Here is a 250,574-nt window from a genome sequence, read left to right as displayed (position 1 = left end):
CATTTCATGGGCCACCCCGCTTCGTCAGGTCCTCAGAACCCACTGTTCACTGTGTACCATTGCATCGGGTCCGGTGACAGGCAGCCCGGGGAGACCACGGGGAGCCCCCCCAAACCCCCAAAAAGAAGAAATGTCCACATCTGAGCATTGCAGCCCTCTAGCACTATGGGGACACATACCCAAATGGATTTATGCCATTGTATCCAGAACCAAGAATCTTTAGTGGAACCACTAACTCTAGATACCAGCTAGGGCTTTTCATTGTGTGTCCGACATCATTTCTGGGACACCTGTTTAAACCAATTTAGATCTTTAAAGCCCACAGGCATATTACAACACACATATTCACCACTCTGGCTATGAGCACCGTCCATGCTCAGATGTGGACACCCCTCCCCTTGGGGGTTTGGAGACACTCCCCACAGGCCCCCCAGGCCACCCGTCACCAGACCCGACACAACAGCACACAGCAGACAACAAGGTCTGAGGCCCTGACGAGGTAGCCCACGAAACGCAATGGCCTGAATACTCACGCACATACGCACATCCTGGATACTCAGTTTGCCACACTGTCCCTAATTTCAATAGATTTTTATTGAAAACTTAAATACAATAACAAATAATATTTTAATACAGTGCACAATTGTATTATAAAAGTCAATATAGTACCGAATAGACAGAAAATAAACCCTGAGAGTTATTGAGCGAGGCAGAGCAGTATAAGATATCTGGTGAGAATCAGGCAAAACATGAAATAAAAACTTCTAACGTAACAACATCTTCATAGCAATAGAACCAATGGTTCCAGAGAACCCATATATGAACTTTGAGACCGAGCCTCCTGGATCCAACACCCCACATGGGAACTTGCTGTGTCGGGACCCCTGAGACCCCACCTAACCCAGGATCTGGATTCCATGAAACCTCCTACTGTAAAATAAATATCGGTAAATGAATGCCCCGAAATGGAGGACAATGAATAATTTTAAACTAAAGATAACTAATCCAAGTGAACCAGATAAGATTATGAAAATCAAGATACAGATCTGAGGCTAGAGGTTTATGATCTTATTGAGGGTTTAAACCTCATGATGTACCTATACTAGGCCTGATAAGAAGCACTAAATCATAGGTAAAATATAACCAAAAGAAAGAAGAGAGAAAGAGAAGAAAAGAAGGAAGGAAAAGAAAAGGAGACAGATAAAAGATAGCTAAAAAGGAAGCGGGTCTCTCTCACCCTACAGCAGCCTGGAGTCCCTGGTCAAGATAGACACTTAGAGGTATAATTTATCCAAGGATCCCATATCGCTGTATGTTTATCTACCGTGTCAAGGAATATGCTTACTGTTTTTTCTTGTACCATGATCCAAGAAATTTTCCTTTTGACCACTCTCAGGGAAACCGTCGTTTTTTTCCAAGCCCTGGCAATAGTGATTTTAGTTCCGACCAGAATAAATCTAATGAGTTGTTGAGTTGATTTCGGGACCCCCTGCAAGGGGAAATTGAGTAAAGCTATTTGAGGTGTTTTATGATGAACGGGGAAGGTTGTGATCTTCCGTATGATGTGGAAAACCTTGTTCCATATATTCCTAATTTTCGGACAATCCCACCAGATATGCAACATAGAGCCTATATGGCCACAATTTCTAAAACAAAGGGGAGAGGCATTCGGATAGATTGTAGCTAGTCTCAGAGGAACCATGTACCATCTCATAAGAATCTTCAAGTTAGCTTCTATGAGAGTCGCATTCAGAAAGCCTTTGGAGGCCATAAGAGACGCCGTATGCCACTCCTCTAAGGACCATTGTTGTTGTAGATCTGTTTCCCATGCCCGCATAAAAAGTGTTTTACCTTCCGCCCTGGCAAGAGCGCGATAGATCACCGATATCCCTCCTTTCTGCTCCATGGCTTGTCCACACCAAAGTTCGTATTCAGTGATAGAAAGAGGGGGGTCAGTTGAAGGCCTTAACGACTTTAGAAAATGGTAAATTTGATTAAATCGGAATCTTTCAGTATCGGGCAGGTGATGCTTTTTAATATAGTGTTCCAAAGAGAAAGGACCAGAGGGTGAAATAAAGTGGCCAATCCTATATAAACCTTTATCTAGCCACCAACGGAAGGCCATAATATCCTGCCCCGGAAGGAAAAGGGGATTCCTGAAAATGTGGGAGAGTGGTTTCCAGTGTGAAGTGATAAAATTATTATTTTTCAAAGAGTCCCAAAGTGCTATGGAGTGGGAAAGAGTAGGTGCCATCACGGCTGGTCTGGACTTAGGTGCGCTCCAAAGGAGGTAATCTAAAGTATGGTTAGGGACCGCCTGTCTCTCCATGTGGACCCAATCTGGCAGAGAAGTTTTAAAGTAAATAGTAGATAATTGTGAAAGTTGCGCCGCCTGATAATATGAAAGGATGTTTGGGACCCCTAGACCCCCTTGATTTTTATTGCGGAAAAGCGTATTTTTAGAGATTCTGTGACCCTTGGATCCCCAAATAAATTTCAGGATTCTAGACTGAAAACTACGAATGCGGTCCTTAGGGACAGGGATAGGTAATGACCGAAAGAGATACAATATTCTTGGAAGAAGCGTCATAATTAACTCTTCCCAGCCAGGATAACTTAAGGGTATCCCAGAAGGCCAGATCTTCCTCTAGCTTTCGGAATGTCTGGGGGAAATTAGCTGAGTACAATTTGTCAATTGAAGCCGTAAGGTGTATCCCTAAGTAAGGGAGGTTCGAATCCGACCAATCAAAGCAGAAAGTATGTTTAAGGTGTGAAACTAGTGTAGGTGTAAGGTTGATATTAAGCACTAAGGACTTGGCATAGTTGACCCTTAACCCAGAGATATCGCCAAAATCATTAAGGAGTTTGCATATTACTGGGAGCGAGGTGGACGGAGAGGAAATGAAAAGCAAAACATCATCAGCAAATAGAGCACACTTGTGTGTTTTCGATCCACAGCTTATACCCTTAATATCAGGGTTCGCTCTAATTGATATAGCTAGTGTTTCAATGACCATGGCGAAAATCAATGGAGACAAGGGGCACCCCTGCCTTGTGCCCCTGAGGATCGAGAAGGGGTTCGAGAAGTATCCCTGCATCTTTATTCGAGCCTCTGGAGTCGAGTAAAGAGTGTGGATGATGTTCATGAAAGATTGTCCAAATCCCCACTTTTCAAGCGTGGGGAACAGGAACGACCAGGAAACTGAGTCAAACGCCTTCGTTAGATCCAAGGAGAGGAGGCACCCCTGTTGAGGGGGACCCCCGTCCCACTTGGACTGCATCAGTGAGATTATGTCCACGGCCCTCCTTATTTGATCCGGGCCTTGTCTCCCCGGGATAAAACCCACTTGGTCAGCATGTACGTATAAGCTAATGAATTTAGAGAGACGATTAGCCAAGAGCTTAGTTAAGATTTTAAGATCGTTGTTGATCAAAGATATGGGTCTATAATTAGACACGCAACTGGGGTCCTTCCCAGGTTTGGGAATAACCGTGACAAAAGCTGAATTAAGGGCTTTATCCAGGGGAGAGCCAGATCTGAGGTGATTAAAGAAGCGTGCTAGATATGGGGCAAGAGTTTGCGAGAAATGTTTATAGTAAGGCACCGAGAATCCGTCTGGCCCCGGTGCCGAATTTGACTTAAGGTCCTTAATGACCCCTTCTATTTCTTCTGCAGAAATTGGAGCTTCCAAATCGTCCCTGTGGTGATTAGTGATGGACGAACTTCCGACGGGACGTTTCGCGAACGCGAAACGCGAACGGACACAAACGTTCGCGAAAACGACCGTTCGCCGCGGGCTCCATTGACTTCAATGGGAGGCGAATTTCGCAAACCTTTAGGTCGAATTTGCGGCCACGGGGTAATTATTAGGGGGTAGCACGTAGTCCCACCACCTGGACAATAGCATAATACATGTATGAGGTGAATTTGGGATCGATAACTACAAGCATTTTTTTTTTATTTGGGAAATTGTTCTGACAATTCAGGACTATGGAGCTAATGAAGGCAATGGAGGAGAGGGAAGGTCAGGGACCAGGGTAGGCAAACAAGAGGGTGCAGGAGATACAGAGCACTGACAGCAGCACCGTAATACAGAGCACTGACATCAGCACCGTGACATACAGCGCTGACAGCAGCTCCGTGACATACAGCGCTGACAGCAGCTCCGTGACATACAGCGCTGACAGCAGCTCCGTGACATACAGCGCTGACAGCAGCTCCGTGACATACAGCGCTGACAGCAGCTCCGTGACATACAGCGCTGACAGCAGCACCGTGACATACAGCGCTGACAGCAGCTCCGTGACATACAGCGCTGACAGCAGCTCCGTGACATACAGCGCTGACAGCAGCTCCGTGACATACAGCACTGACAGCAGCTCCGTGACATACAGCGCTGACAGCAGCTCCGTGACATACAGCGCTGACAGCAGCACCGTGACATACAGCGCTGACAGCAGCTCCGTGACATACAGCGCTGACAGCAGCTCCGTGACATACAGCGCTGACAGCAGCTCCGTGACATACAGCACTGACAGCAGCTCCGTGACATACAGCGCTGACAGCAGCTCCGTGACATACAGCGCTGACAGCAGCACCGTGACATACAGCGCTGACAGCAGCTCCGTGACATACAGCGCTGACAGCAGCTCCGTGACATACAGCGCTGACAGCAGCTCCGTGACATACAGCGCTGACAGCAGCTCCGTGACATACAGCGCTGACAGCAGCTCCGTGACATACAGCGCTGACAGCAGCTCCGTGACATACAGCGCTGACAGCAGCTCCGTGACATACAGCGCTGACAGCAGCTCCGTGACATACAGCGCTGACAGCAGCACCGTAAGCAGCCCCAGGAGGAAGTCAGCACAGCACAGGGATGGTGTGATCCCCTCATAATAAGAACCCCCAGGAGGAAGTCAGCACAGCACAGGGATGGTGGGAGCCCCTCATAATAAGAACCCCCAGGAGGAAGTCAGCACAGCACAGGGATGGTGGGAGCCCCTCATAATAAGAACACCCAGGAGGAAGTCAGCACAGCACAGGGATGGTGGGAACCCCTCATAATAAGCAGCCCCAGTAGAAATATGACACCGCTCAACCTCTTCAAAGAGGAGGGTAGGGGCATATAGTACGGTGTGCTTTTTTGGGTCAGGGAAGTGAGCCAAATGAATTAAGAAGGTCTGTGTGCTTGATTCCAAAAATTGTTTATAGACATATACATGGTCTACTGATCACATGTGTTGAATTCCTCCGAGATCCATGCCTCATTCATTTTTAGAAATGTGAGGTAGTTAACACTGTGGTGAGCTAGGCGAGTACGCTTATCGGTCACAATCCCCCCTGCTGCGCTGAACGTCCTTTCGGACAGGACACTGGATGAGGGGCAAGCCAACAGTTCGATTGCAAATTGGGCAAGCTCTGGCCAGAGGTCAAGCCTGCCCACCCAGTAGTCTAGGGGTTCATCACTCCTCAGAGCGTCCACATCGGCCGTTAACCCAATGTAGTCGGACACCTGACGGTCTAGGCGTTCCCTGATGCTGGATCCGGATGACACCTGTCGATGGGTCGGCTGAAAGAATGACCTCATATCCGAAGTCACCAACACATCTTCAAACCGGCCTCTTCTTGCAGGCGCTGTTGGATTGGTACCCGCAAATCCTTCTCTGGGAGTGGGAATTGCTCCTCTGCCAGCGCACGCAAAAGCAGAATGCAGCATTTCTCGAAGCAAGGCCTGGAAGTGCTGCATTCTGACAGCCCTCTGCGACGGCGGTAACATTTCCGCCATTTTGTGTTTGTACCGGGGATCTAAGTACGTTGCCACCCAGTACTGGTCCTTGACCCTCATGCTTTTTATACGGGGGTCCCTATTAAAACACTGGAGCATGAAGGCCCCCATTTGCACTCAAGCGGAAGGTATGTGGTGGTGGTGGTGTTGTTGGTGGTAGTGTCTTTGGGGGTGCACATAGCAGAGAGTGAAGAAGAGGGTGCAGATCGAGAGGATGAGGAGGGTGCAGAAGAATAAGGCTGAGTGAGCCACTCAACCAAGTCTGGTGCGTCCTTTAAAGTAATTGAACGCACCTTCTGCAACTTCCCACTTTGGCTCAAGGCTGTTGCTCCTGCCCTACCCCTACCACCCCTGCGGAAGGGCCTGCCTCTTCCTCTGCCTGTCATTTTTTAAATCACCCTGTGACAAAACTCTTAGTCCCTATACCGCTGAAGGACTGCTGCAGTATAGGGCAGCGGTCAGCAGTAGTGCACGTCAACCCTATGTATTGTGGACCGATAGCGGTCCTTACAGAACAGCAGACTGTACTGCACTCAGGCCTATGTACCGTAGCACCCTATACCAAGTTACCAGTCCTTATAAGAACTTTTGTGGACCAAGCAGGTTGTGTGTTAGTGATTAGCAGACTGTACGTCAGTCCCTATACCAATGAAGGACTGCTGCAGTATAGGGCAGCGGTCAGCAGTAGTGCACGGCAACCCTATGTATTGTGGACCGATAGCGGTCCTTACAGAACAGCAGACTGTAACGCACTCAGGCCTATGTACCGTAGCACCCTATACCAAGTTACCAGTCCTTATAAGAACTTTTGTGGACCAAGCAGGTTGTGTGTTAGTGATTAGCAGACTGTACGTCAGTCCCTATACCAATGAAGGACTGCTGCAGTATAGGGCAGCGGTCAGCAGTAGTGCACGGCAACCCTATGTATTGTGGACCGATAGCGGTCCTTACAGAACAGCAGACTGTACTGCACTCAGGCCTATGTACCGTAGCACCCTATACCAAGTTACCAGTCCTTATAAGAACTTTTGTGGACCAAGCAGGTTGTGTATTAGTGTTTAGCAGACTGTGCGTCAGTCCCTATACCGCTGAAGGACTGCTGCAGTATAGGGCAGCGGTCAGCAGTAGTGCACGGCAACCCTATGTATTGTGGACCGATAGCGGTCCTTACAGAACAGCAGACTGTACTGCACTCAGGCCTATGTACCGTAGCACCCTATACCAAGTTACCAGTCCTTATAAGAACTTTTGTGGACCAAGCAGGTTGTGTGTTAGTGATTAGCAGACTGTACGTCAGTCCCTATACCAATGAAGGACTGCTGCAGTATAGGGCAGCGGTCAGCAGTAGTGCACGTCAACCCTATGTATTGTGGACCGATAGCGGTCCTTACAGAACAGCAGACTGTACTGCACTCAGGCCTATGTACCGTAGCACCCTATACCAAGTTACCAGTCCTTATAAGAACTTTTGTGGACCAAGCAGGTTGTGTGTTAGTGATTAGCAGACTGTACGTCAGTCCCTATACCAATGAAGGACTGCTGCAGTATAGGGCAGCGGTCAGCAGTAGTGCACGGCAACCCTATGTATTGTGGACCGATAGCGGTCCTTACAGAACAGCAGACTGTAACGCACTCAGGCCTATGTACCGTAGCACCCTATACCAAGTTACCAGTCCTTATAAGAACTTTTGTGGACCAAGCAGGTTGTGTGTTAGTGATTAGCAGACTGTACGTCAGTCCCTATACCAATGAAGGACTGCTGCAGTATAGGGCAGCGGTCAGCAGTAGTGCACGGCAACCCTATGTATTGTGGACCGATAGCGGTCCTTACAGAACAGCAGACTGTAACGCACTCAGGCCTATGTACCGTAGCACCCTATACCAAGTTACCAGTCCTTATAAGAACTTTTGTGGACCAAGCAGGTTGTGTGTTAGTGATTAGCAGACTGTACGTCAGTCCCTATACCAATGAAGGACTGCTGCAGTATAGGGCAGCGGTCAGCAGTAGTGCACGGCAACCCTATGTATTGTGGACCGATAGCGGTCCTTACAGAACAGCAGACTGTAACGCACTCAGGCCTATGTACCGTAGCACCCTATACCAAGTTACCAGTCCTTATAAGAACTTTTGTGGACCAAGCAGGTTGTGTGTTAGTGATTAGCAGACTGTACGTCAGTCCCTATACCAATGAAGGACTGCTGCAGTATAGGGCAGCGGTCAGCAGTAGTGCACGGCAACCCTATGTATTGTGGACCGATAGCGGTCCTTACAGAACAGCAGACTGTAACGCACTCAGGCCTATGTACCGTAGCACCCTATACCAAGTTACCAGTCCTTATAAGAACTTTTGTGGACCAAGCAGGTTGTGTGTTAGTGATTAGCAGACTGTACGTCAGTCCCTATACCAATGAAGGACTGCTGCAGTATAGGGCAGCGGTCAGCAGTAGTGCACGTCAACCCTATGTATTGTGGACCGATAGCGGTCCTTACAGAACAGCAGACTGTACTGCACTCAGGCCTATGTACCGTAGCACCCTATACCAAGTTACCAGTCCTTATAAGAACTTTTGTGGACCAAGCAGGTTGTGTGTTAGTGATTAGCAGACTGTACGTCAGTCCCTATACCAATGAAGGACTGCTGCAGTATAGGGCAGCGGTCAGCAGTAGTGCACGGCAACCCTATGTATTGTGGACCGATAGCGGTCCTTACAGAACAGCAGACTGTAACGCACTCAGGCCTATGTACCGTAGCACCCTATACCAAGTTACCAGTCCTTATAAGAACTTTTGTGGACCAAGCAGGTTGTGTGTTAGTGATTAGCAGACTGTGCGTCAGTCCCTATACCGCTGAAGGACTGCTGCAGTATAGGGCAGCGGTCAGCAGTAGTGCACGGCAACCCTATGTATTGTGGACCGATAGCGGTCCTTACAGAACAGCAGACTGTACTGCACTCAGGCCTATGTACCGTAGCACCCTATACCAAGTTACCAGTCCTTATAAGAACTTTTGTGGACCAAGCAGGTTGTGTGTTAGTGATTAGCAGACTGTACGTCAGTCCCTATACCAATGAAGGACTGCTGCAGTATAGGGCAGCGGTCAGCAGTAGTGCACGGCAACCCTATGTATTGTGGACCGATAGCGGTCCTTACAGAACAGCAGACTGTAACGCACTCAGGCCTATGTACCGTAGCACCCTATACCAAGTTACCAGTCCTTATAAGAACTTTTGTGGACCAAGCAGGTTGTGTGTTAGTGATTAGCAGACTGTACGTCAGTCCCTATACCAATGAAGGACTGCTGCAGTATAGGGCAGCGGTCAGCAGTAGTGCACGGCAACCCTATGTATTGTGGACCGATAGCGGTCCTTACAGAACAGCAGACTGTAACGCACTCAGGCCTATGTACCGTAGCACCCTATACCAAGTTACCAGTCCTTATAAGAACTTTTGTGGACCAAGCAGGTTGTGTATTAGTGTTTAGCAGACTGTGCGTCAGTCCCTATACCGCTGAAGGACTGCTGCAGTATAGGGCAGCGGTCAGCAGTAGTGCACGGCAACCCTATCTATTGTGGACCGATAGCGGTCCTTACAGAACAGCAGACTGTACCGCACCCAAGCCTATGTACCGTAGCACCCTAGACAGACCAAGTTACCAGTCCTGATAAAGAGCTTTGTGGAACAAGTGAGTTGTGAATGATTAGCAGACTGCAGCAGAAGGGCAGCAGTCAAGTATAATATTCTTTCTATATTTGGAAGAAAGAATATTATACGTGTACAAGCCTATTACCGTACCACTGATACCAGTCCTGAAAAGAACCTTTGTGGAACTAATAGTAACAGCAAGTCTTTAAAATTATCCTCACTGCCTGACACACTGCTTCCTGCCTGTCCCTATACAAATTGGCAAAAAAGAGTAGGCTGGAACGATTAGCTGGAACAGCTCTTTTGTGGACCTGATAGTAACAGCTAATGATGATGATGATGATGATGATGAAGAAAGACTAATCTGGCTGAGCTGTCCCTAAAATAGCAGCATACAGCGCTCTGTCCCTTTATCTAAACTGACAAAAGAAACTCAGGCTGCTGACCTAACACCTATACCAGTCCTGAAAAGAACTTTTGTGTACCAAATAGCTAGCGTTTTCTCTGTCCCTACTCCACACAGGATCCTTTCCCTACAGTGACAGAAGAAAGAATGTAAAATGGCCACCGGATCGGGTGTATTTATAGGTTAGGGGGAATGTCCAAGTGTCCATGAGCTGTCATGTCTCAATTGGTTGTCCTGTAACACATGATAAACGTGTCACGAAAGGTTAAAGTTCTTGTATACATTAAACACGTAAGTCCGCCGGGGCGAACGACGGAAAAAGGCGTTCGAACCCGCGGACGGCGAAAGTCGGAAATTCGCCGCGAAACGACCGCCGGGCGAACCGTTCGGCCATCACTAGTGGTGATCCTTCAATGTGGGGATTTGAATTGACTGTAAGAAAGAATGAATGGCGTCGGAATGCGAGCCACTATCTGCCTTGCCATAGAGGGAGAGATAAAAATCATGAAATGCATCCAAAATTTTAGGGGGATTCTGGGTTAGTGAACCATCCTTCATTCGGATTTTGGGAAGTGAAAACAGTTTGGTTTTAGGGGTAAGACGTCTAGCAAGACGGGTACCAAGACTATTATTATGTTGGTAATGACGTCCTCCCTCCCATCTGAGTTCTTTTTCAGCCACCGCAGTAAGTGCAAGGTTTAAAGCATTACGGGCTACATCTATCCTATCTAAAGAGAGTTGTGTTGGGTTAGCTTCATGACTTCTGCTAAGGGAAGAAAATTCCCTTTCAAGTTTGTGAATTTCTGCCTTACGAGCCTTGCGTAACCTAGTAGATATTTGGATGAGGACTCCCCTTATGGTGGCCTTATGAGCTGCCCATAGCATTGAGGGGGAAATGTCTTCCACATCATTGAGGCGGAAGTAATCTTGGATATGTTGTTCTATTTCCGTAACATGTACAGGGTTGCTGAGAATGGAGGCATTTAAGCGCCAATGAAACTCTGATCGAGGGATCGAACCTCCCTGAATGGAGAGCAGGACCATGGAATGGTCCGAGTAAGCAGAGTCCCTAATGTAAGACCGACACACTAGTGGGATATGTTGTTGGAGGATAAAGAAATGATCAATTCTTGCAAAAGTTTGGTGAGGACTAGAGTAGTGAGTATAATCCCGAACCCTGGGATTAAGTTCCCTCCAGGCATCGATCAGACCATAGTGATATAATTGTCTGGCTACCTTAAGGCTCTGCTTAGTCGGACGAACCCTATCCCTTCCAAGGGGTCGTGATTTGTCCACCCCAGAGTCAAAAGCTAAATTAGAATCACCGCCGAAAATAACTAATCCTTCCGTCAGTGGAGACAAGGTACTAAGCATGGATTGGAAAAACTGTGCTTGCCCCTTGTTGGGAGCATAGTATGAGATAAGAGAGTAAATTTGTTCATCGATAATAATTTTAAGAAGAAGAAATCTACCCCCTGGGTCTTTAAATTCGGAAACTAGAGAAAATTGCACCCTTCCTGAAAAGAAAAGGCCTACCCCCTTGGTTTTGTTGTCAGAATTAGCTAAGTAAAATTCGGGGAATTTTGCGTGAATGAAAGAGGGTTGATAAGATTTCGGGAAATGTGTTTCTTGAAGAAAGAGGATATCAATTTTTAGGGAGTGACAATGCTGGAAAATCTTTTTACGTTTGATTGGTGAATTAAGACCTTGCACATTATGGGAGGCTAGTCTCAACATTGGTTTGTGGTGGGGTATGTTAGCCATGGAGCAGAAAGGTACAGAAGGTAGGGATACCCTTATGACCTACCTTCTCGCTTGTTACTAGCTGCAGACTGCGGGACACCGGGGACAACAACCATGCTTCCATATGAACCGCAAGGGAGAGAGAAACCGCTTCATGAGCTATATCAGGGAGAGAAAGGAGGAAAAAGAAGAAAATGAAACAGACAATAAAGAAAAACATAGCAGACACATGTTTCCCAGGTGGGGGATAATATCGGCTCCTCCCACCGAAGGAAGTCAACATTTCTATCCTCACAACGGAGGAGACGTCCAAACTAGATGAAACAGGCCCCTCAGGGACTGTCCCACCCAGAAAGGAAAGAGTGCTCAGGGGGAACGTCCCAGCCCCCACAACACCAACCTAAAAGCAATCAGTACAAAATCAACAGATAAAACTGAACACCTGTAGCAAACCATAACTAATGGCTGTGATAGATGACATGGACACCACTTAGGCGTTGTAAAGGGGGGAAAACGAGAGAGAACAGTAAACAGAAGGTCCTGAAACCAAAGAACCTAAAAAGGTTCAGACTCCATAAAAAGAGAAAAAAAAAAAAAAAACAACAAGGAGTCCCTCAGAAAAAGTAAATATTTGTGCCAAAAGTAGGACTGTGTCCTTATCATGGAGGAAGACCATCTTTAGCTTTCTTGTGTTTGGGGGATATCCAGAGTGAAGTGAGAGGGCTGGATGGTGGTGGACGTTTGGCCATCCCAGTAGAAGTAGCCTGCATGGGGGACGGTGGATCCGAAGGGAGGAGGCCTAGCTTGCGGAGCAGCAGTTCTCCTTCATGGAGTGAGGTAAAGCGGTAAGGTTTTCCATTAAAATCAAACTTCAAGCCAAATGGGAATAACCACCAGTACTTAATGTTCTTCTGAGTCAGGATCGTCAGCAATGGTTTAAGTGATCGCCGTTTTTGGATAGTAAAGGGAGAAATGTCAGCGTATAGTTGAATTTGGTGACCCAGAATTTGTAATTGGGGTGATAACCGAGCTCTCTTCATCACCTCTTCCTTGACGCTATAGTAGTGCGGTTTAACCACTATATCGCGTGGGAGACCATCTTGACGGGGGGGGCCCAGGGCTCTGTGAGCGCGATCCAGCTCCATTCGGTGTGATCTGATGTCAGGGATTAGAGTCTTTATGAGTGAATGGACAGCGTCATGTACATCTGTTACCGATTCAGGGAGCCCCCTGATGCGGAAATTAAGTCTGCGGGATCTATTTTCCAAATCGTCGATTTTGGCGTAAGCCCCCTCAAGTTGATCGTGTAGTTCCTGGAAACGATCGGAATTCTGGTTCACTCGATCGATCGTGGCATCCATTTTAAGTTCAATACTTTCAATGCGGGAGCCTAGCATATGGAGATCAGATTTTATATCAGAGGTAATTCTAGACGCCGTCTGCGCTAGCCCCTTATCAAGCAGCTCTGCAAATTTGGAGAACATAGCAGACATGTCCTGTGACTGAGGGGGCTGGGATGGCTGAGGTATGAGCTGTGCTGCGTTTATGAAAGCACCTGTATGTGGTGATCTGTGATCCCCTTCAGGAGATAGGCCAGGAAAGTCCTCCAGTGTATGCTGAATAAGCGATATTGTGGAAGCAGGGGACTGGGGACCTCCCTGGAGCTGTTGGGGGAGACCCCCTCCACATACCTCTGCGTGGAGTCTGTCCCTCCAGGGAGAAGAGCCTGATGTTCCAGTGAGGGCCTCGTGAGGCGGCTGCTCCGCCGCCATCTTGGATATGTCGGCCGCTCCGGGGAGGCCAGCGAGACGGGTGCTCAGCCCTCTCCTCGCTTTCCCTTTTGGCATCCGCTAGTGCCCCTGTGTCGGTGGGAACCTCCGCTGTAAAAGGCGCTAAGTTGTTCGGCGGCGTTCAGCTGCTGGGTGAGCGGAAAGGCTGGGACGTTGCGGAGCCCTGTGTTCAGGCGACCATCACAGGGCGCCGCGCATGCGCACTGTTGATTGCTTGGTATTTTTAACAGCTATTTCATATAAGAGAAATTCCCGACACATGGCCGGTTGGGGGTCTTCGAGGACAGGGTTTAGAACCACTGCTTTATATCACCAAACCAGCATCTTCAAAGGCAACATTTTGCCTGATTCTATGGCCAAAGACTCCGCTAACGGGCAAGTATCGGGGGTGGTAGCTGTTGATGCATTATTTGCCTCTTCCCAAAAAATAAAAAATACCACCAGCTGCCACTGCTTATGAACTTTTCCAAAATGTGACCTAAGTCAGAGCGGTTTAGTTATCCTGATCGGACATCATATGACATAATACGGACAGCAAGTCTGACACACTGCAACTCCGACCGTGGTATGGAGCCTCTGACAGAGGCTTCTTACCACATGATCAGCTGTGACCAATCACGTGATTTGCGTGAATCAGGAAGACCTGTTAGCCTAACATCAATAGTATGTAAACTCTTGGAGGGGATGATAAGGGACTATATACAAGATTTTAGTAATGAGAACGGTATTATTAGCAGTAATCAGCATGGATTCATGAAGAATCATTCTTGCCAAACCAATCTACTAACCTTCTATGAGGAGGTGAGTTGCCATCCAGATAAAGGAAGGCCCGTAGACGTGATGTATATGGATTTTGTAAGATCATTTGGCACAGTTCCCCATAAACGTTTACTGTACAAAATAAGGTCAGTTCGTTACGCTATTTCAGATAATTCGGAACTTCGGATAAATTTGTGTTCATTATGTTCACTAACAGCCAAATTTGAAAGGAAATTCCAATACCTATAGTTTAATAGTTAGTTATTATTAGTTAGTTAGTTATTTTTTTAGAATTTTCTTTCTTATTTTCGGATTTTCAGATTTACGAATTTATAAATTTCAGAATTTAAGAAATTATGAATTTTTCGAATTTACAAATTTACGAATCGCGATCATAATAAATGACCCGGAAAAAAAATAAAATAAATTTGGCAGTGCACATGTCTGGTAACAGCTATAGTGGTTAAAAGTGGACTGGTTGGGATAGGTGAATGGGTGAAGTTCCAGGGGTGTGGGTATGGTAATGTCATTGCTAACCTGTTTTGCTGAAGGTTTTCTTTGTCCTATGAGTCTGCTCTCATGTATGAATGTACTTCAACTATTTTTAGTGTTTGATTCTAACATGACTATGAGTCCATGAAGTGCTATATTTCATTTAATTTTGTTTTGTTTGTGCATTTTATTGTAGGTTATTAGGAACTTCTCCTTTGTATGTTCATATTTTACTGTATATATGTGTTTGTATTGATCCAATGTTTAATAAAAAAAAAAAAAAATACCTGATTTAAAAAAAATATAAATAATTTATGAATTAAGATGAAGCTGTGCTCACTATGAATGTACGATCCAGGGGCGGACTGACAACTCATGGGGCCCCCGGGCAATAGGAGATTATGGGGCCCCCGGGCAATGGGAGAAAATTATGGGGCCACCAGGCACTAGGAGATTGTGGGCCTCCCAGGCAATAGATTACGGGGCCACACAGTATACACACATACACATACAGTATACACACAATATACACACACACAGTATACACACACAGAATACACATACACACACTGAAAAAGTACTGGGGAGGCGGGGCAGCTATAATCTTGAGATTTTTTTAAAAAACACAGATTTTTACATACTGTCCCTGGCTTTATTTAGGCTGTCAACCCTGATGGGGCCCCTTAGTGGCACGGGGCCCTCGGGCAGTGCCCGAGTGACCCAATGGTCAGTTCGCCCCTGGTCCGATCATGTGTAAGGGAAATTTACATCTGAACTCCAGGCAAACTGCTGAATACGCAAATGATAGCTGCTTCACTTGGCAAAAGATGTGTACTTCTCTCCATCCATTTGTGAGATTTTACGGAGTACAGTCCTGCTGGCAGGGGAGAGGTCTCAATATGTACATGCTGCAGGTTCACTTTCACTTACAGGTCTGCCACACCCCCTCCCCCCCCCCCCACCCTGTGACTGGACGGTGAAGGAGAAGCAGCACACCAATGAATTCATCTCTCTGTCACTCTTCTCTCTCCTTCTCCCACCATGCCTTTTGCCCGGCACAACATCTGGTTGTCTCCTTGTGCTGCTTCTTCCTATCCCAATCTAAGCTCTTCTGTACTGGGATTGAAAGAAGCTGATGCCAAGTCAGATTTAGGTAATTACATTGCTGGCATTAAAAAACATATTTAGGTTTAGGTTACACTTACCGTTGGTGAATTGTAAAAACATATGTTTGAGCCTTGCTGTTACCACCATCTAACCATTCCCCCTTTGGCTTAACCCCTTGCCGACCGGCTGCACGCCGATATTTGTCAGCATAATGGCAGCGGCGGCAAATGGGCGTACCTGTATGCCCCCTTTAATTGGCGGGGCTAGCAGGAGCACGCACGCCGCATACAGCATGACCGTGCCCACGGGACCCACGGACTCGATGTCCGCCGATGTCCTGGCGATTGTGTCACGGAGCCACAGAACGGGGAAGTGCCTATGTAAACAGGGCATTTCCCCATTCTGCCTTGTGTCATGACAGAGATCTACTGCTCCCTGTCATCGGGAGCAGTGATTGCTGTCATGTGAGTGGAAGCCCCTCCTCCCCACAGTTAGAATCATTCCCTAGAACACACTTAGCCCCTTCATCGCCCCCTAGTGGTTAACCCCTTTACTGCCAGTGTCATTTACACAGTAATCAATGCATTTTTATAGCACCGATCGCTATATAAATGACAAAATATTCTCAAAAGTGTCAGATGTGTCCGCCATAATGTCGCAGTCACGATAAAAAAATCACAGATCGCCGCCATTATTAATAAAAAAAATGTATAATAAAAATGCCCAAAAACTATCCCCTATTTTGTAGACGCTATAACTTTTGCACAAACCAATCAATATACGCTTATTGCGTTTTTTTACCAAAGATATGTAGAAGAATACATACCGGCCTAAACTGAGGGAAAAAAATAGTTTTTTTTTTATTAAATATATTTTTGGGGGATATCTGTTAAAGCAAAAAGTAAAAAATATTGCTTTTTTTCAAAATTGTGACTCTTTTTTTGTTTACAGCGCAGAAAAATAAAAAACACAGAGGGGATCAAATACCACTAAAAGGAAGTTCTATTTGTGGGGAAAAAAGGACTTACATTTTTGTTTGGATGGCACGTCGCACGACCGCCCAATTGTCAGTTAAAGCGACGCAGTGCCGAATCGTAAAAAGTGCTCTGGTCAGGAAAGGGGCTGAAGCGGTAAAAAGGCACTGGGGTTATACACATGCCACAGCAGTGATACAAAGAATCTTGGTGAAATAAAAAGAACCCCTCCCCCGCCATGTTGTTTGGAGGGCAGTACTGCTGCTGAACATGGCCTATTTTACTAAATGGAGACACAACTGTGCGCAATGCACTGTAGTTTGGGTTTTCAGAGGTCAAATCGGGCATTTAGGAGGCAATCTAATGCATTCTCACCACCTGGCACGTGTCCTCTGAAAAAGGGAAAAGATGTGTAAATGAACACCTAATGATGTATTCATGATTAGAGAACTCCATTAATGTGTGTTTGTTTTTGTATCTCTGGGATTAGATTTAAAAATAATTGCTTATATGTGATTGGATGATAAAATATAACAGCACCACACTAAACTAAATGAATTTTGTAAAGTGTGCATTCTCCACTCCTTTAGTAGATCAACCCCAGTGATAGGCTCTCATGAGATCACATGTCTTCTCAAGACCTAAGGTGGTCAATTCCTGCCCCAGATAGCCTATAGGTCTATTGGCTTTTGTTGGAGGAAAATCAAATCAATATGTAGACCTTGGGATTTGGGATAGAGTTCTTACATCAGAGATTCCTCACTTGGTGACTTACCCCTCTGTGTACAATTGTAGCCTTCAGTGCCTAAAGAAAATACAAAACGATAATATTTGAACCTTGCAAAGCATTCTTATCTACAATAATGAATACATATCAATGGGGGGCAACAACCTCAACGATTTGCTTAAAGGTAACCTCACGAGACGTGATGAGTACATATTGGAAAAACAAATCACGCTGCACAATGTTTTGAACTTAGGAAAAGGACATAGAAAAGGTACAGATTTTATTTGTTGCCCAATGAGGATGTCATTTTAGGAATTACCGTATTTTAGCACTAAGTACTAAGAGGAACTCCAGCTATCCACCCTTCCTGAAGCACCTACAGATCAAATTTTTAAACGCCCAGTTTAACCTCCCTGGCGGTACAATTATTTCTGATTTTAGGTGCTGAAAGCGGTACAATTATTTTGCATAGAAATTTTGTGTTTTGTATTGTAGTCCTGTAATTCTTAGGAATAACTCACTTAACCAGTTGCCGACCGCCGCACGCCGATGTACGTCGGTAGAATGGCACGGGCAGGCATAAGGACATACATGTACGTCCCTTGCCTCCCGCGGGTCGGGGGCCCGATCGGGCCCCCGCCCGGTGCCTGCGGCGGTCGGTTTTCGTCCGGGAGCGATCCGGGACGAGGGGGCGGCCATTCATTCATGGCCACCCCCTCGCGATCGCTCCCGACGAATAGAAATCCCCGGTGACATCACTTCCTCTCCTGTAATGTAAACACAGGAGAGGAAGTGATGTATTCTCTCCTCCGTGTCGGTATTTTTCGTTCCGACACGGAGGAGAGCGGATCGGTGAGTTGCACCAACACTCTACACACACAGTAGAACATGCCAGGCACACTCACACCCCCCCTTTACCCCCCGATCACCCCCCCAATTACCCCTGCCCCCCAGTCACAGTGACACCAATGTCATTTTTTTTTTTTTTTGCATTGGTGTCATTTGTGACTGTAATAACTGTTAGGGCAGTTAGGGTTAGCCCCCTTTAGTTCTAATGTACCCCCCTAACCCCCCCAATAAAGGTTTAACCCCGTGATCACCCCCCGTCGCCAGTGTCACTAAGGCTGGGTTCACATTGCAGCGGTTTATGAGAACGAATGTGATTCGCACCGCACTGCAGTGCAAATCACATCCGATCTCTGTGCGATTCGAGTTCAGCCATTCGCCGCACCCGCCGCACCCGCCACACCCGCCGCACCCGCCGCAAATTCGCACGGGACCCTTTTTTTGGCCCGCAGCAGAATCGGATCGCATGGGTGTTCACACCATGCGATCCGAGTTTGCAGATCGCACTGCGATATGCGAACTGATCTGGGGGTGTCAGTAACATTTCACTGACACTCCCAGCAGTTCGCATAGGGCAGTGTGAACTGCCGCCGGGAGGCATGCGATGCGGGAACCCGCCGCGGATTCGCGGCGTTTCCGCATCGCTCCAGTGTGAACCCAGCCTAATAAGCGATCATTTTTCTGATCGCCGTATTAGTGTCACAGGTGACGCTAGTTAGGCAGGTAGGTATTTAGGTTCGCCGCAGCTTTTTATAGCGCCAGGGACCCCCATATACTACCGCATAAAGCCCCCTGATTGCCCCCTAGTTAACCCTTTCACCAGTGATCACCATATAACTGTTACAGGTGACGCTGGTTGGTTAGTTATTTTTTTATAGTTTCAGGGCACCCGCCATTTATTACCTAATAAAGGTTTAACCCCCTGATCACCCGGCGGGTGTCATTTGTGACTAATAACTGTTAGGGCAGTTAGGGTTAGCCCCCTTTAGTTCTAAGGTACCCCCCTAACCCCCCCAATAAAGGTTTAACCCCGTGATCACCCCCCGTCGCCAGTGTCACTAAGGCTGGGTTCACATTGCAGCGGTTTATGAGAACGGATGTGATTCGCACCGCACTGCAGTGCAAATCACATCCGATCTCTGTGCGATTCGAGTTCAGCCATTCGCCGCACCCGCCGCACCCGCCGCAAATTCGCACGGGACCCTTTTTTTGGCCCGCAGCAGAATCGGATCGCATGGGTGTTCACACCATGCAATCCGAGTTTGCAGATCGCACTGCGATATGCGAACTGATCTGGGGGTGTCAGTAACATTTCACTGACACTCCCAGCAGTTCGCATAGGGCAGTGTGAACTGCCGCCGGGAGGCATGCGATGCGGGAACCCGCCGCGCATTCGTGGCGTTCCCGCATCGCTCCAGTGTGAACCCAGCCTAATAAGCGATCGTTTTTTTGATCGCTGTATTAGTGTCACAGGTGACGCTAGTTAGGCAGGTAGGTATTTAGGTTCGCTGCAGCTTTTTATAGCGCCAGGGACCCCCATATACTACCGCATAAAGCCCCCTAATTGCCCCCTAGTTAACCCTTTCACCAGTGATCACCATATAACTGTTACAGGTGACGCTGGTTGGTTAGTTATTTTTTTATAGTTTCAGGGCACCCGCCATTTATTACCTAGTCTCACTAGTGTACCCCTAAATTTAGGGGTGTCTACTTTCCAAAATAGGGTCATTTGGGGGGGGTTTGTGCCATCTTGGCATTTTATGGCCTTCAAAACTGTAACGCCCTTAGAAAGCCTGAAGGCGGTGCTTGGTTTTCGGGGCCCCGTACGCGGCTAGGCTCCCAAAAAGTCCCACATATGTGGTATCCCCGTACTCAGGAGAAGCAGCAGAATTTATTTTGGGGTGTGATTTCACATATGCCCATGGCATGCGTGAGCAATATATCATTTAGTGACAACTTTGTGAAAAAAAAAAAAAAAAAAAAAAGTTTGTAATATTCCCGCAACTTGTGGCAAAATATAAAATATTCCATGGACTCAACATGCCTCTCAGCAAATAGCTTGGGGTGTCTACTTTCTAAAATGGGGTCATTTGTGGGGGTTTTGTGCCATCTTGGCATTTTATGGCCTTCAAAACTGTAATAGGTAGTGAGAAGTGAACTCAAAAATTTACGCCCTTAGAAAGCCTGAAGGCGGTGCTTGGTTTTCGGGGCCCCGTACGTGGCTAGGCTCCCAAAAAGTCCCACATATGTGGTATCCCCGTACTCAGGAGAAGCAGCAGAATTTATTTTGGGGTGTCATTTCACATATGCCCATGGCATGCGTGAGCAATATATCATTTAGTGACAACTTTGTGAAAAAAAAAAAAAAAAAAAAAAAAGTTTGTAATTTTCCCGCAACTTGTGGCAAAATATAAAATATTCCATGGACTCAACATGCCTCTCAGCAAATAGCTTGGGGTGTCTACTTTCTAAAATGGGGTCATTTGTGGGGGTTTTGTGCCATCTTGGCATTTTATGGCCTTCAAAACTGTAATAGGTAGTGAGAAGTGAACTCAAAAATTTACGCCCTTAGAAAGCCTGAAGGCGGTGCTTGGTTTTCGGGGCCCCGTACGCAGCTAGGCTCCCAAAAAGTCCCACATATGTGGTATCCCCGTACTCAGGAGAAGCAGCAGAATTTATTTTGGGGTGTCATTTCACATATGCCCATGGCATGCATGAGCAATATATCATTTAGTGACAACTTTGTTAAAAAAAAAAAAAAAAAAAAATTTGTAATTTTCCTGCAACTTGTGGCAAAATATAAAATATTCCATGAACTCAACATGCCTCTCAGCAAATAGCTTGGGGTGTCAACTTTCTAAAATGGGGTCATTTGTGGGGGTTTTGTGCCATCTTGGCATTTTATGGCCTTCAAAACTGTAATAGGTAGTGAGAAGTGAACTCAAAAATTTACGCCCTTAGAAAGCCTGAAGGCGGTGCTTGGTTTTCGGGGGGCCCGTACGCGTCTAGGCTCCCAAAAAGTCCCACATATGTGGTATCCCCGTACTCAGGAGAAGCAGCAGAATTTATTTTGGGGTGTCATTTCACATACGCCCATAGCATGTGTGAGCAATATATCATTTAGTGACAACTTTGTGTAAAAAAAAAAAAAATTTTTTTTTTTGTCATTATTCAATCGCTTGAGGCAAAAAAATAAAATATTCAATGGGCTCAACATGCCTCTTATCAATTTCCTTAGGGGGTCTACTTTCCAAAATGGGGTCATTTGGGGGGGTTTTGTACTGCCCTGCCATTTTAGCACCTCAAGAAATGAGATAGGCAGTCGTAAACTAAAAGCTGCGTAAATTCCAGAAAACGTACCTTAGTTTGTAGATGTGACAACTTTTGCGCAAACCAATAAATATACAATTATTGACTTTTTTTTTACCAAAGACATGTGGCTGAATACATTTTGGCCTAAATGTATGACTAAAATTGAGTTTATTGGATTTTTCTAATAACAAAAAGTAGAAAATATCATTTTTTTTCAAAATTTGCGGTCTTTTTACGTTTATATCGCAAAAAATAAAAATCGCAGAGGCAATCAAATACCATCAAAAGAAAGCTCTATTTGTGGGAAGAAAAGGACGCAAATTTTGTTTGGGTACAACATTGCATGACCGCGCAATTACCAGTTAAAGCAGCGCAGTGCCAAAGTGTAAAAAGACCTCTGGTCATTTACCAGCAAAATGGTCCGGTCTGAAAGTGGTTAAATCTGTCCAAACCAGAGTCTAGCAGACATCCCGGGTATGATAAAGTGTGAAAAATTAAATCATAAATTAGAATATAATAACTAACTATAAATAATTATACCAAATCCTAATTTAATAATAATAAAAATGATTCAATATTGTAATCAAATCAAAAACACTGAAATATGAGGAGTCGCAGAATTGTCGCTGTCATTATTTTCAGTGTTTGATGACGGATCTCCCTACAAATCGCTATCCCTCAATTCTGTGAGTGATTATAATTTATCCCTGTTTTCTAGTTAGTCGAAAACCACTTTTGATGTAAAGGGACGGTTTTGGTTGCTATGGACAATCTCCAGTTTCCAGGCATAAAGAACAGTATTTATAATATAAAACTGCATGCAGCACACTGGAGAAACCACTAGGGACAAAAGCGATGTGAAATAATTACATACATTAATGTAATCTGTAAGATTACAGTGTACTGTATGTATTGTGCGAGTTTCACTTTTTGAATTTGGCGCCGTTCTCCGTCCCCGTGCGTCACAACGCTCGCAGGGAACGGAGCCCGGCTCCGTGATAGATCGAGCGGAGGACGGCTCGCTCGCACTGCGGGGGGACATCGCTGGTATCTAGGGGAGAAGGTACGTAAGCTCTTCCTGGATCCTACAATGTGATCCCGAGTCTGGCTCGGGGTCACCGCTTTTGGTTCTGAAATTCCACCCGGAGCCAGACTCGGGACTACCGCCAGGGAGGTTAAAAGTATCTAATGAAAGTTTTGCTGAATTTCAACTCAACTATACTGAATATGGGTTTGTACGACTATGTACAGTATAGAAAACAGAAAGAGAAATAAAAAATAGAGAAATGGGCTGGCATGTGTAAGGCATGAGAGTGTCTCTGCCCCAACTATGTAAGTACAAAAGATACAAGGGACTTTGCAAGACACAACTAAAGGTATAAAACGTACAACATTTTTTATTTTTTTATCATTTCACTTACCAGTGCTTGGAGAGTTGCTGGTTTCTAGAAAAAGTGTAGAAAGTAAGACTTAGCTATATTTAAAAGGAATGCAGTGCTAAAAGAGTCATGAAAATTCATTTTAAAAAGTCCAAATACAAAATTAAAGGGGTTGTAAAGGTTTGTTTTTCATCTTCTCAATATGTTAGTTTAAGGTAGTGTACTGTTGGTTCACTTACCTTTTCCTTTGTTTTCCTTTGTACATGCTTTTTGTGTGTGTGTGAATTTTCAAAACCTGTTCCTCCTCTAGAAGCTTGCCCCCATAATCCGAGCCGTTCTGGCTGGGGGTTAGTCAGCGTACTTGCCCCCTCCCTGGGGACTTCATCCCTGCAGGGAGACGCAGCAAAGGCATGAGGAGGCAGGGGAGCCATGGGTGTGTCTAAGATGCTGTAGCTCCGCCTCCCGTGCCTTGCTATTGTTGAATGACCATCTCAGCACAGCCTCGCCTAGTGATATGGTCCAGAAATATTTGAACAGAATAAAGGTGGATAAATCACCTGGACCTGATGGCATCCACACATGGATCCGAAAAGAATTGAGCTCTGTAATTTCAAAGCCATTGTATCTAATTTTTAGGGACTCATTAATGACAGGAATAGTACCACTGGATTGGCGCAGAGCCAATGTGATGCCTATATTTAAAAAGGGAACAAAGTCTTTACCAAGCAACTATAGACCTGTTAGTTTAACTTCTAGAGTTGGGAAGATACTGGAGATATTAATAAGACATAGACAAGTTCTTGCAGGAAAAAAAATATTTTAAGCAACAGACAGCATGGATTCATGAAAGACAGAAGTTGTCAGACAAACCTGATTTTGGCGGTTTGACATGGTATACTTGGACAGAGGGGTGGCGGTGGACGTGGTATACTTGGATTTTGCAAAAGCATTCGATACAGTTCCGCACACGCGGCTCATGTGTAAGGTAAAGTCTACAGGTTTGGAAATATCAGTTTGTAAATGGATAGAAAACTGGCTAAAAGGCAGAATTCAGAGAGTTGTGGTTAATGATTCTTACTCTGAATGGTCTAAGGTTATGAGTGGTGTACCCCAAGGTTCATTGCTGGGACCCTTGCTTTTTAATATCTTTATAAATGATATTGGGTCTGGGATCAAAAGTAACATTTCCGTGTTTGCAGATGACACCAAGGTATGCAGTGCAATAACGTCCTTACAGGATGTCTCCAATTTACAAGCCGACCTCAATGCTCTGTCTAATTAGGCGACTATGTGGCAGATGAGGTTTAATGTTGAGAAATGTAAAGTTCTGCACTTGGGGGCTAAGAATATGCATCATACATACTAGGGGGAGTACAACTGGGGGGATCCATAGTGGAGAAGGATCTGGGGGTTTTGGTAGATCATAAGCTCAATAATAGCATGCAATGCCAAGCTGCGGTTTCCAAAGCGAGCAAAGTCCTTTCTTGTATTAAGAGAGGTATGTACTCCAGAGAGAGAGACATAATTTTGCCCCTGTTCAAATCATTAGTAAGACCTCATCTGGAATATGCCGTTCAGTTTTGGGCACCAGTTCTCAAAAAGGATATCGGGGAACTAGAAAAAGTGCAGAGAAGGGCAACCAAACTGATAAGAGGCATGGAGGAGCTCAGCCATGAGGAAAGATTAGAGGAACTGAATTTATTCACTCTTGATAAGAGGAGATTAAGGGGGGATATGATCAACATGTACAAATATATAAGGGGTCCATATAGTGAACTTGGTGTCGAGTTATTCACTTTACAGTCAACAAAGAGGACAAAGGGGCACTCTTTACGTCTAGAGGAAAAGAGATTTCATCTCCAAATACGGAAAGGTTTCTTCACAGTAAGAGCTGTGAAAATGGGGAATAGACTCCCTGCAGAGGTGGTTCTGGCCAGCTCAATGGATTGCTTTTACACCCCTTTCACAACAAGGGGATTTTTCAGGCACTATAGCGTTAGAAATAGCGCCTGCAAATCGCCCTAAAGAAGCTGCACCATTGTGTGTAGTGTGAAAGCCCCGAGGGCTTTCACACTACAGTGGTGCGCTGGCAGGACGTCAGAAAAAAGTCCTGCCAGCAGCTTCTTTGGAGCGGTGAAGGAGCAGTGTGTTTACCGCTCCTCCACCGCTGCTCCCCATTGAAATCAATGGGGCAGCGCTGTAATGCCGCCGGCAAAACGCCGCTATTGCCAGCGTTTTCAACCCTTTCGTGGCCGCTAATGGGGGGTAAAAGCGCCCCGCTAGCGGCCAAAATGCGCCGCAAATCCGCCGCAAATCCAGAGGTAAAACGCCGCTAAAAATAGCGGCGTTTTACCGCCGACGCAAAGGGCGGTGTGTTGTGAAAGGGGTCTAAGAAAGGCCTGGATTATTTCCTAAGTGTACAGAATATAACTGGGTACTAAAATTTATAGGTAAAGTTGATCCGGGGAAAATCCGATTGCCTCTCGGGGGATCAGGAAGGAATTTTTTCCCCTGCTTTAGCAAACTGAATCATGCTCTGCTGTTTTTTTTTTGCCATCCTCTGGATCAACTGTGGGTATAGAATTGGGTATATGGGATTGTATGATATTATTATTATATTATTTTTTTACCTATTTGCAAAACAAACTATGAAATGTGTTTTTCTAAATTTTCTATTTTTTTGGTTTGTTTAGCAAAAAATAAAAACCCCAGTAGTGATTAAGTGCCACCAAAAGAAAGCTTTATTTGTGTGAAAAAATTATAAAAATTTCATTTGGGTACAGTGTTGCATGACCGCGCAATTGTCATTCAAAGTGTGACAGCGTTGAAAGCTGCAAATTGTCCTGGGCAGGAGGAGAGTTTAAGTGCCCAGTAAGCAAGTGGCTAAAGGTAAGCAACACAAAGATAGGTTCCTTTACTGGAGGAATGTCTTCAATACTGGTGAAGATTTCTACAGTGAAGTAAACCCATGTCCTAGGTATGGAGACAAGCTAGAATAAGTTATTTCCCCCCATTTTCGTCTTTAACTTATTTCAGTGCTACACAACATTGCCAGACTGCAGACTCCACAACAAGACCAGCACCACATCAACTCATGGCATCCACCTTCTCCTGTACATGGGGCATTGTTATCTAAGATTAATCTACATATTAAATATTCCTGAAGATACTTACCGGCCCATCCATTAGCAGCACACAGCAGGACCAGGAGGAAGGAGAGGGACCCTTGGCCTCTCATTATGGAATTGTACTCTCTGTATTGATTTTTATCTAAAAATAATCTCCCCCCAACACCCTCTGTTCACAGATGATATAGGTCAGCTTTTCTGTCTCCTTTATATAATGTTCCTCTACAAATGAGAAAAACACAACACACCTATTGGCACATGCCAAGGCAAATTTCAAGCTTACTTCCTTCACTTCCTTATAATATTAATATTTATGTTCATAAACAAAAAACGTAATTCATACTGCCTTAAGCAAGAAGGGTTTATAAACATCTTTGTATGAAGACATTATCAATAACGTTTTTGTCACATCTTCAATATACATATATAGAACAAGAACATTCTAATTAATTTAATTACTTCCAGGTATTTATTACCAGGCCAAGGCTATTTGGTTCCCAGGGCGAGAATGCCAAACTGCACCCATTGTCCTGGTTCATTACAAATTAATCAGCATTAAGACAAAAACGTATTAAAAACACTATTGATTAAATTAGGCTTAATTAATTAAAACAGCATTCGTTCACACATTTTACCAGTATTCATTTTAGTAATTCTATTGCTACCACTGTTTTCTTTTAAGCTTGTTCTATTTGTTTGGATGATTAGTACACTGTAAAATTTCATTCTACTGTATTTTTTTCCCCAAGGTACACTAAAGCGTAATATGCAACTTTAACACAACTGCATATCAGGGAACGAGAAATTATAGTCAGAATAGAGGTGGTAAACGTGGACCTCCCCTGGGTCATGGCAATGGAGGAAGGGGACGAGGCGGGCAACGTCAGAGTGCCCCCCTCCCCCACAGACATATGGCCAGGCCCCCTTTCCCTATTATGGCCAGGTTGCTCCCTTTTCAAATTGGAGACAAGGGAGACCATATGGACCTCCCCCTGGATGGATGGGAGGCCCTAATTCCAAACAAGGATACTTCCCACCACCTGCTTACAACCAACTACCCCCTCCTTCTCAGTATTCAAGACCAAATCCACCAGCAACTTACAGTAATAGTCAAGTGGTACACTATGATCTTGACTATCAATATCAATTCAACATCCCCACACAAAATAGTTTCTTGCCTTTACAGGATTCTGGTTTTGCACCAGAAGGAAACTATTTACCCATGGATGGTATGGCGAACCTGAGGCCCAATAATATGGGCCCCTATATTGAAACCCAGGGAGACTCTAACAGTGGTAATCTAGGTGCCAACCCAGGCCATAATAGCTGGGGTTTTCCCAGGCCAAACCAGGGCATCAAAAGAGTGGTCGAACTAAGAGAGAAACTAGAGGGGGGAGGCGTACTCAGCCCAAAAAGACCAAGAACTTAACGGGTGCGGGTATTTTTGATCTTAGTTTCGGCCACTCTTAGCGATTGTGAACTGAGTGTCCTGGATAAGGGCCTCAAGTTTGCTCCAGCGAAGAATATGAATAAATTTCAAACATATATGGATATTCATAAGTACGTAAGAAAGCTTAATATTCAAAGATATGTAGCTTCAAACCCTACTAATTTTCTTAGGAATGCCTCTAGTGATTATCGTCACTCTGGACTTTCCAACGCATCACTTTTTAACCCTCCAGGGCATCTGTGTCCCTCTTTGAGAGTTTTTCGTGATCTGGCCCTCAAAGACCTTGAGGACTTACGTGTTAAAAAAGTTAAGAATAAAGAGGTGATTGATGCTCGCATTGAATCCCTCTGCAATAATAAAAATGTGGTCATCCGTCCAGTGGATAAGGGGTGGGTATAGTTATCTTCAATAAGGATGACTATATAGACGAGATGAGTCGCATTTTAGGTGATAAGGCTACTTATACCTCCCTACCTTCTAATCTGAATGCACAGTATAAAAGAACCCTGGAGCATCTGGTTACAGATGGATTTGACAAGGGGATTTTGAACAGGAAGGAGAAGGCCTTCCTGATTCCGAAAACTCCCAGAATCCCCATAATTTATTACCTACCTAAGGTTCACAAGAGTCTTACCTGCCCCCCGGGACGACCCATTATTAGTGGGATTGATTCTATTACTTCCCGGGTGGGCAGGTACATAGATTTTTTTCTACAACCCCTAGTACGTAGAATGCCATCATTCATCAAAGACACAAGACACATAATTAATCTCCTTGAGGGACTCGTCCCAAACAAGGGACTCTGCTGGTAACCGCAGATGTTGCGTCACTTTATACGAGTATACCTCAAAATTTGGGTCTCGAAGCTGTTTTAGACTCTCTGGAGAGGTTTTCTGATCTCCCTCCAGAACAGATTGATTTTATCATGAGACTTCTAGAGTATGCGGCCACCCACAACTTTTTTTGGTTTGGAGGTGACTTTTATCACCAAATTAAGGGGGTAGCCATGGGGGCGAAATATGCCCCCAGTTTGGTGAACCTTTTTATGGCAAAATGGGAGGAGGATGTCGTCTATGCCCAGGATAGGCCGCAGCTGACCTTCTGGGCTAGGTACATAGACGACATCCTCCTCCTATGGGATGGTAGTGAATTAGACCTTTCCTCTTTTATGAGTGAGCTTAACTCTAACACCAGAGGTATACACCTCACCTATGAAGCTAGTCCCATCAAGATTAATTTCTTAGATCTTACTATTGCTATTAGTGGAGAACGTTTTATCACATCAACCTTTTTTAAAGCCACCGACAGAAATTCCTTTATACCTACCTCTAGTTGTCATCACCCAGCTTGGCTAAAATCAGTACCTAGAAGCCAACTTTTAAGGTTAAGGCGTAATTGCACAGAACATGATGTTTTTGTTAAACAGGCCCATGTTCTTACTCAGAGGTTTATAGATAAAGGTTACTCATCTGACTCTCTGACACTTTTGGTAGAAGAGATCAGTCATATTGAGAGATCTGAGTTATTAAAGGAACGGGAAGGGGCCCATCAAAATAACTTCTGTCACCCCTTTATTACCAATTACTCATGTCAACATACCAAGATTAAGCACATACTCAAAAAACATTGGCACATACTTAGAAATGACTCAATATTGGGATCCTTCTTGCCCGATAGGCCTCAAGTGGTATATAGAGGTGTAACATTTTTGAGGGATAGGGTGGCTCCCAACACTTTGGACCCACCCACTAATCGCTAGCATTTTTTCTCAAACCTCACCGGGTATTACCAATGTAGGAAGTGCCCTGTGTGTAATATAAATGGTTGTAGATCTAGGAGAAGTACCACTTTTAGATCTACCATTACTTCAAAATCTTTTATTATAGAGCCTTTCATTACTTGTTGCTCCGAGGCGGTGGTCTGCTTGCTGGAGTGCCCTTGTGGCCTCCAGTATGTAGGACGGACCAAACGTGCTTTGCATGTGCGTCTGAATGAACACATTGGGAATATCCGTAGGGGGTACACCCAACATTCGGTTTCCAAACATTATCTCTTGGTGCACAATAAGGACCCCACTAACACAATTTTTTTGGGGATTGATAAGTTCAATCCCCATTGGAGGGGAACCTACTTGGTGAGAAGCATCTCAAAACTCGAAATGATGTGGATACACAAACTAAAGAGTTATACCCCTCATGGCCTTAATATCGAAGTGGACGTAAATGCGTTTATTGACAATGCATGATATTTCCTTTCTTTTTTGGAAAAATTCTTTACATACAATATATAACTGTCTGGAATAGTTTGTATATTTTAGGCTTTTTTCTTCTTTTTGCTGTAAATTTGGTGTGAGTTCCATGAGTCTTTGCTAAACGATTTTTATGGGGTTTTTTTTGTTTCCACCTAGGTCGATTTATACCCAGGTTTATTATTACATCCTTTTTTATGATGGTGGCATCTTTGTATATACAACTGGTAACAAAATTTTTAATTTTTTTTTGCAGTATAAGCCCCTTGTTTACTTATTTAGATGGTTTTGCTTGCGTTGATTCATATTTAATTATTTATGTATTATTTATCTAAATATAATTTTTATTAACCAAAAATAAAAAATTTTAAGGGACAGTTTTTTTCTTCCTTTTTCTCCCCCTTTGGACATATATATATATATATGTATAGGATTTTGATTGAACCTCTATATGTATATGGTCTTTAATATATTTGATTAATAGAAAAGGGAGGGGGGGAAAGATTTTTTACGGGTGAAAGAGAACTTATTTTAGCATGTTTTTTACATACATTGTGGATGTATGCGACCCATAGCTCTAACTCGTGGTTCCCAGCTAATTCTGTTGGTTATTGACAGAGGTTTAGCCTATTGTGGTAGTAGGGCAATTTTTGTCCTCTTTCCCTCATGTAACATGACAGATTAGGATAATAAGGGCATTCTTTGTCCTCTTTCCCTCATGCAATATGGCGGACTGGAAGACGGTATGGAGCTCAGACCGAGGCTGCTTGTTTTTTGTCTTAGTATATAGGCGGTGCGTCAGAACGCCATCCCGCATCCCGTGAACACGTCCGTTCGTGACGAAACGCGCGTAGGGAAGTACGATGTGCTGACGTCACCACGTTCTACGCCCAACTTTTTTTCTGTATTATACGATCGTATTCTTCTGTGTACATGTGAGTGCAATATTGTTTATTTTTTTATTTCCATTAAAATAAGAGGTTTTACGCTATGTGAGTGCCTTTCTGATTTTTTATATGATACACGATATCCTCGTTCCTTGTCTGGAGGCTTTGCATCAAGGATAAAGGCTGTGTGGCTCATGTGACGGTTCATCCAGAACTCCTGTGCTTTTGCCCTGTTGATCTCATTGAGACTGAGATCTATAATTCTGGTAAGCGGCCCCCCTTCTCACTGGTGGAGGTGATTGCTTGGATTCCCTTTAACACAGAGCATTGTGGGTGTCAACTCCATATTTTCACTTTGGAAGAATTAACACTATCCTTTGGATATTATTTCTGGGACTTTTTCTGTTTTTTTTCTCGAAATTTTTTGTTGGGTTTTTTTGTTTATTTATTATAACAAATTGGTGGTGTGTTGGTTTATTTTCTTTAATACTGATAATTTATGTGATTTATATATAAGGGATATGTAATTTATGCTAACTATATTATGGGCACTGATTACATTTTTTTTGTCACTTATATGTTTAAAAGATATCACTCACTGATATAATTTATTTAAATCTTTAATTTTTCAAGCTAATTGTTTGTATCCCTTTTTGTCACTGTTTTACCTTGCGATTATTGATGAATTTTTGTGATTAGAGATTTTTTTGATTAGAGTTTTTTTAGCGCAGCTCACTTTTTTCACCTATTCACAACTGCATATCACTCTACCTATTCCGTTCTCCATTCTAAAATAATTTTCCCTAAAAATGTGCCTCACTATTAATGAGAATCCTTAGCCCTCAACATAATCCCCCTCTTACAAATTGAATTATTCCACCTAGTCTGCTTACCTCTTAGCCCCTGTACACACGGTCGGAGATTTCGACAACCAAATTAGTCGGATCTTGTCCGTCGGATTTTGCCCATCGGATCTTGTCCGAAACTGTTGCATACACACGGTCGGACTAAGTTATCGAAAAATCCGATCATTCAGAACGTGATGACGAAATTTCGTTACGATGGGACTACATTCAGGCTAGTAGCCAATAGCTTTGATGTAGGAATTTGATCTGAGCATTCGTGGCACTTGGTCCGATCAAAATTCTCTACACATGATCGGAGTATGTCCGATCGAACCAGTTGGTCGGAAAATATTTCCAACAAGTTGGAAAATTGGGTCCGACGGATATTCCGACGCATACCACACACAGTCGAATTATCTGACAACACGGTCTGATAGGACACATTCCGATGGATTCTCCGACCGTGTGTACAAGGGCTTAAACTACTTGGGAATATAGAAAACAGTTTTAAAAGATGGATCTCAGACTACTGTAAATTATTTTAGAAGCAAAAAAGAGACCAATTTGTCTAGTATAGATGGGGTACCTCCACAACCTAGGTAATTAGATAAAAAATGTTTTGGGTGAAAAGGAACGTGGACAATTGGTTGAACTGAGGACGAGTTGGGAATGTGAATAGGGATGAGCTTGGTGTTCGAGTCGAAAGCATGTTTGACTTTGACTCGCCCCTGCTGCTGGACCGTCAAAAGAAGTTCACTCCCAGCTACCCACATGCCCAGCGGTTGAATTCTAGCTTGGCTAAATTGCTACCACTTTAACTGCTGCCTTTTCAGTTGGTAGACTCGGCCCCCTTCCGTGAGTTTGTGCAATGTGCAGTTCCTCAGTGGCAGGTTCCCAAACGCCTTTTTTTCTCACGGAAGGCGATTCCGGCTCTCTACTGGCATGTGGAAGGCAATGTCCTTGCCTCGCTGGACAGGGCGGTCAGCGGTAAGGTGCATATTACTGCTGACTCATGGTCCAGCAGGCATGGACAGGGACGTTACCTATCTTTCACGGCCCATTGGGTCACTCTTCTGGCAACTGGGAAGGATGCAGGACAAGGTGCAGTAGTTTTGGAGGTTGTTACCCCACCACGCCTGGAAAATGCTTCTACTGGTTGTGACACATCTCTCTCCTCCACCCTCTCTTCTTCTTCTTCCTCCATGGCCTCTTCCTGTGCTTTGTCCTCGGAACCAGCGGTGCTCTGTAGGTGTTCCAGGGGCTACGCACGTACGTAGGCAAAAATATGCCATGCCGTGCTTGTACTGGTTTGTTTGGGGGACAGGAGCCACACTGGGGCAGATACTTTGTCAGCTCTGCAGGGGCAGGCCGAGAGGTGTTTGATGCCATGCCAGCTTAAGCCAGGAATGGTGGTTTGCGACAATGGCACCAACCTCCTCTCCGCCCTCCGACAGGGACAACTGACCCATGTGCCCTGTGTGGCTCACGTCATTAACCTGGTGGTGCAGCGGTTCTTGGGTAGGTACCCGGGCTTACAGGATGTCCTGAGGCAGGCCAGGAAAGTCTGTGTGCATTTCTGCCGATCATATAATGCCAGTGCTTGGCTGGCTGAGCTCCAAAAGGCTTTGAACCTGTCCAAGAACCGCCTTATATGTGACATGCCCACCAGGTGGAACTCAACGTTGGCCATGCTGCAGCAGTTGCACACGCAACAGAGGGCCATTCATGAGTACCTGTGTGACAACGGCACCAGGACAGGGTCAGGGGAGCTCGTTTTCTTCACCGTGCCAGGAAAAAATAAAAAATGGACAGGGCACTTGAGGCAGAACAGAGGCAGGAAGAGGAGGACTTCCTTGCCTCTCAAGGCCCCCTTTATCCAGACAGTGTTCCTGCTGTCCCACCCATCACACAGGAAGAGGAGAAGGAGGAGGATTATGTCAGCATGGAGGTGGAGCCTGGCACTCAGCATCAGCAGCAGCAGTCTTTTAGGGATGATTTACAGTCCCAAGAAACCTGTGGACTTGTACGTGGCTGGGAGGAGGTGGCTGCGGATCATGTCGTCCTTAGTGACCCAGAGGACTCTGGACCAAATGCCTCAGCTAATGTACGCTGCATGGCCTCCCTGATCCTGAAAAGCCTGCAGAAGGATCCTCATATTCTTCGGATCAAGGAGAGGGACCATTACTGGCTGGCCACTCTCCTTGATCCATGGTACAGGGGTAAGGTTGTGGACCTTATTTTGCCGTCGCAGAGGGAGAAGAGGATGAGACATTTGTGGGAGGCCTTGCAGAAAGGTCTGTACAACGCGTTCCCATAGATTGGGAGGTTACAAACTCCTGGTCCTGGACAACGTGTTGCTGAGGCTTCAGCCAGTCACAGAAGGAGCGAGGGAGGAGGTGGCTGTCTGATCAATGCATTTTTTAGTCCGCAGCTCCAAGGTATGATCAGTTCCCGCAACCATCGCCAGCGTTTGATTCACATGGTGCAGGAATTCCTAGGGGCAAGGTCAGATTTGGACACCTTTCCCACCGAAAATCTTCTGGTTTACTGGGTCTTGAGGATGGATCACTGGCCAGAGCTTGCACAGTATGCAATAGAGCTACTGGCCTGTCCTGCATCCAGCGTTCTTTCGGAATGCACATTCAGTGCTGCTGGAGGCTTTGTAACCAATCACAGAGTGCGCCTGTCCACCGACTTGGTTGATCAACTGACCTTTATAAATATGAATAAGTCTTGGATCACCACCAGCTACCAAGCACCTGAAGCTGATGTAACCGAATATTTTTTTTTAAATGTCACATCCCTTTAAGACTGCCTATGCTGATGCTGAGTGACTGTCCTGTTATGTTGACTGACTATCCTCTTCCTCCTCAATGATCCTGCTGATAGCTTGGAAGAACATTTTTGGTTCTGGGTGACGCCACCAGTGGCTAAGGCCCAATTTTCCACCCCCTGTTTAACAGGGGCGTGCAATTACAATTTTTGATGCAATGCTTTGCAGCATCGCTCATTCCTGCACTCCAACTAGAGTATCTAGGAGAGTTTGCAGTGTTGTGGCACCAGTGCCTAAGGCCCAATTTTTCAGCACCTCTTTAACACGTGCATGTAATTACAATTCTTGATATAATATTTCATAGCAGGGCCCGTTCCTGCACCCACCGAGAGTAACTGTGAGGACTTACAGTGTTGTGGCACCAGCACCACAACCACCAAAGGTCCAATTTTTCTACCACTGTTCAACAATGGAATGTAATTACAATTCTTGATATAATAGTTCCAGCGTCCATCAAGAGTCACTTTGAGGGCTTACAGTGTTAACTTGTGGCAACACCAATACCTTAGGGTTAGGGTTTCTGCAGAGCATGTAAGGTAGGCACCTACTTTCAAACATCCAACTTAAAAACGTCTCCTACTTGCAAAAGGAAAGAGACAACAGGAAGTGAGATGAAAAAAGTCGGCCAAAACAATTATACAGGGGTGATAACCCTTCCCTATGTTTTCCAAAAAGCTTAAAAATTTATTTCTTTGACTTAAGCTACACTTTAAAAATGTACCACTTCAAAATTACAAACAGATTCTACTTAACACAACAAACCTACACATTCCCTGTCTTGTTTGCACCGCCTGTATACTGCTGTTCTGAGGGCCTGGGGGTCCCACACCTTTACTTTTTTAAATTTGGGTACGGGGTTCCCCTTAATATCCGTACAAGACCCAAAGGGGCTGGTAATGGGCAGGGGGGGCTACCCATGCCATTTTTCTCAATGATTTTCATCTGTATTGCCGGATGCAGATATTACATTAAAACCGCAAGCAGTTTTAAATGACTTTTTTTCAGTTGAATGTCATTTTGTGCAGGGACTGTTCTAAACACGGGAAACACGTGCCACTTCACAGGCATACTACAGACACCCCCCAGGCATGATATTTAAAGGAATATTTCACTTTTTTTTTCACTTTAATCGTCATTAAAATCAGTGCTCCCCAGGGGCCCCAAACCCTTTTTAGGACAATATCTTGCATATCAGCCTTTAAAATTAGCACTTTTGATTTTGAATGTTCGAGTCTCATAGACTTTAATGGGGTTCTAAAGTTTGTATGAATTTTCGGCCCGTTCAAAGGTTCTGGTGCAAACCGAAGCGGGGGGGTGTTCGGCTCATCCCTACTTGGGAATATGCCTCACTCATTCATACAAAACCTTATATGCAGTAAATTATTTGATTTTATACACATATATATATATATATATATATATATATATATATATATATATATATATATATATATAATGATATAATATTATCATATGATTTGGGGCAAGGGGGTTCTTTCCCTACCCCAAAGTACCTTGTCCCCATGTTGATAGGGACAAGGGCCTCTTCCCCACAACCCTGGGCGGTGGTTGTGGGGGTCTGTGGGCGGGGGGCTTATCAGAATCTGAATGCCCCCTTTAACTAGGGGCCCCCAGCTCCCATCCCCCCATGTGAATGAGTATGGGGTACATTGTGCCCCTACTTAGTCACCAAAAAAGTGTCAAAAATAAATAAAAACATTGACAGTTTTTGACAATTCCTTTACAAATAAAAAAACAATGTTCCCCTATGTAGACCCATCAATAACGATGCACCACCAGACCTGAAAAAAAGCTCTGTCTGAGAAGAAGGCTACTGCTTTCTGCCTGCTCTGCTGTCTGACAGTTCTTAAATAGGTAAGGGGTGCAGCCACCTGGCGATGTCACCTGGTGGCACTGCCCCATGTGATGTCACCGGCCCCAAAGCAACCCCCCCATGGAGGGCATACGGCCTGGTATGGTCCAGGAGGGGAAGGGGCACTCGCTTGTCCCCTCCCTTTCCTGGCTGATGGTTTTTTTTTTGGCCTAAGGGCCTGGTACTGGTGAGGACCACTTTTTTCTCCTTTTTGTATTGCTGGCAATGTTTTTTTTTTTCATTCAGCTTGTCAGTGGGGAAGCTCTGACAACTGATGACTCACCTGCTGTTAAGGACATGGCGGACAGTTTTCCGGCCCGCTCCTTAACAACCAGCTATTCACTATGTCCTGATTGGGCAAAGCCTTGTACCTGACCAGGCCAAGCCAATCAGGGCTTAGAATGCACTGTTCCGGGTCAGTGCATTGTGGGGCACTTGGTGGGTGAGTGGACGATGTTCAGAGCCGAACCGATTTTTTTTTTTTTTTTTTTTTTAAATATGTTTATTAGATGTTTTGAATTTTTTTTACAACACATACAGGCATACCCCACTTTTAAGTACACAATGGGGTTTATTTACTAAAGCTGGAAAGTGCAAAATCAGACTCATTTCTGCATAGAAACCAATGAGCTTACAGGTTTTATTACCAAAGCTTAATTGAACAAGCTGGGGTTAGAAGCTGATTGGTTTCTATGCAGAAGTGAGCTTGATTTTGCACTTTCCAGCTTTAGTAAATAAACCCCATTGTGTACTTAAAAGTGGGGTATGCCTGTATATTTCATGGAGGCATCCAAAACAGACAACAGCACATTCATATATGAATGAAAATCTTAATAAACATTAAAAAAAAAAAAAAACAGGAAGTAAGAGATGAGCATTGTTAACATCAGCTAAGTGAAAAGGAAAGGACTTTACCAATGAAACCTGAGGAGTGGAAGCAGATAATGTGGTAACCGGAGAGCTAAAGCAGGCTTCTAAGCCTGTATCCAGTAGGAAAAAAAGGTTACAGGCTTGGTTTAAGAACATATGCTGTAGGGCATAACCAGCAGACTAAAGGGGAGGGACATCAGGGGCTTCTGAGCCAGGAGTAAGGATGAGCCGAACACTCCCCCCGGTTCAGTTCGCACCAGAACCTGCGAACAGACCTAAACGTCGTGTGAACTTTAGAACCCTATTAAAGTCTATGGGACTCGAACGTTCAAAATCTAAAGTGCTAATTTTAAAGGCTAATATGTAAGTTATTGTCCTAAAAAGTATTTGGAGACCTGGGTCCTGCCCCAGGGGACATGTAACAATGCAAAAAAAGTTTTAAAAACTGAAGTTTTTTCGGGAGCAGTGATTTTAATGATGCTTAAAGTGAAACAATAAAAGTGTAATATTCCTTTAATTTTCGTACCTGGGGGGTGTCTATAGTATGCCTGTGAAGGGACACATGTTTCCCATGCTTAGAACTGTCCCTGCAAAAAGTGTCATTTCTGCAGGAAAAAAAGTGATTTAAAATCACTCGCGGCTATAATGAATTGTCGGCTCCCCATAATTTTCAGAGCCAAAGATGCATAGCATGAGATCTTTAGGGACCAAGACCTTGTGAACTTGAGTAACATAGTGGAGGACTCCATCCCAGAAGAAGGAGGTTGCTTGGCATTCTCATAATCTATTGAACAATGTTGGCCGAGGAGTGGCACACCAGGGGCAGGAAGATTGAGCAGGATTTGTAGGGTTATTATGAAAATGATAATATGCTTGATGAATAATCTTAAATTGCGTCTCATACCAAGTTTCACAGAACATCAGTGTGTGGATCTTCTGCTATCCGGCTAAAATTAGGTCTCATTTCTGAGAACAGATATCCAGGGTTTGAAGGGTGCTAGACGATATTTAGAGGCTTGATGTGTGAGGAGGTTGGAGTAGACATGTGAGATGGAGTATTGATCCCAGCTAAGCAATGTTTTGATGAATGAGCCTTGGAGAGGCCTTGGAGAGGATTGAAGCATGGGTTGAAATAAGTTTTAGATAGCTGACTAATTGATAATAATGGAAAGTCTGTGATGCAGGGAGAGAGTATTGCGTGAATATTTCTGAAAAGGGCCTGAAGGAGCAATGTGCATTGTCCAAGACGTCAGCGGCAGTTGTGAATCCGCTAGTAGACCATTGAGCAAATGCTTTATGTTGTATAGAGGGCAGGAACATAGGATTACCATGTATAGGCAAGTAGCGGGAGATGGTGGAGGGCAAACTCTAATTCTCTAATTAGTATATTTGATTTTAGGGAAGCAGGAAGTGAATGTAGCTTGGAATGAAGGATGGCCTAGAGATTGAATGGAGACACCAGGGCGCCCTCCAGCATGTGGCTGGTATAACAGGATTTCCTTGATAGCCAGTCAAGACCTTGTCTTAAAAGACATGCAAAATTTTAAAACCTTAAATTTGGTAGCCCTGCGCCATCTTCACTCCTGGAAAGACATTGTTTTTGTAATGCAATATGGGTTGTTTGCTGTGCCATAGAAAGGCAAGCAGGGCCCTATGGATTTTTTGAACGTCAGAAGGCTTTAATAGGATAGGGAGAGTTTGCATACGAATCGATGTTTGACTCGAACCCTTCACCCATCACTAGAGGAGATCAGGAGGATGGATGATTTCATCCTTTCTTCTCAAAACAAACATGAAATGTACTACAATACATGGTTTTACTAGAATGATTTATATTTTTTTTCAAATAAAGGCAAGGCTCTGATGATTCATATTTCATGAACTTGGGTACCCTCTCATCACAGACACAAGAGGACCCTTACCCTCTCCCCATTCCCCATCTACTCATTCATACTTGTATTCCTTTTTCTTGGCAATTCCTGCCTGCCTCATTGCCCTAAGTCCCATCAACTCTTTCTACTTCCCCCTTTATCTCATATACTTACCTTCTCTTATACCCTGGGCTTTCACTTCCTTGCATAAATTTTATTTATGTTTTCTATGTTTGAATCTCAACCTAAGTTTCCTATTACCCATCTCCAAACCATAAGGTTATTATACTGTAACTTCCACACCTAATATTTACATATTTATGGTATGCCATGTCTCTATTAACCACCCAACTCTCTCCAACTTGAGTAGAATGTTTTACCCATGCCATTATACCCATGACCTTTTACAATTTTTCATAGCATCATAGACAGGGTGCCTTCCAGGTAAATTAAACATGTAAGATTTTAAATGAGAACTCTGACCTATTTTTTAAATTATTGACAGAGTCAGAATCGGGTCATCACACATGTCAATTTTATTTTCATTTTCAATATTTTTATTGAGTTTTCAAACACAATACAGGAAAAAATCTGAACCAGGAAGTACATAAAAGTTATCCAGTGTCTAACAAGCGTTATAGATAACATAAAATGGCTTCTCTTATTCTCCGGTAGTTGAAAGCAATCCGGGTAAACAGGCGTTAAAATCAGTCAATACTAATCCTTCAGACTAAAGTAATTTGGCTGAAGAGGAGATAGACTGCTGAGGGTGGGCCACTCTCCACCCCAAGGGGAGCACACTGTGGAGAAGGCCAACCGCCTCAGCCCTACCTCTGAGGACTATATAGATACTCTTAGGGGAGCTGCATAAGCTCAACAGGTAAAAGATAAAAATATTTTGCTCAGTTATCATTATGTGTAGTGGTCTGAGGAGAACATAACCCGGATATGTGGTATGGAGCAGAGGATCTAGGAACTTAACCATCGTGGTTGAGAGAAAACCTAGCTGCGCTGATAGGCCTATACTATCAGTCCAGTTCCGTTTATGAGGGACTGAGACACTGGGAAAATTCTGTCTCTGCTTGAGAGAGAAGAAAAAATAGGAAGGCGTAGGAAGAGAAGAGAATCCAGAAAAAGTATGTGAAAGAGCAGACCCAAAGAAGAAGGGGGAGTACGAGGAGAGGGAGAGAAGGTCACCTGGGGAAAGAGGAGAGGTCCTAGTCATCTAAGTCCCTGGAATTATGGGGACTCCAATGTAGTTCGTCCATGATTCCCAAATCAATTGGAATTTGTGGGTTTTGTCCATTAGCTTACAGACAATCTTTTCTTGGGCCATGATCCAGGACATTTTTCGTTTCACGCCATTAAGGGGTACAGTGGGCCTCTTCAAATTTTTGGCTATAGTGATTCTGGCTCCTAAGAGCATATATAAAATCAAGGATTGGGTGTGTTTGGAGGTCTTTTCCACGTGGGCATTAAGAAGTGCTATTTCGGGGAGCTGTTCCACAGCTATACCCGAAATCTTTCTCAATAGGTGGAAAAAACTATTCCAAAAGTTCTGTATCCTAGGGCACGGCCACCATATGTGGAATAGGGAGCCGGTGAGACCACATCCCCTAAAGCATAGCGGGGATGCGTCCGGGAAAATTTTGGCCAAAGAGGACGGGACACAATACCATCTCATCATGATTTTGATGCTAGCTTCTATTAAAGATATATTCATAATACCTTTGAAGGATCTGTGAAATTGTAAATACCATGTGGACAGGTCCCACTCTACTGCCAGATCTTGTTCCCAAAGTCGGGCATATAATGGTTTGTTAGCAGCCTTGGCTAGAGAGTTATATATGACGGAAATTTGTATGGGGTGGCCTTGGAACATAAGAGGGCCTTCACCCCGCGATTGTTGCATAACTCCCTCCTTAACTTTGTAAAAGTGCGGCTTGACTATAATGTCCCTCAGGAGCCCGTCTTGACGTGGGGGTTGCAGTGCTCTGTGAGCTTGGTCCATTTCAAGGCGGTGATCAGGAATGTCTGGAATGAGCTCCTTAATAAATGTTTTGACCACTTGGGCTGTGTCCTGGAAGGATTCAGGGACTCTGATGCGGAATTTGTATCTCCTTGAACGATTTTCTAGGTCGTCATTTTTGGAGAACGCAGTTTCAAGTTGGCCCTGTAAGTCCTGTATTCGCGCAGTGTTTTGATTCACTAGTTATTGTTTGATCCGCTTTAATTTCAATTGTTTCAATTCTATTTCCCAGTTGCTGTAATTCAGCTTGAATGGCTGAGGTGATTTGGGTGGCAGTTTGGGAGAGACCACTGGCTAGCATGGTGCCAAACATTGCTGCGACCATAGAGGAAAAGTCCTGAGGTGAGGGGTGGGAGCCTGGTATAAAGGCCTCATTACCTCCTGGGCTGGCTGTAATGTCCTCCATAGGAGTGAGCGGCATTTCGTAAAGGACCCTGCCAAGGAGGGATTCTGTTGAGGTGGGGGACAAACAGGCAATGGAGTTAGTACTCACCGTGGGGCCTGTCAGCCCTGCTGAGCAGAGATGTTGGTCTACTATGGTGTCCTCCTCCTCCTGTGTGTCCCCTTGTGTGGCGGCATCTGGCGCCATCTTGGATCTGGCACCAGTGGGGGTCCCGTTCCCGTGTTCATAACATGGGAGAGGTCTCTCCTTGCTGTTCCTCCTGCCATCCCGGGGTTCCCGGGTTTTTCCCCCGTCAGCCTGGTCTGCTTGCAGCCAGGGCTCAGTGCTTTGAGCGACGCTGGAGGAGCTGCGAGGCCAGAGCGGTGCGGAGCTTGCGGATTATGCTGCCATCTGATGGGCTTCCGCGCATGCGCCTCCGTCAATTTCATTTTACCTGCTCCTGTGATGATGGCCACCAAGACAAAACCTTTAATTTCTCTAATGGAGACATAGACAACAATAAAGATAGCCATAAAAAAAAAATTGTTAGTATGCATGATGGGTTTTCATTTCTGTTAGTGGAAGTAGTGAACTGTACCCAGAAGAAGTTATAACCCCTTGCCACTCCATTCGAAATAAAAACAAAAAAAAGAAAGATTGAAGCTGGTTTGTACGTCACTATAAACTAGCCAATGACCTTTATTTTTTATGATTTTTTTTTTATTATTATACATGAAATAATCAAAACTATTATGCCCCGTACACACGAGCGGACTTTTCGACATCCAAACTCCGACGGACTGAGTCCGGCGGACTATCCGATCGTGTGTGGGCTGCAACGGACTTTAGAAATGAAGCATGCTTTAAATTTTCCCGACGGAACTCCGCCGGACCCGGTCCCCTTTGAAAAATCCGCTCGTGTGTGTGCTACTCCGACGGACTAAAACCGACGCTAGGGCAGCTATTGGCTACTGTCTAGGAACTTCCTACGTCGAATCCAGTCGTACGTCATCACGTTCGACTCCGTCGGAGTTTGGTGTGATGGTGTGTGGTCAAGTCCGTTCGGTCGAAAAGTCCGCCAGAACTCCGTCGGAACTCCGGCAGAACTCCTTTGGAGGTCTGTCAGACTTAATCCCTCTCGTGTGTACGGGGCATTACATTCTTACAGACTATAGATATCACATTTAAATTTATTCAGATATTATTTAATATTTATGTACAATATTTTTGTAGGCAATTTTGCATGATTTGCTTTTATTCCAAGTTAGTAATGTTTAATGATAATCTTAGCAATTAGATATGGAAAATAAAAATACAATGAAAAGAAACTATTCCAAAACCTGACTATAATCAGCAATCTGAAAAAGTCTGAAGAAGCAACTTAACTCATGTACAGTATGTTCCTTAGTAATCACAGTTACCTTATAACTGAGAGAAAGGTCATACTTTGGACATGTGTATAGTCCTTTAGACCAGGGGTCTCCAAACATTCTAAACAAAGGGCCAGTTTGCTGTCCTTCAGACTTTGGGAGGAGGGGGGGCAGACTTTGGCTATTGAGAGTAAGAAAGGCCTCAACATCAGTGGGTAAAAAAGCCATCTTTGGTGTCAATGGAAGGAATGGTGCCCCATTGTTGGTGTCATTGGGAGGAATTAGGCCCCATCATTGGTGTCATTGGAAGGAATTGTGCCCTTTTATTGGTGTCATTAGCAGGAATTGTGCCCCATCATTGGTGTAATTGGAAGGAATTGTGCCCTTTTATTGGTGTCTTTAGCAGGAATTGTGCCCCATCATTGGTGTCATTGGGAGGAATTGTGCCCCTTTATTGGTGTCATTAGCAGGAATTGTACCCCATCATTGGTGTAATTGGAAGGAATTGTGCACCCTTTATTGGTGTCATTAGCAGGAATTGTGCCCCCATCATTGGTGTCATTGGGAAGAATCGTGCCCCATTATTGGTGTCATTTTTTTAGGAATTGTGCCCCTTTATTGGTGTCAGTGGGGAGAAATTATGTCCCATTGTTGGTATCAGTTGAAGAAATAGTGCCCCAAGGGCCAGATAAAAGCAAGCAAAGGGCCACATCTGGACGCAGTTTGGAGACCACTGCTGTAAACATTTCAAAACATTTGACATATCTTTATCTTTTTTTCTTCTTCATGTCTATTCTGATCAGCAAACTTTCTATATGTTTCAATGTCAATTTTTGAGTTCATGTTTCAAGTCAGTCATATATTAATGCTCTGACTTTGCCAAGGCTTTGGTTGCTCATTGATTCATTATAGAACCCTGCCCCTTTATATATATATATATATATATATATATATATATATATATATATATATATATATATATATACATATATATATATATATATATATATTTATATATTTACACTAACCACTTCAGATCCGCGCTATTGCCAAATGACGGCATTAGCGCGGACCTACATTTCCAGGACTACGTCTATTGACGTCGTCCTGGTTACGAGCGGCCTGCGCGCCCCCTGAGGGGCGCGCGCGGCGCGCTCTGTGATCGGCGAGTCCGTGAGACTCGCCTGATCACCGATCCGTGTAAGGGGTCGATCCCGACCCCTTATCACGTGATCAGCTGTCAGCCAATGACAGCTGATCATGTGATAGAACGGAGCCGGTAATCGGCTATTATTCCTCCTCGCGCTGACAGCGCGAGGAGAGAAAAAAAAAGCCGATCGCCGGCGGCCGTGATCGGGACATCAGTCCCGATCACGGCCATCAATACAAGGGACCACCTGCCACCTGCCTGTGCCCACCTGCCTCCCGCAGTGCCATCCTGAAGTAAAATAAAAGAAAAAGTAAGTGCCCCCCGTCAGTGCCCCCTGTCAGTGCCCATAGTGCCCACAGTGCCACCCACAGTGCCACCCACAGTGCCACCCCACAGTGCCACCCCACAGTGCCACCCACAGTGCCACCCAATCTGCCTCAAAGGTGCTGCACCCCAGTGCCGCCCATCAGTGCCCAGCAGTGCCGCCCATCAGTGCCCAGCAGTGCCGCCCATCAGTGCCCAGCAGTGCCACCTATCAGAGCCACCTATCAGTGCCACCTATCAGTGCCCATCAGTCCCATCTATCTGTGGTACCTATCAGTGCCCATCCGTGCCACCCATCCGTGCCACTTATCCGTGCCACCCATCCGTGCCATCTTATCTGTGCCCATCTTTGCCCATCAGTGCCGCCTTATCTGTGCCCATCGGTGCCGCCTTATCTGTGCCTATTAGTGCCGCCTTAACTATGCCTATCAGTGCCCACCAGTGCAGCCCATCAGTGCCCACCAATGCAGCCCATCAGTGCCCACCAATGCAGCCCATCAGTGCCCACCAATGCAGCCTATCAGTGCCGCCTAATCAGCGCACTTCAATGAAGGAGAAAAATGACCCGTTTGCAAAATTTTATAACAAACTATTAAAACATGATTTTTTTTTTTTTTTTTTGCATCTTTTTTTGTTTGTTTAGCAAAAAATAAAACTCCGAGCTGTAACTAAATACCACCAAAAGAAAGCTCTATTTGTGGGAAAAAAATGATAAAAATTTCATTTGGGTACAGTGTTGTATGGCCGCGCAATTGTCACTCAAAGTGCATCAGCGCTGAAAGCTGAAAATTGGTCTGGGACTGAGGGGGGTTTAAGTGCCCAGTAAGCAAGTGGCTAAACTACAAATTTGATACCAAATCACATCAATGAGTTAGTAGTATAATACTGTTACAATAGCAGGAGGAACACAATGATGGTGATGAATAGCTTTGCAGTTGATAGAGCAGTGCCTGGAACACAAAAAAATATAAATATATATAAATGATCATTAAAAAATAAATAAATAAAAATAAACATTAGATGACAGCAACTAGATCTGTAAACGTTCAGGTGACTCGGGGTCTGGCAGATAAGAGATACTTCCAGTTGAGGCTTCTCAGGAGCTACAACTTTTTTCCACAGTAACAGAGAAGTCTACAGTAAACTGTCCGACCAGCAGTACGTGTATACCAAACCCAAGGCCTTGTATACAAAATAATCTGTTTGGGATTGTAATAGACATATGCAATTCGTTTCGTTCCGAATTAGTTTTTTTTAACAAATTTCGACAAATTCTTAAATTCGGAAATATACGAATTAACGAAAACCTGTTTAGCAAATGTTTCTGAATATTCATAAAATTGAATAATGGAAAATTTGTAAATTCGAAAACGAGTAAATTTGAAAATGAGTAAATTCATAAATTCAAAAATTTGAGAATCCAAAAACCCCAAAATTCGAAAATCTGAAATAATAACGAACTAATAATAACTTAACTATTACTAACTATTAAATTTGTCAGTTAGTGAACGTGAAAAATACAAATTTATCCAAAGCTATGAATTACCCAAAATAACTTATGCCGTATCTAAAGGAATGGAACGTAACAAATTATTAATAATAAATAACAATAATAATAGGAAAAACATTGTATTATTATTATTATTATTATTATTTAATATTCTTTTGTTCTGTTCCATTTGTTTGGATGGGGCATTCATTATTTTGGATAATTGGTAACTTTGGATCAATTCGTAACATTCGCTAATGCCCTGTACACACGATCGGACATTCTGACAACAAAATCCGTTGGAAAAATCCAACGGATTTTGACCCAAACTTGTCTTGCATACACACGGTCGCAACAACGTTTTCGGAAAATCCGATCGTTCAGAACAAGGTGACGTACAACACGTACGACGGGACTATAAAGAGGCCAGTAGCCAATAGCTTTTGTCTCGTAATTTATTCTGAGCATGCGTGGCTCTTTGTCCGTCGGAATTTAAACACTCTCAAACTTCATATGTCGGAAATTTCGATGGAAAAAGTCAGATGGAGCCCACATACGATCGGATTTTCTGACAACACAGTCCGATCGCACATTTTCTGCTGGAAAGTCCAACCGTGTGTACAGGGCATAACAGAATTTTTTTTTTAAAGGAAATTCCAATACCTATAATTTAATAGTTAATTATTAATGGTTAGTTCGTTAGTTATTCTTTCAAATTTTTGGAATTTCTTTCTTATTTTTGGATTTTTCTAATTTTCGAATTTACAAGTTTTTGAATTTACGAATTTATGAATTCGTGATTATGAAACGATTGACCCCAAAAACAAATAAGAAAAAAGAACGAATGAAACAAAAACAAGCAAATGTTTTGGCAGTGCACATATCTATATTGTAAGATCATACAAGGACATCTCACCCCCCTCTCATGTCTTTGGGGAACCTTTAGTTAAACAAATTATTACTTGTACTCTGTGAATGAATGACGTAACTGTGAGGGCGGAGCCCCACACAGCCATGCTATTTTCAAAGAATGACAGCTGGTAAGGGGAACTTCTCCCCGTACTGCTGTCACACACAGAGGGCTTGGATCAATGAGCTGCTGCAGGAGCGGGAGCATGTTACCCGTTCCACTCTAAAAATGTATGGAACATGTAACATGTTCCCAAAGGTGAACTTATCCTTTTAACCGCTTCCTGACCACCTCACGTAGATATACCGTGGCAGAAGGGCACATACAGGCAGATTAATGTACCTGTACGTTGCCCTTTAAGAGGCGGCTCGCGCACGTCCGCCAGGAGCTCTGTGACTGTGATCGTGGGATACCCGCGACCGTCTTGCGGTGAGGAAGAACAGGGAGATGTTAATGTAAACAAGCATCTCCCCATTCTGCCTAGTGATAGTGTCACTGATCAAAGTTCCCTGTAATCGGAAGTGGTGATCAGTGACGTGTCACACACAGCCCCCCCACAGTTAGAATCACTCCCTAGGACACACTTGTTTGGACGGTTGATCTCCGGGTTTGATGGATAGGAGCAGTAAAAGTTAATGGAATGCACATCTCCATCAGATTGAGGTGTTAGGTATACAGTTTTTGTATATGTGATATATTAAAGTGAATGGGGTCCGCCACGAACCGCATTTGGGCACGTTTGCGGATCGCGTTTGCAAAATGTCCCGTCGGAAGTTCGTCCATCACTACTGGTAACAGGGATTCCCTTATTTTGGAGAGGTTTCCTCTAACTACCAGTTGTGGCTATAGGGTAGTAAGGGGAAATTTCCCTAATGGGACACAAATAACATGAAAACTAACAGGGGTTATACTCTCCCTTACTCTATCCAAAAGGGAAAAAAGTTACCCTTTGGTTGTACAGTGAAGAAGGGATAACAACTTATGAAAATACCTATTCCGGGAAGACGGAGACATATGAAAAACATGATATCCATATTCAAAAAAACAGTTTTTTTTAAGGGTTGTTCATTTTATGTGGAGATATAAGACTCGGCTTGTAAATAATTATGATCATGCAGATGGATCCACTCGGCTATGGAATAGTAATCTGTGCTAGTACAGTATCATTGCGGAAAGAAGGTATGTCTAATTTAATTCAAAACTTTATCAATAATAAAAAAAAAGAATAAAAGCTCTTGGATTAAAAGAAAACCTTTGTAGCCTAAGGTAACAGTGTTACTGAATTGCAAGTGCTTTGCAAGCAAGCACATGTGTTATATATCAAAGTGAACTTGGCTTTATAATGGACGTGACTTCTGTCCAAGTCTCCACTAAGCTCCAACAACCCCATAATGCTATTCCCAAATGTTTTGCCTTTCATTTCTATCTTAAACTAGATGAGTTGTTTTACAAAGTGAGAGTTTACAATTAGTGATGGACGAACTTCCGACGGGACGTTTCGCGAATGCGGACCGCGAACGCGGCCGATAGTTCGGGAAACAGTCCTTACAGAACGGCAGACTGTACCTCACTCAACCCTATGTACTGTAGCACCCTACACAGACCAAGTTACCAGTCCTGATAAAGAGCTTTGTGGAACAAGTGAGTTGTGAATGATTAGCAGACTGCAGCAGAAGGGCAGCAGTCAATTATAATATTCTTTCTATATTTGGAAGAAAGAATATTATACGTGTACAAGCCTATTACCATACCACTGATACCAGTCCTGAAAAGAACCTTTGTGGAACTAATAGTAACAGCTACTGTTTAAACTGACCCTCACTGCCTGACACACTGCTTCCTTCCTGTCCCTATACAAACTGGCAAAACAGAGGAGACTGGAACGATAACTGGTTACTCGAATAGCACTTTTGTGGACCTGATAGTAACAGCTAATGATGATGATGATGATGACTAATCTGGCTGTCCCTAAAATAGCAGCACACAGCGCTCTGTCCCTTTATCTAAACTGACAAAAGACACTCAGGCTGCTGCAACAATCAGTAGCACAGCAAACCTATATACACCTAACACCTATACCAGTCCTGAAAAGAACTTTTGTGTACCAAATAGCTAGCGTTTTATCTCTCCCTGCTCCAAACAGCAACCTTTCCCTATAGTGACAGAAGAAAGAATGTAAATTGGCCGCCGGATCGGGTGTATTTATAAGTTAGGGGGAATGTCCAAGTGTCCATGTGCTGTCATGTCTCAATTGGCTGTCCTGTACCCCATGATGGATGTGTCATCAGGTCAAAGTTCCTTTACACAGTAAAAACACGGAAGTCCGCCGGGCGAACAGCGCCAATAGTCCGCCGAAATGGCGGACCACGAACAGCCGAAATTCGCCGCGAAACGACCGCCGGGGCGAACTGTTCGGCCATCCCTATTTACAATCACTTTAAGTGTGAAAAAGCGTGAAATGCAACATCCTTTATTGACTATTGTGGATCTGGCATTTGACGGTCAATTAATTTCTTTTATTAGAGAGCTCCAGGTAGCAATTTTGATTGTGGCCTTACAATATTTTGGAAGGGCTTGGATGAAAGGCGTTGGATCTGTGATGGAATATTAATGGGGATCTGGGTATTAATTATTTGTTTAAAAGAATGCAATAATTACAAATTGGCTGCTTTCAAACACAGGGTAACCTTCTTGGATGCCTTGAAGCCACTTGGAGGTTAAAATAAAACATCAAATAGTCCAAAGAACTTAATGCAAAAGAACAGTCTGCTTTACGGGCCAGGCAGTATCCCCTTCTTCAGGGATTAGGGTGAAAAATATGGGTCTCTGACTTAATCATATATTCTAAAGAAAACTGGAGGAGAATTATTGCTAAGGAAAATAACTCCAGCAGCCAGAACTTTGCAAGCAAAGTTATTTTTCTGAACCTGGGAACCCGTGAATTAGACAAGGTCCTGATTTTTCATCATACGCAGCTTCCGAAGCCATAAAGAAGAGATTGAAGCTTGGCACCAAAACAATTTAGCTTGCTGTGTTTTTGTATAACGCCTTTTGGATTCTATAATAAAAAAAGAAAATTGCCACAATACTCACATATCTAAACATAAATGACCATAGGTTTTCCAACTAGATGTCTTATTATACCATCCAAACTCATTTATTAACACCATATGTGAAAAAAGATCACACAAAGATAATTTTTATCTCAAAGTGTCCATAAACAATCCTTTTTACCCTTACCCCCAAGTAAATGTGAAAATTCTTCAAAACCTCCTGAAGGATCCAAGGATTGAAGGGCTTGATTTTAAACTTAGCAGAGTTGAATGACCATACTAGAATTTTAGGTCATATGTGTTTTTTTAGGAGACACTAGTCCCCAAATTGTTCTGCTTCATCTATAATTCACAATCACGGCATAAAGTTTCCAGATAGAATATGAAAAAAAAACAAAAAACATTATTCTCCAAATTGTGTTTGTTAAAGTAATACATTGTAAAGATTAATTTGAGTTTTATTAAACTGTGCTTAATTTTGTTTGAACCTAATATTGTATCAGATAGCTGACTTAACGAACGGCCTTTCAAACGTGGGGTATGCCTGTATTAGATAAGGACCTGAACGACCGCAACATACAGGGATATACAATGTAATTAGGGATGAGCTTCGTGTTCGAGTCGAACATACGCTCGACTCGAACATCGGCTGTTCGCCCGTTCGGCGAATTCCGAACGTTATGGGCCGTTCGCGCCAAATTCGTGTGGCGCTCATGGCCCACAATGCACTGTGCCATCGCAGTGCATTGCTGGCTCATGATTGGCCAAGCATGCACTGTGACCCCGCATGCTTGGCCAATCACAGCGCCGGCAGCGAGGAGAGCCATGATTGGCCACAGGCAGGATGCCTGTGGCCAATCATAGCTCAGGCTGTGTAGTACACGCTCCACACTATATAAGGCCGCTAGAGCGGTGGCCTTGTGTAGTGTGTTGGCGTCTGTAGCAGTTAGTGGGTGTTCTGTGTACCTTCAACACAGTATACACCGATCGTTATCGGACGATTTTTCATTCTTGCTCTTCTGTAGTGGTTGTTGTCTGTGTGTCCTGACGGCAGTATACACCGCTATCTTGCTCGTTTTAAATAGAGCTTGCAGTCAGTGGTAGGAGATTGTGTGTGCTGTCTGCGTGCTCTGAACCCAGTATACACCGCTATATCCATCTATATAGCTAACTATCTTGCTCGTTTTAAATAGAGCTTGCAGTCAGTGATAGGAGATTGTGCATGCTATCTGCGTGCTCTGAACCCAGTATACACCGCTATATCCATCTATATAGCTAGCTATTTTGCTCGTTTTAAATAGAGCTTGCAGTCAGTGGTAGGAGATTGTGCATGCTGTCTGCGTGCTCTGAACCCAGTATACACTGTCTGGGTGATGCCATTAGCCCAATTTTTCTGCCTCTGTTTAACAGGGGTGTTTAATTACAATTTTTGATGCAATGCTTTGCAGCAGGGTTAATTCCTGCACTAAAACTAGAGTATATGGGAGAGGTTGCAGTGTCGTGGCACCAGCACCAGTGCCTAAGGCACAATTTTTCTGCCCCTGTTTAACAGGGACTTGTAATTACAATTCTTGATATAATAGTTCACAGGAGGGCCCGTTCCTGTGCCCACCCAGAGTAACTGTGAGGACTTACAGTGTTGTGGCACCAGCACCACAACCACCAAAGGTAAATTTTTCTACCACTGTTCAACAATGGCATGTAATTACAATTCTTGATATAATCGTTCACAACTCCAGCGCCCACCAAGAGTCACTTTGCGGGCTTACAATGTTGTGGCAAAACCAACACCTTGTTCTGCCATTTCTGCAGAGCATATAGGGCAGGCCCCTACTTTCAAACATCCAACTTACAAACATCTCCTACTTGCAAACGGAAGGAGACAACAGCAAGTGAGATAAAAAAAATACGGACGGCAAAACAAATTATACATGGGTGATAACCCTTCCCTATGTTTTCCAAAAAGCTTAAAAATAGTTTTTTTGACTGGAGCTACACTTTAAAAATGTACCAGTTGAAAATTACAAACATATTTAACTTAACACAACAAACCTACACAGTCCCTGTCTTGTTTGCACCGCCTGTATACTGCTGTTCTGAGTATATAGGGCCTGGGGGCCACGTGTATTTCCTTTTTTTTTAATATGGGTACAGGGTTCCCCTTATTATCCGTACAAGACCCAAAGGGGCTGGTAATGGGCAGGGAGGGCTACCCATGCCATTTTTCTCAATGATTTTCATCCATATTGCAGGAACCAGATATAACATTAAAACCGCAAGCAGTTTTAAATGACGTTATTTCCGTTTAATGTAATTTTGTGCAGGGACTGTTCTAAACACGGGAAACACGTGGCACTTCACAGGCATACTATAGACACCCCCCAGGCACGATATTTAAAGGAATATTTCACTTTTTTTTTCACTTTAATCGTCAATAAAATCAGTGCTCCCGCCAAAACTTTTTTTTGCATTGACCCATGTCCCCTGGGGCAGGAGCCATGTCTCCAAACCCTTTTTAGGACAGTATCTTGCATATTAGCCGTTAAAATTAGCACTTTTAATTTCGAACGTTCGAGTCCCATAGACTTCAATGGGGTTCTAACGTTCGTGCGAATTTGGGGTCCGTTCGAAAGTTCTGGTGCGAACCGAACCGGGGGGTGTTCGGCTCATCCCTAAATGTAATACTGACTTATTATCACACACATAGGTTGGACTTGCGTCTTTTTTCAGCCTCACCTACTATGTAACTATGTACAGTGATTAGATATCTCAATGTGTTTTTATATATACTTTTTGGATTCTGGACTCTCTGGTTCCTTTTAAAGCTGTTTATTGCCACGTACACACGATCGGAATTCTCGTCGGAAGAAGCTCTGATGGTTTTCCCGAGGGAATTCCGCTCAAGGTGTCTTGCCTACACACGGTCACACCAAATTCCGACCGCCAAGAACGCGGTGATGTCCACCACCTACTACGGGACTAGAAAAGGGAAGTTCAGCACCACGTACGGCACCCTTTTGGCTCCTTCTGCTGATCTCATGTTTTTCGCGTGTTTAGTAGAAGTTTGGTTAGAGACGATTTGCGCTTTTCAGACTTGTGCTTCTGATCGTTCCTGCTCTACAGTTTGTGCTTGTCGGTGCGTATCTGCCTATCAGTGCATGTAGTCAGTTCGCATTTGTTTGTCATTGTGGACTATATCTTGGTATATAGTACGCTTTGATTTTCAGTGCTTATTGTCTGCTCGTTGCTGATTTGCGTTTCGTTCTTTCAGGCCTTGCTGTTTATCAGTGCTTTCTGTTGTCCTTTCTGACCAGCCGACCGTTTTGAAGCCATGTTACATGTACGTACTCATCGTAGAGTTTGTGCTGTGCAGGGGCTTTATGTTGGGGTTCTTACTTTGACACAAGCCCGGCCCATGAACAGTGCGAGAAGGAGTTCGTGGACCAAGAATTGGTTGCTCCAGTGTAACCAGTTATCTCATAAGCCTTTGCTGCGTGAGATCCGTGAGAATAATCCTGATGATTTCAGGAAATATCTCCGGATGACGGACCCCGTTTTTCACCGTCTGCTGGCTTTGCTTTCCCCTTATATCAGCAGGCAGGATACCTGCATGCGGCAAGCCATCACTCTGGAGCAGAAGCTAGTTCAGGACCTCAAGTTCTCCACAGGCATCTCCCCCCAGGCTCTGGGGATCATTATTCCAGAGACCTGTTCTGCCATCATTCAGGTCCTGCAGAAGGAATATATGAAGTTAAGTTTTCTCCTTTAACATCACATTCTATGTATTTAATGTTTGCTAATGTATTGTATTTCTTTCATCATTCTATAATTAACATAATTGTAATAAGCTGGGAATTTCCTCTTTGTCCTCATGCATGTTGGAATTTTGTATGCTCTTTTTTGTCCTTTGTGCATATTATCCTTCACTAACTCCCCCAGCATGCTATCCGAGGCCCATATACTCCTATAGTCTAGTCAATTAACAATGTATTTTGTCATCTCCATTTTAATGCTTTACCCTAGATAAAGGAGAAAAAAAAGAGAGAGAGGGGCGCCTCTGGGTGAAGATTTTTCAAAAGGTTTTATTTTCAGTGTAAAAACATAAAATTTTGCACTCACATTTAGTAGGCAAAAAGTAAGCATTAAACATTTCCTTTTTTGGACTTGACAAAGTAGTGCATTCCCTGCACTCACTATCATATGTAATTTTATAGACTTTTTTTAAGTGGGAACATAATATCTTTGATTTGCGCCAAATACTTGTCTTAATGCTTTACCCTAAAGACCCCCTAAAATGTTTACAAATGTTATTGTTGTCCTTAAATTAATGCAGAGTGCCAGATGCTTTTTTGGGGGACCCAAAATCATTTGGAACCCCCTCCCCCCAACTGCTAAGTCAGCTGATAGCAATCCATTATCTGCTGACTTTGCCAAACCCAATACACACTATACCTACCTCTTTTGTGGGCAGATTTATGGATGAATTTCTCCAAAGTATGTAGTGCAAGGGCCTGCCTCAATACTTTCAAATGCTACTGTTTACATTTTTCTTCTCATATTATTATCTTGATAGGTAATTTCAGAATCTACAAATGTGCTTCCATTTATTAATTTGTTTTGATGCCACTTCTTATTACCTGTCCAGTGGGATGCCAATAGTGTAATTAAGAAGGGGCTGGCCAATGTAGCACACATTACTTTATTATTACTCCATTACATAGTGGAGAGGGTGGTTACCTGTCCAAAACATACCTCCCCCCCCAAAATATTTACAAGGGGCCATCAGAGGGGGTGATGAATCTGATAAGTGGACCTTATATTTTAGCCTTTAAATACTTACATAACTTACTTAAATACTCTCGAGAGTGGTGGTTTGGAATTGCCACCCCCGGAGGAGAACGTTGAAGGACTACCATTTGTCTTCGTAGCAGATGAGGCTTTCGGTCTGGGAAACCATGTCTTGAGGCCATTCCCCCAGAGGACCCTCACCCCTGAGAAGAGGGTTTTTAATTACCGGCTGGCCAGAGCCAGAAGAGTTGTGGAGAGCGCGTTTGGGATTCTGGCCAGCTGGTTACGCCTGTTTCAAATGGCCATTAATATGGCAGAATACAAACTTAACACCATCATTTTATCTTGTTGCATCCTGCATAACTTTCTGAAAAGAAACAACCCAAATTATGTGGTCACAGTTGGGCCTGACGCCAGACTTCAGCAATCAATGACTTCCCTGGAAGTGGCCCGTCCTGGCTTGCCCCTGCAAAGTGCACGTGAAGTGCGCCAAAATTATTTGGAATATTTTTCTGGGAGGGGGGCCATTACTTTGCCAGCACATGTTGAATAAATTTTACATTTAAGCTGGAAAAATCTGGATTTTTGAATTACTGCTTGTGTTTCTTTTTTCTGTCTCCTAGGGCACTGGTAGTACCAAGTGGTTTGTACATTATTATCTAAACCCATTGACACTGTAAACACCAATTTAAACACAAAAAATGGTATTGATCATTGAAAAAAGAAGCCACACATTGTTGAAAAATTATTTTACTCCATACACATTCACATGTGTGTTGTAAAACATTTTTTTGTAAAAAAATATAAAATTTTGAGTTAGCTACATATTATTTTTGTTTTTAAGGTTACATAAACAGCCATGTTTCAAAACAGAACATACACGACTCTGGAACTTACAAAGTTCAACATTGAAAAACTTAAAAGGCAAAATCACACATTATATTGTCCAAAATATGTGGATCTTGCCTTCAACAGATGGAGTGAAGTCACCCCTGTAAAAGCCTAATTTTGAAGATGCACACAAATTGGGAGTCAAACTGGGGATTTGCATTCTGATCCCATGCCTAATGTCAACATGTGCTATCTCCCATCATGGGGGACAAATGGACGTGTTTTGGGGGTGCAACACCTTCCTCTCACCTACTTGAGTTTTGAGGAAGGGGTTGCAGGCACAAAATGCGTACATTGCTATCCCCTGATTGCAGATAGCACATGTTGGTGCATCTTCAAAATTTGGCTTTTTTAAAATGTAAAACTTTTTGAAAAAAACACAAAATGGTGCCAATTTTTTGGAAAATTTAATTCTTCCTAGGACATCAATCATGTTCTTAAGTTTTACTTCAATATCCATAGTTTTCTGTTTGATAATGTGTAAATCCTGACTGTTTTTAAGGTTACATAAACAGCCATGTTTCAAAACAGAACATACACGACTCTGGAACTTACAAAGTTCAACATTGAAAAACTTAAAAGGCAAAATCACACATTATATTGTCCAAAATATGTGGATCTTGCCTTCAACAGATGGAGTGAAGTCACCCCTGTAAAAGCCTAATTTTGAAGATGCACACAAATTGGGAGTCAAACTGGGGATTTGCATTCTGATCCCATGCCTAATGTCAACATGTGCTATCTCCCATCATGGGGGACAAATGGACGTGTTTTGGGGGTGCAACACCTTCCTCTCACCTACTTGAGTTTTGAGGAAGGGGTTGCAGGCACAAAATGCGTACATTGCTATCCCCTGATTGCATGTTGGTGCATCTTCAAAATTTGGCTTTTTTAAAATGTAAAACTTTTTGAAAAAAACACAAAATGGTGCCAATTTTTTGGAAAATTTAATTCTTCCTAGGACATCAATCATGTTCTTAAGTTTTACTTCAATATCCATAGTTTTCTGTTTGATAATGTGTAAATCCTGACTGCAGCACATGATGTCCTGGATTAGTCTTTGGGCACTGTCACTGGTGAAATGATCTGATTGTTCTTCCACATCACCTAAAAAAAAAAACACCATGTATTATAAATATGCAAGCATCCATCTCTTATTACCTGAAGCTGGGGTGTCAGACACTCACCTGTTGTGGTCTCAGTCTCGAGCACCTCTCCTTCCTCTACATCCTCTGGTTGTGACCTCTGTTCCCCTTGTTCAGGAGGTGAAGGGTCCCTGTTGACCTCATATTTCCCAGTTCTTTGCTCCCCTATGAGAATGAAACAAAAGGTATACTTAGCGCACAGATATTTGAGGCAACAAATATGAATGATAAACATTGCTTGGAAGTGGGGTACAATTGGCTTTTGGTCAGAATTACAAGCTGGAGATATGATTTATGCTCTACTAAAGCTGGAATACTTACCTTTTTTTTGGGCCCCCAAGTATACAATGGAGTACCTGTGTTTGACACCCTAAAAAAGTTTGTTCTGGTGTCCCACACTACTGCACCTGAGTCCAGATGTGTAGACAACTGCTGACTGTCATCTCCATACATTACACTGAATCTAGTTTGCTGTTCCTTCTAGGTTCAAACACATCTAGACAACAATGTCCTAAACCTCTTTAATTAAATTCAAAAATAACATGAACAAATGTATTTAATCAGGTATCTGGGAAAACAGCGTATTTATTTAGGAAACAAACGATGTTTACTACGACCGCTTACTGTGCGTATGAACATGAAATTAGCCATTTTTAAATGTACAACACCATAAAGAGAAACACACGGCGCAGCATGCAATATTAATAATAATAGGAACACACGACAAATACTTACTTTTTCGAAGAACTTTCTTGATCTTTCTATACTGATTGTGCTCCCTTAATTTGAGGTTCGACCAGCGTTTCCTCAATTGATCCTTGGATCGTCGTACCCCAAAATTCCTGTACAGACTCTTCACAACTTTAGTCATGATCTTGGCCTTTTTCTCAGATTTGGGTTTGGGTATGGACCATAATTCCCATCATAGTCGTTCCTCCTCAAGTTGTCGACCATCTCCAACATCTCAGCAAAGGACATATTTGTGGTCTTAAATCTCCTCCGGGATCGGGAAGTTCCTGGTTCCGGGCTTTCCTCCTCCTCGTTACTGGAATTATGCACCTGGTGTGTCTCCGCCATGTTCCTCTCCCACTGAGACGAAAGAGACGGGGCGGGGAATATTCTAGAAAAAACGCCAGGGGCGGGTGATGCGGGCGGAGTTTTACGCATGTGCAGTGTATATAAAGCTTAAAGACGTGTGTGTCGTAACTACGTTCTGTGTGCAGAGGAAGGAGGATCGGAAGCGGCGAACGTTAGAACGAAGGTAAGATTTTAACTTTGGTGACATGAGCGGACTATACTGAATCTAGATTGATATTGGCTTTTAAGATTATCCTGAGATTAGTGTTTTTGTATTTTGTTTGGTCTTGCAGAGAATATGTATCCATTTAAAGACCAAGAATTCCTGGGCGAATTCCTGGATAAATACAGAGATATGAGAAATCTATGGGAGGTGAAAAACCCCTTATATCATAACAAAGCAGCTAGGAAGGCAACGCTGGAGAAGCTGCTTGAATATGTAAAGATCTGGGCCCCCAATGCAGACATGAGGTCTCTGGAAACAAAAATTGGTAGCTTGAGAAGCACCTATAGGAAGGAGTATCAGAAGGTCCAGCAATCCCTGAGGTCAGGAGCAGCAGCAGATCAGGTGTATGTACCTAGTCTGTGGTACTATAACAGGATGTGGTTTCTTGATGACCAGATTGAGGCGAGGGAATCACTTTCAACTCTTCCGGCACCCCTTCCCTCCAGCCTTCCATCCAGCCTTCCTTCAACCCCAGCTGAGGCTTCTGTGGACCAACCTGGGCCTTCCATCCAGGAGGAGATTGAGGAGCCCAGTTGGAGCCAGGTATAGGATTTTTATACATATTTTTTATGTGAAAATGATGATTGTTAATTAGATGTTATTAATGATAAGAAATTAATGATTTAACAAAAAGTGTTTCACTTATCAATAGACAGTAGTGGCCAAAAATGATTGGGGTAAGAATGAAAAATGCTGGGCTCAGAATCATAGTCTTTTCTATTTAGTAACATTACATTTGCAACAGTCATGAGCAGAAAATTGTGTTTGTTTGATGAACAAAAAACTAAAACTCTGTCCCTTTTTCATACACAGGAAGACCTCAGCCAGGACGAGGCTCTGTCAAGTGGCACACAGGAGGAAGTGTGGGAAGGTGTCATCCAGGAGGTGGCGGGCCCAGTAACACCCTGTCTCATGTGCCTCCCCTCGTTCTTCCATACAACAGGCCCAGGAAGGGGATTAAAACAGAGGAGGCAGCACTGGCCCTCATCAAGGAGGCTAATGACACCCTGAAATCCCCCCTCGATGCTGTAGAGGCCTATGACATCTACATAGCCTCCAATTTACAGCAAATGGAGGAGGGCCACTGGCGCAAACTCTCCACAAGTGGTTGATTGGCGAAATAACTGATGACGAACACCTGTGTGCGCTCCCCCATCCTCCTCCTCCTCCTCCTGCCACAGGTCCACCTCCAGAGCCACAGCCTCCAGGGAAGGCTGTAGGGAAGGCTGCAGGGAAGGCTGTACGGAAGACAAGAAAGTGATTAGCTGCCTTCAGTCTGGTCTGAAGAACACACAGCCTGTTGTAATACCACAGCCTGGGTACATATGTCATCTGCTGCTGCTCCTGTTCTCTGGGATTCCTTGACCAGACTGACCTCCTTTCTATATGGACTTCTCAAGCTACCAAGTTTTTGAGCCACAAAGTTCATGTGTGCCTTGGGGGCCAAAGGCTTTGCAAATTCAAGCACTTTCTCCAGCGTTGCCTTCATCTTTATTTTGTTTTTATGTTAAATAAATTGTGATTTTTTTTCCAGAAAATACTTGCCTTTGTGTTTTTCTTCAAATAGCAAATATAAAATTTTTTGGGTGACTAGGCAGGTACATTTCAAAAATACAATGTCAAAATTAACAAGGGACACCAACAACAAACAGGTTTACAAATGCAACATAATAATGGAGCTGTGGAAATGTGACATAAAAAAATAAAAAGGAGAGCCCGAGAAAATAATACAATAATCCAAAAATTTATATTAATGAAAAAAAACATATATATTATGTAGATCTGGCTTAAATTAAAATAAAGATTATTCAGGAGATACCTGAAAATAATAAAAAAATAAGTTTGTGATAACTCTGTGTGAATATGAGCAGCAAAACAACTTCATTCTTCTAGCATTATATAAAGAAGGGAATGTGCGGCATTGAACAATTTAAAAATTTGCAGTGTGACGAATCTGCTATCTCCATTACGAACGATAGTTTTACCAGACCAAGTGGTTCCATCTCGTACTGTATTCTGAGCATGCGTGATTTTTTGGCATGTCGGAATTGCATACACATGATCGGAATTACCGATAGAAAGTTTTTCCGTCGGGAAAATTGAGAACATGCTATCAATTTTTGGCTGGCGAGAATTCGGCCAGCTAAGTTCCGATGAAAAGCTCTCATCGGTCTTTTTCTGGTCGGAATTCCGATCGTGTGTATGCGGCATAACAGCTAGACATATACACTGCCCAAAAATGTGTTCGTTTTAGTTTCATTTGTTTTTAGGTTTTTTTGTAATTCGTAAATTTAAAAGTTTGTAAATTTAAAAATTCGTAAATTCGAAAATTCTGAATTTCATAAATTTGTAAATTCGTAAATTCGAAAATACGAAAATAAGAAAGAATATCTGAAAATTCTAAAGAATGAAAATCCAAAAGTTTAAAACAATAACTGACTAACTAATATTAACTAACTAGGTATTGGAATTTCCTTTCAAATTTGGCCATTAGTGAACATAGCAAATATAAATGTATCCTAAGTTACGAACTAATCCGAAATAATGAATTCCGCATCTAAACAAATGGAACGGAACAAATTAATAATAAATAATAATAAAATGTTTTCACTATTATTATTATTGTTATTTATTATTATTGATTCATTACGTTCCATTCGTTTAGATACGGCGTTCGTAACTTCGGATAAATTTGTATCCGTTACGTTTACTAACAGCCAAATTTGAAAGGAAATTCCAATATCTATAATTTAATAGTTCGTTATTATTTCAGATTTTCAAACTATCAGGCTTTTGGGTTTTCACATTCACAAATTTGCGAGTTTTAAAATGTATGAATTTACGAAATTTTTGAATATTCGAATTTATGAATATTTAAATTTATGAATATTCAAATTTACGAATATTCAGAAAAACGTATTATACAGTAATCTGTCAATAGACATGTGCAATTAGTTTCGTTCCAAATTAGTTTTTTAAGGAAGTTTGACAAATTTGGTAATTCCGAAACATCCGAATTAACCAATTTGTCAAAATTCCTTGAAAAACTAATTTGGAACGAAACTAATTGCACGTGTCTATTAACAGCTTACTGTATGCGTGAACAAAGGTGAATGTGACTACGGCATACAAGATGAATGCCATTGACTACCACAAGAGTAAATGGTCCCAAAGCATTCTCCTAACAAATTTCTTGATTTGTAAATTTATTAACCCTTCATGAATAGACACCCCTATAAAATGTGTGAGAGCTTCTCTCGAAGTCCATTTGACCATGAAGGAAAACTTCATCATTTTCCAACCTACTTGCTAGATTTCTCGGTTGCGTCTCATCAGTAGGATCTGATGAATGGTTACAGTAACAACCATGAACTCCGTCCACGATTCCACATTCCTCATCAGGAGCGCAGCCCAATTCTGAGCAGCTATGATTAGATTCTGGAAGAGAAGGAACACATAGAAGGTGTAAGAACATACAGATCTCTAATATTTTCTTAATGCAGACAACAATCTGAATGACTTTTTTTTGTGTCAGTACTTACCTGTGCAATAGGCATAGTCCCAGCCTGATGTTTTCTGTAACTTATACACATAAAATCCTTCTGGACACATTTTTACAAAAATATTATAAGACTGTGTGCAGCATCCATTAAACGAATTGGAACAAGCTGTACGATTAACAATGCCGTCATTAACAGTAGGGTGGGGGCCATTCATCCAAATGGGGTAAGCCACTCCACAGCTTTGTTGTGGTACGCAGTTCTCAGGGATTTTTTGGTCATATTCTCCTTTAAACTGATACCAGCCGGACAGGTCATAGTCACAGTGAGACCAGGTAATACTATCAGTATATGTATTAGAAGTGCTGCGCCAGGGGTCATTAAGTACGGTGTGGTTGGAGCAAGGCTCATTACAGGAATATGATCCAATGTACTTCATGCATTCTTCATTAGGTTTACACGGTGTTCCTTGTTGGCATTCATTGACCTCACAGTGTCTTCCATCTCCATAATATCCATAAGGACAAGTACAGGTATAAGATTCAATTGTATTTGTACATGTAGCTATTGGATCACAGTCAAAAGTGTGGTCCGCACACTCATCAGTGTCAACACAGCCAACTCTGGATATATACTTTAACCCAGCAGAACAATCACAGGTGTAAGATCCGAAAGTGTTGGTACAGGAACCACCACTGTAAGAAAAACAGTGGTGGGTGTAATACTCCAGACATTCATCTATATCATTACAACTTATTCCATCTCCAGCAAATCCCTCTTTACACGTGCACTCCCCGTTTCCTCCAAACTCCGAACACGTGGCGTTTGGGTGGCAGTCAGAATCCGAACAATTCCCTGAAGAAATGAAAAATAAAACATTTTCTCTTGAGAGGGTGGTGAGTTATCTCTATGACAGAAACGTAAGGTCTGGAAAACCACTTGGCTAAAGGATTCGTCAACCTAGGTCTATAAAAATATAGAATAAAGACATGGACTGAGGGACATGGGTTTTAAACAGTCACAGCAGCCAATTTATTAACCAAAGAATGAAATAACGTATCATTAAAACATACCAATAACTGCAAATTCAACAATGCAATGACCAACAACAAGAGGTCTTTGGGTGTCCTTAAGGCACAATTTTAACTGGAATCGTCCATGTCCTCAGCCGTGCCCCAACCGGCTTGAAGACGTTCTGACGTCACATATACTTCCATATTCCCTTCCCCCCCAGGGGACCACGCTCCTGGGAGAACCACCGTTAACCAAGTGAAAGTGCCATACCTTAGATGGGCCCCACACTTTTGTAACCATGTAATTACTGACCCCCCAAAGACCCTTTGAGCTGTCAACTGCTGTGACAAAATGAGCAACATACAACATTTAGTAAATTATTAGTATATATATATATATTTTTTACAAACTCAATAAAAAACACCACCACTACCTATCCACTGCGGTAACACTTTTTTTGGATTTTCTAATGTCTGAATTTCCAAATTTGTGGATTTCCGAATTTTCACATTTCCGAATTTCCTAAATTTTGGATTTTCGAATTTGCGAATTTTCAAATTTACCATTTTTTTCTAAATAAAGAATTTCGATCATATGACCCAAATGACCCAAAAAAAGAAAAAAAAAAAAGAAAACAATGAAACGAAAGCAATTTTTTTTTTTAGAAAATAGACGCAGAGCAGAAGTTTTGTTCTGTATAGATCTGCAGTGGTGACCATGCTGGTATGAGTTTCATCTACAGGTTGGTCATCTCTAGACAACAGGAAGACCATTAAACCTTTTACTGTATATATATACAGGTAAGGAAATCACAATGCGTCAGCCTTACCTGATTTGTCCAACCCTGCAAAAAAGTAGAACGAGAACATTAGATGTTATTCCTCAGGATGTATCTCTTACAATTATCAAATATTTATTCCATACGAGTTGACATTTTGCGACCAGTATAATTATAGGGTAGAATATAAATTTTTCATATCCATGTCCTTCAGTCTCCATCAGTGCTGCCCATCAGTTCCCATCAGTGCTGCACATCAGTGCCCTTCAGTGCCGCCCATTGGTGTCACCTATCAATGCTCATCAGTGCTACATATCAGTGCCCATAAGTGCTGCATATTAATGCCTCTTCATCAGTGCCGCATCATCAGTGCCCTTCAGTGCCGCATCATCAGTGCCCATCAGTGCTGCCCATTGGTGTTATCTATCAGTGCTCATCAGTGCTACATATTGGTGCCCATAAGTGCTGTATATTAATGTCTCTTCATCAGTGCCACCCCATCAGTGCCCTTCAGTGCTGCATCATCAGTGCCCTTCATGCCACCTCTCAGTGCCCATTAGTTCCAACTATCAGTGCTCATCAGTGCCAACTATCAGTGCTCATCAGTGCTGCATATGAATGTCTCCTCATCAGTGCCTGCCCATCAGTGCCACCCCATCAGTTCCCTTCAGTGCTGCATCATTAGTGCCCATCAGTGCGGCCCATCAGTGCCACCCATCAGTGCCACCTATCAGTTCTCACCAGTGCTGCATTTTAGTGCTGCCTATTAGTGTTTATCAGTGCTGCATATCAGTGCCCATCAGTACTGCATATTAGTGCTCCTCAGTGCCCATCAGAGCAGCTTCCTCCGTGCCCATCAGAGCAGCCTCCTCAGCACACATTAGTGAAGGAGAAAGATCACTTGTTTACAACATTTTCTGAAAGATACCAAGAAAAAAATATAAAACCCAGCAGTGATTAAATACCACCAAAGAAAGCTCTATTTGTGTGAAGAAAATTATAACAAATCCATATGGTTACAGTGTTGTATGACCGCGCAATTGTCATTCAATCTGCGACAGCGCTAAAAGCTGAAAATTGCCCTGGGCAATTTTATATATATATATATATATATATATATATATATATATATATATATATATAATATTCTTAAAACAAAGACCATGGAGAATGTTTTTTTTTTTGTTTTTTTTTAGGACAAGTTGGGCTGGTAAATTGGTAAATGGTAATGTATATCTCCTGTTTAGTTTTTGTTTTTTATCTAAGGAAAACTGGCCCAAAATAATAAAAAAAACAACAACTTTTTTTTTAATCGTGACTGCGACATTATGGCAGACAGATCGGACACTTTTAGCACTATTTTCGGACCATTCACATTTATGCAGAGATCGGTGCAATTAAAAATGCATTGATTACTGTGTAAATGGGACTGGCAGTGAAGGGGTTAACAACTAGGTGGCGCTGTAGGGTTTAAGCATGTCCTAGGGAGTGATTCTAACTGTGGGGAGGGGCTACGTGTGACACTGATCACCGCTCCCGATTACAGGGAAGAACGGTGGACAATCCGTCCGTCTGTGCGCTTTTAAATGTACGGACTTGCCAACACATGGGGTAAAGTCCATTCATTTTGAACGCAGCTCCAGGTAGACGGGACTAGCGAAGGAAGTCAATGTCGCCACCTCCATCGGCGAGATTGACACCTCGCTGGCCCCGTCACCTGGTATGGACTTAAAGGGGAAGCCCTACGCTGAAAAAACAGCGTGGGGGTTCCCCCAAAGTCCATATCAGACCCTTATCCCAGCGCGCAGCCCGACCGGTCAGGAAGAAGGGTGGGGTTAGCGAGCACCCCCTCTCCTGAGCCGTACCAGGTCGCGTGCCCTCAACATGGGGGGTGCTTTGTCCCCATGTTGATGAGGACAAGGGCCTCTTCCCGACACCCCTGGCCGTTGGTTGTCCGGGTCTGCGGGCGGGGTTGCTTATCGGAATCTGGGAGCCCCCGTTAATAAGCGACCCCAAAAACCAACGGCCAGGGTTGCCGGGAAGAGGCTCTTGTCCTCATCAACATGGGGACAAGGTGCTTAGGAGTGGGAGGGCCACAGGGCCCCCTTCGCCAAAGCATCCCCCCATGTTAAGGGCATGCGGCCTGGTGCGGCTCAGGAGGATGGGGGGCGCTTGCTCATCCCCACCCCCTTTCCTGACCGGCTGGGCTGCATGCTCGGATAAGGGCCTGATATGGACTCTGGGGGGGACCCCCACACCGTTTTTTCTGTGTAGGGATTCCCCTTTAAGTCCATACCAGGTGATGGGGCCAGCGAGGTGTCAATCTCGCTGATGGAGGCGGCGACATTGACTTCCTTCACTTGTCCCATATACTTGGAGCTGCGTTCAAAATGAACTGACTTTTCTCCATGTGTGGGCAAGTCCGTTCATTTCAAAAGTCCGGTGGACTCCCGCCATAGTTCGGCGGTTTGTCCACCAGACCTACTCCACCGGCAAAGTCCGGTCGTGTGTGGGCAGGTCCGCTCGTTCGGAAAGCCCGGCGGACCTCCGCTGCAAAGTCCGCCGTATAGTCCGATTGTGTGTACGTGGCATTAGTCGACTTGTGGAGTTTGGGATTGTGGAGTGATGTACCAGCTGGGAGTGTATGACATATGCCGGTAGCAGTAAAAGGGGTAAAATTATATACAACCTTATATGAACTATACCCATAATAGCCTGATTATCTGGGGCCTAGGGGCAGGAGGTAAGGGGCCCATTTGAGAAACTGCTGAGGCAAAATAAATTGTCAAGTCTTCAGTCTAAAAAAGCTGACAAATCAGACCAATGGGGCAATCATTAGGATCATTAGTCACACACCCTTTTGTTTTATCCTCTGTATCCAGCTCTTTTAGTAGGGTAAATGTATTGCCCTCAGAATGTTTGCTACAGCCTATTTGCTTGGCGTTAATCATTTATTTTCAATGAACTAATAAAGGTCTGGCAGGTGGCAGGAGCACTGCCATTCCTCACTGCTCATTGCCCTGCACTGCACACTACTCATTGCAATTTCTCTATGTACTGCTTTTCACTGATATACTGTAGTTCAACATTGCATACACCAGTACCAACAGTCCCAATAAGTGTGTGCGTGTGTGTGTGTGTGTATTTGGGGGGGGGGGCATCTAGGCAACCTGTATGGCATCCTATATTTTCTAAAGATGGACCTGCATGGGTACACATGTAGCATATGACTGCTTTAAAAAAAATGGTGGATACTAAGATATTCTTCAGCGTTTTGGCCTGGAAGGTGGCAGGAGATGAAAAGATAATAACAGCTTTAGACAGAGTAGGTGCACAAAATGCATGAGTAATAGACATGTGCATTCGTTTTCGTCCGAATGCATTTTCGTCCGAATTTCAGCTATTTTCGTTTTGACAAATGATTACGAAAGCACAGAATCCGAAAAACGAAAGATCCGACATAAATAAATGCTTTATTTTCGTTTTCATTGTTACAACAGTTCGATATAGAATAGGAGATTTGACGTGACTCTGACAATAACAATCTGTGTCTATAGAACCTGTGGTCGAATGTGCCTAACCTTACCTCTATTAGTCCAAGATTATATAGAGAAAATATTCGACAGAGAAAAAACATTTGACAGAGAGAAAAGATTCTGCAAGTTACCGTATTTTCCGGCGTATAAGACGACCTTTTGCATGTAAAAAAATTGGCCAAAAAGCAGGGGTCGTCTTATACGCCGGGTCAGCCTCTCGGATGCCGGCTGGGTGTTCGGTAATATTGTATGTAGCTTCGGCTACATACAGTATATACCGCTGAGCCAATCCTGGTGAGCGATGTATTCAAATGAATACAAAGCCTGCTCGGATTGGAGTAACGACCTCTGCCAATCCGAGCAGGCTACTAGGAATTTTTCAAAAGTGTGTTTGTCTTATTTAACTATTTTTTACACTTTCTTTGTGAAATGGTAGGGGTACTTTTGTACCCACTTACCATTTCAAATGGGGGGGGGGGATCTGGGGGTCCCCTTGTTAAAGGGGGCTTCCAGATTCTGATAAGCCCCCCTCCCGCAGACCCCCACAACCACTGGCCAGGGTTGTGGGGATGAGGCCCTTGTCCTCATCAACATGGGGACATGGTGCTTTGAGGGGTCACAGACCCCCAAAGCATCCTCCCAATGTTGAGGGCATGTGGCCTGGTACGGTTCAGGAGGGAGGGAGGCCGCTCTCTCGTCCCCCCTCTTTTCCTGTGGCCTGTCAGGTTGCGTGCTCGGATAAAGGGTCTGGTATGGATTTTTAGGGGGACCCCCACGTCAATTTTTTTTAAATTTGATGCGGGGTTTCCCTTAATATCCATACCAGACCTGAAGGGCCTGGTAATTGAATTTGGGGGACCCCCACACTTTTTTTTTTTTTTTAATCAATGACTTTCAATGAGTGTTCTCTGTATTACGGAGCCAACAATTCATAATATCTGCAAGTGATCTTAAAGGACTTTTTTTCCTGCATAAATGACACTTTGTGCAGGGACAGTTCTAAGCACCAGAAACATGCACCCCTTCACAGGCATACTATAGACACGCCCCCTACGAAATTTAAAGGAATATTACACTTTTATTGTTTCACTTTAATCATTATTAAAATCACTGCTCCCGAAAAAACGGCCGTTTTTAAAACTTTTTTTTGCATTGATCCATGTCCCCTGGGGCAGGACCCGGGTCCCCAAACACTTTTTAGGACAGTAACTTGCAAATTAGCCTTTAAAATTAGCACTTTAGATTTTGAATGTTGGAGTCCCATAGACTTTAATAGGGTTCTAAAGTTCACACGAAGTATGCTATATACTAGCTCCGTCGAATCTTCTTTATACATTCGACAGACACCATAAGCCTTCAAAGATAGATTTGACCGTAATTCATGTGGATTTTCGGACTAATGCAATTTTTGAACGAAAAATGAAATAAATAAAAACGAATTTCGGGAGTAACTAAATAAATAAATTTTTCGGACGAAAACGAAATTCCGAAACAAAATATTTTACTCTGCACATGTCTAATGAGTAACTCATTCAACTCTCACTATAGTCATTTGTTGTAAACGACTCACCTCCTGAACACCTGATATACACTCTATGAAAAGTTACCCGCTGCGGATAGTGGACATTAAGCATTACCTCAAGTCTGAAAGAGGCCTCACTGATTGGTCCTATGAAGGTCACTTGGATCACAGAAGGAAGAATCTGTTTTGGCCAACTAGCCCATGACATTTTGAAATGACCATTATTAAGGTAGAACTATATGCAAAACTTTTTTTCCCATTTTTTTCATTTTGGATAGAGTAAGGGAGGGTTATAAACGGTCTCATTTTAATTTTGTCCCATTGGGGAGACTTTCCTTCACTTCCTGTCCCATAGACAAACAGGAAGTGAGAGGAAATCCCAGCAAATTAAGGGAATCCCTCTGGGACTCCCAGGTCATCAGAACTAGTGTCCCCATTGGAAGATTTCCCCTCTATTACTTTTCTAGGGGCAACCCAAAATTTGGAATTTTCAATTCACATTCAATGATAATGGTAAACAGGACAGGGAGGGTGTTTCTTCCACAGGCAAAAAACAAAACAAAAACTAGGTTTTCTAATCCCTCTTTACTCCATCCAAAACTAATAAAAAATGTTGCCATTAGCTTTACTTTAACACTATTCAACACGACGCTGGACAGGACCCATTAGAGTAAGAGTAATTTACACCAAGATAATATAACTCACCAGTTATTCCCAATATTTGAACAGAAAGTGATGAATTCTCCTGAACAGTCAGAATCCATGATCCCGCAGTCGGACTTTTAATCAAATGGGGGCTTATAATATATTTATAATAGTTGTAATAATAATAATTAGGATTTTTTTTAAATTAAAACGTGTTTCCTAAATAATAGAAAAAAGACATAAATAAATGTGTAAATAAATAAACATGCTGAAAAAAAAGTCTAACAAAATTTTTTTTTTAATCAAACATTTTTTTGTGTAATATTCCAACAACATAATTCTGGGGGGGGGGGGGGGGTGGCAGTAATTATCTGGTTTGAAGAATTTCAGATGCAAACTTCTGGATTTGAGTTGATAATTATCAGAAATGTTGAAGACCCATCCCAACAAATTCTACAATTTCTGCAATCAACACAAATGTATGGATTTACACCAATCACAAAATATTAACTCCATAGTAAAACCAAGCTGGCTAGATACATTACATTTGCTTTATTATTAATTATAATATACTCTAGCAATAATCAGTACACTTTATATTGTTTGCTGTATATTAGAAGGATTTCTGTGGCAAATAACTTTTAACAGAGATGAGCACACTAATTAAAATGGTTTACTGGATGTTGGCTAGGGCTCCTTTTTGAAAAAATAAAATAAAAATGGCACTATTTTAAGATACGGAGAAAGGACAGATGCTTTCATAGGGTCCTAATGGACCTGGGCAACCCTGGGCACCTGTGGCATAGGTCAAGTACTCTAGAGCTGTTTCTTGTCTGCCATGTTTTCCATTCTCCAGTCTCTTCCCCCTGTCCCTACTCCTCATTCCCAGTGTCCTGGGCCTTTGCTGATGGATTTCCAAGTCTGAAAACCAGGACCCTTTAAAGCACACCCAACAAAACCTACAATGGGGTTATAATGTGTGTGATATATTTAACTCATGTTCATCATTTAATCTTGACGCAATCCTTTAAATAGCACATTCATTGTACAGTCGCCTTTAAGATATTACCATCAAGAGGATCAAATTGTGTTGCCTTCATCAGTATTGTGATGTCAGCTGTTATATGATCTCATAATCAATATATGGTACTAATAGATATTGTGATTTTAAAAATATCTTTGCAAGATCACAAGACATTATTGTAAACTATAAACTAAACTATAAACTCATAAACTGTAAGTATATCACAAGACCTCCTGCTCTCTAGCTCCCTTGTCACCTCCTCCCATGCTCACCTCCAAGATTTCTCCAGAGCTTCTCCCATCCTTTGGAACTCCCTACCCCAATCTGTCCGACTGTCCCCTATTCAAAGAAGCCTATCCTGCTTCTAACTAACACTGTTTTACTTCCTCCATCAGCTCATCCCCCCACAGCTATTACCTTTTGTATCAATCGCCCCTTCCTTTTTAGATTGTAAGCTCTAACGAGCAGGGCCCTCTGATTCCTCTTGTACCAAATTGTAATGTAACTGTAATGTCTTCCCTCATGTTGTAAAGCGCTGAGCAAACTGTTGGCGCTATATAAAACCTGTATAATAATAATAATAATAATAATATACATTAGAAGTATCACCAGATGAAGACACGTGACGCATCGCAACGCGTAGGGTGTGGCCAGAGTCAGACAGGTACCAGGAGGAAACTTGAGAGAGCGCTGAGAATGCCATATACTGTAGATACAGCGTTTCTATTTTCCTCGTTATTTATATTACAATGTAAGAGTCCACTTTTAGGCACATAATAAACACTTTCTCTCTTTCACTGCCTCTTTTTCTCTTCCTACTTTATTTATAACATGGCCATACCGGAGAAGAGAGAAGCACCCTGGACACTGTCTGCAACTTATCACCGTCTAACAGGATCCTTTATTGGAGTATTGGGAGAACATCTACCTTGTTTTAATGCGAGACAATACATAGCTATAAGGTGAGAGTTCTGAGAGACCGTAATTGAGGAAGAGCACGTATGGAATAATACCATCAATAAATCACTATCACTATATTCAGCAATTTATCGGGAATATTTTTTGATACATATTTATGTGATTTGGAGGATGCTATTATTCTTCATAGACTTTTAATCCATCATATCCTTATTTTTGGACTTTTTCAATACCTGACTTTTATGCATTTTTCATTATCTGTTGCCATGGAGGACAATAGCTTTTGTTCTTCTACTTTCTAGTTACTTTATTGTTAAATTTTATTCATTCACTTTTTGTCACTTTATGCTTGGGTCACTTTATGGTTAGACCTTTACTAGCACTACGTCACTTTATGCATTGCTATTTGCACTGTGACACTTCATTTATGTTATTAGTCTGATACTACTCACTAGTCACTAGGGACCTTTTTGCTTGTTTCACTTATACTTTGTGATTTTTATTGTGTGAAATCACCCCCTTTTTTAATTTTATTAGAAGTATTGTGCCAGGGGTCATTAAAGTGATACTAAAGTCTATTTTTTTTTTTTTTTTAAATAACGAACATGTTATGCTTACCTGCTCTGTGTAATCATTTTGCACAGAGCAGCCCAGATCCTCCTCTGATGGATGGAAATATTGCAGTATAAAAATTCAGAAATTCTTACTGTAATTCTACAAACATGAACTTACCATTCGGATCAGTGATATTCAGAGTGACTCTTTCATCCCTTGTGATCAGTAAATATGTTAAGGAAGTTGGAACATGAAATGCTTCAGTATATATGCCTGTGACATTTACGTTGATGTTCAGAATGCGCAGAGTTGAATTTACCGGTTTAAACAACAGTAATTCTAAAAAGTGCCACAGCTGCCAAAAATAAGGAAGAAAGAAGATATATTATTTTAATCAAACACAACAGTTTTTCAGTAGTTAACAGGGGTGAGGGATGAGGGTGCAGGGTACTCAGAATTGCAATGCAGGTGTGGGAGAACAAATTCTCAGGCACAAATCCCATAGCAGCAGCCTTGGAGGTTTGGGGACAGCCAGCCAAGCAGAGACTCATGATGAGCAGTCCCAACACTTACAGCAACTTTTGGCATCAATCCCCAAAGCACATCTCACAAGGTCCAAGGACAGCCATCATCCACCCAGCTCCACCCAGCTTCATTCAACACTTTTCAGTGAGAAGAGAGGTCCCTCTCCACAGGTATTACCCTGCTGCTAATATCTTTCAGCCCAGATTCCTTTAAAGCGGGAGTCCCCTGGGACTCCGCCTTTTTTTTTTTTTTAAAAGCCAGCAGCTACAAATACTGCAGCTGCTGACTTTTAAAATAGTGACACTTACCTGTCCAGCGAGCCCGCGATGTCGGCACCCGAAGCAGATCGCTAGGTTGTCTGTCGGATCCTGCCGCCGCCATCTTGGGTATGGGAATCAGGAAATGGAGCCTTTCGGCTTCATTTCCCGGTTCCCTACTGCGCATGCGCGAATTGCGCTGCGCAATAAGGACGCTCCCCGCTGCCTCTGGGAGCTGTGTGTTTCCCAGCAGGCAGCGGGGCACTTGCGGGAAGGGGCGGGCACTTGCGGAAAGGGGCGTAAGTTACGCCCCTTTCCGCAGAGAGCTGTCCCGGAAGTGGGTGCAGTTACCTGGATTATCCAGGTAACTGCACCCCCCTCCCCCCTGAAAGGTGCCGATTGTGGCACCGGAGGGGGGGAGGGCTCCGATGAGCGGAAGGTCCACTTTAGGGTGGACCTCCGCTTTAAGCTCTTAGCTAAGCACATGCTGGGACCTAACAGCAGCTCTTCGGGGATTGGCTAAGATCAGTGGCTGACCCTCCTACTCTATTTCTGAAAACTCCTTCAGAGGCAGACAGGAGCAATCAAATACCAAGCTTAGGGAAACCTAACCAGACCTAGAAAATAGATTGCGGCCTCACTGAGTACCGCAAAGTGAAAAAAAAAAGAATTTAGCCTAACCAGGGCAGTGCGCTATACTATATACAACCAGATGTGGCAGTCTTAGTACATCAAGGGCCACATAGACTGATGGGAGTGGATAATTTGGACTTTATACTACACAAATTAGTCCAGTGGCCATCACTGAAATGTTTATTGGTTAGCCCAGACATCAGTGCTACATATGCTGACCTGGGAACCATCAAGGAGCAGTCTGGATGTTGTATAATATGAAAAATCTCTAAATCCCACAATGTAGCACTAGGATAGTATCACTATATGATATGATCACAATGTCAACAAAGCTGTTATGAATGAATTTAATTTATAACAGCTGTGACTCCTGTAGAGTGATACTGTGATTGTCCTACAGCTATCACATGATACCTGGGTCAATCACAGCATGTCATACCATGTGATTAGCTGTAGCCAATCACAACATGTCAACAATAAGCACAGCTGTTATGAATGTAATCCATGTATGACAGTTCAAACTGTTGCTGTTACAGTGATAATCACTTTATTTTTTTATTTTTTTATTTTTTTACATAGTGTCATCAGTCAGGATTTCTGATCACCTTCACACCAGTCATATGATGACCCTGTTTGGCACTGGTGACAATATGTAAAACAAAAATTGTGAGGAAAAACAATATTTAATTTTCTAATTTTCCAAAACATTGGGACAAAAAATTACAACTTCTAAAAACTTGCCATGCCTCTTACTAAATACCTTGGACTGTCTACTTTCCAAAAAGGGGTAATTTGGAGGGTATATGTAGTGTATATACCATTGTTTTTGAATGCTATATCTTTCACACAGACCAAGGTTCAGTGCTTGGACCCTTGCTTTTTAGTATATTTATAAATTATATTGGGTCTGGGATTAAAAGTACCATTTCAGTCTTTGCAGATGACACCAACATATGCAGTGGAATAACGTCCTTACGGGATGTCTCCAACTTACAAGCTGACCTCAATGCTCTGTTCAATTGGGCGACTATGTGACAAATGAGGTTTAATGTTGAAAAATGTAAAATTATGCACTTGGGGTTAAGAATATGCATTATACATATTAGCGGGAGTTCAACTGGGGGAATCAATGGTGAAGAAGGAAAATTATATAAATGTAATTTGGGTACAGTGTTGTATGGCTGCTCAATTTCCAGTTAAAGTAGCACAGTGCTGAATAGCAAAAAATGCCCTTCAGAGGACAATTTGTTAAAAATGTTAGGCAAGTAGTATTGCCCTTATTTGTAGAATATAATTTCTAATTTGCCCATAGTCACACTCTTAACCGATTCCTGACCGGCGCATGCTGATCTACGTTGGCAGAATGGCACAGACAGGCCAATGGGCGTGCAGGTACGTCCCTTTAAATTTGCCGCTGGGCCATCGCATGCACACAACCGGCGGTCTCCGTGAGTCGGATTGCAGGTCCTGCAGACTTGATCGCCGTGGGGATACCCGCAATCATCTCACGGGAGGCAGAACGGGGAGATGCTTGTTTACATTAGTGTCACTGATCTCTGCTCTCTGTGATTGGGAGCAACGATCAGTGACGTTTCACATGTAGCCAAACCCCCACCACAGTTAGAAACATGCCCCAGGACTCACTTAACCCTTACCCTGCCCCCTAGTGGTTAACCCCTTCACTGCCAGTGTCATTTACACAGGAATCAGTGCATTTGTATTGCTGTATAAATGACAATGGTCCCAAAAATGTGTCAAAAATGTCTGATGTGTCCGCCATAATGTCACAGTCACAATAAAAATCTCTGATTGCCGCCATTACTAGTAAAAAAAAAAAATTAATAAAAATGCTATAAAACTATCCCCTATTTTGTAAACGCTAAAACTTTTGCAAGGCAGGAAGCTGCAGTATTTTGTTTTAGTGTCCTTTGCACAGTGTGCACCTAAAGCTTTAGCTGAATACAATTGTCAATGTTCTCATACTAATAATACTACAGGCAGGCAGTTGATTCTGCTAGCTGCAGTATAATCAGTATATTTATGCTTCCCAGCTTTGTGCAGCTACATCCCCCTGCAGGCCATTAGTGTGTCTGGAAGGCCAACAAGGAGAGGCAGACAGTCACAAGCCAATAAAAGAGGGTAAGTAGGCTCTGTGTCTAGAGGCAACAGTGCTAGTCGTGGACACGGTGCATCCTCATCAGCACGTGGCAGTGGGACACACTTGTCCTTTTTTTCGGCAGCTGGCCATGTTGAGCCGCAACATGCTGAAGACTTGGTAGAGTGGATGACCAAGCCATCCTCATCGTCCTCATCCTCTCTCATCTAGGCTCAGGGTACTTTGTCTGGCAAAGCAGCTGCCAACATGGCCTCTTCCCTCTTCTCAATGGCATCAGTCACTCCTTCCCTAGCCCTACCATGTCCTCCTGAGGAGTCCCCTGAACTGTTTGACCACAGTGTTGGGTACATGCTCCAGGAGGATGCCCAGGGTTTTGAAGGCTCTGATGATGGTACCCAGCTAGAGGAAGGCAGTAACGTGAGCCCAGAGAGAGGGAATGCCCAAGAAGGACAGCAACCTGGCAATCATGTTCCCCCAGCTGCAGTATAATGCCAGGTTTTCTCCAGTGATGAGGAGGGAGAGGATGATGAGGTCACTGACTCCATGTGGGTGCCTGATAGGAGAGAGGAGGAGGCACATCTCCAACGAGGCAGGATGCCCTCCAAGGGCCAGCTTAAGGGCAGCACACTGACTGCATCACACTGCAGAGCTCCGCATGTGCAGGGCGCTGCTGTCTCTGCACATTATTCCTAAAGTTCTTTGGTGTGGGCCTTTTTTGAGATGAGTGCATCAGATGCTATTTGCAACCTATGTCTCAAGCGTATCTTGTGTGGCCAAAACATCAGCCGTTTGGGCACCACATGCTTGACCATACATATGTCGACCTACCATGCAGTTCATTGGCAAGCATACCTAAAAGACCCACACCAAAGAACATAACAGACCTCTCCTTGCTCCTCATCAACTGGGATCTCCAATCCCATTATACATTCAGTCCTCTCTGAAACCTGCACCGAGAGGAATGAAGGTGTAGAATTAAGTGTGTCACAGCCAAGTACCTGCAGGCAATCTGCTATCGGTACACCGACGTCAGATTGTACCAGGCAAATTTTCCTGCCCCAGCTGCTGCACCGTGGGAAGAAGTTCATTCCCAGCCATCCACATGCCCAGCGGTTCAATGCTAGCTTGGCTAAATTGCTAGCACTTCAACTGCAGCCTTTTCAGTTGGTAGATTCTGCCCCCTTCAGGTTGAGAGGTGGTTGACGCCACGCCAGCTTAAGCCAGGAATGGTGGTTTGCGACACTGGCACCAACCTCCTCTCCGCCCTCCAACAGGGACAACTGACCCATGTGCCCTGTTTGGCTCATGTCCTTAACTTGGTGGTGCAGCGGTTCTTGGGCAGGTACCCGGACTGAGGCAGGCCAGGAAAGTCTTGTACATTTTCGCCAGTCATATAATGCCAGTGCTTGGCTGGCTGACCTCCAAAAGGAATTTAACCTGCCCAAGAACCAAATCTGTGACATGCCCACCAGGTGGAACTCAACGTTGGCCATGCTGCAGCGGCATGACCAACAGAGGCAGATGGCCATCAATGAGTAGCTGTGCGACTATGGCACCTGGATAGGGTCAGGGGAGCTTGTTATTTTTCCCCATGCTAGTGGACCATGATCAGGGATGCATGCACTGTCCTGTAACCATTTGAGGAGGCCAAGAGGATGGTGAGCAGTGACAGTACATACATCAGTGACGCTGTTCCTCTTGTCCACCTGTTGGAGCACACGCTGCATGGAATAATGGACAGGGTACTTGAGGCAGAACAGAGGCAGGAAGAGGAGCACTTCTTTTCCTCTCAAGGCCCCCTTTATCCTGAGAGTGTTCCTGATGGCCTGCCGATCACACAGGAAGAGGACAAGGAGGAGAAGGATGATTGTGTCAGCATGGAGGTGGAGCCTAGCACTCAGCATCAGCAGCAGTCTTTAATGGATCATTTACAGTCCCAAGAAACCCATGGACTTGTACATGGCTGGGAGGAGGTGGTTGTGGATCATGTCGTCCTTGATGACCCAGAGGACTCCGGACCGAATGCCTCAGCTAACCTACGCTGCATGGCCTCCCTGATCCTGCAAAGCCTGTGGAAGGATCCTTGTAGTCATCGGATCAAGGAGAGGGATCATCACTGGCTGGCAACCCTCCTTGATCCACGTTACAAGAGTAAGATTGCGGACCTTGTCTTTCCATTGCAGAGGGAGCAGAGGATAAAACATTTTTGGGAGGCCTTGCAGAAAGGGCTGTGCAACGCATTCCCAGAGACTGGGAGGTTACAAATTCCTGGTCCTGGACAACGTGTTGCTGAGGCTTCGGTCAGTCACAGAAGGAGTGGTGGAGAAGGTGGCTGCCTGACCATTCAGATAATTTTTTAGTCCACAGCCCCAAGGTATGATCGGTTCCAGCAACCATCGCCAGCATCTGATTTACATGGTGCATGAATACCTAGGGGCAAGGTCAGACTTGGACACCTTTCCCAACGAAAATCCTCTGGGTTACTGGGTCTTGAGGATGGATCACTGGCCAGAGCTTTCACAGTATGCAATTGAGATACTGGCCTGTCCTGCATCCAGCGTTCTTTCAGAAAGCACATTCAGTGATGCTGGAGGCTTAGTAACCGATCACAAAGTGCGCCTGTCCACCGACTCAGTTGATCGACTGACCTTCATAAAAATGAGTCAGTCTTGGATCACCACCAGCTACCAAGCACCTGATGCTGATGTAACAGAATATTTTTTTTTGAAATGTCAGATCCCTTCAAGACTATGCTGATGCTGATTGACTATCCTGTTATGCTGATTGACTATCCTCTTCCTCCTCAATGATCATGCTGATAGTTTGTAACAACATTTTTGGTTCTGCGTGCCGCCACCAGTGGCTAAGGCCCAATTTTTCAGCCCCTGTTTAATAGGGGCGTACAATTACAATTTTTTATGCAATATTTTGCAGGAGGATTTGTTGCTGTGCTCAACTACAATATCTGTGAGGGGTTGCAGTGCTGTTGCACCAGCACCAGTGGCTAAGGCCCAATTTTTCAGCCCCTGTTTAATAGGGGCGTGCAATTACAATTTTTTATACAATATTTTGCAGGAGGATTTGTTGCTGCGCTCAACTACAATATCTGTGAGGGGTTGCAGTGCTGTTGCACCAGCACCAGTGCCTAAGGCCCAATTTTTCAGCCCCTGTTTAACAGGGGCGTGTAATTACAATTTTTGATGCAATACTTTGCAGCAGGGCTCATTCCTGCGCTCCAACTAGAGTATCTGGGAGGGGTTGCAGTGTTGTGTCACCAGCACCAGTGCCTAAGCCCCCAATTTTTAAGCCCCTGTTTAACAGGGGAGTGTAATTACAATTTTTGATGCAATATTTTGCAGGAGGGTTTGTTGCTACGCTCAATTACAGTATCTGTGAGGGGTTGCAGCAGGGCTAATTCCTGCACTCCAACTAGAGTATCTGTGAGGGGTTGCAGTGTTGTGGGACCAGCACCAATACCTAAGGCCCTATTTTTCTGCCCCTGTTTAACAGGGTCATGTAATTAAAATTTTTGATGCAATACATTGCAGCAGGGCTCATTCCCTCACTCCAACTAGAGTATCTGTGAGGGTTTGCTGTGTTGTGGGACCAGTACCGGTACCAAAGGCCCAATTTTTCTGCCCCTGTTTAACAGGGGCATGTAATTACAATTTTTGATGCAATACTTTGCAGCAGGGCTCATTCCTGCGCTCCAACTAGAGTATCTGTGAGGGGGTTGCAGTGTTGTGGCACCAGTGCCTAAGGCCCAATTTTTCTGCCCCTGTTCAACAGGGACATGTAATTATAATTCTTGATCTAATATTTCAAAGCAGGGCCCATTCCTGTGCCCCCCAAGAGTAACTGTGAGGGCTTACAATGTTATGGCACCAGCACCAACACCACCACCACCAAAGGCCCGATTTTTCTACCACTGTTCAACAATGGTATGTAATTACAATTCTTGGTATAATAGTTCACAGTAAGGCATTCCAGCGCCCACCAAGAGTAACTGTGAAGGCTTACAGTGTTGTGGCAACATCAACAGCTTAGGCCCAAATTTCTGCAGAGCATTTAGGGCAGGCCCCTACTTTCAAACATCCAACTTGCAAACGACTCCTACTTGCAAACAGAAGGAGACAACAGGAAGTGAGATGAAATCTACCCCTAGGAAGGGAAATTCTCTCCTGTAAGAGTTGATATGGGAAAAATGTGTCTCCTCTCCACTGATGCTTTATCACCAATCCTTGTTTAACTAAAAATCCCACATTTTCAAAAAACATTTGTCTTTGGGACAGAAAGTGAGGTGAAATCTTCTGAAGAGGTGCACAGACAGCAAAACAAATGTTACAGGAGTGATAACTCTTCCCTATGTTTTCCAAAAAGCTTAAAAATAGATTTTTTGGCTGGAGCCACACTTTAAAAATGTACCAGTTCAAAATTACAAACAGTCCCTGTCTTTTTTGTACCGCCTGTATACTGCTGTTCAGAGTATATAGGGCCTGGGGGCCCCACACCTTTCCTTTTATTAATTTGGGTGCGGGGTTCCCCTTAATATCCATACAAGAACCTAAGGGCCTGGTAATGGACTGGGGGGGGTACCCATGCCGTTTGTCTCACTGATTTTCATCCATATTGCCGGGACCAGACATTACCTTAAAGTCCCAAGCAGTTTTAAATGACTTTCAATCCTTTAAAAAAGTCATTTTGTGCAGGGACTGTTCTAAGCCCAGGAAACACACGCCGCTTTAAAGACATACTATAGACACACCCCAGGTGCAATATTTAAAGGAATATTTCACTTTTTTTCACTTTAAGCATCATTAGAATCACCGCTCCCGAAAAAACTGCCATTTTTAAAACTTTTTTTTACATTGATACATGGGGCCAGGACCCGGGTCCCCAAACCCTTATTAGGACAATAACTTGCATATTAACCTTTAAAATTAGCACTTTTGATTTCGAACATTCGAGTCCCATAGACTTTAATGGGGTTCTAAAGTTTGCGTAAATTTTCGGTCCATTCGCAGGTTGCGGTGCGAACCAAACCGGGGGGGTTCCAGCTCATCCCTAGTGCTATAACACACCTCCTCTGGTTCTGCAGATCCCTCAGCTCCTTTTGGAGACAAATCTTTTCCCTAATCTCATCTGTATCACAAATACCTGCACAGCTCTCTCGGGAATTAGCCCTACTCCACTTGGGTATAGAAAAATTTCTGCCCAAATCTAGAGTAGTGATAATACACCGGTTACATGCAGCAAAGCTAAATATCACCAGACAGTGGGAAAAAAAAACAACCCCCCCCCCCTCCCCTTCCCTGAAGTTCCCTCTTGCAGACCTCAATCTCCAATGTGAGATGGAGAAAATATTAGTCAGAAAGAATTTGACCATGGACAAGTTTCTCTTCAAATGGTCCTTCTGGTCATCACATTCTACATGCACTGTTAAAGTATAATGTTTCATGTTGAATTTTACAGTGTTTTGATTGATATGCTGGTACCCAGAATAGCTCCAGAAGGGTTATAGGAGGACAAGTTCCAACTAGGTAGTAGGGATATGATTACACCTGGAGGTATGAATGAAAATAGCTCTAGAAGGGTTATAGGAGGACTCTTCAACCCTTCTTTCCATTCATACCTCCAGGTGTAATCATATCCCTACTACCTATTTGGAACTTGTCTAATTTACTACTTGTTCTGAATATGTTACACAAATTGCATTTAACGCTATGCTCCAATTGGAACATCTGCTGAACTGCTACATGTATTAACAATGTATGTGAAAAACTTCTAATAAAGAATATTGAAAAAATGCTGTTTGCACTATACATGTTACATATCACTGAGCATACCAGAGTGAGAGCAAATACTTTAGGGCCAATATTCACAGTGATTACCTGTAGGGGGCTTTTAAGGCGCCACCTATGAAAAATATAGGGTGTCAAATTTGTTTGTTTTGAAGGAGTGGGAAAATTCAAAGCTTGACATGTTGGGTATTACATTATTCAGAGCAACCTTGTCTTCTATATTTTACAAAACAATTGGGTAATATATTGCGTTTGCGTGCCCTAAAATGTACGTAAATACCATGTGACATAAAAATTGGCCTGTTTGCATGCACTTCACGGCAGCACTTACGCCACCATTATGGCAAAGTTTTTTTATATGAGTTTATGGACTTTTTATTTTATTTTATTTATGGATTGTATTTATATGTTATAATTATCACTGCAATATTTGGTTTTATTGGTTATTGCACATTAGCACTTTGTTTTATGGTATAGATTTCATATGCAATTTTTACCTGCACTTTAGCACTTTTGCATCAAGGGGGTGTTATTTTTAATGATGTGATATGGTTTGTTTGTGATTTTCTTTGGTCGTTTGGATTTAATTACATTTACACTAAGCTGTGCCATTTTCACTTACTCCATTATTTACCTTATAAAAATTGGAATTACCACTGTTTTATCTGATAGGGTGTCTGCTTTCAGAAAATGTATAATGTTTAGTGTGTTTACATAATTTTTGTCCCAAACTTAGATTTCTTGCATTAGAACCTCTAAAGCAATCTGCAAACATAAACGGTATAACTGAAATTGTGAAAGGATTTACCATAAAAAATGTTTTTACCTTCACTATTTCTATAATCTATATGCTTCCTTTTATGAATCTTACCTTATAATTATTAGGATTTCCCATATCAATAAATTTTCCATAACTACGAACTGAAATTTCATTAAACACACCTCGCTGGGAAGGTTTTATTGTACAATACCCCCATGGGTACCACAGAAAATAAACCTTTAGGAAAAAATAAGAAGTTTACCTACGGATCAGAGATACGTAGACGATGTATAACTTTCCATGAAAGGTTCTTACTTGTGATTTCTTTTCCTCCAGTAATGTATAAACCTCAGACAGGAGCTGAGTGTCATTGTAATCCACCATGGAGCCAACAGTATAAATCAAAATGAGGGACTCCGCAGGGGAAATCTCCAGAGCTCTCTTCAACCCATATAGAAGAGACTGGTTGCAGTTAATTATATGGTTATAGTAATAATTATCATAGTCAAAGCTACTAAATGTTATTCCGTAACTAAACAGGCTCATATAATTTGTGATCATTTCGTGCGTTTCTGAAAAAGTATAAAATATTTAATTGACAATTAGAAATTTAAGGCTTAAATTGGTAATAAAGTAATAGTTAATACTAACTATTCTTAAAAGCTTTCCTGCACCCTTCTCATACCTGTCCTGCATATCCTATATGTAAAGATCTGAGTACTTAACTAATTTCAATCTGCTGCTGTGCAGTCACATGATCCTACAACTCTTGTTCTCCTGTGTAGCAAAGCGGCGAACAATGTCTGTGAATTTCTGGATCTTTGATGTCACCCATAGGCTCCTATTGCTTACCTATTATTGGCATTCCCTCCTCTCCCATGCAGCTGCCGCTCACAGACACAGGGGAGCTGGAGCTGCAGGATCACAAGACTCGCTAGGAGAAGATTAAAATTGACAAGTACCCAGAGCTTTTTTTATACAAGGTACGTATACGTACATCTTGCAGAGCCTGTGTAATGACATTTCCGGGACACGTTTTTGTCTCACCCATTCAGATGCATTAGAAGGCATGGTTGTGCACTGGGGGGGGGGGACAAATAAAGCATCTATGTACTGTATGCACAGTCATGTGCATTAGACACAGATAGTGTACCCCAGTACACACCTGCCTACAGTGGTCATCTCCAATGCATCCCAATGGGCAGCTGTATGCAGCAGCAGGGGGTCGAGAAAAGTCATTATGCATGACTCCTGTACAAATGTGTGCAGGAGGCCTAAAACACAACTTTAAACACTAATAGTGGCAAACTAAATCTTAAGAGGTCAACACCACCCATCAAGGTCTTGATGTCCTCAGCTTAGCAATGTTGTTTGTTGATACCAGCTCTGACCAGAAATTTACTACACATAAAGTGTCCATTCCTATACGGTGCCAGGTTAGAACTCTCCATGACTGCCAAATATTATTCTGTTATTTGATTGGTCCAAACAAGGATTAATTCCCTGTACACACCATTTGACTTTCCGACAGAGAAAAATGTGCCATCGGATTGTTTGGTCAGAAAATCCAATCGTGTCTGGGCTCCATCTGACTTTTTTAGTCGGAATTTCCGACACACAAAGTTTGAGAGCTGGATATAAAATTTTCTGACAACAAAATCTGATTGTTTAAATTCCGATCGATCATGCGTAGACAATTCCGATGGCCAAAGTGCCACGCATGCTCAGAATAAATTACGAGATGAAAGCTATTGGCTACTGCTCTCTTTATAGTCCCGTTGTACGTGATTTATGTCACCTCGTTCTGAACAATCAGATTTTCCGACAACTTTGTGCGACTATGCGTATGCAAGAGAAGTTTGGGCCAAAATCCATCGGAACAAATCTGACGTATTTTGTCATCGGAATGTCCGACCATGTGTACAGGGCATATGAGTGGAAAGTTGTACATTTCATATTCTTAACTACTGAACTCTTTATAAAGTGTTGTTGTTTTTTGTTTTTTTAACCTGCTACTCACTGTTACAATCTGTATGTTGTGCTTTATTATGTACTTCTGGCTAAGGAGGTTCTTATTCACTGCTATCGGTGATCACAGCATATTTTGTGTCTTTGCAGTATTTTGCCCTGGCAAATGAATGCATAAATTCACCACAGCAACCATAATGCTGTGCATGGCCTTTGAACATAGGTCAGCTTGCTTAGAAGGTCCAATAAGGGAACTTTAGGAGATGCAAACCCTTTCATTATAAGTGAGGATTCCCAGCAGCCACATTCACAATGTGTTGTAGCTGTGATAGGAAAGTATAGGGAATGCTGATACTAAAGCTGCACAGGGAGATCAGTGTACAGCTTCTAGGCACTAACAGGTCTAAAAACATACAGTAAATGTAAACCCTTACTGAGTGTCTTGTAGGTAGCACAATGATGTGTATCTTAGAGAATTGATGGTAGAGGATTGTCAGGGAAATGGTCAAAGAACTGACAATTTTGCCAATGGCCGCATCAGGCGTAATCCCAGGTACATTGCCACACGCAGATGCGCGATGGCACAAACAGGCGCACACAGATGCACAATGATGCAAATGGGAGCACACAGGTACCATGGCGCATGTACAACATGACCTGGCCAAAGCCGTTGTTTTGAATAAATTTGTAACTTCAGATACATTTGGATTTATTACATTCCGTTCGTTTAGATGCGGTATTCGTCATTTTGATAATAATCCGAAATTTAAAAATCAGAAATTCCAGAAAGTCCGAAAATAAGAACTAAAATCAGAAAATCGAACGAATAAAAATCTGGAAACTAGAAAATCTGAAAATAAGAATGAAAGTTAAAAAATTTAAAAGAACGAAAAATCCCCAAATAAGTACGAAAATCCGAAAATTGTAAATAACTAACTAACTAATAATAACTAACTATTAAATTATAGGTATTGGACTTTTCTTTCAAATTTGGCTGTTAGTCAACAAAACAAATACCAATTTTCTCCGAAATAATGAATGCCGCATCTAAACGAATAGAACGTAACAAATTAATAATAATACTAATAATACTAATAAAAAAGTGTTTATTAATATTATTATTATTATTTATTATTAGTATTATTATTAATTTGTTACGTTCCATTTGTTTAGCATTCATCATTTTGGATAATTTGTAACTTAGGATAAATTTGTATTTGTTACTTTCACTAACAGACAATTTTGAAAGGAAATTCCAATACCTATAATTTAATAGTTAGTTATTATTAGTTAGTTAGTTAATTATTTTGGATTTTCAAATTTTTCAAATTTCTGATGTTTGTTCTTATTTTCATATTTTTGTTCTTTCAAATTTTCAGATTTTCATTCTTTCAAAGTTTCAGATTTTTAGAATTTTGGATTTTTGTTCTTTTGAACTTTCATTCTTTAACCACATGCCGAGCAGCCGCTGCAGTTGTACTGCAGCAGCATGGCTCGGCTGCACGCTCCGCTCGCTCCCCGAGCTGATGCGAGTGCCCGGCGGTCTCGACCACCGCTGGGCTCCTGCGATTACTCGGGGCAAATGGAGAACCGGGAGCTGTGTGTGTAAACACACAGTTTCCAGTTCTCTGAGCAGTGAACTGACAGATCGTCTGTTCACATAGATTATGAACCCGCGCCAAAAAAAATTGAAAAATAAAATGGTGGGGGGGTTCCCCTCAAAATCCATACCAGGCCCAGCAAAAACCTGTAGTGAGTGGAGCTTATTGGGCCAATCCCACAGCTCTGCTCTCTGCACAGGCTAGGTACAGCACAGGGACGATGTAATAGCACATTATTAGAATCTGTGATAGAACCCACTGTCACTGTGTGTTTTGGAGGGGGCTGTGGGCTCGCCTCCTACCCACAGACTATGGCCCAGCAGAGAATGTGAGGTTTGGAGGGCTATTTGCTGTCTCCCACCACCTGGAGAAGATGCCACCTCCAAACATTTGTGTCGGGGGTCGCCAGTTCATTGGAACCGGGTGAATGAGGTATCTGTGGCTGAGCTCGTGGAGTCGTTTCTGGCTACCTAAACTTATTGGCCCGGCTGGGCTAAATATATACTTTTATTCCACAAACAATGTACTTTTAGCTGTTAAAGGCATATACAAGATGGCGGTATTCCCAAAGCGTGGGGCTACGAGACTTGGGGACAAAATGGCATCAAAATAATGTAATATAATGCTACATCCCTTCTCCCCCATCCCCCCCCCCCCTCTGGTTACTGTGTTTAATTGTGTTGGGTCATGGCGTGTAGACAAAAGGTCGCAGCAGGGGATGTGTAAGGAGGGGCTGTCTGCTTATCATAATCCCTTCATGTGTTTAAACTGTAGTTTCTGTTTCAATATACAAGTGTTGAGTTCCCATTGTTTCTTTCTTGTCCCCTACCCCCTCTATGACAAAGCTAAGAGGAGTGTCCCTAACTGTGTTTAAAGATGTATTTTTTGTATTTAATAAATAGTTTTATGCTCTGCATGTTTAACCCTCAACACCTGTGTGGCTTGTCTCGTGATTGAGGGGTTAAGGGTCCGTTCACACAGGGGCAACACGACTTGTAGGCGACTTGAGTGAGGCAACTTGTACACGACTTGAGTTAAGATCACAGCGCGACTTGGGACGACTTCAACACGACTTGTGATGACTTCAACCTGACTTGGGACGACTTACAAGTCGCCCCAGGCCAGGCGACTTTTGCCGTGGCCAAGCAGAGAATGAGCTCAAGGGGGAACTCCACGCCAAATTTCTGAAAAAAATTTGGCGTGGGTTCCCCCTCCGAGAGCATACCAGGCCCTTAGGTCTGGTATGGATTCCAAGGGGAACCCCCTACGCTGAAAAAACGGCGTGGGGGTCCCCCCCAGATCCACACCAGACCCTTATCCGAGCACGCTACCCGGCCGGCCAGAAAAGGGGGTGGGGACGAGCGGGCGCCCCCCCCCCTACTGAGCCGTACCAGGCCGCGTGCCCTCAACATGGGGGGGTGCCTTGGGGGAGGGGGGGCGTGAGGCCCCCCCACCCCAAAGCACCTTGTCCCCATGTCGATGAGGACAAGGGCCTCTTCCCGACAACCCTGGCCGTTGGTTGTCAGGGTCTGCGGGCGGGGGGCTTATCGGAATCCGGGAGCCCCCTTTAATAAGGGGGCCCCCGGATACCGCCCCCCCACCCTATGTGAATGAGTATGGGGTACAATGTACCCCTACCCATTCACCTGTGAAAAAAAAGTACAAAAAAAAACACAACACAGGGAAAAAATATTTTATTGCACAGCTCCGGGGGTCTTCCGTCTTCGGGGGTCTTCTCGCCGGACTCCTCCGCTATCTTCTTGTAGCTCTTTTGCTAGCGGAGGAGTCCGGCTTTCTTCCTCGCCGCCGGCCTCTTCTCCCGACTTCGGGGGTCTTGTCCCCCTCTTCGGTTCTTCTGCCGGGCCACCGCGCCTTCTTATAGCTCTTTTAGAGGCGGTGGCCCTGTCTTCTGTGGCCGCCGTCGATGGGGGGGGCGGGGTCACCATGTGACATCAACCCATGTGACCAACCCATGTGACATCAACCCATGTGACACCGCCCCATTGTCCCTAAATAAGTGGCAGCGGAGCGCGTCCCTGGCATTGTGGCCGGAGAGAGCGTCGTGTCAACATCTCCTGGAGAAGAAGAAGAAGAAGAACGGAAGGCGGCGGCCGCGGCGGCGACAGAAGACCGGGCCACCGCCTCTAAAAGAGCTATAAGAAGGCGCGGTGGCCCGGCAGAAGAACCGAAGAGGGGGACAAGACCCCCGAAGTCGGAAGAAGAGGCCGGCGGCGAGGAAGAAAGCCGGACTCCTCCGCTAGCAAAAGAGCTACAAGAAGATAGCGGAGGAGTCCGGCGAGAAGACCCCCGAAGACGGAAGACCCCCGGAGCTGTGCAATAAAATATTTTAACCCTGTGTTGTGTTTTTTTTTGTACTTTATTTCACAGGTGAATGGGTAGGGGTACATTTTACCCCATACTCATTCACATAGGGTGGGGGGCCGGGATCCGGGGGCCCCCTTATTAAAGGGGGCTCGCGGATTCCGATAAGCCCCCCGCCCGCAGACCCTGACAACCAACGGCCAGGGTTGTCGGGAAGAGGCCCTTGTCCTCATCGACATGGGGACAAGGTGCTTTGGGGTGGGGGGGCGCACGCCCCCCCTCCCCCAAGGCACCCCCCATGTTGAGGGCACGCGGCCTGGTACGGCTCAGGAGGGGGGGGGGGGCGCCCGCTCGTCCCCACCCCCTTTCCTGGCCGGCCGGGTAGCGTGCTCGGATAAGGGTCTGGTGTGGATCTGGGGGGGACCCCCACGCCGTTTTTTCGGCGTAGGGGGTTCCCCTTGGAATCCATACCAGACCTAAGGGCCTGGTATGCTCTCGGAGGGGGAACCCACGCCAAATTTTTTTCAGAAATTTGGCGTGGAGTTCCCTCTTGAGAGCTGATAATTCTGTCAGAGTCGCCTCCGTATAGACGGAGATCCAACTTGGAGGCGATCTCCATTGAAATCAATGGGTACCGGTCGCCTACAAGTCGGATAGAAGTAGTACAGGAACCTTTTCTGAAGTCGGAGCGACTTCAGTAGTGTGCATTAAGACGGCTCTCATTCACTTACATTGCTTTTTAAATGTTGTCCGACCTGAGGCGACTAGGGGCGACCTGAAGTCGGATCAGGAGTTGCCCCTGTGTGAATGGACTCTAAGGGCTGGTTATGGAGAGTCTGCAGGCTGCGGGTGCGTTTGGAGGACAGGAGGCACAGGTCTGGCGGAGATGTCCAGCAGGGGTATCCGAGATCCATCACAGAATCTAAATTGATACCCTTTGAGGATAACGAGGAATATATTGGAATTAGGGTTTTCATGCCCAGATTTCAAAATGTGGATCTGTATACTTTGCTGCTCTTGTTCATTTGCCATGGCATTAATTATGTGTACAGACCACAAGATCAGTATACACTATGGCTATGCTGAGTTCAGCAATACTAAGTACTGGGCATTCACAATAAATAAATACATAAATTAATACATAAATAAAACATTCTATATTGAGCAAGGGTGCCCAAACTGAAAAGCAAACTAAAGGTAGAGCCATCAATTTTGTTATCATACATGTACTGGCAGACCGATACCACCAAAATAATCTCTCCAAGAATGGAACATTGCTTATACACAACAATAAAACAATAACTAAAGCACCTATTTTCTATTTACCTGCATAGTCCAGGATTACTGCAGAATATTGTCGTGTAACACAGGGGTATCTGGCTGATAGAGAACTCAGAATTTTCATAAACCCACGTGAAGGTTCCCGAAAGGTCAGATAGTAATCCATTAATACAGTAAAGGAAGTCCCCTCTATAGCACAAATTGTTCAGTTACAAATATTTTCTATTAATATTTTATAAAACACATTTGGGATCACTGGTAACATTGTAACAAAATCATTTGCTCAATTTTGGTACTAAACATGGAAAAGGTCTGTTGTTGGACAAATGCTGTTCTAAAAAAATAAATTGGCTTTTAACATTTGATTTTACTGTAGAATAAATGTAATTTCCAGTAGCGGCTGGTGTTTTTTTTTTTTTGGGAGGGGCGGCAAACAATCCACCCGCCACCAACCGGGACTCTACAGGTTAAAGGACCACACAAATAGCTGCAGATGAACACAGGTGGCAAGAAAAAGCGCCCTGAGGCGATTCAGTTCGTATAGGTAGCGCTATACAAGTCATTCATTCATTCAACCCCCACAGTTGGTCGGGTCACTTTCTCCTCGGACGGTTAGTAAGTTGGGGCCCCACACTTACCCCATCTCGTGGGCAGTGTGCTGGGGGAGTGGCTTCTCTCTGGGCTGCTAACTGCTTGTTCGCTTGGTTCCTCTGCTTCTTCTCCCTCCTCTCCTCCGTGTGCCATGCATCTCCTCCCTCCTCCTCAATCCAGCCAATCAGATCGTATATCCTTTCAGCCAATTGAGTGATGGGTCACATGACCCGCTTCTTGATTGGCCGGGAGGAGATTTAGTGTTACAATAGTGAATATTCATTTACCGTATATACTCGAGTATAAGCCGAGATTTTCAGCCTCTTTTTTGAGGCTGAAAGTGCCCCCCTCGGCTTATACTCGAGTCATCGCTGTCTGCCCGCTCGATCAGCGTGTCGAGCAGACAGACAGCGGCCATTCTATGATTCAAAAGCCGCGCCTCCGGCTCCGCCTTCGCCTGTGATAGGCGGAACACTGAATTTCCCAGCAGCCTGTGTTCCGCCTATCACGGGCATCGTCTCATCCTCGTACTACGGACGAGGATAATACGACGTCCGTGATAGGCGGAACACAGGCTGCTGGGAAATTCAGTGTTTCGCCTATCACAGGCGAAGGAGGAGGCGCGGCTTTTGAATTTTACAATGGCCGCCGACGAAGAGGGCACGGGACGGAGGCAAGGCAAGGCACGGCACGGGACGGGACGGGACGGGACGAAGGCAAGGCACGACACGGGACGGAGGCTCGGGACAAAGGCTCGGGACACAGGTAGGCTGGACACACTCCATTCCCATAGCTAGTTGCTCATTTAAAAGTTTTTTTTTTCCAGCCAAGTGTTGATGCTTTGTAAGTGCTTTATTTGTGCTTGTACACACCTTTTGTTAAAACTCTTATGTCTTCACTTAGAGTAACCTCAAGATTTTCTTCCAGCTGCTTTTCTGATTGCTATTTGTTCTCATCAAAGGTTCTCTGAGTCCTCTGCAGAAGTTGCTTTTAATCACTGGAACATTGTGCAGTCACAGGTCATCTCACTGTAGAAAATACACCCTTGTACTTTTATTTGCGAAGATTTAGTGGGAAGGTCTGAGCCTCATATCTTTATATGAAACATCATAACTATGTCAGAAAACACATTTTATTGTCTTTAATTTACAGAAGACTTGAATAAGAATGCCACAGGCAACAACTGAATGATGAAACCTTCTAGGAAATAAAAATAAATAATACTCTGAGGGTGAAATTATATATACTGAGCCCAGCCCTGACAATACACACACACACACACACACACACACACACACACACACACACACACGGATGGAGACACACACACACGGATGGATGGATGGATGGAGACACACACACACAGGGATGGATGGATACACACACACACAGGGATGGATGGATGGAGACACACACACACAGGGATGGATGGATGGATGGATGGAGACACACACAGGGATGGATGGATGGATGGATGGAGACACACACACACAGGGATGGATGGATGGATGGACACACACACACACAGGGATGGATGGACGGACACACAGGGATGGACGGACACACAGGGATGGACGGACACACAGGGATGGACGGACACACACACAGGGATGGACAGGCATGTCTCACCCTCGGCTTATACACGAGTCAATAAGTTTGCCAGTTTTTTTGGGGGTAAATTGGGGGCCTCGGCTTATATTCGGGTCGGCCTATACTCGAGTATATACGGTACTATTGTCACACAACTGGGTGGGCTTCGGGTGCAGGGCTCTGTGCCCCGAGCCCACCCATTTTTGAAGCCTATTAGAGCCTCTGCCTATAATCACAGGCTTAAAACCCCCCATTGGAATCCATGTGTCTGGCGCCCTGCATGTAGATCAGGTGGTCCGACACATGGATGGGGGGGCAGCGCCCGTGTGCCCCTAATGCATGGGCCACCACTGGTAATTTCCCAAGTGAAAAATAAAGCGACTCATCCCTCCGAGCTTGCACGTAGAAGCGAACGTATGCGTAAGTCGCACACACATATGTAAACAGTGTTCAAATCGCACATGTGAGGTGTCCCCGTCATCGTTAGAGCAAGAGTAATAATTCTAGCAAAACACCTCTTCTGTATCTCAAAAATTATAACCTGTAGAAATTGTTTAAACTTCGCCTATGGAGATTTTTAAGTGTCAAAGTTTGTCGAATAGAAAAAATAAATTGCTGGATAGCCACACTCCAAATATTCACCTTTATTGAAAAGTAAAATCAAGGCATCAAAGGTAAGTACAGACTAACTACACTGCTACTGACATGTTTCACACCAGGCACGGTGCTTAGTCATAGCTAAAGTGCCAAAGATACATACAGATATATAAATGCATCTAGATAATTAGACAAATAGACAAAACATGTATGCCGTAAATAATATAATAGGAAACACCTGTGAACATCTAAAATCCAAAGTTTAACCATTAAGCAGATGGAGAACACCCCCTCCCCCACACCCTGCTGGAGATTAACAAAAACATATCCAATATAGCAAAGGACATGAACAATCTCATATTTTAGGAAAAAGAAAGACATAACACGTAAAATAATACCATATATGTAATAAAAACTCTCATGCACCATCAAATATACAACGAGGGAAAAGGCCAAAGCACTCATCCCCCGTGTACTAATGGTGGTGCATGTAGCTCAAAATGATCTAATCTGCTCAAAGATGATACAGCCCCTCCTCAATATTAATTCATATCTATATTATCGTGTAATGACAAAGTTACTATGTTACAATAACTAAATACATCAATTTTTCTGCTAAAATTGCACCAGAGTCACCCCGTATAATCGCTAAGACTAGAGAAACATTTAGCCGATAAATTAGGATAAACAATAGATGTTGATGTCACCCAGCATGACTTCACAATCTACTGTCTTACCAATCAAAAATAACAAACGTCCATCATTTAGGCATTCTCTTTCTCCCGGAGCATCAAGCTCTAAGCAGTGGCGACGGCCTTCCCAACCTCCCCCTAGAGGAAAGGCCCAAAGTCACGCCCAGGGGCAGAAAAAGACTTCGGGGTGAAAGCCTGCCAAGCAGAGCCCCAAAGTTTCCTTGTGAATGGGCGCCCCCACTCGGCCGAGTGGGGGGAAGGCTCCTGCAGTTTGCAGAAGACTGGGGGGAAGAGATTCAGGACAAATGGGTAACCTTCTCAATATCTCTGGGCTACAAGCTAGAGTTCCAGGAGATTCCACCATCTCGCTTCCTAAGTTCAAGGGTCCCCAAGGATCCAGCAAAGTGAAGATCACTACTTTTGGCTTTAGATCACTTACTATCCCAGGGGGTGATAGTGGAAGCGGACCCAAAAGAACAGGGTTCAGGGTTTTACTCAAATCTCTTTACCGTTCCAAAACCAAATGGAGATGTCAGACCTATCCTGGATCTAAAGGATTTGAATCAGTTTCTGCACATTCGGTCTTTCTGAATGCAGTCAATACGCTCTGTGGTCTCCTCCCGGCAAGGGGGAGAGTTTATGACATCAATAGATATCAAGGATGCATATCTTCATGTGCCAATATTTCCCGCACACCAAACATATCTAAGGTTTGCGGTAGATCAGCGCCATTTTCAATTTGTGGCCCTGCCTTTCGGTCTCGCTACAGCTCCTGGAGTTTTCACAAAGATTCTAGCCCCTCTCTTGGCAAACCTAAGAGCTCAGGGCATAACCGTTATAGGTTATCTAGACGATTTGCTACTCATAGAGCAGACAGTAGCGCTCTTCAACCACAGTATTGTCAAAGCATTAGAACACCTGGCTATAAGGGTTCTGGTTCACCTATTGCTGAGCAGAAGGAGTTCCTCCATTCGGCTGTATATGAGACTGTTAGGGAAAATGGTTGCCTCCTTCGAGGCCATTCCATTCGCCCAGTTTCATTCAAGGCCTTTACAGAGATGCATCCTTGCGGATTGGAACATTAAGCCCCAAGCCTTGGATATTCCTATGGGTTTATCCCCAGGGATATGCAAGAGTCTCATTGGGTGGTTACAAACCAAGAATCTGCTGAAAGGCAAAACTTTTCTTCCACTTCCATGGAAAATCGTAACTACAGATGCCAGTCTGACAGGCTGGGGAGCAGTGCTGGAAGAGGTATGCACGCAGGGAAGATGGTCTGCGACCGAAAGACTCCTGCCCATAAATATTCTGGAAATTCGGGCAGTTTACATGACCCTCATGGACTGGTCTTACGGAATACAGGGTCACCCTGTTCAAATACAGTCCAACAATGCCACAGCTGTGGCTTATCTCAATCACCAAGGTGGCACCAAAAGTCTGGATGCACAAAGAGAGGTGAATCGCATACTTGCTTGGGCAGAGAGGCATGTTTCGTGCCTTTCTGCAGTCTTCATTCCAGGAGTGGAGAATTGCCAAGTGGACTTTCTAAGCCACCAACAATTATGCCCAGGAGAATGGGCTCTACACCCCGACATATTTCAAACCATATGTCACAGATGGGGTACTCCAGATGTAGATCTGTTTGCGTCCAGATTCAACAAGAAGCTGGACAAGTTTATGTCGAGAACAAAAGACGTGCTTGCTCAGGGGTCAGATGCTCTGACAATTCACTGGGATCGGTACAATCTAATCTATGCCTTCCTGCCATATCCGCTTCTGCCGCGGTTCCTGGGAAGAGTCAAGAGGCAAACAAAGTTGGTTCTGTTGGTAGCCCCGGCTTGGCCCAGATGACCTTGGTACACAGAGATCATGAAGATGGCAGTAGGCAGGTCTTGGACCCTTCCTCTCTGGACAGATCTACTCTCGCAAGGTCCAATCTACCATCCTACTTTACACAGTCTAAATTTAACGGTTTGGCTGCTGAGACCTACATTCTGAAAGACCGTGGACTCTTGGAGTCAGTCCTTTCTACTTTGGTCAATGTCAGAAAGCCGGCCTCCAGGCTTATTTACTATAAAATCTGGAAGGCATATGTTTCCTGTTGTGAACTCAGGGGATGGCAGGAAGTTGGCTTTCCTCCAGTCGGGCCTAGAAATGAATTTGGCCGTAAGCACTATCAAAGTTCAGATTTCAGCTTTGTCAGTGTTTTTCCAGAAGCCACTTGCATCATATTCTCTTGTTCGGGCTTTTATTCAGGGGGCCATGCTGTTAAAACCGCCAGTCAAGCCTCCAGTGTGCCCATGGGATTTGAATTTGGTTCTCTCGGCATTACAGGGACGACCGTTTGAACCGTTACACCAGGCTTCGTTAGCTCTTTTGACTAAAAAAATTAGTCTTCTTGATAGCTATATCCTCGGCTAGGAGAGCTAGCAGCTCTTTCAAGCAAAGAACCTTATTTAATCATTCACAAGGACCGAGTAGTGATGCGTCCTAATAGGTCCTTTCTACCTAAGGTGGTTTCGGAATTCCATTTGAATCAAGATGTAATCCTACCATCCTTTTTTCCAGATCCACAGTCCACAGAAGAAGAATCTTTGCACACTCTAGATGTGGTAAGGGCAATCAGTATCTATCTCCAGGCAACTGCTCAGATAAAAAAGACTGATTGTTTATTTTGCCAGAAGGCCCTAAAAGAGGCCAGGCGGCATCGAAATCCACTCTCTCGAGATGGATTAGACAACTTATTCTTCAGGCCTATAGTGTAAAGGGGAAGATTCCTCCCTTTCAAGTGAAAGCGCACTCAACTAGGGCTGTAAGTGCTTCTTGGGCAGTGCATCACCAGGCCTCCCTGGCTCAGATCTGTAAGGCTGTGACTTGGTCATCAGTCCATACATTCACCAGATTTTATCAGGTGGATGTGAGAGGGCAAGAGGATACCGTCTTCGGGCGCAGTGTACTGCAGGCTGCAGTTTAGTTCCTCTGGTCCATGGCGGTCTATAATCCTGATCTGTGTCTCCCGCCCCTCAATCTGAGCATTGCTTTGGGACATCCCACCATGTAATGAAGCTCCTGTGTCCCGTGATGTATGATTGAGAAAATAGGATTTTTATATACAGCTTACCTGTAAAATCCTTTATTGAGAGTACATCACGGGACTCAGAGCTCCCGCCCTTCTTGGGTTTTACGTGGTTTCCTATTGCTTTGCTACAAAACTGAGGTACCTCCCATATGGGAGGGGTTATATAGGGGATGAATTCTCCTTATTTGGGGTTAGCCAGTGTCCAATCACTGTAATGAAGCTCCTGTGTCCCGTGATGTACTCTCAAGAAAAGGATTTTACAGTTAAGCAGTATATAAAAATCCTATTTTTATTTCAATAAAAAAATGGTCCCTTTAAGGCATTTGGGCAGAAGTGACATTTGATGTCACTCCCATCCTCCAAGGGCATAGAGTCAAGTGGGGGGCCATCATACCAGAAAGACCCCACAACTGTGTACAATGCACATGGTTGCAGTATTATGCTATGTTTTTTTTTAGAGGCTGAAACAGGTGGTGCGGAGGTGACATCAGAGATTCCTCACTTGGTGACTTACCCCTCTGTGTACAATGGTAGCCTTCAGTACCTAAAGAAAATACAAAATGATTATATTTGAACCTTGCAAAGCATTCTTATCTACAATAATAAATACATATCAATGGGGGAAACAACCTCAACGATTTGCTTAAAGGTAACCTCCATGGAAAAGCACGAGACGCGATGAGTACATATTGGAAAAACAAATCACGCTGCACAATGTTTTGAACTTATGAAAAAGACATAGAAAAGGTACAATTTTTTTTGTTGTCCAATGAGGATGTAATTTAGGAATTCATTTAGGAATTACTGGATTTTAGCACTAAGTACTATAAGGAACTCCAGCTATCCACCCTTCCTAAAGCCCCTACAGATCAAATTTGTAAACGCCCAGTTTAACCTCCCTGGCGGTATGATTATTTCTGATTTTAGGTGCTGAAAGTGGTTCAATTATTTTGCATAGAAATTTTGTGTTTAATATTGTAGTCCTGTAATTCTTAGGAATAACTCACTTAAATCTGTCCAAACCAGAGTCTAGCAGACATCCCGGGTATGATAAAGTGTGAAAAATTAAATCATAAATTAGAATATAATAAATAACTATAAATAATTATACCAAATAATAATATAATAACAATAAAAATTATTCAATAATGTAATAAAATCAAAAACACTGAAATTTGCTCAGTTGCAGAATTGTCGCTGTCATTACTTTGAGTGTTTGATGACGGATCTCCCTACAAATTAGACATATGCGATTCGTTTCGTATGAATCTCAAATTCGTACGAATTTCCCTAAATTCGTACGTTCGGGAGGATCCGAAATACGAATTGCCATGTGTCCGAATTCTGTACGAAATACGAACTTTTGTTTACGAATCCGAAGGAGGAAGTCAGCACAGCACAGGGATGGTGGGAGCCCCTCATTTAACGAAAATTCGGATAGGAAATTCTTCAACGGAATTTCGTATTTCGGATAAAAAACAAACTTCCATCAGCATCGACTGTCATAATGAGGTATATATTTTTGCCTTTAAATTCATCGTAACAAACATTCGTACAAGTTAACGTACCTAACGGCAATTCGTATTTCGTATGAACTGAAATGGAATTTCGGACACGAAATACAAAGTACGAATTAATTTTAATATGAACCGTAACGGAACAGAACAAAACAAATTTATTGACGGTGCCCATGTCTACTACAAATCACTATAGCTCAATTCTGCGAGTGATTATAATTTATCGCTGTTTTCTAGTTGGTCTAAAACCACTTTTGATGTAAAGGAACAGTTTTGGTTGCTATGAACAATCTCCAGCTTCCAGATAGAAAGAACAGTATTTATAATATAAAACTACATGCAGACCACTAGGGACAAAAGGGATGTGAAATAATTTCATACAGCAATGTAATCTGTAAGATTAGAGTGTACTGTATATGTATTGTGTGTTTCACTTTTTGAATTTGGTGCCGTTCTCCATCCCCGTTCATCGCAACGCTCGCAGGGAACGGAGCTCAGCTCCGTGATGAATCGAGTGGAGGATGAGCCGTGCACACTGCGGGTGGGGGGGGGGACATCCCTGGATCCAGGGGAGAAGGTACGTAGGCTCTTCCTGGATCCTGCAATGCAATCCCCAGTTTGGCTCAGGGTTACCGCTTTTGGTTCTGAAATTCCACCCCGAGCCAGACTCGGGAATACCACCAGGGGGGGTTAAAAGTATCTAATGAAAGTTTTGCTGAATTTCAACTCAACTATACTGAATATGGGTTTGTACGACTATGTACAGTATAGAAAACTGAAAGACAAATAAAAAATAGAGAAATGGGCTGGCATGTGTAAGGCATGAGAGTGTCTCTGCCCCAACTATGTAAGTACAAAAGATACAAGGTTGTGTCTCGCAAAGTTCCTTGGGCAGTTCTTTCTTTTGTTAATAAAAAAAAACAAAGATCACTTACCAGTGCTTGGAGAGTTGCTGATTTCTAGAAAAAAGTGTAGAAAGTAAGACATAGCTATATATAAAAGGAACGCAGTGCTAAAAGAGTCATGAAAATACATTTTAAAAAGTCCAAATACAAAATTAAAGGGGTTGTAAAGGTTTGTTTTTTTATTTTCTAAATATGTTCCTTTAAGGTAGTGCACTGTTGGTTCACTTACCTTTTCCTTCATTTTCATTTGTAAATGCTTTTTTTTGTGTGTGTGTATTTTAAACTTCCTATTCCTCCTCTAGAAGCTTGCCCCCATCATCCGAGCCCTTTTGGCTGGGGGTTAGTCAGCGTACTCGCCCCCTCCCTTGGGACTTCATCCCTGCGGGGAGACGCGGTACAGGCATGGGGAGGCAGGGGAGCCGCGGGTGTGTCTAAGACGCTGTAGCTCCGCCTCCTGTGCCTTGCTATTGTAATCTGAATGACCATCTCAGCACAGCCCCGCCTTTACTCCATCCTACTTTTTTGCCGAAGTGGAACTGAGGCTCGGGTTCGTCGACACACATCGAAAAAGCGGCACTGCGCATGCGCGATGCCGCTAAGCATCAAGGGAATTGTAGTTCCTTTGAAGCCGTGACGTTGCTGCAGGGAGCACGCTCAAAAACCCGGAAGTTGAGGAGAACATACAGAGAGGAAAGGAGGAAGTGCTGATAAAGCCTATTTATCTAGCGGGTAAATACAACATTTCGGCAGAAATAACAGCTAGGTTCATGATCTACAGTTGCAATAAAAAGTATGTGAACCCTTTTGGAATGATATGGATTTCTGCACAAATTGGTCATAAAATGTGATCTGATCTTCACAACAAGTCAACAACAAGTCACAACTATAGACAATCACAGTCTGCTTAAACTAATAAAACACAAAGAATTAAATGTTACCATGTTTTTATTGAACACACCGTGTAAAAATTCACAGTGCAGGTGGAAAAAGCATGTGAACCCTTGGATTTAATAACTGGTTGAACCTCCTTTGGCAGCAATAACTTCAACCAAAGGTTTCCTGTTGTAGCAGATCAGACGTGCACAACGGTCAGGTGTAATTCTTGACCATTCCTCTTTACAGAACTGTTTCAGTTCAGGAATATTCTTGGGATGTCTGGTGTGAATCGCTTTCTTGAGGTCATGCCACAGCATCTCAATTGGGTTGAGGTCAGGACTCTGACTGGGCCACTCCAGAAGGCGTATTTTCTTCTGTTTAAGCCATTCTGTTGTTGATTTACTTCTATGCTTTGGATCTCTGTCCTGTTGCAACACCCATCTTCTGTTGATCTTCAGCTGGTGGACAGATGGCCTTAAGTTCTCCTGCAAAATGTCTTGATAAACTTGGGAATTCATTTTTCCTTCGATGATAGCAATCCATCCAGGCCCTAATGCAGAACAGCAGCCCCAAACCATGATGCCCCCACCACCATATTTCACAGTTGGGATGAGGTTTTGATGTTGGTGTACTGTGCCTATTTTTCTCCACACATAGTGTTGTGTGTTTCTTCCAAACAACTCAGCTTTGGTTTCATCTGTCCACAGAATATTTTGCCAGTACTGCTGTGGAACATCCAGGTGCTCTTGTGCAAACTGTAAACGTGCAGCAATGTTTTTTTTTTACAGCAGTGGCTTCCTCTGTGGTATCCTACCATGAAATCCATTCTTGTTTAGTGTTTTAGGTATCGTTGTTTCGCTAACAGGGATGTTAGTATATGTCAGAGACTTTTGTAAGTCTTTAGCTGACACTCTAGGATTCTTCTTCACCTCATTGAGCAGTCTGCGCTGTGCTCTTGCAGTCATCTTTACAGGACGCCCACTCCTAGGGAGAGTAGCAGCAGTGCTGAACTTTCTCCATTTATAGACAAGTTGTCTTACTGTGGACTGATGAACAGCAAGGAGATGCTTTTATAACCCTTTCCAGCTTTATGCACGTCAACAATTCTTAATCGTAGGTCTTCTGAGAGCTCTTTTGTGCGAGGCATCATTCACATCAGGCAATGCTTCTTGTGAAAAGCAAACCCAGAACTGGAGTGTGTTTTTTTATAGGGCAAGGCAGCTGTAACCAACACCTCCAATCTCATCTCATTGATTGGACTCCAGTTGGCTGACACCTCACTCCAATTAGCTCTTGGAGATCTCATTAGTCTATGGGGTTCACATACTTTTTCCACCTGCACTGTGAATGTTTACATGGTGTGTTCAATAAAAACATGGTAACATTAAATTTTTTGTGTGTTATTAGTTTAAGCAAACTGTGATTGCCTATTATTGTGACTTAGGTCGCATACACACGGGCGGACTGTCTGTCCAACTTAGTCCGCTGAAACACATTTTAGCGGACAGTCTGCTCGTGTGTGGGCTTCAGTGGACTTTTTCAGCGGACTGTCTGGCGGACTAAGTCTTTCGGAATTTCCGTAATACAGTCCGTCCAACTTTGGTTTCAGCGGACAGTCCGCTCGTGAGTAGGCAAGTTGGACAGACTAAGTATGGCGCATGCTCAGAAAGGATTTACACGGCCGAAGGTTGCATTGCAGTGTATTGGACGTCGTATTTCTAGTCCCGTCGTACGTGCTGTACACGTCATCGCGCAAGCTTTCAGCGGACTGTCTGTTCATCGTGTGTGGTCAAGTCCGTTCATTCAAAAGTAGGACGGACTGTCCGTCGGATTGTCTGACGGACTTAGTTGGCCAGACAGTCCGCCCGTGTGTACGCGGCTATAGATGAAGATCAGATCACATTTTATGACCAATTTTTGCAGAAATCCATATCATTCCAAAGGGGTTCACATACTTTTTCATTACAACTTTATATAGCGCATAGATCAGATATTGCCAATTTTTTTTTTAGCTTTACAACCCTTTTAATGTTGATAGAGTGGAATCCCAACACTAGCTTCTGTGAGATAGATGTGCATGCACTCTCGATACCACAGAGAAGGGGCAAGCCTGCTTACTGGAAACAGTAGACCCTCAAATTATAGAGAGGTCTAAATCAACATGAGTACAATCAATGGCCAAATAGAACATTCAGGCTTTAGCCGGTTCCCAGGCACCATCCATCAATCCAGGCTACTATAGTATACGAGATGAATGGGCCACTTTCAGAGCGATAAACACCTCCAGGGGCAGCAGTGGGACCCTCAGTATTAACCTTTGTTTGTCCCAAGTAATTTGAGTTCCTTTGACCCTCATGACTCCCACACCAGAGCAACACACAGGCCAGGCCTTAGCTATTAAGTCATAGTAATAATAAAGAACTGAGCAAAAATTCACCGTGCTTCTTCCTGGTATAGACTAGGTAGCCCTAAAGGGAAAATCACCAGTCTGGGGTGAACACCTACATGGAGCAGATCAGTATCTGAGCTCAGACAGGGCAGATTATAAAATCCAGCTGGTTCTTATAATCAATTAAAAAGGGAGAGAGCACAAAAAGATTCTTAACAGAACAATAATACCCATCAAGTACAATATAGAATATCAGCAATTATAAGTGAAATATTTGATAAAAAAGTATTATACATATTACTAAAATTCACGTTACATGTGGTTTGGAACTAAGCAAATTTCTCATATGTGTCTTTCTATGAAAGCATTTGTTCACCATATCAGAATTGGGTTTGTTCCTTGAAATTAATAAGCTGAGAATGAAGATAATGAGTATCTTTAAAGATCTGTAATAAAAGTCCAGGAAAAATTATTCTGGTAATATCTGGATTCCTGAATTGTTAAGTGTTGAAGGTTCTATTTTCAAAATGCTAAATCAAAAGTTGGCTTAACCCCTTCCTGTCCACGCTATACCCGAATGCTGGCCACAGCCCAGGCCTACTTTGCCTGCCGGGTGCGCTCTGTGATCATTGAGTCTATGAGACTCGGCTGATCACAGATCGGAGTAAGGGATCGATCCCGACCCCTTACCGCGTGATCAGTTGTCAGCCAATAACAGCTGGTCATGTGATGTAAGCAATAGGCTATTTTTCTCCTCGCGCTGATAGCGTGAGGAGAAAAAAAAGTCGATCACCGGCAGTGGTTAGAGGTATATCAGTCCATATTAAGGAGAGCAGCCGTGGAGTCATCTGTGCCCACCAGTGCCACCTACCAGTGCTGCCTACCAGTGCACAACAGTGCTGCTTACCAGTGCCCACCAGTGCCATCTACGAGTGCCCACAGTGCCACCCATCAGTGCCCATAGTGCCACCTATCAATGTCACCAATCAGTGCCTCATCACCAGTGCTGCCTATCAGTGCCACCTACCAATGCCCATCAGTGACTATCAGTGACCATCAGTGCCAAATATCAGTGCACCTATCAGTGCCCAACAGTGCCATCTATCAGTGCTACCAGTCAGCGACACCTATCAGTGCCCTTCAGTGCCTATCAGTGCCACCCATCATTGCCATCTTATCAGTGCCACATTATATGTGCCTTTTAGTGCTGCCTTATCTGTGCCTATCAGTGCAGCCCATCAGTGCCCATCAGTGCCCATCAGTGCAGCCTATCCGTTTCCATCAGTGCAGCCTCATCTGCACATATCAATGAAGGAGAAAAATTACCTATTTGCAAAACAAACTATGAAACATGTTTTTCAAAATTTTCAATTTTTTTGTTTGTTTAGCAAAAAAATTAAAACCCCAGTAGTGATTAAATGCCACCAAAAGAAAGCTTAAGGCCCCTTTCACACATGCGGATGGTATGTCCGTATTTCATCCATCCGTTTGCGGATGAAATACGGGCATACATTCATCCCTATGGGATAGCGGGTGTCTGCGGATGAGCATCCGCAGACACCCGCTATTGTCCGCCTCCGCAAATGTCCGATTCTGCAGACGGAGGAAAATCCTATTTTTCTGTCCGTCTGCAGAGCGGATCGGATGAACACGGACACACGGTCCGTGCTCGTCCGATCCCCATAGAGGAGAGCGGAGAGCTGACAGGGCGGTCCCCGCACAGTGTGCGGAGACCGCCCTGTCCGCAGCCGGCTCAGCGGGGACAACGGAGCGATCCCCGCTGAGCGAGCGGATCATCACGGGGCGGATCTTTACTGATCCGCCCCGTGTGAAAGAGGCCTTATTTGTGTGAAAAAAATGATAAAAATTTCATTTGGGTACAGTGTTGCATGACCACGCAATTGTCATTCAAAGTGTGACAGCGCTGAAAGCTGAAAATTGGCCTGGGCAGGAGGGGGGTTTAAGTGCCCAGTAAGCAAGTGGTTAAAGGTACCCAACACAAAGATACTTTCCTATACTGGAGGTATGTCTTCAATACTGGTGAAGATTTCTACAGTGAAGTAAACCCATGTCCTAGGTATGGAGACAAGCTAGAATAAGTTATTTCTCCCCATTTTTGTCTTTAACTTATTCCAGTGCTACACAACATTGCCAGACTGCAGACTCCACAACAAGACCAGCACCACATCAACTCATGGCATCCACCTTCTCCTGTACATGGGGCATTGTTATCTAAGATTAATCTACAGATTAAATATTCCTGAAGATACTTACCGGTCCATCCATTAGCAGCACACAGCAGGACCAGGAGGAAGGAGAGGGACCCTCGGCCTCTCATTATGGAATTGTACTCTCTGTATTGATTTTTATCTAAAAATAATCTGCCCCTCAACACCCTCTGTTCACAGATGATATAGGTCAGCTTTTCTGTCTCCTTTATATAATGTTCCTCTACAAATGAGAAAAACACAACACACCAATTGGCAAATGCCAAGGCAAATTTCAAGTTTACTTCCTTTACTTCCTTATAATATTAATATTTATGGTCATAAACAAAAAAGGTAATTCATACTGCCTTAAGCAAGAAGGGTTTATAAACATCTTTGTATGAAGACATTATCAATAACGTTTTTGTCTTCAATATACATATATAGAACAAAAACATTCTAATTTCTTTAATTACTTCCAGGTATTTATTACCAGGCCAAGGCTATTTGGTTCCCAGGGTGAGAATGCCAAACTGCACCAATTGTCCTGGTTCATTGCAAATTAATCAGTATTAAGACAAAAACGTATTAAAAAAACTATTGATTAAATTAGGCTTAATTAATTAAAACAGCATTCATTCACACATTTTACCAGTATTCATTTTAGTAATTCCATTGCTACCACCGTTTTCTTTTAAGCTTTTTCTATTTGTTTGGATGAATAGTACACTGTAAAATTTCATTCTACTGTATTTTTTTCCCCGAGGTACACTAAAGCGTAATAAGCAACTTTAACACAACTGCATATCACTCTACCTATCCCATTCTCCATTCTAAAATAAGTTTCCAAAAAAAGTGCCTCACTATTAATGAGGATCCTTAGCCCTCAACATAATCCCCCTCTTACAAATTGAATTATTCCACCTAGTCTGCTTACCTCTTAGCCCTTGTACACACAGTCGGACATTCCGACAACCAAATCCGTCGGAAAAATTCAGACGGATTTAGTCCGGAAGTGGTTCAGAAGTGGTGTTGCATACACACGGTCGGACTAAGTTGTCAGAATTTCCGGCACTAGAAAAGGGAAGTTCAGCACCACGTCCGGCACCCTTTGGGGTCCTTCTGCTGATCTCGTGTTTATCGCGTGTTAGTAGAAGTTTGGTTAGAGACGATTCACGCTTTTCAGATTTGTGCTTCAGTTCGTTACTGCTCTTCAGTTTGTGCTTGTCGGTGTGTATCTGCTTATCAGTGCGTGCAGTCAGTTCGCATTTGTTGGTCATTGTGGACTATATCTTGGTATAGTACGCTTTTATTATCATTGCTTATTGTCTGCTCCTTTCTGGTTTTCAGGTCGTTCTTTCAGGCATTGCTGTTTATCGGTGCTTTCTGTTGTCCGTTCTGACCAGCCGACCGTTTTCAAGCCATGTTTCGTGTACGTACTCGTCGTAGAGTTTGTGCTCTGCAGGGGCTTCGTGTTGGGCTTTTATCTTTGACACAAGCCCCGGTTCATGAACAGGGTGAGGAGGAGTTTGTGGACCAAGAATTGGTTGCGCCAGCATGACCAGTTCTCGCACATGCCTTTGCTTCGTGATATCCGGGAGAATAATCCTGATGAGCTGCCATTGCTTATGAACTTTTCCAAAATGTGACCTAAGTCACAGGTATTACTGTATATACAGTATAAGTCAGTATGTGCGGTATGTGGCATTAACCACTTGCCGCCCGCCATATAGCAATATGACGGTGGCAAAGTGGTTTAGTTATCCTGATTGGACGTCATATGATGTAATCAGGATAACAAGCTGGTGCACGCTCACGGCGATCGGGGGGTGCGTGTGTCAGTCTGACACACCACAACTCTGATCGTGGTATGGAGCCTCTGACACAGGCTTCTTACCACGTGATCAGCTGTGACCAATCACAGCTGATCATCGCGTGAACCAGGAAGTGCCGGTAAATGGCTTTCCTCGGTTCACGCTGACAGGGAGAGCCGATCGGTGGTTTAGATATTAATGGCTGTGTGTTGAGTTATTTTGAGGAGACAGGAAATTTACACTGTTATACAAGCTGTACACTCACTACTTTACATTGTAGACAAGTGTCATTTCTTCAGTGTTGTCAATATTCCTATCGCACACATTCCCAGAAAGTATGGCTCTTAAAGTGGTGGGTGCTGTAGCAATTACCATTTGGGTCCTGGAAACATCAAGCAAGTGTACATATTCGCCAGCATACCATGGATCAACACTTCAGTCCAAAGTTTTTTTTATTGAGAGATATCACATCGCCCCCATCTTTAATTTCTCTTTTTATTTTAGAGTGAATTGGAATTATGTTATTTTTGACAGCCCAGTTGACATAACATCTTTTTCTCTTATGCCGTGTACACACGACCGGACTTTTCGACGGACTAGGTCTGGCGATCTTCCCGATGGAATTTCGGCAGAGTTCCGACGGACTTTCCGAATGAACGGACGTGGCCACACACAATCACACCAAAGTCAGACGGATTTGAACGTGATGACGTAGGACCAGACTAGAATAAGGAAGTTCATAGCCAGTAGCCAATAACTGCCCTAGCGTCGGTTTTTGTCCGTCGGACTAGCATACACACGAGTGGATTTCTCGATAGGAACTGGGTCCGGTGGAGTTCCGGCGAAAAAATGTGAAACATATCGTGTGTGGGCTCCATCGGAAAAGTCCAGTCGTGTGTACGAAGCATTACAGTAGCTTTATGATTTTATTATATGATGCATATGATGTCATTATAGACCTTTTTTGCTTTTGTGGGTTTACTTAATTTTGGCAACTTTTTAAAATAATTGTGATGTACCCATACCTACAAACTTTTTGAGATGAGAAAGAGGGACACCTATTATCAAAAGTATGTAGGAATAGGACACACCCCCTGTCACACTCGTAAATGAGAATTATACCAAAACAAAAATTGGTTAAGCCCACAATTGTATTTTTTTTTACCACTACTATTCCTTTATACTGGCTTTTGAAATTTACAAATGCAACAATTTAGAAATTGAATGAAAGGTTTAGCACTGGGAAACACTTTTTTTTGAAAGATAAAAAGGGCATTTTATATACAACTATATAGATAAGGAGGAAAGAAAGACAGAGGGACTTTGTTCCAAATTGGGGACAGTCCCTTGAAATTAGGGACGGTTGAGAGCTATGCCTTCCTCTTGACTAGTGATGGCCGAACGGTTCGCCCGGCGGTCGTTTCGCGGCGAATTTCGGACTTTTGCGGTCCGCTCGTTCGGCGGACTATTGGCGCCGTTCGCCCGGCGGACCTTTGTGTTTAATGTGTAAAAGAACTTTGACCTATGATGACACATCCATCATGGGGTACAGGACAGCCAATTGAGACATGACAGCACATGGACACTTGGACATTCCCCCTAACCTATAAATACACCCGATCCGGTGGCCATTTTATATTCTTTCTTCTGTCACTATAGGGAAAGGTTGCTGTGTGGATTAGGGAGAGATATATCGCTAGCTATTTGGTACACAAAAGTTCTTTTCAGGACTGGTATAGGTGTTAGGTGTATATAGGTTTGCTGTGCTACTGATTCTTGCAGCAGCCTGAGTGTCTTTTGTCAGTTTAGAGAAAGGGACAGGGCGGTGTGTGCTGCAGGGAGAGTCAGTTTAGTCATCATCATCATCATCATCATCATTAGCTGTTACTATCAGGTCCACAAAAGATCTATTCCAGTAACCAGTAATCGTTCCAGTCTCCTCTTTTTTGCCAGTTTGTATAGGTACAGGAAGGAAGCAGTGTGTCAGGCAGTGAGGGTCAGTTTAAAGAGTTGTTGTTACTATTAGTTCCACAAAGGTTCTTTTCAGGACTGGTATCAGTGGTATGGTAATAGGCTTGTACACGTATAATATTCTTTCTTCCAAATATAGAAAGAATATTATACTTGACTGCTGCCCTTCTGCTGCAGTCTGCTAATCATTCACAACTCACTTGTTCCACAAAGCTCTTTAACAGGACTGGTAACTTGGTCTGGGTAGGGTGCTACAGTACATATTGTTGAGTGCGGTACAGTCTGCTGTTCTGTAAGGACTGCTATCGGTCCACAATACATAGGGTTGAGGTGCACCACTGCTGACCGCTGCCCTATACTGCAGCAGTCCTTCAGCAGTATAGGGACTGACGTACAGTCTGCTAATCACTAACACACAACCTGCTTGGTCCACAAAAGTTCTTATAAGGACTGGTAACTTGGTCTAGGGTGCTACAGTACATAGGGTTGAGTGCGGTACAGTCTGCTGTTCTGTAAGGACTGTTATCGGTCCACAATACATAGGGTTGAGGTGCACTACTGCTGACCGCTGCCCTATACTGCAGCAGTCCTTCATTGGTATAGGGACTGAAGTACAGTTTGCTAATCACTAACACACAACCTGCTTGGCCCACAAAAGTTCTTATAAGGACTGGTAACTTGGTCTAGGGTGCTACAGTACATAGGGTTGAGTGAGGTACAGTCTGCTATTCTATAAGGACTGTTATCGGTCCACAATACATAGGGTTGAGGTGCACTACTGCTGACCGCTGCCCTATACTGCAGCAGTCCTTCATTGGTATAGGGACTGAAGTACAGTCTGCTAATCACTAACACACAACCTGCTTGGTCCACAAAAGTTCTTATAAGGACTGGTAACTTGGTCTAGGGTGCTACAGTACATAGGGTTGAGTGAGGTACAGTCTGCTATTCTATAAGGACTGTTATCGGTCCACAATACATAGGGTTGAGGTGCACCACTGCTGACCGCTGCCCTATACTGCAGCAGTCCTTCAGCGGTATAGGGACTAAGAGTTTTGTCACAGGGTGATTTAAAAAATGACAGGCAGAGGAAGAGGCAGGCCCTTCCGCAGGGGTGGTAGGGGTAGGGCAGGAGCAACAGCCTTGAGCCAAAGTAGGAAGTTGCAGAAGGTGCGTTCAATTACTTTAAAGGACGCACCAGACTTGGTTGAGTGGCTGACTCAGCCTTACTCTTCTGCACCCTCCTCATCCTCTCGATCTGCACCCTCTTCTTCACTCTCTGCTATGTGCACCCCCAAAGACACTACCACCAACAACACCACCACCACCACCACCACATACCTTCCACTTGAGTCACAGGAATTATTTTCCGATCCATATCAAGAGGACATTTCTGATGCGCAGCCACTCTTGGTATTGGATCAGGAAGAGGAGGTAGCAACAACCGCTACTCAGCAGTCTGACGACAGTACCCAGATCAGCCCAAGGAGGAGGTTGGTCCCCGGTGTTGCTGCCTACTCCGAGATCTCTACTTATAGCGGTGGGGAAGGTGACATTGATGATGACGTGTCTAGTGATGTCACGTGGGTGCCCACAAGAGAGGAAGAGGAGGGGAGTTCAGAGGGAGATATGGACCAGCAGATAGGGAGGAGAAGCAGGAATAACTTACATTGCACAGGAGGGACAAAGCAGACTGCAAATGTATCAGGAGTGAGTCACCGACCATGTACGGTCACATCTGGCGCTCCCAGGACACCGGCACATGGCTCCACAGTGTGGGCTTTTTTTAACGTGTCCGCTGCTGACAATAGCGTTGCCATCTGCAATCTTTGCAGTCAACGCATTAGTCGCGGTAAGCCCAACACTCACCTAGGGACGACCGCCTTAAGAAGGCACATGAGCAGCCATCACCGAGCCCAGTGGGAGCAACGGAACACACAAAGCCACACTGCAGGCTCTCACCGTCCAGCCTCGTCTTCTACTTCTCCTTCTCCACTCTCCTCACAATTGTCCTCCACTCCACCTTCCATCACGCCAAGCTCAAGTTTTTCTGCAAAAAGGCAGGCTTCCGTGGGCCTAATGTTCGAGCGTAAAAAAATGATGACGCCGGATAACCCTCTTGCCCAACGGTTGACGACTGGCTTGTCAGAACTGATAGCCCGCCAACTACTGCCATATAAACTGGTGGACTCTGAGGCCTTTCGCAAATTTGTGGCCATTGGAACACCACAATGGAAGGTCCCAGGAAGGAAGTATTTCTCAGAGAAGGGCATCCCAGAGCTATATGGCCATGTTCAGCGGCAAGTGAATGTATCTCTGGCACACAGTGTCGGTGCCAAGATACATCTGACCACAGACACGTGGTCTAGCAAACACGGGCAGGGAAGGTATATCACTTTTACTGCCCAATGGGTGAACCTTCTGACGGCCGTCAAGCATGTAACCCGTGGCACCCGTGTAGATTTGGTTTTACCGCCACGGATTGCATGCAGGCCTGACTCTTCTTCTCCTCCTCCTCCTACTCCATCCTCCTCCCTCTCCTCCTCAGCTGCCTCCTCCTTTTCTGCTGCTAGCGTCTCTTCCGCTGCACCGCCCAAGCTCCCCAGAACCTATTCCACATGCCAGGTGAGACATTGCCATGCCGTGCTGCGTCTGTTGTGCCTGGAAGCCAAGAGCCACACTGGCCCGGCACTCCTTTCAGCTTTGCGTTCACAGGCAGATCAGTGGCTAACACTGCTCAATTTGACAGTTGGTAAAGTGGTGTGTGACAACGGTGCCAATCTGCTTAGCGCATTGAAACAGGGCAAAATCACGCACGTGCCATGCATGGCACACGTCTTAAACTTGGTCGTGCAGCGATTCCTTGTCAAATACCCTGGGGTCCAGGACATCTTGCGGCAGGCAAGGAAAATCTCGGCCCATTTCAGAAGATCTTACACGGCCATGGCTCGCCTTGCTGATATTCAGCGGCGACACAATCTGCCGGTCAGACGTCTTATTTGCGATTGCCCGACGCGATGGAACTCAACCTTCTATATGCTTGATATGCTGCTCCAGCAGAAACGTGCAGTTAACATCTACCTGTATGAACTCTGCGAAAGAAACGGTTCTGGGGAGCTGTTTTTTTTTTCACCGCACCAGTGGCTGCTCATGCGCGACGCATGCAGACTTCTGCGGCCATTTGAGGAGATCACCAAACTGGTCAGTCGCAGCCATGGCGCCATCAGTGACATGGTACCTTATGCCTTCTTTATGGAGCGTGCATTGCGTCGTGTCATTGATCAGGCTGTGGAGGAGCAGGAGCGGGAAGATGAGGAAGTCGCAATGCTGGATGAATTCCCAGGGGGGGCTACTCTATCTGAGACAAGTCAACAACAGCAGTCTGAAGAGGAGTCAGAGGAGGATGGTGCCGGGGCGGATGAGGAGGAGCAAGAAGAGCATGCTTTAAACCTTTCTGGGATCCCTGTTGTGCGTGGATGGGGAGAGGAGAATGAAGAGGACGACATTATCCTGGATGATGAGCAGGAGCCAGGCCACCACACCGCTTCCACTTTAGTGCAAATGGGGGCCTTCATGCTCCAGTGTTTTAATAGGGACCCCCGTATAAAAAGCATAAGGGTCAAGGACCAGTACTGGGTGGCAACGTACTTAGACCCCCGGTACAAACACAAAATGGCGGAAATGTTACCGCCGTCGCAGAGGGCTGTCAGAATGCAGGACTTCCAGGCCTTGCTTCGAGAAATGCTGCATTCTGCTTTTGCATGCGCTGGCAGAGGAGCAATTCCCACTCCCAGAGAAGGATTTGCGGGTACCAATCCAACAGCGCCTGCAAGAAGAGGCCGGTTTGAAGATGTGTTGGTGAATTCGGATATGAGGTCATTCTTTCAGCTGACCCATCGACAGGTGTCATCCGGATCCAGCATCAGGGAACGCCTAGACCATCAGGTGTCCGACTACATTGGGTTAACGGCCGATGTGGACGCTCTGAGGAGTGATGAACCCCTGGACTACTGGGTGGGCAGGCTTGACCTCTGGCCAGAGCTTGCCCAATTTGCAATCGAACTGTTGGCTTGCCCCTCATCCAGTGTCCTGTCCAAAAGGACGTTCAGCGCAGCAGGGGGGATCGTGACCGATAAGCGTACTTGCCTAGCTCACGACAGTGTTAACTACCTCACATTTCTAAAAATGAATGAGGCATGGATCTCGGAGGAATTCAACACATGTGACCAGTAGACCACGTATATGTCTATAAACTATTTTTTTAATCAAACACACAGACCTTCTTTCTTCATTTGGCTCACTTCCTTGTCCCAAAAAAGCACACCGTACTATATGCCCCTACCCTCCTCTTTGAAGAGGTTGAGCGGTGTCATATTTCTACTGGGGCTGCTTATGAGGGGATCACACCATCCCTGTGCTGTGCTGACTTCCTCCTGGGGGTTCTTATTATGAGGGGATCACACCATCCCTGTGCTGTGCTGAGTTTCTCCTGGGCCTGCTTATTATGAGGGGATCACACCATCCCTGTGCTGTGCTGACTTCCTCCTGGGGGTTCTTATTATGAGGGTATCATACCATCCCTGTGCTGTGCTGAGTTTCTCCTGGGCCTGCTTATTATGAGGGGATCACACCATCCCTGTGCTGTGCTGACTTCCTCCTGGCGCTGCTTACGGTGCTGCTGTCAGTGCTGTATATCACGGTGCTGGTGTGAGTGCTTAATGTCACAGTGCTGCTGTCAGTGCTGTATATCACGGTGCTGATGTCAGTGCTTAATGTCACGCTTCTGATGTCAGTGCTCTCTATCACGGTGCTGCAGTCAGTGCTGTATATCACGGTGCTGATGTCAGTGCTTAATGTCACGCTTCTGATGTCTGTACTCTCTATCACGGTGCTGCTGTCAGTGCTGTATATCACGGTGCTGATGTCAGTGCTGTATGTCACGCTTCTGATGTCAGTACTCTCTATCACGGTGCTGCTGTCAGTGCTGTATATCACGGTGCTGATGTCAGTGCTTAATGTCACGCTTCTGATGTCAGTACTCTCTATCACGGTGCTGCTGTCAGATGACTCTATCACGGTGCAGGTGTCATTGCTGTATGTCACGCTGCTGGTGATCATCTCCTGCACCCTCTTCTTTGCCTACTCTGGTCCCTGACCTTCCTCTCCTCCATTGCCTTCATGCGCTCCACAGTCCTGAATTGTCAGAACAATTTCCCATATAAAAAAAGAATGCTTGTAGTTATCGATCCCAAATTCACCTCATACATGTATTATGTCATTGGCCATGTGGTGGGTCTATGTTTGCCCAGCTAATAATTATTTGGTGGCTGCAAATTTGACCTAAAGTTTTGCGAAGTTCGCCTCCCATTGAAGTCAATGGGGCCCGCCGCGAACGTTCGGTTTCGCGAACGGTCGGCCCCGTTCGCGGTCCGCGTTGCGAAACGTCCCGTCGGAAGTTCGTCCATCACTACTCTTGACATAGGTTGGTAGGTAGATGGTGAGCAAAGAATCGGAGGCCTGGCTACATTTTACACTCAGGATTTGCCACAGCTGAATTAATTTGTGCCTCTCATTAAGAAGAACAGCTCAGGGTGTTTGATTTTGCTTTTTATTCTGACTTGCAAGTGTACCTAGTAAAAGGTAAATCAAAAGCACTACATGGTAAACTGATTTTGCAGGGTAATGGCCAAACACATTATTCATGTATATAAAAAAAGGAAACAAAGGTTAAAAATTGTATTTCTGTAAACAGCCCAGAATCCATTGATGCCTACTAACCCTTCCAAAATTTCATGGTGGTCTGGCAGTCCCAGATATCCTGAAATACTCTCAGGCCGCACACTTGGGGAGGGCGATAGACTGGTGCAGACATGGTGCCTTCAAACTCTGGACACAACAATACAGTTCTGTCCCTCTAAGCCCTTGTACACACAGTCAGAAAATCCGTCGGAATGTGTCCTATCGGACCGTGTTGTCGGATAATCCGACTGTGTGTGGTATGCATCGGACTGATTCCGTCGGAATATCCGTCGGACCCAATTTTCCAACTTGTTGGAAATATTTTCCGACCAACTGGTTCGATCGGACATACTCCGATCATGTGTAGAGAATTTTGATCGGACCAAGTGCCACGCATGCTCAGATCAAATTCCTACATCAAAGCTATTGGCTACTAGCCTGAACGTAGTCCCATCGTAACGAAATTATGTCATCACGTTCTGAATGATCGGATTTGTTGACAACTTAGTCCGACCGTGTGTATGCAACAGTTTCGGACAAGATCCGACGGACAAAATCCGACGGATTTGGTTGTCGAAATCTCCGACCGTGTGTACAGGGGCTTATGAGGGCACATTGGGGCTATACAGCCCTTCCTACAGTTCTTAAGACACACCCAATCATTGGTACCACCCTTCACATCTGTTCACAAATGTGCCACAACTCTGCCATTTCCTCAGACCATTCTCCCTTATTTCCCATTCTGGGCAATCCAAACTTCCCCCTGGGTCTAGAAGATAGGGTGTTTTAAAGATTATCCTCTGCAGACTGTTTTCAGGCCTCTCACTTTCTTACCACAGAAGCATGGCCCTCAATTTCGGCCTTGATGCACCCGACAGGGCCTTTTTCCCTGGATTTCTGGAAAGCCCTGCAATTTCATAATTTCTTTCTTAGGCCTTCCGACACAGTTGTGGCACCCACTGACATCGTTCGTGACATATTGCATGGACAGCGATGCCCTACCTCACTCCCTTTCTAAAATGTACTCGCTCTTATATGCCCCACAGGATAGCTTCATGCTACCTTGCATCTGTAAATGGGTGGCTGATCTTGATAGGACCTTCCCACCCAACCAGGTTAGAAGGATTATCCAATTTGCTCTGAAGTCATCCGCATGCACCTGCTTCCAAGAGAGCAACTTTAAGTTGCTCCATAAATGGTATTAAACACCTTCAGTTGTGTGCCAATATTCCCCTGAAGCTTTGGATCATTGTTGGAGGTGCTGAGAAGCAGGGCAGATTGGACCATTTCTGGAGGGAAGTGTGAAGAATTGCCCAAAAGTTTACAGACTATATGGTTAAAGAGGACCCTGCCTCTTTTCTTCTCCATTGCTTAGATATCACTGTTAAGGTTTATAAGAAGTCGGTCCTTTGTCACTTATTTACTGCTGGCAAAGCCTGCATTGCACTAAGATGGAGAGACCCAAACCCTCCTCCTATCTCGCTATGGCTTCATAAACTGAAGGATGTCAACAGGATGGAGGACCTGATGTTGACTGCTCAAGGTAGATGAGAACGGTACTAAAAAACATGGCTCCACTGGAACATGTTTGTATACTCTGATGAGGGCATAGCCTTAATGGATGACTGCTCTGGGGAGTGACTGTTCCTAGACCCACAACTGGCTCTGGATATACTGGCCCAGCAACTTCCCTTCTTCCCCCCTCCCTTTTTTTTATTATTATTAGTTCCCACTTTTCCTCCATGTCCCTGACCCTTTCCCGCTCTCTAATTAATATAAAATGCTTTGTCCCATTAGTTGTGGAAAATTTTATGAAGATGTATTAGATGTATTTTAATATGTATTGTCATAAGAGTCCCCCCAGTGTTCGTTCTCCCCCAGACCACTCTAAAGAGCAGACTGGGGCAGACTGACGCTAGTTGAGACCTGTTAGGTAGTGGAAAATGTCCTGTTGCTTGGAGAGAGGTGTTTGTGGAGTGAGGATATGTCCGCCAGTGAGGGGCCCCTGTGCAATGCACGGAACGATCATCTGGCGGGGATTTGTTCGCCCTGCAAACACATTATCGGTTTTAGTGGATGTGCACTCTTGTCATCCCTGTATGCCTGATAAACATATTTGGGGTGCCATGGCGTACACCTGCGGATAGCATCCCATCCACAAGGAACTATAGTATAAGGATTCCTATCAGAGGAATTGTAGTCATTGGTTATTGTATATTGTATCATTTATCCTGTGTTACATCCTTCTATGGTCATGTCCTTATTTGGTAATTTCCTGTGCGGTCACAAACTGCGTAGGAGGGGTTTAGCTGCTGGAGGCAAACCCTCCAGGGCGTGGCTTCCTGTTTATGTGTAAATAAAAGCAAACGCATGGCTCAGAAAAGGCAGTGATGCTGAGATGAGGACGGTCATGTCTGATTACTTGGATGAGTGGGTTTTTAGGTAAGATGCATTATATCATTAGATGGAAATGGGTGCTTATGAGCACAGGAGATATGGCTGTGTGCTCTGTGTACAGCCAAATTTCTACAACAATACGTTTCCATCAGGATATGTTCTGTTCCTTGTGCATTATCCTTTCTGGTATGTGGTACTTTGACCTTTCTGCTTACACATCTTGTGGCATGTGATATCGTTGTTGAACATGTTTGGATGCAGTATGTTGGAAACTATCCTGGTAAATAAAGAATTAAAAAATATATATATATTTGTCAAAAACACAAAAAAGTTCTATTTTAATTTGAATTAATGCAACAGTGTCAGATCAGTTTGAGACCTAAAATTAAAAAAGGCAAAACATTCTCCCTATACATATTTTTGTAATTCAGGCTGAAGTTTTCCTAAATAAAAATGGCAGCAAAGAATGGCTGATTTTGAAGAGCCCAAAAATGATTTATTGATTTTTTTTTTTTTATCAATAACAAAACATCCATCCACTATACCAACACCAACACAAAATAAGTGAACAAACAAAAATGATGAAGTAGATTGCAGTGTAAGGAGGTGATCAAACAATATTTAGACAAGAGCAATTTTCCATCACACAGAAATACAAATTTGCAAAGCAATTGAAATGGCAAGTGTTGACAGTGAATGAACAAAGGGACGTGCAAAAATGAGCAAAATGATTTGGCTATTAACCACTTCCCGACCGGCGCACGCCAATGTACGTCGGCAGAATGGCACGGGCAGGCATATTGGCGTACAGGTATGTCCGGTTTTAAATGCCGGTCGGGACCCCCGTGAGTCCAGTCACGGGTCCTGCGGACTCGATCGCCACAGGGATACCCGCGATCATCTCACAGGGCGGCTGAACAAGGAGATGCCGTTGTAAACAGCATCTCCCCGTTTTGCCTAGCAACAAGTGACGCTGATCTCTGCTCCATGTGATTGGAGCAGAGATCAGTGTTCACTAAAACAAAGCCCAGCCCCCCACAGTTAGTAACACGCCCCTAGGAACACTTAACCCCTACACTGCCACCCACTGGTTAACCCCTTCACTGCCAGTGTCATTTACACAGGAATCACTGCATTTGTATAGCACTGATTGCTGTATAAATGACAATGGTCCCAAAAATGTGTCAAAAATGTCCGATGTGTCTGCCTTAATGTCGCAGTCACAATAAAAATCGCTGATCGCATTACTAGTAAAAAAAAAATATTAGTAAAAATGCCATAAATATATCCCCTATTTTGTAAACGCTATAACTTTTGCGCAAACCAATCAATAATCTCTTATTGTGATTTATTTTTACCAAAAATATGTAGAAGAATACGTATTGGTCTAAACTGAGGGAAAAAAAATTATAAATATTTTTGGGTATATTTATTGTAACAAAAAGGAAAAAATGATGCGTTTTTTTTTTTCAAAATTGTCGCTCTATTTTTGTTTATAGTGCAAAAAATAAAAAACGCAGGGGTGATCATATACCACCAAAAGAAAGCTCTATTTGTGGGAAAAAAAGGACGTCAATTTTGTTTGTGAGCCATGTCAGTTAAAGCGACGCAGTGCCGAATCGCAAAAAGTGGTCTGGTCTTAAGCCAGCAAAATGGTCTGGTCTGGAAGTGGTTAAGCAACGTTCAAAGAAATAAATGTGCCTGTACTGTAAAACATGGACAAAAATGTAATTGGACCTTATATAACACAGGATCCATTGGATGCATATAGGAGCAAAAGTAGAACTTTGCTGTCAATGAAGTATTTTATTGTTCTTCTTTTTCTTCTCTGGGACACCTCTTCAACTTCCCTGAAACAGAGAGCATATTTAAATAGAAATGAAAAAGAATAAAAGATTAGAAAAATATATTTTTGATCTACATATGTAAAAAAAAAAAAAAAGATGTTCATATTCTTTTTGAGCATTTCAGGTGATTTATTTTTATCCTTATTATGGTTGCTGCTGCTCCTGATGCCGGGTGCAACTGCAGACCTGCTTTGTAATTTGTAATAATTGCTTGCACGCTTCTGGAAAAAGCTTTGATAAATTCCAACAGGCCCAAGTGCAGAGCCTCCGTAGTTGTGGTGCATGCATATAGGCTTTAATAAATTTAGCAAACTATGATGTTTATAAGGGTCCTTTCACATGAGCTGTTTGATCAGGTCCACCTGTCAGTTTTTTCAGGCGGACCTGATTGGACATTGCAGTCTACCTATGAAGCGGTGGATGTCAGTGGATACCCGCCGCCATCCGGTCCGATCCTGTCCGCAAAATTCAGACGGATGGTGGTCCTATTTTGCCATCCATCTGGTGGATCGTATCCGATAGGGTTGGATGGAAACAGACAGGCGGTCCATTTCTATCCCATTTTCCCATGGAGGAGAGCGGGACTGTGTCCATGTTTGCTGTGCACAGTGAGCGGACACAGACCTGTCATCCACCTGCTTAGAGGGGATCAACGAAGCGATCCCCCGCTGAGCAAGCGGAATCTGCAACACGGAGGTGACCGCGAAAAGGGCTTGGAGAGTATATTACCATGTTTAGCATTACCCCTGTAGGAGCCGCTTGGTAGATTGGGTTCTCTGTTTTTTTGGCTGTGACTCTGAGAACAACCTTGTCCCCTCCCACATACCTCTTTAAAGAATAAGTTAACCTTTGGGAACATGTTACATGTTCCACCCGTTTTGTATGGTGGAACATGTAACATTTCCCCACTGCTGCAGTTCCCGGTACCTGCTGTCTCTTTTGTGTGGTGCTCCACCCAAATGGCCATGCAATTTATATATAGAGCTCTCCTATCCTTTGCGGCTTCAATGAACTAACATGGCACTGTGAGTGCTTTGGAAATCCGTTGATTCTTCCTGTCAGAATGTATCGGCTTCTTTGTACGAGCAAGCCTACACATTGACAGGTCTACAGGAGGCCTGCATGGCACCATTGATCTGCTGATCACTGGTGCAATGCTTTTCAGGCTCCTGCAACAAAAAATGCAATTTTTTTTTTTTTTTATCTGTAACTGTGACCTGTGAACTTATACTTTAACCTTGTCGCTGCCAGAGACGTTTTGCATTTTTTCACATACGTTTAAAAAAAAAACATTTTTCGGACTGAAGATTACAGAAAACCCCAAAATATTATATATTTTCTGAAAGCAGACACCCTAGAGAATAGAATTGTGTCAGTTACAATTTTTTATGTCAAACTTTTTAACCGCAAAAGTCTAGGGAATGCAAAATTTCTGTAAAAAACACACCAAGTAAATTCCAGGGCAAACAAACGCAATAAACGACCAACATTTTTGGTAAAATATAAAAGCTGAGGTTGCACTAAGTAAATAAACACTTAACATGTCCAAACCTTCAATTTGTGTGCACCCGTGAAATGGCGACAAACTTCAGTACCCTATATTTTCTAATAGGCAATGCTTCAAAAGCTCCCTATAGGTATCAGTTTAATGTTACGGAGAAGGTCTTGTGTTCGAATTATTTCTCTCCCTCTGGTGTGCGTGGCCCGATGTAACGTGTATCGCAATCAACTTTTTCATGAGTGGGTGCCCAAAGCATGCATTTACGTTCATATATGTGGGGGGACTCAAAAAAATTTGGAGGGGTTATGTTCTTGGGTCTAACTTAATTTAAAAAAAAACAACTTTTTACTTAACTTTTCTTTCCATTACATAGGTGACATGTTCTGTTTAATGAGACATGTAGGGTCTTATGTCTCCTCTGGGATCCACTGGATCCCCTGAATGTATTGTAATGCAGATCACATTGCAAAAACATCTTCTCCTAGCTAAACTAGCCAGGGACACCGAGACCTTGACCCAGAAGTTACGCCAGGGAGGGGAGGAGTACCAGCTGCTGGCACCTGCCATCTTGCTCCCGGGCCCGCAGGTGGGCAAGCGGAGCATAGAAAGCATGTTAGGGCACTGTGGCGGGGGACGCCTGTACTGGAGGTGTGTGTGAGCACTGCTGCAGCACGAATGCTTTCACATGACAGGTAGGCGTCTGCCTGTCACTTTCACACACAACCCCAATGGCTGCAGCCATGGATTGTGTGTGAAACCCCCTCTGCTGTCAGGGCCGTACGATGGATGGGGCAGCAAAAGGGTTACGTGAAAATTGAACAGGTAGAAAAATCAGCTTGGTCACAGTGAGCTAAGCAATGCAATCATTAGGTTATTGCAGCATGGATTTGGATGCAGTACCAAATGATAAAATGAAACCCAGCAATAAACAGTGTCAGCAGAAAACAGTATTAGCTATAATGACTAATCCCACAGTAACTCCTCTGCAACCAGTAGTCTATCACCACTTCAGAGTACACTCTACATAGATAGTTGTATATCTATGTACAGTGGTGTGAAAAAGTGTTTGCCCCCTTCCTCATTTCCTGTTCCTTTGCATGTTTGTCACACTTAAGTGTTTCGGAACATCAAACCAATTTAAACAATAGTCAAGGACAACACAAGTAAACACAAAATGCAATTTGTAAATGAAGGTGTTTATTATTAAAGGTGAAAAAAAATCCAAACCATCATGGCCCTGTGTGAAAAAGTGTTTGCCCCCCTTGTTAAAACATACTATAACTGTGGTTGTCCACACCTGAGTTCAATTTCTATAGCCACACCCAGGCCTGATTATTGCCACACCTGTTCACAATCAAGGCATCACTTAAATAGGAGCTGCTTGACACAGTAAGGTCCACCAGAAGATCCTTAAAAGCTACACATCATGCCGAGACCCAAAGAAATTCAGGAACAATTGAGAAAGAAAGTAATTGAGATCTATCAGTCTGGAAAGGGTTATAAAGCCATTTCCAAAGCTTTGGGAATCCAGCGAACCACAGTGAGAGCCATTATCCACAAATGGCGAAGACATGGAACAGTGGTGAACCTTCCCAGGAGTGGCCGGCCGCCCAAAATTACCCCAAGAGCGCAGCGACGACTCATCCAAGAGGTCACAAAAGACCCCACAACAACGTCCAAGGAACTGCAGGCCTCACTTGCCTCAGTTAAGGTCAGCGTTCATGCCTCCACCATCAGGAAAAGACTGGGCAAAATGGCCTGCATGGCAGAGTTCCAAGGAGAAAACCACTGCTGAGCAAAAAGAACATCAAAGCTCGTCTCAATTTCTCCACAACACATCTTGATGATCCCCAAGACTTTTGGGACAACATTCTGTGGACCGATGAGACAAAAGTGGAACTCTTTGGAAGGTGTGTGTCCAAGTATATCTGGCGTAGAAGGAACACTGCATTTCATAAAAAGAACATTATACCAACAGTAAAATATGGTGGTGGTAGTGTGATGGTCTGGGGCTGTTTTGCTGCTTCAGGACCTGGAAGACTTGCCGTGATAAAAGGAACTATGAATTCTGCTGTCTACCAAGAGATCCTGAAGGAGAATGTCCGACCATCTGTTCGTGTACTCAAGCTGAAACGAACTTGGGTTCTGCAGCAGGACAATGATCCTAAACACACCAGCAAGTCCACCACTGAATGGCTGAAGAAAAACAAAATGAAGACTTTGGAGTGGCCTAGCCAAAGTCCTGACCTGAATCCTATTGAGATGTTGTGGTATGACCTTAAAAAAGCCGTGCTCGAAAACCCTCTAATGTAACTGAATTAGGACAATTCTGCAAAGATGAGTGGGCCAAAATTCCTCCAGGACGCTGTAAAAGCCTCATTGCACGTTATCGCAAACGCTTGGTTGCAGTTGTTGCTGCTAAGGGTGGCCCAACCAGTTATTAGGTTTAGGGGGCAATCACTTTTTCACACAGGGCCATGATGGTTTGGATTTTTTTTCACCTTTAATAATAAACACCTTCATTTACAAATTGCATTTTGTGTTTACTTGTGTTGTCCTTGACTATTGTTTAAATTGGTTTGATGTTCCGAAACACTTAAGTGTGACAAACATGCAAAGGAACAGGAAATGAGGAAGGGGGCAAACACTTTTTCACACCACTGTATGTCTCTAGAGAGGTACCTCTGGCTGTGAGTGATTACGGCAAAGTCCCTGTGAAGCAGCTAGTTGGTAGGTGGTTCATAGCTCTAAACCTTAAGCTAATGGTGGGACCCAGTCTTTAAGGTGGTGTACATGAGTATAGCCCCTTTTAATTCTACATGCAGTGATATAAGCCACTGAGCGAATGGACAATCTTTCTATAGTCTCATTCTCTACTAGCAGCGGTAAATCATTTGCAGCAGTGGCTCCTTAGCAGACCCAGTGATAATGCAATTCTAAGTTCAGGTTTTCAGCTATCAGCAACCTTGGCAAATCTACACCTTGGTAACTCCAGTTACTGCACACAGGTGTCAGAATTCTGGTTCACAGTCTCAGGATTTAGAGTTGTAGCAGGCAGCAGTACACACTCTCCAGTCCCCCCTCAGCAAAATCAAGTCCCCCGATTGACGGTAAAAAAGCTCCTTTCTGCTTGTAGACTCCGCGGCTGGCCTGAGGTAGATAGTGTTATTTAATTTGGTATGATGGTCCAATGGGAGCACAGAGAGCAACTGAAGCACAGTGTCCTAAATTTCTCTCTTTTTCTCTCTCTAGCCAAGCACCTGGCTACTGTCAGTGATGGGTTCTTAGTAGCTCACTTCTCAGTGCTCAGCTGTCAGATGATTGTCAGCACTCATTGTTTCCACAGTGGCTCACCTGGTTATCATTACCTACTTATCAGTCCAGCCTACAGCCAGCCCCTTCCGGCTATTTGAACTGCCTTTTCATGCTTTCGCCTTGGTCAACATATCCTGTATGTCTCTGCTGAGTTCCTTTTAAATACTTTGCCCAGCTAAAGTCCCTTCTGGTTCCTGATGTTTGGCTTCTGACTATGCTGATCCCTGGCTTCCTGATTACTGGGTCTGATTACCCATTTTGGCTTCCGAACCCTGGTTTACAGTATGTTTTTGACTACATTCCTGATCTGTACTTTTTTTTTTTCTACATCATTAGGTATGATTTTCACTGCATTTTCTGTCTCAGTCTGACTCATGGTTCCTGACAGCTACATACATGGGGATATCTATGGTAGTTTTTGTTTTGATATGTGAGAACTGTGCTACCCATATTTTATATTATTAAACAGAGCTGTTGTAGCACTTTAGCGGTGAACTGTAGTACAGGTTTTCTCTTCACACTTTATATAAAATTGGTTGAATGGCTCAGATTCTTATATGCATTTATGTCAGGGCTGGGCTCAGCCCTTCCTTCTCTGAGCTGGCCGCTCAGCTGTTGGATAGTTGCCAGCTCCTATCTCTCCACAGTTACTCAGCTGTTGATGATATCCTGCTCATCAGTCCTGCCTAGTTAAGCCGTCCAGCCCAGAGTATCTCTGCCTTCGACCTTGGTCGTCATCCTGCATTCCTGTTAAAAGTCTTGCTTGGCTGACATCCCTTCTGGCTCCAGATCCCGCTTGTTGTTTTACTACGCTCATCTATGGCTCCCTGACATTTGGCTTGTCGGCTCCTGAACTCTGGCTATGCTTTGACTACGTTTGTTCTATTTACTTTTATTATTAACCACTTTCAGACCGGGCTTCTTGCTGGCTTAAGACCAGACCACTTTTTGCGATACGGCACTGCGTCGCTTTAACTTACAACTGCGTGGTCATGCAACGTGGCTCCCAAACAAAATTGACGTCCTTTTTTCCCACAAATAGAGCTTTCTTTTGGTGGTATTTGATCACCCCTGCGATTTTTTATTTTTTTTTTATAAACAAAAATAGAGCGACAATTTTGAAAAAAGCGCATTATTTTTTACTTTTTGTTATAATAAATATCCCCCAAAAATATATAAAAAAACATTTTTCCCTCAGTTTAGGCCGATACGCATTCTTCTACATATTTTTGGTAAAAAAAAATTGCAATAAGCGATTATTGATTGGTTTGCGCAAAAGTTATAGCGTTTACAAAATAGGGGATAGTTTTATGGCATTTTTATTAATATTTTTTTTTTTTACTAGTAATGGCGGCGATCAGCAATTTTTATTGTGACTGCGACATTATGGAGGACACATCGGACATTTTTGACACATTTTCGGGACCATTGTCATTTATACACAATCACTGCTATATAAATGCAGTGATTCCTGTGTAAATGACACTGGCAGTGAAGGGATTAATCAGGGGGTGGCAGTGTAGGGGTTAAGTGTTCCTAGGGGTGTGCTACTAACTGTGGGGGGCTGGGCTTTGTTTTAGTAAACACTGATCTCTGCTCCTATCACATGGAGCAGAGATCAGAGTCACTTGTTGCTAGGCAGAATAGGGAAATGCTGTTTACAACGGCATCTCCCCGTTCAGCCGCCCCGTGAGATGATCGCGGGTATCCTCACGGCGATCGAGTCCGTGGGACCCACGACCGGACTTACAGGGGTCCCGACCGGCACAAGAGTGTGCCGCCGGTGGCGCGCAAGCGATGGCAGGGCGGCATTTAAAAATGGACGGAGCTGTATGCCAATATGCCTGCCTGTGCCATTCTGCCGACGTACATCGGCGTGCGCCGGTTGGGAACTGGTTAAACAAGTGTGATTTAACTGTACTTCTGTCTCGGTCTGATATCATGGCTTCTGACAATATACCTTTAGGATTCTAGACTCCATGGTTCCCTAAAAAGCTGTTTGGCAGCTTACTTTACCTGTAAAATAGGGAGAATGTGACCACGGGATGCCAAATGAATGCCACTGACCACCACAAGAGCAAATGGCCCCAAAGGATTCACCTAGCAAATGTGACTAAACACCTTAGAAAAGTGTCCCTTTGAATGGAAAACATCATGAATCTATGACCTACCTTCTTCACTTCCCGGTTGCATCCCATCGGTAGTATTTGATGAATCTCTACAGTAACAGCCATGAACACCGTCCACAATTCCACATTCCTCATCGGGAGCGCAGTCCAATCCTGAGCAGTTATGATTCGACTCTGGAAGAGAAGGAACACATAGAAGGTTTAACCATTTATGAATCTATAATATTTTATGAATGAGGACAAACTTCTGAATTACTTTTTTGGGTCAGTACTTACCTGTACAATAGGCAGAGTAGCAGATTGGTGTACTTTGTAGCTTATACACATAAAATCCTTCTGGGCACATTTTTACAGAAATATTATTGGATATTGTACAGCATCTGGCATACCCGTTGTAACAAACGGTCCGATTAATAATGCCGTCACTGGGTGTAGGGTGGGAGCCATTCATCCAAATGGGGAAATCGGCCCCACAGCTGTTTTCTTCTACACAGTGCTCAGGGATTTGCTGATCATATTCTCCTTTAAACCGATACCAGCCGGATAGTTCGTAGTCACAATGATACCAGTCATACCAATAATCACTAGACTTATATATATTAGAAGTACTGCGCCAGGGGTCATTAAGTACGGTGTGGTTGGCACAAGGGTCATAACAGGAATATGATCCAATGTACTTCATGCATTCTTCATTAGGTTTACACGGTGTTCCTTGTTGGCATTCATTGACCTCACAGTGTCTTCCATCTCCGTAATATCCATACGGACAAGTACAGGTGTAAGATCCATAATAATGATTTTTACATATAGCTAATGGATCACAGTCATTAAGAGAGCTGTCCGCACACTCATCAATGTCAACACAGCCAAATTCTGATATATATTTATACCCTCTAGAACAATTACAGGTGTAAGATCCGATAGTGTTCACACAGGATCCACCATTATAATAATCACAGTTGTTGGTGTAATCGTCCTGACATTCATCTATATCATTACAAGTTGTCCCATCTCCAGCAAACCCCTCTTTACACGTGCACTCCCCGTATCCTCCAAACTCCCAACACGTGGCATTCGGGTGGCAGTCAGAATCCAAACTATTCCCTAAAAAAACAAAAGAAAGAAAACATTTTCTCTTGAGGGGTTGGTGGGTTTTCTATGTAACAGAAACATAAGCTGGAGTTATGTCTGGAAAACCATATTCTTATAGGTTGGATGCGTTAAAAGACTTTTTTTTTTTACAGATACAATAGGAGATGCTATCCATTCTGTGCACTCCTTATCCACTCTTGTCATTTCACCCAACCGCCCCTCTGGCCCACCGGCCTTGTGAGCTAAACACTAGGAAATGATCTTTCCTGTGTCTACAGGTCTAGCGCGTTGAATCTCTCTTGGGTTTAACTTGAAATGCTGTATCTAAACGAATGGAACGTAACGAGTACTGCTTGGACCTTGAAGAAGGGGACATACCCCGAAAACTTGCCCTGAAAAATTGTGTGTTAGTGCAAATAAAAAAAAAGTATCACGGACAGTACTCAATTTTCTCTTGGGTTTAAAATATTCATATCTAAAGATGTGGTATCACAGTAGACATGTGCAATTTGTTTCATTCCGAATTCGTTTTTTAACCACTTGCTCACTGGGCACTTAAACCCCTCTCCTGTCCAGACCAATATTCCGCTTTCAGCGCTGATGCACTTTGAATGACAATTGCGCGGTCATACAACACTGTACCCAAATTAAATGTTTATTACTTTTTTCCCACAGATAGAGCTTTCTTTTGGTGGTATTTGATCACCTGTGCGGTTTAAATTTTTCTGTTAACATTTTTTAAAATGTCAGAATTTAAAAAAAAATTATATTTTTTTATATTTTGTTATACAATTTTGCAAACAGGTAAATTTTCTTCTTCATTGATGTACAGTACGCTGATGAGGCTGCACTGATGAACACCAATAGGCTGCACTGATGGGCACTGATGGGCTGCACTGATGGGCACCTTTGGGCTGCATTGATGGACACTTATAAGGCGGCACTGGTGAGCACTAATGTGCACTTAGAGGTGACACTGAGAGGTGGCACTGATGGGTGGCAATGAAGGGCATTGATAGGTGGCACTGATGGGCACTGAGAATTGGCACTAATAGGTGGCACTGATAGCTGGCAGTTATGGGCACTGATAGGTGGCAGTGATGGGCACTGATGGGTGGCAATAATGGGCACTGATTGGCACTGATAGGCAGCACTGCTAGGTGGCACTGATGAAGCACTGTTTGGCACCACTGGTGGGCATTCATAGGGGGCACTTGTGGGCATTCATAGGTGGCACTGGTGGGCACTGGCAGGTGGCATTGACAGGCGGTAATTGTGGGCACAGATGAGGCAGATGTGCCTCCTTCCTCTTCGGGACCAATGTCCCTTGTACATAAGCCAGTGATCGGCTTTTTTTTCTCCTCATGCTGTCAGCGTGAGGAGAAAAAAACGATTACCAAGCTTTTGTTTACATCATGTGATCCGCTGTCATTGGTCGACAGCTGATCATGGGGTAAGGTGTCGGGATCGGCCCCTTACTTGGATCTGTGATCACCCGAGTCTCAGTGACTCGTTGATCACAGCGCGTGCCGCGTGCCCTGCAGGGGGCACGTGGGGAGCATGCACAGGGGAGGACATCATATGACGGCCTCCCGGAAATTCAGGTCCACGCTGTGACCGTCATTTGGCTATAGCGCGGACGTCAAGTAGTTAATGAAAATTCGTAAATTCACAAATTTGTAAATTTAAATATTCGAAAATTCGTAAATTTGAATATTCAAAAATTCGTAAATTCATAAATTTTTCGATTTGAATATTCGAAAATTCATAAATTCGTAAATTTGAAGATCACTGGATTTGCTCACTGGCTCTTGCTGTCCTCATTCTTGCTCCTGTGCCTCTGGACAGGACTCCTCTGTGTTTTGTAAGAGGATCCCTCCAGCACTGGAGCCCCAGGCCCGAGGTCATCCTCCAGACTAGGGGGTTACCCTCAAGGGCCAGTGACAGCCTTCTCAGCACACCGTCTCCAGTTTCCACCCAAACTCCCCTCTGCTGGCATGATCCAGAGTATTTAAGAGGTGCCCACCCCCTGCCAGCCCATTTGCTGTTGATTACACTGGGGCCCTCCTCAATACTCCAGGCAGCTCCTCCTAACCTCCATCCCATTCTTCTGGTAGCTTCTCCAAGGTCCCAGCAAGTGGGGGTGGGGGGGGTAACAGAGGTGCTGTGTTATGATTCCATCTAAATCCATGAAATGTGGTCTGAATTTAGCCACAGTACGTATACAAATGGGCTCGATTAGTCAGAGTTAGACCTGCACGTCACTCTGGGATCAGAGGAAACATTTTCTTACATCAAAGACCACCTCTATAAATGTTTTCCTGTAGGTGTCCACAATCACCACCCCCCCCTCCCCGGCACAGTGTGTTCCCATTAGGGGTGCCTGGGCGGAGGGTCGACCTAAATGGATATTTTTTACAACTCTAGGCTAGACCTCCTGATCCCTGTACACAGCTGTCATCGTATAGTTTTCTAGTTTTCTATAGAGTTGCCTTTGACCTATGTAACAGTTAAAGTTCATTTCGAGTTACAGTACACCTCTATCTGAATGCATGGTGATTTGTACACCAATTGATCTATACTTACTGTACGACTAGGGACATCTGATACAAACCTGCGTTACGATTTGGTAATGTCACTCTTACAGTCCTATGCCCTTGTACACACGGTCCGACATTCCGACAACCAAATCTGTTGGATTTTGTCTGACGGATTTTGTCCGAAACTGTTGCATACACACTGTTGTCGGACAAAGTTGTCAGAAAATCGAATCATTCAGAACGTGATGACGTTATTTCATTACGACGGGACTACGTTCAGGCTAGTAGCCAATAGCTTTGGTGTAGGAATTTGATCTGAGCATGCGTGGCACTTTGTCCGATCGGAATTCTCTATACATGATCGGAGTATGTCCAATCGGATCATTTTGTCGGAAAATTTTACAAGTTGGAAAACTTGGTCCGTCGGATACTCCGACAGAAACAGTCCGATGAAGACCACACACAGTCGGATTATCCGACAAAACGGTCCGATCGGACACATTCTGTCTGAATCTCCGACCGTGTGTGCAAGGGCTAACACTAGCACACTTAACTAGAGGGTGCTACATAAAAAAAACCTTAACATATGCAAACATTTCATCTGAATAGGACATCCTCAGGGGCTCTTTTCCCTCCAACATGCCTACTATCAGCAACAATCTTCTCTTTACCACTTTCTCCTTCGGCCACAATGAAGAGAAATGAATGCTGGGAGGAGGCTCCTTTTCATACCAGAGGCAATTAAACATTTTCACCATCACTGATTGGTCCTATGGAGGTTACTTGGATCCCAGAAGGGAGAATCCATATTCAGATTTGGCCATCTAAATCCATGAAATGTGGTCTGAATTTAGCCACAGCACTACCTGCATGGAGTTTACATGTTCTCCCTGTGCCTGCATGGGTTTTCTCCGATTTCCTCCCACACTCCAAAGACATGCTGGTAGGTTAATTGGCTCCTATCTAAATTGTCCCTAGAATGTATAGGCACCTTAGATTGTAAGCTCCTTGGGGGCAGGGACTGATGTGAATGTATATTATATGTAAAGCGCTGCAGAAATTGACAGTGCTATATAACTATCTGAAACGTACAGTACATACAGCTGGCAGATCATTCCGATGCCAGAATACGGCACCACCATATGTGATATTCCGCACATTTTTTATTTTAAGTGATTTTAATAAACAGTATCACGCTGTGTCGCTTCTTTTCCATGAACTGGACCACATGTGAGGGATTCCATACCACCGAGTGGACACATACCTATACAAGCCTTGTTGACCTACCTTGGCATAAGCCCAGGAGGTCCGTATCTGTGGGTGAGTGCGCACCTTGGTGGGAGCATGTGTGGTTTTGCAGTGGCATTGCACAAGCACGAAGCACTTTAAAGAGGAAGTAAACCCTGATGAGTTTACTTCCTCTTTCATTCCTTGCAAAGGCAAAGCATAATGGACTACTATGCATCGCATCGCATCGCATCGCATAGTAGTCCATTATGTGTCACTTACCTGACACAGGAGCCAGCGAAGTCACCGCTGTCCCCTGTAGTCCGCCGCATCCATCTTCTCGTGGGTCTCGTAGCTCCACAGCTGTCATTCGGCGAAGCCGCGATGACTTCACTCCCGCGCATGCGCACGGGAGCCGAGACGCGCGGCATTGCGCAGTATCTTTGTTATCGAGGATGCCAGGCTCAGTGCGCCTGCGCGCCACTGTCTACGGCGCATACGCCGTAGACGGCGGTGCCCATCTTCGGGCAAATATCTCCTAAACCGTATAGGTTTGGGAGATATTTCTTGGACCTACAGGTAAGCCTTAATCTAGGTTTACCTGTAGGTCAAAGTGGTTTGTAAGGGTTTACAACCACTTTAAAGTCTTGGTTTTGATGAACTTTTCTTGCGTTACCCTCACTGGCAACATACTTGCTTTGGTATTATGAACTGGAGTCACAATTTATATTGCAAGCATTGTATATAATAAATGTGGTCACACGTAATAGTGATTTATACAGCACGTTAGCATCTTATTTTCAAATATCATGTAAAATCAGGAGAAAGCTCAGCAACATTAGATAATCACATGCTGGTGATTATCTAATGTCAATCTCTCTGCCAATCCCTTCACTGGCTTCCCCTACCCCACCGTGTAAAATTCAAAGTGCAAACCATAACATACAAAGCCATCCACAACATCACCTCCATCTACATCATCAACCTCATCTGCAGATATCGCCCAAATCGTCTCCTCCGAGGTCCTCCTGCTTTCTAGCTCACTTGTTACCTCCTCCAATGCTTGCCTTCAAGTCTTCTCCAGAGCCTCTCCCATCCTCTGGAAATTCCTGCCCCATTCTGTCCGATAAGCCCCTACCCTGTCCACCTTTAGGAGTTCCCTGAAAACTCATTTATTCAGGGAAGCCTACCCCACACCCACCTAACTGTCCCTAACTGGCCAGGCCCTCCTGTACCTTTTTGTATTGTACTGTAATTGTGTTGTCCCCCCTATACATTGTAAAGCGCTGCGTAAACTGTTGGCGCTATATAAATCATGAATAATAATAATAATAATAATAATGCTGGTAGGTTAAATTGAGCCTAGTATGTGTATGTATGAATGTGAATTAGGGATCTTAGATAGTAAGCTCCTTGAGGGCGGGGACTGATGCGAATGTATACTATGTAAAAGCTATGTAAAGCGTTGCGTAAATTGACAGAGCTATATAAGTACCCTGAATAAATAAATAAATAAATAAATAAAATAAACATAATCCAAATGTGTGGTTAAGAATTATTTATATACACTGAGGTGATGTAACTTACCAGTAAATCCCAATATTTGAACAGAAAGTGATGAGTTTCCCTGAGCATTCAGAATCCAGGATCCCGCAGCTGGATTTTTCATCAAACTGGAACTTCGAACATAATAATTATAGTAGTCGTAATAATAGGTATTTTCAAGTGCAAACGTGTTTCCTAATTAAAAATAATACATGTGTAACTAAATAAGTATGTTGAAAACAGGCAAATAAAATAAATGTAATATTCCAATAACGTAACACATTCCAGGGGGAAGGGCAGAAGAAATTAGTCTGGTTGAAGAATTTCAGATACAATATTCTAGATTTGAGATAATAATTGTCAGAAATGTAAAATTCTGAGCCCAATAATTCTCCAATTTCTGCAATTTTTACACCATTCTCAAAATATTACCTCCATCATAACACCAAGCTGGTTAGATGCCTTGCCAATCACATGATTTATGTGACAGACCCTCTACTTAAGAGAAGTCTGTCTGCTGTATAAGCTTCCCTTGCCCGGTATCAGCATGATCCAAGATTCCTTAGCCCACCCAGTCACTTGTCGAGACATCAGTGTAGGGTGGTAAAAAAAAAACATAAGCCTGTTTATTTAAACACAGGTACAAAGAGATATACCCTCAGAGGACAATCCCCCCTTCTTTACATAATGACACATAAGGGGTAAACTACATTCAGTAACAAGAGACACACAGACAGCCTTTAGGAAGAGCTGCAGGAGAAATCTCCCCCCCCCTCCCCAGCAGGTAATCCTCATACACATATACATCCCATAATAGGTTGCTCCCAAGGCAGACAGAAGCAATAGAATAATGGGATATAGCCATTTAACAATAAACACATAGCAACCCCCACCACACCTCAAGCGATCTGGTAAAAGTCTGCAACAGTCTATGAGACCAAGCTCATACAATATTCTAGAAGTCTGAAAGGTGGAATTATTTATCTTCATATATTTCTTGAGGGAGATTGTTCCGAAATATTACTGTCCCAAGTGAAAGAGCCCCTTCATTCTTTCAACACAAACCTCACATATAGAACCCTGGAGTAAAAGGAAATGCTGAGTCCGTTGTGGTTGTACGGTGAGTCTGGTTAGGACAGACTCGACTGGGGTTCTCAGTTTCCCTGTGCCCCTAATAGACACAGGGTAACTTACACATACGAGGGGACGTAGGAGCTGGACAAGGAGTGTCCTGGCTTCTCTAAGGTAAGCTGGTTTCCACAATCCTTCTGCCCAAAGTGACTCCCGTCACAATCTATATACAGTTTGCTGTGTCTTTTTAACTGCTTTTGGACCACCCCCTAATGTACTGAGGACTGGGGGCCCATACAGGCACAGCAAAGTACCTGTACATCTCTGGCCTCTTCCGGGTTTAGGGCGCCCACATGCGAGCCCCTGCGCCAGCACCCATTATGATTGAGCACAGCAAAATTTTGTCAGCAGGTCCTGGCCAATAATTCATGGCCAGGACCTGCTGATTGGCTGTGTCCAATCACAGCATGGATCCCTGTGTTGACAAACAACATAGGGCTCTGCACAGAGGGAACAATCTGTTTGTTCCTTTTGCCTGCAAAGCAGGGAAGGAACAAACAGCGATTTAATAAAAAAAAGCACATCTTACACACATTACACATTGTTAGGCCCACAATTTGATGTTAATTCCTTCCCAGCCAGCCACTATTAAAGTCCCACTATAATACATATTACTACCCTGTTTCCCCGAAAATAAGACCTAGCGTGATTGTCGGTGATGGCTGCAATATAAGCCCTACCCCCAAAATAAGCCCTAGTTAAAGGTCATAATTTTCAGGGTAGGGCTTATTTTCAGGGAAACAGGGTAGGGCTTATTTAGGGGGTATGGCTTATATTGCAGCCATCACCGGCAATCACACTAGGTCTTGTTTTCGTGGTAGTATAAAAAATAATAATGATTCCAGAATATATCCCACAGTAAATATATACTTATTGGGATTTTTTCTACCAAAGATATGTAGTAGAATACATTTTGGCCTAAATTTATGAAGAAATTAGAATTACAATTTTTTTTTTATTGCATATGGTTTATAGCAGAATGTAGAAAATATATATTTGTTTCAAAATCTTAGCCTTTATTCATTTATATGGTTAAACATCAAATACCACCAAAAGAAAGCCCCATTTGTGTAAAAAAAAATGATATAAATTGCATTTGTGTACGGTGTTGCATGTCCGCGCAATTGTCAATTAAAATAGTGCAGTGCCGAAAAGCAAAAAACGGCCTAGTCAAGAAGAGGGTAAAGCCTTCCAGAGTTCAAGTGGTTAAAGAGATAAGCACATCATTCAAAATGATTAACTGGGCATGGACTAGGTCTCATTTTTGAGTTCCCAAAGTTCTGTGAAGTTTTTTTGACTAGCAAATGGAGAAACAACAGGGGTTTTTCTAGGGTCCAAATAGGGATAGGGGGATACCTGGTCATCTACATTGAAAAATCGTGGGGTCTCCTATGTCTTTCATTTCTTCTATCCCTTCATTGTGGGTTTCCAAGCTAAGGATTAGAGTCTGAGGCTTCAAATGGCTTCAAAAAAGGGATTCCTCCAGGAGGGGCGCAGAGCACTGCACCCTAAGCCCACCCAGCATGGAAAAGAAGAAAAGTAACAGCGCTCTCTGCAGGGACAACTAAATCCATACACCAGGTCCACTCACAGGTGCCAAGGCTCAATGTGTCCCAACACACTCCAATGCAATAGTAGTAAGAAGAGCCGACAACACTGTAATCCTTGAAGTGTCGTTTATTTGTACATCAGAGTGACAGTAAAACAATAAACTGACACGTTTCGGCAAAAAGCCTTAGTCGTAGCCCTAAGCCCACCCAGTTGTGTGAAAATAGTGAATTAAGTTCCGATATTGTCTTCCTGATTCTCCTCCCGACCAATCAGGAATCGGGCTCAGGACTCCCGGCCAATCGGGTCTCAGTAGGACCCACTCAGGAGGAGAAGCAGTGGCCCCAGGTCTTCCCTGGAGCAAGGAGCAGCATTGGCCTCCTTAGGTAAAGCCACTGATCACCGCCGTCCATCTCCCACGGTGGGGGGGAGTGATCGCCGCTGTCCGTTTTCCGTGGGGGGCCAGGTATGTTTGCCACCCCCCCCAAAATATTAAAGAGGAGGGCCGTTTAAAAAAAATAACAAAATTTAAAGTCAGCAGCTGCAAACACTGCAGCTGCTGACTTAATAAGCCAACTTACCTGTCCAGGGCGCCCGCGATGTCGGCCGCCCGAGGCCGACCCATCCCTCGGCTCTCAGATCCCGGCGCCGTCATTCCTTCTAAGGGAAACAGGCAGTGGAGCCTTGCGGCTACACTGCCCATTTCCTACTGCGCATGCTCGAGTCGCGCATCGCTTTGTGAATGGGATGCGCTGTGTTCTGGGACACACAGTTTCCAGAACACAACGTGACCCATTACCCAGAAGACAATGCGACGAGGAGAGATGAAAGAAGATCTCCGCGGAGGAGGAAGAGGAAGATTAGGATTATGTGCCTAGCAACAGACATTTCTGGTAAGTAAAAAAAAAAAGAATGTTTTAAAATTTTTTTTTTTTTTGATTTTTTTTTTTAATTTTTAATATTTTTTTTTTTTTCAGGGTGGCCCTCCACTTTAAGCACATGCTGCGATTGCCTATAAGAGTGCCCAGTTCCCATTCCTTTCATTTGACAATTCCCTGATTATTATTACTAAAAATATCCAAAGTTGATTTGCAAGATTTGCTCCTCACCATAGACTTTCTAAATGTTTTTTTTTTTTTTTTCAGTACGCGAACATCACCCGAAAACAAACCGGCACATTCGGCTCACCACAAACTGCAAACCGTATGTGGTGTCACTTTTATGGGATGACTTAACTCTTATAATAACTAGTCGAATGTTGCAGTCATTCTTTTGAAGTCAATGTCAACAATATGAAAATATGGCAGGTATTGTCAAGCCACAAGAACTCCTGAATCCTGAATTGCAATTTAATTCTGGATCAGTAAACTTTTTAAATATTGAAACCAATGGACAGACATAGACACCATGAATCTAACATTTTCAGAGGGAGAGGTCAGCAATGGCAACTGACATACAGTACTGTGCAGACATTTTATGCAGGTGTGAAGAAATTAATTTGAATTGTTTTTTTTTTTTTTTTTTTTTTGTTTATCAATTCATATGGCTTGGAATAAGGAGTGTTCCCTAATTTGTTCTCATAGACTAGTTACTTCTGCTTCCAGGACCTTATCTGGACAGTGTTTTCGCTCTAGCCACCTTGAGTTTGTGACCATGTTTAATAAACATTCCTCTAATGTAGCACCAAATCTTTGTTACTCTCAAAAAAGAGGTCTAGCTCTCGAAGAATATCTGCTTTAATCTCAGGGTCCTGCATGAGGGATTCATTTAATCGCCAGGTGGGTGATCTCGGTGTCGGGTATTGCGAGGTTATTTCCAGTGAGGTCATAACGTGGTCTGATATTGCCAATCTGGGCACTAGAGACAATTGGGATTGTGGCATGGGAGATCAGAAAAAGATCTATCCTACAGTACGAGCCATGAACTGGCGATATTGCCAATCTGGGCACTAGAGACAATTGGGATCGTGGCATGGGAGATCAGAAAAAGATCTATCCTACAGTGCGAGCCATGAACTGGTGATATTGCCAATCTGGGCACTAGAGACAATTGGGATCGTGGCATGGGAGATCAGAAAAAGATCTATCCTACAGTATGAGCCATGAACTGGCGATATTGCCAATCTGGGCACTAGAGACAATTGGGATCGTGGCATGGGAGATCAGAAAAAGATCTATCCTACAGTACGAGCCATGAACTGGCGATATTGCCAATCTGGGCACTAGAGACAATTGGGATCGTGGCATGGGAGATCAGAAAAAGATCTATCCGGGGGCGTGGCCGGCGCGCAGCGGAATGGACGCCTGACTCGAGAGCTCCGCTCCAGCATAGAGGGAAAGCACACTTCGAGGCGGCGTACAACACCCTGACCCACAGCAAAGTATAGCTGAACCACTGCTCGACCTCCGGAGATGACCCGCAAGCGGAATAACGCTTCTCAGCCGAGGAAACTCCGGGATTTCTTCTTCACCACCGCGGGCCGCGAGGCCCAAGATGGCGCCGGCGGCGAATCCCCGTCTCCCGCGAGCGGATCCCCTTCACAGACGCCGAGCCCGGGCTCAGACGTAGGCCCGATGCGGCGCTCTCCGGCTGCCTCAACTCCTCTCTCCGGTAGCCCGGCGAAGTCGAGACCTCGTTTAGAGGCTGTTCCACTGGAAGACAAGGTCAGTGTACATCAGAGCTCCCTTGATGACACGAGGGAACTAGCTGACACCATCAACTCCTTCCCTACCACGAACCAGCCCATCTCTGACACTACTTTAAAGGACATGTTGATCTCCCTACGTGGTTCACTACACTCAGACCTAATGGAGTGCATGAGGAACTTTAAATCAGATATGAATGAACTAGGGGGCAGGATTGACCACGTAGAAAAAAAAATGGAGGAATATGCGTCCTCCTATAACACCCTGGTGGACTCCCATAATGAGCAAGCAGATGAGGTGACCTGGCTTAAAGCTAAGATTGCCGACCTTGAGGACAGGTCTCGCAGGAACAATGTTAAACTACGGGGCATACCTGAAAATGTCCTACCGGCTCATCTTCACCAATACGCTAGAGACCTCATGTTAGCGTTCTTACCCTCAACGCCAGAGACCGAACTGGTCATAGACCGGATCCACCGCCTGCCTAAGCCATCTCATCTCCCAGACAATACCCCAAGAGATGTCCTAATGAGGATACATTTTTTCCATGTGAAGGAGAGACTCATGGCGGCTTACCACAAAAATCCTAGCCCCCCACCGCAATATTCCGCTATTCAACTATACGCGGACCTTTCGCAGCTCACCATGCAAAAACGTAAGTCCCTCTTATCAGTCACCAAAGCACTCAGAAATCACAACATCTTGTACAGATGGGGGTACCCAACCAAGCTTATTGTCACAAGAGAGGGCAAAACATCTGTAATCTCCACCTTAGCTGAAGGTCTGGAACTGCTCCGCATGTGGGACATTCTCCCAGTACAAGATAACACCCCAGCCGCCTCAGAGTTGAACACTAGTGAGGATTGGCAAGTGGTATCCCGCAAGAGACATAGCAAAAAAAATGACAAATAACTGCCTTGAATATACTGTTTGCTTAACCTAGCAATTTGATCAACGAGATCCCTTTGCCTTGGAGCTCTCAGCCTATGAGCCTCCCTTTACCAATATGTGCAGTCCATCTGCCACCGGATTCCGGACGGAGTCTACCTTTTTATTTCTTTGCCATTTGATTGTTGGCCTTCTTTTGACTTTTGTTTTCTCTTGTTTATTTTCTGGGTTTCCCCCCCCTTTCCCCACGGAGATGGATGAGGACGGTCTATCCGAGACCAAGAACAACCGTTTATCAACGCTTCTTCTCAATACATCTTGGATTGCCTGGAGCAGGTATGGACTCTTTAGGGATCTTTGTTTATCATTTTTTCTTTTTCCTGACCAATGTCGTTCACACTAGCATTTTTAATGTCCGGGGCCTAAACCACCCAGCCAAACGGGCCTCGCTGTGGAAAGAAGCTCTAAGATTAGGCACCGATGTATTGTGTGTACAGGAGATACATTGGGCATCTTCTTGTGAACCCACTTTTAAACACTGTAGATTCCCTCATATCTTCCGAGCCTCTTTTTCCGCAAAAAAAAAGGGAGTCTTAATTGCCATCAAAGACTCGGTAACTTTCTCGTTGCAAGAGACGTACGCTGACCCAGATGGTCGATACTTAACCACTTCCCACCCGGCCGATGCATATATACGGCCGGGTGGGAGCCGTCTACTCCTGATAGGACGTTCAGGAACGTCATTCAGGAGTAGCGGGATCGCGCGCGCGCGCGACCGCGCAGCGGCGCGATCCCGATGTGCTCGTGTCACCCGGACACGGCACATCTCAGATCGGCAGGAGGGCTCTGTGATTGGCCCTCCTGATCACATGACGGCCGTGTCCAATCACGGCCGTCATGTGATGTAAACAAACAGCTGGTTGCTAGGCAATCGGCTCTCCTCTCCTCACACGGAAGTCACCGCTGAGGAGAGGAGAGCAGAATGCTGCAGCCGGCTGATGATCAGTGAGTATGGGCTGCTTTTTACTCACTGATCATCAGTGTAGTGTAAACACACAACACACCACACAGTACAAACACAGTCCCCACATATGTCCCCAAAACACACATGTCCCCAAAACATACATGTCCCCAAATAATAAAAACACATGTCCCTAATAATAAAAACATGTCCCCCACATATGTCCCACTAAAATCACATGTCCCAATGATTATCTGCACACATATGTACGTGATCACCTGCACACATATGTACATGATCATTTGCGTACATATGTCCGTGATCACACAAACCAATTATTATACACTTAACGGAATTTTTTTTACCAAAAACATGTAGCAGAATACATTTTGGCTTAAATTTATGACAAAATTTGATTTTATTGGATTTCTTTTCAAATAGAAAAAAGAAAATATAGTTTTTTTTCCAAATTTCCGCTATTTTTGCGCTTATATCGCAAAAAAAAAAAAAAACGGAGTCGTGAATAAATAACACCAAAATAAAGCTCTATTTGTGCGAACAAAATGATAACAATTTCATTTGGGTACAGTGTAGCATGACCGCGCAATTGTCACTGAAAGCGATAGAGCGCTGAAAGCTGAAAATTGGGCTGGGAAGGAAGGGGGTGAAAGTGCCCTGTATTGTAGTGGTTAAGTGGGCACCTTTAACCACAGATTGTATACCTTAGTCAACGTTTATGCTCCCAACACGCACCAATTGCGTTTTTTGAAAAACAAACCTTCGTAAGGTTGACCTGCTTAAGAAAGGCAAATTGATAGTTTGTGGAGATTTCAATATCACACCCGATTACACATTGGACACCACTTCATCCTCGAAAAGATCCCTGCCCACTCTACAACCCCTACTCCATACGGAGGAATTGTATGATGTCTGGCGCTGCCAACATTCAACTGAAAGGGACTATTCCTACCACTCCTCTAGGCATAACTCGTACTCACGAATCGATTTAATATTAACGGACAAACTACTTCTGCAACGACTCTCATCATCGCTCATTCATGACATTACTTGGTCAGATCACGCCCCAGTGTCCATCACAGTAGAAGAGAAGCGCTCTTCGGTATGCGCAAGTGTTTGGCGCGCCAACCCCTCTCTTCTTCCGCAACCACAACATGTGTCTTATTTGTCAAAGCATTTGCAAGAGTATTTTACCTTTAATAACAACACAGTATCTGATCCCTTTACTATGTGGTGTGCCCATAAGGCTTATATGAGGGGTATTCTTATACAATTGAACTCACGGGTTAGAAGGCAGAGGACACTGAAGATAGATTCCCTTTTATCCGATATCAAACGTCTAGAGGCCCAAAACAAAACGAACAAAAACCTTAAAACGATGAATTCATTAACTAAACTTCGTTCGGATCTCAGGCTCCTACTGATAGAACAATACGACAAACATGTCCAATACCTGAAATTGTCACACTATTCATCCGGCAACAGGGCTGGTAAACTGTTAGCTCGGAGGCTAAAAGAGCACAAAACTAAATCTAATATCCCCTTCTTAATCCGACAGAGTGATAACAGTAAATTATATAACCCCCTAGACATTGCAAATTCCTTTGCGGATTACTACTCCTCCCTATACAACCTTAAAAACGACCCGACCACCCCACAACCCACCGAGCCTGACATTCAAAAATTTTTTACTGATCTTTCCCTTCCTACCCTAACGCAAGATCAATTAGATATCCTCAACTCTCCTATCACCGAACCTGAGATCCGACGGGTCACTAAGACCCTCCCGAATGGGAAATCTCCTGGCCCTGATGGCCTGCCAAATTGTTATTACAAAGTTTTTTCTCAAATCTTATCCCCAGCCTTGAAAGAGGTTTACTCTGCAGCAGTGTCCTCTGCCTCGTTCCCTTCGGAGATGCTCAAAGCATATATAGTGACTATTCCAAAACCTGGAAAGGAACCTTCTACCCCGGCCAATTTCCGGCCTATCTCATTACTAAACACTGATGTGAAATTATATGCCAAGATTTTGTCTTCTAGGCTTCTCCCTATCCTCCCGTCCCTGATTGGACCGGAACAGACGGGCTTTACGAAGGGACGGCAAGCGTCCGATGCCACTAGGAGGGTTGTGAATGTTTTACAGTTTGCCGGGTCCTGTCGGATGCCTTCTCTGCTGTTATCTTTGGATGCGGAGAAGGCATTCGACAGGATACACTGGGGCTAAGGGCTTATATGTCCCACACACTTGGTAGATTTGGGTTCTCGGGACCTATTTTGTCTGCGGTTCTAGCACTATACTCCTCCCCCTGTGCCCAGGTGTACACGTCCAATATGCTTTCTTCCCCCTTCCATATTTCCAATGGGACTAGACAGGGGTGCCCCCTTTCTCCCTCCATTTTCAACCTTCTTATAGAACCCCTCGCAGAAAAAATCAGAACCCATCCTGACATACCGGGCTTCCTATTTGTAGACAAATCCCATAACATAAGTCTTTTTGCAGATGACATCATCCTTTTCCTGTCCTCCCCTCAATCCTCCCTCCCACAGGCCCACTCTATACTCAACCATTTTAGTCGCATATCTTACTATAAGGTTAATTTTACAAAATCCCTTATTTTAGGCTTAAACCTTACCCCTCAACTTAAGCTGAGCTTACAAAACAAATTTCCCTACTCATGGGCGAAGTCTAGTCTCCCCTACTTAGGGCTACAAATTACGGATGACCCACTCAAATTAGCGGACGCTAATTATACACCTTTAATTGCTAAATTAGGAAAAGAAATACATAGACTTGCTAAAACGGAGCTTACTTGGTCGGGAAGACTGGCATCTTTCAAAATGCTGCTTCTCCCTTAGATACTATATATATTCCGCACGTTACCCATTCCACTCAAACATGCCCACTTAAAAGCGCTTGATGCCATACTTAGAAAATATATTTGGGGGACCAAACGTCCCAGATGTTCCAGACATTTATTGATTAAGCATAGATCAGCAGGAGGAATGGGACTGATTGACCTCAAGGACTACCATAGGGCGACCATACTTACCTCACTTAAACACTGGCTCTCTCCTTCACCAGATATCCTCTGGTGCGGCATAGAGCAAGCCCTTAGCCCGACAAAGGATTTGCGATTGTTCCTATTATCAGACATATGGAGGCCTTTCTCTTTACACCATCTTCCACTTACCCTACAGGCCTCGCTGTTGGCGTGGAGGGACTTACACAAACTGTCGGATACATCCTCCGGCACTACTAAGGTCCCTGTACCCATAGAAATTCTATCCCAAATGATCCCTAATACAAACTATATGAAGTGGAAAGCTAGGGGTATTTCCTACATCTCTGATCTATACCAGGATGATCACCTTAAAACTTTCGCAGTACTGCGAGATGAGTATGCGTTGCTTTCTAAGGATCACTATGGTCATTTGCAAGCAACCCATTTTCTCAAATCACTAGAACCTTCACATGTTCATATTTATATCCCTGACAAGCTATGGAAATATTATGTTCTACCCTCCCCTAACACTAAAGGGATTTCCCTTTTTTACTCAGCATTTCAGGATAAACTTACGTTTACTAATTCCCGCCCTTATATTAAATGGGCATCTGATTTTAACAAGGTTTTCGCCCCTTCTGAGTGGCACAAAGCATTTCAGGCTATTTATAGATCCACGAGATGTGTGAACCACTGGAAGCTCTCACAGAAAATAGCTTTACGTTGGTACTTGACGCCGTACCTTATGGCAAAAATCTCGCCATCTAACTCTCCCCTGTGTTGGCGGGGATGTGGCGAGATTGCCAACATCTCACATATGTTTTGGTTTTGCAAACATCTTTCCAGTTTTTGGGGGAGCATATTCCGGTGTATATCGCGCATCTCGGGTATCTTAACACCAATGAGTCCTGAACTAGCGGTTTTGAATCTAGGTATTGGAAACTTCCCCCCTCAGTGTCGTACAGTGATCACACACTTACTACTAGCGGCCAGGTTAGTGATCACCAGAAACTGGAAGTCCGACCGCTCTCCCAACACCTCAGAAGCTCTCGATATCATCAGACAAAATTACAAACTAGAATCTTTATTAGCTGATAAGAATGGGTCTAGAATAAGCTTTGACAACCAGTGGAAGGCGTGGGTGGATTGGTCCACTCTGAACTGATTAAGAGACAGATCCTTTCCCTCTCTTTGTGGTTCTTTTTCCTGATTGCGAATATTTTCAATCTTATTAGTTTCTAATTATAACGAATATAGGTATGCTATTATCCATGGGTCCCTTCCCTGCTTATCCAAGTTCTAGCTTATTAACTCTACATTACTGTTCTCCTCCATCTCTTACCATCTCTTATCTCCTCTCTCCTCTTTTCCACCCTTCTGTTCTTTTTCCCTTTCCCCCTGCCCTTGCTGATCTCATGGAATTGCACATTGTAAGCTAAATTTTCTTACTCTTGCAGTACACAATCGGTACTTTGTTATTGTTCTTCTTGTGTACAATGCGTTGAATTGCTTACTATTCGACTTTTTCCAATATGTGATCATTGTATACTTTGTATCTATACGTTTGTTGTAATCATACTTCTGTTAAAATTCTAATAAAAACTATTTGGAAAAAAAAAAGAAAAAAAGAAAAAGATCTATCCTACAGTACGAGCCATGAACTAGCGATATTGCCAATCTGGGCACTAGAGACAATTGGGATTGTGGCATGGGAGATCAGAAAAAGATCTATCCTACAGTACGAGCCATGAACTGGCGATATTGCCAATCTGGGCACTAGAGACAATTGGGATCGTGGCATGGGAGATCAGAAAAAGATCTATCCTACAGTACGAGCCATGAACTGGTGATATTGCCAATCTGGGCACTAGAGACAATTGGGATCCTGGCATGGGAGATCAGAAAAAGATCTATCCTACAGTACGAGCCATGAACTGGCGATATTGCCAATCTGGGCACTAGAGACAATTGGGATCGTGGCATGGGAGATCAGAAAAAGATCTATCCTACAGTGCGAGCCATGAACTGGTGATATTGCCAATCTGGGCACTAGAGACAATTGGGATCGTGGCATGGGAGATCAGAAAAAGATCTATCCTACAGTATGAGCCATGAACTGGCGATATTGCCAATCTGGGCACTAGAGACAATTGGGATCGTGGCATGGGAGATCAGAAAAAGATCTATCCTACAGTACGAGCCATGAACTGGCGATATTGCCAATCTGGGCACTAGAGACAATTGGGATCGTGGCATGGGAGATCAGAAAAAGATCTATCCTACAGTACAAGCCATGAACTGGCGAGAAAAAGGTATAGTCTCTCTCCTGTGGGTAAAGCATACGCCAAATGTCAACTAGCTGATGGGAGCAAAACAGTTCTCTAACTCGGGTTCGGGTTCACTGGGATAGGGCAGAGGATCCCATCAATGAATCTTTGCGGGGATAAATGATGAAGTTGGGGCCTCCCCCTCACACAAGAGTACCCTCGGCAAAAGAAGCCAAGGAGGATAGGCATGTTTCAAGCACTGGGAGCTGATCCACATTTGGCAGATACAGGTTAGCCAGGATGAACGTCTGCGACTGGAGTGTACATTTTACAAAGAGGTATCTACCCTCTTGGTCAGTATGGAGGTCTAATGCCGCGTACACACGACCGGACTTTTCGAGGGACTAGGTCCGACAGACTTTCGACGGAGTTCTGACGGAGTTCTGACAGAGTTCTGATGGACTTTCTGAATGAACGGACTTGGCCATACACAATCACACCAAAGTCCGACGGATTCGAACGTGATGACATACGACCGGACTAGAATAAGGAAGTTCATAGCCAGTAGCCAATAGTTGCCCTCGCGTCGGTTTTTGTCCATCGGACTAACATACACACGAGTGGATTTCTCGGTAGGAACTGGGTCCGGCGGAATTCCGGCGGAAAAATTTGAAACATGTTCCATTTCTAAAGTCTGTCGGATTTTTGCAAATCAAAAGTCCGCTACAGCCCACACATGATCGAATGGTCTGCCGGAATTGTTCCGTCGGACCTTTGATGTTGAAAAGTCCAGTTGTGTGTACGTGGCATAAGAGCTACCAGGGTACAGTTTTGACCAGGAGGATACACGTGCCTTTTGATTTAGTTGAGGGTGACGCGCGATGATATGCTGTTGGGAAATGTTTATTACATCGTTTTGGAATTCTATCCACTCGGAAATGAGTTTCTTGTAGGAATACGACTTGAGGTCTTTGCCTCCATAGTTCAGCAAGACAACTGGATCACTTTTCAGGAGCATTTAGGCCCTTCACATTCCAGGACACGAGTTTCAAAGTCATTTTTAGGAAAGCGGGGTCGGGCCATTGACCCTCGCCAAAACTTGGAACAGTAGGTAGTGTGGGATGGGGGGGGGGGGGGAGGAGAAGTTAGGCTAAGGGATGGGAAAGGAAAAGAAGAGGGTGAAGAAGGGCCATAAAAGAGGGCAAGGAAAATATAGGAAGGAAAAGGTGGGAGATGAACTATATCTCCAAACAGAGGAGTACTGCCAAATAGGGCAGCTAAGGCCTAATGGGGGAAAAGGTAAGGCACTTCAGAGGTTGAGCCCTGGGGCCACAGGACACCCCAAACAGCCCCATGCCAAAAGCGGCCCATATAGGATCAGCACTGAAATATTAATCAGTTCCCGACCGGCGCACACGGATGTACGTCGGCAGAATGGCACAGACAGGCAAATGGGCGTACAGGTACGTCCCTTTAAATTTGCTGTCATGCTGATCTCTGCTCCCTGTGATTGGAGCAGAGATCAGTGACGTGTAAAACACAGCCATGCCACCCACAGTTAGCAACAAGCCCCTAGGACACACTTAACCCCTACACTGCCACCTAATGGTTAACCCATTCACTGCCAGTGTCATTTACACAGGAATCACTGCATTTGTATAGCACTGATTGCTGTATAAATGACAATGGTCCCAAAAATGTGTCAAAAATGTCCGATGTTTTCACCATGTCGCAGTCACTATAAAAATTGCTGATCGCCGCCATTACTAGTAAAAAAAAATTATTAATAAAAATGCCATAAAACTATCCCCTATATTGTAAACGCTATAACTCTTGCGCAAACCAATCAATAATCGCTAATTGTGATTTTTTTTACCAAAAATATGTAGAAGAATACGTATCGGCCTAAACTGAGAAAAAAAATATGTTTTTGTATACATTTTTGGGGGATATTTATTATAGCAAAAAGTAAAGAATAATGCAATTTTTCAAAATTGACGCTCTTTTTTTATTTATAGCGCAAAAAATAAAAAATGCAGAGGTGATCAAATACCACCAAAAGAAAGCTCTCTTTATGGGGAAAAAAAAGTATGTCAATTTTGTTTGGGAGCCACGTCGCACGACTGCGCAATTGTCAGTTAAAACGACGCAGTGCCGAATCGCAAAAAGTGCTCTGGTCTTTGGTCAGCAAAATGGTCCGGTCTGAAAGTGGTTAAACTTCTCTTGAGAGTAATAGCCAATAAAAATTCAAAGAATACAAGGAATGGTAGCAAGGGTGAAATATTCAAAACCTTCATGTTAAACAATACCAGAATTCATTAGTTGGAGAGATAATTCGCTCTCCGAGAGCCAAAGCCCGACGAGAGCGAGCTGTGGCTTCTATGCCTGACCCCCCAGGAATGTTTGCTGTATACTGTTGCATGTATTAACCCAGGCAATAAAACACCCTATAGGCCCCCAACATGGGGCGTTCCTGGGGAAGGGTGTCCCCACTGCTAATTAATCTACGGCAACTCAGGAGTGAACCAAATCAGGGCGTGCGTGTGCTGCTGCAGCAGTCAACTGATTTTGCTACAATGGTGCCTTGGGAAAAAAAACAAAGGGAAACCCCCGAGAATAGCAATAAGAGAAAATAAGATTGCGCTATGGACAAATTTTACCTGTTAACTAGACAGGTTAAGAAAAAACTAAAATGAAATGAACTAAAAGAGGTTAAAGCTGCCTGTGCTTGAAACCTATCCCTATAAATAGGAATAGGCTAGAAATCTAAAAAGTGAATTGAGCTTTGGCGCTAAAACCTTTTTGTGTACTATGAATATCAAAATCATATATAAATGCTGATACTCTGAAGAGTTAAACGTGACCTAATGTGGAAATCTCCCAAACTCCACTATATACGTGATATTTATCAAATTACGTGAAGAAAATATATGAATAAAATAATGAAATGTGTGTCTAATATCTTGCAACTCAAACATGCACATGTGTAGTGAAAAATATGGTCAATCAATCACAATTACAAATATTTATGTGCTTAGTGGAAAATCATATGCGAACCGATAATTATGCTCTATATTCAAAATCCTCAAAAGTGACAATCAAAAAAGCATTTGTGAAAGTACCAAGAAAAACCAACAAAAAAACATCATATAATGTCCAAAAAATGTTTTTCAAAGTCGCATCATCTAGTTGCTGGAAAAACGCATGGAACTTTTGTCAGATGAGGAAGGTGAAGCAAGGTGACTAGTGCAGAAGGGTTAAATGCATTCCTCTCCGGTGCGCCACTCTGTGTTAGAAAAGAGATATATATATGCGCTCACCAGACACCAAACCCTCAATGGGTTAACCGAACAGTCACAGTATGAGCCACTGTGCGGCTTTCTTTGGGCTCTGTCTCTGCTGTGCTGTGGGGATGTTTTACACTCTTCCTTCCGTAAATAGTCCGTTTAGCGTTTATACATAAAAGGAAACAGAAGTACAGCCATAGTGCAATACTGTTGTATGAACGTTTTAGTTTATTCAAAATCAGGTTACTCACAATGTCCGAAAAGACAAATCGCTTTAAAATTGATTGCGCCGGCGTTGCTGCTTGTATAACAGTGTAAGGTGCACGTCCTAGGCCACGCCCTACGCGTTTCGTCAGAGCGACGTCATCTGGAGCGGCCATGTTGGTGCACCCTCACGTTTATGTAGGGTGCAGTGCTCTTCTGCGCTTGCGCGATGTATTAGCGCCATTTTTAATGTGGGAATGCCCTATCCGAGCCGCTGTGTGTCTATTATATACTGTGTGCTCTCTTGTAACAGCACCAACGTGGGAAAACTATTTCCTTATTGCAGACACGGGATATACTGTGTTCTGCCGTATATCAATCACAATAAAAAACCTTTCCTTTTTATTTATAATTGCGGACTCCGGGCATGGTAGATTATTAAGCTATAAGGCACCACAACCTACATAATACATTCCGGTATACTTATAAGAAAAATGTCAACAACTATACATAAATACAATTAATAAAATATATGTAGAAAATATATATAAAGTATAAAAAAGGAAAAAAATTTTTAAAAAGGAAAAACATTTTTTTATTTATATAAAATATGTGTAAAAACTATGTAGAAATTATGTTAATAAAAACAATAATAATAATTCCCTAACCAACTGCATACTGCATATATTTCCTGCAGGTCTATCCAAGTACAGGATTTCTATCTGTATTTTTAAATGCAGATTATAATTATAGTTGTTAAAAACAAATTACATCAGACTGTATAGTCACTTCCCTAGTGAATGAATATACTCCAGGAGAGAAAACAAGGAGATATAAAATAAAATAAAATAAAAGTCGAGGAAAGAAGGGGAAAAAAATGAATGGAATCAACTGGAGGTGTGAGTATGTGCATACATATATATGCTTCTATGCTCACACATCCCTACATTAGTTGATTCACTCAAATCAAGAGGGCAATTACCAATAAGGTAAAATGAGTATGTTATGGGGAGGTATCAATATCTATTCATTTTTAGAACATTATTTTAAAACATTTTTTTAAAACATTTTTTTAAATGGAACAAACCGGATGAAAATATACAGTAAAAGGAAACTAGCAATGAGAATAAATGGGAAACCCAGTATATACATATGTATACTGTTTTCATTTGGGAACTTATATATATGACCTCACATAATGTATACGCGTCCTCTTGTGGGGGCCAGAACTTTTTAGGTGGATCTTTTTACTGTGATGCCACAACTTATTGGGGGGGGGGGGAGAAACCTCCTTAGTTTGTGGATCGAATGTTGTACTATGATTTATGGGTCTATTTGGTCTATATTGGTCCTACCTTAAGCAGGTGATATATATTCTAGAGTTTGGACTGGGGGAGTTTTAAAAGTTAGTCAAAAAACAATTCAAATCCAACTCCACGTTCATTCCCTGGGGTTGGAGGGTATCTAAATTGTATATCCATTTGGTTTTGTTTCTGGATATTTTGATGGTTTTGTCCTCACCTCTCCAGTGGGCCCTTATCTTATCAATACCGTAAAATATCATCTGTCCTGGGTCACGATTGTGGTAATCCCTAAAATGTCTGGAGACACTGTGATTGGGATACCCTTTTTTAATATTCCTAATATGTTCTCCAATTCTAGTTTGGAGTTCTCTCGTGGTTCGTCCCACATACTGTCTGGAACAGGGACACTCTATAATGTAGGTGACATAAGTGCTTTTGCATGTAATGAGCTTATTTATTCTATATTCTTTTTTGTTTGAAGATGACTGGAAAGTAGTTCTTTTCTTTTCAGTTTTTTTGCTGTTTCTACAAGGGAGGCATTTGCCACACCTGAAAAAAACTTTTAGGTTACCTACTACTTTAATTTGTTTTGGGGGATCAATAGTATTTTTAACAAGTTTGTTTCTCAATGTAGGTGCCCTTCTGTAAATAAACCACGGTTTTTTTGGTAGGATATCTTTGAGTGTGTGATCAGCTTTCAGGATAGGCCAGTGTTTCTTGATGATGGATTCCACATCCTTATGTTGTCTATTGTATCCCGTGAGGAAAGCAATTGGTAAGTTGTTAATCTTATCTCGTTTTTTGTCTTCCAATAATTTGTTCCGTTCCATTTGTTTTATTTCGTTTTTGAGTTTGCGCAGGCCCTTTTCATCATACCCCTTATTTTTGAATCTTTCTATTATTATTTCCGCTTGTTGTTCATAATCAATGCTTCTGCTGCAGTTTCTGTAAAGTCGCATCAGTTGGCCCTTTGGTATGTTCCCCAGCCATTTAGCATGATGGCAGCTATTTGTGGGGATGTAGCCGTTGCGGTCGGTGGGTTTGAAAAAAGTGCGTGTGCCCAGTCTGTTTCCTTCTTTATATATTTGTAGGTCTAAGTAATCCACACTGCTGTTATTGTAATTACCAGTGAATTTTATATTATAGATATTATTGTTGATCTCGTTAAAAAATTCTTGTAGTTGTTCTGTTGTACCACCCCATACAGAATACCGGATACATATCACGACCCACGGAGGGAAGGAAGACCCTTCCGATATCCGGGAAGAAACCAGCAAAGAGGCCATTACAGAAATGGAGGTTGGAATCCGAGATGGACCAGACAAGACAACCCAAGGAGAAACCACGGAGAATACGAACGCCCCTGGCAACAGAGGAGGGCAGAACCGTACAGACCATCAGACTGGCAAACAGAAAACGCACAAGGGGGAAGAGAGGAGGCCTCCAGAAAAAGAAGAAGAGAACAATAGGAGATGGCATTTACAATCTCAGCCAAGTCGTATTCACAGAGGAAGAACTTAGAGTTTTGGATATGGGGTTGAAATTTGCACCTGATAGAGGTCTGGATAAATTTGAAACTTACATTGATCTCCAAAAATTTGTGAGAAAACTTAACATTACAAAGTTCTTTGGCCCAACAAAGCCAAACACTAGGGATAATGATAACAGTCTATACAAACACTCCCAATTAAGGAACAACTCCACATTTAACCCCAAGGTAACGCAGGATGAAAATATAAAAGTCTTCAAGAAGATGGTGGAGAACGATTTGAAGAATTTAGAAGTAAAAAGAACTAAAGGAAAAAATATATGGGAAACCATTAAGCGGATAGAGAAGCAGAAAGGTATAGTCATTAGACCAGCGGACAAAGGGGGAGGTCTGGTAATTTTAAATAAGCAGGACTACGAGAGGGAAATGGAGAACTTACTTAACATCCCTAACACCTATAAGAAATTGAAGAAAAATCCCAAAGTCGAGTATGAAAAGAAACTTAAAAAATATGTAGAAAAAGGGAAAACCCTCGGCATCTTAAATAAAAAGGAATCCAGATATCTGATACAGAAGGCACCTAAAACTCCAATTATATATTATGTCCCTAAAATACATAAAAATCAAAACAACCCACCAGGGCGACCAATTGTGAGTGGGATCGATTCCTTGTTCTCCAGATTAGGGGCCTACATTGATGGTTTCCTGCAACCGTTGGTAATTAAAGGAAAGTCTTATTTACGTGACAGCAAACAACTGATAGGAGAATTGAGAAATTTGACAATTGAAGAGAAAGATCTACTGGTCACTATTGACGTGGAATCGTTATATACTAACATAAAACAGGATGATGGACTCAGTAGCGTCGAGTGGGCATTGCAACAGATGTCTGACCTAAAACAAGAGCAAATAAAATATTTAACGGAAGGTCTAAAAATGGCAATGCACCACAATTATTTTTGGTACAAGGGAACATACTATAATCAGATCAAAGGCGTAGCCATGGGGGCTAAATATGCCCCCAGTGTAGCGAATTTATTTCTTAATAGATGGGAGGAAGAGCAAATCTATGGCGTACATAGGGAGAATCTCAAAATGTACCGACGGTATATAGATGATATCGTGATAGTATGGGGTGGTACAACAGAAGAACTACAAGAATTTTTTAACGAGATCAACAATAATATCTATAATATAAAATTCACTGGTAATTACAATAACAGCAGTGTGGATTACTTAGACCTACAAATATATAAAGAAGGAAACAGACTGGGCACACGCACTTTTTTCAAACCCACCGACCGCAACGGCTACATCCCCACAAATAGCTGCCATCATGCTAAATGGCTGGGGAACATACCAAAGGGCCAACTGATGCGACTTTACAGAAACTGCAGCAGAAGCATTGATTATGAACAACAAGCGGAAATAATAATAGAAAGATTCAAAAATAAGGGGTATGATGAAAAGGGCCTGCGCAAACTCAAAAACGAAATAAAACAAATGGAACGGAACAAATTATTGGAAGACAAAAAACGAGATAAGATTAACAACTTACCAATTGCTTTCCTCACGGGATACAATAGACAACATAAGGATGTGGAATCCATCATCAAGAAACACTGGCCTATCCTGAAAGCTGATCACACACTCAAAGATATCCTACCAAAAAAACCGTGGTTTATTTACAGAAGGGCACCTACATTGAGAAACAAACTTGTTAAAAATACTATTGATCCCCCAAAACAAATTAAAGTAGTAGGTAACCTAAAAGGTTTTTTCAGGTGTGGCAAATGCCTCCCTTGTAGAAACAGCAAAAAAACTGAAAAGAAAAGAACTACTTTCCAGTCATCTTCAAACAAAAAAGAATATAGAATAAATGAGCTCATTACATGCAAAAGCACTTATGTCACCTACATTATAGAGTGTCCCTGTTCCAGACAGTATGTGGGACGAACCACGAGAGAACTCCAAACTAGAATTGGAGAACATATTAGGAATATTAAAAAAGGGTATCCCAATCACAGTGTCTCCAGACATTTTAGGGATTACCACAATCGTGACCCAGGACAGATGATATTTTACGGTATTGATAAGATAAGGGCCCACTGGAGAGGTGAGGACAAAACCATCAAAATATCCAGAAACAAAACCAAATGGATATACAATTTAGATACCCTCCAACCCCAGGGAATGAACGTGGAGTTGGATTTGAATTGTTTTTTGACTAACTTTTAAAACTCCCCCAGTCCAAACTCTAGAATATATATCACCTGCTTAAGGTAGGACCAATATAGACCAAATAGACCCATAAATCATAGTACAACATTCGATCCACAAACTAAGGAGGTTTCTCCCCCCCCCCAATAAGTTGTGGCATCACAGTAAAAAGATCCACCTAAAAAGTTCTGGCCCCCACAAGAGGACGCGTATACATTATGTGAGGTCATATATATAAGTTCCCAAATGAAAACAGTATACATATGTATATACTGGGTTTCCCATTTATTCTCATTGCTAGTTTCCTTTTACTGTATATTTTCATCCGGTTTGTTCCATTTAAAAAAATGTTTTAAAAAAATGTTTTAAAATAATGTTCTAAAAATGAATAGATATTGATACCTCCCCATAACATACTCATTTTACCTTATTGGTAATTGCCCTCTTGATTTGAGTGAATCAACTAATGTAGGGATGTGTGAGCATAGAAGCATATATATGTATGCACATACTCACACCTCCAGTTGATTCCATTCATTTTTTTCCCCTTCTTTCCTCGACTTTTATTTTATTTTATTTTATATCTCCTTGTTTTCTCTCCTGGAGTATATTCATTCACTAGGGAAGTGACTATACAGTCTGATGTAATTTGTTTTTAACAACTATAATTATAATCTGCATTTAAAAATACAGATAGAAATCCTGTACTTGGATAGACCTGCAGGAAATATATGCAGTATGCAGTTGGTTAGGGAATTATTATTATTGTTTTTATTAACATAGTTTCTACATAGTTTTTACACATATTTTATATAAATAAAAAAAAAATTTCCTTTTTAAAATTTTTTTTCCTTTTTTATACTTTATATATATTTTCTACATATATTTTATTAATTGTATTTATGTATAGTTGTTGACATTTTTCTTATAAGTATACCGGAATGTATTATGTAGGTTGTGGTGCCTTATAGCTTAATAATCTACCATGCCCGGAGTCCGCAATTATAAATAAAAAGGAAAGGTTTTTTATTGTGATTGATATACGGCAGAACACAGTATATCCCGTGTCTGCAATAAGGAAATAGTTTTCCCACGTTGGTGCTGTTACAAGAGAGCACACAGTATATAATAGACACACAGCGGCTCGGATAGGGCATTTCCACATTAAAAATGGCGCTAATACATCGCGCAAGCGCAGAAGAGCACTGCACCCTACATAAACGTGAGGGTGCACCAACATGGCCGCTCCAGATGACGTCGCTCTGACGAAACGCGTAGGGCGTGGCCTAGGACGTGCACCTTACACTGTTATACAAGCAGCAACGCCGGCGCAATCAATTTTAAAGCGATTTGTCTTTTCGGACATTGTGAGTAACCTGATTTTGAATAAACTAAAACGTTCATACAACAGTATTGCACTATGGCTGTACTTCTGTTTCCTTTTATGTATAAACGCTAAACGGACTATTTACGGAAGGAAGAGTGTAAAACATCCCCACAGCACAGCAGAGACAGAGCCCAAAGAAAGCCGCACAGTGGCTCATACTGTGACTGTTCGGTTAACCCATTGAGGGTTTGGTGTCTGGTGAGCGCATATATATATCTCTTTTCTAACACAGAGTGGCGCACCGGAGAGGAATGCATTTAACCCTTCTGCACTAGTCACCTTGCTTCACCTTCCTCATCTGACAAAAGTTCCATGCGTTTTTCCAGCAACTAGATGATGCGACTTTGAAAAACATTTTTTGGACATTATATGATGTTTTTTTGTTGGTTTTTCTTGGTACTTTCACAAATGCTTTTTTGATTGTCACTTTTGAGGATTTTGAATATAGAGCATAATTATCGGTTCGCATATGATTTTCCACTAAGCACATAAATATTTGTAATTGTGATTGATTGACCATATTTTTCACTACACATGTGCATGTTTGAGTTGCAAGATATTAGACACACATTTCATTATTTTATTCATATATTTTCTTCACGTAATTTGATAAATATCACGTATATAGTGGAGTTTGGGAGATTTCCACATTAGGTCACGTTTAACTCTTCAGAGTATCAGCATTTATATATGATTTTGATATTCATAGTACACAAAAAGGTTTTAGCGCCAAAGCTCAATTCACTTTTTAAACCCCCGAGAATAACCTGGGACCAGATGCAGCAGAACACACACCACCGAGCAAATACTTAATACAGTAGATTGCATAATATATATATAGGCATAAAACAAAAAATAAACATAAATAAATAAATAAAATAAACCTTTTAAATACTCAAACATATAGGAGAGAGGGGCACCCGGGGAGTCTGTGCCAAAGGTGTCCGCCATCAGAGGCCCCCCACAGCAGGTGTCCCCCATCAGAGCCTCCCCCATAGCAGGTGTCCCCCATCAGAGCCTCCCCCGTAGCAGGTATCCCCCATCAGAGCCTCCCCCACAGCAGATGCCCCCCATCAGGGCCCCCCCACAACAGGTGTCCCCATCAGAGTCTGTCCCCCATCAAAGCCCCCCCACAGCAGGTGTGCCCATCAGAGCCCCCCCACAGCAGGTGTCCCCCATCAGAGCCCCCCACAGCAGGTGCCCCCCATCATAGCCCCCTCCACAGCAGGTGTCCCCATCAGAGCCCCCCTCCACAGCAGGTGTCCCCCATCAGAGCCCCCCCACAGCAGGTGTCCCCCATCAGATCCCCCTCTACAGCAGGTGTCCCCCATCAGAGCCCCCCACAGCAGGTGTCCCCATAGATCAGTACCTGTCCAATAGATCCCTGTAGCTTGGGCACGCTTGGAGCAGAAGCACCGTGCACATTGCAGGGGGGTGGGGCATCCGTGGCATCTTTGGTTACTAGGAGGGCGGCACTTGAACAGCATTTCTGGGAGTGCACTGAATGATTGGCAGCAGCTCCGGCCAACCGAGAAGAGAAGAGCCGACACACGCAGAGGGGACGGGGCAGACAGGAGACTGCTCCACATGCACCGGACATAAATATTAGTGGAGTCTAGTACTGGAATGTGTTCCGGTACTAGACTCCACAGCGGTACTCAGACAGCATGGATTTCGGGGACAGCGGGAGCGGTATGTGCTCTTGTCAGTTGCCGGCGGGATGGGGAACCGCAGCAGCCGCTACATGCGCTCCACCTCCGCCTCTGGACACAGACGAGGAGGAGGGAGGGGAGCAGCACTCTGGAGCTTCGGCGCCCCCACCTCTGCGGCGCCCAGCACCCCGCGCACCCTTCCTAGGATCGGCCCTGCTCCTCCCCCGTGTGTTTCGAAAAGGCCCAACCAGGCTCGTCCTTTCTTAATGTCAACCTCAATGCAGAACAGACAGGTAAGCCAATATTGTACCCTCCCCCACCAGGTAAATCAACCCTGTATCCAAGACACTGTAAATTCCCCCCCCCCCCCCCCAGAGAGCAAAGATGTTTTTTATAGAAATGGAAGACATTGGACTTATGTTTTTATGATTGATGGAAATAAGGCAGTATAAAAATTAAGAAATTCTTACTGTAATTCTACAACCATGAACTTACCATTTGGATCAGTAAATTTTAGAACGACTCGTTCATCTCTCGTGATCAGTAAATACGATAAGGAAATTGGGACACTAAATACTTCGGTATATTCGTCGGTGACATTTAAGCGGATGTTTAGGAGGTGCAGAGTCGAATATAGAGGCTTAGACAAAAGTAATTCAAATGATCGCCATAGCTGCCCAATAAAAATGTAAAAAGAAGATATATTATTTGAATCAAACGCATACTATTATAAAAGGATGAATGTGCTAATGATCACAAACACCCCGCTATAAGTCATTGAAACACACATTTACCTAAATATCGGGGATCTCCAACCTTCTCAGTACAGGGGCCACAGTGTATATTTTACAAACATTCTTGGTCATAAAAAATCTTTTTTACTTGGAGTTTTTTTGGGCTGGACTGGGACAAAAAATTTGCCCTGGACTTAATCATGACCGGCCCACTTTAATTTTGAGTGTCTCCATCAGCACTTCCCCTTACATCACAGTGTCCTCCCTCTTCTCCCCCTCCCACATGTACTCACAGTTTTGAAGGCAGCTTCTCGTTTCTCTCTCCAGTCATGTGATAAGTGACAAGTGATAAAGGGAGAGAGGATGGAACGTCTGCCGGCTGTCTATCTCCCCCTGCAGGCTGGAGGGAGCATAAAGCCTAATGCTCTCTCCAGCAAGTGATGGCAGATGCTCCTCCTAACAAGAGTGAAATCGCGATCACTGACTGTCAGAGAGGAGTGGCTCCAGGACTGCACCTGACCGGCCCACTGAGCCATCGGCCCACCGGGAAACTCCCTGTAGTCCCGATGGCCAGTACATGCCTGCCAATCAGCAATGATATGATTAAGAAAAACAGGGAAATAACTTCAGTAAAACAAAGAAATCTCGAAAAAACTTGAAATAAAGGTGGAACTAAAATAAATTCAGTCTGCACCTTTCTTATCAGAATTTCCCTTAAATCAGGGTCTCCATCAGAATGCCTTTGACATCAGAACCACCATTCGTGTCCACTTTAAATCAGGGTCCCATCAGTGTCCCCTTTATAACAGAGTTCACATCACAGTCCCTCCCTACATTAGAGTCCGCAAAAGAAACCCCCTTACAACAGAGTCCCCATCAGATTCTCCCTTATCAAAGTCCTTCCTATGTCTGAAAAAACAGCAGTCCCCACTTACATCCCCGTTCCCCATAAAAGTGGAGACTGTGCACCCTCAGCTGTGGACAGCATAAACTCTTGCAGCGGGACTGCACTTCACATTTATTAATGTCACTGCTTAACTTCCCCATCTTCCAGCAGGAAACTTAAAGAGGAAGCCAAACTAAAAAAAAATAAAAAATAAAAATAGACCCTTGCAAAGGCAAAGGCATAATGAGCTAGTATGCATAGCATACTAGCTCATTATGAATAACTTACCTGAGATGGAAGCCCCCGAAGCAACCCTCGTTGTCCTCCTCCGACGCCGGCATCTATCCCGGAGTGACTTCCGGGTATCACAGGCACTGTGACAGGCTGGAGCCATGATGATGTCACTCCCACGCATTCGTCATGATCGCCACTAACGGCATGATCGCCGTTAGCAGCGGCAAGCTCAGTGCACCTGCGCGCCACTGTCTGTGGTGCCTGTCTTTTGCAAATATCTCCTAAACCGTGTAGGTTTAGGAAATATTTCTTGCACCTACAGGTAAGCCTTAATCTAGGCTTACCTGTAGGTAAAAGTTGTCTGGAAGGGTTTACAACCACTTTAAAGATGAAGTAAACTCTTGCTATCCCCCCCCCCCCCCCCTTTTTGCTTACCTGCAAAGTAAAGGGATGATGTGCTAGTATGCATCACATTTTTGTTTCACCTTTATTTTAAGTTTAAAGAAGAATTCCAGGTATGGATATGTTACATATTGTTCCAGCTTGGGCCAGTGTAACATATAACCTATATAACATATCTGTGGGATCCCCGTAGAAGCTAGAAAATATTGTAGTAGGGATGAGCCGAACACCCCGCGGTACGCAGCAGAACATGCGAAAAAATTTGTGCGAACATGCAAACACTGTTAAAGTCTATGAGTCATGAACATGAAAAATCGAAAGTGCTAATTTTAGAGGCTGATATGCAAGTTATTGCCATAAAAAGTGTTTGAGGACCCTGGTCCTGCCCCAGGGGACCCCAAAGCACCCTTCCCATGTTGAGGGCATGGGGCCTGACATGGTTCAGGAGGGAAGGGGCGCTCTCTTGTCCCCCCCTTTTCATGCGGCCTGCCAGGTTACAATCTCGCAGTGCATTGACGGTCTCGCCATTCATTATGGGGCATTTCGCAGACACTCTAATCTCCTGTGAACACCCCATAATGTTCTAAATTCGACGAACGGGCGAACACCTGATGTTTGAGTCGAACTTACGCTCGTCTCGAACATCGGGATCACCCCTACACTGTAGTAGACACTGCTACCCTGTTTCCCCTAAAATAAGACCTAGTGTGATTGTCGGTGATAGCTGCAATAAAAGTCCTACCCCCCAAATAAGCCCTAGTTAAAGTCCTTGTAGGTCTTCTTTTCAGGGTAGGGCTTATTTTTGAGGAAACAGAGTAGGGCTTATTTGGGTGGTAGGGCTTATATTGCAGCCAACACCGACAATCACGCTACGTCTTATTTTAGGGGAAACAGGGTACTACACCACTATTACAGTTATCTCCACTACCTTCCAGGTCCAGATCTGAGCTTACTGAACACTGGAGGTCAACTTCTCAGCACAGGCACCTTTTCAGAGAATGATTTTCATGCATAACATCACTGCCCTGACTCTCCACCTCATCCAATCAGAGAACATTTTGCATTCATTCAGAAAATACTAAGCATTCTCTGAATGGCACCAATGCTGAAGCTGCTGCCCTTCTGTGTTCACAATGGCACTCAGCATAGGACCCAAAAGCAAGTTGAGATTACTGGAGTAGCGCTGTAGTAGCATTGTGTATTTCCAGCTTTTAGAGGGATCCCACAAGTATGGTCAATACCTAATTTATTTGTTTAAGCTGGAAACAATGTAACTAGGTATAAAATATCCAAATCTGGAATTCTTCTTTTATTTCTTGGGTTATTACCTCTAAAGCAGTCTACAGTATACATTATAACCAGGGGTCAAGTCCTGGGAAAAAAAGTGTGGGAACTCCCCCAAGATTCCTCACCCAACCTCAAAAATAAAAAAAAGTGTGTGTAATATACGCACTCCTTTATTAACAAATAAAGTGCAACATTTATTGTAAAGTGACAGTTTACAAGGACACCTCCAAAATTCATATGCATCAAAAAAAAAAATATAGAACAGATCTGTGTAGAACTGCAGCAATGGTTAATAGATCATTGGGCACTCGCCAAGCTCACACTGTTCACTGCCCGATTGTCAGGCTGGGACTGACTGATACGGTTCTATACCACCAGACAGCACTGAACACAGTGGGAGCGGCACCCGTAGTCCTGTCCACCGCTAGAGAGTAGTGGGCAGGTCTACGGGCACCGCTCTCAGTGTGCTCAGTGCTGCCTGACAGGGTGGGCGGGACTACGGGTGGCGCTCCTGATGCCTGGCGGTGTAGAACCATGTCAGTCAGCCTGAGCAATCTAGCAGTGAACAGCATAAGCACGGTGAGTGCCCAATGATCTATTAACCCTTGCTACAGTATTACACACGCTACACTCCGCCACTGACAGGGACATCATGTTTTACACAAGAGGAGGAAGGAGGGCAGGGTCGGACCCCAGCAGCCACAGTGCAAAGGGAACGTCATTCCTGCTGTAGAAAAAGTACAGGAACGGCATTCCCATGTGCTCCTGCATGACTCGAGCCCTGATTATAAATGAAATTCAGCCAAGTACATAAAGTGTTCAAGATCAAAATCTTTTTACATTCACTAATACTATATGTGCTTTTTTTATTCTTACCTCATAATTATCAATCATTCTCATATCAATAGAACCTCCATAACTAAGAGATGCAATTTCATTAAATACATCTTTCTGGGAAGCTTTCATTGTACAATACCAGGAGTACCACAAAAAATAAACCTGTAGAAAAAAAACAATGTTTACCTAGGGATCAGAGATACATAGACGATGTATGACATTACATGGAAGGTTCTTACGTGGGACGACTTCCCCTCCAGCAATGTGTAAACTTCAGACAAGAGCTGAGTGTCATTGTAATCCGCCATGCAGCCAAATGTATAAACCAAAATGAGGGACTCAGACGGGGAAATCTCCAGAGCTCTCTTCAGCCCATAGAGGAGGGACTGATTGCAGTACAACATATGCTTATAGTAATAATAATAGGCATCATACCAAGACTTTTTTGTTATACTTTGTAAGAAATCACTCTTGTCATTGGTGATAGTTTCATTTGTTTCTGAAAAAATATATATTTAATTGAAAAATAGAAACTTAATGATAAAAGTGGTAGTAAAAATGAATTCTAGCTACACTTAAAAGTGTTTACCCACACCCATCCTGTATCACCTGTATAAAAAAATAAGTGTACTTATTTATTTTTAGTCTGCTCCAGACCGGTCACATGATCCTGCAGCTCTGGCTACCCAGTGTAAAGGAGCGCTTGGCAATGGCTATGAATTTTGCCAGCTCTGATGTCACCCGTAGACCCCCATTGCCCAGCTATTGTCAGAACTCCCTCCTCTCCCCTGTAGCAGCCATATACTGACATGCCCTGTGTACATAAAGCCTAAAGCAAACTGCTAACAGCAGCATACAAAAAAAACCTTTAGCCCTTGTACACACGGTCGGACATTCCGAGAGAAAATGTCCGATCGGACCGTGTTGTCGGATAATCCGACAACTTTGTCTGACCGTGTGTATGCAACACAAGTTTCAGACAAAATCCGATTTTGTTGTCGAAATGTCCGACCGTGTGTACAAGGGCTAAGAGATAAAAAAAATTATAAAAGTCTTGATGTCCTCAGCTTAGCAATGTAGTAAAAATACTGCACATAAAGAACCCCATCCTGTCTGGTTTCAGTTTAAATCCCCTCTTCATGACTGCCAAATTTCACTCAGTCAGGAAATTCTTGGATGTGAATGGAGGAGCACCTGGTACAAAAGTTCATCTCACAAGGACCTTTTTGAACATTTAAAGGTTAAGAGCATCACATAAATCCAATTAATTCCGGTTGGAAAAAGCTTTCCTCTTCTTCTGGGCTTGAGCAGTTGATGTTAGTAAAACCATGACGGAATTGATCCTTTGTTAAGGCTTGATGAAGACTAATGTCTAAATGCCTGCTTACTCCATTCACAGGTTGTACTCCATTTATAGAATCTGTAGTACAGTTCTCTTGATGAGCATCTGTGATAGTCTCTTGATCCCAATGGTACTCATAGCAAAATGACACTGCCCTGGGATGTCACCAGTTATATTAGAGAGGGGGCAAGGGTAGTGGTGACATCATTGACCAAATTTGGCCATAGTCAGATTTGGTCAATGTCATCGCCAAAAATATTTCCAGGTGTCACTGCTATCCTTGTCCCTTTGCTTAAAAGGGATGGTGATTTTCTGTAATGTTGAGGGGAATGTATAGTCCCCCAGGAAATATATACCAGACCCCGTGGGGGTCAATTTAACAAACAATGCAAATAGGTATCAAATATCCAAATCTGGAATTCTTCTTTAATTTCTTGGGTTATTACCTCTAAAGCAGTCTACAGTAATCATTATAACTGAAAGATTGTAAAAATAATGCACATAAAGTGCCCCACCCTTTGGGTCTGGTATGGAATTTAAAGGAGGGATACATACAAAAAAAGTGTGAAGTCCCCCTAAAAATCTATACCACACTCTTAGCCCCCGTCCACACGGATGGACATTCCGGCAACAAAATCCGTCGGACTTTGTCCGAAACCGGTGTTGCATACACACGGTCGGACAAAGTTGTGGGAAAATCCAATCGTTCTGAACCTGATGAAATTTTTTCATTACGACGGGACTACGTTCAGGCTAGTAGCCAATAACTTTGGTCTAGGAATTTTATCTGAGCATGCGTGGCACTTTGTCCGATCGGAATGCTCTACAAACGATCGGACAAAGTCTGATCGGATCATGTTGTCGGAAAATTTTATAGCCCAGCTCTAAAACTTTGTCGGTCTGATATTCTGACGGAAACAGTCCGATGGAGCCCACACATGGTCGGATTATCCGACAACACGGTCCGATCGGACATTTTCCGTCGGAATGTCCGACCGTGTGTACAAGGATGTTCAGGTAAGGGGAGGGGATAAGCATGCAACTCCCTGTTTCATACCAGGCCATGTGCCCTCAACATGGGGAGGTGCCTTGCCCTCATGTTGGACAGTAGTTGTGGAGGTCTGTGTGCAGGGACATATTGGAATATGGAATCCCCTTTAATATTAAGGGGGCCCCCAGATACATCCCCCCATGAGTATAGGGTACACAGTACCCCTATTAATTTACCCCCCAAAAAATGGTAACCTAGAAATAATGACACCCAAATGTTTGGCAAGTTATTTATAAAAATAACTCCCCCCAATATTTTCCTAATTGAAAATCCATCATCAATCACAATGCCTACCACTCACTTACTCACTAAAAAAAATGCACACGACTGATCTCCATGGTGTTCATAGCCAAAGAAATGACAGTGCCACGTCATCAGCTATACTAAAGATGGAGGTGGGGATAGAAGTGACATATGACCAGTGGCCATATTCGAGCAGTGATTCCCTGTAACATCAATGGTTTCCAGGGATGTCATGGGTGCAAGCATCAATGGCTTCATTAGGAACCAGTGACAGACATTTGGGCAGTGATGTCGCCGCTATACCTGCCCCTTTGCTTCCCTGTGTCGTCAATGGTTCTTTGCACCAGTGGCTTTCTCAGTAACCAGAGACTGCGGGAAGCACAGCTCCTGCTGAAAAGTGGGTGAAACTGAGAGGGGCTGAACGGGCTAAAGTTTGGGTGTCCTCCTGAATGTCCGAACAGCCAAAGTTCAGTACAAATTTAGGTTCAGACCAAACCATCAGCCCATCCCTAATAAGGGGGATGGAGGAGCTCAGCTATGAGGGTCCATTCTATATTTTACACTATATTTTATATACTTTCTTCATTCTGGAGAAGAGGCATATAAGAGGGGTTATGATTACAATGTACAAAATCATCATAGGTGATTTCAGTAATTGAAGTAAACTGTTTACTCTAAAGTCCCTGAAGAGGACAAACTGCCACAATTTGAGGTTAGAAAAAAATGAGGTTTAAAATGAAATTGAGCAGTAACATGTGGCGTTCAACAACATAAAACATACTTTTAAGTGTCTTCTTCAGGAAGCAGATTATACAACGCTACGGGAATTGTTGGAGATAGTTTTTTCAACCGTATGACTATGTATCTATAAATTACAATGGTAAAAAAAGAGAACCATTAGTGTGCTGATTTTGTATTTACCTGTGCGGTCCAGAGTTATTGTGGTATATTGTCGTTTGACGCAGGGAAGTCTGGCTAATACAGAATTCAGAACTTTCTCCAAACCATATGAAATACTATCATAGGCCAGAGTTTCATCCTTCAATACAGTAAGGGAGGTCCCCTCTATAAAACAAATTGTTCAGATAAAATAATGTTCTATTGATACTTTATAAAACACACTCAAGATCACCGATAATATTATAACAAAATCTCTTGATTTATTTTTGGTGCTGAATTTGGAAAATGTTAGCAAGATTAAAGCAGGTCTTTACCTTAGAAATAAAAAATGAAAAGTCAGCAGCTACAAATACTGTAGCTGCTGACTTTTAATAAAAGGACACTTACTTGTCCAGGGATCCAGGGCCGTCCCCACCCGAGCCAGCTCTTCAAGTCCCCAGCGCTGGCATCTTTAGTGTGGGAAGCCAACTGTGACACCTTGGAGCTTAACAACCAGCTTCCCACTGCGCATGCGTGAGCCATGCTTTGCTTTGTGAATGGTCCTGCAGCTTTCTGGGACCTGTGAATTGTCCCAGAAGGCTGTGGGGGAAGGGGGGTAAACTTCCCCTTGCATTGCCATGGTGATCTAACCAGAAGTGGAAAAAGGTACCTGTTAAAACCAGGTAACCGCCCCCCCCCCTTCCAAAGTGCCAAAACTTAACAGGGGTAGGGAGAAGGCAGAGAAGAAGAACTTCCTTTTTGAGTTAAGTACCACTTTAAGCCCTTGTACACATGGTCGGAGATTCCGACAACCAAATCCGTCGGATTTTGTCCGTCTGATTTTTTCCGACGGATTTTGTCCGAAACTGTTGTATACACACGGTCGGACGAAGTTGTCGGAAAATCCGATCGTTCAGAATGTGATGACGTTATTTCGTTATGACGGGACTATGTTCAGGCTAGTAGCCAATAGCTTTGGTGTAGGAATTTGATCTGAGCATGCGTGGCACTTTGTCCGATCGGAATTCTCTACACATGATCGTGATACACACTCATGATACACATGAGTATGTCCGATCAGAGCATTTTGTCGGAAAATTTTACCAACAAGTTGGAAAACTTGGTCCGTCGGATGCTCCGATGGAAACAGTCCGATGGAGACCACACACAGTCGGAATATCCGACAAAACGCTCCGATCGGACACATTCCGTCGGAATCTCCGATCGTGTGTACAAGGGCTAAGGCAGAAAAGATCACGCTGACTTTTTTTTTCTGTATAGACAACCCAGCAGTAGAGAAGTTGATAAGATCTGTATAAAATGGTTTTCCCCTTGGCTGAATGTACTCTCAAGAGTTAAGGACAATTGAGTAAATTTTCTAAGAGAAGAGACAAAGAGAGACTATTCAGTTATGAAAGTTGAAAGTTTAGTTTGCAAAAACTTCAGCTACATAGTTTAGAAAATAAGGCAAAGCTGTTTCCACTTTGAATGCCCAATCATGCGTAAGGCCAACTTAAAGCTGAACTCCAGACAATAAGCTAAATATAAAAATGAAATACATATGTAGCCAGATCCAACTGGACGGTAGCATGGTGCTATGTGGAGTTGAGTACTGTCCCTTGAGCTAGATTCTGCAACGGCCTGCCGTGGAGCCCTCACGCCACACAGAAGGTTGCTGGGATTGGTGAGCGGACATTTACCCATTCCTGTTACATCATAGGACAATGCATGCAGTCACCATTGCCTTATTCACTTGCCCAAGCTTGCAAGGGGACCCTTATTACACTTCAATCCATACTGAGAGAATATAGTGTACATCTTGTTTGCCAGGATACACTGTGCAAATCTTAAAGAGCTAGCTGAAGACTCCAGCTTTCCTCCAAACCTTCTTCTTCCAAAGACTACAGAATATCCCCACCCACCAGGGATAAGGTCATCAGGTGTCTACTAAGACCCAAACAGTATCCAAAGGCACATAGCTGAGGAAATTAAGAAAAATCACAAGGAATTCTTTAAGTACATAAATAGTAAGAAAGGGAGGTCAGATCATATTGGTCCCATAAAGAATGATGAAGGGAATCTGGTTACTAAGGATGGAGAGATGGCGAAGGTATTGAATTTATTTTTCTCCTCAGTCTTTACGAGGGTATCGGGGGGGGCTTCAGTAACCAAAACTGCAATGTTTATCCTCATGCCACCTCGCAGGAAGCACCCTCATGACTAACAGAGGACAGAATTAGAAATAGACTTGAAAAACGTAACATTAATAAGTCATCGGGACCAGGTGGCTTGCAAGGGTTCTTAAGGAACTCAGTCAAGTAGTTGCCAGACCATTATTCTTAATTTTTACGAACTGACTGGCTGGAATGGTACCAGCTGATTGGAGAAAAGCCAATGTAGCATCAATATTTAACAAAAGGGCCAAGATACATCCCTGGGAATTACAGACCAGTTTGCCTAACATCAATTGTATGCAAGCTCCTGGAGGGGATGATAAGGAACTATATACACGATTTTAGTAATGACAACTGTGCCATTAGCAATAATTAGCATGGATTCATGAAGAATCGTTCTTGCCAAACAAACCTATTAACCTCCTATGAGGAGGTGAGCTGCCATCTAGATAAAGGAAGGCCTATAGATGTGGTGTATCTGGATTTTTCAAAAGCATTCGATACAGTTTACCATAAACATTTACTGTACAAAGTAAGGTCAGTTGGCATGGACCATAGGGTGAGTACATGGATTGAAAACTGGCTACAGGGGCGAGAGGGTGGTGATAAATGGGGAGTACTCGGAATGGTCAGGGGTGGTTAGTGGGGTCCCCCAGGGTTCTGTCCTGGGACCAATCCTATTTAATTTATTCATAAACAACTTGGAGGATGGGATAAACAATAACTTCTCCCCAGGGTGTGGAAACCTTGCAAGAAGAACTGAACAAATTATCGGGATAGGCAACTACATGGCAAATTAGGTTTAATATTTAAAAAAAATTAAAATAATTCATTTGGGTGGCAAAAATATGAATGCAATCTACTCACTAGGGGGGAGAACCTCTGGGGGAATCTAGGATGGGAAAGGACCTGGTGGGCCTAGTAAATGACAGGTTTAGAAATGGCATGCGATGCCAAGCTGCTACAAGCAAAGCTAACAGAATATTGGCATTAAAAAGGGGATTAACTCCAGAGATAAAACGATAATTCTCCCGCTCTAGAAGACTCAGGTCTGGCCGCACCTGGAGTATGCCATCCAGTTCTGGGCACCGGTCCTCAGGAAGGATGTGCTGGAGCTGGAGAGAGTCCAGAGAAGGGCAAACAAAACTAATAAAGGGTCTGGAGGACATGAGTTAATTAGGAAAGGTTATGATCACTGAACTTGGTTTCTCTGGAGAAGAGACGCTTGAGAGGGGATATGATTTCAATATACAAATACCACATTGGTGACCCCACAATAGGAATAAAACTTTTCTGCATAAGGAAATTGAATAAGACACGTGGCCATTTATTAAAATTAGAAGAAAAGCGGTTTAACCTTAAACTGCATAGAGGGTTCTTTACTGTAAGCCCCTGTACACACGGTCGGATATTCCGACAACCAAATCCATCGGATTTTGTCCGTCGGATTTTGTCTGTCGGATTTTGTCCGAAACTGTTGTATACACACGGTTGGACGAAGTTGTCGGAAAATCCGATCGTTCAGAATGTGATGACGTTATTTCGTTACGATGGGACTACGTTCAGGCTAGTAGCCAATAGCTTTGGTCTAGGAATTTGATCTGAGCATGCGTGGCACTTTGTCCGATCGGAATTCTCTACACATGATCGGAGTATGTCCGATCGGAGCATTTTGTCAGAAAATATTTCCGGAAAGTTGGAAAATTTGGTCCGACGGATACTCCGATGGAAACAGTCCGATGCAGACCACACACAGTCGGAATATCCGACAAAACGCTCCGATCGGACACATTCCGTCGGAATCTCCGATCGTGTGTACAAGGGCTAAGAGCGGTTAGGATGTGGAATTCCCTTCCACAGGCGGTGTTCTCAGTGGGGAGCATCGATAATTTCAAAAAGCTATTAGATAGGCACCTGAGCGACCACAGCATACAGGGATATACAATGTAATACTGACATATAATCACACACATGGGTTGGACTTTATGGACTAGTGTCTTTTTTCAACCTCGCCTACTATGTAACTACGTAACTATGTAACAGCATCACGCTAAGCTACATTACCCCTAACTTTGTAATGTCTCCTCCTTTGGAAAATCAACCCCAGTGATAGGATTTCTTGAGACCACATGTCTTCTGAAGACCTAAGATGGATCATTTCTACACTAGACAGTCTATAGTTCTATTGGATTTATGGAGGCCAATCCAACCAATATGTAGACCTCTTTGTCAGACAGATTACTTATATCAGAGATTCCCCACGTAGTGACTTACCTTTCTGCTTACAATGGTAGCCTTCAGTACCTGAAAAGAAAAGAAAACGTATTATATTATCATCTTAACATTCTTAAATGTCAAATGGGCAACAATCTAAATGTTTCTGTCTGCTTAAAGGTAATCCCCTCCCTAGAAAAGCACAAGACATCATACTGAGTACATATACTCTACAGTATATTGGTAAAAGTATGAAACATAGATTTCTAAGGCAACACCCATAGAAACTTGCACATATGTTTTCTATAAAAATAACATAATATCATTAAAAATACAGCAGTATAAAAAAGTGTAAATATACATGTCCCACATTATTTATTTTACCACTCAGCACTATCCACATTCATGTTAAGGGACAGTAATGTTGGTAGTGGACAATGTATATAGTCCCCCATTAGCAACCTGCAGAAGTTCAGAGGTGGCAATCTCTTGACGCGTTTCACAGCTCATAACATGGCCTCACCAGGAGCTTAGCATGGCGGAATCTACAATAAGCATACCATTTAGTAGAGAAAATAGATGAATATATTAAAAACAAATGCAGTAAACAATTATTTACAGCCAGTAATATAGTGTTATGGTAACAAAAAGCAATTAAATTAATGGATGTATATAACTTTTCACTGGATTTAATGCAAGTAATTGCAAGTCAAGATTATAACATGATATTTAAAAACACATACATTTGTTTATATATTTCATGCATTGTGTTTTTATTACAACTTTATTACAACTTCTATTAGAAAATAAACATTTCATGTTTTTATAAAGGCAAAACTTTTATTAGTGGTGAGGAAATAGCTACCCCATCAGGTTTTTATGACTATGTATGGAAAAAGGATTTTTTTTATTATTATTTTATGTTCCTTTGTTTATTGATATAACTATAATCACTATATATGTGTATGTGTTTTTTCAATAGAAGGCGTGTACCGCTAATTGGACAGCATCCCCTGAAGAAGCCCGATATATGGTTGAAATATGTTGGGAATTCTATCGGTATATTCTGTATTCACAAATATTTATTGATCTTTACTTGCCAATTAATAAAAATAATAATAAAAAAACTTTCTTATATAATGTAGTTGTTACTATTTTTCAAACCAAATTGCACTCTGAAAATCCAATTCTCTTTTTCCATATACAAATCTATATATATATATATATATATATATATATATATATATATATATATATATATACACACACAAGTGGCTCTCATAAAATTGTAATCAAAAAGTTAATTTATTTCAGTATTTCAGCCTCTATCAAAGCAACCTGGGCTTCCATAACACCTCAGCTGATCGCCTCCATACCACGCCACATCAATGCCATAATTCAGGCAAAATAAGCCTAGACCAAGTATTGAGTGCATACTATACTGTACATACTGTCAGTAAGCCAACATTTCTGTATTAAAAATCTTTTATTTATTTTTTATTGGTCTTATGCAATATTGTAATTTTCTGAGATACTGAATTTTGGGTTTTCACTTGCTGTAAGCCATAATCATCAACATTAAAAGAAATACATTTTTAAAATAATTCACTATGTGTGTAATGCATCCATATAAAATATGAGTTTCACTTTTTGAATTAAATTACTGAAATAAATTACCTTTTTGATGATATTCTAATTTTATGAGACGCACCTTTATGTACACAGTATATGTACGTATATATATATATAACATTTGAAAACATTATTACTATATACACACAGATCTCTTTTGCTGATACCATAGAAAAAATGCTTATCCTCCCACAATATTAAAAACACCTAAAAACAAACAATGACATTAGGTCATATTATTGAGAGTCAATCAGCACAATCTTTCAATATATTAAAAAACATTTTTTTTTTTTTTCAGGGGTTGGGCTTGGCCCCTTAGTTCCAGTGAAGGAAACTCTTAAGGCATCATCATACCAAGACAATTTGGACAATTTCATTCTTCCAACTTTGTGGGAACAGTCTGGGGATGGCGGCCCTTTCCTGTTCCAACAGGACTGACCCTGCCAGTCGTGACCTCAACCCTATAAAACACTATTAGGAGGAGACTGCGAGCCAGGCCTTCTCGTCCAACATCAGCGCCTGACCTCACAAATGTGCTTCTGGAAGAATGGTCAAACTTTCCCATAGACACACTCCCAGGGCCGTCTTTAAGGCAGGGCAAAAGGGGCAGCTGCCTTGGGCCCTGTCATTGTTGTGGGGCCCAAAGCAGCTGCTTCATACTTGTCAATTATCCCAGTTTAAATTCCCTCGTCCCTTGAAGTTTTATTCCTGTGCTGTGTCCAGATATCTCAGTGTGAAGTGCTGCTACTAACGCTGTCCAGCTCTGCTCTATTGTTGTGTACAGATAACTCACCTGCAGACCCTGTGTTTACATATAAATAACCGGCATTCATATGTAAATAGCTGCATCCAGCGACATACATATGTAAATAAAGGAGGCATTCATATGTATATCATGCCCCCTGCAGTGAGCAGATGATGTGCTGTAACCTCTAATCAGTGAGCAATATTACTGTACAGTAATCTCTAGCAACCAATCAACAAGTAGAAATCATGTACTGTAACCTCTAGCAACCAGTCAGTATGTGGTGATGATACACTGTAACCTCTGGCAACTAATCGGAATCGCTGCTTGATCTTATACAGTAAACAGATTTTAAGTCTATCTGCTATTTATTATATGTCTCAGAGCAGGTGGAGAGCGAAATCCCATGGGAGGGGGGCCCCAAGAAAACATTCGCCCAGGGTCCAATCAACATTAAAGAAGGCCCTGCACACTCCTAAACCTTATAGACAACCTTCCCAAAACAGTTGAAGCTGTTATAGATGCAACGGGTGGGCCAACTCAATATTGAACCCTACTGAAGACTGGCATGCCATTCAAGCTCATGTGCGTGTAAAGCTAGGTGTCCCAATACTTTTGGTAATATAGTGTATATATGAATATGTAGGACTATTTACAGAAATAGAAAACAGAAAGATGATTACAATCTGAGATCACTTACTAGAGCTCGTAGTGTTGCTGGTTTCTAGAAAAAAAACAGAAAGTAAGACTTGGTTATGAAGTAATCGTAATAATCAAGAACCCAGCAAATATCCACTTGACAAGTCGGCACTTCTTCCTGGAGTGTTAGCTCCTTGTCCCTTCCATTGCTCATGGAGAAGATTGGTTAGCCATGCAGAGCAAATGTTTAATCTGAGATGAACACCCACATGGAGCAGATCAGAATCTGAGCTCAGATGGGGAAGATGATAAAATCCAGTTTTAAAAATGTTCTAACCAAAAGGTCCTTATAACCTTTAAAAATGGGAGAGTTGGCCAAAAAAAAAAAAAGATTCCTATGTTATTTATCATATCACCAAATGCAAAGTCACTGCATAAAAAAATCAATAAAAATCCTTCATATTTCCTTTCCCATATAGTAACTAGTACTGCTATAGAGCATTTATGAGTTAACTTTTCAAATTAATGATGTGGTTGGTATAGCTTGTCCATGGAGTTTAACCACTTGCTTACTGGGCACTTAAACCCCCCTCATGCCCAGACCAATTTTCAGCTTTCAGCGCTGATGCACTTTGAATGACAATTGCGCGGTCATACAACACTGTACCCAAATGAAATTTTTATGATTTTTTTCCCCACATATAGAGCTTTCTTTTGGTGGTATTTAATTACAGCTGGGAGTTTTATTTTTTGCTAAACAAACAAAAAAAGATGCAAAATAAAAAACAAATAAAAAATCATGTTTAATAGTTTGTTATAAAATTTTGGAAACAGGTCATTTTTCTCCTTCATTGAAATGCGCTGATGAGGCGGCACTGGTGGGCACTGATGGGCGGCACTGATGGGCGGCACTGGTGGGGCGGCACTGGTGGGCACTAATAGGCACAGTTAAGGCGACACTAATAGGCACAGATAAGGTGGCACCAATAGGCACAGATAAGGCAGTACTGATGGGCACAGATAAGGCGGCACTGATGGGCACTGATAGGTGGCATGGATGGGTGGCACGGATGGGTGGCACGGATGGGTGGCACTAAGGGGCACTGATAGGTACCACTGATAGATGGGACTGATGGGCACTGATAGGTGGCACTGATAGGTGGCTCTGATAGGTGGCTCTGCTGGGCACTGATGGGCACTGGTAGATGACACTGATGGGCACGGATATGTGGCACTGAGGTGCAGCAATGTTGTTGAGGCAGATTGTGGGCACTGATAGGTGGCACTGATAGGTGGCACTGATGTATGGCACTGTGGGCACTGATGTATGGCACTGCTGGGTGGCATTATGGGCACTGATGGGTGGCACTGCTGGGTGGCACTTTATTAATGCTCTGGGGGTTACTGGCAGGGGGCAGGTGGGCACTGATACACTGGCCGTGATCGGGACTGATGTCCCGATCACGGCCGCCGGTGATCGGCTTTTTTTTTCTCTGACAGCGCGAGGAGGAAAAATAGCCAATTACCGACTCTCTTTTGTCACATGATCTGCTGTCATTGGCTGACAGCTGATCATGTGGTAAGGGGTTGGGATCGACCCCTTGCTCGGATCGGTGACCAGGCGAGTCTCATTGACTCGCCGATCACAGAGCGCGCCGCCAATAGACGTAGTCCTAGCAAAGGAGGTCCGGGCTGTAGCCGTCATTCGGCTATAGCGTGGATCTCAAGAGGTTAAATAGTATTACATAGGAACTTTAACCACTTGCCGAACGCCGATATACGTCCTCACTTTGAAGGAGGATATCATTGTTATGGCAGCAGCTAGCTGCCATAACCCCGGTATTCCCGTATTCGGCCGGCGGTCGACTACAAGATAAAAGTGGTCTGTATTGCGAATTCATTGCAAGATCACTTTTATCGGTGGTGGGTGAGGGGACCCTCCCGCCGCGCTCCGGTGCCCGCCGTCGTTTACCGGAGCTGTTGGCAGCAGCGGAGACAATCGCGTCCTCTCACTGACTGTGCATGGAGACGAGTGAGGGGAACCCGTCTCCATGACCCTGCAGGGTGGTCAAAACATCACTTCCACCCAATAGCTTTTAAAAGGACTTTTTTTTTTTAAATAATTTTTTTAAATGACAATTTTTTTATTTATTTTTATTGCATTTCAGAGTACTTATGAGATCTGAGGTCTTTTTTACCCCAGATCTCATATTTAAAGTGGTGTTACACACACACAAAAAAAAAATATTAAAATTCATTTTTTTTTTTTTAACTCACCTCTAAATGCCTGTTGCTAGGGGGTCCCTCGTAGTCTGCCTCCTTCAGTGCCTGGGCTGGTGACATCACTTCCCCTTGGCACAGGAAGGGCTCAGCTCTGCCCCTTCCCTCCTGTCAGTCATCTGGGACATGTGACAGGTCCCAGATGACTGTGAAGCCACAGCCAGGTGCCCACAGTTGCAATGCCGGCGCCGCCGAGTGGAGGGGAAGACGAGCGGGGGGCTTCGTTCCCCCGCATTGCTGGACCCTGGGACAGGTAAGTGTCCGATTATTAAAAGTCAGCAGCTGTAGTATTTTTAGTTGCTGAATTTTTTTTTTTTTTTTAAAGTGAACACCTCTTTAAGAGGTCCTGTCATGCGTTTTTCTATTACAATGGATGCATTCCTCGTAATAGGAATAAAAGGGACACATTTTAATTTTTTTTTTTTTAAACAGTGTAAAAATAAAAAACAAAAGGTAAAATAAATAAGGAAAAAAAAAAGTAAACGCACCCTGCCCGAGCTGAATGAGTAGCACCCGCATATGAAAACGGTGTTCAAACCACACATGTGAAATATCGCAGCGATCGGGAGAGCAGGAGCAATAATTCTAGCCCTAGATCCCCTCTGTAACTCAAAACATGCAACCTGTAGAATTTTTTAAATGTTGCCTATGGAGATTTTGAATTTGTCACCATTCCATGCGCAATTTTTAAGTTTGACATGTTGGGTATCAATATACTCGGCATAACATTATCTTTCACAATATATAAAAAAAAAATGGACTAACTTTACTGTTTTCTTATTTTTTTTAATTAAAACTGCGCACATACAGTGTGAGAGAAAATATTTCATTCTCGAAGGTGTTATAAAAAAATGTATAATGTTTGGGGGTTCGAAGTAATTTTCTAGCAAAAAAAAAAAAAAAATGTTTTTAACTTGTAAACACCACATCTAAAAAAAGAGGCCCGGTCCTTAAGTGATTAAAAATCAGGATAACAGATCCTTCTCAATTTTATTAAAGCAATACTAAAGGGAAGATTCTTCTGTGTAATGATTTAGATTGATCAGAAGTGCCTTGTAATAGTTGGAAAACTACTTTAAAAGAGCATCAAACCTAAAAGAAAAGTCTAAGTCACTGGTCTTAGCCCTTGTACACACGGGTCGGACATTCTGACAACCAAATCCGTCGGATTTTGTCCAATGGATTTTATCCAAAACTGTTGCATACACACAGTCGGACAAAGTTGTCGGAAAATACGATCGTTCATATATATATATATATATATATATATATATATATATATATATATATATATATATATATATATATATATATATATATATATCCAGTTGCCGACCGCCGCACGCCGATGTACGTCGGCAGAATGGCACGGGCAGGCATAAGGACTTACAGTGGTGTGAAAAAGTGTTTGCCCCCTTCCTCATTTCCTGTTCCTTTGCATGTTTGTCACACTTAAGTGTTTCGGAACATCAAACCAATTTAAACAATAGTCAAGGACAACACAAGTAAACACAAAATGCAATTTGTAAATGAAGGTGTTTATTATTAAAGGTGAAAAAAAATCCAAACCATCGTGGCCCTGTGTGAAAAAGTGATTGCCCCCTAAACCTAATAACTGGTTGGGCCACCCTTAGCAGCAACAACTGCAACCAAGCGTTTGCGATAACGTGCAATGAGGCTTTTACAGCGTCCTGGAGGAATTTTGGCCCACTCATCTTTGCAGAATTGTCCTAATTCAGTTACATTAGAGGGTTTTCGAGCATGAACGGCCTTTTTAAGGTCATACCACAACATCTCAATAGGATTCAGGTCAGGACTTTGGCTAGGCCACTCCAAAGTCTTCTTTTTGTTTTTCTTCAGCCATTCGGTGGTGGACTTGCTGGTGTGTTTAGGATCATTGTCCTGCTGCAGAACCCAAGTTCGTTTCAGCTTGAGTACACGAACAGATGGTCGGACATTCTCCTTCAGGATCTCTTGGTAGACAGCAGAATTCATAGTTCCTTTTATCACGGCAAGTCTTCCAGGTCCTGAAGCAGCAAAACAGCCCCAGACCATCACACTACCACCACCATATTTTACTGTTGGTATAATGTTCTTTTTATGAAATGCAGTGTTCCTTCTACGCCAGATATACTTGGACACACACCTTCCAAAGAGTTCCACTTTTGTCTCATCGGTCCACAGAATGTTGTCCCAAAAGTCTTGGGGATCATCAAGATGTGTTGTGGAGAAATTGAGACGAGCTTTGATGTTCTTTTTGCTCAGCAGTGGTTTTCTCCTTGGAACTCTGCCATGCAGGCCATTTTTGCCCAGTCTTTTCCTGATGGTGGAGGCATGAACGCTGACCTTAACTGAGGCAAGTGAGGCCTGCAGTTCCTTGGACGTTGTTGTGGGGTCTTTTGTGACCTCTTGGATGAGTCGTCGCTGCGCTCTTGGGGTAATTTTGGGCGGCCGGTAACTCCTGGGAAGGTTCAACACTGTTCCATGTCTTCGCCATTTGTGGATAATGGCTCTCACTGTGGTTCGCTGGATTCCCAAAGCTTTGGAAATGGCTTTTTAACCCTTTCCAGACTGATAGATCTCAATTACTTTCTTTCTCAATTGTTCCTGAATTTCTTTGGGTCTCGGCATGATGTGTAGCTTTTAAGGATCTTCTGGTGGACCTTACTGTGTCAAGCAGCTCCTATTTAAGTGATGCCTTGATTGTGAACAGGTGTGGCAATAATCAGGCCTGGGTGTGGCTAGAGAAATTGAACTCAGGTGTGGACAATCACAGTTATAGTATGTTTTAACAAGGGGGGCAATCACTTTTTCACACAGAGCCATGATGGTTTGGATTTTTTTTCACCTTTAATAATAAACACCTTCATTTACAAATTGCATTTTGTGTTTACTTGTGTTGTCCTTGACTATTGTTTAAATTGGTTTGATGTTCCGAAACACTTAAGTGTGACAAACATGCAAAGGAACAGGAAATGAGGAAGGGGGCAAACACTTTTTCACACCACTGTACATGTACGTCCCTTGCCTCCCGCGGGTCGGGGGCCCGATCGGGCCCCCGCCCGGTGCCTGCGGCGGTCGGTTTTCGTCCGGGAGCGATCCGGGACGAAGGGGCGGCCATTCATTCATGGCCACCCCCTCGCGATCGCTCCCGACGAATAGAAATCCCCGGTGACATCACTTCCTCTCCTGTAATGTAAACACAGGAGAGGAAGTGATGTATTCTCTCCTCCGTGTCGGTATTTTTCGTTCCGACACGGAGGAGAGCGGATCGGTGAGTTGCACCAACACTCTACACACACAGTAGAACATGCCAGGCACACTCACACCCCCCCTTTACCCCCCGATCACCCCCCCCAATTACCCCTGCCCCCCAGTCACAGTGACACCAATGTCATTTTTTTTTTGCATTGGTGTCATTTGTGACTGTAATAACTGTTAGGGCAATTAGAGTTAGCCCCCTTTAGTTCTAATGTACCCCCCTAACCCCCCCAATAAAGGTTTAACCCCGTGATCACCCCCCGTCGCCAGTGTCACTAAGGCTGGGTTCACATTGCAGCGGTTTATGAGAACGAATGTGATTCGCACCGCACTGCAGTGCAAATCACATCCGATCTCTGTGCGATTCGAGTTCAGCCATTCGCCGCACCCGCCGCACCCGCCACACCCGCCGCACCCGCCGCAAATTCGCACGGGACCCTTTTTTTGGCCCGCAGCAGAATCGGATCGCATGGGTGTTCACACCATGCGATCCGAGTTTGCAGATCGCACTGCGATATGCGAACTGATCTGGGGGTGTCAGTAACATTTCACTGACACTCCCAGCAGTTCGCATAGGGCAGTGTGAACTGCCGCCGGGAGGCATGCGATGCGGGAACCCGCCGCGCATTCGTGGCGTTCCCGCATCGCTCCAGTGTGAACCCAGCCTAATAAGCGATCGTTTTGGTGACGCTAGTTAGGCAGGTAGGTATTTAGGTTCGCTGCAGCTTTTTATAGCGCCAGGGACCCCCATATACTACCGCATAAAGCCCCCTGATTGCCCCCTAGTTAACCCTTTCACCAGTGATCACCATATAACTGTTACAGGTGACGCTGGTTGGTTAGTTATTTTTTTATAGTTTCAGGGCACCCGCCATTTATTACCTAGTCTCACTAGTGTACCCCTAAATTTAGGGGTGTCTACTTTCCAAAATGGGGTCATTTGGGGGGGGTTTGTGCCATCTTGGCATTTTATGGCCTTCAAAACTGTAACGCCCTTAGAAAGCCTGAAGGCGGTGCTTGGTTTTCGGGGCCCCGTACGCGGCTAGGCTCCCAAAAAGTCCCACATATGTGGTATCCCCGTACTCAGGAGAAGCAGCAGAATTTATTTTGGGGTGTCATTTCACATATGCCTATGGCATGCATGAGCAATATATCATTTAGTGACAACTTTGTTAAAAAAAAAAAAAAAAAAAAAAAGTTTGTAATTTTACCGCAACTTGTGGCAAAATATAAAATATTCCATGAACTCAACATGCCTCTCAGCAAATAGCTTGGGGTGTCTACTTTCTAAAATGGGGTCATTTGTGGGGGTTTTATGTTATTTTGGCATTTTATGGCCTTCAAAACTGTAATAGGTAGTGAGAAGTGAACTCAAAAATTTACGCCCTTAGAAAGCCTGAAGGCGGTGCTTGGTTTTCGGGGCCCCGTACGCGGCTAGGCTCCCAAAAAGTCCCACATATGTGGTATCCCCGTACTCAGGAGAAGCAGCAAAATTTATTTTGGGGTGTCATTTCACATACGCCCATAGCATGTGTGAGCAATATATCATTTAGTGACAACTTTGTGTAAAAAAAAAAAAAAATTTTTTTTTTTGTCATTATTCAATCGCTTGAGGCAAAAAAATAAAATATTCAATGGGCTCAACATGCCTCTTATCAATTTCCTTAGGGGGTCTACTTTCCAAAATGGGGTCATTTGGGGGGGTTTTGTACTGCCCTGCCATTTTAGCACCTCAAGAAATGAGATAGGCAGTCGTAAACTAAAAGCTGCGTAAATTCCAGAAAACGTACCTTAGTTTGTAGATGTGACAACTTTTGCGCAAACCAATAAATATACAATTATTGACTTTTTTTTTACCAAAGACATGTGGCTGAATACATTTTGGCCTAAATGTATGACTAAAATTGAGTTTATTGGATTTTTCTAATAACAAAAAGTAGAAAATATCATTTTTTTTCAAAATTTGCGGTCTTTTTACGTTTATATCGCAAAAAATAAAAATCGCAGAGGCAATCAAATACCATCAAAAGAAAGCTCTATTTGTGGGAAGAAAAGGACGCAAATTTTGTTTGGGTACAACATTGCATGACCGCGCAATTACCAGTTAAAGCAGCGCAGTGCCAAAGTGTAAAAAGACCTCTGGTCATTTACCAGCAAAATGGTCTGGTCTGAAAGTGGATATATATATATATATATATATATATATATATATATATATATATATATATATATATAATATACAAACGTTATTTCGTTACAACGGGACTACGTTCAGGCTAGTAGCCAATAGCTTTGGTGTAGGAATTTGATCTGAGCATGAGTGGCACTTTGTCTGATCGGAATTCTGTACAAACGATCGGACAAAGTCCGATCGGATCATGTTGTCGGAAAATTTTATAGTCCTGCTCTAAAACTTTGTTGGTCGTATATTCCGACGGAAACAGTCCGATGGAGCCCACAAACGGTCGGATTATCCGACAACACGGTCCGATCGGACAATGTCTGACCGTGTGTACAAGGACTAAGTGTTCATGGGCTTACTTTTTGCCAATGTTATTATTTATGAATTGCCCAGGTAGGACAGAAAATAATAAAAAAAATATAAATGTGGACCAAGTGAAAGAAGCAATAAGATTGTCATACCAACTGGACATTAAATAATCTTAAAGTGGTTGTAAACCCTTACAAACCACTTTGACCTACAGGTAAGCCTAGATTAAGGCTTACCTGTAGGTCCAAGCAATATCTCCTAAACCTATATGGTTTAGGAGATATTTGCCCGAAAACGGGCACCGCTGTCTACGGAGCATGCGCCATAGACAGCGGCGCGCAGGCGCACTGAGCGCGGCATTCTCAGCGACGGAGTTGCCGCGCGTGGGGCTCCCGTGCACATGCGCGGGAGTGACGTCATCGCAGCTTCGCCAAATGACAGCAGCGGAGCTGCAAGACCCCACCAACAAGATGGATGCGGCGGACTACAGGGGGCGGCGGTGACTTCGCTGGCTCCTGTGTCAGGTAAGTGACACATAATGGGCTACTATGTGATGCGATGCATAGTAGTCCATTATGCTTTACCTTTGCAGGGAATGAAAGAGGAAGTAAACTCATCAGGGTTTACTTCCTCTTTAAGTACAAAAAGATTCCTAACAAAGCATTAATACATGGCAAATACATTATAGAAGATAAGTATCTATAAATGAAATGTATTTGGTGAATTAGTATGAATGAATAGTATGGCTCATATTACTAAAAGATACATGTTTCATGTAGTTTAGAATTAAGCAGCTTTCTCAGATACAGCGTGTTAAAAGATAAGTGCAATTGCCCAGGAGAACTCCAAGGCGTTTCTCTACAACTCATTGGTTATTCCTCTTTATTGCCCATTATGTGAAAATACTCTTTGTAATTCTCCACCGTATTAGAACTGGGAATTAATAGTTGGGTTTAAAGTAATAATTTTTGACTTTTAAAAATTGGAATAAGCTTCCAGGAAAAAAAAATATTATTAAGATGTATTATTTAGAAATTTGGATTCCTGAATTGGTATGCAATTAATGTGTTGAGGGATCTATTTTCCAAACATGTAAAAAATTTGGTCAAAAGGACCCAACATAAAGATACGTTCCTATATTGGAGGAATGTCTTCACAATTGGTGATTTACCAAAGAGAAGTAAACCCATATCCATGGTATGGAGACAGGTTAGAACAATTGCTTTTTTTAAATAAGTTGTTTTGCACCCTTTATATGTCACTCAATTCAGTACTACACCGCTCTGCCAGATAAGAGGCTCCACGACAAGACCAGCACCATATCAACTCATGGCCTCCACCTTCTCCTGTACATTGGGGCATTGTCTAGATCAACCTAGTGTTAAGAGCCTCCTTCTCAGTAATTTTACTTTCTTACTTTTGATTCTCATAGAAGGTGAGTAGCTATTGCTTCTCCGAAGAGTATACCAACCTCCCTTCCCCTACACAGAATTCAGGTATACATAGAGAAATTGTCAAGAGGAATACTTACGTGTCCATCCATTAGAAGCACACAGCAGGACCAGGAGGAAGGAGAGGGACATTTGGCCTCTCATTTTAGAATTCTACTTTTTGTATTGATTCCTCCCTACCATAACCTGCCCCCAACACCCTCTGCTCACAGATGACATAGGTCAGGCTTTTCTGTCTTCTTTTTATAACATTTTCTTACAAATTAGAAAAACACAACGCTCCCTTTGGCACACACCACAGCAACTTTGGAATGTACTTTCTCATAATATTTATATCTATAATCCCATTAGAAAGGTCAATGATATTGCCTCAAACAAGAAGGGCTTATGTATATCCTTGCTAATCAAGTTTTTTTTTTTTTTTTATCACATCTTTGATATACATAGAATAACAACCCAATCTTCCTAAATACAATGTGTGTATTGTGTTTTTTGATATTGTTTTATTACTGGTAGATTTATATTTATGTTACTGCCAGGTATCACCTATCCCCATTGAGAGATGCAACAAACCTATGTGCAGGGGCGGACTGACAACTAATGGGGCCCCCAGGCAATGGAGGATTATGGGGGCCATGGGCAATAGGAGATTATGGGGCCCCCCAGGCAATAGGAGATTATGGGGGCCACGGGCAATAGGAGATTATGGGGCCCCCCAGGCAATAGATTATGGGGCCACACAGTATACACACACACACATAGAGCATACACACACACACATAATATACGCACACAGTATACACACACACATAGAGCATACACACACACACATAATATACGCACACAGTATACACACACACATAGAGCATACACACACAAACACATAATATACGCACACAGTATACACACACATAATACACACACACACACACACACACACACATAATATACACACACAGTATACACACACAGAATACACACACACACATAATATACGCACACAGTATACACACACACATAGAGCATACACACACAAACACATAATATACGCACACAGTATACACACACAGAATACACACACACACATAATATACGCACACAGTATACACACACACATAGAGCATACACACACACACATAATATACGCACACAGTATACACACACAGAATACACACACACACATAATATACGCACACAGTATACACACACACATAGAGCATACACACACACACATAATATACGCACACAGTATACACACACAGAATACACACACACATACATAATATACGCACACAGTATACACACACAGAATACACACACACACACACACACACATAATATACGCACACAGTATACACACACACATAGAGCATACACACACACATAATATACGCACACAGTATACACACACACATAATATACGCACACAGTATACACACACACATAGAGCATACACACACAAACACATAATATACGCACACAGTATACACACACAGAATACACACACACACACACATAATATACGCACACAGTATACACACACAGAATACACACACAAACACACACACATAATATACGCACGCAGTATACACACACACATAGAGCATACACACACAAACACATAATATACGCACGCAGTATACACACACACATAGAGCATACACACACAAACACATAATATACGCACACAGTATACAGTGGTGTGAAAAAGTGTTTGCCCCCTTCCTCATTTCCTGTTCCTTTGCATGTTTGTCACACTTAAGTGTTTCGGAACATCAAACCAATTTAAACAATAGTCAAGGACAACACAAGTAAACACAAAATGCAATTTGTAAATGAAGGTGTTTATTATTAAAGGTGAAAAAAAATCCAAACCATCATGGCCCTGTGTGAAAAAGTGATTGCCCCCTAAACCTAATAACTGATTGGGCCACCCTTAGCAGCAACAACTGCAACCAAGCGTTTGCGATAACGTGCAATGAGGCTTTTACAGCGTCCTGGAGGAATTTTGGCCCACTCATCTTTTCAGAATTGTCCTAATTACATTAGAGGGTTTTCAAACATGAGCGGCCTTTTTAAGGTCATACCACAACATCTCAATAGGATTCAGGTCAGGACTTTGGCTAGGCCACTCCAAAGTCTTCATTTTGTTTTTCTTCAGCCATTCGGTGGTGGACTTGCTGGTGTGTTTAGGATCATTGTCCTGCTGCAGAACCCAAGTTCGTTTCAGCTTGAATACACGAACAGATGGTCGGACATTCTCCTTCAGGATCTCTTGGTAGACAGCAGAATTCATAGTTCCTTTTATCACGGCAAGTCTTCCAGGTCCTGAAGCAGCAAAACAGCCCCAGACCATCACACTACCACCACCATATTTTACTGTTGGTATAATGTTCTTTTTATGAAATGCAGTGTTCCTTCTACGCCAGATATACTTGGACACACACCTTCCAAAGAGTTCCACTTTTGTCTCATCGGTCCACAGAATGTTGTCCCAAAAGTCTTGGGGATCATCAAGATGTGTTGTGGAGATATTGAGACGAGCTTTGATGTTCTTTTTGCTCAGCAGTGGTTTTCTCCTTGGAACTCTGCCATGCAGGCCATTTTTGCCCAGTCTTTTCCTGATGGTGGAGGCATGAACGCTGACCTTAACTGAGGCAAGTGAGGCCTGCAGTTCCTTGGACGTTGTTGTGGGGTCTTTTGTGACCTCTTGGATGAGTCCTCGCTGCGCTCTCGGGGTAATTTTGGGCGGCCGGCCACTCCTGGGAAGGTTCACCACTGTTCCATGTCTTCGCCATTTGTGGATAATGGCTCTCACTGTGGTTCGCTGGATTCCCAAAGCTTTGGAAATGGCTTTATAACCCTTTCCAGACTGATAGATCTCAATTACTTTCTTTCTCAATTGTTCCTGAATTTCTTTGGGTCTCGGCATGATGTGTAGCTTTTAAGGATCTTCTGGTGGACCTTACTGTGTCAAGCAGCTCCTATTTAAGTGATGCCTTGATTGTGAACAGGTGTGGCAATAATCAGGCCTGGGTGTGGCTATAGAAATTGAACTCAGGTGTGGACAACCACAGTTATAGTATGTTTTAACAAGGGGGGCAATCACTTTTTCACACAGAGCCATGATGGTTTGGATTTTTTTTCACCTTTAATAATAAACACCTTCATTTACAAATTGCATTTTGTGTTTACTTGTGTTGTCCTTGACTATTGTTTAAATTGGTTTGATGTTCCGAAACACTTAAGTGTGACAAACATGCAAAGGAACAGGAAATGAGGAAGGGGGCAAACACTTTTTCACACCACTGTACACACACAGAATATACACACACACACACACACACACACACACACACACACACACACACACACACACACACACACACTGTAAAGGTACTGGAGAGGCTGAGCAGCTATAATCTTGGGATTTTTAAAAAAATGCAGTGCCCGAATGGTCAGTCCGCCCCTGCCTGCCTATGTGATATATTAGGTAAACAAAGCTTTTGTAAGACATGTACACTAAATAAAAAGTGTACATGTACTAAAGTTAACCTCGGATTGAACCCCCTATGAAGAAAAGTGCAAGAGATGCAAAAATAAAACATTGACAGAAAAATATAAAAACTACTAACTTCATACCCTTGCTTGCTGAAGCTTCCTGTAGGCACTGCTGAAAACTCTGGGCCTTACCTCAGGATCACCTGAAAGTTGAGTATCCCAAGGAAAGATTCTACAGCACTGTTAAGGGGGTGTTTTCTGATGGGATTTTGACAAGAATAAAATGGCTAATCAAAGGATTTTTGCTAGTCATGTCAATCCCTCCAAAAAAATATTGAGACCAGAATAATGGGTATTATGAGGGTGGAATATTACTTTTTGCATAATAGAACTATGAGTATTTTTTCTGTACATCTATAAAAAAAAAATTCAACCATTATTTCATAGGAACTTTGGAATCTTGGAAATATTTGGGATTGCACTATTGTCCAGTTCCTTGCAATAAGATGTCCTGCAGCTAGAAGCATATACATAACTAAGATGTGAGGGATACCTTTCATGCAGTTATTCAGAAGAAGGAGTTTAGGGGAATGGGACACAGAGAATACAGTGGAGTCATACATAGTCTAGAACAGTGATTCTCAACTAGGGTTCCTCCAAAGCTTGCTAGGGGTTCCTTCAGCATTGGGAAATCTCTGCCTCTCAGATAAGTTCCCACTGACACCATTGATCCTTTTAGCTATCTGTAAGGAGGTAATTCTTATCATTGACCACAAGTGTAAGGAGCATTCTTCCCACTGACCATCACACTATTGTATCACAAGTTGTAGATTTCTCATTTTTAGCAGGTGTTCCCTGAGACCGGAGAACTATTTCAAGGGTTCCTCTGTGTTGAAAAGGTTGAGAAAGGCTGGTCTAGAACCTATTACAGAATCTATGTTTCACTCAATATCACCGCAGAGCTTCACAGATGAGATTTAGAGCCAATATTTTGCACTGGTCCATATTAGTGGACCTGAAGGTCCTGGGTACCCCATGCAGCTTCTGATTCTATAGTTGAATATGGATTTTAGTGAATATTGTCCTTTGGCTTCACTACATGTATTGTTTATTCAAACAGTTGAGTGATGTAAAGAAGGAGTTACGTAATGGGATTGGGAGAATGCAAAACATGCAGTATATAGAATTTTTGGTAGGACAGAGATTTTGAAGGCTTGAAGTCTTTACGACCAGGACAGCTCCAATCAAACAAATCACATGAGGTCTTAATAGACCATGTTTAATAAGGGGATGTCCCGTAGTTGTTAATTTGCATTATCGGGTCTAATCCCAGATTCAGAATGTATGATCTGCTTTCATTAGCTTTATGGTAAGAAACAGTACAAAATGTGTAAAGCACTTTATGTAACACCTGTAGGGGAAGAGCCAGATTTGTAAGTAGTAAATGAAGATTCTCTGCAAGTAGGTTTATTTTATGATGTCTTATCTTGATATATTAAAAAAACAAAACAAAAAGAAAACTTTAATTTATATTGCTTCTAATAGCTTCCATTTTTAAAGGTAAATATTAGCAGGGAAAAGCGACACCTTCTGGTGATAAGGAAATTGGATACATAAATTTGAGCACATGATGAGGTATATAAGGTCATGATGGCCATTGCATATTAACAGTAGTGCCGCGTAAACACGACCGGACTTTCTGGCAGATTAGGTCCGACGGTCTTCCCGACTGACTTTTGGGGGAGTTCCGACGGACTTTCCGAACAAACGGACTTGGCCTCAGATGAACGGACTAAGTCCGTCCATAAGTCCATTCGTTTTGAACGTGATGACATAAACGGGACTAAACAAGGAAGTTCAATAGTCAGTAGCCAATAGCTGCCCTTGTGTCGTATTTGGTCTGTCGGACCAGCACACAGACAAACGGTTTTCCCGATTTTAGGCAGTCGGATTTGAGTCCATCGGATAGATTTGAAACATGTTCTATTTCTAGGCCCATCTGATTTTTTTTTTTCGAAAAATGATCGGACTATCCCACACATGATCGGATTATCCGACGGACTAATCCCTTCGGACCTAGTCTGCCGGAAAGTCTGGTCGTGTACACGGGGCATAAGGCCTAATTTCTGAAGCATCACCAGGTAAAAGGTGTTAAACGAGGGTTAACACTGTAAAAAGAGCATTAAGCCTTGTTTGGCATTTCATCATGATCCGACTTGCGGTGCGACTTGTGTGCTGAGGATGAAGAGGGACCCCCGCCAAAATGAAAAAAAAAATGGTGTGGGGTTCCCCCCTTGGATGATACCAGACCCTTCAGTCTGGTATGTATTTTAAGTGGAACCCCCTTCGCCGAACAAATGGCATGGGGTATCCCCCAAAAATCCATACCAAACCCGTATCCTTCAGAAGAACCAGGGGGCGTGGAGAAGAGGCCGGAGAGCGTGGAGAAGGAAGAGACCCCCGAAGTCGGAAGAAGATCTCCCGGAGCTGCCTAATAAAGTACTTTAAAAACCTGTGTAGTGTGTTTTATTTTTGACACTTTTTTTCCCCAGGTGAATGGGTTGGGGTACGATTTACCCATACTCATTCACATAGAGTGGGGAGCCGGGATCTGGGGGGCCCCTTATTAAAGGGGGCTCCTAGATTCCGATAAGCCCCCCGCCCGCAGCCCCCAACAAACAACAGCCAGGGTTGTCGGGAAGAGGCCCTTGTTCAACAAGGGGACAAGGTGCTTTGGGGTGGGGGGTGCAGCGCCCCCCTGCTCCAAAGCAACCCCCTATGTTAAGGGCACACGGCCTGATATGGCTCAGGGGGAGGGGGTCGCTCGCTCATCCCCACCCCCTTTCCTGACCAGCCGGGCTGCATGCTTGGATAAGGGTCTGCTATGGACTTTGGGGGGACCCCCACGCCGTTTTTTTGGCGTAGGGGTTCTCCTTTAAATTCATACCAGGTGACGGGGCTCGCGAGGTGTCAATCTCACCGATGGAGGCAGCGACATTGACTTCCTTCGCTAGTCCTGTCTACCTGGAGCCACGTTCAAAATGACGGACTTTACTCCGTGTATGGGCAAGTCCGTTCATTTTAAAAAATCCGGCGGACTCCCGCTATAGTCCGGCGGATTGTCCACCGGACCTGGTCCCTCGGAAAAGTCCGGTCGTGTGTGGGCGTGTGTGCAGGTCCGCTCATTCGGAAAGTCCGGGGGGCCTCCTTTGCAAAGTCCAGCGGGTTGTCTGATCGTGTGTACGCGGCATTAAAGCTTCCATTATGAAAGGTATATTAGCAGGGAAAAGGGACACCTTCTGGTGATGAGGAAATCTGTGGACAGCATATTGGATACATAAATTTTAGCACAGGATGGGGTCTATAAGGTCATGATGGCCATTGCATATTAACAATAAGGCCTCAATAAGCATCCTCAAGAGATGGTCCAAATAGATTATTTCAAATACTCTGCATCCAGAACAATCCAGGTTGTCGGAATGTCCGACCGTGTGTACAAGGGCTAAGAACGTGTAATTTCTCTCTGAGCACTGCAGTGTGTCATTTTACCATCTTTTGAACAGATGTAGAGAAGAGAAGACTGCAGATAAACAGGTACAACTTATCTGGGATGATTTGTTTCATCTGTGTGTATCACATGAGGCCAGTCACTTCATTGGGTATATGTAAGGATTAACAACCACTTTTACCATTTGCTGACTACCCGCCGTCAGTATGGCAGAATCGCCGTAGCTGTATGGCGGACACTTTATGGGTATAGGGGGCGCACACACGCACGCCCGCCACATCACATGCCCGGCGGCCGTGATGTCCGCTGGGCACCCGCGATCACTCCTTACAGAGCCAGAATGGGGATCTGTGGGTGTTAACACACGAATGCCGGTTTTGTCAGGGGAGTAGAGACAGATTGTGGGTTCCTAGTATTTAGGAACAGCAATCAGTCTCCTCCCCCAGTCAGTTCCATCCCCCTTACAGTTAGAACACACACTGAGGGAACATATTTAACCCCTTGATTGCCCCTAGTGTTAACCCCTTCCCTGCCAGTGACATTTATACAGTAATCAGTGGTTATTTATAGCTCTGATCGCTGTATAAATGGCAGCGGTCCCAAAAAAGTGTCAAAAGTGCCCGATCTGTCTGCCGCAATGTTGCAATCTAAAAATCACAGGTCGCCGCCATTAGTAGAAAAAATATATAAAAGAAAGCTCTTATTTGTGGGGTAAAAAAAATACATAAATTTTGTTTTGGGTACAGCATCGCACGACCGCGCAATTGTCAGTTAAAGTGACGCAGTGCAGAATCGCAAAAAAATGGCCCGTTCAGGAAGGGGACAAATTCTTCTGGGGCTGAAGTGATTACATAGTTACATAGTTAGTAAGGTTGAATAAAGAAACCAGTCCATCCTGAGTGAGTGTCTACAATTGTCCCTATCCCTGTACATTGCACACTCACATCGGTCCCTACTCTCAAGGAGCCTACAATCCAAGGTCCCCATTCCTATACTAGGGGGCAATTTTGGACAGAAGCCAATTAATCTACCTGCATGTCTTTGGAGTGTGGGAGGAAACCGGAGTACCCGGAGGAGACCCACGCAGGCACAGGGAGAACGTGCAAACTCCAGGCAGGTAGTATCGTGGTTGGGATTCGAACCAGCGACCCTTCTTACTGCTTTATGGTTGATAATATTGTTTTTAGTAGTAAGTATACTGTGTTAGATTTCTTCTGAAAAACTTATAACTTGTTTGAGCAAAAATTTTCTGCTCTACTACCATTAGAATAATTGCCCAGTTTCGGTCTCCTAGGAGGGACACAAATAGAGGAATGATAATTGCATTGTACGAGTTCAGTGGTATTTTATGGTGCGGTTAGGATTTGTTTCCTTCCCTTAAGTCATTCATTTTGGATAGAGATGAATTAGTCTTTTGTGTGCCATGTTTATTTAGTTTTTTTTTTATGAAAACCCTATTTTAAAAGGAACCACTTTGAACTTTATGTTTCATAGCACAAGCAGGTCCTGGAATGAGGAGGGCATACATATCAAAAATGTCATTTATTTCTGGGTCATTATACTGTTATAAGATGCCTTCAAAAAGAAGGGGATATAGATAGGTTTGTCCAGTGCGGCGGTCCTCCATAATTGATATGGAAATAGAAGCATTGGTCTGACCACACAATATCTTTCTATATTTCTTTGACAACAAAGGAATAGTCAACCCAACCAGCACAGGCTCCCTGCAGAAATCCATTCTTGATTCAAAAATGGGATAAGCAGCACAACAGGAATAAATAAATTCCAAGCCTTTCCATGTCAGTCTTTTCAATTCCATCTTTTAAAAACAAAGCATATCCATGCCATAAGGCTGCATTCCTACAAATAACACGTTTCACCCTAAAAAAAGTTTTTCTTTTCAAGTCCCTACTGACACCAGTATGCTTTATTTTTAAACACTTCTGGACAAAGCCTATTTATGACACTTGTTGTTTACAAGTTAACATCAGTATTGTTTGGTAGAAAGTTGCTTAAAGTGGTTGTAAACCCTTACAACACACTTTGACCTACAGGTAAGCCTAGATTAAGGCTTACCTGTAGGTCCAAGAAATATCTCCTAAACCTACACGGTTTAGGAGACATTTGTCGAAAGACAGGCACCGCTGTCTACGGCGCAGGCGCACTGAGCGCGGCACCCGAAAACGGCGATATGCCGCTCGTGGCGGCTCCTGTGCGCATGCGCGGGAGTGACGTCATTGCGGCTTCGCTGAATGACAGCGGCGGAGCAGCGAGACCCACCGAGAAGATGGATGCGCCGGACTACAGGGGACAGCAGTGACTTCGCTGGCTCCTGTGTCAGGTAAGTGACACATAATAGACTACTATGCGATGCGATGCGATGCGATGCATCGTAGTCCATTATGCTTTACCTTTGCAGGGAATGAAAGAGGAAGTAAACTCATCAGGGTTTACTTCCTCTTTAAAACCCCCAAACATATATATATATATATATATATATATATATATATATATATATATATATATATATATATATATATACACCGTATTTTCCGGACTATAAGGCGCACCAGATTATAAGGCGCACTAGCAATGATCGGCTGCTAATGGGATATTTCCATATATAAGGCGCACCGGACTATAAGGCGCACTGGATTATAAGGCGCATTTAATGAAACAAAACTCTGATGCGGTACCGTAAATCAAATTTTATTCAACTCTTTAGCAATAACCATAAAATGGTCTATAACAATAACTCTTAACACTGTTCAGTTAAATACAAAACCAGACACTCACTTTTTCACTTTATTCTTCAATAACTCTTAACACTGTTCAGTTACCGGTGAATACCGTACAAAACCAGACACTCACTTTTTCACTTTATTCTTCTCCCGCAAATCCATCAAATTCTTCATCTTCAGTGTCTGAGTTTAACAATTGGGCGATTTCGGCATCAAGCACGCCCGTATCCCTGTCATCATTCTCATCAGTATCCGAGTCAGTCTCGTTGCTGTCATCGGTACCGGTACTTAGCTGTTCAGTGATAATTCCGGACTTCTTGAAAGCTCGGATTACACTGGGGACTGATACCTTCGCCCAGGCATCCACGATCCACTGGCAGATAGTGGCGTAACTCGCCCGGCGTTGCCTCCCTGTGTTGGTGAATGTGTGTTCGCCTTCTGCCATCCAATGCTCCCACGCAGCTCGCAATTTAACTTTAAATGACCTGTTGACACCTATATCTAGTGGCTGGAGTTCTTTGGTTAATCCACCCGGAATGATGGCAAGCACCGAATTAGTTTTCTTCACTTGGGCTTTGACAGTATCTGTCAGATGGGCGCGCATGGAGTCACAGACCAATAGGGATGGAGATTTGTGGAAAAAGCCACCCGGTCTCTTGACGTAAACCTCTCTCAGCCACTCACTCATCTTCTCCTCGTCCATCCAGCCCTTCGGGTTAGCCTTGATGATGATGCCAACCGGAAACTTTTCTTTTGGCAGTGTCTTCCTCTTGAAAATGATCATGGATGGTAGTTTCTGGCCATTAGCCTGGCAACCGAGAACTACAGTGAAGGATGACTTCTCGTTTCCTGTAGTGCGTATAGATACCGTACTGGTCCCTGTTCTCTCGACAGTACGGTTTACAGGGATATCAAAGGTAAGGGGGACCTCGTCCATGTTGGTGATGTGCTCTGGCCAGATCTTCTGTTCATTGATCTTGTTCTTGCAGTAGGTACGGAAAATGGCCAGCTTTTCTTCGTAATCCTTTGGCAGTTGCTGTGACATAGTGGTTCTTGTGCGGATAGAGAGATTCCGCCTTTTCATGAAACGGAAGCACCAAGAGGGACCTCCTCGAAAGTCGCTGATCTCCATGTCGCGTGCGATCGCTGTTGCTTTGAGTCGAATAGAGACAGTAGAGACGCTTCTACCTGCGGTTCTCTGTTCAATAACCCACTGTTCAATTTTGTCCTCCAACTGTGGCCATCTTGCTTTGTTTCCTCGGAAACTCAGTTTGGTCTTCTTTACCTGGCGCAGGGCATCTTCTTGCTTCCTCCACTTCCATACCATTGATTCATTAATGTTGAATTCTCTCGCAGCTACTCTATTTCCATGTTTTACTGCATGACTGATAGCCTTCAGTTTGAAATCCGCATTATAAGCATGTCTCTTAACAGGAGCCATTTTTGGGGCAGCGGGTATACCGTAGAAAATGAACGAATGAATGCGCACACCTCCTGACTAAGATGGCCATAATGCCCAATCCAAGCAGTGCAGCTTCCTAGCTTTGGTAATCCCACGAAGCTGCACTGCTTGGATTGGGCATTACAGCCATCTTAGTCAGGAGGTGTGCGCATTAATTCGTTCATTTTCTACGGTATACCCGCTGCCCCAAAAATGGCTCCTGTTAAGAGACATGCTTACGAAGCGGATTTCAAACTCATCGCTATCAGTCACGCAGTAGAACAACCTGAGAGAGGTTTACGGTACGTCGGTTTACGGTAAGAGACCGGGTGGCTTTTTCCACAAATCTCCATCCCTATTGATCTGTGACTCCATGCGCGCCCATCTGACAGATACTGTCAAAGCCCAAGTGAAGAAAACTAATTCGGTGCTTGCCATCATTCCGGGTGCATTAACCAAAGAACTCCAGCGATGTCAACAGGTCATATATAAGGCGCACCGCATTATAAGGCGCACGGTCGATTTTGTGAGAAAATGTAGGGCTTTTAAGTGCGCCTTATAGTCCGAAAAATACGGTATATATATATATATATATATATATATATATATATATATATATGCATATATACATATACATATATATATACTGTAAGGGATCTTCCCGGGGTAGGGTGTGTTTGGACACAGTTCACAGCAGACTTGGACTTTATAAAGCAGACCTTGGCGTTTATTCGTGGTACAAACAGTCCAACAAACAAAATATACAGCAACACCGTGCTTCTTGTGTATAACAGGAACAAAATAATAACAAAAACAAACAACCTAGCCCGGCTGGGCGCTTACTAACAGGTTCTTCTCACCTATCTGACACTTATAAACACAGCGTCTTTCGCCTGGATATCGCAGGGTGGATTTTAGCTCCAGCAGTGGCTGTGCTTGCAGCTTCCTCAAACACACAGACTGTTCGTTTCCCTGGCTGAGAGCAAACACCTGCAGGCCCGCAGAGCCTTTACCTTCCCAGGCTAATTTAGGATCAAAGCTCACCTGATCCAAAACCCAGAACTGGAACGAGGGATGGGGGGTGTGGAATGACAGGTCCCTCTACCAAACCTACCTGCCATTCCATATAAACCCAGGCCCGGCAAGATTAAATAACAACTCAGCAGCATATTGCTGCTGAGAAACTGATCCATCCTGGACTTACCATCTCACACTGTGTAGCAACCTAGGTGAGATGTACACCCCCTCAACCACTTCTCCAGTGACATGTCTACATATCCCCCCCCTCTTTTTCAGACCAGAGGGCTGAGCCTTTTGTCCCCACAGACAACTCACCCTCGACAATGCGTCAGCATTTGCCTGTAATTTCCCTGGCCTGTGTTCCACAGTGAAATTAAAGTTTTGTAAGGACAGAAACCATCTAGTCACTCTTGCATTTCTCTCCTTGTTTAACTTCATCCATGTTAGGGGGGCATGGTCTGTCACCAACTTGAATTTCCTGCCTAGCAAGTAATACTTTAAAGATTCTAGGGCCCACTTCACTGCCAAACATTCTCGCTCCACAATGGCATAATTTTTCTCGGCCGGGGTTAGTTTTCTACTCAAGTACGTCACCGGATGCTCCTCACCATTCACTACTTGTGAGAGTACTGCACCTAAGCCTGTGTTAGAGGCATCTGTCTGGACCAGAAATTCTCGCCTGAAATTGGGGGTAACTAACACAGGTGGTTGGCACAAGGCAGACTTAAGGCTTTGGAAAGCCTTCTCGGCCTCTGGGGTCCACGTGACCATTGCTGTCTTTCCGCCCTTTGTCAAGTCAGTTAGTGGAGCAGCAACTGAGGCAAAGTTCGGCACAAATCTACGGTAATAACCGGTAATACCCAGGAAAGCTCTAACCTGTTTCCTTGTTAGGGGTCTAGGCCAATTCTGTATTGCCTCAATTTTATTTAGCTGTGGCTTAATCAATCCTCTCCCAACAATGTAGCCCAGATATTTGGCCTCTTCTAGGGCTAGAGCACACTTCTCGGCATTTATGGTCAACCCTGCATCACTTATGGTATCCAACACGGCCTGTACCTTACAGAGGTGACTTTCCCAATCAGGGCTAAAAATGACCACATCATCGAGGTAGGCGGCTGAGTAATCCCGATGTGGTCGCAGAATCAAGTCCATCAACCTCTGGAAAGTTGCAGGCGCTCCATGTAACCCGAATGGCATCACTACATACTGGAATAGCCCATCAGGGGTGGAGAATGCAGTTTTCTTTTTAGCCTCGCCAGAAAGTGGAATCTGCCAGTAGCCCTTTGTGAGATCGAGGGTGGTTATGTACCTGGCGTTACCTAACTTCTCAATCAACTCATCTACCCTGGGCATAGGATAAGCATCGAACTTGGAGATCTCATTCAACTTTCTGAAATCGTTACAGAACCTCCAAGTTCCATTGGGCTTTGGGATTAGCACAATCGGGCTGGACCATTCACTCTGTGACACCTCAATTACCCCCAGATCAAGCATACGTTTTACCTCGTCAGATACGGCTTTCCTACGTGCCTCCGGTATCCTATAGGGCTTTAGGTTTACTCTGCTTCTAGGCTCAGTTTCAATGTGATGATGGATGAGGTGGGTACGCCCTGGGAGGTCAGAGAACTTGTTTTTGTTTTTCTGTAAAAATTCCAGAGCCTCCTGTTTCTGTGACACTGATAGAGCATCACCTACTTTGACTGGAGGGATTGGTGGTGACAAATTATTAACAGTGTTTGTCGCCACCAAGGATTCCCTGTCTTTCCAGGGCTTGATCAAGTTTTTGTGATAAACTTGGAAAGGCTTCCTTCTACCTGGTTGGTGCACCTTGTAGTTCACCTCACTGATCTTTTCAACAATTTCATAAGGACCTTGCCACTTCGCTAAGAATTTACTCTCAACAGTGGGGACTAGTATAAGGACCCTATCGCCTGGGTTGAATGTCCTGATTCTTGCGGACCGGTTGTAAATTCTACTTTGGGCCTCTTGAGCCCTCTGGAGGTGTTCCCTTACCAGGGGCATTACAGTGGCTATACGGTCCTGCATTTGTGCTACATGCTCAATAACACTCTTGTATGGGGTGGACTCACTCTCCCATGTCTCTTTTGCAATGTCCAGTAGACCCCTAGGGTGACGACCATAGACCAACTCGAATGGTGAGAACCCTGTGGATGCTTGGGGCACCTCCCTAATAGCAAACATGAGGTAGGGTAATAAATGATCCCAGTCACGACCATCTTTTCCCACCACTTTCTTCAACATATGTTTCAAAGTTTTATTAAATCTCTCCACCAATCCGTCCGTCTGGGGGTGGTATACAGAGGTACGGATGTGTGAGACTTTAAATAGTTTGCATAATTCCTTCATCAGTTTTGACATAAATGGCGTACCTTGGTCAGTTAGGATTTCTTTGGGGATCCCAGTCCTAGAGAACATATAAAACAACTCACGTGCAATTGTTTTAGATGCAGTGTTTCTTAAGGGTACAGCCTCAGGATAGCGGGTCGCATAATCTATGACTACCAAAATATACTGGTGTCCTCTAGCTGACTTTACCACGGGACCCACTAAATCCATGGCAATACGCTCAAAAGGCACCTCTATAATAGGGAGCGAAACCAAAGGACTGCGAAAATGTGACACTGGGGCACTAACCTGACATGTGGGGCACGACTCGCAGTATTTTTTAATGTCATCATATATCGCCGGCCAAAAAAACCTCTGGAGAACCCTCTCTCGCGTTTTGTCAGTCCCCAAGTGTCCCCCAAGAACATGGTTATGTGCCATGTCAAGCACCTGACGCCGGTACGGCTTAGGTACCAGAAGCTGTTCCACAATCTCATCCTTAACCTTATTGACTCTATAGAAAAGATCATTAGTCACCGAAAAATGTGGAAATCTTTTTTCAGCATGTGGTTCCTGAGGTACCCCATTCATAACAGCAACCTGCTCTCTCGCATTTTTGAGAGTGGGGTCCTGTAATTGTGCAGCGCCAAAATTATCCCTAGACACCTCTAAGTCTAGTATATTTTGCTCAGTGGGAGGAGCCTCCTCCTCCCCAGCCAGGACCTGCAAAGGAGAACAATCATTTTCATCCTGCACACTTCTATCATTCACAGGGGACAAAGCAACCCCCTTAGAGGTATCCCCACTCCTTTTGGGGATTTTTCTTTTTTCCCAGAGAGCCCAGAATAATGGAAAATCGCGCCCCAATATTACATTATGCATGAGGTTTTTTACCACACCCACTTCATATTGTACGGTGCCTTGTTCAGTCCCGACTTTAGCCAGCACTATAGGGTACACTTTTGTATCACCATGTATGCACACAACACTCATATGCTTTTTAGACTCTAAGTCCCCAGCCACCAGGCTAGCATGCACCAAGGTTACGAGGCTTCCCGAGTCCATTAACGCCTCAACGGGAAGGTCATTGATGGTAATATTGCAGATTTGCGGTTCAGTCTCTAGTCCAGGAACTGCAGCACAAGATGGTTCCGCAAACAGCGACTGACGCCGGCTAGCGTCACACTCCATGGGTTCAGTGGTAAGAGGGCAATGGGCAGACACGTGTCCCGCCTCATGGCATCTCCAACACTGGATAGGGCCTGGTCTCTTTGGCAAGGAGTCCTTTTCAGAGCCCCTTAGCCACCCGGGACCATCACCAGTCTTTTGTCCCTGAGACACCACTTGAGCCCTTTTCCCTCCATCAGCACCCCTCCACACTCCCCCAATAGATGGAAGTCTCTTACCAGCTGACGGCACAGATCTGGCGCTCCGGGGAGGTGAAGATGCTGCAGGAACATCACGGAGATAGTCCTCAGTCGCCTGGAACCTCTCCACAAGGTTGACAAGTTCGTTTGCATTCTTAGGATCACCTTGTCCCACCCAGCGTTGCAGGTCAGTAGGAAGCGCTCGGAGGTAGCGATCCATCACGACCTTCTCTAGGATTTGTGCAGGAGTAGAAGTGTCTGGCTCCAACCACTTTCTTGCCAAATGGATTAGGTCATACATCTGGGACCTCGCTGATTTGTCCAGACTGTAGCTCCAGTTGCGTACCCTCCGGGCACGGACTGCAGTAGTAACTCCTAGTCGGGCAAGTATCTCCTCTTTTAGCCGAGTATAGTCCTTAACCTCTTGCTCACTGAGGTCATAGTAGGCCTTTTGAGGTTCACCTGTTAAATAGGGCGCAATTACCTCTGCCCACTCAGCGGCTGGTAACTTCTCTCGCTCAGCCACGCGCTCAAATACTGTTAGATAGGCCTCAACATCGTCCTCAGCAGTCATCTTTTGCAGCGCTTTCTGCACAGTCCTTCTCCCAAAAAAAATCTCTGGAGCGGCTCCCATCACTGTGGGTGGATTAGCAACCACAGGCGCCTCTCGATTTACTATCAGGTGCTCGATAAGTTGTTGTTGGCTTTGGCGCAAAGCTTGCAACTCTTCCTTATGCATCTGCTGTTGTGCAGCCATGGACTGTTCATGTCGTCTATTGGCCTCTGTCTGAGCCTGCTGTTGTTGCAAACTCACTTGCATAAACTGCTTCAGCATCTCCTCCATGTTGCTGGACTGTTCTTGGAGTGTAGTTGCAGCTTTCACCCAGGACATCAGCAGCTGTAGCCAAGTCTGTCCACACCGTTGCCCCTAGCAACCGTGTTGCCCGCTACCTCCACCAATTGTAAGGGATCTTCCCGGGGTAGGGTGTGTTTGGACACAGTTCACAGCAGACTTGGACTTTATAAAGCAGACCTTGGCGTTTATTCGTGGTACAAACAGTCCAACAAACAAAATATACAGCAACACCGTGCTTCTTGTGTATAACAGGAACAAAATAATAACAAAAACAAACAACCTAGCCCGGCTGGGCGCTTACTAACAGGTTCTTCTCACCTATCTGACACTTATAAACACAGCGTCTTTCGCCTGGATATCGCAGGGTGGATTTTAGCTCCAGCAGTGGCTGTGCTTGCAGCTTCCTCAAACACACAGACTGTTCGTTTCCCTGGCTGAGAGCAATCACCTGCAGGCCCGCAGAGCCTTTACCTTCCCAGGCTAATTTAGGATCAAAGCTCACCTGATCCAAAACCCAGAACTGGAACGAGGAATGGGGGGTGTGGAATGACAGGTCCCTCTACCAAACCTACCTGCCATTCCATATAAACCCAGGCCCGGCAAGATTAAATAACAACTCAGCAGCATATTGCTGCTGAGAAACTGATCCATCCTGGACTTACCATCTCACACTGTGTAGCAACCTAGGTGAGATGTACACCCCCTCAACCACTTCTCCAGTGACATGTCTACAATACATATACAAACTTATAATTTTTCCTCCCCCATATGCCCCTTCCCCTGATCTCACTGTCAAAATTGATGGCACAACCATAAGCCCATCCCCTCACGCCAAGGTTCTAGGTGTAGTCCTGGACTCTGAACTCTCCTTCAAGCAACACATCCAATCACTGTCCAAATCCTGCCGCCTCAACCTCCGCAACATCTCCAAAATACGCCCCTTTCTAACCAATGAGACAACAAAGCTCTTAATTCACTTGGTGGTCATCTCTCGCCTCGACTACTGCAACTCCCTTCTCATTGGCTTACCTCTACATAGTCTATCACCTCTTCAATCCATCATGAATGCCGCTGCCAGACTCATCCACCTTACCAATCGCTCGGTGTCTGCTACTCCTCTCTGTCAATCCCTCCACTGGCTTCCGCTCAGCCAAAGAATTAAATTCAAAATACTAACAATTACATACAAAGCCATCCACAACTCTGCCCCCCAGCTACATCACTAGCCTAGTCTCTAAATACCAACCTACTCGTCCTCTTCGTTCCTCTCAAGACCTCCTGCTCTCTAGCTCCCTCATCACCTCCTCCCCCATGCTCGCCTCCAGGACTTTTCCAAAGCCTCCCCAATTCTATGGAATGCCCTACCCCAATCTGTCCGCCTATCTCCTACGTGCGCGACTAAAGGTACGCCTTTTCTTTGTTGCGTGATATTATTTATTTTATTTTTTTTTTTTTTATTTAACACTGTCTTTTTATTAAAAAAAAAAGAATCTGATCACTTTTATTGCTGTCACAAGAAATGTAAACATCCCTTGTGACAGTAAAAAGCAGTGGCAGGTTCTCTTTACGGAGGGAACGGGGGTCTAGACCCCCGATCCCTCCTTTGCACTTTAAAGTATTCAAAATGCCAAAATTGGCATTTTGGAATACTAACTTTTTTTTTTTTTTTTTAAAACAGCGCCACGCCATTGGCAGCCAAGTAAACCGGAAGGGATGTTGTGACTTTGCTTCCGTTTTTTTACATCGGAGACCCGATCAAAGCCCTTTCTGGCTTTGTTTGGGTCTCCACACAGACGGCAGATGTGCCAGATGGTTGTTCAGGTCTCCCAGTGGCAGAGTGGCAAAGGGCATTGGGAGTGGAGGATGCCCCCTCCCGCTCCTTGGGATAACAGCTGAGCGGCTCATTAGCTACATCGGTTGTTGTCACAAGAAAGCCGACCGCTGGCTCTAAAAAATGGTACTGGGGCAAAGCATACAGCTGCAGGCATCACCCCGGTATAACCACTTCAACCAAATGACGTACAGGTAAGTGATTTGGCGTGGAGTGGTTAAAAGATGAAAAGATGAAATGAAGATGTGGATTTTATTTATTCATTGTGTGCTGATTTTCTATTTTGAATCAGCATGGCCTGACCATGTGATAGTTTTAAAAGAGACATTTGGGAGTTAAAAAAAAACAAACCTAAATACTCACTTGATGCAGCATTGGACCTATACCCCCCCCACATGCACACGCAACTCTAAAGCCTCATACACACGATCGGATTTTCCGACGGGAAATGTGTGATGACAGGCTGTTGGCGGAAAATCCATCAGACAACTGTTGTCGGATTTTCCGCAGACAAATGTTGGATGGCAGGTTGTAAAATTTTCCTCGGACAAATGTGTGTTGTCTGATTTTCCGAGCGTGTGTACACAAGTCCGTCAGACAAAAGTCCAAAGTAAAAACACATATACTCTGAAGAAAGGATGAGCCAGAAGCGGTCGGTCTTGTAAACTAGCGTTCGTAATGGAGGATTAACATTCGTCGTGACGTGACAAATTATGAAATCTGGAAATTATACTGATGGAGTTATTGCAAAAAAAATTTCAAAGGCTTTTTTTTTTCTAGTGATATCAAGAATAATATATATATATATATATATATATATATATATATATATATATATATATATATATATATGTGTGTATATATATATTTTTTTTTTTGGGGGGGGGGCAAGTTACCACAACACCATTATCCCATTTTTTTTTTTAAGATACAACTATGTTGATGTCCCTTGTTAATTTTACATTGTATTTTTTTCCTTGTCAAAAATACTTTATTAAGCTCCACAATGGATGTATTAATAACCTCCCAATCGTTATCTTTATTATCCCGATTATAATTGAGATAATTAAGATGGTTTTCTTTATATTATATTTTTTATTATTTTTGGATACTATTATCCTAAATACTGTAACTGATCTGTTATTTACTCACAATTTCTGTCATTTGTCTTGATAAAAATTTAAACTTTAATAAAAACAATTGATTAAAAAAAATACTTTATTAAGTTCAATTGAGTACAATAAAATGAATATTGAGTATTGTACAATTCAGAATACTTATGTAGTAATCATAAGTGCTTACAATTATAGAATTGATCGTGAGGTAAAGCATTGTGAAAAATTGAAGTAATTAGTTAACAATTATGAACTAAACCAATATTGATGAAGACATTCAAATATTATGTAATACTTAAGAGTATGAAAAAATGAAATAGAGATTTCCTGAATAATCTTGATGTAACAAAATATGTTTCATTACTAATGATTTCTTTGTAACCAAAGAGGTATAAATAAATCATAAGGTGTAAAGAGAGACAGGGTAGAGAGAGGAAGAATAAGGTAAAGAGTTAAGAGTGAAAAAGGTAAAATAAATGAAAAGAGGGGTCCACCGGGTCGATACAGAAGTCACAGTACATTTTTTTTTTAAATGTACTCTCTAATTTTAGCTGCTGCACTGGCAGGAAAAATATGCATGTGATTTTTATGTGTGCATCTGGATCTGTTGGCAATGTTAAAGTGAGCCCCTTGCATACTGAGGATGTCATCTTTGTTGGACATGGCTTCTATCCAAAGTTCTACTTAAAAGGTCTAATAAAGCAGTTAGTATTGACCAATACTATTTTGAACCCACGGTGTGTGGAATAAGAGATTGCTATAAAAAAAAATTGGAGGACTGACATATCCCAGGCTCTTCTGGAGATTTGCAGGTTGCTAGGAGAATGATGTTTCTAAGCTTCTAAGTGAAGCAAAATTGGGTTGCTGTCTGAGGAAACCTGAAATCTGAGAGAAATAGGGTAATAGCCTAAACGTATTTGGCTTAGACTGAGCAACTTACAGAAAGAGGCAAAGCAAAAGTAGGTTTTGTGTGCAGTAGGTCACTGCTTTCAAGTGAGTGGAGAGGAGTGAGCAGGCTTGGTCCAGATAATTAGATGTTAGCAGTGGCGTAACTAGAACCTTCAGGGCCCCAGATGCAAGAAACCATGAAAGGCCCCCCTGAACCCCAGCCAGGGCCCTTCCCTCCGAGTCCGGCGGTGGAACTCCAGGGCGTGGTCACAGGTATGACCTTTGTGAGCCCTGTAGTTCCACCACTGGTATCAGTAGTTTTTTTTTATTATATTTTTTTACATTTTTAGGTGCCCCATTGGGGGACTGTCCCTAGGCAGGATGGGGTCCCCATCCCCAGAAGAGATGAGGTCCTTTTCTCCAGGGCAGATGAAGTTACTGCCCCCAGGTGAGAAGGGGTCCCTGTCCCCATGTGAGAAGGGGTCCCTGTCCCCAGGGGGAGATGGAGGGGGTATGTAATAGTGTGTGGGGGATGGGGTCCTCTCACTCACCATGACCAAGCTGTAGGCAGCGCACTCATCCATGTTGGCTTGGGCTCCATCCAGTGTGCTGGACGGGTGATCAGCATATCGCCCAGAAAGACCGTTCATCATTTGTGTATGACGGGGGAGGAGGGGGGCTGGCAGACAAGCCTGCAGTGTCCTCCGGGGGGCTCTCATAGGGCTGCACTGCATCTGTGTGTTTAAAGTTTGTTTACCCGGGAGAAGTATGCAGTGCAGTGTGGGCCGGACTCAGGGGGGGCGGGACTCTGGCTGGGGGAAACAGACATCGGACTGAGCGGCAATGCATGGAGCAGGAGAGGGGTACTCTGAGGAGCCGGCCGAGGACATGGGGGAATGCACAACTAAAGAGCAGCCAGTGTGATAGTCGAGCATGGAGCTCTGCTAGTCACCCTCCACCTCCACCCACCCGTGTGCATGGTGCACTGGCACCCCTAGCTGCCTATGCTGCTGCCGGCCATATGTAAAGGGGGCTGCATGGGCCCCCTGCATCACAGAGCCCAGTTGCGGTCGCAACTGCTGCACCCCCTATACTTACGCCCCTGGATGTTAGATATAGTAGTGAGGGGTTTCAAGGTTTGTGTTTTTTTCCCCCATTTTTTTTCATTAAATGAAAGCCTCCTTCTAATGATCTGATAACATGAATAGTGCTGTTCCTAGACAATTTTCATTTTAACTGGGTGTAGGGGCAATGAACCGTGTGAGCACCACTCACCAGCAACCGTATTGTCCTGTTGGACCCTCTGAAGAGTTTTCTAAAGTGTTGACAGGATGGTAGTGCCACCTTAACTTATACAAAGATTTTATTTTGCAACAGTCAACATCTTTATTTGGCTTCATCAACCCCTCTTCATCAGGGCTGAAAAAACAGTTTGTGCAGGTGCCTGGATTGAAAAAGCTTTTGCTGTTGCAAAATTAAATCTTTTCGAAGGGTTGTAAAAGTTAGTGTGCTGTTCCCAATATTTCAACACTTTAGTAATCGCTCCTATTATGGGAATCTGCTGACCCATTAAACATATGAGCGAGTTTGCCCATTTTTCTGCAATGTAACTAACTCTGTCTCCAACTTGATTCCATATAAATTTCTGAAATACAGAAATGATATATGTATAAAGGGATCAAACTGGTGACACTATCACATCTTTCAATATAATGACAGGGTGGTTGAGAGAGCAAAAATGATTGACAGAATTCCCATGTGTCTTGTATGGACCTCTAGTGACAGTGAGGAGGGGATCTTCTCCCCGAACTCGCTGGCACAATAAAAGAAAAATGTGACCGTGCGAGTGCTCCGACCACCCTGCCACATCATTTATACCCACAGTCTCTGACCATCACTGTTATCATGCCCACAGTCTCTGACAATCACTGTTATCATACCCACAGTCTCTGACCATCACTTTCATCATACCCACAGTCTCTGACCATCACTGTTATCATACCCACAATCTCTGACCATCACTTTCATCATACCCATAGTCTCTGACCATCACTGTTATCATACCCACAGTCTCTGACCATCACTGTTATCATACCCACAGTCTCTGACCATCACTGTTATCATACCCACAGTCTCTGACCATTACTGTTATCATACCCACAGTCTCTGACCTTTGCTTGTTTCATGCCTGCAGTCACTGACAATCACTTGTTTTATGCCCACAGTTTCTAACTATCACTTGTATCATGTCTGTAGTCTCTGATCATGTCTTGTATTATGTTTGCAGTCTCTGACCATCTCTTGTATCATATCTCCAGTCTCTGACCATCTCTTGTATCATATCCCCAGTCTCTGACCATCTCTTGTATCATGGCTACAGTCTCTGACCATCTCTTGTATCATACCCACAGTCTCTGACTATCACTTGGATCATGTTCACAGTCTATGACCATCTCTTTTATCATACCCACAGTCTCTGAACATCTACTATATCATACCCACAGTTTCTGACCAACTATTGTATCATGGCTGCATTCTCTGACCATTTCTTGTATCATGCCCATAACCGTTGACTATATTCTATTGTGTGCCTGCTGTTTCTGTGACTGAATATTATTTTACGTTTATGCACGACCCTTTGGTGATGTCGAAGGCCACATCTGAGGCCTCCCCTATATCAAGAGAGTTGACCACCACTTGCTTAGATAGTAAGGTAAGTAGATAGTAAGGGTAATCTGTGTTCAGTTCAATCATACAATCATAGGCAAGAATACATCCTCTTTTTATACTATAATTTTTCATTAAATAGACTTTTACATTTTTCGATATGACAAAAATGGTGCAATTTTATTATTCAGCAACTGCCAATGGAAGACCATTAAGTTCAAAGACTAGAACACTGCAAGTATGCCGGCTCTTTGGAGAGTATAAAGAAAAACGAAGTCACTGAATGTTATATTTTCTTGTATAAATTGAGATTATGAAAAAATAAAAAAATATTGACAAATAAATAACATTTAAAAATAAATAAATAAATAAACCTTTCAGATCTCTGTAGGTGAACATTGAATAAAATATTGGCTGACATTTCAGGTGCTGGTGGGCTACAAGATACCATGAGTGCCAACCTGATGATCTCCACAGACTTCCTATTAATGGCCTTTTAAGACCTTCCAGACGTCAAAGTGTTTCTCTTCTGGGTCCTTCTTCTCCTCTACCTTCTGACACTAGCAGGTAACACAGTGGTCATTCTGGTGTTCTATCTGGATAGACACCTACACACACCTACTTCTTTTTGGGCAATTTAGCTTTCCCAGACATCTGTTATACATCAACCACGATGCCCAAAATTTGACAGGTTTTCTAGCCAAGACAAAGTCAATCACATTTATTGGCTGTTTGACTCAGTTACAGTATATTTCTTTGTGGCATTTGTGGGCACTGAACGCGTCCTTCTTTTGATAATGTCCTACAACAGATGTTTAGCTATATCTCGCCCTCTCCGATAAATGGTCATGATGAGCCAAAGAGTTTGTATCGGCTTGGTCTTTGTGTGCTGGTTTACCGGCATTGTGTACTCTTCAGTTAATACCGCTTTCACATTTCACCTTTTGTGGAACCAAGAAAATCAATTGCTTTTTTTTGTGACATCCCACCAGTGCTTTCTCTTTCCTGGGAGGATACATCTATAAACGAGGCTCTCTTGCCCTCCATTGGGGTTTTCGTTTGGCGGGCACCATTCCTGAGCATTATCATTTCATATACATACATACTGTAATTTTTACGATAATGAAGATCAAATCCGAACAAGGAAGGCAAAAAATATTTTCTACGTGTGCTTCCCATCTTACTGTCGTCATCCTGTATTATGGATTTGCTGTTTTCAATTAAGTGAGACCGATTTCCAAATATTCTTTAAGTAAGGATCGACTGATCTCAGTCCTGTATAGTATGGTGATTCCAATGTTGAACCCGGTGATATAAACCTTGAAGAATCAGGATGTCAAAGACGCCATCAGTAGACAGTTTGCTCAAAGAAGGATACTCCAACCTTTTAAATCTGTCAAGTAGAAATTCAAAAACATTATATTACAAAATAAAAAATGTTGTATCTATTTTTTTTATATTAAATTATTTCACTAAATTCCCTCGCAAGTCTCTTAGTAATTCCATATACTCCCCTTTGCATCCTCTCCCAAAATTTATTGCAAAATATAAAAAAACAAATGGCTGAATCATTTTTCCATAAAGTGGAAAAATTAAGATATCTGCATTGATCAAATTGACACGCTCCTAGCTAAATTGAAGTATGAATGAACTGCGTCTCTAAATATTATAGAACTATCATTTTCCTGACCTGATATGGTACCTTAAAAATATTGGCCCATGTGGCAGCCAAGGCAGTAGTACTTGGCTGTCCTAAGGCTATGGGGTATGTCAATATCCTTATAAGTGGAACTAAACTATCATTAACCATTTTAATCCTTGTATTGCTACCATTAGTAAATAGATAGGTAAGTATAATATATTTACTAGCTTCAGACAATTTTTTTTTCAATTACTTCCTGGTTTCTGGCCTAGGCAAAAGGAGGTCATACATCAGCGGGTCAGCGGGCCTGCCCCCAGAGGTCAAAGGTCAAGTGTCGGGCTGACCCACCCCCACCAAAGTGTTCTGCCTACACCAACTAAGTCGGGGCATGAACAAGTCGGGGGTTGAACAAGTCGGGGTTAGGGTTACGGTGGGGGTTAGGTTTAGGGTTAGGGGTTTAGGGTTAGGGTTAAGGGGTTGGGGTTAGCGTTAAGGGGTTAGGGTTAGGTGGTTAGGGTTTAGGGTTAGGGTTAAGGGGTTAGGGGTTAGGGTTAGGGGTTAGGGGCTGGGCTTAGGTTAGGGTTAGGGGTAAGGGTTAGGGGTTAGGGTTAAGGGGTTAGGGTTTAGGGTTAGAGTTAGGGGTTAGGGGTTGGGGCTAGGGTTAGGGGTTGGGGTTAGGGTTCGGGTTAAGGTTAAGAGTTAGGGTTGGGGTTTCCCCTAGAAGAACAAGGTTAGGACTCAAGAATTGGAATAGGCGCCTCCCTCAAAGGTCAAAGGTCAGAAGGCATGCCCCCTCAGAGTTCAAAGGTCAAGTGTCAGTCTGACCCACCCCCAAAGTGTTCCGCTTACACCAACTAAGTCAGGGCATGAATAAGTCAGGGGTTGAACAAGTTGGGGTTAGGGTTAGGTTGGGGGTTCGGTTTAGGGTTAGGGGGTTAGGGGGTTAGGGTAAGGGTTAGGGTTAGGGTTAGTGTTAGCATTAAGGGGTTAGGGTGGGGGTTAGGGTTAAGTGGTTAGGGGTTAGGGGTTTGGGGTTGGGGTTAGGGGTTTGGGGTTAGGGTTAAGGTTAAGAGTTAGGGTTAGGGTTTCCCCTAGAAGAACAAGGTTAGGACTCAGGGATTGGAATAAGCACCTCCCTCAAAGGTCAAAGGTCAGAAGGCCTGTCCCCCAGAGGTCACAGGTCAAGTGTCGGGCTGGCCCACCCCCACCAAAGTGTTTTCCGCCTACCCCAACTAAGTCGGGGCATGAACAAGTGTGGAACCCGAGTGCCCGGTAGACAGCATACAGTTAGGTGCTTCGGGTCTTTGTCGCAGATTGGCCTCTCTGTCCTTCTTCATGATTTTACATTGAGTAGAATTGTTTAAAATCTTTTCAAGTGTCATACATTTTTCATACAAGTGTCATCACATTTTTCATACAAAAAATATATACGATTGAATTCAAATCTAAAAGACGGATGGTAGAATGCATGCAAAAATACAATCCACCTGCAGGCTTTTAAAAAAAACTTAATTTACAGCATAGATATATAATGTAGAGTTCAGAACTTACCTTGAGTAATTCTTTGTGTGGTTTCAGTGAACTTCACATATGTCTATTCCTCAGAGTGAGGCACAGCCCAAGGCATATTCCCACCAATCACAAAACAATATATCCTTCGTATTATTATTTTTTTGTCCACTTTTTTAGCCACACCCCAAGAATTGTAGGACGTGGGCTGGTTTTGCTGCAGTTAAACTTAAACATTGATTAGTTTTCCGAGAAAAGCAATCTGAGCCAACTTTAAGCTTCAGTGGAAAAACAATATCAACACATCTACAAATCTATTACTCAGGCCGGTCATACATTATGACATTTTCTTTTACAATGTTACTTGACATTTAACAAAATCATATACTAGGAGATCACACCTAAACACTTTCTATTTGTATGCAATCAGTCAAGCCCTTACACTACGTAGTTAAAGATACATATAAAGGAAATAGAATAGGAAAGGTGTATAATGTAGGGCCAGCTGAGGAAAAACGAATCTGCACCAACAATATAGAAAAAACTGCTGATAAAAAAGTTAAAAAATCTTCAACAGAGATTTCAAAGCTTCCATGAAACAAAATAATACATCTATGTAATTAATAAACCAATAGCCTTACTGTGCTGTGCACACACTGGAAATGTGTGTATTAAAAAGTCACCAAAAAATACATATAGCACCAAAAACAAAATAGCAGTGTTACCAAACTTTACTTAAAAAAAAATATGCAATATACACTATATTACCAGAAGTATTAGGACGTCTGCCTTTACGCCTACATGGACTTTAATGACATCCCAGTCTTAGTCCATAGGGTTCAATATTGAGTTGGCTCCGCCCTTTGCAGCTATAACAGCTTCAACTCTTTTGGGAAGGTCGTCCACAAGGTTTAGGAGGGTGTCTATGGCAATGTTTGACCATTCTTCCAGAAGCACATTTGTGAGGTCAGGCATTGATGTTGGAAGGGAAGGCCTGGCTCGCAGTCTCCACTTTAATTCATCCCAAAGGTGTTCTATCGGGTTGAGGTCAGAACCTCCACCTCAAACTCGCTCATCCATGTCTTTATGGACTTTGCTTTGTGCACTGGTGTGCAGTTACGTTGGAACAGGAAGGGGCCGTCCCCAAACTGTTCCCATAAAGTTAGGAGCATGAAATTGTCCAAAAATTTCCAAAATGTCTTGCTATGCTGACGCCTTAAGAGTTCCCTTTACTGGAACTAAGTGGCCAAGAACAAACCCCTGAAAAATAACCCCCACACCATAATCGCCCCTCCACCAAATGCTTTGGACCAGTGCTCAAAGCAAGGTCCATAAAGACATGGATGAGCGAGTTTGGGGTGGAGGAACTTGACTGGCCTGCACAGAGTCCTGACATTACCCCAATACAACACCTTTGGGGTGAATTAGAGCAAAAAATGTGAGCCAAGGCTTCTCGTCCAACATCAGTGCCTGACCTCACAAATGCTCTACTGGAAGAATGGTCAAACATTCCCATAGACACACTCCTAAACCTTGTGGACGGCCTTCCCAGAAGAGTTTAAGCTGCAAGGGTTGGGCCAACTCAATATTCTACCCTACGGACTAAGACTGGGATGCCATTAATGTAAATGTGTGTGTAAAGGCAGGTGTCCCACTACTTTTGGTAATATAATGTGTGTGTGTGTGTGTGTGTGTGCGTGTGTGTGTCTGTGTGTGTGTCTGTGTGTGTGTGTGTGTGTGTGTCTGTGTGTGTGTGTGTGTGTGTCTGTGTCTGTGTTTGTGTGTGTGTGTGTGTGTGTGTGTGTGTGTGTGTGTCTGTGTGTGTCTGTGTGTGTGTCTGTGTGTGTATCTGTGTGTGTGTGTGTGTGTCTGTGTGTGTGTCTGTGTGTGTGTCTGTGTGTGTCTGTGTGTGTATCTGTGTGTGTGTGTGTGTGTCTGTGTGTGTGTCTGTGTGTGTGTCTGTGTGTGTCTGTGTGTGTGTCTGTGTGTGTCTGTGTGTGTATCTGTGTGTGTGTGTGTGTGTCTGTGTGTGTGTCTGTGTGTGTGTCTGTGTGTGTGTGTGTCTGTGTGTATATATTATATAGAGAGTGAGAGACGAATATGTAGAGTCTTTATTTCACGCTTAAAAACAATCATGAACCAACTTAATTCACATAAATTTCTCCTTCCCCCGTTGACTCCAAATCAATCGGCTTTTTTTTTAGCAAATGTTGGAAAATAAGCCACAAACAATATACTATATACTGTGCATACACTTATACTGTGTGTGTTATAAGACAATGGGATGCTTTATTAAAACTCACCAAACAATATATATACCAAATCTAAATAGCATTTTTCTAGTGCTATTAAACTTTACTAGATATTATTATATATATATATATATATATATATATATATATATATATATATATATATATATATATATATATATATATATATATATATATATTAATATAAATGCATATATGTGTTCCTAAATTTCTATTTTCTACACAAGATTCACAATTTATATATATACAGTATATATATATATATATATATATATATACGTTTACCATTACCAATGTTGTAAATAAGGCTAAATCTAAAGACAATTTGCAATCTCAATGAATGTACATTTTCTTAACTATGTAGTTAAATTGGCATTGCTGTAAAAATCAAAACACTTTATACACTTACCTGAGTCCATAGGAATGGTAAGTGATGAATCTCTCTTTTTTTATTCTTTTTATTTTTTTACGTCTAAATTTTGTGATTAAATATACAGATAATATTACTATTTATGATTGAATTCTTTGTACAGTGACCCTAGTGCTTGGAGAGAAAAAGCAAGGCATACGGAAAAAAAAAAAAAGTCACAACCAACAATAGCATGCACCCAACTTTTTTTCACAACATTCACATCTGATAATAATTGTTAAATATTACATAACAAAACATGTAAAACAGACACTGACATTTTTGCCTGCATTATACATTTTATGAACACATTATGCAAACATTTTAACAGGAACAAGACAAAAAAAATAAAAAAATAAGCAGTTAGGCAACATCTGCACATTTGGATTTTATTAGTTTTTATTAGATACTTGGTTCTCGCTGCCAATTCAGGTTTAATAATACGCAAGCGCAACTAGTAAATGAAAAAAATATTAAAATCATGTACTGTGTGTATTGATGGATTGTCATGTCCCCATCGGTGCAATCTTGTGAAACGCAAGTGGCGGCAGCAAACGTTCCACCGTGCCCGGGTTACATTAGTAGAAAAGAACGGTTTCACAGCAACAACATCATCCTAAAAAAAGCTTTATTGAACGTTGAACATGAACACAGCACATCCTCTCATAGACTGTCCTCTACGGGAGGGACCATTATGTCATCTTTAAAATACAACTTGTGTCCATGTTCAGCTTCCAATAAAAATGTTAAAGATGATGTCATCTGTGTCAGATTGTCCTATTCTATGAATGGGAAAAATATACAGCTCCTTTTTTTTTTTTTTTATGTATCTGTATTTTCACATTTTACGGGATTTTTTTTTTTTAATGCAATGTAGGTGTTTTAGAAAGTTTTATATATATAATTATATAGATCTATATACACACACATATATATATATATATATATATATATATATATATATATATATATATATATATATATACACATTTTTTTTGTATATATAGAATGTATGTGTTTAGTGAAATGTATTGCATGGTATGTAAAGTGGAATATCTCATAAATTTGTATGTTGATGTATGAAAATTGTACAATATATATATATATATATATATATATATATATATATATATATATATATATATATATATATATATATATATATATATATATATATATATATTTTTTATAATTATTTTTTTATTTACAGAATGTATGTGTTTAGTGAAATGTATTGCATGGTATGTAAAGTGGAATATCTCATACATTTGTATGTTGATGTATGAAAATTGTACAATATATATATATATATATATATATATATATATATATATATATATATATATATTTTTTTTTATTATTACTTTTTTTATTTACAGAATATATGTGTTTAGTGAAATGTATTGCATGGTATGTAAAGTGGAATATCTCATACATTTGTATGTTGATGTATGAAAATTGTACAATACACTGTGGTCAGTTGTATTTGTTTTGTTACGATCGTGTCAAAAAAAAATCTGACAAAACTGGATTATAAAATGCACAGTGAAAAGAAATACAGAAAATTTAGAAACAAAACCTGAAAGGCAAGGATATATAAAAATATAGCAATATTCCATCATCCTCTATCATACTCTATCATCTTTTATCATCGTTAATCACCATTGAAAACATTTTTTCATCATCATCAGCATCATCATTATCACATTTTTAATAATAATCAAAAGAGAATAACATGTACTATCTAACCAGCCATTTCTAAAATCAGAATATGTATTTTTTTTTTGTGAATTTTGCATGCATTATAATGTATATTATATAACGCAAAAAATATATATAAAAAATAAAAACATGAATACTGAGATATTTTGTTCTGAATGCATTTATGTTTCGTACTTGGTAAGAAAATACATACAAACCTATTAAAAAAAGAGATACAGTTTACCTTTTAAAAACAGAGGGCCCACTGTTAGATTTGTGATGTCCACCCCATTATCCAATATTCCAGGGTTTGTTTGGGAACAATTCTGTAAATAGAGGGTAGGGCAGACTTTTAAAGTGGGCAAACTAGTGTTTTAATATGTTTTTTAGTGTGTACTCATAGTCAAGAGGCAACTTACTGGGCTGCACATTTTCAATGTTGTATTACACAAGCCAATCTGACAATCTATATAAAGACTGCTGTAGTTTCCAGCAAACTCGGTGATAATAATCGAGAAACGTCCTTGTAAGGAGACTCCGTTCTCTTCCACATATAGGGTAGAGTCATTCATAACAGGGCAACTGTTGAGAGATAACAAATAATGATAAATAACAGCCAAATATTCAGTTGAAATACAAATTCCTGCAAAAAGAACCTGTTATGCCGCGTACACACGACCGGACTTTTCGTGGGACTAGGTCCGACAGACTTTCGACGGAGTTCTGACGGAGTTCTGACGGACTTTCCGAATGAACGGACTTGGCCACACACAATCACACCAAAGTCCGACGGATTTGAACGTGATGACGTACGACTGGACTAGAATAAGGAAGTTCATAGCCAGTAGCCAATAGCTGCCCTCGCGTCGGTTTTTGTCCGTCGGACTAGCATACACACGAACGGATTTCTCGGTAGGAACTGGGTCCGGCGGAGTTCTGGCGGAAAAATTTGAAACATGATCCATTTCTAAAGTCTGTCAGACTTTTGCAAATCAAAAGTCCGCTGCAGCCCACACACGATCGAATAGTCTGCCGGAATCATTCCGTCAGACTTTTGATGTTGAAAAGTCCGGTCGTGTGTACGCGGCATAATTCTAATTTGTATATCCGTTCAGGCATTCTTGTGACAGGCACAGCCAGGTCTGGCCCATCCTAGCAGACCACATGCTAGTTAAGCTTGGTCTTGGACTCTGATCATCGCCCTTCCCTTCAACCAGTACCTAAGGCCGTGTACACACGAGAGGATTGTCCGTCCAACTAAGTCCGTCAGACAATCCGACAGACAGTCCGTCCTACTTTTGAATGAACGGACTTGACCACACACGATGAACAGACAGTCCGCTGAAAGCTTGCGCGATGACGTGTACAGCACGTACGACGGGACTAGAAATACGACGTCCAATACACTGCAATGCAACCTTCGGCCGTGTAAATCCTTTCTGAGCATGCGCCATACTTAGTCCGTCCAACTAGCCTACTCACGAGCGGACTGTCCGCTGAAACCAAGTTTGGACGGACAAAACCAAGTTTGGACGGACAAAACCAAGTTTGGACGGACAAAACCAAGTTTGGACGGACAAAATTAGAGAAATTCCGAAAGACTTAGTCCGTCAGACTGTCCGCTGAAAAAGTCTGCTAAAGCCCACACACGAGCGGATTGTCCGCTGAAACACGGTTCAGCGGACTAAGTTGGGCAGACAATCCGCCCGTGTGTACGCGGCCTACCCCTCCACCCCCCCATGACCATATTTGTTTTTCTCCCCACTTACCTGCAGTGCTCTTCAAAGTACATACTTGTCCTTTACATTTGGCTTTTTTTTTGGGATACCTTGAGACATGGTCGCTAAACTGTACTGTCCCCCTGACTCCCCTGACTGTGGGACCACTGAGGCAGACTGGAACTTAAAAAAACAACCAAAACCCCATTAAGGGACTAGTGTGACTGGCGATCAGCCAACCCTTCATGTTTGTACTAGAAGTTAATAGACGCTGTTTTCTATTTGCCTGTTTTTAAAAACAAAAGGACTGTTTGCTCAATATGGCTAGCTGATGATCCTAGGTTTCCACATATGACAATATATACAGTATATATTTATATATTCCTTTTAAAAGCTTAGTAAACATAAAGTTTAGAAGTTTGTGGAAACTAGAAAGTAAGTAAAGAGTTACTTCAAAATGTACATCTTGAGTCCTAGAGGGAAAAACACTTACTAGTCCCTGATGACGTTGTATATGGCAGTATCCGTATCGGATGTAGTAGTCACATGGCAGCTCTTTATTAGCAGCACAGCTGTGGAAGAGGTATTATCTTCCACACTTATCCCGGTGTACAAAGACACATTTGTGTCTAACCAGGCTCCTGGGTCCTCATAGAGAATTGTGTAATTAGAGTCTCGGAAGACCCCCATTCTGACTGTGTAGGATGAAGAGCCTTCGACGGAAATATTGCTTTCCCTGCAAAACATTATTACAGTAGGAGACAATTAAGACATCTTAATGGCAATAACAACAGGGACATACAATATAGTCCAGAAAGTTGGTTAGGGAATGCTATATACGGTATGTGAGTTGTTGTTGATGCTATTTTTTAAGTTAACTCATTTATCCAGAAAGACATATTTGTGGTTTATAGCAAGGCCATTCCAAGAACCTCATTGCATTGGGTTCTACTCTCCCACATACTACATTTACCAGGCCTCTTAATAGCCAACAATGTAAGGGGACATTTTTCAAGTGATCACCAACATAAGGAAGACTTTCTCCATCTTTGACCATCAATGTAAGTGGGCACCTAACCAATGGTCACCAATGCCGGGGGACATTTCATCACTGACCTCTAATATAAGGGAGTACTTCACCACTCATCATCATCACTCCACTGACCACCATTACATGGGGTCACTTTACACTTGGCTACCAAATTAAAAGGACACTTTTTCAATAAGCATCAATGTAAGGTAGCCCTTCACCATTGATTACTAATGCAAAGCAGAACTTCTCCATTCGTTATTGACGTAAGGGGGCAATAACCCACTAGCCACCACTATACACTGCCCATCAATGTAAGGGGTGGCACTCCTACACTTACTCCTAGTATAAGGGGACCCTTCTCTACTGACCATTGATGTAAGCCCTTGTACACACGGTCGGACATTCCCACAACCAAATCCGATTCTGCCACACTGACGGCGGGTAGTCAGCAAATGGTAAAAGTGGTTGTTAATCCTTACATATACCCAATGAAGTGACTGGCCTCATGTGATACACACAGATGAAACAAATCATCCCAGATAAGTTGTACCTGTTTATCTGCAGTCTTCTCTTCTCTACATCTGTTCAAAAGATGGTAAAATTACACACTGCAGTGCTCAGAGAGACATTACACTTTGCGCTCTTAGCCCTTGTACACACGGTCGGACATTCCGACAACCAAATCCGCCAGATTTTGTCCGACGGATTTTGTCCGAAACTGTTGTATACACACGGTTGGACGAAGTTGTCGGAAAATCCGATCGTTCAGAACGTGATGACGTTATTTCGTTACGACGGGACTACGTTCAGTCTAGTAGCCAATAGCTTTGATGTAGGAATTTGATCTGAGCATATGTGGCACTTTGTCCGATCGGAATTCTCTACACATGATTGGAGTATGTCCGATCGGAGCATTTTGTCAGAAAATTTTACCAACAAGTTGGAAAACTTGGTCCGTCGGATACTCCGACGGAAACAGTCCGATGGAGACCACACACAGTCGGAATATCTGACAAAACGGTCCGATCGGACACATTATGTCGGAATCTACGACTGTGTGTACAAGGGCTAAGAGTACACTTCTCCACCAACTACCATTGTACACTTCTACAATGAACACCAAAGTAAGGAAGGCACTTCTACTCTGACCCCCAGTGTAAAATGAACCCTTCCCCATCAATCGCCATTGTATGGTAGCAGTTCTACTCTGCGCCAATGCAAGAAGCCCTTCTTTTCTAAAGGCCATTGTAAATAGGGACTTCTCCACTAATCACCAATTTATGGGAGCGTTTTTGTAAGAGCAGCAAAATATCTCTCTCTTTTTACAAAAAAAAAGGCCATCCCCATAGATATCAGCTTAGCAAATTGACTTAGCCATACGCTACCTTACAAGTACACTTGTAGAGAGCCACAGAAGATTTTCCATGCTTCTTCGGTAAATACATGAGATATTTGTGGAATACGTGAATGAAGAGAACATGGTTGATAAATACGCCACATTTATGTATGTTAAATAATCACCACTTGCCTGAAATAAAATATAGGAGAAATAATTATTTTCCTTGACAGGCATATTGAAATAGTAAACTTTTTATTAAACATAATTTATAGTCTTCCACCTTTTTTTTAACTTGTACGATTTAAAGTAAACTTGTCATGAGAATCACACTAAAGGCCCTGTACACACGATCTGACTTTTTGACAAAAAACATGCAAATTAGCTGTTTTGAAGCAACATCCGACCGTGTGTACGCTCCATCGGACAAACTTTTTCCGTTTTCATCTGACTTTTGTTGGCTGTGCGAACGGACAAACTTTCTGGCAACAAAAGTCAGATGGAGCAAAGTCCGATCGTGTGTACGCAAAACCATCGGACTTTTGTACAAGGTACAAACACGCATGCTCAGAACCAATGCAAAAGATCAGACAACAATACAGAAGTTGACTAAAGGTGGCGCTGGAGTCATTGAACGTCCTCTTTTGAAGTGTCATCAGTACGTTGAAACGTCACTACATTCATGTTTGTTGCCTAAAAAGTCAGATCGTGTGTATGCAATACAAACTTGTGGACTACGCCCTTTGTACAAAAAGTCCACGGGAAAGTTTGTACAAAGTCCGATCGTGTGTATGAGGCTTTAGAATTCTTTTCTGAGCCTCTTCCAATGAGTTCAATATCTCAGAATCACAGACCAGAAGGAGCATGCAGAAAATTATACAGTTATGTCAAAATGTCTTCATGCTTTTCTTTTGCCAGGTCAGTGACTATAAAAGCATTGAAGGCAACACATCTACATGAATAAGAAGTAACATTTTCTGAAGGGAAGGTCAGCAAGTAAGTATTTTGTGCATGATTTTTTTGTCCACTGGTGGATGGTACCCAATATGAAGAAGACAATGTTGATATGATGCTATCAGCACTGCTCTGCATCATAATATTAAGTGTAGGGCACCATGGTGATGATTCATCGGGGTTGCATCCTTGATGGCCTGCACTCACAGGATCTCCTAAGTCTTCTCAGTTGAGTCTTGCATCAAGACTAGTGGTTGAAGTTGTCCTCAGTCAAGCAGGAGTACATCAATGTGAATTTAAAAAGCAATTCCAATCCAAACAGTTTCTTTCTTTTATCTATGTGTCCTGATTGAAAGAATTCTCCCTCACTTTCTATTTTAAAGACCTCAAAGGTCCCACTGTGAGCTACATAACCAACAGCTAGAGTTCCTGTGTCTTTTTCCTGAAGTGTCTTCTCCAAAGTCCCAAAAACCTTCTCCTGATATCATAAAGTTACTAAAATACTGTACTTTAGAACTTTTTCCTTTTTTACTTACTGTCAGCTCTGCTCCGCAGTACCCGTTCCTAGGAAGTGTGGTGATGGTAATGTACATTTTATCTTTAATTTCAATGACCCCAGTGCAGCTCCTGTCCTTTAGCTGCAATGATGACGTATTGAATCCCAACAACTCAATGTCACATTTACTATAAGATATAGTAATTTGTCTCATTCCACATTCAATGTTAATATCTGGGGGGGAAAAAAAAAGTAAAGGAACATATATACACAAAATAGGGACAATATTCCTTGCCTATTTTTATGTTCCCGGACAATCAACATTTGCCCTAACGCATTTTATGGTGAATGGGTGAAGGTGTCGGAGTTATCTATTGTGTATCTGTAAATTTTGGTTTATATTTCTGACTCTCTTTGGAACTGAAGAGAGTGGTTGGCATGTGCAGTGAGACATTTTCAATATTACAAAACAAGTCTGGCCGAGTTTGATTACTACTAATTGTACCATGACCTGGATATGTGAGAACCATGTTTTTGTTTTTTAATCAAAACTTTTTTTATTGACAAGGAAGACAATAAAGTACTTATAGATTTGGAAAGCATAGATGTCAACCATCAGCATTTGCATTGTAAATAACATATAGGACCAGGTATAAAGCATCAAATCATATGTAAGGCATATCCAAAACCTTTTTGTTTTGTTTTTTAAACACAAAAACAATAAAAAAAGAAAAACATAGGGCAAAACAAACTAAAACAGCCTGAGTTTGTTGTGGGATGTTTACTAAGAAGCCTCCTTTGTCTACTCTCGGATGCACAGCGGGGAAATTACATGAGAAACATATGTATTCATTTATTCATTTATGACAAGTATTTCTATGGAGCTGACAATTTATTAAAGAGAAAGTAAACTCTCCCACTCTGATGCTTCTGTTCATTTAGTCCATTATAATAAGTAATTATCAGACTATAGCCACTGTAATCCAGACCAAATTGCATATTACTTACTGTTTAAAGAAACTTTAAAAAACTTGTTTCCAGGGGCTAGGCAGCACCATATTAAGTATTGTTATCTGAGTCCACAGTGGAGTGTATTGCCGCCCTTACATTGAGCACTTTCTGTACTGTTAACCAAGCCTCCTTCTCAATCTAACGTTTCTATGACAACCCTGCTTCCCTGTTAATAGCTTACTTGTTTATTTCATAGTATTTACTTGTGCCAATGTCTAATGTTTCCCTTTGTCAGACTTATCAGCTTCAGCTGATAAGACTGCAGTAATGGCCAAGTTTAGACTGTATGTGAGGTCACATGGCCACATGGTGTGTAGGAGAAGGCTCTGAGTGATTAGCAGAGTTCAGTGTTGTGCCGTAGGAAGTCCTGATAACAGATAGATAAGCACACAAGAGTGTGCCTTAAATCAAGGGAGATCTGTCCATGCTCAGTGACTTCATTCTACAGAACAACAAGGATTACAACAATACTAAGCAAGTAAGCAGATATCTACAAGCAGTGTTCATTTGGGGTTTTTTATGCTGATTTACATGGGGCAAAGTTGTGGGGGAGGGTTTACAACCACTTTAAGTGTTTTACATATATTGTGCATTCACATCAGTACCTGCTCTCAATAAGCTCTATGGTCCCTATCTCACATGCTTACATGCACATACTAAGGCCATTAACACAAGAGCTATTTAGCCTACCAGCATGCCTAAGGAATGTGAGAGGAAACTTGAGTACCCGTAGGAAGCCCATAAAAGCACAGGGAAAAGATGCAAACTTAATAGAAATGGTAGCATGGCCCTAGTCGTATCAGACCTCTATGTAATGTTTCATCTCCATGTTGTTCCATTGTCTGTGAACCCGAATATTGTTCATTCTTGCTGGTCTATTCAAGCCTCCTATGATTGCCTGCAGTCTGGTTTCTGGTCTTATGGTGTCTGCTTGACCCCCTGAACCATTATCAATTGCAATATATCTTGGTAAGGCTCTGATATTCATTTGGACAGCCTCCCCTGAAGAAGGCCCATTTTAGGGCGAAAAATGTTGGGCACCGCACCATTGGGCTGTACCTTTAAAGACTGTACTTTATGAGTCTTTTCTAATGCAACTGCATTTTTTTATTTATTAATAAAATTTAAAAAAAATTAATACATTGTTCCTATAGATTTAATATGCACCTAAAAAATCCCACAAATCTCCAATATATAAAGGCCTATGAGTAGCTATCCCTAGTTTGCTGATAATCGATTGCTGGATTTCTAGGTTCTCCAGCAGGGAAGATAAATACATTTCTTTATATAGTATAAAGAATCCAAAGATCTATTTATGATTATGTTTGCAAAGGTTTTCATTTACCTAAGTTATGATATACACTACATGGGCAAAAGGTGAAAACCTTACCAACACCCCTACATAAGCATGTTGGACACTTGTTTTGGGAAGCCTTTCTGCAAGATTTTGAAGTATCTGTGAGAATTTGGGCAGTTTGTGAGGTCAAGTGCTGATGTTGGATTAGAAGACCTGACTTACAATCGGCATTTCAATTCATCCCAAAGGTGTTCAGTGGGGTTGAGGTCACGGCTCTCTGTAGGACATTCAAGTACCTCAACCCCAAACTGGTCACAGACGGAAAACAAGCTCTGGACTGCCGCACTCTTCAGAAGACCACTTTCTTTTATTGGAAAGTCACATCACAGCTCAACAAACACAGCGAACAAGAAAAAATGAATAAGCACTACAGCTAGTGCGAAACATCAGCAATTTTTCCTTGTTCGCTGTGTTTGTTGAGCTGTAAAGTGATTTTCCAATAAAAGAAAGTGGTCTTCTGAAGAGTGTGGCAGTCCAGAGCTTGTTTTTCATCTGTTGCTAGTGGTAATAGCCAGCACCTGTTGCTTCCCAGCCGAAGAGACAGTTTACAGCCTGCATGTGTGCTCCTGGAGCGGTGAGATCCCTTCTCCCCCAAACTGGTCACACCATGTCTTTATGAAGTTGTTTTTGTACACAGTGGCATAGTTATACTGGAACAGAAAAGGGTCTTCCCCAAACAGTTACCCAAACAGTTTTGAAAGAGCAAAATCATCTTAAATGCTTTTGTATTTTATAGCATTGACTTTTACTGTTAGATCCATATATATATATATTTTTTTACAATGTATTTTAAACTCTCAAAAAAGTATGTTTTTTTTTCTGAAAGTAAAGACTCTGTAGAATAAATTGGTGGCAGTTACAATTTTTATGTCACACAATAATTGCGTTACTGGTTATAAAATCTATATTTTTCGTAAAAAATACGCTCAAATTTCTTATAAACACAATATCATTTTTGGTAGACTATAGAAGATGAGACTGAATAAAAAGATACCAAATAAAACAATCCTACAAGCTGCTACAAAAAAAATAAAAAATCAATACCTCAAATTATCCATAGGTGACAATTTAAAAGCATTTATAACTCATCAACTTGGAGTTAACCACACATGGTGGTCTTATATTGATGGCTTTCACTCTGACGAGTTTGGAGATTCCTAATATTGATTATCATTTTCAATTGATGTTACTTTCTTTAGGGTGCTTTATAAATTATTTCATTATAATTTTTTTTTTTTTAACATTATTTTTATTAACTTATTTTATTGCTACTACAAGGGGGCTGATACCCCCGATACAATAACATGCTGCTGGTGATGAGTTCTCTTTAAGGAGACATTGGGGTTTTATTAGACCCCTAATGTCTCTTCTTGTCAGGCCCTGGCTCAGCCCTTCCTTCTCAGAGCTGGCTGCTCAAATGTCAGCTAATTGTCAGCTCCTATCTCTCCACAGTTACTCAGCTGTTGATGATACCCTGCTCGTCAGTCCTGCCTACTTAAGCCGTTCAGCCCAGAGGATCTCTGCCTACACCTTGGTCAACATCACAGAGACTATCTCCAAGTTCCTGTTTAAAGACTTGCTTTGCTGACATCCCTTCTGGCTCCAGATCCTGCTTGCTGTTCCACTACATTGATCCCTGACTTCCCTGGCTTGGCTGACTATCCGTTACGGTTACTGAACTTTGGCTGTTTTGACTACGTTTGTTCTTTTTACTTTTATTTTTTAACAAGTGTGATTTAACTGCACTTCTGTCTTGGCCTGATTTCATGGTTTCTGATACTTCTGCACTCAGAAATAGTCATGTCAGTAGCAGTGAAAGGGTTAATGGTCCCCTTCACTGCAAACTCCTGAACTCAATGATTTGGAGGGGAATATGATTGTCAGGCATTCCTAAACTTTTTTCCATATAGTTTAGCAGTAGTTAGTCACATTTAACTGGATTTACAGTATAAAATGTTGGATGCCTTATGCTACCCATTCAAGTGGATTCCTTAGCTTAAAGCGTTTGTTACCCCAACACTTCATATTCCTGTATATGTACATGTAGTACCATGTATTTGTATGAGAAAATATCCTGTTTTTTTTGTTTGTTTTTTTGTATTGCTTCCTTTATGTGAAATCCCTGGTGTTCCTGTCAGTCCCTCTGCTTTCCTATTAAAAACTGACCACACTAAGCAGGATAGCACATCATAGTCATTTTTCTAGCTATTGCATGCTGGGAACTCAGCCTGCTCTCCTCTAATGATCAGACTTGTTCTGACACATCCCCCACTACACAGCCATGTCTGCCTTATATTTCTGTCTTAAACTGAATGGGTTGCTTTACAAGGTGATCGTTTACAATCACTTTAAGGATGCCGCTTGGACTAGTAGCACCCAAGTGGCTGTTGAACAAGACTGATACTAGCTATTGCATTTTGAAATTTCCCACCAAATTTTGGAATAATTTGGAAGTGAATATACTTTGTGAACTTATCTCGTTACCTTCAGGCCTGGCATATTCAGTAGAAGTGTTCTTTAATGATGGATTGCAATAACATCCTGTTACTCCGTCAACAGTCATGCACTCTTCATCAGGAAAACATTGAGTGACCACAGAACTGAAATCGGATTCTATGTAGAAACAAAATTACAAATTATAAAATATCCTGTTTTCTTAAATGATAAAATATCAATATTCTTATAGTAACTACTTGCACAGAAACCAATATAAACTTCCTATAACTGATTACATTTGTAGACATAAAACTCATCTGTATATGCATTGACACATGTGCATTGCCGTAAAATTCTTTATTTTCGCTTCATTGTTTTTTTGTTTTGTTTTTTGGGTCATTTGTTATGATCGTAATTTGTAAATTACTAAATTTGTAAATTCTAATATTTGTAAATTCGGAAATTCGAAAATGCAAAAATTCATAATTTTGTAAATTCGGAAATGTTGCTTTTTGGGTCATTTGTTATGATCGTAATTCGTAAATTGCTAAATTTGTAAACTTGTAAATTCACAAATTCGGAAATGAGAAAATCCAAAAATTTGAAAAAGAACAAAATCTCACAAATCTAAATAATAACTAATAATAACTAACTATTAAATTATAGGTATTGGAATTTCCTTTCATATTTGGCTGTTTGTGAATGTAACAAATACAAATTCATCTGGAATTACAAATTATCAGAAATAATTAATGCTAGATCTAAACAAATGGAACAGAACAAATTTATAATAAATAATAAAATATTTTTAATATTATTATTGTTGTTATTTATTATTACTAATTCATTACGTTCCATTTTTTTAGATGCGGCATTCGTTATTATTTCAGAGTTTCACATTTTCAGGTTTTCAGATTTTCAAATTTCAGATTTTCAAATTTCAGATCTTCGCATTTTCGAGTTTACGAATTTGAGAATTTTAGAATTTATGAATATTTTGAAAAATGTAATAAATGGGTTGTTTCCAAATTAATGATTTTGTTGAAATTAGTTAAAAAAAACGAATTAAAAAAAAAAAAACTAATTGCACATGTCTAATGGACACATTGAGGCTGAGTTCCAACTGACAAGATGTGGGAACCACAACGATTCCTCATCTGGTTTCCGCATCGTATCAGAATCACAGGCACGTCACACACTTTGCGAACAGCTGCGGGTGTCAATGTAAAGTTAATGACACCCCCCCAAATCGGTTTTGCAGAATTCAGTGCGAACTATGGAATCGGATGGAATCTGATCACATGGGTCAGAATACTAATAATCCGGTGTGATTCCTGTACAAATTACATGCGATGTGGTACACCGCATCAGAGTGAACCCAACCTTAAGGAGAAAAGGCCTTTTCAGCCCTCTATGGCAGGGTGGGCATTGTATTGCAGTATTGCATGGTGGGCATTGTATTGCATTATACTGCAGGGGAATTTCCCTAGTCAGTGAGTTTTCAAATACAGTGGATGCTTCATCATTGGTTAAAGTTTGGTGGATATAACATGCACTGCTTTTTAAACATGGCCCTGTATGTTATAATATCATTAATAAAGCACCAAAAAATAATACTATGATGGTGGGCACATTGGTGGAAATAAGTTGAATTATCTAATCTTTTTGGCCAGTTCTAAGAAAAAATACATTTGGGTTGGTGACCTTACTTACCTCTCACTATACATTGGCTATCCGTAACTTCTGCCGTTGACGACAACCCTGTAGTAAGGTCTGATACAGTAAAAGTATTAGTAGAAGTCGTTTCCACGGTAAGAGCTGTAGTGATATCAGATGCTGTGGGTGCCGAGTCAGTTTGGATATCCGTAGTGGAATATGGAGTGGGAGAAGTCGTATCCGTAGGAGATATAGTCCCAACATCTGTTGTAGAAGGTTCTGCTGTGGTGATTGTCTCATTCCCTGAAACTACATTATAAATATAGTTAGAGTTTTGAACTTTTTCAGTGTTTGTGATGTATGAGCGAAACTAAACAAATTCTAATACTTATTACAATTGATATATTTTTTAAATAATTCAGTTTTTTTTTTTAATGTTCTTATGTTTCAAAATCCTGCTCCCATATACTGTATATTATTTACATACAGTGGAACCTTAGATTACGAGCATACTCCGTTCCAGGAGAATGCTTGTAATCCAAAGCACTCGCAGATCAAAGCGAGTTTCCCCATAGAAGTCAAACGGGAACAAATTTAATTTGTTCTGCATTGACTTCTATTGAATGCAATACCGCATGTGGCCAGAGGTGGTAGGGCACCGGAGACCCTTAGAAATACTCAGGGACAGCTCGGCTGAACTGGGAAACCCTCAGAAAGGCTCGGAAACACTCAGGAGCAGATTATTTCCAAGTGTTTCAGAGTATTTCTGAACGGCTCCGAACCGTCCCGAGTGTCACCAGGGGCCCCTGCACATTGGGTCAAATGCGGTACTGTACACCACATTAGCTTGAATTCTGCTCATTTTGGGATACAACACTCGCAAACTGAGTCAGGATTTAAAGAAAAAAAGTTGCTCGTCTTTCAAAACCCTCCTTAACCACGTTTCTCGTTAACCAAGGTTCCACTGTATTTATTTATTTGGATAGAGTGGGTGCAAGGTTACAACCTCCATCCTGTCTTCCAAAAAGTAAAAAGCTTTCAAGAGGCACTAAGGCTTTGATGTGAGTTCATACAAAGTAGTGAGGGAGGAAATAAAAAACATTCAAAGAGCTCACTGGCTCAGGTTGGGCTGCTCACAACAGACAAAGCTACCCCTCCAGTGGGTGCCGTAGCAGGTTTACCTAAAAAAAAAAGAAATGCACAAATGGAAGGAGCACCAGACCAAAGGAAAAAAGTGTCCAAATGAATTCATTAGTTTGTACTGAAAAACAGCCAATATGTTTTGAATGCTCACACAGATACCGCTGACCAGTAACGCTCCTGATCCAGAAATGAGCTTGAACAGATTCACACACGAAAAGCTCTATTTAAAGTCATTCAAGGTTCTTATTTTATCTGAAGCCCTGATGAAGTCTTGACTCCCTTCTCATTGGCCTGCCTCTCCATAGACTATCCCCTCTTCAGTCTATCATGAATGCTGCCGCCAGACTTATCCACCTTACCAACCGCTCAGTGTCTGTCAACCCTCTCCTCCAATCCCTACACTGGCTCCCAATCACCCAGCGAATTAAATTCAAAATACTAACCACAACATACAAAGCCATTTATAAACTCTGTCCCAAGCTACATCACCAATCTTGTCTCCAAATATCACCCAAATCGTCCTCTCCGCTCTTCTCAAGACCTCCTCCTCTCAAGCTCTCTTATCTCCTACTCCCATGCTTGTCTCCAGGATTTCTCCAGAGTCTCTCCCATCCTCTAGAACTCACTACCTCCACCGGTCCGGCTATCCCCTACTCTTGCTATCTTCAGGCGATCCCTGAAAACTCATCTCTTTGGGAAAGCCTATTGCGTCTCCAACTAATATTCTACCACTTCCATCAGCTCATTCCCCACAGTTACAAACTTTTGTACCACCTGCCCCACCCTATTAGATTGTAAGCTCTTCTGAGCAGGGCCCTCTTAATCCTCTTGTATTTTATTGTATTATAACTGTATTGTCTCCTTTTTATATTGTAAAGTGCTGCGTAAACTGTTGGGGCTATATAAATCCTGTATAATAATAATAATAATGATAATGAAGGGGGAGTTTCTCCAACCTCTGAAATGTGTTGGGTCTTTTATTTTAGTACAAACTAATAAATTAATTTATTAGTTTGGATTGTAGTTCCAAAACATCTGGGGTACCAAGGCTCACCATCACTGTCATAGGCTTTTATTGCTGTCTGTCCCTGTTGGGGAGATTCCCCCTCTCTACTTGTCCCATTTAAAGAAAATCCCAAAGTTTGGGTTTACATTAGGACACTAATTGAGGGTAAATCTTCCAATGGGGACACTACTTCTGGTGACGTGGTGTCACACAGGGATTCCACTCACACTTCCTGTTTTGGCTACGGGACAGGAAGTAAAGGGACACCTCCCAAATGGGACAGGGGTTAAAAGAAAACTGACAGGGGTTAAAACCCTTCCTTACTTTATCCAAAATGAAAATAAAAAGACTACAAGACTATATTGGCTAACTTCTGTCTGCCCCGAAGCTCATTTTTCTTCTCCTGATTAACCACCTCCGGACCGCCGCACGCCGATATACGTCCCAAGTTTGAAGAGGAATATTGTTGTGTTCTCTTTTTCAGCCGGCGGTCCGGTTGCCCATAATAGTTGTTTCTCTGGCAGATTCGCTGCAAAGATCAGTTTTACCCCCCTCCCGCCGCATTCCGGCGGCCTCCGCCGCTTATCAGGGTCGTCGGCAGCGGTGGAAGGCGATCGGATGCTTCCCCTTGCTAAATATGGAGACAAGTGAGGGGAAGACGGCCCCCACCTATCTCCATACAATTGCTGGGCGGAAGTGATGTCAAAACGTCACTTTCACCCTTACAGGTAGCTCTTAAAGCGGGAGTCCACCGGGACTCCGCGTTTTTTTTTTTTTTTTTAAAGCCAGCAGCTACAAATACTGCAGCTGCTGACTTTTAAAATAGTGACACTTACCTGTCCAGCGCGCCCGCGATGTCGGCACCCGAAGCCGATCTCTAGATCGTCTCGAGTGCTGCCGCCGCCATCTTGGGTATGGGAATCAGGAAATGGAGCCTTTCGGCTTCATTTCCCGGTTCCCTACTGCGCATGCACGAGTCGCGCTGTGCAATAAGGACGGTCCCCGCTGCCTCTGGGATCTGTGTGTTTCCCAGCAGGCAGCGGGGCACTTGTGGAAAGGGGCGGGCACTTGCGGAAAGGGGCGTAATCTACGCCCCTTTCCGCAGAGAGCTATCCCGGAAGTGGGTGCAGAATACCTGTACTGTACAGGTATCTGCACCCCCCTCCCCCTTGAAAGGTGCCAATTGTGGCGCCGGAGGGGGGGAGAGTTCCGATGAGCGGAGGTCCACTTTAGGGTGGACCTCCGCTTTAAAAGGCCATTTTATTTTTTTTTATTTTTTTTTTTAAATGACAATTTTTTTTTTTTATTGCATTTTATTGTAAAGATGTGAGGACTTTTTGACCCCCAGATCTCATATTTAAGGAGTCCTGTCATGCTTTTTTTCTAATACAAGGGATGTTTACATTCCTTGTAGTAGGAATACAAGTGACACTTTTTTTTTATGAAAGAACAGTGTAAAAAGAAAAAAGAAAAGGTAAAATAAATAAGAAAAAAAAAAAAGTTTTAAACACGCCCCGTCCCGCCGAGCTCACGTGTAGAAGCGAATGCATACGTGAGTAGCGCCCGCATATGAAAACGGTGTTCAAACCACACATGTGAGGTATCGCCGCGATCAGTAGAGCGAGAGCAATAATTTTAGCCCTAGACCTCCTCTGTAACTTAAAACATACAACCTGTAGAATTTTTTTAAAACATCGTCTATGGAGATTTTTAAGGGTAAAAGTTTGTTGCCATTCCACGAGCGGGCGCAGTTTTGAAGCGTGACATTTCGGGTATCAATTTACTCGGCGTAACATTATCTTTCGCAATTTAAAAAGAAATTGAGCTAACTTATATTTTTTATTAAAAAAGTGTATTTTTTCCCCAAAAAAGTGCGCATTTTAAGACCACTGCACAAATACGGTGTGACAAAAATTATTGTAACGACCGCCATTTTATTCTCTAGGGTGTTAGAAAAAAATGTATAATGTTTTGAAACTAACCTGCAAGCTAATGCTGTCACAGTGCCTTGCAGGGAGGCATTGTTACCGGCAGCACTTATTCAAGGGTATATAGAGATTTGAAAAAATAATAATAATAAATTGGATAGAAGACCGGAGCCAAACATAATCCCCCATACGTCCACTCCAGTAATTAACAACCTTTACTTCCCTTCCCACAATGTTTCCCCAGTACAGAACTGAAGCTCTAGCTTGACATTCATAGATGTTAAAAAAAAAAAAAATGGGTCTTTTCTGGGTCCTATTCAGATGTTTTGTATTACTTACCTGATATATGATATATTTGTATTTGTTTTACATCCTACAGTGATATACTTTTTGTATACTTATAAAATATGGTGTATTAATATGTGGTTACTTACCTGTACAGTAGGTCAACCAGCAGGCTGGTGTTCCCTGTAGTTTATACACATAAAATCCTTCAGGACACAATTTTACTGCGATTCGATTGGACCATGTACAGCAACTCTCACCCCACCACCAGTTGGCACAGGCTGTACGACTGACAATGCCATCGCTGACTGTTGGGTGTGAGCTAGTTATCCACATGGGGGCATGTGTGCCACAGCGGTAAAATGGTACACAGTACTCGGGGATATGAAGATCATATTCTCCTTTAAACCGATACCAGCCATTCAGGCCGTTGTCACAGTGAATCCAATCAGTGGAATTCCAATAGTCTTGTTCAGTATGAATATTAGAAATACTGCGCCAAGTGTCGTTAAGTATGATGTGATTGGAGCAAGGGTCAACACAGGAATTTGATTCATTTTCATAATATCTAGAGGGACAAGTACACGTGTATGACCCGTATCCATTGGTACACACAGCTAGAGGATAACAGTCATTCAGAGAGCTGTCCGCACACTCATCAATGTCAACACAGCCAAATTCTTCATTGTATTGAAATCCAGGGTTACATTTACAGGTGTAGGATCCGATCGTGTTCACACAGGAACCACCACCATAAAAATCACAATTGTTATTGTAACGATCCTGGCATTCGTTTATGTCGTCACAATACGACCCGTCTCCGGCAAATCCAACTTTACATGTGCACTGCTGGTCCCCACCAAACTCTCCACACGTTGCATTTGGGTGACAGTCAGAATCAGAGCAGTTTCCTAAACATAAAAAAATGCTTTGGATGAAAGATTAACGTACACGTGAAACAGAAATATAAGAAAGTGCTGCTGTATTCTGAAAGGATGAAAGGGAGGCTGCCCCCCCCCCCCCACCCCAACACACTGATCAACGCTCAAGATCAAATGCTGGTTTTCCAGCATGTACCTTCTATTGGGCAGGAAACTGTACTCACTAACTGAATGTTGGCCGCTTCCTGCTAAACTGGACGATATGCAGCCCTTGTGTACTCAGCTTTACAAGTAACAGACCTTTGAGATAAGGCACAGTAGAAGATGGGGACTCTACGTCCTCCCTTTCAACTCCTCTGCTACTCTTCCAGACTCCAGGGCTCTCTCAATTGTTGGAACTATGATGAAGGTTTGGGACTATAGACACATTCTTGGAAGAAGGACCTGTTTATTTTAGATATATTAGTTACAGCTGGAGGACCAACAAAAGGAGAAGTATGGGCCGTACACACGGTCAGAAATTCCGACGGAAAAGGTCCGATCGGATTATATTGTCGGAAAATCCGATTATGTGTGGGCTCTATCAGACTTTTTCCTTCAGTAGTTCCGACTGAAAAAAATTGAGAGCAGGATCTCATATTTTCCGACAACAAAATCCGATCAGACTTTTTCCGATCGTTTGTAGAGAATTCCGATCAGACAAAGTGCCACGCATGCTCAGATCAAAGTACGAGAGCAAAGCTATTGGCTACTAGCCTCATCATGTTCCGAACGATCTGATTTCCTGACAACTTTGTCCAACCGTGTGTATGCAACACCAGTTTTGGACCAAATCCGTCGGAAAAAATCAGACGGTTTCTAGTGGTCGGAGTTTCCGACCGTGTGTACAGGGGCTAAGAGATGTCAAAATGGCCAGGATTGAGTTAGTAAAGCCGCGTACACACGGGCGGATTGTATGGCCTACTTAGTCCGTCATACAATCCGACGGACAGTCCGTCCTACTTTCGAATGAACGGACTTGACCACACATGGATGCACAAACAGTCCGTCGAAAGCTTGCGCGATGACGTGTACAGCACGTACGACGGGACTAGAAATAGGAAGTCCAATACACAGCAATGCACCCTTTCGCCGTGTAAATCCTTTCTGAGCATGCGCCATTCTTAGTCCGTCGAACTAGCCTACTGACGAGCGGATTGTCCGCTGAAACCAAAGTATGACGGACAGTATTTCGAAAATTCCGAAATACTTAGTCCGCCAGACTGCACGCTGAAAAAGTCCGCTGAAGCCCACACACGAGCGGACTGTCCGCTGAAATGTGTTTCGACGGACTAAGTAGGCCATACAATCCGCCCGTGTGTACGCGGCTTAAGAAGGACATATGGAGGAGTCATTGCTCGGGTCACCTGCTCTCTCAGTGTCCAGTTCCCACAACAAGCTTAAAAGCCAATGTCAATAGACTTTTTTTTACAACTGCTCCCCCTTCCCCTACAAATCTATAGGAATGCTAAAATACAGGTCAATTAAGCCATACAGAACTCTGAATGATCTCAGTAGCCTATTAAAATGATGTCAACAGCATGCTGTATCAAAGCCCGTTGACATAGGTCCAGTTGTCCACATAAATATTATGAATGAATCTGAAGATTAGAAAGAATTAAACAAACTCTATTATAATAAAAATAAATCACAATACCTTTATCCACCATGCTTACCTGATATGTTCAGACCTGCAAAATAAATGAGAGTGAGATAATTCGTTTTGTTCCTCAGCAACTCTCTCTGTAATTCCTAATTCTATATCTAGTATATATTTAGGGCTAGTATAGCTAAACTATTCTCATTTAAACTCATTTACACACTGCTTTTTTTAAAGTTAACTTTTATTTTACAGTATATAAAACACGCACATATACATAGAAAACAAAGACAAAAACAAGAATTGAGTAGTCACAGCTCAAGTATCACCAAACAATGCAAACCAGATATCCACTTAATACAATGATAATATATAATGGAAGGACAGTTATAAAACACCAAAATATGTAAAATATACATCATCAAAAAAACAAAAAAAAAATCCATATAAGCAGCACAATCATTTTTCAGCAAGTAAACCCTAGGTCCAATCAGCACCTTAAGTATCACCTGAAGTATCTGGTGGTATAGTACAACTTGAGGTCACCTAAGGGTCCCAAATGTTATTACATTTCCGGGGGGCAACCCCTAGCTTCATAGATCAGTTTGTATAATGGGAGCGCCTGATTAAAGTGGAGTTCCACCCAAAAATTGAACTTCCGCTTTTCGGAATCCTCCCCCACTTCTGGTGTCACATTTGGCACCTTTCGGCGGGGGGGGGGGCATATACCTGTCTAATACAGTTATTTTGCTCCAACTTCTGGGCATAGATACCTGAGTCACCCGTGGGTATCTACGCCACTTCCGGGCACCTTGTCCGCCCCCCGCTGTCTTCTGGGAGACACACAGGTTCCAGAAGACAGCAGGGACCAGTGGGATAGCACAGCACAAGTCACTTCCTGGTCCCCTACTGCGAATGCGTGACTCACGCTGTGCTATCCCACTGGTCCCTGCTTTTTTCTGGGATCTGTGTGTCTCCCAGAAGACAGCGAGGGGGGTGGAGCAGGCGCCGGAAGTGGTGTAGATACCTACGGGTGGCTCAGGTATCTATGTCCGGATGTGGGAGCAAAATACCTGTATTAGACAGGTATATGCTCCCCCCTGAAAGGTGCCAAATGTGACACCAGAGGGGGGGAGGATTCCAAAAAGTGGAAGTTCCATTTTTGGGTGGAACTCCACTTCCTGATTCCCCTACCAAAGATGGTGGCTGCAGCACCCGATAGCCAAGGGAGAGATCGGCTTTGGGTACCGACATTGCGGGCACCCTGGACAGGTAAGTGTCCTTATTTTAAAAGTCAGCAGCTGCAGTATTTGTAGCTGCTGACTTAAAAAAAAAAAATTGGCGGGACTCTGCTTTAATTAGGTTCAGCCAAAAGGCTACAGTAGGGGGAGCTAAATATTATCAGTGCATAGCAATAGATTTCTTGGCATAGAAAAAAAACTAAGCGTAGAAAAAGCTGGGATCGTTTAGGGAGAGAGTCATCATCAATATGTCCAAATGGGCCATTTACAAACTGCAAACAGAATATTGCCTATTGGCTGCATCCTGCTGGTAGGACAGTGATTAGCATTACATCCGTGCCTTGCAACACTGAGAGGTCCTGGCTTTTAAGCCGCCATCAGGTGGTAAAGAATGTGTATGCTCAATCTATAATGGTTTCCTTCTGCAGTTTAAATTCTCACTAGTTGGTCAATTTCAAGTTTGGACATATTTGTGTGATTATGAGAGATGCATTTCAGGGTTAATAAATAAGTTGTTGAAAAGAGAAGTAAGGTTCCTCCAAGTGTGACTGCCAATAGCGAGCATATAAAAAAACTGATCTTTAACCACTTTAGTCCAAACTTAATTTAAAAATATTACTGAATTGACTCCCTTCATACCAGGTATTCCTTTAGTATGGGGTTGGTGGCTGGTCTGGGATTAAGGATGATACTCTTCCAGCTGAGATCATGCATGAAGACCAGGGGCCAAATTGCTTTGTAGCTAAAGGTCATTTGACAATTCACCACTTGCAAACCTTTAAATATTTTTCGTCACCCCGATTGCATACCATACAAACAAAAGCTTAGCATTGTCTTACTTTGTGACAAGGGCTCACTGTCAAACCTGCTCTATATCAGCAGACAAATGTAATATTGCCTTCCTTGCAGTCTTGCAGGATCAGTTTAACCCCCAGCCCTTCCTCCCACCCTCTTATTAGATAAGCAGAGGGATAAAAGAAAAAAAACCTCTGTAAATCCCATTTTACTTAGCTAAACACAGTCACATGATCTTTCAACACAAAGCCATTCTCCTCATTGTTTACGTCCTAGAGGGGTTCATGTCCTGTTTTTTTTTTCACATCACTGTCTGTATGATGTGGACAATTCCCATTGGTCAGCTAATGGAGGAGACCATTTAGCATCCTCAGATGAGCTAATGTTGGACCCATGGGCATGAAGGGGACTGGCCAGCAAGCTTTACATGTGGCACTTGATTAGAACTCCCAGTAGGAGGAGAAGCATCAGCAATAGACTTTAATGAGAGGGTATAACTGACTGCATCAAGTAAGGGAAACTTTACTCTGGGGAGGAGAGTTTAGAGGGAGAGTGGGGGATGGGCAAAAATGAATTATTGGGTGTTGAACTTTAGCTTACAATGCATTATGAATAATATTTATCAGCTAATGCATAAGGCCTCATGTACACTGCTGCTTGTAAATGGAGGTTTTGGAGCAGTTGGGCATTTCTTTTCAACTGCTTTTGAACTCTGTTATCTTATCAGTAAATGTACACAGGGTCGCTTATAGTCATTTCTAGGCAGTTGAGTTTAGAGGACTTTTTTGAAAAGAAAAAAAAAATGAGTTCAGATGTTTAGAGGCATTTCAAGCGCCAAATTCTTCTAAATGTGGCTAAACGTGGCTAAACGCGGTAACTTGCATTTAGCATCGTTTTGTTTACAGGCTTTTTTCATTTTTGCCTATTTTGAAAAATAAATTAATATTTTTTTCAAACGCTTCTAAGTGTAAATTTACGCGGCATTTAAACGTGGCAAAATAGATGTTTTAAACGTGGGTTAATGTGTCAAGTTAAATCATTCAGGAGAGGTTGTAAAAACGTCCCGTGTACATGTGCAGGCATGTGCACACTGAAATATTTTGTTTCGGAATTTCGTTTTCATCCGAAAAATCCATTTATTTAGTTACTCCAAAAATTTGTTTTTATTTATTTTGTTACGTTTAAAAATGCATTAATTCGAAAATCCTAAATAATTAAGGTGGAATCTGTCATTGAAGGCTGATGGTGTCTGTCGAATGTTCTAGGAAGATTCGACGGAGGACGGAGCAGCTAAACTGTACGACGCCGCAATCGTACATTTCTGGTCGAAAGTTCCGCCTACAAGCTATAGTAGAATTCTAATGTTGAATGACACTAGTAATAATTATATTTATTCATTATTATTACTAGACTACCAATATTAGAATTCTTCTATAGCCTATCTCTCTGTGTCGAATAATCTCTGTGTCGAATTTTCTCTCTGTGTCGAATAATCTTGGACTAATAGAGTTAGGTTAGGCACATTCGACCTTTTTTGCTATTGTCTCTATAATGTTGAATCTTTTCTCTCTATGTAGAATAATCCTGGACTAATAGAGCTAAAGTTAGGCACATTCAACCACAGGTTCCATGGACACAGATTGCTATTGTCAGCGTCATGTCGAATCTCCTATCTATATCGAATTATTGTCACAACGAAAATGAAAATAAACATTTGTTTATGTCCGATCTTTTGGTTTTCGGAATGTTCCACCTACCAGCTATAGTAGAATTCTAATGTTGTATGACACTAGTAATAATTATATTTATTAATTATTATTACTAGACTACCAATATTAGAATTCTTCTATAGCCTACTGCTTCGTCAAATCTTTATGTTGAATCTTTTCTCTCTGTGTCGAATAATCTTGGACTAATAGAGTTAGGTTAGGCACATTCAACCTTTTTTGCTATTGTCTCTATAATGTCGAATCTTTTCTCTCTATGTTGAATCTTTTCTCTCTATGTAGAATAATCTTGGACTAATAGAGCTAAGGTTAGGCACATTCGACCACGGGTTCGATGGACACAGATCGCTATTGTCAGCGTCATGTCGAATCTCCTATCTATATTGAAATGTTTCTGCGCGCTCATTATCGTTTGTTAAAACGATAACAAAAATACCGAAATTTGGAGGAAAATGCATTCGGACAAAAACAAATGCACATGTCTAGTGTACATTAAGCCTAACAGTACTGATTGGTGACTGTTGGTGATTGGTGACTGTTGTCATAGAGTAGGAAACTAGTGGCAGTAGATTTCTGATCATGGAAACGTGCAACCAAAACCTGAACATCCATTTCTTTTGGCTCTGACTGCATCAGACTAACAATAAAAAACCCCTTTAACAAGTGATACACAATGATTACAGGACTTTCCTGGGAACCCTGTAAAAAACAAGTGACATTTTGCTGCAATATATGAAGTGATAAAACTTACTATTATAACCCAATATTTGAACAGTCAGTAATCCATCCCCTTGAGCATTTAGAATCCAAGATCCTGCAGCTGGACTTTTTACCAAGTGAGAACTTAGAATGGCATAATTGGAGAAGTTGGAATAATAAAACGTAACATAGCGGTTTTCCTCTAGTATAATTGTATTTTCTAAAGAGAGAAAAAAAATAGATGCTTATATACATGCATAACATGTACTTACAATGAACATAATAAAACAAGCCAACATAGACCTGATAATGGATACTTATAATATCCAATCAAGAGAGATCTCTCCAGTAGTGCAGTTTATATTTTTAACCAGATTATCAATTTCAGACAAAACTCTGATCTGATAATGTTGAGCATTAGATCTGTTAATGTCCATTCTCAACAGCCTCTGTAGAGTTTGTGTTGATGAGTGTTGGGCTTGGGTCAATGGCATGATGGCTTGAAACCAGTTAGAGATGCCTTCACTTGACCTCTTTCAGACCTGCATTTTATCTTCATCGGGTTGGCTTTACATTGCCATAGACATGTATAGGAATGCAAAATCCACCTGGCACAAACAAAAGCCCAGAGTCAGAGACCCATAGAGGTTGATTTGCTAAAGAAAAGTTTGTAAAAAAGTTGCATTCAATGCATACCGCACAGTTATAGAATGAAAATGAAATCACTTCGTAATACCTACAAGAATATAAAGGCTCTCTCTCCTCCAGAAGACATATACTCCCATAAATATTGGGCTGTCATCTAAATTGGATGGAATTGGCTGCATCTAGGCTATCACAATTGCTATTAAAATGTATCATGGGTTCTTGAGCCTTAAATATTGTATCATCTGACCACAGCATTGTGGTGATTAAGAAGTCAAGAATCCCCTTATTTAAAAAAAAAAAAAAACAGTTTAAGCTATCTAATCAGTAGGTGGACTCTGATGACTTCCAGGGAACTTTCTTTGAAAATCTATTGCAGAAACCATTATTTATTGCCTTGCTGGGAGAAAGAGAAAGTTCTTCTAATTACAATAATGAGAAGTGGATCAATATATGGTGGATAGGTTCAAATATTCTTACTGTAAATATGTAATAATATTCTTACCATTTGGATCAGTGAAATTAAAAGTGAATTTGTCATCTCTTGTAATCAGTAAATATGATAAGGAAGTTGGGACAATAAACTCTTTGGTGTATTGGTCAGTGACATTTAATTTTATGTCCAGGATATACACAGATGAATTCAAAGGTTTAGATAAGAGTAATTCCAATGAGTTCACCAACTGCAAAGTTTAAGAGAGGAAAAAAAAAAGTGTTTTATGTTTAAATTTTGAAGCCAAACAGATAAACTTACAACCAAATAAAAAGTGCTACTAACACTAAATGTCCACCCACATCTGACATGCACATAGAGACATGGAGCTCTATCTTGGTCCAATCTCACAACCCCCAAGAGTAAATAAATACCAATAACTCTGGAAAACTGTTGTCTTCTGTCTGTTATCTTAAACACAAATGTACATTTACACTATACTACCAAAAGTATTGGGGCATCTGTCTTTACACGCACATGAACTTTAATATCGTCCCAGTCTTAGTCTGTAGGATTTAATATTGAGTTTGCAGCTATAACAACGTCAACTATTCTGGGAAGGCTGTCCACAAGGTTTAGGAGTTTGTCTATGGGAATGTTTGAACATTCTTCCAGAAGAGCATTTGTAAAGGTCAGGCACTGATGTTGGACCAGAAGGCCTGGCTCACAGTCTCCACTCTAAATCATCTGAAAGGTGTTCTATCAGGTTGAGAACAGGACTCTGTGCCGGCCAGTCAAGTTTTTACACCCCAAACTCTCTCATCCATGTCTTTATGGACCTTGTTTTGTGCTCTGGTGCACAGTTATGTTGGAACAAAAAGGGGCCATCCCCAAACTGTTCCCACGAAGTTGGGAACATTGAATTGTCAAAAATGTATTGGTATGCTGACACCTTAAGAGTTCCCTTCACTGGGACTAAGGGGCCAAGCCCAACCCCTGAAAAACAACCCCCACACCATAATCCTTCTCCACCAAATGATTTGGACCAGTGCACAAAGCAAGGTCTATAAAAACATGGATGAGCGAGTTTGCGGTGGAGGAACTTGACTGTCCAGACCTCAACCCAATTTGGATCATATTATCTGCTGACAGAGCATGTTTTGACTTCTCACGGTTTTGAGAGTCACACACATTGGAGTAAGTGGATATATGTACTTAGGTGGAAGGAGCACCTGGGTGTTTCACATGTGTTGAAGAGCACTGTCTTTCAAAAAAGGACTTCACACTGGTAGATAGTTACATAAAATGTATTACCCAATGGGATGCACTGGCTAATGCCCTTATTTAATATGCTCTTAAAGCAAACCCATCTCTCCTCCATGTTCTTTGTTTATAAGATTGTATCCCAAATTATATCTTCTAGCAAGGTTCGTAGTTTGGGAAAGTTGGCTCTTTTGAAATTCAGTGTCTTTGTATTCCCCTTGTGTTTCCTATTTGTGTGATTTATACTGACGCCAATTGACCTGTGATCGCTGTTTCCTAAATTGCCCCGTATTTCCAAATCTGTGATCAGTTCTGTATTGTTGGTAATCAGTAGGTCTAGTTTGTTGCTAGTTGGTGTGTCTACCATTTGACCCATGAAATTGTCCTGCAAGACATTTAGGAACTGGCGAGCCTTAGATGAATGCGTGGTTCCCTCCGCCCAGTCTAAGTCTGGATAATTAAAATCCCCCATTATGATAAAGCTTACCATAAATAGATATAGACTTATTTATTTTTTCATGGACATTAAGTTAATGATGGAATTTAGTTGATGAATATTTTACATTTGTTTTTATTAGCGCTACACATGCTTTATATCTATATAAAGAAACATTCCATTCTTACCTGATAATAATTATACTTATTCACAGTGATGAGTTCTCCATAACTAAGTGATGAAATGTCATTGAATATTTCTTCTTCAGAGGCACTCACTAAACATTTCCCAGCATACAGCAGGAAATAGACCTGGAGAGAGACAATATGATTATCCATCAGTCAGAGATATGTAGATGACGTGTTTTTTCATGAAAAGTTCTTACTTGTGAGTTCTTTTTCTCCAACAACGTATAAACCTCAGAAAGGAGCTGAGTGTCATTATAATCCATCATGGAACCAAAAGTAAATGCGACAATGACAGACTGAGCAGGGGAAATCTCCAGAGCTCTCTTCAGCCCATAGAGGAGGGACTGGTTACAGGGAAACATTTGGACATACGTCTGAGACTCCCCATAGTTTGTATTTATGCTTTGTAGGAAATAGTCCTTGTTGTTGCTGATGGTCTCAGTTGTAACTGAACAGAAAAGTGGGAAAATACAGATTACAAATTGAATATAATATTTTAAAAAAGGACAGCAACATAATTAGGCAAAGGAGACCCTTCTATGAAAGTCCTATTATTTTCCTCGGATGACTATATGTGACTTTTCCTGAAGTCCCAACATGTCTATAAAATACCCAATCCCCAATATAAAAAGGCAGTGGTAAAATGATTCTGAATTTAGTTGAGTGGACCCTCAAACAAGTACACGTCAGAAGGAAATAAAGGAAAAATCTTGATAATATGCTGGTGTTACCACGTTGATAAGAATACTGTATTAGTCTTATGCCGCGTACACACGAGCGGACTGTCTGGCCAACTTAGTTCATCAGACAGTCTGACAGACAGTCCGCCGTACTTTAGAATGAACGGACTTGACCACACACGATGAACGAAAAGTCCGCTGAAAACTTGCGCGATGACGTGTACAGCACGTACGACGGGACTAGAAATAGGACGTCCAATACACAGCAATGCAACCTTCCGCCGTGTAAATCCTTTCTGAGCATGCGCCATACTTAGTCCGTCCAACTAGCCTACTCACGAGCGGACTGTCCGCTGAAACCCAAGTTGAACGGACAGTATTTCGGAAATTCCGAAATACTTAGTCCGCCAGACTGTCCGCTGAAAAAGTCCGCTGAAGCCCACACACGAGCGGATTGTCCGCTGAACTGTGTTTCAGCGGACTAAGTTGGACAGACAGTCTTAGGAAGACCATCTGCAGGAAGAACCCAAGCACAAAGAAAAGAGGGACAGAACCTCAAAGGGACCATTTTAAATTCTCCTTTAAAACAAAATCTCTAATATCAAACTTCTAATGCAAAGACTAAATAAATAATTTAATTGTTACCTCCGTTGTCCAGTAATACCGAAATATATTGACGAGTAATGCATGGAAATCTTAGAGCTAAGCCATTCAGAACTTTTTCCAGGTAGAATGGAAAACCCAAAAAGTTGAGGTATATATCCACCAACACTGTAAAGGAGGTCCCTTCTGCAACAAAAATCAATAATGTCAAAAGAATTTCCAGTGATCACATTTCTTGAATGTTTTCTGTATCATTGTTAATATGAATATCAAATCCACAGAATGTTTGGACCAAAACCTTTGTTGTTGGAGAATCTAGGATATGTCAATAAACTAAACGGATGATTTTAGATACGCCCATCTTAATATTACAAAAGAAGATACAAAAGGAACATGTTCTCTCTGGGAAGATCAACCCATAGGCTTAAAGGAACCTTGTTAATTTTTTGTCCTTTTCATCTTTCCAATTAATGATGTCATAATAAACATTTAGAATACACAGGGTGTGGCAAATCCCATTGAAAATAATTTTCCTTTCTATGTATGAGAATCAGCCAATTGAATTATTTTTGTACCAGTTAAATGTGACCTGCCAAATAGCGGGGTCCTTTACATGTCTCTCTGTACAATGTGGTGCCAACTTGTCCTGACATGTTAAAGAGGAGTGTCATTCCTTTTTAGCTTTGGCTTTACCCCCATCCTCTGGTCCCTGCAGAGCCCTGTGCCACATCTGCAAACACATGACAATGTTCCATGTATGCACAGACACAGTTGGCTTTGGGTCTCTGTCTTTACTCATGTGCGGGCAACTTGTATATGGCAGACCACTTCTACTCTGCTGTGACCAAAGGCCTGTGGCATATCTGTGCATCTGCACAATCTAGGGTGGGTGACATCATTTCTTGTTCATTAGTAAAATATTACTCACAAAGGACAGCAACCAAAAATGACATCATACTATCATAGCATCAGTTTGATGTTATGGTGTCAATAAGTTGATTTGTCTGCATAGTTAGCTGTATTTGTGGTCAGTTGTCTGTGGTCAGTTGTCTTTGTGGTCAGCTGTCTACAAAAAATGTAAGCTTTTTTCCCCTACTTACCTCTGACTGTACAGCTTTGATATGTGACTGATGTTGTAGAAGAACCCGTAGTAAAAGCTGCTGCAGTAAAAGCATCAGTAGAGGAAGTTTCCATTGTAAGAGCCATGGCGATATCAGAGCCGGTTATAGCATTTTGAACATCCGTATTTGGATAGGAAGTCTCAGAGGCTGTATCTGTAGGAACCTCCGTACTGAAAGCTGTTGTAGAAACTGTTGCTGTGGTGTTTGTCTGAGTCTCTGAAATTGTATTGTAAGTTCAATTAGTTTCACAACTCATTAAGTTTATTTAATCATAAAATCATATGAAAATCACTCCGGCAGGGACACCAAAAAGGAGTTCGACACAACACCTCCTGTGCATGAGTGTGGTGGGCTGATGCTAAAATGTTTTGCACAACATTTTGCAGTCCTCTTTGGTCTGGGAATGTCCCAAAGCCAACTGGGAAAAAAAAATGCAAGAAGAGAGGAGCGCTCAAGTCTAAACATATTTCTAAAACCATTTATTGAAAAGAATGTAAATAAATCTACTCACAGATGTCGAGTGTTACAAAGCGTATCAGAGTAATACAATCATTTTTTCCACTCTGCTTGCTCCAGGGCTTGGGAGGACCTAATCAAAAATCCAAATGGCTTATGTGGTTTTTATTTGAGTTTTGGCTCTGAGGAAGTGGGCATCTAAGCCCTTTGGATCTTTGATGAGGACCTTCCAATCCCAGGAGCAAGCAGAGTGGACAAACTGCTTGTATTACTCTGATACGCTTTGTCAGTCTGGACATCTGTGCGTAGATTTATTTACATTCCTTTGAACATAGGGTTTTAAAGATAATGCACTAGGCTCTCTTCTTCTAAAAATAAAAGTTTTGTCCAGCAGGGCTTAAAGGCTAGGTTCACCCTCTGGAACATGTTACATGTTGCACCCATATTTAGGGTGCAACATGTAACATGTTTCAGCTCCTGCTGTCAGTTCAGCTAATCCAACAGCAGGTGGGGCATCTTTTCACTCACTGTCATGGCTGCATGGGACTTTGCCCACACAACGTGTCATTCATTTACAGTTTCCTGTCAATGAAAGAACTACAAGAACCATCAGCCAACATGGCTATTGGCTTGTAGTTATAAATAGACTGTCACGGCACCTGCGGCTTTCTAACAAACAGTCATACTTAATGTGATTGTAGCCGTATTAGTGCAATTGTGACAGAGAAAATTCAGTACTGTCCGTGATACTTTTTTTTATTTGCACTAACATACAATTTTTCAGGACAAGCTTTTGGGGTTATGTCCCCTTCTTCAAGGTCCAAGCAGTACTCACTTGGACCTTGAAGAAGGGGACATACCCCGAAAGCTTGTCCTGAAAAATTGTATGTTAGTGCAAATAAAAAAAAGTATCACGGACAGTACTCAATTTTCTCTAACAAACAGTCAGTATGTTTGCAGAAGCCTCACATTACAACCTGTCCAGGCTCCTGCAGGAAAAAAAAAAAAATGCACATTTTTTATGCAAAAATAAGTGAATTTAACATTTTTATTCTAGAAAAGGGAATTGTATCCATTAAAAATTAACTGGGATAGTTCCCCCAATAGTAAACCCAATACTCACTGCACCACTTGTTATATAGTAATGACTCCCACATATTAAAGTTAAGGTAAAAAATGAGAATAATTTTATATATATATATATATATATATATATATATATATATATATATTTATATATATGGACCAACTGGCCTGGGATTGTTCAGTAGTGCTGCATTGGACAATAAGACTATCCTTCGTGCATGGTTTCTTAATGAATGATTAATTGTGGTTATTGAAAATGCATCACAAGTGCCGCCCATTCCTGCCCCCCATGGAGAGCCTAATTATGAACCTTATTATAATAGAGTATATGTAAAATTGCATGTTGATTATGCAGTATTGATTTTATGATTATTATGACATATCTTCCTAGAATTTAAATCCCCCCCGAAGAAGACTACTATTAGGTCGAAACGTGTCTATTTTTTATGCGGATTGCAATTTGGAATGTTTTGTCAAATGTGATATTCGCCAATCTTAATGGAACATGTCTGTGTATATCTGTAAAATTTTATTCTATAATTGATTTTAATTTTGTACAAATAAAAGATTTTCTCAAAATCCAACTCTATTGATTGAAATACTTTGCTGCTACCCCCCCCCCCCCGGGGGGTACTTGCACCATTCAAACAAAATGAAGTCAGAAATAACTAACATTTGAATAATTTGTGTATAATTAAATCTTGACAGTTTTGAACACATTTGTTACACATACGGGAACAGATAATACATTTTGATGAATAAGGTAGATTGTATCTGACATCATGTTGGATGGTTGCTTACCTGTGCAATAGGTGTAGTAGCAGCTTGGTGTACTTTGAATTTTGTACACATAAAAGCCTTCTGGACACATTTTCACTGAAATGGGCCTTGACCATGCACAGCACCCACCCCAGTTGGCACAAGCTGTACGATTGACAATGCCATTTTCTATTGTTGGGTGTGAGCCTTCCAACCACATAGGAGCATGAGCTCCACATCTATAAATTGGTACACAGTACTCAGGGATTTGCAAGTTATATTCTCCTTTAAACCGATACCAGCCATACATGCCAGTGTCACAATGAACCCAATCCATACTGTTATAGCTATCAGGATAATTATGAATGTTAGAAGTGCTGCGCCAAGCGTCATTAAGTATGGAGTGGTTGGAGCAAGGGTCAGTACAGGAAGATGATTCTTTTTCATAATATTTGGAAGGACAAGTACAAGTGTAAGTCCCGTATCCATTGGTACACACAGCTAATGGAAGGCAGTCATTCAGAGAGCTGTCTGCACACTCATCAATGTCAACACAGCCAAATTCTTCATTATATTGAAATCCAGGGTTACAATTACAGGTGTAAGATCCAAAAGTGTTCACACAGGAACCACCACTATAAAAATCACAGTTGTTGCTGTAACGATCCTGACATTCATTAACATCATCACAATACGACCCGTCTCCGGAAAATCCAACTTTACATGTGCACTGCTGGTCCCCACCAAACTCTCCACACGTTGCATTCAGGTGACAGTCAGAGTCAGAGCAGTTTCCTAAAACAAAATAGAATATATAATACAATTCTGAAAAATAGCTGAGAAATTATTGTAGATGTGAAACAGAACTGTATGGTGTCTTAAAGGCTCAACACAACTGTATAAGGTGTGAAGTTTGGGGATACTAGCTCCGCGGGATTAAGTGCATAAACCGTTATAAGGTGAAACCAAAATATATTTATTTATAATCAAATCAAAAAGAAAGCATTTCTTCAGCATATAAAAAAACATAAATTAAAGTCTGCTTATCTTCAGCACAAATAATATGAAAAGAAAAGCACATACAGTTCTGTAGACAGGTCTTCACCAAAAAGTTTCTTTAGAGTCCTTGCAGAGATCTTTTTGCAGCCTCCAAAACAGCCAGACAGCTCCTCAGACAGGTGTTCATCTCCTTCTCCTCCTCACCACCATCTCCCTACTACTTCCTGTCTTATAGGCTGTCTGTCTTCCTGGAGGCCGTTAACCCCCTGTGGGCCGAATCCCTGTGGTCAGGGAGGGAGGCTCTTTCCCACCCAAATGTCACTTCAGAGCCTCCCAAATTCCGGATCCCAACTATCTCTCTTAAAATATAGAGAGGACCGCGAGTCAGTCTCCTCCCGAAACTATCCCCGGAATTTGTCACCCATTTTTGGGTGACCCCCTGAGGCGTACCATGATTCCCTTAAAGGGACCACCTCCCGAATATAGGCGCTACATAGCACCCGTCCAGGACCCAACCTTGGCGTCCTGTATAAAGGGTTCTTTATAAAAAAAAAAAAACACAGTTATTAACGGCGGAGTCCAATGAGATATGAAAATTACAATTGTGTGGCAAACATAAAGATCCTTGCTTTGAAGCTTTATACATTGAGCCTTGTGTCTTTGAAAGTTTCTATGTAATCTGGCTTATGGTATAGGTCTAAAAAAAATTGAAAAGAAACTGCGCTTATAAGAAACAAAAACAATAATTGCGCTTGCAACAATCAAGTGAGATATTATCACAAAAAATGAAATAGATGAACAAGTACGCTTAAATGAAATGAACAGTAAATAAATTATATAAACAAGTGAGTCCAAGAGTCACAAACGGGACACAATAGTAAAAGTTTGAATGTTGCGTCACCAACTTCCTCCACCTTGTGCGACCACCACCAAAAAAATAGAAAGTTCCCTTACCAAAGAGCGTTGACGACCTATTACGGGGGGGGTCAACATAGGCTTGTATGTCTGGAAAACGCCATGTCTTTAAAGAGGTCCACTCAACAGAAACGTCAAGCCACCACCGGGGGAGGCATCAGGTTTCTTTTACTCCAACATCAGGTCATATACCCCAAATGAGAGACAAACTCCACAATAGTGTAAAAACCTTTTTTTACCAGGATTTAATGAAAGTAATGCAAAGACAATTGAAACAGCATGTACGGGACGCAGTGGTTTTAGAGGCAAATTCTCCAAAGAAAAAAAAAAGGTTTTAGACTATTGTGGCGTTTGTGTCTCTTTTGGGGTATATGACCTGATGTCATGGTTGGAGTAAAAGAAACCTGATGTCTTCCTCGGTGGTGGCTTGAAGTTTCTTTTGAGTGGACCTTTTTACAGACGTGGAGTTTTCCAGACATACAAGACTATGTTGACCCCAGTAATAGGTGGTCAATGCTCTTTGGTAAGGGCGCATTCTAATGTTTATATCATTTATTTACTGTTTATTTCATTTTAAGTGGAGTTCCACCCAAAAATTGAACTTCTGCTTTTGCATTTGGCATGTCATTTTTTTGGGGTGGGGAGCGGATAACATATTTTCAGAGGGTCCCAGCTTCCAGATATTTCTGATGCACCATCGGCACCGGAAGGAAGATCACCACTCCCCCCTCCCTCTAGGCAATCATCTAGGACACATCACAGGTCCCAGATGATTGCATGGCCAGTCATGGTGCGTGGCTCACACATGCGCAGCGGATGCCCGGCTGTGAAGCCACAGCTGGGCACCCCCAGAGTTACAATACCGGCTCCGCAGAGTGGAGGGGGAAACTAGCGGGGCTTCGATCCCCCGCATCGCTGGACCCTGGGACAGGTAAGTGCCTGATTATTAAAAGTCAGCAGCTGCAGTATTTGTAGCTGCTGACTTTTATTTAATTTCTTTAAGCGGAATTCCGCTTTAAGCACAACATACTTGTTCACCTATAGGTCTCATTCAGCTGGACTTGTTTTGTTCTGCTATGTTGAAGTTCCTTCTCATTCAAGTGGCATCCTCAATTGAGCTAAATTTCAGAAATGTAAAAGTCTGTCTAGTTTACAAAATCCAGCCACCTTGGTGCCATAAAGTCTCAGATTGTATTTATTTCATACAGGAACTCATATAGCACTGACAATTTACGCAGCACTTTATGTACATATTGTACATTCACATCAGTCCCTTCCTCTTTAGGAGCTTACAGTCTAAGGTCCCCAACTCAAATTCATCCGTGCACATACTAATGCCAATTTAGATTGGAGTAAAAAAAAACTACCACAGTCTATAGTGGGAGGAAATCCATGCAGGTACAGGGATAACATGCAACTCCAGGTAGGTAGTGCCATGCTTGGGATTTGAACCAATCACCCTAGTGCTGCCACATGAAAGGGGCTAACCACTTAGCCACTGTGTTGCCTAGGTAAGTGTTAATTATTTGAGTCACATAGCTGAAGTTGCAATTTGTGGTCTAATTGCCTGTGTCAAAGGTAAACCTTTGGGTTGACAAATCAATTTTTTTTTAAATCTTATAGGTGGACTATAGTAACAGACCTCTAGGACCAGGCACAATTAGCAGATAGGTGCCCTACATTCTCCACACCCCATACTTTCTCTCAGTTACTCTCCCTGTCAATCACTTTGGCCTCTCAGGTGTTGTGTCTATTATGAAGGTCTATGACTAGAGAATCACTCCAGTGTAACCAAACCTCTTGGATGCCATTGGAGTACCCAAACTGGTAGAACAATAGATGCCAAAAGGGTCAGAATAGGGGTTTATGTAACTGCCATACAGAGAAGTCATTGCTTAGATCCCCTGCTCTCTTTATGTCCAATCGCTATTGTACATTCAATTTCCATACCAAGCCTAATAGACACTTTAAACTACCCTATGGACACATTCCCCCTGAGTGCAATTTTTTACTACATGTAGTGTATTGACTTTGTAACAATTTGTACTTGTTCCCCTTTTTTATTATTGTTGTTCTTTAATAAACTATTTAAACAAGAAATGCTATTAATCAATACACATATATATATATATATATATCATATAGCATAATAGTAATCATGGAAAAGAGCTAAGCTCTGCCCCCCTTCTCCTCACCTTCCTCACATTCACCTTTCATCACTTCCTTGGTTTAACCATTCTCACTTTTCCACATCATTACCTCGTGTCGCCTTGTCCACCAGTGTGTTTGCCCATCCCCGTGGGATGACCCACCATGGCTCCCAGTTGGGGATACTCTCGGATGCCTTATGGGGCCCTGCCTCCATGCCATTGACACACACAACCTCAGTAAGTAGTTACTGGCTCTGGGGGTTACTATTATGTACCTCACCCCCAACTAGCATCTCCTATGTATCCTACATTGTTACTCATATTAGTTTCATTCCAGATACCATTTCCTCCTGATGAGTGGCATTTAAGCCATAAAACGCGTAGAGCTACCTGAAGCCGTATTGTTACTTATCTTACCTATACCTTTTTCAAGTTTATGGAATACCTACCCTTCCAGGCCATGAAGGCCATAGGCCCCACAGGCAATAATTCGTATTATGGTTTTACATAAATCTTTTTGGTGGTGAGCTAGGAAACATATTGTGGTCACATCATATCATGAAACTACCATGCTATTTGTTAATTATCATGTCTATTAAATTACGATTATTACCAGTATTATTTGCATGTCTATACTGTATTATCATGTAATATATGTATGCTATCATGTACCTTTGATATTGCTACTATATTTGTGTATCCGTTTTGTATCCAATAAATTTCCTTAGGTTCACCTAACTACCTTTTTGCAGTCATGTGCTTCATATAAAGTCCCACCCTCCCCTTTGCTTAGCCCCTTTTTCTTGAACCAGACTGGGATGGAAATGCCTGACCTCACCGAGCCAGGGTTTCAATTAAAGTCTCTAGGGATGGAAATACGTGACCTACCGGCCATGGCTTCCTCAAAGTCCCTAATTAAACCCCCCCCCCCCTTTTTTATAATAGTAAACATAATGAATAGTTTTGTCAGTCAGACTTACCTGATGTGTTCAGCCCTGCAAAAGATACAAGAGTAAGAAAATTAGTCTTTGTTCTAATACAACTATCTATTGCAAATCACAATTCTACATTAAATGAAGGTTCAAGCTTGCTATCATAAAGCTCTGCTGCACTCTACTGCCTGCATATGATATAACTTACCAGTAAACCCTAATAGTTGAACAATAAGCAATCCATTCCCCCATGCATTTAAAGTCCAAGATCCCACAGCTGGGCTTTTTAACAAATGGGAACTTATAAAGGCATAATTGTAAAGGCTGGGATAATTCTGTTTAATATAGAGATTTTCCTCCAACGTAATTGTGCTTTCTAAAAAGATGATGTAAATATTAGTTTTTATACATACATAGTACATACAATAAAACAGTAGAATAATCCAAAATAGACATGATAGAGAAGATGAACATTTTTTAAATATATATATATATTCATATCTATTTTTTTATTTATTTATATATATTTATATTTATATTTTAATATATATATATATATATATAAATGTTATAAAAATGGTTATAAATGGTATAAAATACAAATATATATATTCATATCTATTTTTTTAATTTTTTTATATATTTATATATATATATATATATATATATATATATATATATATATATATATATATATATATATATATATATATATATATATATATATATATATATATATAAATGTTATCCTCCTCGCTTATTTTTTAACAGATGAGCAGTTGCAGGAAAAAAATCAAATGTGAGAATGATGAAAATAAATGAAAATATTGGTCAAAAAAAGACCCTTCTCTGTACATAGCAGTTTTTGCTCTGGTACTAGCAGATAGTTTAAAGAAGGGAGAGTTAAAACTTTCAGTCATATATCTCTAGCAGTCCTGCTACACTCTGTAATTATCTGATTTTTAATTCAAATATTAGTCTCTACTGGGAATCATTATAAACTTACATGCTTGCAACTACGTTGGCTTTATGAACTATTTAATGGTCAAAATGGCACAGAAACCATATAACAAAGTTATACGCACCAAAAAAGAAAAAACAAGAAATAATATTTATATATTTTTAATAACAACTAATAATAATAATATAATGGATTTCTCTCCTCTAGTCGAAAAAAACATGACATGGGGCCATCGTCCAATTTGGGTGGACTGGCTGGATCTAGTGACTGTGGTCTCACATTTGTGTGTATTTGGCAGTCAGAATTGCTCATTAAAAGTTAACCTAGGTAGATTCTTCTGACTACCAGGGAGCTTTTTCCCGGAATGTTTCTTCAGGAGTAGTGATGGACGAACTTCCGACGGGACGTTTCGCGAACGCGAAATGCGAACGGACCCAAACGTTCGCGAAACAGAACGTTCGCCGCGGGCCCCATTGACTTCAATGGGAGGCGAACTTTGCAAACCTTCATGTCGAATTTGCGGCCACGTGGTAATTATTAGGGGGTAAAACGTAGTCCCACCATCTGGACAATGACATAATACATGTATGAGGTGAATTTGGGATCGATAACTACAAGCATTTTTATTTTATTTGGGAAATTGTTCTAACAATTCAGGACTATGGAGCTAATGAAGGCAATGGAGGAGAGGGAAGGTCAGGGACCAGGGTAGGCAAAGAAGAGGGTGCAGGAGATGATCACCAGCAGCGTGACATACCGGAATGACACATGCACCGTGATAGAGGCATCTGACAGCAGCACCGTAATACAGAGCACTGACAGCAGCACCGTGACATACAGCGCTGACAGCAGCACCGTGACATACAGCGCTGACAGCAGCACCGTGACATACAGCGCTGACAGCAGCACCGTGACATACAGCGCTGACAGCAGCACCGTGACATACAGCGCTGACAGCAGCACCGTGACATACAGCGCTGACAGCAGCACCGTGACATACAGCGCTGACAGCAGCACCGTGACATACAGCGCTGACAGCAGCACCCTATACCAAGTTACCAGTCCTTATAAGAACTTTTGTGGAACAAGCAGGTTGTGTGTTAGTGATTAGCAGACTGTACGTCAGTCCCTATACCGCTGAAGGACTGCTGCAGTATAGGGCAGCGGTCAGCAGTGGTGCACGTCAACCCTATCTATTGTGGACCGATAGCGGTCCTTACAGAACAGCAGACTGTACCGCACTCAAGCCTATGTACCGTAGCACCCTATACCAAGTTACCAGTCCTTATAAGAACTTTTGTGGAACAAGCAGGTTGTGTGTTAGTGATTAGCAGACTGTACGTCAGTCCCTATACCGCTGAAGGACTGCTGCAGTATAGGTGAGCGGTCAGCAGTGGTGCACGTCAACCCTATCTATTGTGGACCGATAGCGGTCCTTACAGAACAGCAGACTGTACCGCACTCAAGCCTATGTACCGTAGCACCCTATACCAAGTTACCAGTCCTTATAAGAACTTTTGTGGACCAAGCAGGTTGTGTTCTAGTGTTTAGCAGACTGTACGTCAGTCCCTATACCGCTGAAGGACTGCTGCAGTATAGGGCAGCGGTCAGCAGTGGTGCACGTCAACCCTATCTATTGTGGACCGATAGCGGTCCTTACAGAACAGCAGACTGTACCGCACTCAAGCCTATGTACCGTAGCACCCTATACCAAGTTACCAGTCCTTATAAGAACTTTTGTGGAACAAGCAGGTTGTGTGTTAGTGATTAGCAGACTGTACGTCAGTCCCTATACCGCTGAAGGACTGCTGCAGTATAGGTGAGCGGTCAGCAGTGGTGCACGTCAACCCTATCTATTGTGGACCTATAGCGGTCCTTACAGAACAGCAGACTGTACCGCACTCAAGCCTATGTACCGTAGCACCCTATACCAAGTTACCAGTCCTTATAAGAACTTTTGTGGAACAAGCAGGTTGTGTGTTAGTGATTAGCAGACTGTACGTCAGTCCCTATACCGCTGAAGGACTGCTGCAGTATAGGGCAGCGGTCAGCAGTGGTGCACGTCAACCCTATCTATTGTGGACCGATAGCGGTCCTTACAGAACAGCAGACTGTACCGCACTCAAGCCTATGTACCGTAGCACCCTATACCAAGTTACCAGTCCTTATAAGAACTTTTGTGGAACAAGCAGGTTGTGTGTTAGTGATTAGCAGACTGTACGTCAGTCCCTATACCGCTGAAGGACTGCTGCAGTATAGGGCAGCGGTCAGCAGTGGTGCACGTCAACCCTATCTATTGTGGACCGATAGCGGTCCTTACAGAACAGCAGACTGTACCGCACTCAAGCCTATGTACCGTAGCACCCTATACCAAGTTACCAGTCCTTATAAGAACTTTTGTGGACCAAGCAGGTTGTGTATTAGTGTTTAGCAGACTGTACGTCAGTCCCTATACCGCTGAAGGACTGCTGCAGTATAGGGCAGCGGTCAGCAGTGGTGCACGTCAACCCTATCTATTGTGGACCGATAGCGGTCCTTACAGAACAGCAGACTGTACCGCACTCAAGCCTATGTACCGTAGCACCCTATACCAAGTTACCAGTCCTTATAAGAACTTTTGTGGAACAAGCAGGTTGTGTGTTAGTGATTAGCAGACTGTACGTCAGTCCCTATACCGCTGAAGGACTGCTGCAGTATAGGGCAGCGGTCAGCAGTGGTGCACGTCAACCCTATCTATTGTGGACCGATAGCGGTCCTTACAGAACAGCAGACTGTACCGCACTCAAGCCTATGTACCGTAGCACCCTATACCAAGTTACCAGTCCTTATAAGAACTTTTGTGGAACAAGCAGGTTGTGTGTTAGTGATTAGCAGACTGTACGTCAGTCCCTATACCGCTGAAGGACTGCTGCAGTATAGGTGAGCGGTCAGCAGTGGTGCACGTCAACCCTATCTATTGTGGACCTATAGCGGTCCTTACAGAACAGCAGACTGTACCGCACTCAAGCCTATGTACCGTAGCACCCTATACCAAGTTACCAGTCCTTATAAGAACTTTTGTGGACCAAGCAGGTTGTGTATTAGTGTTTAGCAGACTGTACGTCAGTCCCTATACCGCTGAAGGACTGCTGCAGTATAGGGCAGCGGTCAGCAGTGGTGCACGTCAACCCTATCTATTGTGGACCGATAGCGGTCCTTACAGAACAGCAGACTGTACCGCACTCAAGCCTATGTACCGTAGCACCCTATACCAAGTTACCAGTCCTTATAAGAACTTTTGTGGACCAAGCAGGTTGTGTATTAGTGTTTAGCAGACTGTACGTCAGTCCCTATACCGCTGAAGGACTGCTGCAGTATAGGGCAGCGGTCAGCAGTGGTGCACGTCAACCCTATCTATTGTGGACCGATAGCGGTCCTTACAGAACAGCAGACTGTACCGCACTCAAGCCTATGTACCGTAGCACCCTATACCAAGTTACCAGTCCTTATAAGAACTTTTGTGGACCAAGCAGGTTGTGTATTAGTGTTTAGCAGACTGTACGTCAGTCCCTATACCGCTGAAGGACTGCTGCAGTATAGGGCAGCGGTCAGCAGTGGTGCACGTCAACCCTATCTATTGTGGACCGATAGCGGTCCTTACAGAACAGCAGACTGTACCGCACTCAAGCCTATGTACCGTAGCACCCTATACCAAGTTACCAGTCCTTATAAGAACTTTTGTGGAACAAGCAGGTTGTGTGTTAGTGATTAGCAGACTGTACGTCAGTCCCTATACCGCTGAAGGACTGCTGCAGTATAGGGCAGCGGTCAGCAGTGGTGCACGTCAACCCTATCTATTGTGGACCGATAGCGGTCCTTACAGAACAGCAGACTGTACCGCACTC

The 250,574-nt window shown here is 42.8% G+C and overlaps 2 protein-coding genes and 2 pseudogenes across 3 annotated transcripts in view; 1 reads left to right on the top strand and 3 right to left on the bottom strand.

The window, feature by feature from the left end:
- Positions 1–61,023: 61,023 nt before the first annotated feature.
- On the bottom strand, positions 61,024–103,136 carry LOC143925620 (uncharacterized; annotated as a pseudogene).
- Positions 103,137–116,643: 13,507 nt separating this feature from the next.
- On the bottom strand, positions 116,644–179,209 carry LOC143923366 (uncharacterized). Of its 2 annotated transcripts, XM_077446987.1 has the most exons (11): positions 178,988–179,208; positions 169,486–169,509; positions 166,469–166,498; positions 162,063–162,206; positions 158,745–159,004; positions 158,545–158,667; positions 154,621–154,798; positions 130,165–130,317; positions 123,995–124,822; positions 123,761–123,892; positions 116,644–116,776 (listed from the first exon to the last, which is right to left on the bottom strand). In XM_077446987.1, exons 1-11 carry the CDS (start codon positions 179,049–179,051, stop codon positions 116,733–116,735), a joined length of 1,980 nt encoding a protein of 659 aa, XP_077303113.1. In that variant the 5' UTR covers positions 179,052–179,208; the 3' UTR covers positions 116,644–116,732. The 2 variants fall into 2 exon arrangements, with proteins under 2 accessions (XP_077303113.1, XP_077303114.1); XM_077446988.1 differs by lacking the exon at positions 169,486–169,509 and having other exon boundaries at positions 178,988–179,209.
- A 23,428-nt stretch (positions 179,210–202,637) lies between these two features.
- LOC143925619 (olfactory receptor 5V1-like) lies at positions 202,638–203,697 on the top strand (annotated as a pseudogene).
- A 5,680-nt stretch (positions 203,698–209,377) lies between these two features.
- LOC143925618 (uncharacterized) overlaps positions 209,378–250,574 on the bottom strand; it is a 198,252-nt gene continuing 157,055 nt past the window's right edge. Inside the window, exons 32-49 of the mRNA XM_077450089.1 lie at positions 245,938–246,105; positions 245,778–245,792; positions 240,776–241,528; positions 238,412–238,648; positions 237,354–237,497; positions 236,226–236,476; positions 236,029–236,151; positions 234,214–234,391; positions 233,116–233,283; positions 228,678–228,692; positions 226,231–226,992; positions 221,777–222,028; positions 220,112–220,240; positions 215,300–215,493; positions 213,859–214,001; positions 211,934–212,176; positions 210,142–210,304; positions 209,378–210,048 (exon numbers count right to left, since the gene is read on the bottom strand). Of these exons, the coding sequence (XP_077306215.1) occupies positions 209,944–210,048; positions 210,142–210,304; positions 211,934–212,176; positions 213,859–214,001; positions 215,300–215,493; positions 220,112–220,240; positions 221,777–222,028; positions 226,231–226,992; positions 228,678–228,692; positions 233,116–233,283; positions 234,214–234,391; positions 236,029–236,151; positions 236,226–236,476; positions 237,354–237,497; positions 238,412–238,648; positions 240,776–241,528; positions 245,778–245,792; positions 245,938–246,105 (4,043 nt within the window). The 3' untranslated portion in view covers positions 209,378–209,943. The remainder of the gene's footprint in view (positions 210,049–210,141; positions 210,305–211,933; positions 212,177–213,858; positions 214,002–215,299; positions 215,494–220,111; positions 220,241–221,776; positions 222,029–226,230; positions 226,993–228,677; positions 228,693–233,115; positions 233,284–234,213; positions 234,392–236,028; positions 236,152–236,225; positions 236,477–237,353; positions 237,498–238,411; positions 238,649–240,775; positions 241,529–245,777; positions 245,793–245,937; positions 246,106–250,574) is intronic.

The sequence above is a fragment of the Lithobates pipiens genome, unplaced genomic scaffold, assembly GCF_037356315.1.
Source record: "Lithobates pipiens isolate NorthernLeopardFrog02 unplaced genomic scaffold, aLitPip1_a1.2 Scaffold_22, whole genome shotgun sequence".
In the NCBI taxonomy this organism is placed as follows: domain Eukaryota; kingdom Metazoa; phylum Chordata; class Amphibia; order Anura; family Ranidae; genus Lithobates; species Lithobates pipiens.
Note: the sequence above shows the minus strand (reverse complement) of the source record. Positions and strands in the feature narration are given on the sequence as shown.

What these genes read in the sequence shown, in the direction of transcription:
- LOC143923366 (XM_077446987.1), bottom strand. Translation starts at nt 179,051, where the DNA reads ATGAGAGGCCAAATGTCCCTCTCCTTCCTCCTGGTCCTGCTGTGTGCT. An exon ending in CAGCAACACTACGAGCTCTA is followed by an intron (nt 166,499 to 169,485) that starts GTAAGTGATCTC and finishes TTTTCTTTTCAG; the next exon opens with GTACTGAAGGCTACCATTGT. An exon ending in AATAACTCTGGACCGCACAG is followed by an intron (nt 159,005 to 162,062) that starts GTAAATACAAAA and finishes ATATTTTTTCAG; the next exon opens with AAACAAATGAAACTATCACC.